This window comes from Lichenostomus cassidix, chromosome 2 (assembly GCF_008360975.1).
Source record: "Lichenostomus cassidix isolate B80296 chromosome 2, HeHo_3.0, whole genome shotgun sequence".
NCBI classification, from domain to species: Eukaryota; Metazoa; Chordata; class Aves; order Passeriformes; family Meliphagidae; genus Lichenostomus; species Lichenostomus cassidix.
The window spans coordinates 129,241,647-129,530,004 of NC_139482.1; the positions used below are offsets into that span (position 1 = coordinate 129,241,647).

Genomic DNA, 288,358 nt, shown 5'->3' on the forward strand with positions numbered 1-288,358 from the left:
TTTATATTCTTTAACCCTCATGCTCATTTCTATCTTTTCAAATCATCTGTCTGGCTTCTGATCTTTAGTTCTGCTCCTTCTAGCATCAATATGTGTGTTTATCTTCATGTTTGGCATCAATATCGTCTCCACAGAGGCTTAAGGATTTGTGTAAGCATTTGGAGGTTTTGCAGGTCTTAGCCTGAGATCCTTCAAGGGCACTGCCCATAAGTACACCGGTGGTCCATGAGAAGCCCATTTGCTGCCATCGTCTTTGCCTGAGGAAAGACTTCTCTTCACTTGTTGCCAATGATATTTTGATCTTTGATAGATTCTGCCAAGTATGTAAAGCCCTGATAATCATGGATTGTAACACGAAAGTAAAGCTGAGCTTGGCTTATATGTCAAAGACATGCCTGTTAAAGAATGCTAAAGAATGTCAAAGAATGCCAAAATAATACCCTACCATAGTAAATCACCTGCCCTTCGGTGTCTGATAACCCTGAGGATGCTTCGCTATGCAGCATCTCTGTCTTCACATTTGCTCTTTTATGTTACTTGTTTCTAATGTGGTGTTCTGTTTCCCTACTGTTAAGGAATGCTTTTTCTGGTTTCCGCCTTGACTGGAGGCAAGTTGCAACCTCTTCGTCTCTCCCCTCCCTGCAGACTGGGCTGCCTGTAAGACCCCATGCCTATGTGAGGTCCTGCAGATTTTGCCCAAACGGAGTTTTACTCACTTGGCTTCACTGTACTTCACTCACCCACATCAAACAGTGCTAGAATTGTTGCTTAGTTGAATTGAAATCCGGCTGCCTACAAAGGAAGAGGATATGCAGAATCAGGTCTTAAGTACTTCCAAGACACTTTGAAGGAGGGAGAAAGATTATATTAAACAATCTGTTTAATAGAAGGAATATATTAAACAATCTGTGTGTGTGACACCAACAAGGAGCAGACCACTGAAAATCTGGTTGGATTTCAGTGGGGAATGCAGACTAAAAATCAATGACATGGCATGTCTGGAAGGTGGATCCAGAAATAGCAAGTGTGGTAACTGCTGAGAGGTATCACGTTCCTGAGAGTGGGTTGCACACAGTCAGAGCACTCCAGGCATGGCCAGCCACCCCTCTGGGGACAAGGGGACAAGGTCCTGCCGTTTCCCAGCACAGTCAGCCACCGTGCCCACACTGCACAGGGATCGCCAGGGATGTGTTTGCCTGGGAGAGGCTGGGAAAGTGATGAGTGAGGTGAAAGGCTGCTTATGCCAGATTATTTTATTTTCTTACATGGCCATGCCTGTTTTGATAGGAAGGCAACCAGACTGGGAACTGGAGGTGGTTGGGATCTCAACACCACCCATCGGCCAAACCTTCACAGAGCACAGGGTAAGCAAAGTGAAGGGCATGGAAAAACATCTGCCTGGGAAAAACATCTGCCCGGGGTATCTCCCTGGGCTTTTCTTGCCCTCTCTGGGCCCAGGGTCCTCTGAGGATAGGTTTTGCTCAAACAAAAGAGACCATTAATGGTGCTCGTGACCATTCGATTAAGGCTATAAAATGCTGTTCGCTACCTTCTGGCTTAAATCACCAGTGGTAGTTTGCAAGTGAGACTGACATATTTTGCTTTCCTGGTTATTGCTCCTTTCCCGTGTCCAATAACTGATGTAATGTATGCACACGATCAGTGGTGGAAACGTGCTGGCATCGGCAAGTGGATCGGGCTGAGGCTCCTAAGCTCTGCAAAACCACCATTTTCCCCAGCTGAGAAATACCATAGACTAGTCGTAGCAAGACTTCTTGTTTTGGTTTCTGGAGCGCACATTCTTGGTGCTGTCAATTCCTGCACTACTTATTTTGAAGGCATAGCTTCTGGATCCCCGTAACTAGCTACAAATCGCAGTCCTCTCCGACTTGCCGCCCCTCGCCCCTAAAAGTTTCTAGTCTTCTTGTTGAGGGCGAAAAGTCTAAAAAAATGAATCCCGAGGCAAAAATCTGAGTGGGGATTCAAAATGAGCTGGCATTTTTGGGCTAGCCCCCCTTCCCGTGATTTTTGACCCCTCCATTTTGCTTTTTTCCGACGCTTGAAGCTGCCCCGGCGGCGGAGCGGGGCGGGTGGCGCGGAGCAGCGCTGCGAACCGCGGCGGCACAGCGCGGAAAGCACGCGGCCACATTTCCCTGGCGAAGGGGCAGCCTTTCCACGTCCCCGCTTTTATACGGGGCCAGCCCTCTCTCCGTCGGTCCGCGGCGCTGCTCATGTTTTCCACTGGGGGGGAGGACGGGAGAGGGAGACCGGGGCGGAGGAGGAGGAGGAGGAGAAGGAGGAGGAGGAGGAGGAGGAGGAGGAGGAGAAGGAGGAGGGGGGAAAGTTGCTTGAATTTGCGAGGGGCGAGAGCCGGCGGCGGCGGCGCGCTGCTTCTTTCCACTGGCTGGGGGAGCTGCCAATCTGTGTTGTAATCCTGCAGGAATTTCTGCGGGGTTTAACTGGGAGCCGCGGCGCCGCCGCCGCGCACTCGGAGCGGAGGGAGGGCGGCGGAGCCGGCAGCGCGCAGCCTGCAGCCCGGGCGCCCCAGCGCCGCGCAGCACCGGGCCCGCCGGGCAGCGGCGGAGCGGAGTGCGGAGCCCAGCGGAAGGAGCGCGGCGGGCCGGATCCGGGGCCCCGCCGGCTCTGCCCCGCGCCCCTCGGGCGCCGCCGAGCCCCGCCGGCCCCCGGTTTCTCCTTTGTGCCCGGCCCCCGGCGGCCGCCGCCGCGCCGGCTCCGCGGGAATAATGCGGGGCGTGTGGCTGGCGCTCACCGTCAGCTTCGTGGCCTGCGCCTCCGGGCAGCCGGTGAGTGCCGGGGCGGACGGGAGGGGGCGGCGGCAGCCCCGCGGGACGGGACGGGTCGAGGGCTCGGTTCCGTCAGCCGAGCGCGGGGCGCGCAGCCCGAGCACTGCCCCGTGGCATCGCCGCCCGCCGGGCACTGGGCTGGCTAGGGGGGGCATCTGTTGATAGTTGAGCGCTCTGCAAACGGCAGGAGCCATTCCGTCCGTACCGCCAAGAAAGAAAAGAGAGGACCCCCTCCGCCAAGAAAAAAACCAAAATAAACCCCGCGAAGCCGAGCGGACCACCCTGCCAGAGCGGAGCGCCCTGCCGCCCTCCAGCGAGCCTCATCCGAAGTTTGCCGCGACGACCCAGCCGCCGGCCGGCCCCGGAGCTCCCCCGGTGCCTCTTTCTCTGCCTCCCCGGAGGAGGGGCGGCTGTCCGGCGGCCGTGGGGCGCCCGAGGGGCGGCGGCGCGGGGCTGGGTGCGGGAGCGGGGGTTTGTACCCATCCCGGAGCAGCCGCCGGGAGTCCCCGCGTCCGAGCGGCCACCGAGAGCATCGCCGCCTTCTCCGGCTCCTCGGGCGGTGAGGCGGGAGCGTCTCCTTGCGAAATCCGCCCTTCCCGGCCCGTTGCTAAAAGGAAAAAAAAAGGCAGCAACCCTTGGCTGCGTGGTTCAGGAGCTCCCAAACCCCTCGGACATGCCGCGCTGCCGCGCCTCTGTGTGCGCGGGTGCGCAGCGCTGCGCTCCTCCCGGCCAGCCCCGCTGCCAGCTCCGCGGAGCCCGGGGAGCTGGGGACCGGCCGGCCCTTCCCCACGGGCTCGCCGCGAGGTGCTCGGGATAATGCCGCTGTTTACACTTTTTCCGCGCCACCAGGGTCTTCACTAACCGGGCCCTGTGCTTAATGCAATTAGCTCTGTTGCCGGGATTTGTACCTCTGGGAAAGCCTCTCTCCGGCGAGCGCTCCCACCCTTCCGCGGCAGGAGCGGGCGAGGGCCGGCCAGAGGGGTTTGGTCTTTTCCATCTGTGGATCTGAGATGGTCTTGAGGGAAGGGGTATGCAGATGACACTGAGGCAGTGTTCGGGCAAATGTTGGGAAATGATAAATTGAGGTTTCAATATGAAATTAAAAAAAGACCATTTAATCCAATTAAAATGAGCCGCTTCAGTGAACTAAATAATGTCACTAGCTTGGGTTAACTTTTGAAGTTCTCTAGCTATTGTATAAATTAGCCAAGTCACAGCCTTCATGAAATCTGGCTCATCATTAGAGATTTCTAAGGATACAATTACAAAACACTTTTCTTGCAGACTGATTGAAAAAGGGGGTGGGTAGAACACCGACTCTTGTTTCCGCTAAGTGTAACTGTGCTTCAGAAACACCCTTGGCTAATGAGGTACAATATACTTTAATTTTATAGAAATGCTGTTAGTACAAAGTTGGTGGAGTAGCTATTAAACTGCCACGGTAATTAGTTAAGTATTAAGTTTGATGGGTTTTTGCCTTAGGATGAACACACTGTGGCAGTGTGAGGTGGGTTGTTGGGGCATACTGGGGCAGTGGGGAGAACAAGGTGGGGGGAGCCTGCCTGGCTCTGCTGCAGCGCCCTTGCTGCTGCCAGAAAGTTGTGGAGGGACTGGAAAAGTAAAAGGAGGTTGGTCTTTTTCCTTTTCTTTCACCTCCCTTCTTTTTCCTTTAACTGTGCTTGGCAGCAGCTTCGTGGTCTCTTAAGATAGGATTTTGTAGACTGGTCTCTGGGAAAAGACAGATGCCAAATCTGTCTTCTCTGCAGAAGTCTGTCCTGGTCATAAGAGGAATGAATTCTATATGGATGCTTAAAAAACCCTTACAACCTCTCTAGAGCACGCACAAATTGATTTAGCTCCAAATTTCTTCTTTGTTAGATTCTACTATTTATTGCTATTATCTAGGCAAAACTTTAAGGTAAAAATCTCGTTTCTGAAGAAGTAAATTATCCATGAGTCTTTTGAGCAGAGGAGGGGGAAGCTGCAGCAGATTTTTTTTCTTAAAGCAGTAAGTTGCCTGTGTTTGGTCCCCATAGCCAACAGACATTTTTATTGTGGTGGACTGTGTAGATGTTGGCACTTTTTAAAGAACGTCCTGGAAGTGAGACTTGCTGCTGAACCCCGGGAGTGGTTTGTCGGTGCTGGGTGTGTGCTCTGTGTGCCCTGATGAGGGCTGTCACACCTCCGCTGTGCCCTGCTGTGCCATGCCAGCTCTCCCGGGGCAGCAGCTGCTTCAGGATGGGGCTGTGATGGAGAGCGTGAGAGAGAGCCCAGCCTGTTAGTGCCAACCTGCACATGCTGGCAAGCTTTACCCACAGCAGAGCTGGTGGATTGCAGCTGCAGCTTGTGGAGTGGTTTGCTGCCTTGAGTGCAGGGTGCAGTGAGACATCACATTAGAGTGGGGTCTGGTAATGTGTGTGGGTCTGGAAGGACATGGGGGATTCACCCAGGCTTGGCTGTATGGCAAAGAAATGCTTTCTAGCTACCTTGAAAGTTTCGTGGTTTGCTTATAAGAGAGGGAAAGACAGTGACATGAAACTGCTGGAAAGCAAAGGAAAACTATGAGTGAGAGGCCTGATGTGCCTTTTGAAAGGTTGAGCCCAGTCCTGATGATGTTGGGAGTCAGCTTTTGCTGATTTTAATAGCACCAGAGAGCAGTGCCGGGTATCCAGCTGTAGTTGTCAGCTCCCATTCGGAAGAGGCTGATAAACCTTTCCATTTCATTCTAGTTTGCAGCCGTGGGATGAGTGGTTTTCCAGGGCTTGTGTGACAATCTGATCCTCTCTGCATGCCCAAGTGCACATTGAGAAACTTTGCTGGCTAGCAGGTTGTGCTGCAAGCTGCAGTGTTATGGTGCTGCTCTCCTCACAGAAGGTTAATTGCATCTCTCCTCAGGAGGCTTCTGGAGACTGCTTCACATCAGCAATGCATTTGTGTGGGGCTGGGTTTGGGACTTCCAGTGAAACAGACCATTGGGGCATCTCCTGACTTGTCTTGCTGTTTCTTTTGTAAGCATCTGACGGCGGAGTCATTGGCATAAATGTAATCATTGAAAGATGATCCAAGGGTAATATTTGGAATATTTTTCAGGAGTATTTAATATTTGAGAAGCATGACGCAGTAATTTTCCTACATTTGTTTCTAATGGTTACGTTGGTTTGGGAACTTGGAAAATTGACAGTCTATTGGAGAGGAGGAATGTTGTTTTTTTGAAAAGACAGACTTCAGAGATAGTAATTAGAGGAGAAGGAGGGCTGGAGAGATAGCTGGTATTTTAGATTTATATGCTGTGTGTGTCTCTCCTATGTGTGTTAAATTTCCTTTGTCAAATAAGTTCCAAAGAAATGAGGAAGCCTTTTCAGTCTTGATTTATTTCTTTCCACCTCCAATTCACATGTACTTCTTTTCACTGTAGAATTAATAAATATTCGTCCATTGCTTTTTGTGGTTTTGCAACACTGGAATCTGCCATGGCTGCTTCCCTTGCTCTGACTGAACGTTAATGTTCTGCCGTCCAACAGCTGCCTGCACTGCCATGCACTGGAAATTTCTGGGGAGCTCTGGGGTTTCCCACTAGTCTCAGGTATTACAGGTCCCCTTAGATGGATGTCCTCAGGAGCTACTTTTTGGAAATGGGTTTCCCTCTCAGGTTAGCTTATCTTTTAAAGAACAGATGAATCTTGACCCAAGATCAAACACTGAAGTTCCTCTTTTTAATATCTTAGCCCTCAGGTCTGCACTGGAACTGACTTAGTTTTCAGGCCTTGAATGCAGAGATGTTTTCTCTGCATTTTTTCATAGATCCTTATTGAGGAAGTAGATGAGAGCATCTTCTTCAGGAACAAGTCAGGACAAATGTCTTAGGGTTTGACGTTGGGTGCTGTTGTTGTGGTTCTTGGGCAGATAACACCTCTGTGGTAGGTTTGAGACAGTTACTGCAGCCAATGGAACAAAGATGATGGACTTCGGAGAGTGCACAGTAAGTCTGGCATTTTCTTGGACATTTGGTCGGTCTAAGTCATTGTAATCCTAAGTTAAGTGTAATGTCAGGATGATAAGATAAAGGCCTAATTTCTTGACTAGTAGAGGTGCAAGTTATGAAAAGTCACATGTCAAACACACAGCCTTGATCTAATGCCTCCAGAGGGGATGGTGGAGAGCTACCTGCCATCCGTGGTGGGGAACGTGGCATTTTGGCAGGGCATCCTGAGCTTGGAAAAGAGCCTGCAGAGGAGCCAGTTGTTAGCAGAGCTTTCCTTTTGCACTGCTCTTTATGGCAAGTTAGCTTTATAAAATGTCAAGCAGAGGCATATGTGTGGCATTTATTAATTACATTTTCTCACCAAATTGACTTCTGCAATTGAGCAGTTTAAACATTTTGCTTATGGCAAAGAATTGCAGGCTTTAGTAAGGCTCAATGGCTGAACAAAGAGCTCTTGTCTAGTTATGGAGAAGTGCTGTTTTGTCTTCTGAATAGATTTGACTGACTGATTTTTAACATAAATGTTGTGTTTGAAATTGGCAAGTTTATTTGAGGCCTCATATAAGACCCTACTTGAATCTGAGTCATAAAGATGCCCTCTGTGGTGCCACATTTGAGAGAGGATGCACAAGTCATGAGCGAGTGATTTGGTCCACATTCAAGTCGCTTTGAACTCTATATTTCAGGAAGCATGAGAGAATTACAGGAGGCTGTTCTATGAGCTTGTTGTTTGGTTATCTTCAGTTCATGCTTGCAAGATGGTAATAAATTGCTGTCTGTAATCTTTTCAGGACTAGTAATTTATTTGTAGGTTACATGACACTATTCAGTGATTTGGGAACATGATTTCTTCTGCTCGCATTGAAGTATAATTTTCAATCTCTTGAGTAAAGACTGCATTAGTGTTTGACCCCGTAATAATGACAGTTCTCTGTATGTATGTTGTTTTCTTGATTAGCTCAGCCCTGGGGGATGCTTTCAAAAGCATACTAGACATTTAGGCAGAAATACAGAATACATGTAATCCTCAAAAGTACTGGAATACTGATTGCAGTAGGAGAAAACATAGCATTTAACAACCATTTGCAACAAGCGCATTTGCGCTGAGCAAATTATTTTTGTTGATGTCTCAAGCAGGGGTTTCATTTAAAGTGAAATAATGACTAATAGGATGCTGATGAATCTGCAGAAATTGGCCTTGTCTGTAGATAGGCTATTAGAGTCTAGTGTCATGTAAGCTGTGCTTAACTAAAGCCTCAGCTGGACACTCCATCTGAAATCACTATTTTTAGTTTATATATAAACAAGTTCTTCAGAAATCTCCCTTCTAAGCTAAATTGTTTTGTTCCCAAGGTGAATTGATTTGGGAAAGTTCAAACAAAAATCTGTTTGGCTGTGTTTGAGTTGTGAGCATGAAGATAAATACATTGTACCTTTATTAGTAGGAAGGAGACAGAGGGACTTGCAGAAGGTCAAACAGCCTGTGGTGTACACAGGAACAGAATCAAAATGTTCAGAAGCCAGCACTGCGATAAACAGCCAGAATATATTGTCTGTATTTAAATACTATGTTGTCAGACATGTTTTGTTCCTGTTTGATTAACCATAATAAAGCATAATTTTCTCTAGAGGTGCTTCCACACTAATGGAAGTCACTTGTCACTTTTCAGATCAGTGTGAAGTGACCCATCTCTGTTATTTGAAGTGTATTTCAGAAGTGTGACTGTCTGGTGTGTATGGAGAGGACTGACTATCACAAAGCTGTAGGAAGGAGTGCTGCTAAAGTAATATAGCGTGGGAGATGAAGTACTTCCCAGGGAGCAGCTGGGTGGATGACTGGTGTAGCCTCAAGACTAAGGATGTTTCAAGAGAGAACAAAAAATATATCATACTTGCTGCCATGTGAATAAATAACCTAACCAGGTCTTTGCTCTCCCACCTTCCCCAGGATCCTTTCTGGTACGTCTGCTTGTGTCCTTCCATTAATTATACAAGCAGAAGCAAGCTTTCCTCTTTCTCTGGGCTGAGCTGCATTAATTCCAGCTGTGTTGGTTCTTCAGTACCTGCAGGAATAGCTGGCTGGACACAGTACCTGGAGGGCACAGCCAAACGCCACGCACTTGATATCTTTTGGTTTTAAGAGCTGAGTCCAGTTTGCTTTTTGGACTGGGGTCTGCAGGGGAAGGCTAGTAATGCATTTGAATATGTGATGTATGTCACAGGCTGTAGAGGTGAGAGATGTCCAGGAGACAGATTCGTCCTTTGGTGGGCTATTTATCCATGCTCACTCTGGATGTGGAGGTTCCAGAATCAATGTGTCACTTAAACTGATTACCAGGTGAAAGCATCCACAAAGCCCTTCCATTCAAATCCTTGTCAAATGCACTTCCATGTTCAAATATGCAGTCACTGAGGTGTGATATTAGTGGTGTTCTTATTATTTAAAATGAAAACCTGCAAGGGAAGCCAAGTGGAAACATGGAGGTAGTTCAAAGTAGTGGAAACACACCATCTTTAGGACAGCTAGAAATTGAGCTTCTGTTAAATAGAAATTTGTGACATTGCATAAATAAAAACAGATATGGCTTAGTCCTATAAATAATAATAATGTATAATTCCTACAGCAAGGATGTGCATAAGATAATGCTGCTGAGAAACGAGATTCTGAGAATTTTTGTGGAAGGCAGACTGCAAAACCTTCAGTTTTTGGCTGTGGGATTGACTCTTCTCCCATTTGGGAGCTCAGAGGCACTTGGTACTTGCCACTGGTGGCAGTGCAAGCACGAAGGAAAGTTTTTGTCCAGCAAGGAGAAGGAGCATCCATGAGCAGGATGTGTGAAATTTGATTGCGTTACTTATGGTCTTGTGTAAATGTCATTGTGAGAAGCTGTAAATTTCTCAAGAACTGCTGAGGCAGTGTCCGAAGTTAGAAGATTAATGCTTTAGAATAATTGGTGGCTAAAGCATCTGTAGCATTGCAACTCACAAATCTCCTTCTCCATGGTAGAACAAGGAAGATGGCTAGTCCCAGAGATAGATAGACAAGTTCTTAAAGTGCCCTGTATATATTCTAAATTCTTGTCTTTGGTGAAGCTGTTTATGATTTTGCAGACATGTGCTCTTTGATTATTTCTCATCCATGAAGGCTGATCTTTTGGAATGTGACATCTAAAATGTCATGAAACGAAACTTCTTGGGGTACCTTTGAAATTATGTATTTGCAGACCCTGTCTTCCACAGAGCCTTCAGCACTGGCCTCTTTCCAGCTGTTGCAGTTCTAGCTTGGAACATCTTTGAAACTTTGTGTGTGTGTGTGTGTGTGTTTTCTGTATAGAACTATTCTACACAGAGCTCTATTTTACATTTTAATTTAAAATACTTATTTTAATTTTTTATACTGTTGTGTGAGTATCTTTCAACTGTCAGGAAAATAAATGCCCCACAGAACATGCTTCCCAGTTAAATAAACAACAAAATTGGTCTCAAAATTGTATTAATAATTTTCTTGGCCTGAATTAGTGTGGTAGGAGCAACCTCTCTGACCTTACTTACCAGGGAAAAAAGCCTTAATCAGAAGATACTTTTTTCAAATGATTTTTTTCTTGTTTCTTCACTTGTAATTTAATACAACAGTTTCATAAATTTCCTCCCATACATGTAGGATTTGATCCTCAATAACTCCTGTTGATCCTCAGTAGCTCCCGTAGATGCTTTTGGTTTGATTCTCCAGCACAGCCTTTTCTCTGCCCTCAAAGCCCTGGTAAGGATGACAGGCATGGTCATGACTGCAAAATGTGAATGAGTTGGAAAAATTTTGGCCTAAGGAGAAAAACTGGGAATAGTGGTTAGCATAGGTCTGTACCTGACCTGACCAGGCTGGGAGGTCCCACCAGAGCTGTTGTGACCTGAGTGCACCCTTGCCTCAACAGAAATAATCTGTCCATGTTGCAATTGAATTTGCCTTTTTATTGCTTCTGACCAAAATACTTTGGTGGTCATGTCTGTCTGCTGCATGGAAATATGCCATATGTCTCCAGAAATTTCCAGAGAGTTTGGTGAGTGAGCAGGGGATGGGTGACGAAGCTCTCTGGCAAGCTTGGAGATGGTTTTTGCTCTTCTGGTAAGAGCTGAGGTCCTTCCTGGGAAATAGTATAGAGCACCTGTTGTGTGCATGAGGGCATTGGAAGAGGGAACAAGTCTGATAACTGACTTACTATGTAAGAGATACATCATTTAGCAGCCTTCAATAATGAAGACTCATGATTTGTGTTTGGATAATGTTTTGATAGCTCAGTGTTGCTTGATGGTCTGAATGTGCAGGGTTTGAGGGTGAGGCAAGTAGGTTCCATGGCCACATGTTAAAAACAGCCGTACCTCCTGGAAGTGTGCAGGTGCTGGAGGAGACAGGACCTTGAAGTTGAGTTGACTCGTTGCCTCCAGTCATGCTGCCTATTGCAAGTGATTTTCTCCCTGGTGCTGTTCAGCCCAACCAGCCATGCCCTGGTGAAGAGCAGGGCTGTGTCTGAAAGGGGATCTCTTTGCCTTTGGTGGGGCTCAGGCTCAGTAATAAATAGCCTTTCTGCTGCGGTGGAGAGGCAGAGGTGTGCCTGTGCCACCATGCTGGGGCTCACTGATGGAGGGAGCTTCTGAGCTCCTGGGAACACGGGAGCATTGGATCCCAAATGGTTAGAGACAGTAATCTTAACAGCGTTGCTGTGATGAAAATGCCACTTCTTGTCTGTTTTGCAACTATAAGGCATTAGAAAAGGGAAACTGTCTTCTTTTGTTTCTATTCTTACAGTAATTCACAACCTGAAAAGCCTATTCTCCCCTTGACTGGTTTGGGTTTTGTGCTTACACTAATGTTGCTTTACCATATCTCTCCTATTTAACCAAAAGCTGGTGACTTGGCATCTTGATGTAGATCTCTTCTGGTGGGCACCTGAATTAGTCTTCTGCCTGGTATGACACATAAACTGTCATATACTGAAAGCCAAAGTAATTTAACAATGATGAAGATTTTCTTACTTTTTTTTTTTTTTGAGAACTACGAATATTGTCTGTGGGTTAAAGAAGTTTTCTGGGCTTGTGAATATTTTGTAATGCTACTGACTTCATGTGCCAATATTTATTTTTTGTGGGTTTTTTGTTGGACCTTCTCTATCTGCACTGAGAGAATTAGGAGGCTTTGGGTTAAGACAGAAGAAACCCCCAAACCTTGCTTTGGGGAAAAAAATTTGGTGGTTCTATAATTTACTGGTAGGAGTCTCTGTGATGCTTCTTTGCCATTTCTTGTTGTTTTACGTAACATCTGAGTTTTACATGGGTAAATGTATTTGACTTGAGGAAGATAGAGGAGAAAATTTCCAGCAGACACTGTCAGTTAAAAAAAAGGGAGGTAGGATCTCTTGCCATGAAGGTTGTTGCTGTGCAGGCAGAGATGGCACAGTTCCCACGTTGTAGAGTAGTTCACATGGCATTTCTGTATTTGTGATCAGAGATGTAGGGGTCCTAAGGGAGGATTAGCAAGAGTATTTTGGGAGATTTCTCTGTGGCTTCCTAGAGATGCACAGAAAAAGCTAATCTCTCTCTCTCTCCCTCTCTCTCTCGTTATTCAATTCAGCTAATCTAATTGGAAAACCTCCTTAGAGCAATCTCTGACAGCTAGCTGTAGCAGCTGTACAATTAGTAGTGTCACCTAACAGGAAAGCAAAACAAGGAGCAGTAGGAAAGAGGAGTAGGATGTTTTGGTGTATCTTAACAACGCTCCCAAGGACCAAGCTTGCTAGAGTGAATTCAGTTGTGAATTTTAAGAGCTTCAAAAAGCCCACGAAGAGTCTGAATTTTTAAAGACCTAAAATTTTGATTGCCTCAATGAAGTAGTTTTGAGGTTTGGACATTGTTGTAGGTTATTTATAGATTCATTTATTAATGAAAGTTTACATGAACATGACTGGATATGGAACTGGGGGACTCTATTGCCCATTCCTCAGGGTGTGAGCAGTAAAGCTGAGCAGGGAAAAGGTGCAAAATTACCTGCCCTATATATCTGGGGACATTTCTTTGGCCTTTGCCCTCCCAGCTTGGCTACTGGACTGTGTTTTATTTGGGGATAGCCCTGAAGGCCATCAAGAGCAGGAGCTGGCTTGGGGGAGAGCACCAGCCCCATCAGGAGGTGAAGGAGTCATTGGCAGTGATGTTCCCTGGTTTCACAGTCCAGGGCTGTACATAGGCACAGGAGGGCAGAGGCAGGTTTGCATTTGAATCAGCAACTTTGCACTTCACAGCTTCACATCATTAATTACTGTGATGCTAATACCAATTAACCATATCTGAATATTCAGGGAGCATTTGGATAAGAGCATGCATTGGGCAAGTCATGATTCATGATGTGTGCAGAGTTACGTGGTTGTCATATTTGAAATGTGTGACCTGTGGTTAGAAAGGATAGGTTTTGGAAGTGCTATATAACCGAGTGGCATATGTCAGGGACTGGAAAATCTAGGCTATTTATAATTATCCACAGGTGGAGAGGGAAGCAGCAATGCATAATACCAGTAATAATTATCAGCAGTATAGAAGTTCATCTCTTAAGCCGTTGGGTCTAATGCACTAAAAAGTATTTGATCTGAAGTCTGGCACAGCCTTCAAATGGAGCTGTTCAAAGGCATCCTGACCTAATTTTGCTGCGGAAGTGTGTGAGCCTTTCTCATTCCCCTAATTTCTTGCAGAAGGTTTCAATGATAAAGACTTCATCCTCTACACGTGCATACATTTTACTGTGGCGATTTTGAATGAAAGCAGCCCTTGCAGGCCAGGTGGTAAATATAGCACGCAGCTTAACAGAAAAGATGTTCAGTTTATCAGAGACATGTCCTCCTGTGTTTTGCAGTTGACAGTTAGCTTTCCTTAAGACATTTTTTTTATATTCTGTATCTTTTTGTGATTAATTACAAAGTCTGAAGTTCAGTGCTGGCTCTGTGAGTAAAGGGTTTGTATTACGCTGAACTTCTGTTTTAGTGAAAACCTCTAAAATGTAAAGTAGCTTATAAATAAGTTTGCTTTCTTTTCCAGGAAAATAAATCATTAAATTATAAGGCATTGTCCATTGTAGCTATGTGAATTTATCAGTTAAAGTTTATAGCATAAGTGCTTTGACTTTCCTCTGGATAAATCAAAGCAGACATAATTACATGTCTTAATGGACTTTTGTCTTCAAAAGAAAATGGGGAAAAACCAAGTTTATTTTCCAGCAGTGGCCCAATAGGGTGTACTGCAGGGATGGGTAGTGCTCTGTGTTATTGTCTGTGTTGGTGTAGACTGTTTTTATCAGAAGATGAAATCAACAAAGCAACATAAACTGAGGGCTTTTAAATTCTGTCTGACGTGTCACTCGTACAATTTCTCATGCCATTATCACCACAGTGGTGGTGTAAGACTGTCAGTTTCCTACCAGAAATGTTGGTTTTTGTTCAATGTGGTGTTTTTTAACTTCTGCTAGTGATATTTCTGAGCAATACTGCACAGTACATGGTAACTATAGTGCACTTAATTGTAATTTGTACCTTAAGTTACTTATTTGCTCTTTTTCTTTGCAATCTCTTGTGCTTCCAACCTCATTAGACTGATTTTTTTCTTTTCCTCCTGCTGCTTTTGTGCTATCAGGCACAAAAGGTAACTGTTAGCATTGGCACTGCTGTTCAGTCTCATGTTGCAAGCACAAGATCCAAGAGCAGAAGAAAAGGTAGATGAAAAACTGGGCCAGCTCTGGGCCTTTGCCCACTCTCAGGAATCCTTCTGCTCACTCAGCTCGCAGCAGTGAAAAAGGGAGTGGGGAGGAGTTGGTTGTGAGTGACCAAAGTATTGGCAGAGCTGTTGGCAGGAAGGGGATGCTGGACTGCAGACATGTCTTGGCCAGACCTTAATTAAAGGAAAAATGTGGAGGTGACTGGTTTGGGCTGGAAAAGCATTGCTGTATCAGGGATACTAATTCCATCTTTGACTCATCAGCTGTGCCTGTTTGACAGCACTGGAGCACACGAACCAAGTGTTTCAGCAGACATGGATGATTTGAGCACTGCATCCATCCCTCATCCCCTTTGCTTTTTGGAAAGTGACTGTGTGGAGCCAGACGTTGCTGCTTGGCATTTCTCTCTGTTCTTTGGATTTTTTGGGAAGACTTCTGTGTTCTCCTTTCTGACTGCGGAAGGATGGGAGTGATGGGTGCAAATTACCCCTCCTCTGATTTACAGCCTCACTTCAAAACTTATTTTGTGCAGATCTCCATTTGTCTGTTTAAGCGATCAGTAACTGTGCTCCTCCAAGCGGAGGGGGAGCCGTCTGAAGTTGGGACTAGTTGAAGTGTCAGATTACCGAGGGCACTGTAATCAAGGTGACAGCTGCTTTCCTTATGCTGTACTGAAACAAAATATCCCAAACCATTCAACAGAGCCTCACCAAATACATTAACCTCGGTGCTTCTGCTCTTTCCACAAATTGGTGGATTACTTAGCACTCTTGGCTAATGAAATACTGGAGTGCTAATCTCTCTCCGTGGATACCAGAGGGGAAAATGTTGAGTGTTGCTGCCCCAGGAGTGCAGACGTGTGAGTTAATGACCACACTGGGGGCCTGCAGTGCAGGGAGGGGAGCAGTTTCTCCCCCTGGAGATGCTGAGCCTGGCACGGGGAGGGCTGGGATTATCTGTGGCTCAGCAGCTGCTCTATGGATGCGTGCTGCTCCATACCCTGCGCGGTGAGTAACCTGTTAACCCAACCCTGTCTCCCTCCCACCTCTTCAAGGTATTTGCACTTGCCCTTAAGTAACCATTTCTTTCTTTGGCTGCTTAAGCTGACACACTTTGACATACTCAGGGGTGAAAAATGGGTGGTGCTTCTTGAAATAGCCTTGATGTGCTGCACAGGAGAAGCCTTGTTTGAGGAGCAGGATATGCGACTCCTCTCTGAGCTCTATTTTTACCTCCCTTTTAATAATACCATTTTATTTTATTTTAAACAAAATCTCATGTGGGTGTCAGCCACAGAAACAAACCCCACAAAAATACCTTGCTGAGGTTTGGGTGGTTTATTTTCAGTAATGAAGGTTAAGCCTGTGTAGGGAAGCAGTTTATGTGGAAGAATGGGGTAAATAAGACTCTTAGAATATGCTGGTCCTGGGCTTTATTGTGGGACTTCAAGTAAAGTTTTGGGAATCATCATCTGGTACAAAGGCTTTTCTTAATATTCACCCCATCAGAAAGAGTTAGTGTTTGACCTGCCAGAGACTTACTGTGAGAGCAGTCAGAGGGCTGTAAGCTGTGGTTTCCTCTGAGGCAGAGGGACCTTTTCTGTGGCCTCTGAGGAAAGGTCTGCTGTGACAGACGGCTGGAGAAGAAGGGAGGTTGAACTGGGAAGCCTGAATCTGTAGAGACAGCAGGGATGAGAGACTTAAAAATTGCAGGGGGTAAAGCCAAGAAAAACCTTCTAATTGCTGAGCTGCACTGTACAGGAAGTGTAGCTTTAGCTGTTACATCCAACTGCCACATCCCCTTTCTGGTTAGGAAAGGCAGGGAGAAGGAGTGAAAGGACTCTGAGAAAATCATCTGACTCAAACTTGACTCACAAGTTTGATAAACTCAAACGTGACTCAGGTTTGATAAAGTGCACTGGGAGTTTCACTTTTAGTGGATGGCTGTAACAGCCTGAGGCAGATGGAGCTGCAGCAGGAGGGAAGCTGGGCAGCCTCCAGCTGCAGGGCTTGCAGGAGACTTCTTCCTTGCTCCCTCCATGCAGCCCTCCTAGTCCACTGCAGTGCCAGTAAGACTGGAAGGTTCACCTCCCCTGACCAAAGAGCCTCTCCAGCTTATGGAAAAGCACATCTGTGTCACTTCATTTGTGGTCAATGACATGAAATGTTTCCAGAGTCAAGAGTGTGCTCTGAGCAGTGCTGGTACTCCAGTCAGGGCAAAGAAACAGGATGTGAGTGAAGTTATTGGTAGAGCATGAACTTTGTGTTTTTTGGGTTGCAGCTGCTCGGCTGTTTCAAAGCACCTGGTTTATCCTTTTATCTTTTCTCAATCACACCTAACTTGAACAAAGCCTGTACTCTGAAGAGGCTCTTGAAAGACCTTCATTTTGAAGTGGAAAAACTGCTCAGTAGTGAGAAAGCATGACGATCTGACAAACAAGTTTGGTACTTCATAATTTTTGCTCTTGGAAGGTCTGGAGCTCAAGGTGCCCCAATAAAAAATCCCCTATCAGCAGAAGACTGGGTGATGAATCCAGGCTCTCCTGGGGGACTGTTTAACCTGAACCTTTGCAGTAGGGTGGCTGGAGTGTGCCAAGACCCTGCTTGTGCAGGAGAGATCCCACATGCCTCTGTTGTCCAAATTCTTGAAGTTTTTTTGCTTTAAAATGCAAGTAGCATCTGAAACTGTAAGGCTGACCTCCTGCATGAGGTGACATCTTCTTCCAGTGGAGAAGGAACAAACCAGGGAAATTAAAAGAGTTGTTTCAATAAGAATTTTTTAGGGCTGTTTTGGGGTTTTTTTCCCATAATTATTTTTAATCCTTTTCTGCTGGCAATGTAAGAGGCATCAGAAGAAGGCAGTGTGTTCATTAGGTGTGGTGCAGGACTTAAAACAACTGACCAAAATGAACAGGCTTCACTGGATGGTCACTGAGTACATGCTCTGGAAATAACTCCTCCATTTTCTCTTGGGGTTTGGAAAATGAAGGGAGACTTTCTTTTAGCTCTTCTACTTATTTAAAATAATATGCTGGCATGCCAAGCAGAGCAGGATTTATTTTTTTTCTAATGGTCAGAGAAGAAGCCTGTGATTTAGAAACTCTGGCAGTCTTTGAGTCTTAGTTTTCTTGCATTTGTATGCTTGTGTTTGTATGCTAGGGTGTTCACAAAAGCATAAGTAAGTGTATTTTTGGGAAAGTTGTGAAATGGATGACATTTTCCAAAAGGACAGTGTGTCATTTGGCAGTGTCATGGTCAAACAAGTAAATATGTATTTTGGTAATAAGCCTAATTTTGAGAATATCTATGGATCTGCCCTGTCACACCCTCCTTGCTGTGATTGCAGTTCCAGGCAGTCTTGGAAATACCACAGATCTCAAATCCAACTAGTTTTTTCCTCCATATTTTATTAATTTAAATTACTTTTTAATTCTGTGGTAATGGCCAGATTGATGCACAGAAAATAATTACACTGAGTTTCTAGTAAAATTAGCACAAGTTCAGGATGAAGTAGCCTGGAACTCCAGTGGTAGTCTCGGCACTTTCTGTGAGAAAAAGGTACCAACTTCTGTTTGCTTTTACCTCTCAGGTGAAACTGCTGCTAACAGAGATGGTTTGGGTGTTTGTATTTCCAGTGTGGAAAAATGTCAGACTCTGCTGAAAATTTTGTAGAGGGGATGGTGTAATGCTGTGTTACTGCTGCTGATCTCTTGTGTGTACAGAGGGCATCGAGAAAGTCAGATGGAGAGACACAAGGAAAGATAAGGAAAGAGCCACAGTGTGACTTTACATGCTGAAAATCGTTCTGTGACTGCGCACAACTGTTAATTAATGCCATTCCAGAAGATTATGCATGTTTTGGGAGTGGCTGCCACAATGGATGGGAGAGAGGTAGCTTTCCCTGAAAAGGAGGGAAAACCTTGAAGAAAATCCATGCGCTGTAACTTTTGATTCCTTTTACTTTTGTTTTGGTTGTTCGGGGTTTTTTTGTCTGCTTTTTTGGTTTTGGTGCTTTTTGGTTTTGGTGTTTTTTGGCTGGGTTTTTGTTTGTTTGTTTGGGTTTTTTTTGTTGTTGTTGTTTTGGTTTGGTTTGGTTCTTTTTGTGTTTTGTTTTTGGTTTTTTGGTGCTTTTTTTGTTTTTTTTTTTGTTTTTTTTTTTGCATGGAGGATGCGACTATAGTTATTTCCTCGCTCTGCCCTGTCCAAGAGCCAAGGGAAGCACTGATGGAGTGTGAACAAGTACCTGGCATTGTCACTCACAGCACAGATGCCAGAAGATGAAGGAGCTGACTTGTCTCACCAGTCCCTGAGCTGCTCACCTCCTCCAAACCCTTGCTTCATCAGGGAAGCATGATAGCATTGCAAGTGATGTTGTGAGAGATGAGGGAAGAGGTAACAGTGGATTTATTTGTGGGACTTCAGAAAGATGATCCACAGAAGTGGAGGTGCTCTTGTGAAAGCAGAGGACCACCTTCACTAGGAGTAATGGGACAGAGAGGCAAATTGGAGCTGACTGTTTGGGTGGAGAAAGCACAAATACCTCTTGTGGTATTTGACATCTGAACTGATACCAAAATGTATATGAACTGATATGGCTGTCATGGCAATACTTCAGCATAATGTAAGGAATTTCTAGCTCCTTCTGCAACAACAGCAAATCTGTATTTTACCTGTTTTATCTTTAAAAATACTCATTTTTCAGGGCTTTTAACATATGAATTAATCAAGTTAAAATCTATGCATCACAGTGCATATGGTTAAAACATTCTTATTTATATGGTGAAAATTAGCTAATATTTTAAATAAGCTATTAAAACATTTAGCTCTTACCTAATAAATATTTATTAGCTAGTAAATATCAGTCGTTCATGCCTGATGAATGAGGTTCTCCAGGAGGCAGCTTCAACTGGGAAGGCATCTCTCCTCCTGCCCTCCCTGCCCGGATCTACATGAGGCAATGTCTTTCCCACCTGCTGCTTTTTGCTTGCTGTTGGAATGTCCCTTTTCAGTGCTTGTCAACGGGTCTGGATGGAGATGTGGGTATCTGGCACTTCCCAGCACTCAGAAAGGGGTCAGTTCTCCAAGACAAATCCTTTAAGAGATGTGAATTCATTTGTTTCTCAGGGAGAGTTGAAATGGATCATCTGCTCAAGCAATGCTGTGGTTTCTCCTGGTGAATTATGGTGAATATTAGGCATATCAGAGAGCTGAATTTCTGAACACATTTTTCTTTTTCAAGTGTGTTTTAAAATATCAGTATATTCATCTCTGAAGCTTAAGCATTGACAGGTGTCTTTTTAGGGCCAGAGAGTCTTTGTGGAGAGGGAAGTACGAAAGCAGTACTAAAGTGAAGCATTAGCCTATTTGGGATTGCTGTTCAGCTTTAGTGTCAGAGGATGTCTGAGTGTACTACAGATGCCATTTTCCAGAAGATTGCGGACCATATGAATGCATATAGAGTTCAGGCTGGAGTGGACAGGATTTTCTACAGGACAGGAAAACAGTACTTGATCTGCGTGTGCTACGGCTGTTTGACAGCAAAGGCAAAAATCCATTTATATGTGAAAGGCAGGACAAAGCAGAGCCAAAAAGGTCTTGACCAGAGTTGTATTGGTTTGTTTCTTAAAAAACAGCAGAGTGGGGACAAACAAACTAAAAGATCAGCCCCCAAATTTGAACTGATTTTACCATGATCAGTGAAGGCCTAGCAATCTAGCCTCAAACAACAGCTTGGGATGTGCTGCTGGGTCTTTTGAAAAGAAATGATTGGTAAGTGGTATTTTGCTCATGCTTTAAGTGGCAGTTTGCTGTAGTATAGCCTTGAGGAATCAAAACAAGTTAGGGACTTCACTTTTTCAAATGTACAGTTTCTATTGCCCAGCAGTTGAGGGATTTGCACGCATCAGCATGATCTGCCTGGATTATGGAGACGGATTTAGTTATATACTTCTACCATATAAAAAAGTCAACGCTTCTTACTTTATTAATTTCCTTTTCAGTCCGTGTGTTCTGTGTGAGGTTTTGCTTCTTTTTTTTTAAGAGACCGCAGCACATGAAACTTCCAGGATTAAAAGTAACTTTCAAGGGTGTAATTACTAGGCAGTTCTCTGCTGCATTATACTTGATTTGTAAACTGTAGCTGTCACTGTGCAACTGAACTTACCCTTTGAATGAAGCCTTATGTACCACCAGAGTTAATATTTAAACCAAACCACCAGCTTAAAATTGGCTACCCATTACCCCAGTTACATTAAATTAGAAACTCTCGTAACAATGTGAGAAGGTTCTTGTTTTATAGCATAAGCTGCTTTCCCACCCTCAGGCAGCAAACTTGAAATAGTTTAAGTTTTTTGCTTGAAAAAAAATAGAGTCCAGTCCTCCAGCTGCACATGGCCATCTCAGCACCACAAAAATAGAAACTGGTGCTATCCCAAATGCATAATTCATCCGGTAGCTCTCAGGCATTCATGCAGTGCAGTAAGTGGCAGTGGCTCGTTCTTGGGCGTGCTGTGGGTGAGCAGCACTGGGGCCATGGTGCCTGTGGTTGTGTGCCTGTTCCCAGCTCAGGCTCTTCCATCTTGTGCCCCAAGGAGGATGTGGGCAGCCTGGCAGCCTCACCAGGGTATTCAGGAACTCCACTGCTTTTGGGGAAGTAAAGGCTTACAGCCACTTAAGCTAGGGGGAGATCTAACCTGATGATGTCTTGGTTGAATGCAAAGAAAAAAGTTGTAGAAAATGAATGAACCTCAACTTTTCTGGTATCCTCTGGATTAAAATATATTGATTCAGACTTTGTAAAACATGGTTATGTTCTGAATCTGTATAGGAAAAAGCAGTTTTGTAAGCTATATAACTGCTGTGTGATGTATTTTTTTTCTTCCTTCCCTTTTTCCTGCAAACCAATATTTGTCTCTTGCCCTCCATCACATCAGTGTTACTCTAATTACTACTGCCAAAACCAAAGAATTGGGATCAAGATGGTGCTCAGTGTTGAGTATTAGACAAGCGCAGCATAAAGTGGCTCATGTTAATAGCATCCTTTACCTTGTCTGCTTCTGAGCAAAATTTACTAGAGCATTTACTAATTTCCAATGGGATACTTACTATTGCTTTTACTGTTGGTTGTACCTGAGCAAATGCCAATGACTTCAGTGAAGTTTGTGTTGTAAAAATGGAGATCTTATTTCAGAAAAAAAAAAAAAAGCTAGAGCTTTGGAGACACTGAAGGATGGAATAACCTCAGGTAGGAAGGAGAGTATGGAAAAGCGTTATTGTTTTCCTTAGGGAGTGAAAGCATGACAAAGATAGCTGACCTGTTACTTGTTTTGATAATAAATACATGCACATCTATTTCTCTACTACTTTGATTTATAGAGGAATAAACACTGAGCAACAAAAATAACTATGGTGTGTCAGAAAAGGATAGAAGTTTAGGTGGCATCTCAGCAAAGAAAGGAAATACTTTGAAGTATGTCCTGTAAAGGTGTGTGGTGACAAGCACACAGAGCTCTTCATTCATTGCAATGCCTTTCAAAAGAAATTTATTTTAAGTAGACTTCAAGAAAGTGATTCTTAAAAAAGAAAAGTTCCTTGCATGCTCACAGCTCTCTTCATTTTTTTTCCAAGCCATTTTCTGTGCCTATATCTCTGTGTACACATAGGATGAAGATTTAGCAGAACTTCATTTATTTAGGAAAGGAAGGTGCATTGGTCATGCCTGGTATCCATCGATAACTTTGATGGATGCAGAGAAGTATTGTCTGTTTCATGGTTATGGCTTAATTATATTAATTCCCAGACTAAGTGGATGTTTGAACTGGCAAAAGAGCATTCAGAGAATTGTGACCATCTTAATTTCCCAGGTACATCCGTAGTGCTGGCAGTGGGCTGGACAGCCCCCTCGCCTGAGCCCCACTACCAGCTTCCCCTGGGCTTGTGCCCCAAGCCTCCTTGTCACCTCTGCAGAGGTGGAGGAGGGCTGGGGTGGCTCGGAGGCTCATGGTTCTGCTGCCAGCTGTGTCCTTGCAGGGGAGCAGGCGAGCTGGGCATGTGGCTGGGAGCCCCACACTGCCCCATGGTTCCTGAGCCTTTCTTCCTCCTGTGGCAGGGGGTCTGGGTGGCCCTGCCATTGGCATGTGATGGCCAGGTTGGATAAACACTGCCTGTGGATCAGGGGCCATGGCTTGGCCATGTGGCATCAGTAACTGAAGCCAAGATAAATTAGGACACTTGAGGATTTCAGTCATCAAGGGAGAGAGGTTGAAATGACAGTGATTCCTTGAGCAGGAGTCCACCTCTATTAGTGCATGAACTTTGCTTTGCTGGATGATGGTCTTTATTTTGCTGGGATTTAGGAAAATCCCAGTCTCTATTTATGACTGCATGATGCTGAAAAAAAGTCATTTGGTTGCATAACACTAAATACTGGTTGATCCATTGCCTCACTTGTATCTCTTCAGCTTCTTATGGTTGTTGACCTTTAAACAAAACTTTGTGTGTAACTGACAGAGTTTGTGTTGTGACAGGTGGGCTCCTGCTGGGCCTCATGTTGGATGTGTGCAGTAGGTGCTGTCTGGAGAGGCTGGTGTTGACATTCAGGTTAGATGGATCCCAGGCATTACTCTTTTGTTACTCTTGCACATATCTAATTTTTAGGACAGCTCAATTGTTGGTGATGCTAAACAAAAAGATATTAGGAGTTTAAAGTACAAGCACTTACTTGTATGGTGTCCTAAAGTATTTTGGAATTGTAAATAAAACAAAAAATAAAGAGAACTTGTATTTTCAGAGCAGTTCTTTATAGCATGAATTAAAAATTTTTAGAAAGCAGATTAGATGCAATTTATGACTTAAGCACATGCTGTAAGTTAAACACACTGAACAAGCCCAGATGGGGTCCCTGGTGGGACTCCTTGTTGTGCATAAAATGAGACATGAGTGAAGGCATCTGACAAAGGTCCAAGTTCAGAGTCACAGGTGCAAGCTCTAATCCAAACCTGATAGCAGGGCATAGGGCCAAAACAGACCAAATATATTCCTTGGAGGGTTTGTTGGCTTTATTAAATTGCTCCATGAAGTGTTTTCACAGTTTTGGATTGATCCAAGACAGGCCAGAGCATGCTCTTGTCTGCTGGAGATCTGTTAGTTTATTTTTGAACTTACAAAATAGTGTAAGCAATTTTAGTGCTCTGGAAGGAAGAGGGAATGGTACAAAATTCAGTGTAAGCATGGAATGGTATGATCACTGAGACTGAGATTGCGCAGGTTGCTTTATTCAGTGTCGTGTCACAGTGAAAAGACGGAAGTAAGGCAAAGTCACGAAGTGTTGAGAGGAGCAGCTGAGCAGGAGGAGCTGATAAATGCAGAGAACAGGCAGCTGGCTGCTTGCAGGTTTGTCCTAGGAACTGTTGCTTCCTATAAAAAATAAATCAAATTTTATATACCAAAGGCAGTTTACGTGCTGTGTTTGGCAATAAAAGTTAGGAATGCAGCTGAGGGGGATGCAGATCACTGCAGACTAACATGAAATTATCTCAGTGGAAAAGATGAGTAACGCCAGAAGAAAGTGCTGTATGAGTGGCTCACTTATTTTGGTCAGCCCTTGAGAGAGGAAATCAAAATGACAGAAATTTGTGAGTCTTAACAAGTCTTCATTCGAAGAACGGATGTTTCTTCTGTGCTTCACATGAAGGAAACGAGTGGTTGTCATTGCCTGTGTAATTCTGTTAACTCGCCATTCCTACGTGTGACTGAATTAAAACATGTGTGTCATGTTCCCGTTTCGGTTCAGTAATACTTTCCATCCCAAGCTCTGCTTGCTAAATATTTGTGAAGCAGTCATGCTTTTCTTGCTTGAAAACTGGCAATTGCCTGCTCTTCTCTCTTCCCAGATCCTCAGCCCTGCCCCAAACTCAAATTACTAAACAATGTAGGGATGAACTCTTGGCATCTTGCCTGTCTCTGCTACTGCAGCACAGGCCTGGCTGAAGCCCAGGTTTTTGGATGGCCACTGCCTTGCTCGTGCTTGAGGATGCTGCTTGGGACAAGATCAGTGGATGTTTGCAAGGGCTGGAGTCTCACTGTGCCATCTGGGAATCTGCAGCTGTAGACTTTGGTCTACCATTGAGTTGGCCAAGTCACACCCAAGTGTAGGAAATGGTGCACAGGAGCCTCAGCAAAGCTGCAGAGTGGGTCTTCCACATCCATGTGACATGTGACACGGGCTGAGGCCTTCATTCTGCTCTTACATATTCACTGTCCCTCGAAGTTGTTCATATTTCTGATTCTGCTGTTTCCTACCAGAGAAGCCTTGGTGCCTTGTCCCATGTAGATCAGGCACAGATGAGCTCTAGTTTATTGAAGTCAAGATTTTGCTTGAAACTGTGCTCACTGCTGTGTTCCTCTGAAGCTGGTTGTTCTGCCCCTGGACTGGGGAGCTGGCAGGGTTTGGAGGCACATACTGTTCAGTGAGTGCAGTAAGGTCATACCTCTGAAGCCCGTAGTCAGTTCTGCTCTGTTTCAGAGGATTTGGCTTTGTCAAATCCTTCTCTCTCTGCTGCTAGGCCTGACAGATGAATGTGATTAAAAATAGATCTGGCTGCTAACTGTTCAAATTCCCAGGTGGCTGAATTTTCATGTAATAGGACTTTCACCATAATTTATCCTCTTGGGGTGTATTAGAGATGAAAAGCTGTCTTTCTGCAGTCACTGTTTGATTCATCATGTTTTGTTTCTGCAGTTGCTCAACCTTTACATCATTCATCTTTGCTACCAGGTTGCTTTTGCTACTGTAAAATTTGAAGTCCTCTATTGAAGAGAAGCTATACTGAGAAATTACCCCTTTATTTCACCTGCCCTAGTGTATCCTTTCCCTCCTTTCCTTGTCTCTCCATTTTTCTCATTGGTGTGCCTGTTGCTCCCATGGCTGGGTCTGTCCTTGGCAATGAAGGGCTGCTCTGCTCCTGAGGCTGCCTCACCAGCAGGCGAATGGGAGAAGGAAAAGTAGAAGTAACTGGTATAGGCTACATGGCAAAATGTTTTTTCTCTTTTTGACAGACCTGCTTTATTTGACAAATTCTGGCAGCCATGCTTTGGGTGTGGCTCTTGGGGAAGCAGATTTCCAAATTGTGTCATTGTGGTGACTTAGCTGGTACCCACTGTTGGTATGACCTCTGTTTGTCCTTCAGAGTGTGTAACACCTGCTTGAGTACTGCTGAGAAAAGCAGAATAGGCAGAGGAAGTTTTTCCGCCTTGCCTTTTCCAAGTGAAGCTTCAGCTTTGGACCTCTTTCCTCTCAATTATGCCATGGGAGTGCACCTCAAAAAAGGTGTTTTGTGAGTTTGGAAGCACAGTATAATCTGCAGTGTGGGATTTCTGTTAGCATGTCACCTCACTCTGCTTCACTGGCCTTTTGAAGAACTTGACAAGGAAAGTATAATTCATAGTTTATGACAGGTTTATGTGGAAACAACAGTATTTTGCCTCCTAGTAGTATTGTCTCCTATTTTTCATTCTCTTCCCATAATTCAAATTGCTCAGTTTTAGAAAATGTATGCATTATAAATTAGTTTTGTGTTTCTATATCCCTTACATATATCTTGTGGGAATTTTTTATAAAATATACCTTTTTTAACATTGTTAAATTTCTATAATTTTTTAGTGTTGTGCAATGCTGAAGGAGCATTCCTCCTGTTTCCTGAAGCATCTTGCCTTTGTTAGTGTATAATGTTTCTGCAATTCATTAAGCTTTATAAGTTTCTTCGTAGTGAATGAAAAGAATTGCAGGTATTTCAGGAATCTATGAATAGCTATTTCATAATAAAAGGCTAATAAAGAGGGGAGCATTTTTTTTGTGGTAATCTGAGTTTCAAGAGAGGTGAGTACTGAGAGCTTAGTGTTACAGCCTGCTTGCTAGAACTTGATACTTCAGCTGTGTAAAAGAAAGCTGTAGTCTTCAATGAGATTGCAAAGAGATAAAAATACAGATCCACGCTGTGTTAGAGTATTTCTTGCCACAGCACTGAGTGAGCACTGAGGTCTCTTTATCTAAACCATAAGTGACAGCACTGTTGCCTTCAGCATGGCCAAGAGCTAAGATAGAAGGAGAGGGACTGGATAACAAGTCCCATTTGAGTGCCTGTAAAAAGTAAACAACTAAATTACTCGCAAATTCTATAGTATGGTACAAGTCCTTCTCTGTTAAAAAGCATTAAGTAATTCTGATTTGGAAAGACATCTCAGGATGACCATTTTACTTTTTAGAAAAGGAATTCTTCCAGATTGTTTTGCTCTGTGTAGTGAATTGTGGTAGCTGCTGTGAGAGCCCTTCAACCTTAATGCCTTCCTTTTAGGAAGTGGTATTGGTAATAGGAAGTTGTTCAGATTAGGTTATATCAGTGCCTGGTTTCTGTCAAGCAGCTTGGCAGGAATTGCTGCATTCTCTTCTAATAAATTCGTTCCTCTAATGGCATCTCTTCCTATACACAATCTCAGACGAGATGCTGTCGTACAACTTTTGTTTCATGACTGTTCTTAAGAGCATTGCTTTTAAATTGTGGAGGCTTATTGTGCTTCAGTTTATTTATGTTTCATTTTTAAGCAGGGGTTCCCTTGAGCTAGGTACTCAGTTTTACTTAAGGCACATAATAAGTAAGTATCAGATGTGGATGATTGTTTTACCAGCTATGGATTTTCACAGTATAATTAAGGTTAATGTTTTCCTAAACTTATTTGGTTTTGTATCCTTTTCAATTTGTGTCCAGTATAAAAGATAAGTTTGTATGTTACCTCTGCTCTAATATTTTTTTTTCTAATGTGATTTAATTATTTCTGAGAGACAAAAAATTCCCTCTGGTTTGGCTTCAGTGTTTCAGCAACCTGTAACCTTAGAGGAATATGCTAAAGCCTGAACTTTTTTTCCTCTCATCAGTGATTGTCAGGAGCAAGTTTCCATAATTTAAGGCTACCTCTCCAAGGGCAGTAGTATTACCTGTGCTTTGGATCAGCCCACACAAGGTGGGGTGTCATGGTTTAACCCCATCCAGAGCCAACCACCAAGTGCGATCAGGGAGAGAAGCTGAAGGGTAAAACCTGGAAAACTCGTGGGTTGGAATAAAGACAGTTTAACAGGGAAAGCAAAAGCCGTACATAGAAGCAAAGCTAAACAAGGAATTAATTCACTACTTCTCATAGACAGCCATCCCCAGGAGAGCAGAGCCCCATCGGGTGTAACAGTGACTTGGGAAGACAGATGTCATCATTCCAAACATTTCCTTTCTTCTCCTTCTTCTCCCCACTTTATTTACGGAGCATGATGCCATGTGTTACAGAATATCTCTGGTCAGTTTGGGTCACCTGTCCTGGCTGTGTTTTCTCCCAGCCCCTCGCCACTGTGGCATTACAAAAAGCAGAAAAGGCCTTGGCTCTGTGTTTAAGCCAGCAATAACAAAAACATCACTATATTGTCAACCCTGTGTTCAGCACAAACTTGAAACACAGTCACATCCTAACCACTGTGAAGAAAAGGAGTTCTATCCCAGCCAAAACCAACACAATGGGTTTCATTACAGGTGCTGAAGAGGGGACATCTCTCAGTCAGTAGTTCCAACAATAAAGGTGGTTTCTTTCCTGCTGCCAGAAGCACCCTTAGGATTTCACTGTTGAGGAAAGTTATCCCAAATAAGTAAATCTAAATTTATATGTAGTACTTACGCTGTATCAATTTTAAAAACAATGTCCATTCCTTCCTTAAGTAAGAGACATTTGATATAGTGCTACTGGTTCAAGGCAATATCAGGAAGACACAGACAAACAAACCTTGCCTGTGTTTTTGAAAACAGTAGAAACATTTAGATGATGTCTTGCTTTACACAGGAAATATTTAGGCCCAGATAATAGAGTTCATTGAGGAAGTTTAAATTTGAAACATGTTTTCTGCCTTAAAAGGGCAGAACATAGAGTAAGCAGCTTGCTAGCGACTTCTAGATACCTGGGACTGTTATTACTGCAACCACAGTTCATGGCAAAATGAAAGAAATTTAGAAGTATACCAAGTTTTCTAAATGTCTAAATAAAGATTTTTAAAAAAATTCTAAATTTCTAAATAAACATTAAAAAAATGCCACTCTGTTCCTTCCCCCACGCCCCAGCCTGTGCTGTGATCCTCAGGCTGTTGTGAGGAGTTTGTGTATTGTTTTCTGTTCATCACAAGAGGTACTTACATTTAAAAGAAATTAAAAGTCCCCGTGGGAATGGATGTTCTGTAGGAAGCTGTCAAGGCTTTCTAATTGTATATGCAGTAAAGCTTACTTGATACTGTCACAAAAGTTAATTGCTCATATGTTTAATTTAATCACAGAATTCAAGCCTGTAAAGGATCTAAAATCTGGGACTTGTCCTTTCTTGGTGATGGCTGGATTTTTGATAGGAGTTTTGAGTGTGTTTCTTTTGTGTGTATACGTGTATAGAGCTTGTTTGGTTGTTTTTTTTTTTTCCCTAAAATTGTCCTTTTATCCCCTTTGGAATTATTACAATAAAGCAAAATGCCTATTTTTAATAGAAGTGAATGAGATACGTTGTACAGTCATGCTTGTTATTTTGGGGGGTTTTTTGACTTCCTGTACAAATTAAATTCTACATACCATGCTGTAATGTGTTAGTAGGCAGTCTGATTTATGGTGGAAGAAAAATACCATTGCTAGTATTTTTGAGAGCCTGGGAAGGAAGGAAATAGGTAGCATTTCTGGTTGGTCTTTAGTGGAGTGCTCTGAAATGCTTGGACTTCAGTCAAGAGAACAAAAGCCCTCTTGTTGGTTTATGTGGTTTTGGGGTGTGCCTACGCCCTAAAAATGTCGTAGTAGGATTTATTTTGGAAGCCTTATTTGGAGCTTTCATCGCCACCTTGATGAAGAGAGAGCTACTATCAACTCCCCTGTCTGGCCAGTTTCTGGCTTAATCCAGCCAAGACAGAAACATCAGTAATAATGCAGCAGTCTGGGCAAATTCTGCTTGGACCTGTCTTTCTGGCCTTGAAGAAAGAATGAGATGTTCACCAAGATTTTCTGCTAATGTCTGTGTAAATATGGCTGGTGATCTGTACAATGGGAAACTCTGGAAGATCTACGTGTGTTTTAACAAAAGCAATTGGTAATGCTTCACTTTGCTGTCTTCAGCAGCTCACCTCACGTAAGATCCAGTTCAGGATCACAGCCTTCAAAGTCCTTTTTAATGTACTTTTCACTATGGGAAAGGGGAGGAGGATCGTACCTTCTGCAAGAAGCCGTGGCTGATGGAGCAGCCTGCACTGCACAGCCTCTGACATGGACGTGTTGGAGGCAACAGGGCATGAGGGGAACTTAGTGATCTGTAGGAAAGCTCCACAGGGAGAGCTTAGACATGTCCCTTCACTGGTGAAGGAGCTAGTGCAGATTCTCAGGATTCTCTTCCAGATTCTCACAGCAGCAAGGAGAACCAGTTTAGGCAAATCTAAGTTGTAGGGAAGAGGGTGAAGATTTGGGTCCTTAATTTTCTAGTTGTAAAAAAATTGTCTAATAGATTTGTTTTACAAAGACATTAGTGTTCTTTTCACTTCTGTAAGCAACAGGTTACTTAAATTAGCTGTGAAGATTGGGAAATTTTCTGTACTTGGCATTTTTAGTTAAAAAAGGCAACCTGATGGGGAAGAAAAATTCTGAGTGTAGGTCTTGCATCCTGTATAATTGTCTTACACACAGGGGATGCAGAAGTCTAGGTTGACATCTACTACTGTGAGGAGCATCTGGGGATTTGGCTCTCCAAGGCTTACCTTACTGTGCAGGAGTTGCTGTCACTGAAGGGTGACAAGCCAAACTTTGTGTTATAAAGCTGAGCATTGCAGAAGTGTTTCAGACATCTCTGCAACTTCATTCAGGGTCTTTTGTCTTGTATGCCACACACCAGTCCTCCTCCTTCTGCCTGCATATCCAGCCTTCCCAGCATGGGACACAGAAGACAAATAATCTTAGCGTTTTGGTGACATTTGAGATACCTTCTGGCACTGGGAGGTTCGCACAGTGCAGTCCTGGAAGGTGCGATGGGACCGGCAGGAGGCACATGTCCATCTGGAGCAGGAACTGGGAACAAGGCAGTGTGCCTGAGTAATCACACGCAGTGCTATGTGCCTGTGTTTAGGAAGCTCAACAAGACTCCCCTGGCCACAGCTATTAGATTTGCAGTGATTAAAATAGGATTTTGGGCACAGAGCTCATCACAAATACTTGCCTAAAAGTAGGTGTCTCTAAAGCTGAATGCCTCTCTTTAAGCCCGGCCCTCTGGGCAATTTGGGCTCTCCAGGAATGGGTTTTAAAATCTCCATGCTTGTTTGTGCTTTTTCTCTTTTCCTTTTTCCTATCGCTGATGAACAGTGATGGTACTTCAGCCTGGGGCCAGGAAGCACGCCAGTATCCTGTAATTGCCTCTCAGACATGTGTTGGGAAGTTGCTTTTGTATAATTGTCTTGTTTTGTTCTCGCCTTGTTTGTTCCCACAGCCTCCTATTACATTAGGACAATCCGTCCCTTTTGGAAGGTTTTGTAGGCACTGTAAGGTAATTTCATCTGTGCTGACCAGGCCACCATTGTTTGTAAGTGCATTATATGCAGGTATCCTTAGGGGATTTTCATACTGCGTGGGCATTTATCAGTATCCTGGGTCTAAAGTGAAGAAGGTGGCGCAGCAATAGGAACTGGAGTTCTGTCTTATACTGAGGGAGTAAGTTCTTATTGTCTGCAGGTAGAATAGGTGTATAATTGCAAGAAACTTCAAGCACTTTCTAACACAAGTACAACTCCCTTTTAGAGGTTGGCCTTAGGTCAATTTTTCTGGTATTCTGTAACTGATAGGTATGCGAGGCTCTTTTACATAGACGAGAACTGTGAATTTTGAACTGGTTTGACTGGTTTCTGTCCCATGGCATGATAGATACAGGATGCTTAATTTTAAACCTTAGTAGATTACACTTCATTCTCATTGCGCATGAGAATATGTAATAAAGCACACAGTCTGCAGGTTTTACAAACCATTACGTCCTTCTGGGATAGTGCAAGTGTGAATAGTTGTGTGTCTTGTGGATTTCAATGACTGTATCACAATGCAGCTACTCCTTTGGTTTCCATTCCTCCAAGTGGGACACAAAAAGTCTTATTTCTAAAGCATTATGTTCAGCATGCATTCTCCTCTACACACTGGATGGCATTCAGAATGGATCTGATATATGTTACTATTGATTTCATGACTGTACAGGGTAAAACTAAAAACTTGAGGAGAGTTACAGTTCTCCAAGTGTGGAACAATATAGTTTTCATAGCACTCCACAAGAAGCAGAGGAAGAGGTAAAAAGTTTACCTGGAAGTTTTTGGCATGTAATGCTGTGCTAATTATCCAGCAGAATTGGTTTTCTGTACTGCCAAGTCTGCACATTTAGTTTCATGACAGTGATGTCCAGGTGCATATATAGCTGAAATAGCTGCTGTTGTACATGGCCAGAGGAATACAGCTGCTTCTTGCTGAAAGAGCTCTGCAGTCAGGAATTATGCTGTGGTTGCTGTTTTCCCCCTTCCTTATAAACTGTCCAGAGAAATGAGTACTTGCTGTTCCAGCCTGGGATGAGTCTCCAGCTTGGTTGGGTTATACTGTGTCATTGCAAATGAACAGAGGGCTTTTTTGGAACCGTCAGTTGCATGAGTATGCAGCCCCAAGTCATGGGGTTTGGGTTTTTCTTAAGCGCATCTCATGGCAGCTCTGAGATACTGAGGTTTCTTTCTGAATCTTGTAAATGTGTTGCTGTCACAGTAATTGTTCCCTTGGAAGACACAGATGATCTGCTGGTTTTGCAATGTGCCTCTCTACCATTATTGCAAAACTCATTCAGACCTACTGGAACCTGATGTAATACATGCTTTTTCAGTCAGAGTTTGACTCCCTTGGAAAGACTGTTCAACTGTTAACTGAGGAGTGTGAATTCAAACATAAGATCAGGACTGTGAGCAGTGTGCTGGAGAAGTATACCTCTCCCCATTGATGTGTAGGAGGACCTTTTGGTCCTAAGTTTAGCTACTCTGAATTGAAGTAAAGGTAGGTGCTTGAAATACGCAATGACTTTGTCACCCCACCTCCTTAGTCTCATCTGAGAGTGCCACTGTATTAAAACTCTGAATTGGATAAACCAGGATGAGGCCAGTGGATTCAAAATTTCATGTGAAGTCTATTTGTAGTGATTAAACCTAATTCTATATAGGTATTGAGAGGGAAAGGAATGTGCATGACTCTTCAAGGACTTGCTTTGATTCTTTGTCTCCCTGTGCCAAGCAGAGGTACACAGAAAGTAGGAGTAGATGCAGATAACATTGGAAAAATGTATTAAGTTTCATCCAAGGCTTATGTTACATTTCAGGCTATGGCACTTTTCATGAGGCCAGCTGAAACCCCCAGCCCATGTAGGAGATACCACTGAGGTTGGGGGACTGCAGTCAGCAGCAGAGCTGAGTGAGGAGCAGTGCCCATCTTCTGAGCTCCTAGTCCAGCCCACCATGCTGGGCACCTTGTAGACTGTCAGAATTTATTGATGAATAAATACATGGGGCAGGAGCTGCTTTTAAATTAGTTGTCAGCTGAGACGTGTGACTGCAACCACTGATAGCCCTGTTACGGGGAACAGTTCCACTTTTGCCACACTGAATTGAATGGTGTAACTAGTGTGTTTGTGGGACAACCTGTCTGACCACTTCAGAAAAAAGCAAAGGTCTCTGTCACATGAAGCTTGGCATTGGGACAGGGGTGAAGGTGTCACCTTTTTGGTTCCAAAGGGGCAAACAGGTGGTGGGTGTTAGTCATGCTTTATATACCATGTGAGAGAGAACTCTGCAACAAACTGTGCACAACAGAATTAAGGAAGGTGGAAAGGTTGAGCATTAATCCACTCTGGAAGCTATCTCTTGCATAAGAGGGATGGCCTGGGCCTGCTCACGTCCAGCTGAGGAAGCAGTGTAATCCAGGTGTGATCCTGTCACAAGGTGTGCTGAGCCTCTGGGAGCTCCCTGTCTTTAGCTCTGGCCTCATTCCAACCTGAATCCTGTGCCTGGGTCAGAGTGCCCACCTCTCCTTCTTGGCCTTTCCTGCTTGAATGGAAACACCTTCAGTTTTCTTGAGCAGGGAGGTCAGCTGCTGATCTGCACAGCTTTTGCTGGCAGTGTCTTGTGTAACTCCCTAGAGCAAGGGGCACTTAAATGTTAAGCAAAATGTGTCAACACAGATTGCATTGTTAAAAGAAGTAAGCCTTTGAATCCCCAGCACCGCAGTCTTAATCCTGCAGTTATGACAACATCAAGCAACAAGTCTGAAAAAGATGTTGAGTTTGATGCTGTTGCTTTGGGTGTCTTCCAGCTGGAGCAGCCAGACTCCATTGGTGGCATGGGACCACAGCTACATCGTGTGCTTGCTCTGAGCACCTCTCTCCTCAGGTGCTGAGGTTTCTATGAGGATGAGGGCTCTGATGGGTTACTCTGCTTTGCTTTGGCAAGTCCTTAGGGTATTTATTGCAATGGTGCATTCAGAGGGGAAGTAACATGCCATAACTGGATGTTTCACGGTACTTTCTGTGCTTTGCTTTGAGAATAAAAGCCTGAGACTTGACGTGTGCCAGGATCACTGTGAATGCAGACTGAATCTGTGTTTAATTCCTCTTTAGTGCTGGGGTATAAACAAGAAGTATGTGCCCTAGAAATTCTTCCATCTACTTGCAGAGAAGCAGTAATAGAAGCTCAGCATTGAGACTGATTGATTACTCACAGATTATAGAGCAGAAATTGCAGACAGTTTTACTGTTTAAACACTGCTTGGTATTAAACCACTTTTATAGCAGACTGGAAATGCAGATGTCCATTTAATCTGTTTGGCTCCTTCAGTGCTGCATAATGTCATGAATGACAACCTCCTCCAGCAAAATGGAAATCTTCAGCTGTGTGATTCAGTGGGGTAGGCTTGAAAGTCAGCGAGAAGCTTGATCCTTTTAGCAACAGTCAGTGACATGAGCTTTAATTTATAGATGATAGGCCTGATTATAAATTGCTAATGGGATATCCTAAGATATATGGGATACTGTGTATCTTGTTCATAAATCAATAGTGACTATTAAGTTAGTTTCCTAAGATACTGTAAGATGGAGCAATGGTGTGAGGTATCCTGAATGATCCATTTGAATCTCATGTATTGATTTAAAAAGAGAACAGACAAAAAAAGCAGTACTGTTGCACCCATCCCTCAACATAGTCTATATGTACTGAGGTTTTGTGGTCAGATCTCTAAGTGCCACTTTTATCCTTTTTCTCAGCAAGTGCTGAAGGACTGCTTTTGGCTGTTCCCAACCCAAGTGCTTTCCATTGTGTGTTACCTCTGGAATGTGGCTGTAATGAACACAGAGAGGAGAGCAACACAGCCCTCTCTCATCCTCACAAAATGGGGTTTCAAAAAACCAGGTCCTGGTGGCTGGCCAGTGCTAGCTGGGCTTGCATTGGAGCTGCCACAAAGCGACTGGGGACAAATTCGTGTCCAGTGGGTGTGCGCCTGGAGATAGCTTGCTGGAAATTTCTCCCCAGCTCTCTGATGACAAAATGAGGGGTTTTTTTCTCTCTGAATGCAAATGGTGTGCCACTTCAAACTGGCCCTGCTGGGAAATTAATGAAGAAAACACTGCATTGTCTGTAAAAGCAGGCTCCAGCTTGCCTGGAGGGACGCCTTTGGCTCCCAGTGCCATTTGCTGCCTGCCTGAAGCTGGTGGCTGCTGAGATGGTGCCTGTGAGGAGCAGCAGCATTCCCAGCGCCAGTAGCTGCTCGTGCTGTGGGCAGGGGTCAGGTGGGATGGACCTTTTCCTCTCTTTTCTGCTCCATGGCCTGCCATAGAAAAGGGAGTGACCTCCAAAGCAGATTTTGACAATATTAGACCTGCAGAGCATGGCTTGGTCTTTCTTTTTAAAATTGTAAGCCACCTCTTGAAGGACATGGTGTTTGGGAGAACATAAAGAACAAGTTCTGCCTCTCTGGGAGGCATCGAGGCTCCTGACATAGCCCTCATTCCATAAAGTGTGACCTGAGGTGTTATCCCACCACTTTGCGCTGTGTTTTATGTCACTTTTTTGGTGATGTTCTTCATAACAATTCATTTTTCCCCCTTCAAACTAACTTAAAAAGAATGAAATGGAGGCTTGTTAAGCCTTTCAGTTGCACACATCTGAGCTGTAAGCCAGCAGTAATCAGCTCTCCCAGCCCATTAGAGGCTTCCTGGGGGATTGCTGTGTGTGGGCACATGTAATTAGTGGAGGAAGGACAGTCCCTGTCAGGAGCTGGGCTGGGGCTGTGGTCTCCAGAGGGGGCTGTGCTCTGTCAGGCTGTGAGGTGAGCAGTTTCAGCACAGCCAACTCAGGAGGTCTCAGGATATCTTGATAAAATTTTTTTTTCTGCAAGCAAAGTGCAGCTATGTATTTCACTGGACAAGTATAATTAGTTTTGGTGGGATGTGTCCAGTACGGACTCGTGTTTTTTAAAGAAATGAAATGTGTTGGTGACTCTGCTTTATCAAACGACAGTGGCTGTTGTGTTCCTCTGCCTATTGGTCTTTGTTTATTGTGTCATTATGAAGTCAAATGAACTGACATGACTTTAGTTTTCTGCAGAAATTATCCTTACTTTCTCAGTCCTCAAATGCTTCGTGGTCATCATGTGCCCCTCTTCAGTTTCTGTCCCTGAGAAAGGCGTGGTAAAGTGTTCTTCTGATCTCTTCTGTCTGGTCAAAGCAAATAATCAAATGGTGCCTTCCATGATGTAACATGTTTTAGTTGCCTCCTTATGTTTTTCTTCCTCGACTTATTTATTGATAATTTCTTGATCTGATTTGCTCATGTATGTTTATGAGGAAATCTGCTTTACACACTTCATGTCCTGCGCTTTGAGGAGAGGTGTATTCTTGATCACTCCTGTATGCTTTCTATTAAAATTACATTACATGAGCATTCTATACATCTAGCAGTCTAGATGCTTATGTTGAAATGTTGCTTCATGTTGCATTGCTGTCTTTTGAAAAGCGGTTCTTGGCCTCTGTTTTCTTGGATGTATGTATGCAATTTCGTTCTAGTAATGTTGCAAAACTATTCTGCATTGTCTTGCAGTGGTCTGAATGTCTTGCTGTATGGTTTCCCTAAGCAGACACCTTCCCTATTTGTCCTTAGATTTTTTTTTTTAAGCTCACAGAACCTAGGGAGGTGAGCAGGTTTGTGCAAGGTCAGGTCTGTTAAGCAGATGACATCTATAACACTTAGGCTGATGAAACCCCTTTTTGCTTGTTCCATTTCTCAGTGCTGAGTGACCCTTTTCCTGAAGCAAACAGAACCAGTATCTAAGAAGCTTTCTAATGTCATCAGTGTAGCAACCTTTTTTATTGCTTGCAGAGAAAAACGTGTGGTTTGAATTAAAGTTTTGTTATTAATCTGGGGATAACCTTGCAAAGTGCAATTGCTTTAGACATGTCTGCAATGAAAACTTAAGGGAATTTGTCCATTTGATTGACAGCTTTATGGAGCAGATTATTTGCTGTATTTTTGAGGCAGAACTGTTGGAAATAAGGTGCAGATAATTGGAATACATCTGCACTTTATCTAGAATAACACAGGGTGGGCAGGTTACTTATTAATTGTGTCTGCTACTTTTGCCAACCTTTAACCATGTTAAAGCAGAAAGATGTCAGTGCTGAGTTAGTTGCCTCCATAGGACATTGGTTAAAGGCTGTCCTTGTGGTACTTGCAAGCATTACAGAATTGATAACTTTGAAAACATTTATTCTTTCCGTTCCCTCCACAAAGGACAGGTTTAACAAGGAACTAGGAAAGTTGATACAACATCCAGAAATAAAATACCACTAGCAAAGACCTAAAGTTTAAATCTCTTTATTTTACTCTTCTCCCTAGGCAGCTTCCGTTTGTTATCTTGGCCCTCAGCTGAGACTCTAGTTATCAAGTGTGATACAGAAGTTGGTATCAAATCTAAATCTTCTCTGTGCATGTGTGGGTGGTCAGCTGAGTAGATTTTATGATGTGCCCTTGGATTAAAACGGGGTAGGTCCTAATAGTTCTGATGGCACCAAGGGGTAGTATGGGCCACTGGGCACACAAGCTTTCAAGATACGAAGCTTCAAAGTACATGCAAGAGCTGCTTCCTCAAACAGGATTTCCTCATAAATATTTTTGTAAGTAGAAAAGTAGAAGAAGCATGGATGTGACTGCTTCATTGTGGCTGTTCATAAGTTACATCCAAGGAAGACTGCTGTGCTAGCACTGGCCTTCTCTGCTGATACCTCCAGGCACAAGCCTGTAGAAGACCATGAGATTGCTTTTTGATGTATGCTGATATGTATCAGGTTGAGATTTGCTTTTCCTACCATGCCAAAGAGCTCTGATCCTCAACATGGAGACCTTTATCTGATAAGGGATTTCAGAATAGAGCAGAGTGCTCAGGGTTTGAGTTGGAAGTATGGGAAATTTACCTCTCCTTACTGTTCTCTTCCTCACCTCCCAAGCCAGGTTATGTATTTTCTTACTCAGTAGGTAAATACACTTGCCAGGTTCTGTTTCTCTGCTGTATATATATTGTTCAAACAAGGCAAAAGAATGTGCAAGTTAGAGAGCATGGTCCCAAAAATACATGGATTTGGACTGTTTTGTCTGCTGTGCATTCACATTGCCCCCTCTCAGGAGGTGGCTCAGGTGCATGGAAGGATTCCTGGCAGCAGGGCAATGATCTGTAAGGTATCAGAAGCATATCAGGAAAGTAGAGGAAAAAAGGAAATAAAAAGAGAATTTGACAGACCTCTTTCTGGTGTCTGCTTCATGCCTCCCTTTTTTGTGCTGTATTGTAAGCAGTGCTTTCGCAATAATACAGACAAAGCCTAACAAAGAGACTTGCTAGCTGGCAGAAAGTTGTTTAAAATAACTTACTGAGGATAAAGAGGCTGCCCAGGTCAATAATGCTGTGAAATCCTCAATGTGTAACAGCTCCAGGAGGTTTTGTAGGCATATAGATTTTAAAAGCTTTAGACTGTTGATAAAGCAGTAAAGATTGTAGAGTGCTGCTAACCTTCTATTGATGGTGCTGGGACAGCTATGAAGATTTGAGATTTGGCTATAGAAATACTGAAATCTTTGTTCCCTCCAGCAGAACTGTGATTTAAAGTATGAATGCTAGAAAGAAAGAATTGTTCTTTGTTAGAAGATACTTAATACCGTTAAAGAGTCTTTGTTGTATTTTAGTCTTCAGTCAGATCTATGACTGTTAAAAATGCTGTCAAACAACTTACTTGTCTTGCTTTCCTTTGAATCAAGGGAAGTAGATTTATCAAATGCAGTGTAATTTATCCCTGCCTTCATTATGAATGTAATTCTTTTGGTGCTAATTTTATATAGCATTATTTTTAAAACATCTGAAAGTGATCAATATGAAGCTTACTTCAGTTTTATTAAAAGAAGTTGCTCGTGATAACTGGGAGAGATTGTTATCACTAAAACATCAATTAAACCAACAGCTTTCTTGACCATGCTTTAAACCAAAAAATTACATGCTGTTTGAAGGTGGTCCCTTATGCAATTCCAGCTGCAACTTTTATTTTGAGAAATTCCTTTATCTTCAGAGTGTTTTGATCTACATTCTGCCATAGCCATGTGCACAGCTCAAAGAGAGGCAGTAGCACAAGGGAAAGAAGCAGGAGCTGGGGTTGTGGTAGAGAGGGGAACCTGTGTAGGAAATCCACTGCTCGTGGAATAGCCTTTTAATTTTACCTTTTTCTGCGCAGTTTCAGCCTGATGCTCTCCATGTACATTTGGGTATTTAAGAGCAGACATGTTAGCTGGTTCTCCTCAGGAATATGAATGCTTATTAATTGTTACAGTGTGTGGAAGTGCAGGTATGGAAGTTCACAGCAAACTGCCTCACCAAGGCTCTGCCTTGCTTTGTCTTGCTGTGCAGTTGACATGGGCAGTGGGGAGAAATTCCTAACAATATCATTGAAATTCTCTTCTAGTATTTCTGCTCAGTATATCCATCTAGTTTCTGAATGCAGGGCTGCATATGTCTTCAGAGGAAATTTTCCCCATGGCTCCCTTGTCCAGTCTCATGCTGCACCTCAAGCTTCAGGGAAACAGCAGGAAAATCAGAGACAGAGGGAGGGTAGGAGGGAAAATCCTTCCTTCGTGCCTCAGCCCCAGCTGGCTAGGAATTTGTCTGGCATTGCTGGCAGGATGCTGTGTGTCCCCCCAGCACAACCTGTCTGCTTTCTTTGGCTGGGGAGCCAGGCAGGTCGATGATGCACCAGTTCCTTCTCCCTAGTGGAAGGAGGGGAGTCGTGCCTGAAGGGCAGCATACCAGACAGAAGACTGCTTCTGAAGCCCCATAGCCTGTACAAGCCACCCTATCTCTGATTTCACTCAACTGCTTTTATAGTGGAAGTTATTAGAATGCTGTTTGATCCCATGTGAAGTAAACTCATTTCTTATCTTTGTAGGCATCAAAGAGGATATGAAAACCAAGCCTTTGTAGCAAAAATTCAGTTAAGTAAGATGGGATCAGAGTGCTGAATCCAGCAATTTAGTCTTGGAAACCAGTGAGATGAGTTGACACCTGGAAATAGCAATAAAATCATCTTTGTTGTCTTTCTGTTTGGGGATCTGGAATACAAAGAGGTATCTTACATGGATACTGGTGTCTCAATGCTGTCTGTGCTTGCTGTCAGTGTCTGAGAAGACTGTACCAATGGAAAGAGTAACCATTTATCCTTCTGGTGGCAGAGACTGGCCAAATTTAACCAAGTTTTGAATTTACCAGTACTTTTAACCCAGGGCAAACTAATCCCCTACCTCTGTGCTTCCAGCCACCACCCAACAGGTTGGCAGTACTTACCTGAATAAAAGAAGTGATTGTTTTGCTGGACTGGAGAAAGAAGTCAGCACATTCAGCAAGTTCAGGCTAATGCAAAATTGACATTGATCTGTAGTTCAGTTTGCATTTTGCATCATTATACAGTATGACTTCTGAACTGAGTATCTTCTCTAGTAGCACCCAATGTAATAAAAAGATGATGATTTTTGGGGTGAGTAATTTTTCTTGTGTTAAGTGCCCAGGCTGCTTATTCTGTTGTAATGAAACTGAGAGACCTGGTACACAGGTATTTCATTTAAGCATACTTACAGCTTATTTGAGCTTTAGTTTCCTTAACTAAGAATCTAGAGAGCCTGGGATATAAATGTGCTATCACTAGCATTCCTCTCAGTTCTAGAGGATCCAGGATTTCTCTTAATTTAGTGGAGTTTATCTTCTGAAATAGGTTGCGTGTGTTTGTGGGAGGGAGGGAGGTTCCTGCAGCTAATTGCTACAACTGCACACAATTTTAGAAAGATCAAGCAGATTTGTAGATCTACCAGTAGTCATTTTTCCACTTCTGGGGAGCTTTGGTGGGATGTCATCAGGAATCCTGGTGGCTGCAGATGTCCACTGAGATACTGGCAGACCTTGTTTAATGAGTAAGTTCCTGTTGAATAACAGATTATGCATTACTGGAAATGTGCACTCCTTAAACTGTGAAGTCTGATTTCTCCTCATCTCTGACAAACTTCAGTTGCCATGCATAACGTTTGCTGGCAGTATTTAATTGCTGCTTAATGTAACCATAATAATATAGTTGTTTTATATGTAATTTTCCTGTTTATGCAAAAGGAATGTAATTGATTGAGACAGTTTATTGCTAATTCTTGCTGCCAGTTGCAAAAAGATCTTAATTTAAATGATTACGTGTTAGTTGACTCTGAGTTCCTCACATGGGGTTATTTTGTTGAAATCCATGGGCTGGAAAGGAATCAATATGGGGCTTCTGAAACCTGGTGGAGGTTTGCAGTGCTCCCACCACGATTGATTACCACTGCTTTTGTAGGGCTTTAAAAAGAGCAATCTGTATTAAAAACATTATTCTTTGGTATGAACTAGAACAACTCCAAATAGGTTTCCATGGGGTCTGCCCTGCAATTTGACCACTTCAAGGGATTGCAGTAATCACCAGTGGGCCAGGGCACTGAGGCAGAGGAAAGGCTATTAGGTGGGGAGTTATTGGCATGCATGCCGAAGAGGTTACCCTGGCAGCTTTAATCATTCATCCACACTCTCAAGAGGAGGGAGGAAAATATAAGTGTTAGTTCTTCTGATTGATTAGCAAAAAAGGATCAGTAAAGCATGAAAGGAGAGGGGAGGTGTGTGTGGAAGAGCCAGTATGTGTTAGACTTAAAAGCACTGACTGGGGCAGGTACTTGCCGTTATGACCTCTGCACCAAAAGCTACCTGCTTCTCCTTTTACTTTCAGACTTGTGACTGGTGATTCAAAGACAGGCTGACCTCTTCATTCAGCATTTTCAAAGGAGTGCATTTAGCTTCTCAGTCATGGCTGTGCCTTAAATTTGACCTGTCTGCACACGGGCTGATGTGTCCTTAAAAAAACTGACTAGCATTTTGAGCTGTGACAATTTGCATGGTGGTTTTGATCCTATTTTTAGGGAAACCAACAGATGCTTTTTGGAAAGTGCGCAGAAAATTTCTGTGGTAATTGAGATAAATCAATCTGTGATGCACATTGCTGGCTGCTGGCTTCTGTTGCTTCTTCGCCTGTATATTACCCTTTAATATTCCAGTCTGCAGTGGCACTTTGGAAGCTGATGCAGCTGTAGCCCCTTTAAAGTAGTTTCCCTGTTGTATCGTGCCTACGTCAAAGGCAGAGTTGAAGAATTAACCGTCCTTTGCACTGAGTGATGGCTTGGCATGAAAGCTGAAAGGGCTTTGAATCTTATAATTTGGGGATACCCAGAGAAACTTTGATATTAAACTTCTGCTTCTGCATGGGAAACAGGAATTGATGTGTGCTCTAATTGACTGTTAAGCAGTCTTGAGGTTTTGCAGGTGAAGGAGACAACTAAATTTCAGTGTTCGATTTTGGGTTTCATATACAAAAAATGACCATTTGATGTGGAGTTAGAGAACATCAAGCTGGAGGCTTCTCATAGACAGCACTGTTTGACTTGGTTGACATCAGATTTGGCAGGCCCCTCTATAATTTCCAAGTATCCATTTTGAAGTTGGAGTAGGTTTTATGTGGTCATGGAATTAGGAAGGTCTCTCAATCCTAACCTATAACCTGTGTACAACTGCTCTTCACTGCAGTATAGTGGTGGCAAAGATCCACAGAAGTAGAGATTGGTTATGGCAGAATATTACTATTACTGTAACTGGATGAAGATACAGATACCCTCTGCAGAGGAGAGGATGAAAATATCTTTGGAGTGGCATAACTATGGTCTCCTTCAGCTAGCAGTCCTTTAATACTACTCATGAGTTTAAGCCTAATTTAATAGCCTAGGAAGGCTGTAGGCTGATGTGGATGGAGACGTTTGATCTGTCCTTCATCACAGATCATGCGTTTGGTACTCTTGTTCAAGGACAGAAAGCTCTGCCTCATCTTGCTGCCATGCTTGCTCATCTCCCTCCTGCATCTTCATACAGCAACCTCTGTCCCACCATGGGGAAGACAATTTCTGGATAAGGAGTAAAGTTTGGTCTCTTTTTGCGTCTAGTAGATAAATGATACACAGCTGGAAGTCAGACACTATGAAAATGAGTGGAAAGATAGAGGCTTATCCCATTGGAATTCATCACAAACAGAGGACATTTATCTTTCTCCTCAAGACAGGACAAGCCTCAGCTCCAGGCCAAAGACCTGCTAGACAGATCTGTGAGTCTTTATAATAGGAAGAAAAACATGTTTTCAAGTAAGGTTAAACAAGTTTTCCTGTTACCATTTTAAGTTCTGTTATCACACAATGTACCATAAGGCGTGTAATTGCACATTAGGGAATATTTCTAAAGGCACAGATGACTGTTAGAAAACAGGCACATAAGTTTCTGTGGCTTTGTGAAGAGTGTGAACTTAAACCTATCAACTGCAGCACTGTAATTTCTTTGGTGTGTGACTGTAAGTGAACAGTAGCTGACGTGGTGGTAGTTTGTTGGTGTCTCCTTGGATGTGGTGTGTTTTTGTCAGTGCAAGCCATGACATAGACTGCTGAAATGCCTGACACCAGCAAGAGTTTTATTAATGCTGTCCCTGTCAAATACGCCTCTGTTTTGGTAATTAGTCTGGCGTAACAGATTGTGTGCATCCTAAAAGCCAGCATATTTAGACTCTTGGCTCTGACATGAGGCAATCTCTGTAAATCAGCTCTTTTGGTAGACTTCTCTATTGTTGCACACTAGCAGTAGTAGAAGCAGTTTGCAGTACTTGTGTTTATTTTGGGCACTCTGCCTTTCCTCAACAGCCACGAGTGGTCAAAACCTTTCTTTATCTGTCGTGAGAGATTGGAGGCCTAAAGCTATAGTTTTGTGCAGCATCAGGAAGTTATACATGAGGTACAAGGAGCATGAATAATCTTTCTGGCAGGTGCTCCAGCCGCAGTAGTGGCTCTGTTCTGCACCATACAGGATGACAGCACCACTGCTGGCACCAACACCATCCCTAGAGGCAAACTCTTACTGCACTGGTAGGACACCCATACAAAGCCAGTTTGCTTTTCCACTCTTACCTGAGGAAGGGCAGCAAATATCCTCTGAGATTTTAAAAATACCTGTGGAAGCAAACTGTCCAGAATGAGTCACAGCAGTCAAGGCTTGTTATTTAATTGGCCAAAGGCAGCAGTGAGGAAGGTGGTGGTATTTGCAAATCAGTCCAGGCAGTTTCTATTGCAAGGCTGGGTTTCACATTGGGCATGCAGATGGGAACGAGGATTGGTGAGGGTTTTAAGCCATTTCAAAGTAAAACTGGAGATGGTAACTGTCAGAATCATTTGAGGGAGATGAGCAATACAGATACTGTCTTCTGTATAAAATCCTTGCTCTCAAACTTGGAAAATTCAATCTGGGGCTTGTTGTTACAGAAAGAATATTTTGGCTGTGATCACAATGACCCAGACTGTGGTACAGGGCAGCTCTCCTGCAGCCAATACCTGCTGCACTAATACCAGCATGGTACAGGCAGGATGGTTTCTCCAAGGAAGAAAATGGGGAGTCCTTAGAGTGTTGTGCTTAAATGATGTCACCAATTATTAGCATCTTATTTCCCAGAAAATCTCACAACCATACCTCCCACCACCACTTTGCTGAAGGCTCCGCCATGGTTGGCACAGTGCACCTAAGGTGGGGTTTGCTGGAAGACTTTGTCCTGTGAGTCCTTAAAAGTGGGCAGTGTCACCTTGAAAGGAAATAATGGGGACTACTTCTCTACTTTTCTGCTGTGCCCAGCTGTAGGGCATATCAGTGAAAGGAAAGGCAGACATCTGTACTAAGACAATTAGTGGTAAGCATACCTTATAACAAAATCCTTTGTCAAAATTACGTGTTTGTAGCTGGGTACATGTGGGCAGCATAGGAAATTGCAGACTGAAGGAGCCAGCAGAGGCTCATCTCTGAAAACCAGTTACATGATGAGAAATGGATAGTGGATGCTCTTGCTGGCAGGTTTCTCTGGGAAGACGTGGTACTTTGAGGTGGAAACCTGATTTTGAAATTTTGCACTTCATTTTTTTTGTTAAAAATCATGCCTCATTCCTGGACAAGGTTAAAACAAACTCCTAATGGGACAGTTTCACCTTTCCTGGTATGATGAGGGAAAGCAAAGAACTAGTGAACAGGGATGGGAAGACACCTGTCAGCTTCGAGGTCAGCAATGCTGAGGTCTGTTAGGACTAAATCCTGTTGTGTGGCAGATCATAGTTCCTTCTGCAGGAAGCCTCGAGGGAAATACAGCTTCTTCTCTCAACTGCCTGTTCTCCAACCTTCAGTGGGAACCTCTGCAATGGCTCCCAGGCTTCAGATGAATGCATTCACATAGTTAGCTTTCCAAAAATGTAGTGTATATGAAGAGGAGGTCACTGTAGTGAGCTCAGACTCAGCAGCTGAGCATGCTTTTAAACAAGAGTATATGAAACTGTACTATGTGTTAATAGAAGAGAAAATCTGATTTCTTTCTCCTTCTTACATGGGAGATCTCTGCCTAATCAACAGCTGTAATGCTTGCAAATTTTCAGAGGCTTCTGGCTTAGAGATTTGTCATATAACATCAGTCTGAAAATATTAGTCTTTGGTTCTCTGCATACTAAATGGATTCTAAAAGAATTTCATCTAGGGGAAAAGGGAAGCAAAATATCATTAGTAACACAGCTGCAAACCTCAAATTCTCTGTCCCGTGCATATACCCGAAGACAGAGAACAAAAATTTGAGTTCATCTGTAAATAATAAAGTGTTTCCTTCCATATGTCAGCTATTCATTGCTCCTGTGTCTGAGTTTCAACAGCCATGACAGCCATGGTAGGCATTACTCCTTCATTGCTGCTCACACCAGCTTTCTTGGCTTCATCCACATGGCATAAAAGTCTTTAATGTCTTACTCCTAAATCAGCCCCTTGTAATGGGAGGACTGAGAGTAACAGCAGGACTGGAAAAGGGCATAGCTGTGACAGGGCACTTCATATTTTTTTCAGACTAAGTTCCCAAACCTCCCGTTGTCTGATGATAGTTTTCAATTTTTTGTCATTGCAATTTTGATGCATGATTTATGTCTTTCATGAGATGATGAGACAGGAAAAAGGTCTTTTTCCTTTTTTTTCTCTCTCATGTAGTGTCAAAATGAAGGGTTTGGGTATATTTTTTTTAATATGTCCTGGATGATCCCAATTTATTAGCTTAAAATTATTTTAAATGTAAGATTTAGTAAAGTAAAGACACTGAGATTTCAAATTCAACATATTGTTGGTATGGAATGTCTTCTGTCTAGTACTTAATGGGTGCTAATCTACACTATTTCCATGTGATTTAGATTTATGCCAGTGTAGTCAATAACCAGGCAGGAATCAGTGATCATTGGCATGTAGCATGTGAAGTATTTAGGTCACAGGATTTTGCAGCATTATATTCTTGGAATAAAAACGTAAGTGGGATAACAATGATAGACGAGAATGCAGTCTCTGTCAAGAGGTAACGAGCAGTTTTTGTGGCTTCAGGGCCAGATTAAAGGGCTGATAACAGAGACATCCTTGCCTGGTGTTCCTGCCGTTTAAATAGGTCTGAAAATAAGGCTGTTACATAAAAGTGACATGAGTGCTCTCATTTCAATTGTTAGCCACAGGAAATAGTCTCTTAAATATTTGGCCTTCATAATACCTAAAAATAGTTTTATGGAACTAGAATTTGCAAACTTCTTTTATTTTTCCTCTTGAATATATTGAAATGCTAGTACAGACCTTTCTGTGTCCAAGCCTACTGACAACAGATTTGTTTTTCCAACTTGTCTTTTATGAACATCCTGGAAGTAGTCCATGGACCCCCATGGATTCCCAGCTGACAAGCGAGAAAACATTTCTGGAACAAATACTAAACCGAGTTTATTTGAGCATAGCGTAGCATAAAACTGTAGAGCATGGCTTCAGTGCTTGGTACTGACTTAAACACCATAAAGTATTATTTTGTTTTCATTGTCTCTCATTTTTCTAAGCTTAATCTTCACAGAATTATTTTTAATGGCTGTGGGGTTTTTGTTAACTGTTGGGCTTTTTTTTTTATTCTTACCCTCAAGGCAGTTTTCATTCCAAGTGGCCTAAGGCATCTCTGTGTTTCTGAGCAACTGGGATAAAATGTGCAAGCTGTGGGTGTGGAGGGGGTGCCTCTACCCTGAGTCTACTAGCCAGCTTGCAAAGACAGTGCAGTGAATGCATTTATCTATGCAGATGGAGATCTTTAAGCTAGAATGTGCTTTGTGCCATTGGTTTGAGAGGGTATTTGTGTCCTGCCCAAGATCCACCAGACAAGAATCATTTGTACTGAAATGGGCTGAAGTGAAGCAAGGGGCTCTGGTCAGAGGGGCTGCAAAGCATCTTCCTCAGGTGGAGCTTCATGTCCGGTCTGAATGCCTTTGGACTTCACTGTGCCATGTGTTTGTCCCTATAGTAAATATTGTACTGCTTCTGAAAGACTGTGGGGAATAGTTTGCTCATTCTGATGGATTTGTGGCATCCACAGTACTAGATATTAAATAATGTTTCTCATTGTATTCTTTGCATTCTCAGAATAAAATACAACGGATTGTTGCTGAAAGCTACCCAGGCTTCTCTTCATTTCTCTTCCTCTGTATTCAGCTGGTTTAAATCCTGAGAACATCTCAGCATAGTGAGAAATAAAAGTTTTTGGCAGCTGAGGAGACATAATTCATCGAAAGAAAGGGAGTGAACATGATGGTGGGGAGCCTGGCTGACCAGGCACTTGCAGCTTCGGCTGCGTTGGGTTAGGTGCTCATCTGTCTTACAGAAACTGAATTGATAGAAGAACTGTCATGAGTCATTTCTGTCTTCTCTTGAGTTCTGTGAGGCTGGAAAGAGCAAGAAAGCAGTGTTGGTTGTTTTGAGGGGAGAAGGAGAGTGGGTGTTTTGTTTGGTTTTTAAATCTTTTCAAAACAAAAATCAAACTTTTTTCTGAGTTTGCTTCAGAAGTTGGAAATGGTCTAGAGAAAAAATTTATTGATAAATTCATACTTTTATTTAACACTAAAAATTCTGGGCATGGCTGTGTGATGCTTCCGTTCTCATGAAGACTAGTTTTCATTCTCTTACTTTTGAAAACTATGGCTGTTTCTCACCTTTGCCAAAAGCAACTTCCATTGTTGGGAATTTCCTACATGTAGATCTTCACTTTTTTTCCCCCAGCTTAGCATTGAGTAACGTTCACTGCCTCTGATACCTTTTGAATATTGTATGCCTTTTCTTTACTCACAGCCAACCATCTGCATTTCCTTTTAAAAATGTTTTGTTTTTTCCTGCCTGATATTGAGGAGTGGTCTGTTTTGTACCATGATTGTGTCTGAAAGTAAAATAGGGTGAAGTGTCTTGGTCCATTGTGGCAGCTGGATCAAGGGCAGGATATTTGTCCCATGACAGGGAGTTGTTTTCCTATGCGGAAACAGTCTCAGCTGTGTCTTAATTACAATACCACCTATACACTTACTGAGGTACTTCATGACTTCCTTTGGAGACGTCTTTTAAAGGAATTAAGTTGTTTGATAGTGACCAGACATCATCTTGAATTTCTGCTTTGGACTGCAGCCAGTTCCAGGCAGACCATGTAAACTAACAGCAGCAGTTCAGAGAAGGTCTTTCTAAGCTTATCTTAAAAATTAGGCACTTCCCCCCCCCATATATCCCACACATAAGAGCGGCTATAGGAGGAGTAGACTTTGATCAATATCATGTTGGGTTTTTTTTTCCTATCTAGAAGAAAACCAGGGTAATGGTGTTTTAATTCAGAGCTGTTCAGAGAAGTGTTAGGTACCCCCTGTGCAAAGATCTTTTACTCTGAAATACACTAATAATCAGGATGGCCTTGCTGCTTTCCGTAAAGGATAATTTTTTATTGTAGATCAAACTGAAGAGCAGTGTTTTGCTGTAAAGAAGCTTTAAACAGGAATCTGTTGCCAAAAAAAAATCCTAAAAAGAAATCACAAATATCTTTAACAATCTAGACCTCTGGGGAAGAAAGTTACCTTGTAAAGTCAGATGTGAGTCTTTGCATACAGGAGTTACCCCATTCACAGTTTGGTACTCCTTTAGGGAAGCTACAGTGACTGTTGGGTAGAATGAAAGGGGCAGTCAATGTCATGCAGTAATAAGCTGGAAACATTTGGGACTCAGAGAAGCAGGATTGAGTGCTTATATGAGATACTGAATAGATGACTTTTGATACAGCATTTTGGTATTTATGTGGGGTTTTTTTACTTAAAAAGTCCACTTATAACTGTCATGTTTTCTTCAAAAAGTTGTGACAAACAGACATTGACAGAAGTGCTGGGTAAAGTAATAGGAGTAATATTGTCAGGTACCTTCTCAGCCATCCAAGATACTTGACTCTCCTGAGGAAGTTCTCTGTTAAGCACAGCTGCAGTAGAGGAAAACAATTCCTAGTCTTTCTAAGCCTGAAATGTAAATTTAAAAGATGACTGATACCTTGTTATATTTTGAGCTCATTTTAACAGAATCTCTCTTTAATGGGGAAATACTTGCAGACATAGAAATGTGGTGATAGTCACAAGAAACCAGACTTTCAGCTTGTTGAAGATGCAATTAAATTTTAGGAGAGATGTATTCATTTAGGAATTGGAGCACGATGCTGTTTGATCTGGTTGGAAATGTCATAATACTTAATCAATAGCACTGTTTTAGAAACATTTGTATTCTGTAGTCCTGGTTGTTCATTCTAACTACTAGAGAGTTTTGTGAGGTTTGGCGTGATTAACCTCTGAGATAGTTTTGGTACATGCTTTTGTTACTTTTCATTTGAGATCAAATGAACAGACTTCATGTGACAGCCTATAGATTTGTATATTTGAGATCCTGACAGAGGGTTTCAGTCCTGGGATTTGCCTCTTTCTTGTTACAGAAGCTCTGCAGAGTATATTTGCAAATCCTATTTATTCATTCATGCATTTAATGAGATGAAGTGTGGTTTTCATTGTGCAGCTTTGGATTTTTTTTTTTGTAATGTAATCTTTACAAATTTCTTTAACAACTTAGATGAATGTGTGGCATGAAATGAAAGTAGAAACTTCAGTGTGCCATCACCAACTTAGAAAATAGAAGTGAAGATGAAGACTGCTGCACTGGAGAACTGTTATCTTTTTAACCATTCCCTCTTATCTGTTTTCCAGAGAACAGATCTGACCTCTGATAAAGATTTATACCTTGACAACAGCTCTGTTGAAGAAGCATCAGGCGTCTATCCAATTGATGATGATGATTATTCTTCTGGGTCAGGTTCAGGTGAGACAACGTGTTTCAAATTGATTTTGAAAAGTGTAAGAAGTAATTCAGTTATTTGAGGGAAATCTGTGCAGTTTTCCTTTTTGAGCTGGAGATGATACTTTCAGTGAGTATCATGAGTGCTTTGCTATTTACAGAGCACTGGGCACCCCTGTGGGCCCAGTTCTAAGTATTAACTTTCTGCTCTTTTCTCTTACTCCTTAGTTGCGTCATTTAACTGTGTCATTTTCTCTCTGCTGGCTCTCTCCTTTCCCTCTGATTTCTGTGTAGATCTCCCCGGGGTTTAGAAATAAGGATTAGAGAGGGCTTAGTTCTCCCATGACATAATGCTAATTTAGCATTCTGTAAGAAAACATAGCAGCAGCAATCTTGTTTTCTCTTATATGCAGTCAGGTTCATGTAAACATAGTGTCCATAGTGTACCTCTTTTGTTGTTGTTCTTTTGCATTTAGAAATCTAGATACTGCCAAAACCATGAGTTTTCTCTGAGGAAGTTACATCCATATAGTGAATAAAAAAATTCTTAAATACAACATACTGAGTTCTCAGCCTTAAACACTCATTAGAGACATGGAGCTAGCTCAAAATTTTTCAAAAAAAGTGCCAGTAAAACCTCATTAATCATTTATCTTAGAAAGTCTCTTTGAGGATTATCTTCTAGACTAGCTTTGGAGAGTCCAAATACTAAAAGCTAAGTGCAGGATTTATGATAGTTCTGGAAAAGACATTTCCTTATTGCTGTGAGTATTTGCTGAGCTGTAGTGGAAATCCCATTTGTTTTACAAGTGTGTTACTTGTTTGTTTGTTATTTTACTTTTTTTAAATATGTCTTTTGATGCTTATATATATTTGTGTACTTTTAAAGGATGAACCCTTCTTCTAGGACCTTGTCTGTGTTACCTGTAAGCCACACTTAAGATTTTTCAGATGGATTTTTGTCTTTATTGTATTTTGGTGATTCAAAGATATGTTAAAATTAGGTCTGCAGATGTCTGATTGTACTGCCAGGCAAATCCAGGCCTATCTTCATTCATACCTGAGTGACATCCTGTGTTTTGGGAGTCCTCTGTTGGAGCAATTTGACACTGTGTAACCAGAGGCTTAATTGGACCTCCTTGATGTAGACTTCTTTGAGGAAAAAATTTATATTTCATTTAAAAAAAAAACCTCGTGAATTGGTGATTTCATTCAGTTCCTAGGACTGTCTCAGGGATATTCTGATCTCCAGGAAAAACATGCTTTCAGTCAGCATCCCATTCTGTCATGTCTTCAGATGCTGGTGACTTTGTAAGCTTCAGGAAAGAAGATAGGTTGACAATAAATAGTTCTATGAAGAATGGTCTGGTGTAGTTTTTCCACCCCTCTGTGGTGTTTGTCTGTTTCTAATATGGAAGATTCAAAATGCAGACCTGCTTTCGAAGTGGAAAAGACTACACAAGAACTGGCTTCAGATTTTGTTAACCCACAGTTCAACAAAGGAAGTGTAGGGTACTGCACCTGGGGAGAAATAACCCCAAGTGCCAGCACAGGCTGGGGGCTGACTCAGCTCTGCAGAGAAGGGCCTAGGAGCTTTGCTGGATGACAAGCTGACCATGAGCTGGCAGTGCCCTTGCAGCGAGGAGGGGCAATGGTATCCTGGGGTGCATGGGGATGAGCATGGCCAGCAGACTGAGGGATGTGATCCTGTCTCTCTGCTCAGCCCTGGTGAGGCCATATCTGGAGTGCTGTGTCCAGTTCTGGGCTCCTCAGTACAAGAAAGACAAGGAACTACTGCAGAGGGTCAGCAGAGGGGCACAGAGGTGATGAGGGGTCTGGAGCATCTCTTTTATGAGCAGAGACTGGGGGAGCTGGGCCTGAGAAGACTGGAAGGGGATCTCATCAGTACCTATTAATACCTCAAAGGCAGGTGCCAAGAGGATGCTGCCAGACTCTTTTCAGTGGTGCCCAGTGATAGGACAAGGAGCAATGGCCATAAACTGAAACACGAAAAGTTTCAGCTCAACATGAGGAAGAACTTCTTTACACTGAGGGTGGCAAAGCATTGGCACAGGTTGCCCAGGGAGACTGTAGATTGTTCCTGTTGGGAGACATTCAAATCCCACATGGATACATGTCTTTGTAGCCTGCTCTAGGTGACCCTGCCTTGGTGGAGGAGTTGGTTGGATGATTTCCAGAGATCCTTTCCAAGCCTAACAATTCTGTGATTTAGAAAAGACAGAAACTACCTCTAGATTTCACCAACAGTAGCACATTGGCTTTCTCTTCTTTCTTTTCCCGTGCTCAGCCTTGAGCCATGGGTGGAAGTTGGAGTACACTTCTGCTGTCTCTGGCAATCTCTGTTCTTTCCTACAGGAAAACAGGGAAAGTCTCAGTGTAGGCTGAGACAAGCTGGACTCCCCTGCAGAGAGCTCATGTGACAGTACCCAGATCTAATATTTTTGAACAAAGCAAAAAGTCTTTAGTTCAGGGAAGCAAAGTAGCATCCTTTCCACCCTACTTCTCCTGTGTTTGCTGCTCTTTGTTTTATGTTGAAAATGCCCTGCAGATGTACCATTGATCAGTTTTTCTCATATTATGTTTAACCTGTCTCCCTTTACTTGATACTCAGTGATGTAATGTTTCTAGCAGGAAGAGCCTTCCCACTCAAGATTGGTTTTCTTGCTATGTAATTCTAGTCTAAGCAATCAGATCCAAGATGACAACATTGCCGACTCCTTTCTGTGCTGTGAAAATTGTTAGCTGCCACCAGGCCTGTGGAGATAAACAGGAATTGTCAGCACCACCATTAATGCCCTTGCAGGTCTTCAAGCAGCATTAACATGGACAAATGTCACTGTAGGCATGACACATTTCAAACTAGAAGTTGGCTGAGGGCTTTTTGTAAGGAGTAGCAAAGGTGATGGTGTTCTGTTTTTTTCTTTCCCTTCATAGCCTCTTTATTCTTCATGTATGTTCAGTTAGTGTTGTGCATTTGTCCAAGAGTTGAATTTGAATCCATGGGTCACCAGTTTCCAGAGGAGCCATGCCTGTCTCCTGATTGTCGTTTATTAACAGTAGAAAATCCACAGTGATTTAATGAGTCCATTGTTTCTTTCTTGTAGTCTCTGTCTGTGAGGAGATGCTTCAGACTATCATCACTCTTTTTAGTGTTCGTGTTTTATATAGCATAATAATAAGAAATAAAAATAGTGTTCCAGCCTATGTACAACTTGAAATGCTTTTATAACTATTGGTACTTTTTCATCTGGCATAAAAGACTTTAACTGAGCCTTGGTCTTGGAGATAAGTGAAAGTAGCTGCTAAGTAGTATGACTACCCATTACATTAAGGAAAGGGACCATCTCTGTCAGATGTATCTACAAGTTCTTTGGAAAACTGTCTGTCTTGTTCTTGTGTCTCCTCTTAAGTTACTCATGGTAATATATGTCAGAAAATCATGCAGTTTTTTCTTCCCCTTCTCCTCTTCCCCAACCTAACATTTCTCAGTCAATGGCAGCTTGAGTTGAGAACATTGGCTGAGGATGAACTGTGTGCATTCTGACATTGTGACTGGGGGCTGTTCTTGGAGAAAAGTTGTGGTGGGGTTGGAGCTTCTGCAAGAAGCACAGGAGCAGATCTGCTTTGGCTCTTGACCAAAAGGGAAGCTGACGTTGTGCTCCAAGGCCAGCACAATGGGATGGTGTGACTGGGAGGCTGTGTGCCATGGTCATGGGGCTGGGGAAGCTGGGGGCACAGCTGCTCTGCCAGGTGCTGCACAGGAGCCAACACAGGCCCATGGCTGACACTGGGTGCTCCTGGCCCATGTGGCAGCGTGCCTGGCAGACACACATCTGCTGTGCTTCCCCTGCCATGGTGCAGGCAATACAGCAAGTATTCATTTTCCACTTGCTACAGTCCCACTCATCAATGCCTTCCCTGTTGTCTTGGAGGGAGAGGTTCTTCTGTCCACCTGCTAAACCAGCCCCAAGCATGCTTCATGACACTGACTACCTGGTTTTCCAGGTCCTCTGACATTAAAACCTACTGTGATACTGTTTGAAAATGTGTTTTTGATGCACTGGACAGTATCTTACACTTCAGTATAGTTAGGACTATTCCTTTCCGTCTTGCTTCAAGTTTTGTCATTCCTTTTTTTTTTTTTTTCCACGTGTGAAAGCTATCAGAGATGCGACATCCTCGCACTGTGTCTATTTATTTCAGCTGCAGTTCCCTGACAGAGCAGTAGTATTATGTTTACAGTGTCATCTCTGTGTGCCTAACACTATGGAGATTAAGGGTTGCATTGGGGAGTTTTCAGTGAATGGAGGTAAGTCAGCTAAAAATGTGTCATTTTGGTGGGTGTCACATTGCTGATAAAAATGGAAGGTGTGAAAGAGATGGTGGTTATGTGTGTGCCCACCTTATCACAAATTTGCTTGTGGTGCTGGTACTCCCAGAGTGTGATGTGCAACAACAAATAAAGATGCCAGAAGTTAGGGTGAAATGATTGATAGGAAGTGTTAATCACTGGGTGTTCTGCAAGTAATTGTGCTAACTACTGTATTTTTCTACCAAAAATATTACTATCGGTACCGTAAATTCTACTTTCTATGCAGTAGTTTAAGCTGGCACAATCTTAATTTCCTGACAAGTTTCCTCAAGCACTAAGAGTGTTAAAGAATATTCTCATTCCTGTCTTCCAAGGGTGGCTGATAGACACATTACTGCAGGCTATATTAGATATTTCCAGTACTAAAGCACAATTTAGAGCTGTTTTGACCACTATGAAGACAGCAGTTGAACATCCTGAAGAAGTTACAGTGGATAAAAGATGGTGTGTGATGGTTGAGAGCTCTCAGCTCTGTCACAGAGATGGCTATGGGTTTAATTACTGCAGGGTTTTTGTGATGACTTCCGTAAGAGGGACTCAAGGCAGTGAATACCCAGCAACTGGCCAAATCCAGAAAACACCTATAGAAACAGTGATATTTTCCAGAGGAAGAAGTAAGTTCTTACACTCCAACAGTTTCACAGTATTCCTCTTAACAACCTACTTGGAACTTACGCTCATGACACTGTAGGCTTTTTCTTTCCAATCTTACTAGGATTTGGTGATGCTCTTTTTTGTGCTTTTTAGGGAACATGTTACTGTGTAAAATGCTGTTGCTACATTCTGGAGAGGACTAGTGAGTGTTTTTTTGGTCCCTCAGTCCTATTTACAGGTAATTCCAAAAATGCTACTGTCAGTTTAGCAAGGGAAGTGTCTTCTCCTTGTTTAGATCTACTCCATGCCAAGCAGAGACCTGTTTAGATAAGGCTAATTAGAAAGCAGGAACCGTGAGGATGTGTCTGAGCCAGTACCTGAATCAGGCCTAAATGATAGTTGCTTCAACCTTTTGGGGATTGTCAAGATTACCCTGAGGCTGTATGGAAGAAAAGTTGGGTACCTTTAGTGCAAATCTAGTGACTAGTTCCAAGGATTAGATTAGTCACCCATTTGTTGAGAGAGCATACATCTGCATCCTCCTTAGCCAAAGAGGTTCAGACCTGTAACATTCACCACTTTATCTGGCAGACACAACTATTGCCTGAAGCAAAGGTGGCATTTAAGGACTTGGAGGAACACTTGTGATTAAATGGGACTTTTCATTTCATGAAAAGAATAAATTACATTTCTGTACTCTCAAAGTGTGTTTTATCAGATCTCTAATCTGATAATCAATTTTAATTTCCTTGACTGTGAAAACTTTGTGTAATATGGAGGAGCCTTGGAAGGTAAAGTAGGTTGAGCTATCCAGTGGGCCATTATTTCTCAAAGAAAACTCTTGAGTCAAAGCCAGAAAAATTTTCCTGTTGGATGCCTTTCCTCACCTCTGTTTTGAAGCAGGATGTTGATTTTTTGATCTTTGAGTAGCATTTCAGGAAAATACCCGGTTCTTGTTGTGAGGTCTTCATTCTGGAAGTTGTGCTGTAATTTTGGTATCTCTGAAAGTTTTTTTCCCTGGCATTATTCTGTGCCAGTATCTTTAATGTAGTACTTTTTGAAACTACTCTAAATTTTATCTTCCACCATACAGAGGTTGTTTTAGTTATTGTCTTGTTAATGCCCCTCCTTTCAATGCCAAGTGTATGTAATGCTCGATCATGACTTCAAAACATCATTATTGCACTCATATTTTCAGCCTGTTTTCTTTCTTTTAAAAAATAAATTAAAAAATTACTTTGGAATGAGTGAGTCATACTGTTCTGTTGTAAGAGTGTTTTATTTGTTAGGAACTATTCTTATGCACATTTGCTAGATTTATTACTCAATAGTTACTTGGGTAACTGGTGCCTGTAACGAGCAGAACACATTGAGATTCCTAAGGAGCATTCCAAGAATGGGTCAATTCTTTTTTTCCTCTTTCAGGCCTTGCTAATAATTTAGTCTCTTTCCTGTGTCTTCTTCCTTTCACTATCACTAAAGGATATTTATTAGACATGTCCATTACCTTATTCTAAAGGAGCCTTCATACTCCAGCAGGGCTTTGAATGTGGAGGAAATTAAATTTAAGGAAATCTCCAGGGAGATTTTTGTCCTCTTACTCACTTCAAAAGAAAAGGGCTTCTGAATTATGTGGAGTTTAAAACCGTGTGAATTCCTAGTGACTAAAGTAATAATAATAATAATAATCGTCTTCCTGTAGATAGAAACTGCTTAGTTTTTTAGAGTTCAACAGACGTGATGTAGAGGAGAAATTTTGTTGTTGAAGCAGTATGTTACAGGCAAAAACTGTTCAGTTCATATGATTGAGTAAGGATAAAGAAGTTTATTGATTTACTTATGATATGTAATTAAGTAGCCATCACTGAACTATACTTTTAGCTTAATATCAACAGTACAACAGACAACCACAATACCTGCCATTTACAAAATGGTAGCAAGCAACATTAAATTTCTAAATCACTTTCTGTAACTGATCCGATGTGTGCCACATGCACACAGACACCTGTCTCACAGGCCATGGGTGTGCAAGCTCCCCTCATCTGAGTGTACAGGACCCTCTGTCCACACACTCTTGCTGTAGGAGACTTGCGTACCTCCAGATGAGCCTGGGCCCCACCACCACCTCCTGCCACCCCCAGGAGGAGACCCTGCATGCCAGGGTGTGGGTTCCAGGGGTGCCCATGGTGGCTCTGGGGAAGCTGGAGGTAGATGCTGGGGTATCCACAGGGTGGGGGGTGGCACTGCCAAGCTCCAGCAGAACCCCTGATGCCATGGGACCTCATCAGTCCCCATGGCACTGGGGTCTGCCCATGTCACACAGCCCTGATGGTTGCTGCTTTCACTCCAGACTTTCTGCCCCTATTGCAAGTGTTAAAGCTTTTTTCATACCTGTTTTCGGGATGGGTTCTTCTGTTTGAAAAGTATCATGGTAATTTCCTGGCTGCTACTCATTCCAGCTGATGCACTCCCCTCTTTTTCATGAGATCACTTGGGGAAAATATCCCCCTGACAGTTTGGGCACACTTGCACTCACAGCTTTATCTTAGAAGGCATTGTCATTTAGGCCCCTTGCCCAGGGGTGGGCTGTGCAAGCACCTCTACCTTGGTGTCATAATAAAAAATGTAGCTAATCTGGAAAAATTTCACAGGTCAATGAAGTGTTATATTTTGTCTCCAGGTGCCGAAGAAGATGAGGATAGTGCAGTCATAACAACATCCAGAACACTTCCAAAGCTACCAACAACTAGTGATGCATCCAGGGCTGAGACCACCACGGTGAAAATGCAGACCAAGGTGCCTGCACAAACAAAGGTGCGTGGCTGGAGAGCAACACCTTTCAAAATGGTTCCACTGTACTCTGTTGATGGCTTGATGTTAAGTCTTTTATTTATATGGATTAAAAAGCACCTCCAAACTTCACTTAATGCTACTACAGCCTGCTAAATGACCTACAGAGCTGTTCGTTTTCATTCCTACTAGAAAGTCTGTGTAGGAACATCTGGATTTCACATGAAAGAAAAGAGAGATGCAAAATAGGAATGTATCACAATACACGAGACAATTTCTTGAGATACCTTTGAGTCTGAGCTGTACCTTTTCTACATTTCTCAAAGTGTTGTTCAGAAAATCTGTGTGAAATTTCTCTTCTCAAAGGAGAATGCTGTATGGTTTGGCTGTAGTTTGAACACTCAGCAGGTTCTGTTTAGTATTTCGTTCTAGCACAGTAAATAATACTGTCTAAGTTACCCACAAAGGTGCTCTGCATGTAACAAATCTGATGTGTTAATTTCAGAGTTATTGCATTCAGAGGCTGTTATTCTGATAAGCACAGGCAATATTAACGGCTGTTTGCTAAATGTACTTCCGGAGGTTTTAAACTTATGGGTAGTGTTTTTCATTCTGACATCCTGACGACAAATAGATCCAATTACAATGTCTAGACCAGTTTTCTGTGCTCTAAAAGCTTCCTATGTGTTGTTTTAGTCGGTATTGTGCAGTATGTGTGTGGAGCCACAGCCACGTGATTGCCCAAAGCAGGCAGTGACTGTGCCAGCTTGTGGTCTGCCCCCTCTGGAAGCAATACTCAGTTTTCTCTTTTGTGCCACAGTCACCTGAAGAAATTGATAAAGAGGAAAGGCCTGAGATGGATGCCAAGAAAAAGAGCGATGAGCCAGGGGATGACACCGATGTGTTCACTCAGAAACATTCAGAAAACCTCTTCCAGAGAACAGAAGTTCTGGCAGGTGAGGCAGTGTTTGCCAAAGTCTGTCTTAATAGAAATAAAACAGAAAAAACCAGAAGGGATCCATATCAAATAATGCAAACTCAACATTTGAATTTGCTTGGTAGATTCATGGTATTAAACACATTAGTACTAAGCACATTCATCGTGGGTAGCTAGTAGTTGATTTGATGAGAGTGAATTGGGCATCTTGGGGAAATATTTAAAAGTGAAGTCTGTTGCTAATTGATTTCATGCCCAGAAGTTGAATACTGCCGGCTGAGTATCTGGAACTTTCACAGCCCAGAGGAGGAGCTGGAATTTGATTGATGCTTGCAATGAAGAAATGTATTTCTCACTTCCCAAGAACATGTCTGGTCTGTCTGTTACAGATGAACACTGACTGGGAGGAGCTCATGGCAGGCATGGGTGGATGGAAAGGGATGGATAAGCACATCCATTAGGGTACAGAGATCCCTTAAGATAAAGAGGGTCTATTTCTATGCATAACCCAGGGAGGCACAAGCTGGCCACCAGTTTTCACTACATGTGAGATTTTTTTTTTGGCCTAAGGACAGTGTTTACAAGTGTACTTTTCCCCCATGTATTTGGAAGGGGAGTTGGGAGCCATGAGAGTCACACAGTTCTGGACTTCTTAGGAACATCAAAATGTGAAAAAGCCTTAAATCCACCTCAGGGGAAGTATGTGAGTTTGCCCTTAAAGTCTGATTGGGAGCTGATACTTTCATACATTCACAAGTGCATCAAGTGTTCTCTCGTATTATTCACGAATACGAAGTTTATTTCAGCCTAGAGTCAGAGTGAAAACTGACAGAGAATAGGAAAAGCGTATTTCTTAGCTAGGGTAACAAAATCTTCTAAAGCTGAAAATGTAACTGTTGAAAAATGAGTTTGAAAGACAGCTTTATGCTCTGGTGGTACTAGTGGTCTTCTTAATTGAGGTTTTGAAAAAAAAATTAGTAACTTTTTTAGAACTGCGGGTTGTTGAATCTCTGACTTATAAGTGGAATGTCATTTTAAATGATTGCCTTCATGAATGCAAACAACCTTTCTGACAGTATATTTCAGGATACTAATAATGAAGAGAGTTGCATAATGGGAGCCCTTTCCTGCAATTTGAAAATAATAGCAAACTCATTGTGTGAGATGAAAAAGAAGTATGGTGCTAAACTTGTTTTTCTCTGGCATATTGTGAATCTCTGTTTCTTTGATTACAGCTGTTATTGCTGGCGGAGTTATTGGTTTTCTTTTTGCAATCTTCCTTATCCTGCTGCTGGTGTATCGCATGAGAAAGAAGGATGAAGGCAGTTACGACCTTGGTGAACGTAAACCATCCTGTGCTGCCTATCAAAAGGCACCTACTAAGGAGTTTTATGCATAAAATTCCTATTTAGTGTCTCTATTTATGAGATCACTGAACTTTTTTAAATAAAGCTTTTGCATAGAATAATGAAGTTTTTTTTTCATTAAAGAGCCACTATGGCACCTTTATGATAAAACCCCATTGTATTTAAAACTTTTCACATATTCGTTTAAAAATGTAAAATTAAAACTTAACATTTGCAGTGTTCTGTGAATAACAGTGGCAAAGCATTATTTTATAAAACCATTGATGTTCACTGAATGATTTTTAAAACTTTATGCATAAATATAAAATAATGAAAATTATTGTTTTATCCTATGGTTCAATGAAAGTTGTTTAATTTTTGTCAGCATGTCTCAGATTGATCTTACAAGTTAGTTTTTATTTCATTAATTTATCTGTTTCCAAAAAATGCCTTTTTGTAGTTGTCATGGTGCAATTTGTCTTCAGATAATTCAGATAACAGTAACTTTTAGTGTAAATGTAATTTTTCAGCTATGTAAACTTTACCCTCCACTTTGTATAAATTTAAGTGTCAGAATATCAATTTTACACTTTGCATTGTTTCTCAGCATACCTGTAGCTTCAGTGAGATTTGTAACAGCAAATTAATGTGTAAAATTGGATTATTACTACAAACTGTATAGTCATATTCTTACTAAACAAATCTCCTGTAAGGAAGATTTGTAGTAAGCTACTGACGGACCTAAGCAAACCCAAAGACTCTAACAGTATTTTGAGAAGTTGCTGCAGATTTCTATGGCCACTGTATTTGTTAATTATTTGCAATTTGAAGGTACAAGTAGAGGTTTAAATTTTTGTTCTTTAAAAATGCATTTAAGTTGTAAACGTCTTTTAAAGCCTTTGAAGTGCCTATGATTACATGTGACTCGTTGCAGACTGGTGTTAATGAGTATATAACAGTAAAAGAAAATGTTGGTATTTTATAAGCACAGACAATTCTAATGGTAACTTTTGTAGTCTTACATGGATAGACATAATTGTAATTTGGGAACATAAACACTACTGAATAAATCATGTGGCCTAATACTGAGAATTCCATTGTGATATACTTTTGTATGTTTTTCATTTTATGTCTATTTGCTTACGTTGTAATGTCACAGAGTACATTTAGTAGATCTTAAAAACCCAGACCAAACAAAGAAAGGCTGTTGATCAGGGGGATCCTCACACCAGATTTATTGCTGAAGTGGCAGAGAAGAGTGGGAATGTTTTAAATCTTGCATCTGGTGTATTAGTTGTGAGACATTTGACTTTTTCATTATGTGTAATAGCAGTGTTCACACAGGCCTGTCCTTCCTACAAATGTTTTCCCTACTGTAAAATTCAAAGGAGTACCCCAGTTCATTTACTGTGTGTATTTGATTTGTTGTTCGGGTTTGTTTTTTCCCCGGCCCTTTGGACAATTTTGGCTTCTTCTGCTCAGACTCCAGCAGAAGAGTTGAAACAAGTGGAATATCTTCATAAGAGAAGAAAGAAATATTCCGAGTAGAAGAGAAAAGTCTCTGTTGCTTAGACCTTAGATAGGAGCTGGATAGAGGGACACAGGAAGAAGACGATAAGTCTGCCTCCTTATATTATGCTTTGTAACAGACAAATGGCTTCGTCTTCTGCTCTGCTGACCTCCTCATTTTTTATTTTTGAGATTTCCAAAATACAGGTGTTCAGGATGTCAAGCTGAAGTGCTTCTCGGAAATGGCAATGTATTGTAAATAAGATCTGGTTGCTCTTCAGATAAGAGTTGCGCAACTTGTATTTGTTGCTGTCCCAAGTTCAGTGGTCATTTAGGAACAAATGAATGCTATCATCTGCTAAAATATTTAATATATTGCTTTTTACTTATACTTAACTGGCAACTTTTTCAAAGCCATACAAGTTCAGCAAGTAAAAACAGGGTAAGAATTTAACAGGTATATCTTGTGCAATATTTCGTGAACTTCAGTTAGTAAAATAACTGCTTGAAATAACTGTGCCAAGTAAAGAAAATTTCTGGCAAATGCTATGCCACTGCTGTAAAATAAAGCATTTGTTAAAGTGCCAAAATAAAGTCTACCATGCCTAAACTAATACTTTATTTGTATAGTCTGACATACAGTTTTTTGAAGCCCACTTTGCTTAAGGTAGTAGACCTGAATTTCTTTTAAGGGTGCAATGAATATTGATGTAAGTATAGCTGTAAATATTAAACACCAGATAAACTGTCTCCTTGTTCATAAGCAAATTGGTAATAAGTAGCTGTTTTGATTTTATTTATGTATGTTAGACTCTGCCTCTATATCTACTGTAAAGGCCGCTTTATCCAACGTAGACATCTGTTGTAATTATGCATACTACCAAAATTTGCTTGTCTGGTTCCTCCTGCATCTGTTTACAAACAGAAGCAATGGTAAATTTTGAGCTTTATTTCACCGTTTGCCTTTTTTCCATGCACATTCATTATCCACTCTGTTATATGCAGAAGACATTTAATGCTTCAGCTGTGTACATGGACCTGAAATACTGCAGTCTTCCCACCCTCCCTAACAAAAACCTAAAACTTTTGAACATGCAGTAGGTGTGTTAATAGGATTTATCATCTCATGATCTCTTTGCCTTTCTGCTTTCAGTGCCAAACCATACTATTAGGGAAAAAAATCTAACAGAGCTGTGATCTTGGTTATAAACATAAATTCAGTTTTCATCAGTCTGAAAACCAGTCTGATGCAGACGCTTGACTTCCAGCGATGCTGTTTAGAAGAAATTGGCAGCTGAATGTGTGTCTCTTACACTGAGGCTTCCTAGCATGAGTAGGTCTTCGGTTTCCCTTGCCTTTTGTTCTCCCCTTCCTGGATGTGTTTCTAGCAATACTCTGGCTGCTCATGGATGTTGCTGGGCAGCTGGGAGTGTCGGTGCCAGGCTGTGGGTGCTGCGCCACCTGCCCACAGCTAGCGATGGCTTTTCCGAGAGACACTTGGCTCTGCTCTGCTGGAGCCACTGTAGCAGCTCTGGAATTCCTCAGCAACCTGATACAGTGTCTCCTTGTGATTGATAGGCTCTAGTGTTTATCAAAATGCCATTTTGCTTTGATTTACCCTGGGTCATAAATAGTTAATTCCTCTTAGATTCTTAGTAAAAGAAGCCAAATGCAACTAATGTAAAGCTTACATTGAAAGAAGGCTCTCACCTTTGCTTTATTCATGGCAAAATAACTTTAGAAGTTGAGTACCTGGTTCCCCTGCCTGCCACCTTTATGAGGGAATTGTAGCTCATGTTTACAGGCTGTGTAGTTAGCTTTTTCTTCACTCTGAGCATTGCACTTCATTGAAATAGGCTAAATTAAAATAAAAATTGTGCTCTTGCATCTCCTAACAAGAGTAGTGTATTTGTAACTTTGACTAGTTGTTCTTTTTTTTTCCTTAGAGTCATGTATGGAAATGATGGTGGAGTGCAGTCTTAAATGACAGATACTGTTTTTAAGCAACATATGGATACAGGAAGCGTTTGTAAGGAAACAAGTGTCCAGATAAACATTAAATAAAAACAATTGGAGTGAGGCAGGTGATGATATTATGCTAAGTATTATGTATTTGGCTTAAGTAAGCAATTGAGAAAGGAAGAAGAATCCCAGGAGGAAAGCTCTCTATGGAAACTATTATAGATGGAAATAATATAGCAAACTTTTTTAAACTTGCAATCAGTTATATTTGTTAATTATCACTTTCTTAATCAGAGTGGCATAATTTCCCTTAAGGAAATGTTTGTTGTCCACTTTTAATGAACATTAATATTAATTTTGTTACATTTAAGCTCCTGGTGGTGTTTCCCAGAGCTCTGAACCTTGGTGTGAAAACTCCATGCTGTGAACCTTTAGAGTACTGCCTTTCCAAAACTTTCATCAGATTGAGCAAGCACAACTTTGCTGTACAGTTCATCTGAGTAAAGACACAGCTAGTGTACCACTTCCTGGCATGTCTTCTGGTCCTGGGATGGTTTGTGGCTGGAGCAGAAGAGCAGTGTTAGTAAGGAGGTGGAGCAGGAGAGGGGGATGCTGACATGTGCATTTGATTTCCTCACAGCTCTCTGGCTGACCAGATGCTGGGTTCAGCTGTGTGGGTGGGAGGGCGGAGCTGTAACCCAACCCTGCCAGGGAAAAAGATGCTTTGCTGAGATTTCTTCCTCTGTGAAGTAAAGTAAGTTGTATATTTTTGGTTTGAAATCAAACAAATGATAAAATTTAAGCTCAGTAGAGCTGGAAATTGAGATATGGGAGTCTGCCCTGGCCCATGTGAACCAATTTCACATGTGAACCAATTTCACATGTGCATCAGAAGAGCCGAGTAGCTGCTTATGTGGGTGGAAATCTGAAAATCCCTCTGTGTATTTGCAGCATCTGAGTTTAGTTTCTAGTTGGCATGAGGGGGAGGGGACAGGGCTCATTTAGAATGGACAATAATTGGGGTTGAGTGGAATGAAGGCAGGAAGAGAAACTGTCCTGACAGCCCCTGTTTTCCACTGAAAGTTACAAGGTGTTTTGCTTTCTTGATTTGTTACCATTGCACTGAAATTGTCCTTCACAAAGAGAATCTACAGACAGGAGAGTGAGCAGGTGCTGATGTCATGGCCTGAGAGACACTCCTGGCTGCACACAGCTTCCCAGCACATCAGAGATGTTGCCAGTCACAGCTTCTGCTGGCTGCTTGACCCTGGAATTTTTGCCTCAGCGAAGCGGGTGGAGCACCTGCAGGGAGGACCCTGCACATATGCTGCTGCCCACACGAGGTGCCGGGAGGGTGGCAGGAGGCAGTGACTGGGTGCTGTGCTGCAGTTGGAATGGTCTGGGTTGTCTTTTGTCCATGGGAGTTGGGAAGAAAGGGATGAGACGGGTGACGGGCTTTGCAGTCAAGACATGCTACTGAAGTGACTTTACATTTCTTTCCCATGCATGGAAGATATCAAGCTTTCACTACACTGGACTCTTTTAGTATATGTTCTAATGGCATAGCTTGCAGAACTCTTCAGTTCTTTACTTCACATTGCACCTTTAAATTTGTAGATGTAATAGATCTGTAAAATGCTGTAGTTTGAGTGGGGCTGAGAGTCTCTGTCTCTCATGACCAAAGGTCAGGTCTAAAGAATTCCTCCAGCCTGGCAGTTCAGCCCTGGCCTGGAATGAGAGGAAGTAGGAATGCTTGTGAAAAACTTCCAGAAAAATATTGCAAAACCTGTAATAGTTTGTTGAAAATAAACAGAGCTCAAGTTCTCTGTAGGGGGTGACTTTAATTAATTTAGATTTCTTCTGGGGCATTATGCAGGTTTTTTTCCCATGGATTTTTATTTGATGAATGCAGAGGAAGCTTCTGATATTTTTCTATGTTTAATCCAAGCGCTGACGTATAAGGAACAATAATTCCACCAAGCAACCTACTTGAAGCTTATCTAGTGGTGGGAAACTAAGCTGAGTGGAGGAAAAAGTTCTGTGTCCTAGTTACCCACCCACCTTGTATGGCCATATGTGGTCCTAGAGTATAAACAAAGTTTGGTACCCATTTTCCTGAGTTCCTGTGGTGGAATAGGAGCTTTCTCTAAATGCTGCAGTTCCCCAAAGGATACCAAAGAGAAATGAGAACAGACCTTCTTTTTGATGTTTTTGTGTCGTAACCCATAATACCAACACTCATCTCCTTCCTACTCCCCTTTCTAAATATAGCACCGGGGAGAAGTCAACAACCATCACACTAAATGGTACTGAAAGAATGTGAAACAGCCCAAAGTTCAGTTTTCATCATTCAGCTCTATAATTTTCAATACCACAGAACTAACACAAAAGTCTCTTGTGAAAGGAAGAAAAGCAGAGCATGTGCTTCCTTCTGGACCTACCCACAGTGCCAGATGAGTGAATGCTGACTTGGCAAAAGTCTTGGATGGCAGAGGGAATGGCTTACTGCTCCTCAGACCAAATATCTTGAGTGAAGGACCGTGCGTTGACATGGTGCCCCACTGCCAGGCTGGCAGCTGTGGCACTTCCATGCTGGTGAGCCAAGACTTCAGGAATGGTTCTAGTGAATCTTCATGATCTGAGCATTATCCCACAGGAAAACCTTCCCTGAGAATTGCTGTAAGCTTAAATTATTGACTGCAATCAAAGCAGCAGCTATAAACTTGTCTTTAAATCATCAGCTTTCACCCTGTTTTGCATGTGCTCAGATATTTTCCTAAAGCAAATTAATTCCTATTGGTGGGTAAACAAGATGGCTTGTTAACTCACAATTTATTTAATTTTTACGCTAAATTTTGCTCTGCAGTAGTACAGACTATTATCATATTTATACTGTTACAAAGTTTAACTTCCCTTTTTTTATATTTTAATTTTTCATTACGTTATGTTAAAATGGTAAATAACTATTTAAATACCAGCTAATTCAGTTTATAGCTTTTATTTGTTTCAACTTGCTTTTCAATGTAAATTGAAAATTCATTATGAATGCATAAAATTAGCACTTCTTATAAAGTAAAATATATTAGGCCCATCAGAACAAAGATTAGCAAAACTATTTTGACTATAATGCACATGTAATTATTGTAACTTATTTATTAGGCAGAAGATAGTGAATTGAGTAATTCCAATCACAATGTCTGTTAATACTTTAGAACCAGCAAGTCTCAGATTGTCTTCTTTTTTCCCCATAAGTTGGAGGAGTACAACATTTCTACTTTTTGAGCTTCTGAGTGTGAGGTTTTTTTTTTAAAGGCCTGAAAAAAATTATACTCACAGAAGAGCTCTCAAAGAGTTTAAAATCTTCTTTTATCATCTCAAAAATTGGTTACAGGTGCCCAGCCATGTGACTTCTCCCAGTTCACAGTTTGATTTTTGTAATAGCTCTGGCCATAGAAATCATCAATTTTTTTTTCCAGTCCCTGCTTTTTACAACACACTTTCAGCCACTAAAAGCTAAGTGGAATTTTTCTTCAGCCTTCCCTAATGGGACTTTTAATGTAGATTCTGAAATTCCATTGCCTTATTCAGCTCTGGCTCTTCCACGAAGTGCTGCACCTGTCCTTAAAGAAGCAATATATTCTTTTAGACAATCTCAGTATATAAACTTTTCAGCATGTTTATCAAAACTTTCAAACTGTGATCAGACAGACTTTGCAAATTTGAATAAGATTCATGCCATCTTCTAAATATATACCATAGAGGATTAGGATTCCAAAATTTTAGTTAGTTTTGGAAGGAACTAGTCGCTTTTTTTTTTGATGTTTAAGTGATTAGTGCTTGACCTGAGCAGCCTGTTCAGAGTCTTGTAGTTAAACCTAGAAAGAGACAATGGTGAAGGCTAGGTCTCAAAACATGAATCCACCCACTGACTTGTGTCTGTGCTCAAAACGTGTCACAAAATAAAACACACCTCACTTCTGGGCCTGACCAGATGATAATAAGCTATTTTAGCACTCAGTTTCTGTCCATCTGTCTAGTATCTGTCACTCCAAGAACACTCTCCTTTCCAGTAAAATGGCTGGCTGAAGCTTACCAAGAGAAGTCACACTCCTGCTCAGCCTCCCATCTGCCTCTGTTAGATGGAGATTTTATGTTCATCCTGTGTGAACACTGTAATGTATTAACAGAATCATAGAATGGTTTGGGTTAGAAGGAACCTTAAAGATTATCTAGTTCCAACCCCCCTGCGCTGAGCAGGGAGACTTTCCAATAGACCAGGTTGCTCAGAGCCCAATCCAGCCTGACCTTGAACACTTCCCCTGATGGGGATGGGGGACTGTTCAATACAGTTCAGTTCAGCCCAAGTCCAGAAATAAAGGATGTATTTTATCTGCATTTTTAAAATTATCCATGGATTTAAACTTGTCTGGGACAAATATGGGTTGAATAAGTGAAACTTGGATTTTGAGTAAGTTAAACCTGGGTTTTATCCTAACAAAAGTATTGAGAAGAATAAAGGTAACTAGCTCTAGGGGTGAGAGTTGTTGAGAGAAACTATAATTTAATTGCTTCATTGTAGGAAAGCTCTTTAGAGCAATATTTAATGTATTTTTAATGCAAATATATGATGATTGATGTCAGACATTTAAATACCTTTGCTTTGTAAACCCAGGAATGGAGGGAGACCCATTGTATGTTGCTGGACCAATTGCTACCTGAAAACTGAAAATCCATAAGAATGCACAGGGAATGCTCCTTGCACATCTGGTTTTACATCAGGTGCCCATGCTCTGTTCTCCATCCATGGCAGCACAAGTCACACAGTTTATAAGGAGATTCAAGTGGGAACACATTCCACCAATTTTTACCAAAACCCTGTCTGTGGTATGGCAAACCTATTGCCCCTGTAAGAAAACTTGTAGAAAGAAGTCTACAGGAGAAATTACCCTGACAGGCTATGTTTTACTAGCAAGTTTTGCTGCCAGAACTTCTGTGGAGTCATGAGTTGCTGACATTTTTATGTCCCTGGAGCATGTGTGTTCACCATGGCTTTTTTGAGACGCTGTAACAGCAGAAGGGATTGCAGTTGCCAGGAGTTTGTATACAGTGGCATTTTGCTACTGGCTATCTTGGCTGGGGTTATTCAGAGAGGAGATCTCACTTTGGCAGGAGAGGACTCATTTTGTTGGCTTGTATCAACTTTTGTTGGCTTATATCAGCAATGCATAGAAACTTGAGGCAACTAATGCTGACTTTTGACAGCAAACGTGCATTGCTCTTGGCAGCCCATAGCTAAGATGTGTCCCAAACAAGTATACCCCACCAACCCCCTACTGGCAGATGCTCTGTTCTCGCCTGATGATCTTCTCTTGATACCTGGAAAAAACAAGTCTCTGACACAGCAGCAGAAAAGCAAACAGAGTTGTGTAGAAAAATACATGTTTTGAGGTGCTTGCTGTTTTTCTTTCACAGTGACCTGACTTTTTTCCCTGTTCTATGCATTACTAGGATATATTTATTTACTGCTAGGCTGCATAAATGGAGACATACAAGTCAGGATCAAGCTTAAACACTTCTTCCTACAAAGAAGTGAAGAACAATGATTCTTTGAAACTTAGGAGGAATTATTTTCAGCTCCTTTAACTGAAAAAAAGAGAAAATAAAAGCTGAAGTTTGCATTAATTAGCAGTCCCTTTTCACCTGCCTACAGTACAAAGCAACAGAGAAAAACTTTAAATGAAGAAAACATCTTGTAATGATACTGAAATCCAATGCGGTCCTAGAGGAGCGTTTTGGGAGACTGAGTAAAAAAATAAAGAATGCAATGCTAAAGTAAATAAATGTCATAAAATAAAAATTGAGACCATACTCCTTAACAAGGGGAACTGGTATATTAGTAATTCCTTCAGTCTGGTACAGTGTGCTCTCACTTCAAACACCTTTTGTATTTGGACCTGTGCTGGCAGCTTTACAAAGGAATCTCATACTTTCTTCACTCCCCCTCCCTACTTTGCATAATAATTAGTATGTGAATATGCTTGTGATTTCTTCTTATTATTTTAATACAGTCACATTTTAGAGACTTCAATAAAGTTTGGAGGACAACCAAAGCAGTCCTTGCTCCAAAAGCCATGCAGTCTAAGTGGAGTGAAAAATCAAAGCACAGCAAAGTAGCATCACATAACCCCCATTCTGGGAAGGGAGAAACAGGTGATTGTCCATCAGGAAGAGGTTCAGGACCCACTCAAGCAGTGTCCTGTGCCTAACAGCACACTCCACCAGTTGCTTCATATACTGTATAATAGGAGGTGAAAACCTCCAGCAGCAAAAGGTGTCATATGTACTCATTTTAGGTTGAATTTCCCTTTCCAGTAGTTAGATACCAGCTTACTCCTTGAAGCACCAAGCTACAAGCAGATAATTTTCATTATTTTTGACATTCATGTATATCCAATCCCTTTCTTTAATAGTAAGTTCTTTACTCTGACACTGTTTCTATCATTATAATCACAGCAGTCTTGTAAAGATGCATCCATACAGGGACCTTCAAGCACCTGATTGTCTTTATGAGTTAAAGAATACGCAAGATGGATGACAAAGATGATTTCTGCATGGGGGGGGCTAGGATTTTGCCCAGCATAGCAGTCTCTACAGTCTGTGAAACTCCTCAGCTCCAGCCTCTCCTTGATTTATAATTACAATCCTGTGTAGGGAAAACCAAGCAATCCGAAAGTCCTGAAGTTGCAAATAAATCTATGTATTTAGTGAATAATGCAAAATAGAGAACATCATGTAAGAGATGGATGTATGGGAAATACCTTTCCTGAGGCTCAATGGGTATTGATGTGTTTCAAACCTGTAAACAGATTTGTGCACGTTGCTGGCTGAAGAGGAGTGGAGCTCTAGGTTTTGTTGTTATGCCTTTTTACTTGCTATTGGCACTCTGGCAAGGACAGCAGGAGACTACAGCAGTGAGTTCTCTACCCTCTGATCTGGGATTAATGACAGCCACATCAAGATATCTCCATCCTTCTGACTATTTCATGAAGGAATAAAAAAGATGGCCTATTATCACTCTCCTTTTGACTTCTTGGTATAGAAGGATTAACAGAGGAAGCTGGTTAAGGAACAAATAATGGGAAGCCAGTTGGGTGAAGTGATTTAATTGTAAAGGGAGCAAACTTTTATAGGGAATGTGTGACAGTGGTGCAAGAGCACATGGAAAATGGACGAAGTATGAGGAGACTTTCCTGCTGGCTGCACAGTGGAGCAAAGAAAAGAAATCACTCTCGTGAATCAACCAAAATCCTAAATTCATATACTGCAAGTACAATTTTACATGACCTTGTTCATGAAGACATGTCCTATGTTCTCTCTTGCTGAAAGTGAAAAGGAACGCTGCACATTAAATTCCAGGTGTTGTGGGTACAACAGCCAAACTTTTGAGTATGGACTATTTTCTCTCATGACTTTCAGTGACACATTTATCACATTAATCACTGTATAATCTCTTTCCAGAGATACAGTACTAGATAGACACAGCTTATAGGGCACTATATGTAAAGAAGATACAGAATGTGCAGGACAGAAGGGGCTAGACAGGCAAATCTCTGACAGCCTTTTCTTTGTGTAACATTTTTGTTGAAGCAGTTATTTTGTTACCCTCAATGGAACAGGACTGTTAAGGACTGGGGCAGCTTGAGAAAGGTATTGTTTCATACCACCAGCATGCTTCCTGATCTGTATTGCAGAGGACTCAGCCCCAGCTGCAAAAACATACCATTCAGATTCTGTACTGAAAAATACAAGTGAAAAAATACAAATGAGTCACCTCAAATAAATAGGTGGAGGAGTCAGGTTGGCAGGATCAGCCATTATCTTACAATAATGTGTTTCAAACCCCTCCTCAAGGTACACACCCATGAAGCTCATTAGTATAACAGTCATTTCACTGAGGTAGAAAGTGCATGAATATTGGAATACTGTTGAATATTAGAGGGAAATTCTTCAATGTCTTCCTGCTACAGTAGTTTTTTGGAAACGTACCAGGGGCTTTGATCCTAAAAAGCCTTACCTCTAAGCACCTGGGTAGTCCCATTGACTTAAACAGAATAAAACGAGAGCTTTAATTCAAGTGTTTGCAGATTAAGACCCATGTTTGTATTTTAAGATCTTATCTACAGAAGAAATTGCACTCATTTACCTAAGTGTTTTTATAAACACACCTTTATTTAAATCAGTGCAATGTTATTTCTGCAGGCAGCCACCATCTGAGGAGCAGTGGCCCTGCCTCAGTTCCCAGCAGTGTGAAGGCAGGAAAGGCTCTTAGACAGCTGCGAAACATCAATGAACTACACAAGAATAGCCATGGTCTAAAATACTCAGGAGAAGGGTGCTGCCACTGAGCAGCCAGCAGGAAAGGCTCCTAGTGCTTCATCCATTTTCCGTGTACCCTTGCACCACCATCACACATTCCCTATAAAAGTGCAATCTTTTATAGATGCACTCATCACAGCATCATAAAATGGTTCAGGTTGGAAGAGACCTTAAAGACTATCTCGTTCCAACCCCCTGCCATTGGCAAGGACACTTTCCACTAGATCACGTTGCTCAGAGCCCCATTCAACCTGGCATTGAGTATTTCCAGGGATGGGGCATCCACAACGTCTTTGGGCAACATGGTCCAGTGCTTCAGGACCCTCACAGCCCCTCGCACTCAAGCTCTCACTCCCCTGGAGAACCCGGTGGTGGCGGATGATGTTTTTCAGGCCTGGGGCGGGCTGCGAAGCAGCGGGCCCGGGGGCGCAGCGGCCGACTCGGCCCCTCCCAGCCCCGCGGCGGCTCCTCCTTCGCCGGCCGCAGCCGCCCGGGGCTGAGTGAGGGTTGTGTCGGCGCTGCTGCCCCATCTGCACTGGAAAGGTGCGTGTTTGCTCTGCCCACCGCCTCATCCGTCCTTTTCCTCCTCCTCCTCCTCCTCCTCCTCCCCCTCCCCGCACAGGGAGTCCCCCCGGGCTGCCGGCGCCCCTCGGCCGGGCTGCAGCGCTCTCTCGGGAGGCTCCGGAGGAGGGGCACCTGGTCGCCATTCCCGGCGTCCCGGCGGGGCTCGGCCTCGGTTCCTTGTCTTGCTTTAGAGCCCTGCAGTGTGTGCTGCCTTTCCCCACCCCTCACCCCTCCCGAAATGGGGCCTTCGGCCGCTGGGCCACAGCCCCGGCTGCTCCCGGCCCTGCCCAGCCTGGCAGCGAGGTCGGGACCACCTCGCTGTATCCTCTGTTCGCCCTTTGCTGGAGGGGTGACTGACCCCAGCATGGCCACACTTCAGGAGCTCCGACATTTCATCGCGGGACGGTGGAAAAGGATCTGGAAGTGCTTGTCGACAGCTGGCTGAACGTGAGCCAGCAGTGAGCCCAGATGGCCGAGAAGGCCAGTGGCATCCTGGCCTGTTTCAGAAACAGTGTGGCCAGCGGGACCAGGGTTGTGATTGTCCCCCTGGACTCGGCAGTGGTGAAGCTACCCGTCAAATACTACATCCAGTTCTGTAACCCTCAGTACTCAGGAAAAACACTGAGGGGCTGGAGCGTGTCCAGAGAAGGGCAGCAGGGCTGGTGAAGGGTCTGGAGCACTAGTCCTGTGGAGCAGCTGAGGACGCTGGGGTTATTTACCCTGGAGAAAAGGAGGCTCATGGGGACCTTTCCGCTCTCTACAACTACCTGAGAGGAGGTTGTAGCCAGGCGGGGGTCAGTCTCTTTTCCCAGGTAACAAGTGTCAGGACAAGTGAACATGGTCTAAACTGTGTCAGGGGAGTTTTAAGTTGAGCATTTGGAGGAATTCCTTCACAGAAGGAGTGATTAGACTCTGAAATGGACTGCCCAGGGAGGTGGTGGAGTCACCATCTCTGGAGGTGCTTAAGGAAAGACTGGATGTGGCACTTTGCGCCAGGGTCTAGTTGATGTGGGGGTGTTCGGTCAGAGATCGGACTCAAAGATCTCAGAGGTTTTTTCCAACCTCATTGATTTTGGGATTCTTTGACACGAAATCCTTACTAACCCTCTTGTTCCTCTCAATTTAAAAACAAATATGGACTCGAAGTTGGCAGTCACGCAGTGCCTGGGGGATGCATGGTCACCGTCAGACAAGGCATGATGCTCTGCCTCAATCCTGAAATGAGCAAAGTTGACAGCAGTCACTGACCACAAGCTACATCACTGCAAAGAGATAAACCCCGTAATTACCAGACTGGGTGCATTAGATATTTAATTATGCTTTACAGCACATGTTATAGTGAAGAGGTCCCAGCATATAAAACGGTGCAGTGCTTGAGCATAAGAAACTGGTAACTAGTACCCATTAGGTTTGTCTTGACAGGTCTTTATTCTTCATAGACTACCTTTTTCAATTTGATGTAAAAGGGAAAAGTACATAAGAGAATAATTTTTTTAAACATATGCAATTTTTATATATGTGAATATGCATATACATATTTATGGAAATACTAAAATACATAAAATGTATAAATATGTACATATTACAAAACTAATATATAAAATATAGAGAACATATCAAGAAACATGAAAAAAAGTGAGTTCAGTGGGCTGAATCAGATTTGACGAAGGAAGCATTATATATGAAGGAGCATTTTGAATGTAGTGGTTATATCTGCCAAGTTGTAATTGTGCTCAGAACTACAAAAGAACTCAGAAATTTCAAAAGAAATTCAAGATACAAGTACAAGAATTCTGTTTGTGTATTAATTACTTGTTTCGTCCTTCAAACTGCAATATTTTGAGGACCTGACTTTCATAAGTGCTGCCTAAGCACCAAAAGTACCTTCTCAGACAGTGCCATACCCATAAGGCGCCTAAATCCTGATGTTTTATTAAGTGAGCCCTAATTTTCAAAATTTTGACTGTCGTTTTCACTCTACTCAAAATTGGATTAGTTTTTACTGTTTCTGGAGGTAGTTCTCTAGAACTGTTGTAGGATGGTTGTAATCTATTGATTAAAGGGGAGTATGTGAGTGTTTCTTCTTACAAAACAATACTTGGTGTGGCTGTAGAAGAGACTACATAGTCTATACTACATAGTCTACACTGTACTATAGTGTGAAAATGAAATAACTGCTTATGTCTTCATCTGTCTGTAATGTATTTCTCTATTTTAGCTTGTGAAAATTTGTAAGATTTAAGTTAGGGTGACAAAAGTTGGCCTTGATTCTGTTCTGGTTAATTTTCTTAGAGAATGAATGCTTTTATTAAAAGTCTTTCTCATGCTTACCTACTGTCAATTCTTAAAATCAACCTTCCAGTCTTGTCTGCTGCTCCCTCTGTTAGATTATTATTTTTAATAAAAGGTCAAACCCTTATTTCCACAAAGAAACCCCACAAAGCCTGCTATGAGAGTTCTTATGCCTCTTGTCTCCTTTTAAATTTTGTCTAATTCCCTTAGACATATCCACCCTATCTTGGATAGCGTCTATCTGTTGTCCCTTGCAATCAGTTTTACTTTACCCAAACTTCTGTCTTTCAGATGAAGTCTGTGCAGATAAACTTGGATCAAAGCCACCACAGCTTTAGTGATTCATACAAAGCCTTTGTCTTACCTGATCTTGTTTCTTAGTATTTAAAATATATATAATTCTTTGAACAGCAAAACAATAAGATACTGAATCGGATAAGAACAGATTGCAAATCTGGGCTGGAGAAGAACAACCTGGCATTGACCCCTGTTGGGAGACATCTGTTAGGGAAAGCTCATGTAAATTCGTATTTGTTTTATAACACGGTTTTGCAAATACCTGCGTGTCTTTAATGCTGATTTGAGAAAGGAAGCAACTTAGAATATCTTATTGTTGATATAATTGCACAGACTCATAATGCACATGGGATTTTTTTTATGTATTCCTGCTATATTGTATAAAACTTTCTTGGTTTAGGATTGAAAACTTTGCCATGTCATTTCTTCCTTTTTTTCCGACTGTGGGAGGATGAAGATGAAGGATGGCAGTACATCTAAGAGGTAGCAGCTGCAGGGGTGAAATATTTTGCCTAAAGAAGTACTTTGTGGGTAGAAATGTACGAAATGATTACAATCTTGAAGCTCTACAGTTCTTTCTGTTCTGTCTCAACAGGAAATATTATCTGTCAAAAACTGCATTGCAGTAATCTTTCACTTTTTTGTTTCCAAATGTCTGCAATAATCTCAAAGTACTGAAATAAATGTAAGTTCTTCCTTCAGTTGACCCCAAGTCACTTACATTTTCTCTGCAATGGCAATAGTGAATTTTTAGCTTGGATTTGTAATCTCTTAAATGCCAATTACTGCTTCACTATTTATGACAGAATCTGTGAAGAATGCTTTGCTCTTTTTTATTTCAGTTTTACAATACAGGAAAAAATTGTATGTCAGCTTGAGAAAAATGTTAACCTTGTTAGACTGTAGTTTTAAAAAATGATAATTTGGGTACCTTGATCTTACAAGGGACTTGATTTCTGATTTTGAGATTGAGAGAAGGGACCAATGGTAGGAGGTTTGCTTTTAATTTATTTATTTATCTACCTATTTTTTTTATTTAATGGAACATCTTCAGACACCTGGCTCATTTGGATTCTCTTTTTTTTTTTTTCTGTACTGGCATTAATAATAGCAGTATTTTCTCAGACTCTTTAAGTCTAAGTAACATACATCTCTTCTATGAATTTTCTGCACAGTGGGTGAGAGAAAAATGTGGAAATCCCTTTGGTGCTGTTGCTGCCAAAAGAGACTTGATAGAAGTATCTAATGAACTGACATGTAGATTAAAATACATCTCTAAGAATTTATGTATTTTGGCAAAATGTTTTACTGGACTATGCACTGCAATCAGAGGTATGGCAAAAGACCTGTGATCTTATAACCTGACTTTGGAAGAATACTAATGCTGTTTTAAAAAAGGAAAAATACCAGTCAAATTTATCTCTGTTCTCTAAGATAAATTTTAAATCAATTATCATTATGTTATAGTAAGAGGAGGTTAATGCCAGGTCACCTATCATAGATGTTTCTTACATCATAGGAATTATAAACAACTAAGATTATTTTAAACTTGCCTGAGTGACCATCCTGCATTCAGCACAACAGTGAGAGTTTCTACAAGCTCAGGATTTGCCCAAACCTGATTTATGACACCACAGATGCAGCATCTTTTCCAACTGAGAATTGTTGTCACCCTTTTAAAGCCTATTTTAGTACTGATATGAGAAAACAGTTCTGGTTTTAAGTCTATTGTTGTCTGTGTGTTCTTTGAACTTTTTTCTTTCTTTTTTCTCAAGTTGCTGGTTAAGGTGAGTGAATCTTCTACTTAAATGTAGTAATAGTACATTTCCTGCTTGAACACTCTGTATGAAAGGGAATGAGACCACTCTACTGCCCTGCCCCAATTTTTCTAGCTTTCATCTGCTACATGTAGATTAATATACTGTGCCTTTAATTTTTTGCTACTGGTTTTTTTTTTTTCCAGAGGAGGCACTTGACTCTGAATTTACCTAAAGCGAGTCCAAAGGAATTTTGTGTTTCAAGTAGCCCTACAAAAGGGGCTTATATATTATTATGCATATGCCAATAGTAATTTGGGAAAGAAATGTTCTTTTTTGAGGTCTTAAAGTATGATCTGACCTAATAGGCTCCATTGAGAAAGCATTCACTATTTTGTCTGTTACATTTGCAGGCCAGAGCATAAATTTGATTTATCTTAAATGGTTTTCCCTTCTACTCTGCACAGGTTTTGATATTAGCATTTCTGATTCTGTTGATTTATACTATTCTGGATCACAGGGCTGATCTTCTAGTTCTCTCCCTGGTCATGTTCTCCTGTACAAAACACAAGTGCTCTTTTGTGGCAGACTGTGAAACACTTCTTGGAGTTTTAGTTTAATGAAAATCTTTATTACTTTGGAAGCAGAAAGAAATGTAAGTTACTAATTTCTTTAAGACTGATCATATGATCAGTCTTTAAGATTGATTCTGTATGCTGCAGTGGGCTATTAATATTTTCTCCTATGACAACTAGGTAAAGCAGACAAGTACATCTCAGGTAATCTGTTCAGTACTGCTGAAAAATACTCAGAGCAGACAATTTCTACCTCAGCAATGCACTGTGAGATACCCAAGAAGGAAAACAAAGTCAGCTCAATTTTAATTACTTGTTCAGTTTGGTTGTTTTGAATAGCGGTTGAGTTAGGAATCTCTAGAGTTTTTCAAATGAAAAAAAGTCTCAGGAATAGGCTTGGAAAATTCTATGCAGATTCTGGGTTACTGCCCTTGTCTGTTTTACCTGCAGCTGCTGCAGAGTTTTCCAGCCCAACCACCTGAGAGGCCCTTGGTCAGCCATTCTCACCCAGGTGGCAGTGGTGGTAGAAAGAGCAGAGCTGTCTGCTACTCAGAGTGCAGGGACTTGGGCATTCCAATCTTCCTCTGAGTAGTACATTTTCATTTTCTCTTTAGCAGTAACCTCCTGGTGCTAATGCTCATTATTAATTTCTACAAACAAAGCAAAAATGTTTTTCATGGATTGGTTCTTAGCTGTTCATATGGACAAGGTTCTGATGCAAGTGAATGGCAATTTGAAGGGCAGCAACGACCATACCTGGGATCTAGATGGACTTAAGCCACAACTGATCCAAATCTGTGTCCCACTTAGTCCATAGGCTGGTAAAATACACATACAGTGATTTTAATATACATTGCTACAGCAGCTTGGGTCTGTGATTTGTGCTTCATTTTGGACTTAGGCCTTATAGCTGAAGAGAAAACTTGCAGAAAGAGTGGTAGTGAGCAGAAATGTCTCTCTGGCTGCCCTTCAGAGAGTAACTGAATGAGGGCAGATGTGCTTTCCAGCAACTGATGCCGCCCAAGTCGGCAGATACATCTAGCTTTGCAGTTCTCTCTGGTGTACACTACAGTCATTAAGAGACCTGGCATAGCCAAATGTAGTGTATCCAATACAGATGGATTCTACTGGGCTCTTTGGTAGTTGTACAGTTTTGAACTGTTCAAGCAAATCTGGCGATGAAAGAGGCTTATAAATACAGAGAGAGACTTTATAACAGGGCATGTTGTGATGGGACAAGGGGTAATGGGGTAATGGTTTTAAACTAAAAGAGAGTAGAGCTTGACTAGAAATAAAGAAGAAATTTTGTGTACTGAGGGTGATGCAACTCTAAAACAGGTTGTCCAGAGAGGTGGTAGATGCCCCATCCCTGGGCACATTCAAGGTCAGGTTGGATTGGGCTCTGAGCAACCTGATCTACTTGGAGCTGACCCTGCTTGTTGCAGGGAGGGTTGGACTGAGTGACCTTGAACATATCTTCCAACCCAAACCATTCTATGATTCTATGGTGACTTTCCTGAAAATCCAGAACATGCAGCCCAACTGAGCAGCTGAAGACAGGAATGGGAGCATAGGAAAGTTCTTTTGAAGAATCTTATATAAAAATAACTATTGGGTGCTTTTCAGTATGCAAACTCTAAATAAGAAAAACAGATGCTTACTGGATAAATAATAATTAGAGTAGGCACCTGTCTAATGCTACCACCCAAAATTAGCAAAATGAGACACGCTGTGTTACACTGCCTGTCCTTACAGACAAGTGATATAGGAAGGATGGAAGTCAGCTATTTTCCCTGGAAAACATTTTCAGCCGTGGTGCAATAACAGCTGGGCTGCTTGCTGCAAGCATCACTGCGACTGTGGGTAACTGTAAACTCAGCTGCTCTTCTGAAAACAAAAGGTAACTGCTGTAAAAAAAGCCTTAATCTAGGAATTAATAGGATTAACTGGAGAAATGTAGGCTTCTTGTTGACCTTGCCTGCTCTCCAGGTGTTTATATATAAGTACTTTGTACTCAACAAGTAGGACTTGGTAAACATGGATTAAGGAGTGTAGGGTTATTGTTGCCATTAGTGTGTTTCAGGGGATAACTGGGAAGTTGTCATAAGGGAGCAGGACCAAAACGTTAAGTGTAGCCACATGTCGTGAAATCATCATCCTGAAAGGATCAGCACTTAGACTTCACATGAAGTTACTATTGCTCTTTCATTCAGAAGTATCTTTGACTTCTTTACTATTTTCATCAGTTGCCTCTGCTTGCAAGCTGATACATGTGATACACTTGGTTTCCATTTTAAATGATCCTCTAATACCGGTTCCATTTTAACTTGGAATTGCATTTAATTACTCAGAGACTGACATTTGCAACATCTGGATTTACTGAAGGATGCAGAGGGTCCATTTTTAACTCACACTAGTAAAACTGGAGTCCCAAATATTAGACAGCTCTTTACTCATGCTATGGATAAAGGCCTCTGAATTTTACACAGTTATGACTGGGCAAATGTGTGGGTTTGAAAATCAACATTTATAGGTAAATCAAAGTAGAGTGCTCCAAGTTTGTTTCTGCAAAACTTTGTCTCCACAATGGTTGGTCTTGTGACTAGAAACATTTTAAGGCTGTGTTCCCAAAACTGTGCTTGCAGAAGGCTATTTTGGAGGTAGGATCAAAGCCAGAGATGTCTTAATTCCCTAAACTCCTTGCTCAGTTTGATAGCACTGTATCTAAATATCAATTTAAAGAGTTGTGTACCAGGCATAACTTGGCCAGCAAAGCCAGGAGGAGTTTGTGGCTGTCACCTGCAATAGCAGTTTGTAGTTGTAAGGCATGTTTCTCCCAGTGTGTCTGTGCAGTCGGTAGCACTGGGAACCCTGATGATAACAGGGATGTGTTGGACATTTCGTGAAAAAAATTAATGCAGATATATGTCTGTTGTCATGGCTGACTTTTTTTGTACTGCAATAGCAAAATGGTTTGATAATTTTTATCTTTTAAATAGCAGTAAAAAGTAATTAGAAGTTAAATACAGAATCAGAACTGCCTTATGCATGGTAACTGTAGTGCTCCATGATCAAATATGTGCTGCACTGAGGGGTAGCTTTGATGAAAAAGTGGTGTTAAGAGTTTTCTTCCACATCAGAAAGAGGTCTGGTTTTGCTAAATTATTTCTGAAAATTGGCCGAAAACCAGATTTTTCTCAAGCTCTTTTAAGTAAACTGTATTTATCTTGCTAGCAGTCTGTTACATTTGAGCTTTTAAGCTTTTCTTTTTTTTCTTCCTTCACATTTCAGTGCGTTCTGCAGTAGGATGGTGGCCCCAGTTGTACATTGCCACTGAACTGTAGCGACTTGTTTCTGATGTTGATATGTTGGAATACAGTGTGATATTTGAGTATCAGTATTATGCTCTAGTGAACATGATGAAATCATAAATTACATACTTCATAATATATCTCATTGAAATTAATATCCTTTCCCACACTTAATATAAGTAAAGAAATATGTGCATTATAAAAGTAATTTTTCTGTCAATTCTAATGAGAAAATCGTGGTCCTGCATTTTTTCATATAGTTGTATTTACAAATTCATCCTTTGTTGCTATGGAAGGGGAAGATTCACGGGGTGTATCCGACAAAAAAGAGGGGAAAGACTAATATATAAGTTCTTAACAAATCTAGCAATATGTTGACCAGATTTCTCAGCTTCACAAAACCACTTGATTGCTGTTTACTGTAGCAGTATGAGGAACTTACCTTTTCTTGTGACTGTAGAGACAGACTGTATGAAAAAACCTGAAAAATGAAAAAGATACTCAGAAAAGTTACAGTTATTTTAATCAGGAAATTTTGTTTATTAATATTTTTAAATATCTTATATACAGCATTGCTGAATGATTATTGACTTAATTTGGAATTGTGCTACTTATAGTCTGTACATTGGGATCAAAGATTTATGGAGTAAAGCAGCTGAAATGGCTGGATACTTCTAAAAATGTTAGTATTGCCCTTTTTTGGTTTTTTTTTTAAGTGTTTAATGTGTATAACTTTCCTCTAAACTTGTTTACTTAAAATGAAAAATTTTGTTCCATATACAAAGCAAAAAGTGCTTTGTAGATGTGTTGTCATAGAGGCATATTATTCTTGTCATATATGAAAATGCAAAGAATTTAATTTCTAAGTTTCTAATTCTGGAGTGGTATTATAATATACATGTAGCGGCAAATATCTGGTGTGATTTTTGTTAAAATTCATTAGAAAAGTTGGTCTGTTGCACTCCTGTTATGCATTACATAATTATTAACTAAGGTTGCTTAATTTAGTGGTTTGTTTTGGCCAGTATCGTGACCCTTAGTAGGTAACACGTAGTCGCCTTTAAAACAGATTTAGTTGTTGGAAGAAGAAACTCAAAGTATTCGTATTTTCTGGCCAAAATCTAGAGCACCATAGAGCATACACGTTCTGTAGGACTGAACAGCCTTCTGCTGGAACACTGCTTGGAGGCACACCAAGAAGTGCCTGTGAGTGCCAGATGCATTACAGTGGGATTCCTTTTGGCTTTCACAGGAGTGGCAGATCAACTTTTGACAGTAACAGCCCTGTACTGACTGTTGCTAACAAAACTTGGTTTGCTCCTATTCAGTGTCTGTCCATCAATTTTAGCAGCTTTTGCTAGCCAGAGATATGGATTGATCATTTGCTTATGGCTCATACCTTCTGTCATTGGCTTCCTCCTGGTGGGAAGATAAGTTTCATCATTTGGCTGGATGCAGTTTGCCAGTCTTTCAATAAAAAACTCAGAAAGAAAATATTTAACATCTGATTTGTGGGAATGATTTAACTTAATACAGGGTATAAGATGTCTTGTTGAACATGTTTTCAAGATGAAACTTAGTTTAGAATTTTGGGTGAGAGAAGTTTAAGCATTGGGCCTTGATGGCAATTCTTGTCCTTAGTGCTCATTAATTTGTGGCCTCTTGTTTTTCTCTTTTGGGTGCTTTATTCTTTTTCACAGCCTAATTCATCTCCTCAGATGAGAAAGTACAGAAGAGGTTGTAAGAGAAGATTTCTGTGGTTATTCTGTTGCTTCAATAAAAAGGGAGTGCTTTTCACCTGTAGGAAAGGCTGAGAGAAAAATACGCAATTCTAAAGAGTTTGTTTCTTGGCAATTTCTGAATTTTGTGAAAAGATACAAGATACCTGTATTGCATTTTACACTAGGGCAATAGTTTTGGCTTTGAACAAAGTTGAGCATAAGAATACCAGTTAGTGTAATTGCAGCCCTATTCTTGTATGTGTTAATTTAATTGTCCAAAATAATTTTCTCCGTCCTCCCCTCAGTTGTATTTCAACACCATCAGCTGGCTTTAGCTATATATTTTGGCATTTATTGTAATATGAAAAACACTGTATTTTGGTGTCATGGTTTCCTAACCATCTTCCATTCTTATGTATTACTGTTCTCTTCAGTTCTCATCTAAAAAATCCGACTAAATTTATATCTTTGCCTCTGAAAAGATAATGTACTCCCTTTTGAGAACTGTATTTTGCATGCTTATTAAGAAGAATGATATCAACTGCTATGTGGCTGAGACATTGTTCAGTGGTTATGGGTTTTTTTTGTTATTGTTAACTTAATTTTTGTCTGGGCCACACTGCTTCTTAGAGAAGTAGCTGACTGATCATTTCTGTGGCTTTGCTGATACAGTACTCTGCACATGGATATGGTTGTGATTCGTCAGGGTTGTTGCCATCCATTTTAGCAGCAGCTACTGAATAAAAATATATCAAGGTAGCCTGTTACTATTCTGAGGATTGGAGGTGAAGAGCGAGGGAAGAGTGGCTCCTTTTGCTACTTCATTTCTATGTTAAGCAATAGTACTTCCCCCATACTGACTATAAATAGGATATGAACTTCTGCCAAGTGGGGAGCTATGACTGCAGTGTCTCTTGGAATGTTTGGACTTTCTCAGTCTTAATAGTTAGAGTTCTTTAAACTTTTCACTTCCTGTTCTGTCTACATAAGTCAGTATCACTACTAGAGCCTATATGGTCATAGGTCACACTTATCTTTTCAAGGATTTCAGTGTATATCTTCAGTTGTAGAAAATCAGAATAGTTCTGAAGTTGGTAAAAGTAAGACAGCGTAGGTGTTTCCTTTGGTGTTTTAGACTTTTTGGTCCAAGTAATAAGATTATCCAAAGCCTTATATACATGTTGTGTTGTACTCTTCTTTACCTTAGTTTTACGTGTAAAGAGGCTAATTCTAAGGACTTTGTAATGTAAATGATAGTTTTGACTGTGTGTGTTCCCAAACCCAAGATTTTCCAACTGATTAAATGTTCTCCCAGACAAGGAATTATGACAATTCTGGAAAAGAAGTCTTTGAGGAATGTCTGCTTTTCTGCTTCACTCTTCAAGATCATAAAGCTTGTCTTTCCCCCCCACTTCCCTCCACCCCACCCCATCCACCCTTACTCCTTATCTTTATAAGTGATGTAAGAACTCCATTACTTTATTTTTAGGCAGAAATCTCCTCCTCATTTTGCAAGTTCACCTAGCCTTCCAGCCATCCTACTCCACAGCTGTCACAACAAACTTTTTTCTAGTGCTATTAAATATATCAGACATCACTCTGCAGCATGTTAGTTTGTTACCCTGGGGCTTTTCAGTCTATTCTAATGTCATCAAAACCACTGTGTGATTTCAAGGTTTCTTACATTCCCTGAAGGAAAATCAAATGGTGGTTAGGAAACTGATAGATACTCTGCAGATATAGCAGATCTCTAGCAATTAAGTGGTTAATATCCTCAGTTTATTGTTTTCATTCCTCATTTCCCATAACCATGGCTCCTGTGAATTCTCTGTATCCTTTTGTCTGTATTTTCAACTGGGATTTTGGGAAAACTTTGCCACACTGGAGAAGAAGCAGTGCTCTAGGTTTGTTTATTGTATTTTTGTGCCCTCTGCTCCTCTTTCTGTTATCTGATTGCTGTAGACAGTGTTCTCATCTGAGAGATTCTTTTGTCCTCTTTCTCTTATTCTTTTCCATCTGTAACATTGAAGTAATTTATGTTGTAATGATTTTAATGGTGGTAACAACAGTTAGCCTGGTTAAAGATTGGGTGTGCTCTTTTTGTATATAAGAGCACCATTAAAAGATGAAGATCCTGATGAGCTTGCCCTTTAGAATAAAAGACAGCAGTTAGGTACAGACTAATGGACCAGACAATAGGTAGGAGCATCCTTAAAGTAGCTACTAATAAATGTATCTTCTGACACCCTTGGTGCTACCTGCTTAGTATTGTGCTGTAAGTTTCATTCACTTCTGTATTTATTTGAGCTGGAAAAGACTTATTTTCTGCCTTTAATTTCTCTTTTTCTTCTACATACTTAGAACCTTTCTCCCTTGATTTTTTAATAATCCTTTCAGCTCATGTCTCTTGTCTCCTTTCATATTCTGAATCACAGATCTAGTTTGAAATACATCTTTCGAGCTCTAGTCCAAACTGCCTTTTTAAGCAGGGTTGGCTGCAGCAGGTAGTCCAAGCCCATGCCTAGACAGGTTTGGAATATGTCCCCATATGGACATTTCACAACCTTTCTGGGCAACCTCTTCCAGTGTTTGACCATCCTCACTGTAAAAAAAAAAAAATAGAAGTGCATTCTTGTGTTCAGATGGAATGTAATATGTTCCAGTTTGCTTCCATTGATTCTTGTTCTGTTGGTGGACACCACTGGAAAGAGCCTGGCTCTGTCTTCTTTGTTCCCTCCCATCAGGTATTCATACCCCACTGATGAATCCCTCCCTGAGTATTTTCTTCCCTAGACTGAACAGTCACAGCTCTCTCAGCCACTCCTCATAGGATGGATACTCCAGTCCCTTAATCATCTCTGTGGCCCCTTGTTGCCCTCTCCAGTATGTCCACATCCCTCCATACTGGGAAGCCCAGAAATGAAGAAATTATCCAGATGTGGCTTCACTAATGCTGACTAGAGGGGGAAAATCACATCCCTCCACCTGCTGGTAACACTCCTGATGTGCAGCCCGTCAGGCTGTTGGTCTTTGCCCACATGAGGTTTAGCTGACTCATTCTATGCCAGCTCCTTTCCAGCTGGGTATCCCCAGCCTGTCTTAGTGCATGGGGTTAGTCCTTCCCAGATGCAGAACTTGTTGAACTGCATAAGATTCCTGCCTGCCTGTTTCCTCACGCAACCATCATGTACACATCTACTCCTCCCAACTTTCCTGTCATCTGAGGCCACAGTCTGTCCAAGCATCCAGATTTTTAAAGGAGATTTATAAGAGCTCTGGACCAGGTATGGACTTTCAGGGATCACCACTAGCTACCATCTTCCAACTAGATGTCATGCAAATAGTCAAAATCCTCTGAGCCTGGTTGTTCAGTTGATTTTCAATCCACCTCACTGTCTGCTCATCCAGCCTATACTGTATCAGCTTCCCTGAGACCTTTATGGAGACTGTCAACTGCCTTACTAATGTAAAGGGAAACAAATCCACTGCTCTCCCCTCATCTACCAAAGCCAGCAATTTTGTCCTGGAAGAGCAACCTGTTGATTATGCAATTTCCCCTTTGTAAATCCATGCTAACTATTCTGAGTCACCTTCTTGTCCTTCATATCAAATCCTTGCAGGATTTTTCTCCTGTCTGCTTGCCAGACCTTAATGTGAGGCTGACTGGTCTGTAGTTGTCTACATCTTATTTCTTGCAGTTCTCAAAGATGGGAGTGACATGACATAAATATAATTGAGAGTGGCCTCACCATGTCATCAGCTCTCAATATTTGTGGATGCAACCCATGAGGCCCCATGGATTTATATATATACAATTTGTTTAAGTGCTCCCTAATTTGGTCTTCCTCACTCCAGACTTTCCCTTTTAAATGTCCTGTTAGGGTTTTGCAGGAAAAAAAATCTCTCTTACTGTGAACTATATTCAGACCATCCCTTCTTTCTGTGAATGGATCCATCCATCCTTCTGGCTGGATGCCCTCTTTCTGCTTCCTGAACTATTAAATGCATTAAAAATTTTTGACTGTCCTGTTATTTTTTTATTAATTTTGCTGGCACTGTAATGGTAATTTGCTGAGTCTTAATTAGTCAGATGTGCAAAAATAAGTAATCTTTGCCAGATGATTTGCTGGGGTGATAAAGTTGCGGAGACCAGGACAACAGATGTGTGATTCTTTCCCTGGACTAGCAGTGGAGTGATTCCTGTATTGCAGTCTGAGTATGATGTTATTTTACCTAGCAGGGAAATATTTCAGATAGCTGCTTTTGAAAAGATTTTGCTGGAGTATTCAAGGAAAACACAATAAATTACATCCCTATTTTTGTGTTCTTGACCAGGGTTTGTATTCAGTTATATTCCTCTTACAATGCATTGGCAGGTAGTGAAATGTTGTGCAATGCAGAAGTATGTTATGTCCACAAAAGTTGTGGAAACATGCCTGTTCTCACTGTTCAGTGACAAATTCCTGGAGGAAGTGTATCTCTTAAATGCAGGTCCTCTGGGGCAGCCTTTGGACTGAGGGTGCTGCTGGTTTTGAATGAGGCTAGGAAGAAAAAAGGAACGCATTCCTTAGTTAAGGGAAATGTGATAATTGGAGTTGCATTTCTCCACTGAAAAAAATGCATGACATTGGTAGCTGAGGGCTCATTGAGGTGGCCAATGCTAGTTAAACAATCCCTCTGTGTAACAGCTAAGTGGATCAGCTTTTTCTGGTAGATTTTGCAAACTCTTAAACAAACAAAAGCCCAAACCTTAAGTTTATGAAACTAAGTCTACAAAGTTGTTGTCTGACTCCATTATATTGCATGCTTCTTTGTGCATGATGAATTTGGCAAAAATCAGGGAATGAGCATGGTCATCCTGAGAAAATTACTGATGTCTCTAGAAAAGGATGTCTATGAGCATGTAATTAACTGGTCCAAAGGGAAAGTACATGGAGAAAGTGCAGAGCATAGCAATAAAAATACACCAATACCCTCTGTGTAGTATAACCACAAATAAACAGTAACTCAGACTATAAAAGGTGTTTTGCAGTTCTCAGGCAGTGTCCTGAGATAACCCAAGTCTTCTGCTCCTGGTTGTGTAAGACCTTTGCCCTGTCTGTCTCAAAAAGAGAGATGAAATCTCTGGGATAGATTTGTCATTCACAGATGAAATCATAGATTATTTTTTTTTGTTTTGCAAAAATGCTGCTTCACTGTGAAGAACTTCTTACTTCCTTGATCTCAAGCTTAGGGGACATATGAATAGTTGAGAATAGCTTAGTATTCTCATATTGCTAAAGCTATTGTTTAAATTGCTGTTTGTGAAAAGACCCATAAAGGCCTATGGAAGGCTGGCAGTTTGTGTATGTTATCATATGAACTAGGCTTGGTGACTCCAAACGGATTGCATGAGTTTCTTTTGTGGGTATTGGGGTGTTTTTGTTTGTTTGTTTCTGAATTCTGGTGGTTTATATATCCTAGAAATGTGGTTAGTACTTTGACACTTTCTGTGTGTTATTTCTGCATTGCACAACCAGTGTTTCAGATGGCATCTTATGGGTGCATGCCTGGTGGGTTATCCCCCCTTTTTGGGAGCTGATCAGAAGCTCACATAAATGTTGTGGGCTGCCTCTTCTGTTTCCATTGACAATTCTATGCTTCTAAGTGCCTGTACACTAATATACACAACATGGGGAATAAATCAAGAAGTTAGAGATCTGTGTGCAGTAGCAGAGCTGTGATCTTGTTGGGATCATGGAGATGTGGAGGGATAGCTCACATGACTGAAATGCTACAATGGATGGATAGATGCCCTTTAGGAAGGACAGACTGCAAAGAAGAGATGAAGTTGCCCTTTTTTTGTGAGAAGACAGCTGTAGTGCTTGGAGTTTTGCCTGGGGATGGATGATGAGCCAACAGAGAGCCTGTGGATAAGGATTAAAGAGCAGACTGTTATGGGTGTATGGATGACTGTAGCAGCTGTGTGCTCTAAGCCACCTGATCAGGAAAAATGAGTAGATGAGGCCTTAATAGCTAGAAATAACTTGTCATTCACAGGCCTTGTTGCTCATGGTGTACTTTAACCATCCCAATATCTGCTGGAGGGTCATCACAGCAGGTTATAAGCAATCCAGAAGGTGCCTGACACAGGTTATAGAGAAGCCAGCAAAGAGAGGTGTATGATGGACTTCGTACAAGCAAAGAAAGGCTGGTTGTGGTAGGAAGGTCAAAGGCAGCCTTGGCTGCAGTGTCGATGAAATAATGGAGCTCAGGATCCTAGGAATAGGTCAAAAAGCAAGATCAGAGCACTGGACTTCAGGAGAGAAGACTCTGACCTCTTCAAAGACCTGCTCGATACAAGTCCTGTGGAATAAAGCCCTGCAAGAAGGAAGAGGATCCAAAGAAAACTTGTTAATATTCTGGCATGGTTTAGCCCTAGAGAGTAACTAAGTACCATGCAGACACTCACTCATTTCCCCCTCCCACCCCTTAGTGACATAAGGAGGAATCACAGAAAAAGAGGTGCAAAAACTCATGGATTCAGATAAGAACAGTTCAGCAGATGAAAAGAAGTATTATAATAATAATGATGATAATAATATAAATAAAACCCATGAAAAATAAGTGATGCATGATAGAATTGCTCACCACCTGCTGATCAATGCCCAGCCTTTCCCTGAGAAGTGATCAGTCCCTTCCAGTCAACTCCCCGTCTGTGTACTGAACATGGTATGGAATATCCCTTTGGCCAGTGTGGGTCAGTTGTCCTGGTTGTGCTCCCTTCCAGCTTCTTGTGCAGCTTCCTCACTGGCAGAGCATGAGACACTGGAAAGTTCTTGACTTAGGGTAAGCACTACTTAGCAACAACTAAACAAAACATCAGCATGTTATCAACATTATTCTCATATTAAATCCAAAACACAACACTGTACCACTTACTAAGTAGAAAACTATCTCTATCCTAGCCGAAACCAGGACACTGGAGGCATTGGATCTAAATTGCTCTTATATTTTTAGTACAATAGAAAGTACTTTCCTGATTATGAAGATAGAGATTAAGAAGAACTTTTATTCATGAGTAGTTTAAGGAAAGCTTTCATCCGGATGTTTTGTGTAAAGACATTTGATTTGGCACTTCTGAAAAGTCCTGATCCTAACAGAAAGGAGATACGAAGTTCCTCCTGCATGGGAGCAGTGCTGGGTTTTGATTCATTGAAGAATGTGTTTATTCAAAGAGATGCAGCATTCCAAGGATATATCTAAAGACCACAACAAAGATTGTGCCCAGTGGTCTAAGTATCTTTTTCATTTGCTTTCAATAACTCTGTCTTCAAGTTGAGTTTACTTTCCTGCTAGTTCTGATCAAAGCATTTTCATGATAAACTCATTTCATTTCATTGCTGTCTGCCAATCCAAATAACAAAAAGTATTGCTGATAGGTGCATGATTTTTTTTAACTTTCTTTTTTTTTTTCTTTTTGCCTCTCCAACAGGTCATCTGTTGAAAAGAAGAAAGAGAAAAAAATGAAATATTTATTCTTAATATGTCTCATGAATTTATTACACCAGTACACTGGGAAATCTTTGAGAAGAGATAGCAGTTACCTGAAATCATTTGAAGACATTAGAAAGGAGATAGCTGGCTATACTAATATTACTAAGGCTATTATTGATCTTGCTGTTCATGGAAAGGCTCAGAACAGATCCTATGAAAGATTAGCAGTTTTTGCTGACACCATAGGACCTAGACTCAGCGGTTCGAAAAACTTGGAGGCAGCCATCCAATATATGTTCAGTGCCCTGCAGAAAGATGGGCTGGAAAATGTGCATCTGGAGCCTGTGAAAGTACCACACTGGGAAAGAGGAGAAGAGTTTGCAGTGATGCTGGAACCAAGGAATCACAGCATTGCTATTCTGGGACTTGGGAACAGTATTGCAACTCCTCCAGAAGGTAACTCTTCCTTTTGGAATTACATATCACTTACTTTTTAACATCAAACTGTACCCCTAACAACTTCTGTCAGCAGACAGCTTTTGTCAGTGGTCAAACTGTGGTTTTCTTCTTGCTGTAATAGTTCTGCAAAACAAGGTGCTATTTTCCTGGGACTTTTCTGTATGGCATGGCTGTGAATGATGCAGTTAATATTAATACAGTTTGGTTGAACAGGTTGTAAAATTAGAGTTGATTCCTGAACTCTCCATTAAATCTGTACCCTTTTGTTAAACACTGCTGAATCTCATTTGCAATGATTCTGGTCTTCCACTGTGTTTGGCAGGAGAGAAATTCTCCATGAGGTGTCAAGTTGACACATGATTTCTGCTTTTCTTCATGTGCCCTATCTTGCCAAGCTCAGCCCTTCACTCCAGTGAAAAACAAGACAGTAGGAAAAGGAACTGAGCTTGGAGAGTTTAAGCCCCTTGCTAATCGTGGCGATTGGTATCTGTGTCCTTTCCTTCTCTTCTCTGCCTCATGCTCACCTTGGAAAAGTCTTTGTCACTTACCTGTTACTGAACTGTGTGTTGCCTTTTAGTTGATCATGTGTGATATGTTACTCAGGAACAAGAATAACCATTAGCTGCACTCAACAAAATTCTGGTCTTTTAACCCCCCAAATATTAGCTTGCCTACAGAGAAAATGGTTTGTAAGATTCTCTTTTTGTACATATTGATGTGAGGCTTTCAGGAATGTTATTTAAAGGCCAGATGAGAACCTTCTTATGTGACTGCTCTCCATAAAAAACAATATACTTATGCCTAGACCACTTCAAAATCATTTTTATTCCTTTATGAGAAAATAAATTTAGTTTAAGAAATAAAAGGTAACATGATACTCATAATTTTTTTATGAATTGTAAACTTTTGTGATAGTGAGCTTTCTGTGTGAAATGAAACAACATATAAGAGCTGTTTTGTTTAGAAAAAATATATAGCCCTTCAAAATGCAACAAATAAAACTGGATAATTTAAGATATGCTTGGAATAAATCACTCTTGGTTTGCAAAATTGCTGCTGTGAATTTTATCTGAGATAGTTCTGTCATATTGAGGTAAACATGTATAAAGTGCAAAGCAACTCAAACTATTCATATCTGTTTGTCCCATGATATATGCAAGGTTTAGTGCTTTGATAGGAGAATATTTACAACAAAGTTTAGGCCTACAACTTCTTTTGCATCCATTCCAGTCCTATTCCTGTAAAGGAAGCTAAAATTATAAGGTCTTTTTTGGTGTTTAGCAAGTGTTGCTGAACCTGCAAAGAGAACCTGTAATTTAATTTTGACAAACATCTTTCCATCCTAAGAAGTCTGTTTTTCACTTCTCTTTCTTAGTTGTGTAGTTATTTGCACGTCTGGTTTTACTCCTAGGTTTGCCTTTTTTTTTGAGAAATACTGAATTTACATGTTAAAAATGCTCACAAAGGCTAATTGTGTCCTCCTTTTTCATCTTGAAAGATATGACTGTATTATCTAGTGCTGGTTTATATTGAGTAATGTTCAAAACCCCCACATTATTCTTTTTCACAATTTTACTTTCCTCTGAGATATGCCATGTTTCTGAATGGGTGTATGTGTTGGTGCTAGAAGACTTCACATCAACAAGATCTCTCACAAAAGGCTGGGCAGTTTCTCACACTTTTTGGAATAATTTTGATTAAATTACTTACCTTCTGACTCTCCTATATTTTGTGCCTGTTCTGATTTCTGCTGGTGTCATCTCTGTGCAAGCTGTGACAGGTTTTCATGCTTGTGAAGGTTATGTGGGGTAGCCGGTCCCCGGTGAGCACTTGGCTCTTGTTCTTCCTATCCTGGATCATCCTCCTGGCTGACGGAAATATCTGGTAAGAGCTGCTCGTCACCAGCCTCTCCAGGCAAGAGAATTGGAAGGCATGCTGTTCAGAAAAGTGCCTGTCCTAAGACTCTCACTCATACCAAGCATGGAATAAAAAATTTGTAGTTAGACTATTAAAGCCACTGCCTTATCATTTCTGAGGATTGTCACAGTGCCTTATTACTAAGAATATGGTACAGAAGGCTTCCCCAAATTGCATCAGAAATAGCTGAACAATCTCCCTTAGTGAGGGATCATCAGGAGTTCTGATACATCTTGTTTTATCCAGGAAGCTGTGGAACTGTGAGTCTTTGTGTAATCAAAATAGTGCAACTCAATGAGAGATGCCTGATGCCTATTATCCTGTCGTTACACTACTGTTGCATGGGATCAAATTAGGGAGATCTACTGCTGCTGTGCTGAGTTTTGGTAGAGGGATGTTTTAAAGGCTGAAGACTGTCCTTCATATGTTGGCTTATGATGGTTCTTTGGTTCCTTCACAGCTGCCTCTAAAGTGGACTGTGCAGAAGATCCCTGAAGTTGTTTAGTTTGAAGTTGCTTGATAGTTACTGTGTGTTTTCAGTCAGTATTCCTATCAGGATATGCTTCAGACTCCTCAGTTTACAAACCACTCTCTGTATAGCCCAAACAGATCCCTTCCTTGATACTACTGATTACCTACTTAGAGACAAAGGACAAAGCTGGTTGGACTTTTTCTCTTTTAAGGTCTAGGGATGGGGTTAAGATGAGAGGCGCTGACTCCCCCATCCCAGCAGGAGGTACAGGAGACCATTCCTTGCTTTTCATCTCAGTTATGTCCTGTATTCCTCCCCTCCCATGATATGGCTCCAGCCTTGTGACCCAAGAAGCTAAGAAAATGGGAAGCATTGGCAGAATCTGAAAACTTGGTGCTGGACTTTGTGGCCTTTGGTTCCCCCAGAGCCCCTTCTCAAACTCAGCACTCCAGCCCAAGCGCTGGAGGTCTCTTAATTAACATGGCAATAGCCTAACAGCAATTAGAAACCTGGCTTTGGATGTTGGAAATTCAGGGTTTATTTTCCCTTCTGTCCATGGAAATTCAAACCAGTGCTTCCTAAGCGTGACCCAATGACTAGAGCACACGCTGAGGTTGGTTACTTTCCATTTCAGCATACACCATGCGAGTGTGGAAAAAATCCATAGTCCTTCAGGGCAGGAACAGAAAGCCCTAAATAGTAGCAGTATTTTAGCTATGAAGTCGAAGCCAGCACTGACTCCAGGATACTAGGAGAGTCTCTTCCTGCAGGTCTTCTGTCTAACTCAGGCCTCTGGCATTGAAACCCTATAGGGGTATGAACAGAGCTTTCTTCGTTTATTTGATTTGATGAGATTTGCCCACTTTGGCTCAGATACAGAACAGTTGGATGATTTGCAGGAGGCTTTTCAGTACCTTGTGATCTTGTAGATAAAATCCTGCTTTCTTCTTCATGACTGGGAAATATGCCAGAATGTCAAGTTTCCAGATGCCATCTGATTTACACAGCAAAAAATGAGAGTACAGAAAAGATTAGATTTTTCTATTGAAGAGGAGAAACCCCAACATTCTCCCTCTCCAAGTGTATTCCAAGATATGAAGGTGTTGGGTCAAAGAGAAAGTTTTCACTTCCTTTGATCTCCTTACAAGGAGGGAGTAACTTTACTGCCCGCTTTAGTAACAGGGAGAGAAGAAACATGAAACACAGAGTGACCTGGATTTCCAGAAATCAGCAGAGACTGAAAACAGTCATCACCTCGAAGAAATGGATTCTTAGGTAACAAACAGGATTGAGTGTTAGAAAGTGCTCACATTTGGGAGATGGCAAACTGGAGATTTACCATATTTAGTCAATGTCCTTGACTCATTTTCAGTGTTGCAACATTGGCAAAAGATAGATATATATATAGAGAGTGACTGTGTTGATTTCTGGCAGTACTGATTATATCCCCCAAATTCTGAGGAAAATAGATATAATTGTTGCTTTGAGAATCCCATAATTGAAGGAAAGTAGTAGTTTAGCAGATGTTTGACCATAAAGTATCAAAGAATTCATTTTTTGCATGTGCTTTAAAATGCACTTTTTTTACCCTGATGGGTGGCCCTGCCCTTTAATTTTAAAGAAATACTGACAAGCAGAACCAACTTCAGAGCAGCCTGCCCTGAAATGTCCCCTCGAAAAAAGGAACAGTCTCTGGTTTTCATGTACTGTTAGTTGCAGCAAAACTGAAATAATATAAAGATGATGTATTGGCAGACTTTTTCGTAGTTTTTGTGTTCAGGTCGTGGGTTTTTTTTTTGTTTAACTGTCAATGTTTGGACCAGCTGTGCTCTTAGAGAAGGTGATAGGAGTTTTGCAGTTAGTTTATATGAAAATAGTTCCAGTCTGTTATTTATAAAATGGGGATAATTAATATCTTGAAGTTGTTGGCATGTGCTGTTGTTGTAGGAACACCATTTTATTAAATCAGGGATGTTGTTGAAATAAGCAGTCTGGCTCCAGTTCTGGCTGATGCATTTTACCCCCAGTGTTGACCATCCTCTTTTCTTCCTCAGTGGTGAAGTGGATTAGGAAATTCAGCTAGATAAACAAAAGGCCAACAAAAAAGCTATTTTTAGTAGGATTTATCCTTGCGTTGCCAGCACCTTGTATGACCACTGATCTCCTGGAAGAAAAGGTGATCCTTCTGGAGGGACTTGGGTATCCTTTTGATGAGGGGTTTGGTGCTGAGAACAGGGGCTGGAGAGAGTCAAAAGCATGAGAGCACAGTGCAAGGCAAAGCCCTCCTACCTTCACTGGACCCCTCTTTTTCATGTGTGACAAGCAATTGATTCACATCTTGAGACCATGAGCCTCAGTATTGTGTGCCTGGATTGTTTATTATTACTTAGAGCAGCACTGCTTGTGGTATGGTCATTATGGAATGATGACTTTTTTCTTGGAATGTAAAAGATTAGATCTGTGAAGGACCTCAGACACTGTGGTGTTCTGTGGCCCAGCGTCTGGGTTAAAAGTTAGTGCAGTAGCATTTCAAAGATTTAGAGTAGGAATAGCTGCATGGCTTTGAGGTGGACATGGGGAGAAAATGGGTTCCAGTCACTACTTTAATGAATGGTCAAGAGAACTGTGAGGATTGCCAAAGACAAAAAATTGAATTTTCTGGTCTTGGCCTTTGGCAGTGCAGAGTTGAGGGTTACCTCAGGGATATTAAGGCCAAGCTGAAGCTAATGAAGGCAGGATTTGAATATGATTTTCTGCATGTGTGGGGTATGCACACACGGCTGGATGGCACTGTTACCTTCATCCCAAGGGATGGCTGGCAGTGACTGGCACCTTGACTTGCTAAGGAAGGAATGGTTGTCCTCAGTATTTCCTGCCTTGAGCACCTGTGTTCTCAGAAACTGATTTTTGTGGATCTTGGTTTTGGGTGTCTGATTCTCCCCATCCATTGAATAGCAAGCTTCTGCTCCATGCAGGGCTGCTCCTGGGAGAACCTAACTTGTTGTCCTGCTCTTCTGGCATCCAAGGCTTTGTGCTGGGGATTGAGTCCAAGCCCTTTTCTCCTAGGATTTGTGCTGCACAGTAATGTACATGCTCTTGAAACCAAACTGTTCTAAAGAGATCCAGTACTTGCTGGAAATTTTAAGTCATATTTGTAAAAAATGTAACTATTATATACTGTTTATTTTTCTCTGTGTTCTTAAGGAATAGTACAATATATTTAGTCTCTGTGCAATGTATCAGAGCTGAATAGCCTCCTATCCTTTTGGATAACTGTCCTATGTAATTTTATTTTCATGGATTAATTCTCTTTGCTGTTCTACAGAGTAGTAAGGTCACATTTTCTTAGAAGTATTATTTACATTTTACATAATCTTTCTTCCTGATAAAACCATCTTCTTAAGTTCACAGTTTCTCTAAAATATTTAGTATTTTCTTCATATTATAATTCTTATATTAGTACATACTTATATGTATTGACAGAACAAATGTGTTTCTAGGTGTTAGAATATTTCAAAATTTCTTTACATGCTGATAATTTTTGAGTGAGAAAAAAGAAGTGATGATATTAATCTTTCATTTGCTTCAGCCTGACATGAAGTCTTAATTGGATGAGGTCATTAGAGACAAAGAATTTGGGTTTATTTTTCTCAAAATCTAGTTGAATTTTGTGGAGCATTGAGGGAAGGCTGAACTAATTCCTGGAGAGTGCTAGAAAGCAACATGTTTTTAAGATAGGTATGATAGCAATTGAGGAGGAAAATGTTTTCTGAGCTGATTTTAGAGGATGCTGAATTTGAAAAAGGATCTAATGCCACGTCGCTAATCATACTTAGCTTTGATGAATGTATTTGTATTTTCCCTCCGCTCCCCAAGACCTTCTTTCCTTTGACCTGTCCCAACAATGACCTTTTCTCCAAACATATATATCTACCTTTGTATCCTGTGACCCATGCAAAAAAATTCTAGGTTCTCTGTAACTCTATGAAAGAAGCTACCTTGCAAATTGGCACAAGACAGTGCCTGTGGGCTGTATCTGAAAGAACCAGGGGCATGGTACTTTTAATCTGGAAAGATGATCAAGTCTGAAGGACAATAGGAATAGACAGGCTAAAGTAAGAAAAGCTTGGGGCTACTGCCTGCATGTGTTTAGGGTCAGCATGGAATAAAGTACACCTTATTGAAGCAGCTTCTGGGCTAAATTAACTTTGTGGGGAGAGATGAAGCAGAAACATGTTGCAGGATATTGCAGGAGATGAGGTATGAGTGTGGCCTAATATTGCTGGTCTGTGAGGCAGGGCTGTGATCACAACGTGAGTTTCAGGCACTGCTCTTGTGGTGTGTTGTTGTTCCTGCTCCACCATGAAGAGCTGTCTTGATTTCCTGTCCTGATATCCTGATGCCTGATTCTGATGAAGGGGGAGGTGGCATTCTGTCTCCCTCTTGCTCTCATGACTACAGAGGCCAGGACATGTTTCAGATACATCTCCTCCAGTTTCAACATTTCCACTGCCATCAGAACAGTTAGATCTGTCGTTGACTTTTTGTGTTGATATTTCAGGTAGTGTTTATGCTTGGGATGAAAAATTTTAAATATATAAAACACAGGGAAGTTTTGCGGAGACTTAGTTGATGTGGTTTCCAGCTTTGTTTTGACTAGGCTTAAAATGACTGTATTTTAATTATTTGAAGCAAAAGTTGCCCATCAGCTTATTTATTTGATGGTGGCAACTTAAGTGCATGTGGATCAGTAGCATCACTGCTCCATGGTGATTTGTAGAAGAAATCATAATTCTTACTCTACTGTGAACTAGATGAAGTTTGGGAGGTACATAGGAGTGAGTTTTTTGCTTGCTGCTATTGAAAAGAATTTATTGTCAAATTAACGATGACTGCATTTGGCTTTGTAACTGGGTCTCCATGGTACTGATGCTATTACCTGGATGACAAAAATGAGACTGGGAGAAACAGGAAGAGAATAAAGCCATAGTTAAGCAATAAGGAAATTGGTATCCAGTAAGATTAAACAATATACAAATAATATTTCTTTCTGGGGTTACTAAATCCTTTTAATATCGTAATAGATTGGAACTAACTTTATTGAGTTTCTGTGTGTTTATGAATAGAGTGTTTCTAGGATAGTAATAAACAATATATTCTGCATGAAATTTCCTTGATGTTTTAGTAAAGATTCACCAGTTTTAAAAATCTGATTATAGGGTGGATTTTCCCTTTTTTCTTTCTATTCCCTGAAACCTGTTACTAACACAGACAGATGCATATCTCTAGATACTAAAATTACTTAAATATTGGCTGCAGTTAATCTTGGGGAGAAGAAATTACCTCATGAGGAATCCCCTTTGAACCAATCTACTCCTTGCATCATTGCTGGCAGGTAAACAGTTGTGAGGAGGTGACTCTTGCAACAGAATTGTTCATGCCGGGAATCAGACTTCTTATATATGGCAATGTTACACACAGCTTATTTGCTGGTGCTTTCAAAATATATGCATGTATCTAAAAATATATACATGTACGTGTGTGTGTGTGTGTGTGTGTGTGTGTGTGTGTGTATACCACTGGACTTTATGCAGGTAATAAATAGTACTATTATCAGTCTTGTGTTCATCCTGCCTATGACTGATTTTAGATTGTTAATGCATACCATGCCATTTATTTCAACTGGCAGTGTGATCATCAAAATTGTGGCATATTCAAGTTTTGAGATAAAAACATACATTTCAGTGTACAGAGGACTTCGTAAAATACAATTTTGTTGGTAATTGAAAACTGCCTGCTTGTTCCCACCATTAACACCCTTCCTGTATCTTAATTCTCAGAAACAATAGGGTACAATTTGCTGTTTAATATGAGAAATGAGAGGAAACCCATAGCACTGCCTAGATTCTTTTGTTCACTCACCCAACCCAACAATATATTTCAGGTGATGAGATCAAATAGTCTTCAGCTTTATACACTCAACCAAGTTTATGATGTTTGCAATTCTGCTTTTTATGATTCATGCCCTTTACTTAGCTAATTCCCCAAATACTTTGTATTCATCTCCGGACTGTGTGGGTTATAATCTTTATATCTTGAATTTAGCAGGCAATCTGTCTCCCTGCTAACATGGGGTTTCTAAAGAATTCTGTTCAATAACACACAGCCAATAATATAATAATAGGCGTAAGAAAGAGAGACAACATCTTTGTTGTAAGAAGCAGAGCCATGAGGCACTAAATTGGTAGGAGACACTAGGGTAGATTTCTGTTAATTTGCTTAAAGGCTCAGTTAGGTGAGACATTTCCAATTTCTAAAGGAAATAACTCATTCTCCTTAAACAGGTAAACTGTTGGGGTTTTTGTTTCATTTCTCCTTTTTGCACAGAAGGTTTAAGGGTCATTTGTGTACATGTGTCCACGTATTTATTTAAGATAAACATTGCTCTTGTCATTTCAAAGAGTGTGAAATACTATAAAATGACACTAAAATGCAAATGAGTTATTGAATTAGTCAGAAGCTACACAAGAGTGAAATTTTATGTTATTATGGAAAGCACTGTAATTCATGCTTTATGTATATCATGCTGCCATTATGTTAAACTTGCAGAGAGAACCTTTGCTTTGTTTTGCTAAAGAATGGCTTTATTTAGCTTCTTTTGGGACATTCAAGGGTTGAGATACTGAGCTAGAATTTGCAACTCTGTGTTCGTTCCCTGAGCTTTAATTCCCACAAATTCCCAGTAATTCTCATTGTACAAACTCCTGATGCCTGTCATCTAGGAATGGCCACAAATGCACTTCACCATAATATTTCTTAGGAATTATAGATACTTGCTAACTGTCTGTAGCTCTCTAAAAAAATTTTCAGAGTTGGTGTTTGTTCATGTGTGCATTAATGCCCAGAAGAGTGATACTTCTCGCTTCCCTTGACGAACAGTCACCAATACGTATATCCTTCCAGTGCCTGCTGCACGATCCAAGTGGAGCACTGGGGAGAGCTAATGTGAAATACAGATTGCAGTATCAGCCTACTGAGACCATGACTTCTCTTGTGGAAAATGAAATTTTGCAGGTACCTGGCTTTATTTCCAGTGGCATGGTTTCACACCCAAAGTGATCCTGTTGCTGGGATGTTCCCTAGCTAGGCAGCTGAACCTGCCATTCATTATCAGTGTCTGGGGTCTGTTAGTGTGCTCCTCTGCCTGCCAGCAGCCACCTAGTAATATGTCAAGTTGATTCTTTGGTATGCCTCTCTAAAATATTGCCAGGGGTTAAGGTAAGGATCGGAATAGTTAAAATTTTTATGCCTCTCACACTGGGTTATTTTTTTATGTAAAACTCACTTTTGATGTAGTAGCAGATGCCTATTGAACTCTTAGTGGTACACTCTAATAAAACCAAACTTCTGTGGAATGCTTTCCTTAAGGTTTTGAAGTGTAGTTTCATCTTCAAGAAGCCATGAGCGTGTGCACACTGATGCTGGGAGAGATTACCTTCGTATTTTTCTAAGAGTTTTTCTCTTGTATTATTGTCTCAAATACAAGTATTTGAAATCCTCTGAATAATTCTTATTCCACACATGCAAAAAATCTACCAACTAAATAAAAAAAGAGGACCTTTTCAAGGAGAATAATGTTATTCTTAAAACCATGCTAGTTTAACTTTATTTTGACAAATCCTTGCTAGAGGATTTGTTATTTTCAGTTTTCACTGGTGTATTTTGAGACTTTTATGTGAAATGGACAACCCTAAAATTTCAGGGATCCATTACTTCTTCTATAATTAGAAGCAAAGTACCACCCCATGTTGTTAAGCAATCTCTTCTTATCTCTGTAACCAATCAACAAAATTGAATTTTAAGTATTGTGGTCATTTTAATGAATTACTGCTCAAATACTGTGAAATATAGTTCCTCAATTAATGTCCTTAAAAGTTAGGATTCTCTGGCTTATCTGTAGCATACTTTGTTTTTTCAAGTAAGATAATATAGCAATTTAAAACTATTCAAACTATTAAAAACAAATAACTGGGTGGGATCTAACTTACCATGTGTGAATAGTCCTGCAGAAGAACCTGCCTGTGTTTTCTGTGTCGTAACTGGGAAATGTGGATTCCTGGAAAAACTCCAAGAAGGAGATCCAATAAAACTGTTATATTCTCCTGAATTAAATGTGAAGATGCTATTATTATTATTATTATTATCAAGCATAGTGCAAAATTTGTTGACACTGCAGAGCTTAAATTTAATTTCATTTATGGATTAAATAATTTTATAAGAGTTACAGTCTAAAAATACAGGCTTCCAGCTGTCTTATGTTAAGATAAGTTGTTTAGCAACGTATCAAAACATTTCCATGAAAAGATTACTATCTTTTTTTTTTAATTAATCCCATAGGCAGCTTTTGCAAATGTTTTTGTATTATAAATTATTACAATGAGGCATTAAAGCACATGCAAAGAACAAAATTCCCCCCCATGTATCCTCCTTGCCCTTCAAGTTATGTTTTAATATCACCCTGATAGCATGGTTTACAGAAGTGTGTGTACTTGATCAGGGTGCTATTACATCTATGTAGTACTGATCCCTGATGAAGGATTTCACAAAATCTTCCTTTATCAGGAAAAGAATTGATGTTGATTTCCTGAGTTCTGCACAGTCTGTGCTTTTCTGTCTGTTAGAAGTGTCCTTAAGAGCTATAAGAAAGCAATGCTAAAATCTCTGTAATACTTTCTTTCAGGAATTACAGCAGAAGTCATAGTGGTAGCCTCATTTGATGAACTACACCAAAGAGCTCAGGAGGCCAAGGGGAAGATTGTTGTCTACAATGAACCTTTCATCAGTTATGGTGAAACTGTGCAATACAGGGTACAGGGAGCAGTGGAAGCTGCTAAAGTTGGAGCAGTGGCATCTCTCATTAGATCTATTGCTTCTTTTTCTGTTCACAGGTAAGCATTTTTCTCTTTTCTTCCTGTAACTCATGTTTCAGTGTTAGCTCACATGTAATGTCTGGGCAGGCATTTTTGTTCTCTAGGACCTTAATATTGCCATTTACAAGTGGGTGTTTGGTTTTGAAACTGTTGGCTTCACAATAGTTCTTTTCCCCTGTGCTTTGTCATTCTTTCAGAATGTTTTCATGGTTTTTTTGTTACTGATCCAAATTTTGTATATTTGTTTTAAAAACTTCCTGCATTCTCAAGGCTGCCATAAATATTCTAAGAAGAACCAAAACCAAGTATCTTTGGTGACAACAGTCTGTCAGTGATGATATGAACTGGTCATTCTGTATGTTTGACTGGAATGTAAATGTAGAGTTACTCTGTATGTTTGACTAGAATGTAAGTGTACAGTTTTTGAAGGTATTGCTCATTTTCCTAGCATGAGGCTGACTTGTACTAGATGAAGGAGTAGACTGCTTTGAACATAATTATGTAGTACACTTTAGCAGCAAGGTTTGCAATTCTCACACAGCTTTTTAAGTAAGGTATGTGGAAATAATGATTTTTTTAAAAATGTAAATATTTTTAGATTTCTTAGTACATTATTTGTTTATCACATGTAGCATTGCATTACTGAAATGATGTATTTTAGTCTTCTGGTTGGCTACAGAATTTCTTTTTTATCTGGGAGTTTTTTCCAACTCTGAAAGCTTACACTTAAAATTCTTGTCTGTTGTGAAAAAGACTAGTTCAGGCACAGAAAGGAATTGGAGCAGGGTCCAGCCATATAGTGAAAGGCTGATAGATGCACACTGTTCTTTAACACAGTGTTTTTTAAGTCTTGCACTGGTATTGGTGAACTGAATGCCTGCAGTGATCTTTGTGTAGTAGCCTGCTGGCTGTGATGGGAGTTCTGGTAAGGAAGGCCCAGACAGCAGAGCTGGACTGAGGGCTGGAAACAGGACAGGCTTATCTGCCTGCACACCATCCTGTCCCTGACCTGCAGCCTGGGCAGGACTGACAGGGGCATTAAGTGATGCTAGACACAAAGCTTGACTGCCTAAACTGTAGAGCTGTGTTAATAAAATCATCTACATAAGACAGTATGGAAGGCATACAGTTTATAGTGTGCTTACAGAGGTGCATATTTGGTAACATTCTTTCTTTGGCAAGTGCATGTTCAGAGCAACACAGATTGTTTATTCCTCCCTCTAGCTGCCCAGTAACTTTTTACCCACAGAGGAGTCGCTGACAGTAGTTAATCTGTCCCTGAATGTGTGCCACAACATAACCTGGACTTGTGTTCTGTTTAGGTAGCACCTAAACCTTTTGATCTCTGCTCCTAAGTCTTCTTTCTGCAGAAGTCTAGGCTGGTAGGTGGAAAGGGTGATAGAACTTTGGGTCTTTCTTGGGCTGGAACTGAAAAGTGGCTTGGGAGGCATTTGGAGGCATGCTTGGTTACACTTCTTCAGAGACAACATGAGTGGTCACACCTCAGCAATATGAGAAGTGTGGAAGCATTCCCATTTGTAATGCTTCAGAGAGTCAGAGAAGTCAGTAAAGCCAACTCACTGTATTGGAACACATGCAGAGAACAGCTCTGCTGCCACTGTAGTCATTTGGTAGCATTTTTATATGCTTGTCCTGGTTTCAGCTGGGATAAGAGACCATTTTCTTCTTAGCAGCTCGTACAGACAGTGCTGTGGTTTGGATTCAGCATGAGAATAATGTTGATAAGACAGTGATCGTTTGGTTGTTGCCAAGTAGTGCTTACCCTAAGTCAAGGACTTTCCAGTGTCTCATGCTCTGTGAATGAGGAGCTGCACAAGAAGCTGGGAGGGAGCAAAGCCAGTACAGCATATCCAAACTGGCCAAAGGGATATTCCATACCAGAGGATGTCATGCTCACTATAAAAAATGGGGTGTGGGAGGTGTGGGTCTTGTCTGGAGGGTGCCAACCAGTTCTTGGGAACAGGCTGGGCATCAGTCAGAGGGTGGCGAGCAATTGCATTGTGTATCACTTGTTTTTCTTGAGGTTTACTTATTTGCTGTCAAGGGGGGGGGTGTAATTAAAATTATAATTTTTATTATAATTTTTTACTCTATTTTTCCTGCTATTTAACTGTTCTTACCTCAGCCCATGAGTTTTTGTATTTTTTTATCTGAATCTTCTGCCCATCACACTCAGGGAGATAATGAGCAAACAGCTGCATGGTACTTAGTTGCCAGCTAGGGTTAAACTATGAAAATGCTCCACATTCCCCTAAAGAAGTCAAAATTACCTGTTAAAAGTGCTTTCTGAAATATGAAGCACTTGAATTCAGATACTACCCAAACCTTTACTAGTGTATTTCTTGGTGTCCAACAAACATGATGTTTACAATGTATTTTCTAATACTTAGAATTTTCTGATAAAGCTCATGATAATGAACAGATAGTGGAATGTGTTTCAGAATCAGTTTTATTAAAAAATTATATGGTTTCAAAATATCCTTATTTGATATCATCAAAAATTATTACAATCTATAAAGATTTTCAGATGATTTGTCCTGTCATTAGGTAATGGTGCTGTGCAGAATTGTTCAACTGAAAGTGACTGTTTCTTCTGTTTGCCAGAGTATTTATGGAAGTGCATTTAGTGTGTAATGAAAAGCTTAGAGATGAGGTAGAGATGGAAGGTACTGGTGTTACAGGCGTTTCAGAATTGAATGGAAGTTGATGCCAAATGCATATTTATTTAGAAGTATTGAATTCTTAATTGATACTGGGAGCAGAGGTGTCCCTCTGCAGTTCCCAAAAGCAATTTCAAATTTAGATGCTGCCACGAAGTGTTTTTTCACTAAGTATACTTTCTGTACTATGTTAATTTACCTTCACTTAGGGTTTTTTAGGATGTGGAATGGATTGGTTAATGTATGTTTTCCTATAATACAGAAGATACTCACATCTAGTCCATCACTTCTGTTACTCAGTGATGACTAGATCTGTTTCTCATTTTTAAAGAACAGGATTTGCTATAGGCAGGATGGATTTTCTTATCTCCATGCATTCTCCTATGTTTTCTTCTAATCACCAGCAGTGTGTCTACTTTTCTGTCCTACTAGTGTGCTGTGCTGTATGTACTGTATGCTGGATGTGGTGCTTTTTATCAGCCAATGTCTGGGGCACTGTTTGTTCAGGTCACTTGCCTTTTTGATTGACTGATGGGAAATAACTGCATAGTGTGTTAGAAGGGTGAGAGATGAAAGGTAAAAAGCTAATAAAAAGTTTCTAAATGTTGTGAGTCTTGCTTGCATTCTTGCAATTTGTATGGTGCTGCATTGTCAATCAGAGCCTTTATTTCTTTGGCCTGTGTGTTTGCATGTTCACTGATACTATGAATAAATGACAATGGGATTGTGGAGTTTTCCAAAACATCCTGGAAACATCTTAGAAGAAAGTATCCTCCTCACACTGCACTATCCCACTTTCAGGTAAATGAAAGGTGGAATTTCACAATTTCTCCTATACAATATCAAGTTTGGTTTATGGGGGTTTTTTTGTTTTATTTCTTTGTTTAAAGGAGTTTTTTGTTTGTTTGTTTTTCAAATTTTTCAACCCCTTTTTAACAGGGGCTGCTTATTGTTATTTAGTTCCTCTATTTGCTTGAACAATGTAAGCCACTTTGTGGCATGATTTCTAGGGGATCTTGCAATGTGAATAATATTGATAGGTTAAAACTAGGTACTTTCTAGTAGGTTAATATCCTAGGCTTATTAGGGCTCATTATTAAAGCTTACTGACAAGGCAGAATTAGTGAAATCACAACATGAATTAAATCACTGTTCTGTTTCTGGTAACTTGATGGCTGCTCCTTGTTCCAGAAATGGCAAGTGGCTCCCACATTGTCAAGGTAAAAAGTGTGAAAGGAATCTCCCCCCTTGTCCTATCACCACAGACCATTGTAAAAAGTTCCATCTTTCTTGTAGTCTCCGTTTCCCAGTAATAATTTCCTGAAGTGCTGGCAATTTGGAGGTGAAATATTTAAACATGGATATTAGGTGACAGAATACTGGACATGGATATTAAGGGTGACAGAACTATTTATAAGGAACCTTCTCGAATAACACATATTATTGTAATAATTCAACAGAATCTATAATGTTTGGCCTTCTGTAGAAATCTGGGTGCTTACTTTTTTCTGCTTTAATATCTTAACTGTACTGGGATTAATGATATTTTACCAGTTAAAATAATACATACCCCTACTGTTGTGTAAAATAAACTGATGGGTGTTCCCAGTTCATAGTGGATGTTTTTCACAGTGAAAATACTCAGTTTACAAGGTATGGTTGAAGTTGAGTAGTAATCTGGATTACCAATCCCATGCTACAACAGGCAGTGTTACTAAAGAAATAGTGATGACAAAACTATTTTCTGCTACCATAGGATTGCTTTTTATTAGGATTGCTTTTTATTAAATAATCAAAGTGAAAGAAGATAGAGTAAAAATGAAGCGTTTAGCTGTAAGGCTTTTGAAATTATTTGATTGTAATTAACTGGCTATAAGTCTTTGGGGTTTTTGTTTCCAGCTGTACATTTTGAAACATTTTGTAAATAAAAAGGTATCCTTTTGCTAATGAAATGGTCCAGTATTTTTTCTGTGGTGAATGTACTCTTATGAATCTAAAACTTTCTGTAAATCCTTCTGTTCTTCAAGAAGCACAGATTGGACAAAGTTGTAACACTGTATCTTGTAATAATAACTCCTTTAAGGGCTCAAGAAAGAAGCAAAATTGAATGGTTTTCTGAGAACTCAAAAAGGAAGTGCCCAAGAATCCTCAGGATAAGTGCCAAGAGCCCTATTATTATGGTTTTTTAGATGCTGCAGAGCAGTCTCTCCAATATACAAGAAATTCAATGGGGAATGTATTACAATGCCAAAACAGACCAAGTAGTATTTTGACACAATCTAGAGGCTGTTAACAAGGACACATACTCAGTCAAGCTCTTTTCTTTTTGGACTAAATTCAGCATCTTATACTTACCTGAAGTATTTTCCTTCACTCTTTCTTTCCTTCTTCAGTCTAAAGGTGGTCAAGACACACCACCTGCTTGTGAAGCTCCAGTAACTCTAGTCAAAACCTTAGTCTGCATGAAAGCTGAAGTAATGAATGGCATGGTGCAACTCAAGATTTATGACTGAGGTTGCATAGATGACCCATGTCAGTGCATATGGCACAGGGCTGGTTTATCAAATGTATGTGAATTTGAAAACCATTTCTTTTCCATTGCATTTCCATTATGTTAATTTTCCCTCTTTGAAACCTCAGTTTATTTTGTCCTGCTGTGTATAGTCATGTATACCTTTTTGTATAGAAATAGTTTTCCTTTGTATTCCTCATTGCTTGTTAGGTCATTCCCTTCTCAATCTGGCTGACCATGTGTGTGCATTAGTGGCATTTTTCAGCTCTCAGGTGCTAGCAACAGGGACTTTTTGCCACATCACCTCTTCCCTATACTTGGTCTGCTGCATAGAGTTCCACATAAGAGAATTTCTTGCTAAGGAGGTCTTCTTCCTTTCCCTAAAACTCCATGTCCAAGAAAAGTACTGGCTCATTCACATCAGTAGTGACAGACAGATTCAGCTTCCTCTTCTTGCTCTGCCATGTTTTCTGAATTGTGGGATGGCATACTAGTTTTACTAGGATTTCTTTTGCTTTTTTTTTGGCTTTTGTTTAGTTGGTTGGTTTAGATGTTTGGTTTTGGTTTTAATAGCAAAGAGATTCATCTAGGCTTTAAAATGAAAATTCTGTGTTTGAAACTCTATCCTTCTGTTGCATCCTGAGCCCTGAAGGCTCCTTTCCCTCCTGTTCTGCCCCTCCTTCCACTATGAATGCCAGTATACCTTATTTTTTGCTACCATCTTAAGACTCTTTCTTCTTGTGACCCGTTCTGCTGTCCATAGAGGGGAAGCAGTGGCATGCTGAGTAGGCAGCATCTTCCATCTGCTTTGCACAGGCTTGGGGAATGCACAAGGCATGAGGGCATCAGGAAGCTGTGTGATAATTGCAGAGATGCAACAGTAGTGTTGTAGCATGACTGAAGAAATCAGGAAGTGCCATTGATTATTTGTGAGCACTTTTCACTTATGGGATTAGATTAGAAACAAGAATTGATCATAAGAAACATCTCAATGAGAGACTGTCAAAAAGCAATATCCTGTGGCAATGGGATAGAGCAGTATTGTCTCCTGTTCTACTAAGGGAGCAGGAAACAAGGATAAAACCCTTATTTGTGGTCTAACAAGGGAAAATAAGAGCAGCCTGTGTTTTATGAGTCTTTGGGGAGTTTGTAGAAAGATTCTAGTTATGTTTTATAGCATTGTGCATGTTGTCTTGCTGCCTTTAGGGATATGAATTGGTGGTGCGTTGTGGGGCTTGTTTTCTTGCCCTGCACTTAGAGGCTTTCCCTCCAGGATGCCTGTAAATGTTGTTGACTGACAATTCGTTAATTTTTAGTTTGCTTCCTATGTTCCCTTAAGGCCAACATGCCAGACTAAATTCTGCAGTGCAGTCTTTGTGCTCACTGTTGGGCAAATCCTAGCTGTCAGAAAGAGAACTTGGAAGTCGTTAGAAGAAATGGAGCCTATGTTTTAGGAGATGATCATATTGTACAGTGGGTTCTTGCTTTTTTCACAGTGATTAAGGAGTCAAGTTTCAGGTAACTTTGTAACAGTGAGAAATCTGTAGATGTTTCTTCAGTCCCAGTCTCTCTCTTTGGCTTTTGCCAAACGTTTTTCCCTCGTTTTGCTTTGAACTGCATAACTACTCTGGATTTTGGTCATTTTGGGGTTTTTTGGGTTCTTTTTTTTTTTTTTTTTCCCCAGTAGACAGGACTTTATGTGACATCTGCAATCTTTGTGTAATTTCATACACCTGGCATATTTGTTTTCTTACAAAGTCACTAACATGCTGATGAAACTATCAAGAGCTTTCTCTACCTCGCCCTAGCTTTGACTCTTTCTGTTCAGGAATATGTTCATGTAATTGTGAAGAGTTTCATCCGTTTTGTGTCTAATCATACAAGCAGCATCCTGTAACTTTGGTAGAAGTAGGTAAAAGGCTCATAAAATCTTTCTTGATAGACTGTGTTACCCAGAAGGGTATGTGAGCATAAAAGCCCTATTGAAATCCTAGCTTCCTCTGCAATAACTTCCCAAGACAAATCTTTATCAATGTAATATTCCATTGGGTTTTCTCTTGTTTTCTGGACTAGCTACTCTCCTAACATTACTGAGTCATACATTTTGTTGGTGGCAAGATTGGCCATCCATATCATGGTTAACTCTGATATTGTTTGAGTACTGTGAGCACCCACTGATTAGTTTTGGTAAAATCCTGAAGTTATTAAGTTTTATTCCACCTCTGCATTACTGGTTCATGTATATAAAGACATTGAGTTTATAAAACTGCCAAATCATGGGTTTCCTGTATTGGTCTATAAGGAGTTAGAGCTGTGCTTGCTGTGGGTTGAGCACCAGGAACTTCAGCAATTTCCTGTGATTTCCTGTTTCTCTCTGATCAGCTCCATCTTCCTTCAGTGCTGCCAACCTCTTTTGAGTTTGTATGAGTTGTGGTGCCTATGAAAACCCTGTTAGTAAGTTCAGAACCCTCTAACATGACTGTAATGTCTGGATGTATCAATTTCAGGTTGGTTTTAATGTTCTCACAATACTCGGTTTTTTTGATTATACCAGTGTCTCTCAAGTATGTGGTGATCATAAATGTAGAGGATTGAAGGAAAACCTGACAACAAAAAGGCAGATAAAGATTACAGAGAGGGATCTGAGTAATACAGTGCCAGTGAAATAGTTTCTCAATCTGTGTATTTATTTTCAGCTGCTGATAAGATCTGAGAAATATGTGGACTGTTATTTTGTTTCTCTCTAATTCTCCATATTTCTTCTGTAGAAGCGCAGTAACTGAGGACTTTATCTGGAGTGTTCATATACAGAGCACATGAGCATTTGGCCCTGGACAACTGGAAAAGGTTAAATAGTACCAGAAGGTTTGTGCCAGAATGCTACAGAATTGGTGTTTGGGGTGTCCTAGCCTAATATTCTCCTTTTTTCATTAAACAAACAAAAAAATTAAAAAGAGAAAGAGAGTAAAGCCTCTTTCTTCATGTATTCTAGGACTACTTTCAAGTTACACAGCAACTCACTTTTGAAATTTGGTCCAGGCAATGCTGAAACAGCTTGTACAGAGGTCTACTGTATAGTTCACCTGCCTGTCCAATTTTTTCATTTTCATGTCTTTTTCCATTATTTTATTGGTTTTCCAGTTTGTATTTCCCACTGAATATTGTCTCTACTTCCTGCATTACTCAAGATACTTTTTCAGAATCTATTTGGCATTATTTTTAATTTAATGATACTACTAAAATTTGTCTACATATTGCAGAACCATTTCAGATAATATATATATAGAAGTTTTTTTTAGGAAACATGTTGTGTCTGCTCTAAAGCACCCGAAGTATCCTTTTCAAGGTTTACTGCTGATTTCCAAAAGTGAGCACAGGTTTTTGCAGGAACTTTGGCTGGATTTTTATGCACATATACAACATAATATTTTGATATATAGCTTTTTACTTATGTAAAACAAAGAAGCAACCAAATATAGGTGCCAATTTTAAAATATATTTGATTGCTAGTCAACTGTTAATACCCATAATTTCTGTGGTTAATGCCCCAGACATGCAGAGGATTTGGAAATACTAATTCCTAATTTTGTTTTGCCTTGTTTGCTTAAACATGTGATGAAATGAGTATAGTTTATTCCAACATATTATGATTTCTCTTTACAAGAATGCTTGCACTGTTTTTCAGAGGGCAGGGGGCCTCTTGTTTCTGCTGTTTCTTCCACTTCCCACACTCTTACTTGTGGCTTGTTCATATGGTAGGATATTTCTGTGTTATTTCATTAGGTATTGTCTTCCCATAGGATAGCCTCACCCTACTGTGTTATCTTTACTACAATGTATGTCAGATATTTAAGTATGATTAGCTAGATCTATTTGTATGATGAAACCACTTGTTTATGGCACACAGATTTTGACTTGTGTTTTCAGGAAGTCAGAGCCAATTGTTCCACAGTTGTTTAGAATTGTTTTCTCGATGTAGGCTGGTTTTGATGGCCAACACTAATAATGGGCTCTTCCTGTAGAAGCAATGTCTTGTGCCTCAGAAATGTAACCATTTCAATTACTTTAATCCTTTTCTCCCTTTTCTCAGATTTGTTTTCCTCTTCAAATCCAATCAGTCACCTGCATTTCTCTTAATGTGTCCATCTTGTTGCATCAAATACTAATGCTTTTGTCTTGCCTGCAGGGTAGGGCTAAATGGTGAAAATCTTTCTCCATCTGGTTTATTAAATGAGAGGTGCCAACTCCTGTCTCTGCTCTGCTAGTGATGCCAGCTTTGATTACTTGCCTGTTGTCTTCTCCTTCAGGCATCTTATACTTTATCTCATTTTGTTTCTATATTTAGGAGGCTGGTACAAACCGCAAGCTGTAACTTTGTTCCCTTCCAACCTTTCTTTTTAAATCTGACTTTGGTTAGGTATTTATAGATTGTTCCAACTAGCTGGTTGGGTGGCTAGGGTCTGTGACTTCTGCTAAACTGTTTCACCTTGCCTGTATTTCCTGGTCACTATCTGCATTACTTCTGCCTTGGCTGTCTGATGTGATTACTACAAATATCCTGTGAAACACAGGGAGGTTGTCTTTTATATGCTTCTGTTCATTATTATTATTATTAAGCAGGACAAAGGATTAAGCAGGACTGCACTTCGTGGCTTTTTAATCCATTGTGAATACAAAAGAAGAGCTTTCCTTCTAAGAATAAGAATCAGAAAGGAACTGCATCATTTCTGACATATTTTGATTTCAATTTCTTGACATGAGTTTGCTTGTGGCTGTGAAATGCACAAAAAATGCCTCAACAAGAACTATTGAAACTATGTACTATTTATCTCTGAAAAGTCAAGATTGATTTGAGACATTTGTGCATCTAAAAACAAAAGATACTTTTGTCAGACAAGGGAGAATAACCATGAGAATCAACTAAACCCAAGGATCCTGATGTTCTATTCATAACTCTGCCTTGTGCCCCTGTGGGATCTTGAGCAGCTCACAATCATACTTCTTTTTCCGTGTTTATAAGGAGTGTTAATGTTTTTTGAGTGTTATTTAAGATAACATTTGTACATTGTTTACTGTAAAGAGGACAACATTAAATGTCAGCTCTTCTAAACTGTTTAAGTAGTCAATACTAGATTCTGCAACAATTTGCCTGTGCCAAAAACAAGTAACAGTTGTATTACCATGTAACAGTGGGTGACTACTGCTGATAAATAATCCATTATATAACCATGGGGGTTTTTTTAGTTTGTTAAATTCTGTTAGATTTAGATCTGTGGGAAGGCTCTGGCAGGAGGTGAATGACAGAGAACACAGCTCGTTACATTGGAATATCGTATTTTCAAATCTAATTGTTTAAAAATAATTAGTTAACTGTAATTCAAAGGATTTGAGTTCAATTCAGTAATAACTCACCATGAGAGAGTTGAAGACACTGAAAAGAGCATGAAAGAGATGGAATTTCATGAAAGTAAAGGGCTTTTTCTCAGTAAGAGTTCTTTATCATCAAGAACAAAATAAACTTTAGAAATCAGGTTCTGGTCTTCAAATGTGATTTTACCAAAAATCTGAGGTTTGGAAAGATTGAATTCACAGGAGAGATGTAAGGAGGTTTTAGCTGTTCTTCCGCAATCTGTGTGCTCCTTGCACCTCTTTGGGAAGAAGTTTGTGATCCTTCTTTGAGGGGAGTCTGTGTTTCCCTCTGAGTATCTCTCTGCAGTCTCTATAGAAGGAAAGAAAAATTTTCAGGCTGCAGTTGCTGTTGGGGGGACATAGGAGTGCCAGAAATTATGTGAAGGGATCAGACAACTTGAGTACGTGGTCTGTATCTCCATAAAGGGCATTAGAGGGATCTATTTGTTTATGCTCAAAGACCTTGAGAAGGGACTCAACACTGTCCAGATGCAGCCAGAATCCTGGGCAGTTGGGTTCATCTGAGAGACCATCCAAGGCTGTAACTCCACAAAACTATGTGGAATTTTTCCTCTCTTGCTTAGTTTATAACGCTGACAATCTAGGAAAACAGAAATGGTGTGCTGCCATGTCTGAGAGAATGCTAACATTTCAGTCTTGTCAGAAATGCAACGTGAATAGACAGACCCATGAGAAAACTTAAGCAGAGCTACTTGGAATAACAAGTGCAGCTGCAACTTATGTTTTTAGAAGTGTAACTCATTTTCAGTGCCTAAAATTAGGTTTCAGTCATGTAAATCTTTGTATGTCACTTCTCAGTGACAATCAGTTATGGATTCCTTTAACCCTTTCCCATATAGAGTGGTATTTTTTATTCCGTGGATATTTTGATTTACTTAATGGAGTGGCTTAAGAGTTAGTGAAAGGATGCCAGAATCCAGACAATTGCAATAAGATGACAAGGAATTGGAAAAAACCATTGGAAAGCATCCAACTTAGGTGATGCTTGTCCATAGAAGTTTCCTGAGAAAGTAAAGGAGAATTCCATTCCATCCTCTAGGGTCTTACACATAAGGTGTCTAAAGCTTTTAGTTTTGTTTAGCTTTAGTCCAAATATGTTTATGGCAGAAATTCTAGCCACAAATGCACTATTATTTCCATCTCCATGTGAGCTTTCAGGCGGACATTACAAAGGTTAACAGGGAGCAGGTATTATGAGCTGGGCAGTTTGATTGTCAGGGTTTCAAAAGGATGTTCCTAGACAGGTCTGTTTCCCCCAAATGTTTGACAAATCATGAACTTCCAAATCATGAACTTCCAAGGAGAAGTTGTTTTATCAGCATTTTTGCAGCAAAGCTGCTCAATAGTTACATAGCACTGGCAGCAAGAAGTTTTACCATGTGATTTGAAGTATATCCTGAGTCACTTCAACCATCAACTGTTCATTGCAGGTGAACAGTTCAGTGATTAGATCGGGGATCAAGCTGTCCCCTTAGAACAAGTTTTATTAATACTGGTATTAATCAATGTATGGACTACATTACAAGATTCACCTGCAGGTCAGTGAAACTTTATCTTCATGTCGATGAAACTATTAGAAGTCCCCTTTGAGAGCTGTGTGTACAAAGACTTTGCAAACTGCAGGTGATCTTTGGGCTGCACTTACAGAAGAATTGCTTTAAACTATGTGATAAATAGTTATGAATTGCACACATTCCAGTTTGTTCTGTAGAATTCAGAATCAGTTTATAGACAAGTTATATTTGAAACAAGAGCAATTTCCAGTGAATAATTTAAGTAACTCCATTACACTTACACAGAAGTGTAGTATAGAGTATTTTAGAGGAAGAAATTTTAGCTTGACAGCTGCAAAGTAATTCAGCCTTTGTATATTAGCTTGTAAAACACAGTTCTGTTTCTAAAAATTATATTATGCACTTCTTTCTAAGTAGGTATAATTTTCTAGCAGATTTTATATTTATATTCTTCATGACGTTATATACATGGCCTCAGTGTTAGCATTAATCATTCACAATCAGGAAGATAATTTTCTTGCACAGTGTACTTCAGGGGGTGGGGGAATAATAACTACTTAGCATCTGAACATTGGGAAGAAAATTCCCACGTTTTATTCTGTTACTGTCTTGCAGTGCTGCACTAAGCGTGCTTCAATGTTTTCGTGTATTGAGCCCTAAGGCTGTGGGGTGTACACGGGGCTGAGTGCAGGTGACTCCTGCATGTCTCTCCTCATGGAGGCTGCCTGAACACATGAGTGAGACCCTGGACACATGGGTGAGGAGGAACTGGGGAAACCTGTGACAATCTTCCTCTCCTGGAGCTACCAGGGGTGAACTTGCAGAGCTCTGGCATTCTCACAACTGTCACTTTTCAGGTAGTCTGGAATTCCATCATGTCCCTAAACCCATGCCACCTCAACAATTCATCTGATGTGACTGGCTGTGTGCCTGTATCTCTTGATTCAGGTTCAAAATCATTGGTGTGTTTTAATTTATGTGCAGACTGTAAAAGTGATGATCATTATTGTACCAGCCTCCAGCCTGGTAATGAAAGAAAGCATTTGTGTAGTGAAGATGTTTCAGAGTTTCAGTTTTCTTCAGAAAATATAGCGGCTCAACTGGACAAGTGTCTTGCAGTGGCTTTTAGTTTGCTCATTGCTTGAAATTGAATGCAGTCAGTCCCTTCACTTTCTTCTCATATCCAGTTAGGTTTTAAAGTCTTCTCCCCTCTTCTCCCGCCCCCCTCTGTTGAGGTTAATGGACATGTTTCCGTGGAAATTGGAGTACTCACAAACAGAAGAAAAGATTGCTAGATTTCTCCATTCCCTGTCTTCTATTTTACTTCTGGGATTTAATTCCATTCTATCTGAGGTGATAATAACTATGCTATTCTACTGCCTATTTTTTACTTTTAAAACTCTTCCCTTTAATCCATTGACATAGTTGCCTTTGGTACTGTTCTGTCTCCTGCTGACGTCAGAAACGTGTTTACCCCTCAGTCACTCCCATTCCTACCGTATGTTTTTTTTTTCTAGACTGCCCTTGTATTCCTGTTGATACCCAAGCCTTATTTTTTTCACTTTAAAAATGTATCTCCATGAGGCTTTGTTTGCATTGCCATGGCTTATTGAAGGGAGAAGGTATTCCTAAATGCATATGAGTTTAACATAGGTTCAGATTTTATGGAGGACAGTGTCCAAAGAACGTACTTCTCTGAATGGTGTATTGTTAGAAGAAGGAAGGAAAGAGGAAAAGCACCATCCACATCCCCTGTTCTGTGAGTCTCAGACTTTCTTCTGCCTCCTTTCAGACCTTGCTCTCCTCTATTTACCTCAGTGGTCAGCTGATTACAAGGGAGAAGTTTTATGGTGGCAGGACCAATATCCTCTATCCCTGCCCTTTTCCTTTAGCTCTCTGAATGTTGGCTGTGCATTACCCTTTGCCATTACCATCTTTTGAAAGGAGGAACCTCCCTGTACTGCCCCATGATGTATATATTGAGTGACAGGGGAGGTTCATGTTTCTGGTGTGTATGTATATGTCTGTGTATGGGAGAGCTTGCCTCTCTCTGCTGCTTCCTATCAGTAAGGAATCAGAGACTTGGAAGGACTGATATGGTACCCTGAGAGCTCTAATGCCTCTTCACGCCTATTTGTGCCTGATAGTTTTGATGAAAGAATTAATTATAATAGTGGAAAACATCATTAAATTGAGATGGTATGAAGAGCAGATCAGTATTCTAGACAACTAGAATATTCTAGACAACTAGCTCTTAGTTTGCGTTTGTATTGCTAGCCTTGTGATGACTCTTTGATTTGCTGCTTTCCAAGTAAAGAAAGTGAGGGGGGGGTGTTGTTTTGGTTTTTGATTTCTTTTTTGTTTGTTTGGATTTATTCATTTCCTCCCTGTAGGTATAAAATATAACATCTGTTCTCAATGAGGTTTTTAGAATTTGTTCTGTGTGCACTGGTCTCTGGTAGTAGAGGGGGTCACTGAAGATATAAGGCTTGTGCCCAAGGCTGAGAAGCTAGGGATTCAACCAAAAAATCAAAAACAAAGACTATGAAGCCAGAATCCTTGCAGCTGCTGGCAATTAGGATTATCAGTGGTGTTCCCTCCAGAAGGTACTCTCCTGCAGTACCTATGGTAGTGTGCAGCAAGCAGCTGCATTCTCACAAGGCAGGGGTCTAAACACAGCAGGACAGAGCTTGGTGGTTTGTACTAAGCAGAAGGAGGCCAAACAGGTGTATAACTTATACAGTTCCCTCAAGATGTCAGCTGCTGGAGAGTCATCATCGTCAGGTCTGTAAGATCCAGTGAGTTTCTTTTTCTGTTGAAGAGCAGCTCATGCAAACTTCCATTTCCTACAGATGCTTGGAAAGCTTTTCTACTTTACCAGCAGTTGGATAGTCCCAGGGTAGAACTCATTGATCCTCATTTGATCATTTTACTATTCAGAGTTGTTTTCTGCTTCGTGTTTGACAAACCATATCTAATCCATGCTATTTTTTAAAAATTCTGTTCTTATTGGAGAATTCCCTTGGTGCTTGTGTTACTGAGTATTATAATGAAATATGAGTATATACGTGTAAGTTCCATTCTGTAACCTAGGACATATGTCATTATGGCAAAGCTATTATGCTTGTTTGGTAAAGCCTAATTTTATTGAGAGCCTAGCACTCACTAGATGCAGTTTTCTAAATGTTAATTTAAATTTAGTCCATGTGGTAACAGAATAATGCTGTGTTCTTCTACAAAGGGAATTTTCCTTGGTAAAGCTGGTAGCTTCTGGAGCCCTTCTTACACTTCATTACACTTGTGCTGATGCTGCATCAGTTAATGACTGGTGCAATGAAATCTGGAAGAGACTTGATGGCTGGATTCCAGATATTCTAATCTTGGTAACAGACTACTATTTTATTTAATTCCTTACTTGTATAGTATTTTTACTTCACAGTTTCCTAAAGTTTTCTGTACGTATTCCTATTTGGTTTTGAATTTGACAGACTTGATATCGTTTCAACTTCCTGTAAACCAATAAATCAAATCCTACAAAGACACTATAAGAAGCAAACAAAAAGGGACAAATGATGACAGAAACAAAAAATTAGACTGAATTTATTTCTATTTTGTCAAGTGGTTGTAAATGGGGAATAGTCTTGATTTTATTTTTATCAACCTAATTCTTCTGAGAAGATTAACAATACTTTTGACATTTTGACTAATTGCAATTACAGTTTGGCCTCTCTATCCAGATAATGGTGCGAACCTTGGAAGAACATACACAGTTGGAGTGCACACAGGGGCAACTTGTTTCATAAGGACTTTGTGGTGTTGTAAAAGGGGACTAACTTGCATGGAGTTCAGGCTTTGCCATGCTGCTCCAGATGCAGAGAAAGTTACAGGAGTGAGGGACTGATGAATAGCTACTCTCCATAGCTGACTGTGAAAGCAAGATGTATGGTTTCCCTTCTGTATTGCTACAGTATGTTCCATCACTCCCTTTCAAGTGTAAAGCTTTGTATGTGAGGGGATTTTCTGTGATATGCAGAAATACAAGTGAAAAAACAAAAGCAAAGTATGAGGAAGATATGTGCCTGTTACCGAGTTAAGGCTGTGATCTTGCTGTGGGTATAGCTAGTGATTATTGTAGTCGTGGTTCTCTTCAGGAATGTATCTTAGGATTTAAGTCAACATTAACAAACTAGCTGATCTGATACAAACTTTTAGTTTACATGTGATTCATACAGTGAATATTGCATGGGTCCTGTAGAAAATAGGTGGTCACATATGTATTTAGAGTCTTGCAATGTGTTTGAATAAGCAAACTTAAAGAACACTGGCAATACTTAGACAACATTGATTTTGTATTTCTCAACCCTAGATTGCTTTTGGAGGTTGATGTGAAGAATGGTGCTTTGAGGGTGTGTGTATGCACATTATGGCTGAAATAAATCTTTGTAAGCTTTTGTATAATCAAGTTTTGATTGGCTGGGTTTTGGGGTTTTTTTTCCTTTTAGCCATGTTAGAGTTCTTGTAATGTCATGCTTACTTCTCCCTTTAGGAGATTGCTATCGTTTCCCAAGGCTTCAACTTGCGATCTGTTTTCCATCAGAGCATCCAGTTTAGCTTGAAGCACTGGTTCTTACACAGTTTATTTTTCTCTGGGCATTTTAGCTTATCTTAGAGATAAGGATTGGAAGTGCAGGAGCAAAGTAATGAAGCATGCAAGGTCAGGTACCACAGTGACAAGAGTTAGAACTTACCTGACACCAGCAGCACATCTTTTCATCCACATTTTTTAGTTTCTCCACAGGTGATTGTTTTACTCAGATGAGAAACTAACTAGCTGCTTTTTGAGTTTTTTATCCTCCCTTTGCACTTTAGTGTAAGATAGAAGCCACATCTGTTTCTTGCCAGTCATTTGACATGTAATTTTAACAGAGAAAATGTGCCTTTCTTTTTCGCCTTCTCTGTGCCTTTATTCATACCATGACTCTTCTCTCAAATACTTTCCAAGATGTGAAATCTAGGGGTTTAGCAAAAGCAAAACCCAACCAATTCATTTATCTGAATCTTGTCAGCTGCTGAACGAGAATGTCAAGACCAAATGACTGTGAGTTTGTATTAACATTGTTTTCCATTAATAGTTTAAATATGGATGTGAGGTAGTTCAGTAGATCTAAAATCAAAACAGGTGCTTTTGTTAAGGAAATAAAAAATAATGGAAGAACTACTTACCATCTCTTCTGAACACCAAACTATGGTGTTGGTCTGGGTGTATCATATATTAAATGGCCTAATTACCCTTTAAGTTTTGCATTACCCTTTAATTTAGGCTTTGTTAGATGACAGCATTTTTCAGAGAGTGTGTGTTTGAAGCAACAGACCCTGACACCACTCCCAACTAGTAGTGGGAAATGCCAGAGGTTCACCTTGCTTGCCTAGAGGTGCCAATGTTGTAAAGTTGAATGCTGATTCAGAGTCAGGGTTGCTTTGTGATCGATATAGCTGGTTTTATGTGATGTTTTCCTTTCTTTTCCTTTTCAAGGTGCAAGGAATGGTAAAGGCAAGAGCCTTTTTTTTTTTTTTTTTTAAAGTAAGATCCTTTGTCTTTTCAAATAATAGTCACAAATTCATTTTTGTTCAGACTCAATGAAAAAAAGCTTCCTCGACCCACCTTACTACTCCCTCCCCCAAAAAAGAAATTATTTTTCCTGAACTGCATCCTCTTTGTCCTGTATTGAGCCAGACTCAGGAATGTTTCTCTCCATCTGTTACACACAAAGTCTGCTCTTAATATCTATTTCATTTAGTTAATTCTTGCGCAGGTCTTGCCACATGGTCAGTAGCCTTTCCAGTTCTTGGATATCTCTGCATAAAAGGCACTTAATTTTCTTTACTTAGGTTATTTCTTTTATGTACTGTTTGTCACTTTATTAAGCAATTTATTATGTAGATGATATACTTAACATATGGCATGTTTTGCATGCATGTAAACTTTAATCAGGTGCATTCCAGGATTCTTAGTGTCTGCCACAGATGTTTTCTGTGCAAGTTCATCTTGTAGCATTAGGAATATGCAGTACTGTGTTATTGCTTTGTGTCTTTGTACTGGTAATGCTTAGGGTCCATTTCCCTTTTTGTAGAAATCATTTGGACAATTGTCCATTCCTGTCAGGTCCTGGTATCATCTGAGCTGTTGCTGGCTCTGCCTGCCGGTGCCAACATGACTCAATTTGGGTAGTAGGGTTTACTGTTGTAATCTTGGCAAAGCAGTAGTTTGAGCATACAAACGACACTTCTGGGTGACTTCAAGGTTTATATTTTAGGCTAGCTGGGTAAATTTTGTACCTGCAAGCATTCATTCACTTGAGGTGTGTAAGCATGTGTGAATGATAGCGGCTTGTCAGAAGCTTTATCCACAGTTGTGGTGGAACATCAGGATGGAGCATCTGAAAGAAATGTAGTTGCTGCTTATATTGGAGAAAAAAATAGTTTTTTCAGGGGTTTCTTTTGTTGAGTATCTGAGAAATAACATGGATGGTGAAATGAGTGATAAAACTTGAATTACTGCAATTCAGCATACACACCATGTTAGTACTAAGACAAACTTGCCAGAAGATAAAGGTGAATGCATTCATTTAAAATGAGAAGAAACAAACAGTTTTTGCTCCATTTTTGAATGTAGGATTTGGGGTTTTTTTAACATTAGTATATAAAATTGTAATCTCTTTTTTTTTTTCAGTTGGTTGTTTATTTTACATTATTTGAAAAGTCCCTTGGTTAACATGCTGGGTTTATCCCCAGACACTCAAAGAAATATTAAACATATGTAGTAAGTTATCTCAGTTTAAAAGTGGGGATGAGGGTTGCCTTTTTTTTTTTTTTTTCCTGACAAAGGGAAAGGGGGAAAAAGAAAAAAAAAGGAGATCTGAACTTATAAGTCTATGTGAGTTTATCCCACTCAGGGAATGTTACATGGCACAAGAGATTCTGAGTTTCAGGGTAAATGTTTTTTGAAAGGTGAGCTATGGGTCACCTGAACTGCAATGCTGATGGGATGAGGCACAGCCTTTGACTGAGGTTCAGCTGTAATTAACTGGGTGCATAATCTCCTGAACTGTTGCCACTTAATAAACAGACCTGTCTATACTCTGAAGCAGCTCCTGTAAGACCTCTGTAACTATTTTTTTGTGTTTTCATGTCAAGTAAAACTGTTTTTTAGTATTTTCATGTCAAATAAATACATATACATATACATATCTACTCTGCAGGTTATGCTATTGATTACAATATGACTTATTATTGAGAAGGATTTATTCTTCTACACAAATAGAACTGAATAATCGCTTCCATTTTACCTAATCTATAACTTTACAAACTAGATTTCTTCTTTCTTCCTTACAGTATCTCCTTCAGGAATTAAGTGGATTGTTTTCCAGTTTAGAAGACTTACAAACGACCCAATTTTTTTGTTTGTTTGTTTTTTGATTTTGCTGAACTGTATAAAAAAATGTATCTGCTACTGTAAGAAGGTTCACAGGTGAAGATTTTCATGCATTGTACATAGTTCTGGGCAACTGGTTTTGGGTGGCCTACTCGAGCAGGGGGGGCTCGTCCAGACGACCTCCAGAGTTTCCTGCCAACTTCATCTGTTCTGCAGTTCTGTTATTTGGAAAAGAGTGTTAAAATTTAGTAGTAAATTTTAATTTCATTACTTGTCACAGGAAAAAAAATGCACTTTAGGCAACTTGTCACAGGAAAAAAAAATGCACTTTAGGCAACCTGTTCACTTTTTTTCTGGTAAAGCTGTGAATAAAGTGTGGTATCAATGCATGTCAAAGCATGGCAATGACCTAAGTGGAGCTGACAAAGAATAGATTTCTAGACATATCATAGTAACAGTCAGATATTCTGATTAGTGTAAAAACACTTGCTGTATTTTATCAGAAAGCTTATTAAAAATTGTAGCTATGTCCCTTTTGCGAGTATGGTGGAGATGGTCATGAATGATTCTTTATAATAATTGCATGATAATGCTAAAAATATTACAGAGCTAAGTTGCTAACACTGTGTTTTTTGGTTTTTTTTTTAACAGCCCACATACTGGGGGGCAGAGCTACCAGGCTGATGTACCCCAAATTCCCACTGCTTGCATCTCTGTGGAAGATGCAGAAATGATGTCACGAATGTCTCTCCGGGGCACTAAGATTGTTGTGCACCTGAAGATGGGAGCTAAGACTTATCCAGACTCTCCATCCTTTAACACTGTGGCAGAGATAGTTGGAAGAAAGTACCCAGAGCAGGTAGGTGAGAATACACAAAAAGAAACTTATTTTTTCTTTAAAATTATGAAAAAGACAAATAAAAAGAAGAGCCCTTTCTAAGAAATATCTAAAACAAGTAACTTTTATTCACACACTCTTCCATATTTCAGACATCTCAGCTTTTCAATCTTTTTCAGGTAACAGGTTTCATGGCTATTTTTAGCAGGTGCTGTATGTGAGTTTAGAATAAACCATCTGCACCACAAATTCTGCTTGAACATTAGTTAATCTTATATTGTTGGTTTCCATTTAGAAGACTTTTCATCTTTCTTTCTTTCTCTTTTCTTTCAACTTCTTAGCTAAAAATCACACAATCTACACTCATGGTGCTGAAGGACTTGTGCCTGGTACAAGGTCTTTGTGAGCTTACAATATGAAATTACTTTTCTGGCAGTGTATTTTATTGTGAAAATGTTGATACAACTTCAATTACAGCAGCACTAGAAATTGCTGCTAGAGTACCTACTGAGCCACAATGCTTTTTTAAACATTGTACTTTTATGGCTTCAGTGGAGAAGAAGAATGACTATCTCTGACCTTTAAACCAGTCATAGCTTTTAAAAGATTTTATCTTTTCTGAGATGATATTTCTGTATCTCTGGCTTGTGGTGTCTAGAAATCCTCAGTGTTAGCATGAATGTAGAGTTTCAGCAGCTTCATGACTGGGTAGGGGAAAAAGTAGCTACCCTGATAGCTGATTAGCTTACATAACATCACCTGTGAGTCTAGCATCATGAAACACATATTTACCAAGTTAAATGCTCTGACTTCCTAATTAGGATGCATTTAATTTAATTGTATGTCATCCGCATTTTTAACGATGTTTCTAACTAGTATATAGGCTATCTTTCCTGGATTATGTTTGGTGTATTTCAAAATTTGACATTTCAATTCAGGTTTTGAAGTGTTCAAATGTAGACTTCAAAGATATGTTAAGGTGTTTGCCTCTACTTGATTTTCTCTTTGCTGTTCTGCTCTGTTTCTTTAATTAATGAAGTGGATTGGGATCTCTTCACTACTTCCACTGAGCAGCTAATTTTTTTAAACACTGGGTAAAGGCTTATTTACAAGCCCCCTGCTGATGTTAATGGAAGTGGTTAGTGGACACACTGAAAATGTAACCAAGAAACAGAAAAATAAAACAAGTGAATGTTTAGATTTTTTAGTACTCAGTTCCTTTTGGAGCCCTAATGGGCGCTTCACCACACTCATTCCACTGTGTTACTCTGGTAAAAATGGGAACCTTCTAGCTATTTAGACAATAAAATACATTGTTGATCGAAACTCTTACAATGCCGTCTATGCCAAAGTATTTCAAAATGCAGTACAAATCCAGGGGAAGAGAAAGGTGCCATTCCCACAGGCCAAAATTTCAGTTTAAGTTTTGAATTGAAACAAAAACAAACCTGAAACTCTGAACTCTGGGTGAGAAATCAACAGTGGGTGGTATTGCTCTTATAAACGTCTAAAGCAAAATAGTTTAAAATTTGGTTGAAACCTGTGAAACATAGTTGGTCACAGGTATAGCAGCAAATTATAACTTAAACCTGTGAAACTTTAGTTGAAAATGAGGGTTGCTCTAGGACACTGAAGAAGTCTGGTGAAAGGTGATTCAGCTCAAGGTGTAACTGAACATTTAGGTATACTTGTGTTTATCTATATATTGACCAGAATTTATTAGACTGCTTGATTTATAAATAATTCAGTAACTCCTTCAATGAGATTTTAACATATTTATTAAAAATAATCACCATGAACTGAAATAATATTTGTCTGACAAGCTTATGTCACAAGTAATATTAATTATTATTACTAAAATCATTTAAAGGAGAAAATAATTTATTTTATTCTTACCTGTTCAGGGTTTTGGGGTTTTTTTTGTTGGTTTTTTTTTTTTTTTTGCTTTGTTTTTTCTTTATTTGACCACTTTTGCAGCATATCCAGCTCAGTTCCTCCTTTTTCAATCATTTTTCCAATTGTTTTATGTGGATTCTTTCCCATAGCAATTGGGGCTTGGGAGGTAAAACTAGAAACATGTTAAGGAAAACAGAAAAAAAGTAGTTGACATATTTTTGTTATATTTTCCCAAAGGTTTGCTATATTTTAGACTTAGCATTTTGAAAGTCATTGCTGCTGCAAGCAATGTTGATATCATCCAAATAGATACTCAGAATTGTTCAAGTTGCAAACCTTATTTTAGGCACCTGTGCTTAGCTTAAACACATTAGCATTTCCAAGTAACCCAAAGCAGTAAAAGAAATGTGATACCTACTTTGTGAAGCTTCAAGCTCTCAGGGATGCATTCATCTTCAGAGGCAATGACGTTACATGAGCGCACATGTCCTGTGTCTTTTTGAGGCATCTCTGTACCCATTGTGCAAGTACTTTTGAAAAAATTGATCCACTGGTACTTCAGGTTCCCTTTCTGCTTTATCTTTCTGTTTGGCCAGCCAGTAGGCAGTAAGCAAACATTCCAGCTAAAAAAAAAGTATGGTGAAACCTACTGCCAGCTGCAATTTTGTGGTATCAAGTTTTCAGATGGTGTAGAAAGCATTTGAACAGAAAAAGGAAATGGATTTTGTCATGCTATCAGTAAAGTTCAGTGTCTCCCCAATGTCTCTGTTCTGTTTATAATTGTATTATTCCTTCTAAGTTAGGAAAGGACCATTCTCCCCAGACAAGACTCTTCCTGTGTCAGAGCAGGTGTGATCATGTGTGTTCAGAGCAGAGATATCCACCACCCTCATGAGAGTTGAGGTCCTTTTTTAGTGCCTGCTCAGGCCTGATTAACCTCTACCTGCCCAAAGTAGGTGAGCCTGTGTCTATGAGATAATGAATTCAAGATCAACCTTTTCTTCATATAAACAGATGGGAAACAGTGGGACCAAACATGATATGACTTGTTGTCCTGGCAGCCTTTCTGAGCTTGGGATCCCATTCTCACGGTGCTTAGGACAGCAGAAAGAGTAGAAAACCTGTGGTTTGTGGGACTTAACATATTTAAGCCTGCATGACTACTGACAGTTGAGCCAAAGACTTTGTGAAATGACAAAGGTATGGTAGCAGGACTTGCTGAGGTCCAGGCCATTGCAGATTAGAGACATTTGCAGTCCATTTCTGACTTTTATCTTGGAGGAGTACTTGAACACTCCATTGTACCCATGCCCTTGCTGTTACCATTCTTTTGTGCTGTATTGTGTGTTGGTGAGCTGTTTTATTTAAACTATGTAAGCTGACACTGGAGACTGACTGACTGAGAAGTTCACAAGTTAACTAATGTGGTTTTCATTTGAAATTCAGGCAGAGCTGGCAGTAAAACATGTTTGTCTTCTAATTTTAATACAGATGTAACATGATTGGTCTTAAAGTGCAGCAGCAACCGTTCCCATCTCTGGGGAAATGCTATAAATAGCAGCTGTTTGTTGTTAATCTGGCTTCAATGTACCTAATGTGCCAAACATGGAACCACAAAATATGTGATTAACTGAAAAGGTATCAAAGTGGATAAAGATAAAACTCTTCTACAATCTTGATTTTCCTTTTGATTACAAAAGTGTCGTTTTGTACTGTGTATTTCTGGATGTTCTGTGCTGTTTTACTTATCCTACAGTTACTAAGTGATGGAAAAACTGTTTCCTAAGTGCCCTACAAAATACATAAATTTAATGGTTGCTCATTATTCTGTGATCCAGCATAAATACTTCAGAGCAGAAACAGAGGAGCTTATAAATGGCCTTTTCAGAATCCTGGAGAGCTGTTCCAGGAATTCACTCAACAAGGCTTTTTTGCCTCCTGTTTTTATGGAATGCTGTATCTACAGCATGTACCGTTCAAAAAGTGTCTCTATTTTGAACACCACAGGCATGAAAGTCCATTGAGGAATGTACTGTACCTTAGAGCCAAGATTGAACTGTGCTTTGAAAGTGGCAGTCCTAGGGATGACCTGAGAAACAGAGATGCTATGGTAATAGCATAGATTGTGAGGTTCTTTACCAGTCTGTGATTGATGTAACAGAACCTGTTCTGCAAAGGAAATAGCTGCTTATTTACTTTTTCATTTTTCTTCCCTTCCAAGTTTCAGAGATCAGCCTTCTCTCAGATTTTGGGATACTGGGCAAAGATCCAGGGAACAAGAGAACATAAAAATTGTCCAGGCTTCTGAGCCTGTTAGGCATTCATGCACATAGTGGAAGAAAGAATTTGTTGACCAAAAATCCACCCCAACCCCAAGAAAAAAATATCCAACACAAAACAGCCAGATTTTCTGAAGACGTATAATACTCAGTGCAATGTTGTTCTATGGTCTGGCATCAGTTCTACATATGTTAACAAAATGTCTATCCATTAGCTCTTTGATGTGGCTTCCAGATATCCCTATCCTCAAAGTAAATCATGCATACAATAGAGCTTTGAGGAGAAATGTTTCAAGAGCCTGATGCCATCACGTTATGGCTCCATTATCACATTTTCTCCATGTGGATTGTTTTGCTATTCATTCCAAAATGTTGAAGGGTTTCTAAGTACACTTCTGTGAGCCTCTCTCCTGTGACTGTAAGCTGATGCCTGTTGCTGCTACAATTTAAGTGAATTTGAAAGAATTAGAGGATTATTATGGAGATTGGGCTTTGAAAGTTTTGAGGGTGCCAGCCCATTACTTCATGACAGTGAACTGAGGGGCAAGGAGAAGTAGTAAAAGAAATGGTAAAAAAGAAACAAGAGAAAGGGTGAAGAAAGAACATTGGCATTGCTGGGAAATGTATTTTCTTTGAAGTATTTCTGTTGATATTTGCTGAAATAAGTAGTACCTTCTGGGTGTATTTGTTTTATTAATAACTGGCTTTGTACTATTAATTGGGGGGGCTATCTTTTATCCTGTGCCTTGTGGGAGTGGCAATATTGCTGTCAATTGTTCTTAAACAGAGGTCATGATGAAAAGTCAAATTAATATGAAACTGATATGGAGGATTTTTTTTTTGGTAACATGACAATTTTTTAAATTTATTTATTTATTTTAACTACCAGAAGGCCTATCAGGTTTTAAGACTAAAGTCCATGCTGAATTTTGTGGTGTAAAGCTTGGCAAATATTTTAAAACTTTAATTGCCTATTTAAAACCCAAGAACTGACTTGAAAGCATTTAATTCTGCTACAGAGAACTTGGAAGTAATTTGCCTTCTGATTAAATGACCATTGCACCCTAATGGAATCATGTTTTTTAGAAACTTTGGTATCTGAATCTGCAATAGCTACAACTTAAATTTCATTTGTACATATAGGGTTGATGTTGTTTAGGGGCAATGGTTGAAAAACTTTGTTCTACTTAGAGGTGGGCATCTGAAATGTTGGTGTAACTAGTGACCCCATTCATGGCTGAGGCAAAGAGCCACAAGGGTCACATTCTTCTGACCTGTATAGCACTTCCTTCCTTCTTTATATGTGGAAGAAAGATTCAAAACTACTTAGGTATTTTCACAAATTATTTCCCTGATATAATTTTTATTGAAGGAATCTGTTCAGGTTCACCAGTGGAGTGTGACCTTTATGAAGTTCAGGTACTTTCCAAATGATCAGACCATGTCTGTAAGTGGGCAGGTGAGAGTGGGAGAGATGGTCAGGTAAACAGTCTCTGCTGATCTTGAAGACACCTGAAGCTGCTCTGTGTCCCAGCTTGGTGACAACAGAGGAGAACCAAGGGATGTGCTCCGCTAGGTGCAGGCAAACCAGCAACTCTTTGAAAGGGTTCTCCTCTTGCCAGCTGAGGCACAATTGTAGTTATTGCATATAAACCATTGCAATATGTGGGAAAAATATATTAGCTTTACTGACCACCACAGTGAGCAGCACCTTCTTAGATTATGCTGACTCAACTCACTGACGTGCCACTGGCAATGTCCTAGGTTTCTGCAGCACCAGGGTGACAGTGACAAGGGATGAGGATGTCTAGGTGGCCTTCCTCACTAGAGTCAAGTGGATTTGGGAAGAACTGAGTGATGCTGTCACCCTACTATACATGTTCCATTTCTATTCTCCTGATGTAAATTTAGACAGTGAGCTTTCTGCCTTCCACCTGAGCTTGGTCACAGATATCACCAGGTACATGACAGCTGGCTGCCCACCCCAGCCCCTTTCTTTATTTGAATCTAGATTGGTTTCTGCCCAAAGCTGCTTACTGGACCTTTGCTCTGTGCACTACTCTTCAGAGTGTTTGGTTGTGTTTTACATCCTAAACTGCAATCAATTAAATTGTGAGAGTAAAAACTAAAAAGTAACATTTGGACTGCTTGTTCTGTTGGCCAGAAAATTCCTCAGAGCATGAAGTTTTTTAGTCCTTTTGATGGTGTGAGTATAAACAGATATGCTATAATATTTTTTCTTTCCATCCACTCCTTTGTCTCTACTCCCGCACAGCAGTTTAAAGAATTACTCTGAGATTTTATTTCAGCAATAATTTACAAATACACATAGGATTTACAAAATGGCTGTGAAAGCTTTTTTCCTCCAAGTTGAAAAAGTTATCTTCTAAAATTTCACTGCATCTTTCTTGCATTCTGATATGCAAGAATATCTAAAGGGTAGTCCAGGGTTTGGCAGATGTAAAACTTGTCTGAGGCATGAAGTAAGAAACACCACAATATTGAGGAGGAAGGAGGAAAGAAACAATATTTTTCTTTTCATTATGAATAAGTAGGTGCCAGAAAGACTAGTGCCAAGTGTCACAGATTAGTCTCAAAACAACTGCTCTCTACAGGGGTTGTCAAATACCTGTACTTGTATGTTTATATTCGTTAGCTGCAGACTATATACTTAACCTTCTACAATAGAACAAGGACTACTAAGGCCTTGTCTTTTCATGAATACCATCCCAAAAAAATACATATTGTCCACGCAAGTCTAATGAAAAACTTCTTGTCTAAGAGTATGTGGGTTGGATGTAGAGGGCTGTTCAACACAGATTCAGAGATTGCCACATAAAGGTCCAAGGTGGAAAATCTGTCTGTGAGATTTTTCATAGTGGACAGAGCTAACATTGTTGGTAGAGTGAAGGGAAATGCTAAAAGAAGTGAAATGTAAAATTATCAGGTTGGGCCTGAGGTGAAAAGAGGGAAGAAGTTGGCCTGCTAAATCACACTGAGATACCAACAGTAGGGTTGTTAGTCTAAGAAATGTGTGATTGCAGCAGCTGAGAGAGATGGTGACTCAAGGATGCAGAAGAGTATGTAGCAGAATCCATAGTTTTGATGGGCAGAGAGAGTTGGTGAAACATGGAACCAGCTGCTGAATTCTGGGTAGATTTGTAGGATTTTATGCATCAGATTGCTGCTTTGTGAGAACTGGGAGTGGGGAGAGATGCTGTAAACAATAAACTGACACAGTTGGTGTGGTGTTTAATAGAATTATTCTCAAGACCTTGGTTTGCTAACAAAGTACATGTTTAAAAATATTGATATAATTTGTTCTTTTTCTTTTTAAAATACCATTGTTATGTAGTTTATACTTTGATCTAGAAGGCCCCCAAGCTTCTGAGACGTTAAAGGTCTTGAACTTTGACAGTCTAGTTCTACTGTAAATGTAGTTGGAATGATGCAAAAGTAGTTACTTTGGTTTGACAAACAAAATACCCTGTAAAACACATAATACCAGTAAAATCTCTTCAAAATTCTTGTTAATAAAATGTTAAAACTCTTGTGAATCTGGCAGGCATAAATCTTAATTAAATCAAAGAATGAGTTTTGTTCATAGAGTTTCTCAATTATTGTCAGTACTTATACCAACAATATGTCATGATGTAATATATAAGTTGTCTAGAACTTCAATGTGCACAAATATAATTCTAATTCATTGTAACAGGTAAATAGAATTTTGGACAAAATCCTGGTTTACATGGTTGACTCTTTTCAATAGTATTTGCCAGAAATGTAAACTAAATTATGTGTTTAGAACTGAGATCTCATTTTTTCTTTACTGAAGTCGCAAAGGAAGAAAAGGGCATTCATATTACAGGGCATTTAACAGAATATTTATTTTGTATTACAGGTTCTGTAGATTTGCTTCTTTATACGTGCTGAAAAGCATATTCCTCACAGTCTGAATTTGCTTTTCACATTTGTTTTTATTCTAGCATTTATCCCATAGACTAGTTTACAAATTTGAACAAAAACATACTGTGTATTCTTCTGGTATTTACATTAGTCCTTGAATCTGATTTCTTCTATAGTGTTTGAACTTAGAGCCATCACAGTTTACAATGTCCTGGTATAAATTATTCAGAAAAAAACCCAAACCCTGTGTTCCATTTGATTTAATCAGACATTTTCAGGTAGAAGGTGAATGAAATAATATAATGATGTAAGGTGAAATAGTCGGAAAACAATATTGCATTAGAAATTGCACCAAATGAGTGGGGTTTTTTTCCCTAGAGTCCCTATAAGAAAATAGAAGTAGAATTCACCATGTATTTTCTATATTTTCATGTGGGGAAGGATATTAATAGTGTCTCACTACTTCTGTAATTCTGAGCTTTTTTTTTTTTTTTTAATTGTATACCGGGTCTTATGATCATAGTTCTTAGTTTTACTTTCAGTGATGTCAGCTGGACAAAGATTTTTCTCATCCTCTTCATGTCCCAAGTTTAGTATGCTGCCTGTGTGAGAAGGTACTTCATGAAATAATGTTCTTTCACTGTAATGGAATTTGTTGCTGCAAGATGTGTGTATATAGATTTACATAAGATAGTTTTAGGACACTGACTTCTGTGGCATGCTGCTCGGCAGGGTAGAGCATATTCTACCATTCCAAATGGGAAATCTCTGTCATCCAGCTTCTTGCCAAGTGAAAATTACCCAGGACTGAAACGTCATGTCCCCCATCCTGTTCTTTCACCTTTCAAATAATCAGGAAGAGGACCTGAGGTCTCATTATTCTTTGTGAAGGAAAGGAAAAAACATATCTTTAACTGCTGACAAGTATGTTCCTCTCTGTCTTATCTTACAAGCAGATAATACAGCTCATGGTTTGTTCTGCTTGTATGACTTTGTTCCTTGGCATTGTAAACCTGAAGTCTTGGATTTGTGCTCTCCACTTCTGCCTGAAGTCCACTGACCTTAGCTTATATGTTGAAATGCTCCAGGGATCTGTTCACTTAGCTGGAATTGATGTTCAGATGATACTTTATTTGACCGTCTCTTAACACGTTCTGCAAGTTGTTCTGCGGGTCCTTCTGGAAGACTGCAGCTGTGCATATAAATAGGCTGCAGTTAATAACCCTATTTATAGTAAGCCCAAGTCTGATGGTTTTTTCTCATTCATTAGATTTTCCAGCCTTCAAATACGTTCAATGTAATAATTGGATTGCACCCTTATCCACTAAGTATGGTACATTTACTTTTTCATTTATTAATTTGGCAGTTTAATTTAAAATTGCCTAGACAAATTTAAGTGCATATTTTCAGGAAAAAGATAACTAAGTATAAAGAAATATAAATAAGCTGTCTTTGATGGATTGGTTAAATTTCAACAAAATTGGTAAGGATAATATTCTAGATTATATGAAAATACATAAATTTTATATCCTTTCATCTGTGGACTTTGTTATGCACACAATGTCCTGCTAGGGATCAACATAACAGCCCTTGATGCTCTTTCAAAATACCCAGCAAGCCTTTCAGAGTGCTTGAGAATGTTTCCAGAATGCTCCAAGTCAGCAATGGTTAGGACTCAAATTACTTCAATTTTCTTTAATCTCTAACAGGGTTTCCAGTGAATTAAGGACAACTTGGGCTAAGTTCACAGTCACACTTCATTGTGACCTTCTGAATCTGGTGGCGACTGGACCGTGGTGAGGGAATGTGATTACAGGTATTGCCAAGGTCAGAAACGTAAAAGTACTAAATACTCTGAAGAAGAAAGCAGCAATTCAGAATGGTCCTGGCAAATTCATAGGAATCATTCATACTCATCAGGATGAAATGGGATCTGTTTTTCTTTAGGAAGCAAAAATTTAATGTACAATGTGCCCCTGTCAAGGTGCCTCATACAAGATCCTTGACCCTATTCCCTGAAAGCAGTTGTAAAATACTCACGACTTAGCAGGCATGGTACAAATTGTATGACAAGGTTATATCCAGCTTTGCCTTGGAAGAGCTGCCCTGCCCTGTAAGAAACCATATCTGAGACATATTCACAACTTGGGGAGTTGAGGAGTCACACTTGAAGAACATGTTTGTGTAGGGACAAGTGGAGGCATTTAGACAATCTTCCATGAGTGCACAATCTCCTGAGCAGGCATCTGTCTGTAATTGCTGCTGCTTGTTTCAAAAGCCTCTGCATGAAAGAGATGGCTTTGTTTTCTAATTATCTATGTAGCCCATTTAAAAATCTTTTAGTGACCTTTCAGTGTAGGATTCTGCAATATCACAAAGCACAAATCTTAGTTATTTAAGATCCAGACAATAATACGTAGTTCGGAAAATACAGAATTTGCATGTCTGACGATTTAAATAATTTGCTGTTAAATTCAATGTTGGTAAAGTGTAAAGGAATCCAAGTTTGTGTTGAAAGCACAAAGAACTTTTCCTTTTTGTTTCTAAGAAGAAACTTTTCCCTAACTGGGAAAGGCTGTGTGTGTTTAAATGTAAAACAAAAATTACTACCAAACCTTCCCCTGCTTAACTGAGAATCACTTAAGGCATTTAATTAAGATGATCTCTGAAAGCCACTATAATGTTGAAGAACGAGCAGCTAGCTTGCAGTAATTTTAGCTGTTAAAATCTAGTGGCATTGAAACTGTATTAATTGCTATAAATAGTTTTAGTGGTTTGAACAAATCTTCTTTGTCTATAATTGCATTTTTATTTAAATATATATCTTTTAGGAATAGATAAGGATTTCTTCTCTCAGGGTGGTACAAAAAGATACTAGCATATTTTCAGTAACTTAATTTTACTTCTTTGAGCACTTTAAAAATCTATTGTTAAATCTTTGTAGCAGAGAACCGATTTTTTTTTCTTTTCCCTTATCTGAAACCACATATTTGATTATAATGTGAATCATAATTGCTAATACCAATTTCAAACTGGTCTGTTGAAACAAGCAGAACCAGAGATCAAAGGATTATCTGCCCTGTGTTCAATAAATACAGCATGTTGCCTTATGTATACTTGGGATAAGACTGACTTGGGGTATGACTGTAGTGACTCAGATAATGTCGTGTCTTTTCTGTTGTGTAACTCAAACCATCCATCTCTTGTGGTGTAGAATAAAAGACATCTTTATTTCCTTTTTTTTGATGAACCAACTGCAGATATAAACTCTGTCAGATGATCATTCACAAAAGTTATTTATCTGAAACAATTAGCATAATGTGCAATTGCTCTAAAACTGACCTACTGAATTAATAATTAAGAAATCTCAGTTTATCCAAGGTTCTGTAGACAGTCCAATGAAGAACTGCCATTTTTTCAGAGCTCCCTTCATTTCCTTTCTAGTGTCTCAGGTTTAATTAAACCTTTGCCTCTAGAAGAAAATAAAATTATTTCTGGCAGAGGTTTTACAAACATGCATCTTTAATGATTTTGTTCTGCAGCTGAAATTGGAATTGACTGAATGTGTGTATCCATACATAGGATCAATATTTTAAAAAGTGATAAATATAAAATGTTTATCACAATCTTCTTTGAGCCTTGGAAAAGGGATCTTTTCACTCTTTGTATTAATCCTTTCTGAGAAAAATAAAAAGGAAAAATGGTAGCATAAATAGATAGCAAAATTAACTCAAACTGTGTGCAAAGGAATGAAATAATTCTACACACTTTTTCACACGCATAATAAATGACACAGAATATTTAATTGTGATTAATAAAACCACTCCATGCGTAATTTAACTATCACAAATTTACAAATCCAAAGCACATGTGAATTCAAGATATCATGATGTGATCTTCTGCTTCAGTATTAGACCAGGAGTTACAACCTTTACCACTGAAACACTACCCACACAGCAGATATTGTGCTGCATTGCACTGATGGGCATGCCAAATTTCTACCTCTCTTCCCCTCACATCCTATCATCATAAACCAGCAGCCTTCCCCAAGATGTAATCTACACCATCTGGCTTACTGCAGTCCCTTTTTGAAGTGGTGTGGATTGTCTGTCCTTCTTCTCCCATTTGGTTGAAATTAAATGCAGGAAGAATTGTTTAGCTGTGTGCTACAGCCAGATTCTCACACTGTGGCCTGCAGAGTACCAAATGATGGAAACCTTTTTGGTGGTCGACAAGATGAGTCAGCTGGTGGGCAGGCTGCAGTTTTGGGAAGAGGAAGGAAGTGCTATACAGGTCAGAAGAATGTGACCCTTGTGGCTCTTTGGCTCAGCCATGAATGGGGTCATTTTGTGGGCCAGGAGCACATTTTTGAAAGAAGAGCTGTACTGAAATACCCATTCTGTTTCTTGTTGTCATCCTTATTTATTTTTGTGATGCTTTAGCTGTGTGCCTGCTCTGCTGTTCTGGTGCTGAGTGCCTGCACATGTGGTGAACATGTCTTCCCCAGCTCCCCCAGCTGGTTTGGGCAGGGGAGTGCTGACTCTGCAAGGCAGGGTCCTGGGGAAAGGCTGTTGTAGGCTGGGAGGTTTCACTGTGTGTTTCTAAAAGGATATCTTCGGTTGACCACTTGGTGTAATCTGTGCAGTGCTAGCCATATAAGTGAGGCACATTTATTTTGACTGCAAATTTTAAGTAACTGCTCTCCAAGTTCAAGGTGACCTACAATGGGTTGCTTCTCCTACCCAGTACTGTTATCTCATTTCTAATTTATGCATTGAAAAGAAATGGGGGAAAGAAGTATTAAGAGAAAAGTTTCTACTTTGGGGTATTTATGCATTAAAGTAACTCCAAATGAACTGTGTGTGCCAGCTGCTATTCTGTCTGAACCTCTCATTCACAAGCAAAACCATGGAGGTACTACTCAAAGGCTCCTACAAGCATGCCTGGCACAATTTAGGCTTCTAGAACTAGCACTGTCAATGTCCAGGTCAGCTGATAAGATGCCTGTGTTTCAAAGCTAATGGTTAAAAAAGAGACAACATTCATGGCTTCCCGAGTTTTCTGTTAAAATGCTTCTAGTCCTTCCTCATGCAGTGCCCGTGAGTGGCGATGAAACTCCTGTTGTTCAGTTCTCTTTTTCTGCTTTTCAGTAACCTCAGAGGACTGTGGGGTGAACCATTAAGACACCATAGACTCAGGTACCAATAATGTATCAATAAGACAAGTGTACATATCCTTTCTTCCTCACCATGTATTTCAACAGTAATAGGACCAAAATTGTACTGGTCTGGTGCTTAGATGAGATCAGTTCACAAATGAAGACCAGAAGACCAAGGTGAACTTGACAGAAGGGAGCTCTAGTGGGACAAAAAGACATGCTGAGACACCCACAAACCTGGTATTTCTGTATTCTACTGAAGATATGTACCCTATGCTGTTAAATTTTATTTAATTGTATTTAAGATATTGATCCTTTTTTACTGACCTTGAATTTTATGGGCCTATGCTATCTAAAGACACAGAATGAAAACTTTACAGTCAGTAGGTATTATTTTCTTGTATGATGGGCCACCTTCTGATGAAGCTGTTGTAGGAGATGTTACTTCTAAAAGTTGGTCCAAGCTGTAGAAATAAATTGCTCAGGAAATAAGATTTTCACTGACCTTTTGTTTCAGAGAAAGTCAACCTTCTTTGACCTCACTTTCTCTGCCACAGAGATACAGCACCATGTGCATCTGTAAACAGTGTTTCTCCAGAAAGAAAATAAACAAAACTTTTAGAAGACATTCCAATATGTGGTTTTGTCTGTTTGAAATAGATTATAGGGCAAACAGTATATGACTACACTGGGGAGTAGTCTGGCATTTGCAGCTCCTCATGTAAAGAAGTGTATGTCCATGGTGGTAAACAGCCCAGAATAGCCATCCCTGCAAGGGTTCACACACAGGACCTGTCAAATAAGAGAAACCCACATCCCCAGTCCAAGAATGCAAGTTCTGCTCTTGGTTGAAGGAATTCCTTTGCCTGGGGATTCTCTTGGATTTCACAGTCTTTGCAGATGCCCAGATATTCATGATGCTAGTAAACACTGGCTTAAGCTTATTTTGCTGAAAGATACAGTAGGCCAGATCCATGACTCATGCTGATCTGTATATTTTTTTTCTTTCTCTCTTTCTTTTGCTGGAAATTAAGCAGCTTTTCAAAGATTCAGCAAATACCAAATAGCAGCAGCCTGTGGGCTAAGCTCCCATCTCATTGTACTGCTGACTGCAGTAGTTTTCTGCTGAACAGAGTCAAGATCTGATGTTAGTACCTTAACTTTAATGTTCTACAATACTCCACTGTCAGTTTTTAAATTTATTGTTTCAAATCTGTACAGTTAGATTGTCTGCCAGTGGACACATAGGAGATAACTGCCAGAAGAGATGAATATAGCTGATGAAGTGCATTCTCCCCAGGAAAAAAATCAGACTTCATATCCATTTATTAGAATTTTAACTTTCTTTTCTACTGGCATCCTCCTTGTCCCAGCCAATCAGTCATATGAGTGAATGAGGTTATTTCTTTACTTAGTCCCAGGAGAAGGGAAAAGACTACTCAGAGATTTCTATTTTTACATTCATGGGAATGTGTTGGTACAATGATTACGGGGATCTTAGATGCCAATGGAAATGTCTTCTAAATTTATTTGCATTTAAAAAAAAGGAGCATATGCTGAATCCTCCTTTTTTTTGCTGAAAGTTTTGTGTTGTACAGTCTGACTGCATACTTAGAGAAAAATCTTTGGCTGGAATACATGTTCTGCACTGCAATATGAATATTTTTGTTCACTAAAACCTACTTATTCCAAGAAGACTTGGAAAACTTTGGGAGAAATTTATGCTGTGTAAGATGCTTTGTTTCTGGGCGTGATGGTGCACAAATAATATATATCTGACATACTTGAGTATGGAGTTACATTGTTCTTGGCAATCCAACCAGGAAGATATTTAGTGAATGTTGTCAGAGCTGGGAATGGACCAGAGTACATACTTATAAAACAATAAATTATAGCAACTAATTTTTCCTTGAAATGATAATCCATCTGAGTTTCTTAGTAGAGATTTTTTTAAAACTATATGTAATATCTGAAATTACATCTGGGAACTCTGTTTTGAATATGGCTTATACAGCTATTTATTCAAGAAGCTGTGCAGAGGATTAAGTGCAATGACTAAATCCAGCAGGTTCCCTTGCTTTTTCTTAGGGCGTGATTGGTAACCCATGCAGTGTTCTTTTCAGCATTATTCTGCATTAATTGAACATAATCTCAGTATTTAACTGTATAGACATGTCTCTTGAAACCTGTGACACTGTTTTCAGTTTTTTGCTGTGTCTTGCAAGAATGAAAATCCTGTAAGTGAAAGTAGATTTGGAATATTTGATTTATTGTCTTGTTTGAAAGTGTATGTGAAAGAGCTTCCCAGTGACGCTGCACTCAGAAACTGTAACTCTTCTAAAGATAAAAGAAATTGTTGTAATCCTTTCACTAGTTAATTTCTACATGCTGTAGATGGATTGCTATGTATCCAAGGAAAATTGCTCAAGGGTAAAAGAGTTTATGACTTCTATTCAGTGCATTTTGTGCAGTAGTTCCTAGGCTAGATGGAATGATTAATAAGTTACTGGTTTAGTAACTTGGAGTGAATTACTTTAGCTGTATCTGAATTCGTAAAAAATGATGCAACTACAAAAATATTTTTTTACAGAGAAATTAAATCTTTTGAACAGTGCTTTCTGCCCTTGACTATCTAATGTACCTTTTTTAATGAAATAAATAATTTTACTGCTGCTTAGAAGGGGACACTTGACATATCATATAGAATTCAAACATTGTGGAGCACTAGACTTATTAAGATGCCACAAGTGATTGTGCTGGAGAAATCCATCCCCTTCTTTCTTTCTAAATGAGGTTTAGTATTGGAATTGTAGTATGCTCCTGCCTACCATTTTGTGCTGTGACAGCAAGTCTGCAGGATCAGCTCAGTGAAGTGGAACCTGCACCCTGTGAGGCTGAGCAGTGGGGAGAATGAAGCCGAGTGGAGATGCTCAAGACCCAGTTGCACCACTATAGTTATACCCAGTCTGCCCCTGTTTTATTTCCTAAAAGTCCATGGTATTGACAGTATTTCCATGAAGTTTGGAGAACTGAGGTATATTCTGAGAAAGCAGCAGTTAGATTACTCCATGCCAGACAGTCTTGCACCTGGAACATCACACTGGTTTTAAAGCATATTTTTGAGCCTTATTTATTTTTCCTCCCTGAATTAAAGTGTAAAGTTTCTCTGGCAAGGGTATAGGTCAAGTGTTTCATGATTCTTACTAGACATGCCTAGGTTAGAATAGCACTTCTGCCATATTTTCCCATCAGAACACGAGGCATTCTGGGTTTTATTTTCCTAACTTGGTTTGTGTTTTGTGCTGATCAGGTTTCCTCTAGGCTTTTAGACATCTCAGCTAAGTTCTTTTGTATGTACAGAATTCTTTACATTTATACAGGCATGTTGTTTAAGGGGAGGGTTTGAGCATGTTTTTGTCAGTAGAAAGCAGACTTAATCATGAACTGTGCTTTTGGTGATACTTGGAGCGAGCAAACAGAGTTCATAGTTCACACAGTTTACTTCTGTGTTCAGCAGTTCCGGCACAGAAACCAAACAGCCGTATCTGTTTAGACTGCCTCCATTCTGCTGAGCCTTTGTAGCCCTGCCAAAGTTCTCCACATCACTGAGCCTCCCCATGAAAACCAGAGACCACTTCACTTTGTTAACAGGGCTGAAAGCCACTCACAGTGTGGCATCTGGGGAGTGAAATTCTTTCAAGAATGAGTTACACTCAACCAGTTAGAGTCGTCAGAGGAGTAAATCAAAGAGGTTATTTGTTTTGACTGGTGCCTGATTTGTTTTTGCCAATATTATGCTCAGTCAGAAAGTTTTTAAAAGCCCCTTAATTAAGTGTGATATTTTTATAAGCAAAAAACAGGCAGAAGAATCTGGTTTAGCTTTCACTGTGTCCTCCATGCAGCAACTTTATCATCTGAACCATACTGGCTTCTTTCTGTTAAGTCTTATAATGAACAATAATCATGCTTTAAAAATTGGGTGAGAAGATTACAGTTTGTATAATAAAAGGCTTAAACAGGGGGCAAAAGATCATACTTATATCTAAAAATCTGATCCTGGGAACTGCTCTGCTTCTGTAAATTGTTTATAAAGAATTAAAAACAAAGTGACAGAAATGTAGATGCCATGATATGAAGTGGACAAAGCAGAATGATTTTAGGAAAAAAAAACCCACCCTTTTCTTGTTTTTCAGTTTTCTCAGCATTTGAAAGGAATATAAATGTGATGGAATATAACTTCAGAATTATTAGCAAATATCCTTACAAATAACCACTGAGGAAACTTCATCTCATCTCAAAACTGTTTTTAGCAGGTTTTGGTTGTAAAGCTACTTAAGGAGACTTAAGGAAAGAGAATAGGAATGAACTATTGTTCAATATGGTTAAAGTTGTTAAAAATTGGGCTGATATAGTAAATGTTACTAGCTCAGAATTCTTGCTGTTGAGCTATAAGTTATTAATTCTTTGATTATGACCTTAAGAAACATTCAATTGAACTAGTTAAATAGGCTATATAATAGCAGGTGAAATTTATGAGGAACTGCCACTGTATAATCTTTGCTAAAGAGATTTCAGGAGATAAAGCAGGTAGATGTCTTTATAATTTTATCATTAATATCAGATTGGTTGTACATGTGATGAACTGGAAACATACTGAATCAATATTAAGGGGTAGTATTTAGCTAATTATAGTGTTTATATCTGGCAAATATTAACACTATGAGTCCTGCAGGATTCAAAGTAGGTTTAAACACTTATGATAGCTTTATTAGATGGGGTAAAATGTTTTTGAGAGAACATTTGAAAATTTGATATTTACCCAACAGCAGGCCTGAAGGAGAGAATGGATTAACTTTAATCTGCAAGTTAAAGATGTGATGGATGCCAGCTCTGACCCTAGATGTAATATATAAATGTATCTATGTGAAACTACCATGTTCACTCATTCAAGATTGTGTGTTTCAGAAATTCACTTGGCAGTGAATATTTTTTAGCTTATGTAAATTTTTATCAGAACAGAAAATGTTTTGAACAGGGCTCATAGGTGACACTTACTGACATTTTATTTGCCTGTTCATTATGATAAATGTTTGTAGTGTGTTAGTTACAGCAGCAAATAACAAAAAAGCTTTGTCCTCATTGCTACTTCAAAATCAAATGTGGGGACCAAAACCTCTTTGCATTCACTGGAACAGGCACTTGGACTCCTTTATTTGGAGGAAGTATTTTTTCTGAAAGTGATCCTGTTAACTTGGGCAACTTCCTATTTTATTAAATAAGTCAGAAGTTGGTTGCATTTTAACCAGTACTGTGAGTTTCATCACACTGAATGTTGGTGGTGACACCACCTGTGACCTTGACTGTTCTGTTCTTCCCTCCGCCGCACCAGCTGCAGCTGTGACACAGCTCTGCCTGCAGCATTTTGTCATCCTTGTCACTTTTTAGGTTCAGGTCACTGAGCACCTTGTAATAAGGACTGGTAGTCTGAAGCTGATTAGATGTTCTAGAGAAATGTATGAAATGGGTTTATTACTTTGACTTTAGTCCATGTTGCTGAAAAGGTACCATTTGTGCTGGTAGTAGGGTGGAATTTCACAGATACTGAAAACTCTGGGGTGCATTTTCTCAGTCTTGAAACCCAGATACAGTTATGAAGTTACCTTCTGTGGGAATATTTGGTACTTGCCAAACTTACAGTTCAATAATAAGAAAAGGAGACTGAGCTGTGTTCTCATCTAGAACAAGGAATATAATTGCCCTCCTAATTTTGTTATATTCAGATATCTGTAGTTGTACCCTTAGTATTCCAGGTTTTCAGGACCCTTAAACAGAATTACAGGGAAGTTACTCTACCAAAGATTTTACAGCTGAAACTAGGGATGTGAGAAGTGGATGACACATAGGGAGCAATTAAAATACTGCTTTGTAAAAGGTTTAGAAGTACAGATTTTAAAATAAAAGTTCCAGAAGTTCAGAGCAAGTACAGAAAGCTGTTTGACAAAGTGGGGGAAGCTGAGGGATTAAACTCACTAAGAGGATTTTGAGGCATGGGGAGTGACATGGTTGGGTAGTAGAAAGAGAAATCCTTTACTCTGTCATGTTTAACTGTGGAATTAGGATTGTCAGAAAAAAAGGAGGTTACAAAGGGGAGGGAGGTAATGAAAAGGATGGAGGGAGGTGTGAATCATGGTATGTGCACAGGGAATTAAAACAAGAATGACTTCACAGGATAGCAAGAGAGAGAAAACCCAAGTTTTTAAATCCTGAGAGAGAGAGTGAAATGAGACATGTCAGATAATAAATTTGACAATCTCTACCTATTCAGCTCTTGTAAAATGGAAGTCTGTTCTCAAAGCCAGCATTCCTTGCAGGCTGCTCTGGGTCCTAGAGTTTTCTGCCAGCTGGCCTTCTTGTGTGCTCACAAATTCTCCTCTTCAGATATTTTTGATGGTTGCATCTAGATTGAAATTCTTCAAATGTAGTATTTTTTCATCCCTTTCTATGACTAATATGTTCAAGAACAGGTAGTTCTTTTCAATCACTTCTTTTCCCAGGCTAATACAGGGGTTTTCTGAAATAGAATTGCCTTGACCTGCCACACCACCACGTAATGAAATTGCAAGGATTTGTTGCAGTTTATGTGTCTTAGATGGGACTTCATCTGGAAGTTCACCTTTAGCTCCAGTTTTCAATCCTGCAAGGGAATAGTATTGATCACTTTCAAGGAATTCGGTGGAAAGAACACAAAATGTAGGCACAGGATGGGGAACAATAGGAAGGAATGATTGTAGAGCAATTACATGTTTCTGTAAGTGGATTGGTAGGAGTGGAGGAAAAATGACTGCACATAACATGAATAATTGCTAGGGATAATCTATGCAGGGAATATTAGATGAAAGATCGTGGAAAACTTCCTGACCATGACATTTAGCTGTCTACAGAATGGCTGCTCACTTAGCTCCCTGAGTTTCCTTGGTTTATGTTTAAATATTTCAAATGCTACAAAATACTGACAAAGAGAAAAGTTTGCTGTCATATTGCATCTCTTCTGCCTCTAGTTTTTAGTCTGTTTTTGTTAGTTCCACTAGCTTATTAAATGAACTTCTACTTTAACAGGCAGAACAAATTCCAGTGTATGAAAAAATTACCTTTGCTCAGCTGTCTTGTTACTGGAGAGGCCTTGAAACATGCCCAGTCCAGAGTGAATTGTGGGCTGTCATATCTAAATCTTCAGGCTTCTGTTGGGAACTGTTGCTTGTTCTCAAAGCTGATTTTTTTTTCCTTGAAGTCAGTGGTTTTGGTTTATGCCCAATTAGTGAACATGACAGAAGCATGTCAGAACTAGTAAGGGATGCTTTCATTTATTTAGCATGTGATTGTTTCCATGGCCTGGAAAGTTTGGGAGAAAAGCACAAAAGAGAAACAAATTAGTTTCTAAAATATCTGCATATGCAGCCTGCAAAAGAGTGATGATTTTAATTTGATAATTGCCCATTTATGTAGCAGATAGTGAAAGAGCCAAAGGTAGCAGTGGCAGAAGTTACACAGCTGTTGGGAGAAGACTCATTGCAGCTGTCTTTATAAAACACTTCTGGAACTGGCTGAACTTCTGCTGGCCTTGCATTTGCAGCCTTGTACATCTTTGATGCTGCTTTGGTATTCAAAATGTGTAGTTTAGTATGGTTTTCTCTTGCTCATCCAATCCTTTGATCACTTCTGTTTTGATGGAAATTGAAACTAGCCTGGACCCTTTACAGCAGTTCTCTGGAGATGATGACTTCCACCTTATGAAATAATCCATCTTTTCCCAATATACATTTTTGGGACCTGCTTTTAGAGCTCTTTCAGATGCTTCATGGTGTAGTAAAATCTAACTCCCAAGGCAAGGTATTCTGCCTTTTTGGGTGATGTTAACAGCGACTTATCCAAAATGCATACATTTTGCTGAGTTACATGAAAGCTACAACAAAATTTTCTTAAAGACACTTTGTCCAATTTGGGGATAAAGTGGGATTTGTTTGTTACATTCACATCTAAGCTTCTCATGGAAAAGAGAGATTAATTGCCTATCTGCTGTCTAAGAAGTGTTACATCATGAGGGTACTGAAAATTTGAGGACATTTGCTAGACATTTGTCCTAATTGCTGGCTACTTACATGGAAAGTTAATGCATGGAACACATTATATAAACCAAAAGAAATAATATATACTGTGAATATTGTTTGTTTCAGAAGGATGCAGCCAGACTAATCAAAACTATATTGAAAGTGCATTAGCTGTAAGTGTTTAGACAAGATCCAGCAAAATGTTCCTTGGCTGCTGTAGAGAAGGCTTATATGCAGCTTCAAAGGCTTTCACACAGGGTCAGAGTTTCCTTGTGTCTCCCTTCTGTAAAAGCCATGAGTAAAAAAGCTGTCTCCTTCTCTGCTTTCCTGATCTGGTTATATGAATATTATTCCTTGCACTGATGTCCTGAATGCATTGTATATCACCTGTGTTATGCATTTCCTTTCACAAAATTTAAGGGGCTCCCACCTTCAGCCATGTTAGTCCAAAGAAAAATGCTTTAGATTACTGTCCATCTTTTGCTCAAACTTTATTTTTGTAATCTGTAAGCACCATTGCCTGCTGCCTTTGTGCTTTTATTTGTTTATTTTGAAAAAGCTGTCAAAATTTGCATTTTCTTCTTTTGCTGTAGGAGATGTTATTTAACATGCCATCCATCACACAATTTAGGTGTGTGGCTGGTGCTCATTTGCTACACATACTGTGTGAGATGTTTCCTTCCAGCAAGCTCTGGGAGAGGAGGAACTTCCAACCAAACCACCAGGCATACAGAATGGTTTCTTTGTGCCTGTGTTTCACATGTCCCAGATAATAAAGTTAACTAGTACTTTCACTTATAAAGGATGCCCAGCCAAAGCTCCAACACTGAAAATGGTAATTTTTTCTAAGTAAATATATACAAATAATAATAAAAAAGTTGCAACCCAGTTAATAGAATGTGACCCTTGCAGAAAAAAACCCCAAACATCAGACCATGTTCTTGTTTATTGACTTTCTACCCACAGAATATTGCTTGAAGTAATTCTCTGCAGAGACTCATGTTTCTCTGGCAAAACTTGCAGTCTGTTGTGGTAAGCATCTGCATTTTGAGAGGGAAAAGCTTTTTGGAATTCAGTCAAACTCCATACTGCACCAAACTAGTGTAACATGCAAACAGTGCTATTTAATCAGTAAGTGACTTTGCACAGTGATAGGATGAAGAAGGGAAAATACAGGGGTGCTGGGCATGTCACTAAACACAATGGAAGTTGTTGAGGTGTAGGGATGAATTCTGAGAAACTAAGTGAAATTAAATAGTCCTTGGTTATAGGTTAAAAAAAAACCCAAAAACCAAAACAACTTAAAACCAAACCAAAGCAAACAAACCAACCAACCAACCAACCAAAAAGAGCCAGAAACCAAAAACCAACAAAACCAGACACAGCCCCCCAGGCCCCCCTCAGAATATAGTCCAGACCCTGCAGATTACATGGAAGGGAGAATTGGCTCACATATTAATTTCTTTAAATGTCTCTTGCATCATGTGTTGTCTGGATTAAAAGGATTTATGTTCAAAAGGTCTTTTTCTCCTATCTCTAAGCAAAATACAAGTATATGTTCACCAGAATTTCGACCACTGGTTATATGGTCACTGTTAAATACTCCTGATGTGATAGTAATATACTTAATAGTTTCCCTTCTATTGAGACCTTTGGAAAAGCAGTTCTCTTGCGATGGCTGATCAGCATGAAGAAAATGCCTTTAAAATTTATGATAGTAGTCTGGAGTCAGGAAATACGATTTAATATCCAGTAAATTGTGTGTTTATGGAAAGTTGTGTGTAATGTTCTGGATTTAGAGGGAAGGCAAATACTGCAAAAACAAAATGTGGAATCATTGAGGGTGAATTCTTCATTTTACTTTATCATGTTTGCTATTACTTGCCTAGGTAATATCACCATCAGTATTTCCCCTCAAGTATAGGACAATGTACTTTTCTGGTTTTGGTATAGTTCTGGGCTCCACAATGTTACTTCAGAAAGACATTTGCTACAAATGTCATGTGAAATTGTAGTAGTGCAGCAGCCCGAGGCTGCTGATCCCGAGTCCCAAAACATAGAGCTCCATCCCGTACAAGCGGATGCCTCTCCTGACAACATCTCATGGGACTCGGAGGACGCCGGGCTGTAGGCTGCACTCTCCCTCCCTCCAAAAGTTTGTGTTGAGTTTATTGGTTCTAAGTTTGCTGTCCCCTCCCCTGCTCCTCCCCTGTTGCCGCCTACCCCCAGAATGTTCTGTTGCTGCCCCGCTCCCATTGGTTCTGTGTACTCCCCTCCCAGTTATACCTGATTTGCTCCCTATGATGTATTCCCTTCCCCGGTTGGTCCCGCCCCTGATCTCCGCCCCGAGAAACCCCGTAGCCCCCCTTAAAAGGTTGTGTTCTGCCTGCGCTCGGGGCTGCTCGGCTCAGCAACCCTGTTGCTAGGGGAACCCCCTCTCGTGCTTCGCACCGGGACTCCCTGCTGAGCCGCCTCGAGGGCTCGAGTGACGCACCTCCCCCGCCTGCTCTCCTCAATAAACTGGTGCCTTGCTCGCCTTCGCCTGTCTGGGACTGCTTTACTCCGAGGGCATCCGGCCCAATTCGTCTTGCTCGCGCGGCTGGCACTGGCCATTGCGCCGGGGTCTCCTCGACCAATCGGGCGACCCTGAGGCAAACCCCACTGCCGCCCGGCAGCGGCTCGAAGGATCCGGACCGCCTGCCCGGAGAGCCTGCGGGGTCTCTCCCTGACCGTGCAGGAGCTCCGAAAAGCCCGTAAGGGACCAGGAGCGGGAAGCGGACTCTCATTAACACTTTAAGAAATGAACTTTCATCTTGTAACACTCTATTGTATTTTGTTTGGGCATGCACTTTCTCATATTGAAAAACATGTGCCTCTCATTTTATATATAGGTTGTTGTTGATTTAAGTCTTTCATGATCTAAGATTCTGAAAACTAAAGATTCAATAACTTGTGGGATATTTAAGGATAATTGAAATGTTACATTTTCTGGTCAGAATGCATACACTTCATACCTGAAGAAGTATGGCCTGTTATGAAGTACTGATTATGAACAGTACTTCATGGAGTGATTTCTGGTTTTCTTCTCTGTGTCCTCCATGGTGGTGAAGTTGTCAATAAACAGTCTCTTTGGCTGAATAAACTGAGAGGAAAATGGAATTGAATATTGGAGAGGCAGGAGAAAAGACTGAAATTGAATGATGGAGTATTTTTCCAGGAATGTGATAAAATCCTGCATTTTCACTATCTCAGGTTGCCAATTTAGGTTGCCTTTTCCCCTGTGTCATTACTATGATTATTCATTTTCCTGTCTGTCAGAGAAAGTTAGTATGATTGAGCCTGAGATGGGCAGTGGGAGAGGAAAGGAACATCTTGAGGAAAGAAATGTTCTCTCTTTTGATTTGCTTGGTAGCCACAGTGACCCACCAAAGATGACTGACCACTCACACCTGTCAGCTGTGCTGGGGTCCAGATTCCACCCTGAAGTTTAAAAAAAATGGGAATGGGGAAGATGGGAGGGAAATTTTAGTTATGACCAGGTACTTGAGCTTTTGGAAACCAATGTGTACATACCGGTGCAACTGATGATCAAGGTGGTCTGGAGAGCTAGCAAAGGAGGGTCTCCAGGTGCTGTAATGGCAGCTGTGGTAAGGGTGGTGTGTGGAGATGCCAAGACAACCCAGTGCTGGAAAATCATTGGCATTCTTTCGTGCAACTTTTGTTATTGTATGAAAAGTCTGTTTAACACCCACCTTTTGCGAGTACAGTTCCTGTTCAATGTACCTTGAGGTTTTATTGTGCTTTGTTGTTCTTGAGGAAACTCAGGTCTCTCATAACTACTTAAAAGCTTTTCTGCAACATATTTATAGCCTGGTTTTCTGTCCTGGTTTTGTTTCTCAGTGTTTCCTTGGGATAATTTGAAGATATTGCTTTCTTAGTACGAGAATCTGCTGTAGCTCAGTAAAGATTACTGTCAAGGCAATCTAGAACACTTTTTTTGTAGGTTTTTGTGTGTGTACTCATTTGTACTTTCACTGGTGACATGCACAGAGCAAAGTACATTACAACACCAACAGCTAAAATCTGTTTCAAGGGAGCAGTTTGTATCAATTTCTTCACCTCAAACCTATGCTGTTTTGATGATACTGGCAACAAGTCATGTTCTCTTGACACACTTGAATTGGAGTCACCCTTTTCTGCAGAGTTGTGGAAACTTTTTATCTGCAGTTTTCCCTTTACCTCATTTGACTTCTTTACTGTTTCTACTAAATTCTTTCCTTGTGTATTTACAAAGAAATGAAATATTAGTTAGCTTTTCTTTTATAAAAGCATGTTTATTAGAACATGTAGACCAGCTGAATCAGTTGAGGTGTTTGCTAGATTGCAAAGTTTGTAGGCAAAGTCCTAGAAATATTTCAGTTCTGTGTCTATTTTCCTTGTATTTCCTTCCTCATTACAATTATAATGGTGTAATTAGGATAGATTAGTATTGAATGTCCTGCAGCTGGGAAGAGTAAAAGTTAATTACTAGAGTGAGATCTGCAACTACAGCCTGAGTTATGTGAATGTAGGTAGTTTCAGAAAATGAGCATGCAACTTATGTGCTTTGGGGCTATATGTATTTCAGAAGGACCCATTCTTTGGAGTAGCTTTCTCCAAGAGGATGTTTGACACATTTCAGTATGGCAGGAGTAGCAGCCTGCTAGCAGAATAGTTTTGTCTTTTTTTCATTCTTAGTAATAGAACAAGTTAATTTTCATTTTGTTTCATTTGTAAAATACGAAATCCAGGTGAACATTTTTGCTTGCTCTTGAAGATCAATCAAATAAGTGCTCAAACTTCATGCTTGTTCTGGCCTTACCTTGCAATCGACATTTTTTAAAAGTCATAATTAAAATGTCCTCACAATGTTGTCACCTTTGAACAAATTAGTGACTCAACATTCCCTTTGGTCTGTCCCTGTCTTATGTGGTTAAAAACTGAACTGTCTGCCTGAAGAATTCAGGCTCTTGAGAAGAACATGATAGACATAAGAAATGCTGGCCAGCATTCAAGCATATTTTCTTCTTTCGACAGGTATGAAGCATCCAAGAGTGGCTTGGAAAGTCAGTAGTAAACTGTGTAAGACATCAGTGGGAGGAGAAGAGTTCACAGATAACTACAGGTTCCTATCAGTTATTTTGAAATTGTTATTAACACTAATATGTGGGAATAAAAATTGCTGAATACACTCAAATAATAAAAAACATGAACCAGATTTTTCATGCAGTTATGTCTGATAAAAAAGACGAGAGTGGATGGATTAGGAGAATCTTGTTCTTCGTGTCCCTATTTCTCTCTGTGCAACCTTGTCAGAAGTTTATTTAAAGGATAGAATAAGGTTTTTTTAACATTAAACTATTAAAATATTTAAGCAGGTACAGCCCTGATAAAATCTTAACTAAACATGCCTTTCAAGCTTATTAATTCAGGACATGTAATCAGTTTTGTGTAATATTGCGATAACCATTGTGTTTAATTTTGAAAGTTAGTGACACAAAACCTAATAAAATTAGAATAGGAGCTGCTGAGAACAGTGCCTGAAGGAGAAATTAAATTCATTTCAACACAAGGAGATATGAAATGAAGTACAAATAGAACAGCAGTAATAGCTTTAGTATGACACAAGGTTTCATTAAAAATCCAACTGTTATTGCATTCAGTGTCAAGGTTGTGGAGACTGACTGAATATAGCGTCTTTTTGATGCTTATCTTAGAGGTTAGACTAATGTCTAATAGCAGTCAGTGGTGCTTGCCATCTGGTTAGCCAGTGCTATGTAGATATCAGAATTTCTGTGAATTCCTCTGTCATGTGTGAAATTGGGGAATGCAGGGATAGTTAAGTAAATAAGTTATTTCAACTTGCAGCCGTAGGAAGAGAAACTAGAGGGAGGTGACATTGGCAATGAGACACACAACCTTTCAGATAAAGGTCAAGGATTTAAGTCTAAGGTGAAGTGACAGGGAGTATTAGTTAGTACTGACAGATTTTGAGTGGCCTAGGGACATAAATTTGATGTTAAGTCCAAGTAGACAGAAACCCACATCACACAAATGCATCTGTGTAACATGGATCTAGCTGGTGTTTCGGGTGTTTTTCTTTCTGATTTCCTCTCTGTAGCTGGACATGGGGGGAAAAAAATCACAAGCTCAAAAAGTTTCTCATGCTATGGAGGACATGAAGAAATTTACACCTCTGAGAATGTCAGAGATGATACCAACCTGCAGCCATTCCTTAGGCACCTGATAGAGAGGAGGTGGGGGGGGACCATGTACAAAGCACAGCTCAGTTTGATTCCAGAGTGTAACTGTGAGGACAGCTCTCCCACTTTTTGGAGGAATGCTGTAATCACTCAACGTGTTCCTTCTAATGAATACTCAAATGTTTCACATAAGCTGAACCAATTCCAAATGAGACAATTTCCATTTTCTGGTCCTCCATCCATGGTAATCACACTATTGATTTTGGGAAAAGGCAGGACAAGGAACCTGCGCATCTCTTCCCTTTCTCTTACTGCAGTTGACTTGTTTTTCACATTTCTACAGGGCTTGTCCAGAGCTCTGAGTTTTCCATCTTCTTTCCATTCTGTGCAAGGGAAGCACTGGTTTGTGTCTGGCATAAAATGATCAAATCATAGAATCATTTAGGTTGGAAAAACTCTTAAGATCATTGAATCCAACTGTTAACCCGGTAGTGCCAAGTCCAAGACTGAATGATGTCCCTAAGCACCACATCTACCTGCCTTTTAAATACCTCCATGGATGCTGATTCCACCAGTTCCCTGGGCAGCCTGTTCCAGTGCCTGACAACCCTTTTGGTGAGTAAAATTTCCCTACTGTCCAATCGAACTCTCCCCTGGCACAAGGTGAGGCTGTTTTCTCTTGTCCTATTACTTACTACTTGGGAGAAGAGGCCAAACCTCACCTGGCCACAACCTCCTTTCAGGCAGTTGTAGAGAGCCTATAAGGTTCCCCCTGAGCCTCCTTTTCTCCAGGCTAAGCTACCCTATTTCTCTCAGCTGGTCCTCATAAGACTTGTGCCCCAGACCCTTCATCAGCTCTGCTCTCCTTCTCTGGACACTTTAAATGTATGCATTAAAAGACAGTAACAAGTAGCAACCATACAGAGCCCCGGCAAATCATGCACTTGAACTGTCTTTGAGCCTTGGAGTAGGCCAGACATCTCAGAGTGCATATTGCCACTATTTTTTCCTGCTTTGTCACATCTGTACTTTGCACCAGGCTTACCAAACTCCCCTGCACTCCAAATGCATTCCAGAGCCTTTGTGTTACTGCATCCAATAAACCAAACCTCTTTTAACTCAAAGCAGAAATTCCACTCTGGAAATCATCCTGACAACAGTTGTCTCAGCTGGTCCTTTGCAGACATTGTTTGAGTTTTAAAATCAGCCTCTTCTCTATCTTGGTGAAAACTTGTGTCAAACATACTTTAAGTTTCACAAGAGTGTATAAACAAAGAAGCTAAGGACAGATAAACATGAAGGGTGTGCTATTGCTTTGCATCAAAACTCTGGTGTTTGGAGATACACTAGTGGGAACTGAGTAGGGAAATCTGTCAGTGTTATTTGCAAGTATTAGCTCTGTCTTTGTGAATATGACTTTGGTAGGTACTAGAAATTGTGGACTGAATTTTTGTTTGTGTAAAGACAGACAGTTCCAGTATTTGGTACATAAGACAGGGGTTTCAAGTATCTATATCTCAGTATTTTCCATGAAAGCTGTCATAAATATAAGAATAAATGTCAATCTTCACTGTATCCCTTCATAATAAACAGTTGGTAAGTCCCATTTTACTGAAAAAAGATGAATACAATATAATGAACTAATTTGAATGTAGAAATGGGAAATAATTATTTTCTAAGACCACATTTAAGCCTCAATAGAAGTCCTGTTTTAATGATCAGAAACAAAAAGAAACTGAAGGGACAACCATTGGTGAAAGAAGACTTGTAATCTGAAAATTATGTTGATACTTTGAAGACATGTTTCATACAATATATAAAGCAATTATTTTAAGGTCAGTGTAAGAGAAAGTATTGTTTTTTCATGTTGCAATCTAAGTAATGTCCTGTCTCTGTGGATTCTTGCATCAGTTTATAAAACTATTAGAAAATAATTGCAAATTATTTAATAAAATGGATTTCATACCAACTTTAATTTTTACCATGATTTCAACTTCTCTAAGTAGAAAAGAGGTATTTTGTTTTGTGCTAGTAAAATACTATATTGAACATTACAGATTACTTTATCTGTCTGGATCTTGAAGGACATACTGGGTTTTGGTAGAATTGATTTCCAAGTTGTGTTCTGCTTTTTGTATCTCTAATGAAATTTCCTGAGCCAAAAGAAATGTGGGTTATGTATAGATCCAGAAGAAAATGCAAATTACTCTTTCTGGAATCAGTGTCATAATTACAAAAAGAGACCTCTGGAGATCATGTAGCCTGAGCCTGTGCTCAAAGTCAGGTTGTGTAGGGTTTGGGTTTTGGATATCTTCAAGGATGGAGACCCCACAGACTCTTTGGACAGCAGTTCCAATATTCTACAACCCTTGTAGCAAAAAAGTATTTTTCTTATTTTTAAGTGGAATTTCTTCTATTTCAGTTTCTGCCTGGTGCTTCTTGTTCTGTCAGTGGGCACAACTGACAAGAGTCTGGCTCCCTGTTCTTTACATCTGCCATCAAGTGTTTATACATCTTGATGAGATCCTGAAGCCTTCTCTTCTCCAGTCCCAGCTGTCTGCCCCCTTTGTTGGAAATGATACAACATTTAAATTTTTTAAACTAACTTTAGTCAGGGCTTTGTTTGTCTTTGCCCAGGGGGAAGGGAATTGAAGTTTCTTTTCAAAAGGCTCTGTTCCCTAGGCAAGGCCTGATGAGCTTAACGTCTCCATGGACTGGGAGTTGCCAGAGGATTGCAGTGAGCATTGAACCAAAGAATTGCTTTGGGTTCATATGTATAAATATGTGAAAATCTGATAAAGAACCATGTATGATGGAATGATTTTCACTGCACAACTTGGGCAATATGTGGATGAAATTATTTCTATTGCACATCCTTGCCAGAACAACATCCTGGCCACAATAAAGTTATACCTTAGTTCTCTAATACTGAAAAGATGTTGTTGGAGAATTTTTGTTTTTCCCGCAGTTTCAGTGACATCATCATCTTTGTGGTCCAATATAGTCATGTCTTTCCTGTTCTGAGAGCTCTGAGCTGGACAGAGCACCCAGATGTGTCTCTCCAGTGCTGAGTGGTGAGGAAGGATCACCCTCCCTGACCTGCAGGCAGCACTGTGCCTGATGCAGCTTGGGTGCCATTGGCCTTGTTTATGGCACAGGCACACTTCTAGCTCCTGGTCAGCTAGCTGTCTACCAGGACCCTGAGTTCCTTTCTGCCAAGCTGCTTTCCAGATGGTCCCCAGCATGATCCTTGAAAATCTGCCACCTTTCCTGCACTCTTTTTTCTCTCCAGCTTTGTCTCCCATAGGATTCTTATGAACAGGTCCTTGAGCAGACTAAACACTACTTTCCCCAAGATCAGAGCTCATATTCTGCCATTTGCCTTACTCCTTCCTCTCAGGATCCTGAGCTCCACCATCTTATGTTCACTGCCAACCTTCCCATTCCCAATCAGCTCTTCCTTGCTTGTAAGTATGAGGTCTAACAGAGCATCTCCCTCATGGATTCATTTCACGATGGGTTCCTGCAGTTCTGGGAATACCTGAAGTTAGTGCTGCATGGAGACATTTATTGTACAGTCTAAGAGGGAAGTAATGTGTACAGGAAAGAGAAAATGTTATGTGCACATTAAAAAAATTAGTAATGAATAATAAGGATCTTAAAAATACCCTGTAACAAATACAAGGATAATCTCAGTAAAAATTCTGAGAAAACTTGTGCAGGTGCCAGGAATGTAGGATAAGCTGTAAAAATAAAGAAAGGGTACAGCAATCAAATGAAAGAGTAATAGAGCATTTTAGCATTTTAGACAATGAAATCTTTTGGGTAGCAGTGTAAGAAGTGGCAAGAACCTGACCTATGTGAGGATTTGTGGAGTAAGAGGGAGGCATCAGAAAAGCCTCTGTCACAGGCTGTGAACTGTGAGAGGAGGAAGTTTTTGCCATCACAGCAGAAAGGTGAGGAGCCACCATCCACTGTAGAGCAGCAAGGACAAGATGCACAGCTAGCTCTGATAAGTCATTGTGGCTGTAGAAGTGGGACAATTTGGGGAGAACTGATTATGTGATCAACAGTCCTTTTAGTTTAGGTAATGGTGAGGGACAATGGTGTGGCAAGACGCAAAAATTTCATTTCCGTTGCATTCAGCTGGTAGTGATGAATAATAAAAGCATCTGGAGGTGTGGCTCACAAGGCAGGCTTGTGAGCTGACAGCATTCAAAATCCAGTTTGACTTTCGAATGCTGCCATGAGGACCCAGTGGGGCACGTTTTCTAAAACAGCTTGTTGGTATTAGAAGAAATATTTTCGTAAGAGAACATCGAAACAGTTTGTCCAGAGAGGTTGTGGCATTTCCATCGTAAGAAATTTCAGAACTTGAGTGGACAAAACTGACTGATCAGATGTAAGTTGATCCAGCTGTGAGCAGGATGTGGAAGTTGATGCACAGTCAGAGGTCTCTTCCAACCTCAAGTATTCTCCAATGCCTGGTGTCTGGCATGGGACATAAGTGTTAGTTTTTAAGCCTCCTCTCTTACAGTGCTCTGCTGTTAATATAGCCATCTAAGGATTGTTTTGACTTTCTTGCATCAGCAGTCTTCTTGGGGAATTTGTAAAGTCAAGTCTATTTTCTTGAGGTCAGTTGAGAGGTGGCTACTCAGGATGGTTTTCAGGACATTTTAGGTCATTGGAATGCTCTAAGGCAGTGCTAGTGAGGCATAGTTCTGGCATAATAAAGGGCCCCTCAGTGCTCTCAAGAGGAAACAATATTTGTATTTTTTTGAGAAAAATCTACTATTTTTACAGTTTTAGAAAGGGGAACTTGCTAGTAATGCATAGTATTGCAGTATACAAGTAGGACAGGCTTTGTAAATGCTTCAGTGAAAGAAGTAGCATTGGGCATTAGTGTTTATTTTAGCTGAGATTACTTTTGATATCTGAAAAAAGGAATTTCAAAGACAAACATTTGGGGATGTTGCTACATCTGTAATAATGTGGAATCCTATGTATCTCTGAAGTGAAAAACATATAAATATATATAGTTTAGATTAGAAGAATTATCTACTATATATGTAAGGGAAGTCTTCCTTTGGTAAGTGTAGAAAAGAAAGAGCTTCTCGCTTCTTTCTTCACATCAGCTCAGATGCCATTGCAGCTTTCCTACAGAGGTGTTGCAGAGATTCTTTGCTGATCTTTGAACTAGAAAAAAGGCAGCTGCAACATCTTGTTTATGCAAGGGTAAGTGATATTTCAGTGATACCTGGTTTTGTTTAGAGATAGTTACTGTTATGATTTTTCCTCTTAAAACTTGTAGATGTGGGTTGAAATATATAAAGTCCGTATTTTCAAAAGAGAATATTATGAAGAGTGGTATTATTTCTGAAATGTTACAGCTCAGGAAATGAGAAATAAGAAATGCTAGAGAATTTAAATATGGAAATACTGTCTTAAAATCAAACATTTAATATGAAAATGGTCATCATTTCAATACTTGGTTATCTTTTGAATGCTTATATAGTTTCTATGTCTTGTTACCTTTACTACAATTCCCTTATCAGTAATAATTTATTTTCAGAGTAATTTTCTCCTTCACTGTCATACATGCTATAAATGATATCAGCTCATGCTATTTTACTACTCAGTGGTTTTGAGATTCACTTCAAACAGGGAGGTTTGATTGCAGTACTTTCCGAGAACACTTTAGTTTCAATCACTTCTACAAAGCAGAGACTCAACTTTAAAGAGTTTACTGTATGTTGTGACACAAGGGCTCTTTGAAGGTTAATCAGCTTTTTAGCAATAATAGGGTTGGATTCTTGTGTGACTAAGTGAGTCACTTCTGTTTCATGTGCAGATCTATCATTTAATCAGAAGCCTGGAAGTTAAGACTTGCTACACTGCATATTAAGTAGAAAAGACAGTTGTTGTTTTAATAATTTTTTTTCTTTCTGAACTACACTGTATCTTTAGGACTGTAAATTAGTTGAGACAGCTAGACTGATTATTTAAGAACCATTCCTAATGTGAATAAAATCTAATAAAAGGAGCTGTACAGTGGAGTCATATTATTTGGACACCAAAGCTAAAAACTAATTTGAAGAAATATCCTTATATATACAAAATTAAATCCACTAAATGTAGTAATGTTCCTGATTTACATTTAGTGTATTATTTAATCCAATTGCAGTTTAACTGGGGGCAGCTAGTGTTTTCTTAAAGGCAAGTACAAAAACACACAAATCTTTTTAAACATATTTGTAGCACAAAACAAATGTTTGGGAAATGGTCAGAGTAGCTCTCACAAAGAGTTTTAACCAAGTAAGTATTTTTTAACCATTGAATATCTCTGATATATCTGATACAGTTCCGTGCTTGAATTTAGCTGTTGAAGTTGATAAAATTATACACAACAAAATAAGCTTCAGTTTGAACATTACTGGACAAAGTATTTTTCTTCTGGTAGCAATGCCCCAACACATCTTAAAATACAAGCAAGTTTATATTCAAATATATACATTATATGTATATTCTTAGCTTACATGTTAGTCTAACTCTAATCCCATGCCATATAGTACTATGTTGCTGTATTCAGTATTCCGTGTTGCTGATGGGCACTCAACTTTGTCATCTTGTCTTCCTCAAATGTTGGAATGCTGAGCTTGGCATAATGGCAGTGTACACAAAATACAGTGTCCCAGCAAGAACTGTTTAAATGGTTATCTTTATAATGCAATGCTTGGGAAGTTTTCTTCAAGTATTTATCCTACTGTTGGAAGAGCTGGTTTGGATTCCAGAAAGGCAGATGATGTGTGATGTGTTTGCTGCAGTCAGTGTGGTGCTACAGCACACATGATTACAAGTTCAGATTGTTTAGGTTTCGGAAAGCCTTTGGTGGAAGAGCCAAGGGACTGATTTACAGAATCTTGCTGCATTATACAAATTAAATAACTATTGTAAATATTTTAAAACTTGAGGAATGTTGGTTTGCACACAGGAATGAGATTCTGCCTGGACATGAAGTATCAAGTAAGAAGAGTTGATAACTAGCAAGCTGCATTTATTTTGCTGTGTAACTTGAAGAGAGAAAGGTCTGAAGTGGAGTAGGAAGAAAATGAGTCAGGGCAAAAAAAGCCAGTTGTATACCAACACTTTATTCCATTAAGAGGACATAGATTTTTACTAAAAAGGGAGAAAGGAAATAAAGTCTGCAGACTAAGAAGTGCTTTAAGGAAGGATGCTGTGAATACTGGTGGCAGCTTTGCTATGTGGGTAAACAGTAGAAATCCATACTGCTTGGTGTTGCCATTTTCCCAAATATATGTGCAAGCTCTACTGTGGATGATGCTAATACATCCTAAAACTGCAATACCATATTTACTACTCTATATTTGCAAACCTCTGTGTATGAAGACTTTATTTAATCATAGTTTTGAAAGCAAGTTAAGCATGATGGGTTTAAATTTAGTCCTGCCAGCTGTTTTATTTGCCCACTACTTAGGTACATGATATGCTGCCTTTCTTTTTCCCTTTATTCTCATACCATTAACACAGTGAAATGAAGAAAATCTTTAAATCCTTATAAACTGAAGCCATCTGGTTGTTCATAGATGTAATGCTATCCAAATGTGTAAATTACTAAAAATGTACTCCCTTATACTTAGGAGCACAGGCCTGAATTTGGTGCTGGGTTCCCATGTCTGAGAAACTGGGATTAAGAGTTTTTTAGTCATGGTTTATTTAGTTCCATAAATTTTGTTGGGACTGGAGAAGACAGGAAATTGTGAAGGGAGTGTTTGTGAGAATAAAAAGAGTAATGAGTATCTGGGGAAGGAGAGAAATTATAGGCAATTTTTTAATTGGATTGAATAGGACATCCTAATTCTTATCTGACTTCTGTTTTCCCCTGAGTTTGGTCCAAACACAAATCAACTTTATGTAGTGTTTATACTTGTCTGGTAATATTGCTCAAATACCCCTGCACTGGCAGGGGATTCATGCAAGGAAAATATCCAGTTAAATAATGTAAGACTTAGCTGTGGTACTTATTGTTTCAGATGGACTTACTTAGAAGCAAATGGGAGAAAGTGAACCACAAAAATTTGAATGGAAATGCTTTGCATGAGTTTCCAGGTAATTGTGAACTGGATGGCAACACTGTAAACCTATGTTGCCCAAGGAAACAACTGACTTCTAACATTATTTGACTGAAAATGTGTGTGAAGAGTTGAAAAGAACAGTCTAGAGCCCTTCACTGTTCAAGCTTGATGTTTTGGCATACAGATGCTTGGAGTTTGAATGTGTCGTGACTAAAGATGCTTGATGTGGTTCTAATATCCTGTTTAGCTCTTGGTCATACCCCATGCAGCACTACAGGCTGGGGACAGAGTGGCTGGACAGTGGCCAGGCAGGAAGGGACCCTGGGGGTACTGACTGGCAGCAGCTGAACATGAGCCAGCATGTGCCCAGGTGGCCAAGACGGCCGATGGCATCCTGGCTTGTATCAGCAATAGTGTGGCCAGCAGGACCAGGGAAGCCCTGTATGCATTACTGGTGAGGCCACACCTCAAGTGCTGTGTCCAGTTAAGGGCCCCTCAACTTAGGAAGGATGTTGAGATGCTGGAACAAGTCCAGAGTAGAGCAACAGGGCTGGGCAAAGGGTCTGAAACACAAGTCCCATGAGGAGTGGCTTAGGGAGCTGGTGTTGAGGCTCATGGGAGACCTGATCACTCTAAAACTGCCTGAAAGGAGGCTGGATCCAGGTGGGGGTCTGTCTCTTCTCCAAGGCAACCAGTGACAGGACAAGAGGACACAGCTTTAAGCAGCACCAGGGGATGTTTAGCTTGGACATTAGGAAGAAGTTCTTCACAGAAAGGGTGGTTGGGCATTGGAAAGGGCTGCCCAGGGTGGTGGTGGAGTCACCATCCCTGGGGTGCCTAAGAAAAGACTGGATGTGGCACTTAGTGCCATAGTCTAGTTGTCAAGGTAGTATTTGGTCATAGGTTGGACTTGATGATATCAAAGGTCTTTTCCAACCTAGCTGATTCTGTGATTCTGTGGTTCTTTGTGTATGTGATGCTTGTTTAAGTTTTCTGTCCTCTTGCAAGCTGTATTCCTTATCTGCACTGTCTGCTGGAGGAAGATGTAAGAAAAAATACTTTTCACTGTTTTGGATAATGGAAGTTATTAATATGCTTTTCTAAGAGAAATGTGTTGATAGGCAGATTCCATCAATAAAGATCCTACTTTGTGGACCCAAACCTCTATCCATGAAGCCCTCTTCATCCGTGGAAGGTAAAGATGAATGATGGCTTCATTACTCTTCCATGATTCTTGCATTACCTGATATACATCTGTCTCAGAGGGACACAAATTAACTCTGCGTGGTGGTTTTCACAGCTTAATACAAATGTTATTCTAGATTAAATGAAGTGATTGAAAATGTTGTTTACAGTTCTTTCCTAATGTTTAGTATTTCTGATCTCTTAAGGTTGCATAGAAAGAAGCCTTTGCCTTGAGTTTAACTAAAATGAGATGGACATTTTTAAAAATTTCTTTTAATCAAGCAGAAGGTAGTTCATCTGCACTTTACGAAGTTGTTGCTTGACAAATGAAATTGGCCTGTGTGACTATATATGGGATGGGAGATTATTTTTTAGTGGCAAAAACCATCCTGTTTAGAAAAGGATAACTCTATGATGTATGCAGATGTAGGTGAATGTGTTGTTCCTCTTCCTAATTTTCTTGGGTTTAGAATATTATATATCTATATATGTCAAAGTATTTCAATATGCTTTTTTAAAATCCTGCACATGACCTAAAGGCATCCAATAGACAACATCATGCTGATGCAGAAGGAAACAGAATAAGAAAAATAAATCTTAATTTGTCACGTTGCATGAAAACTCTCTTATCCTAAATTTATTTTTGGTCAATTTGGCAAATATGTATTGCTGCATTTGTACTGTCCTGTACAGTTGCTTTTGGTTTCTCAATGTGTTTAAAACAAATACTTATGCTTACGTGTACTTCCAAGCATTGCTTTGCAAAGCTTATGTTCTTTTGGCACTTTTATAAGGTTGTTATGTGCAAATATAAGTTATTAGTTTCTGTGTAGATTTGGAGCTGAGAATCACATAACAGATTTGAGAGCAATGTGGAAAATGCAATAGTCATATATCCTTGATAGCTTTTTCAACTGCCTGTGTTATTAGCCCACCTATACAGAGTATTATAATGCTATTATTTTGTATTACTTTAAATAATACAGTGTTTAGACTTATTTTCAAAAATATTTCCATTCATTGCTCAGACACATTCTGTCTACTTAAAGACCAAGATAAACACTGTGGGTTTTGTTATTTTATAACTGTGTCTTATTTTAAGAATGTCTATGGCTATCCAGCATGATCAGTGAAACTTTCATTTTTGCAGCTGCTACAAAAACATGATAGTTTGAAAAAACAACTGTTCTGAAGAAATTGTCACATAGAATTACAATGGCTGTATTTATGCAATTGCTCTTGGCAACAGTTTAAGTAAATTTAAGTCAAAGTTCATCCATTAAATTAACTGACTTTCTCAGTCCACTTGAACCTTGATCTGTTTTGGTGTAATGTTCTGGAGTTGGTGAAGATGCTTTCCAACTGAAGTCTGAAACCCCAAATGAGATTACACCACCTTCTTCTGATTCAGAATTTCCTGCTGTTGCAATGTGTGTTGTTCCACAGAAATGAGGAGTAATTCCCTCTCAGACGCTCTGTTGAGATTGCTGCCAGGGAACAGCGTTAGTGATGTATTCTTTCACTGCTAAAGACAAGGCATCACTTCTATTGTAAACTTGTTTCTCTCTCAATGAGTTTACAAACTTGTTCTAAATAATTCACTTCATCTTGAAGCTCTGTTTCCCAGGAGACAAAATAGTTATTTTCTTAAAACCAATTTTTGCTTTAAGAACAAACCAGCCACACAGCAGTTTTGAAGCTGTGGAATAGACATCCTTTATACCACAGACAACTGGGTTTTCACTCAGAGCCTTTTCTGTTATTTTTTAAAAAAAATTATTATTTGTGAATTCTTCATTGAGGGGAGCTGTACTGAGTCTGCATTAGTTGGCTGCAAGGTGTGGTGGTGTTTGAGCTCTCTCCCGCATAGGCAGGTCGCAAAGGGGCTGCACGTTCATGAATGAACACAAAGCAGAATTCTTTCATGCATTGCCCTCATCACCAGCAGGTGGGTGTGTGTGTGTGTGTGTGTGTGTGTGTAGTCCTCCCTCATAAGAAGGCAAAAAGAGCAATGAGTACCACAGTGAGTGTTTCTCTTGTCTGCTCTTGTTTCAGAAACGCTTCTAACTCCAAAGCTGGCATTACTGTCCTCAGGTGATCTGGTTTCAAGCTATGTTGCTATTGTAGCAAAGGGCTGCTACAAATTAAGAACTTCCACTGCAGGGTAGTGTCCCTGGAAGACGTGCTGCTTGCAATCTTTTGTGCTGGCCCTCGGAGGATCATGACATTAAATCTCAGCACAACCCCTGAGAAATTCTTTGCAGAGGGGTCTGCCATCCAAATTTAAGTGCTTTTGAAGGCTAGGAGGTTTTGGAATAAAGATTGCAGCATGTCTGTCTTCTACCACGGAAATCAGTCTGTGCAGGAAAGCAAACACATGTTAAGGCTGGATAACCAGAAGAGAGAGTTGAGTCATGTGAGAAGGGAAAAGTAAGATGCTCTTCAGATGTTGGTCACAAGCATTTCCTGCTTCTAAAGCATGACCATTCTATTTTTTGTAACACACACATTCATAATTATCTCATACTGTATTCTCTAAATTAAAGGGAGTTTGGTGCATTCTGGTTGGACCCATGGCAGTTCAATGGGTATGATTAGTACTGTCTCATGGCCCTTGTTTAATACTATGGGTATTTCACTTATGTTACCTGAGTTTGTGTTTGGTTGGATGAAAAAAACACTGCTGTGTGATGAGTACTTGATACTTTTTATCTTTCCATGATCAGTTAGTCCATTAATTTTAATAACCAGTGAAAACATACATACATGGATTTATCTCATGTGAAGAAGAAAAAAGAGATCTTCATGTTTGGGCCCCAAGTTAGTTCCTTACAATGTTCATTGCATACTTTACAGCAGAGACTCTTGCCCTACAGGAGTTATAAAAGGAAAAACTCATTATGTTCTCATTTTCAGTTCTAGACTAGTTGTCCTGTGATGAATGAAAGATGAGATAATATGCCAGGACATCCTCATTACTTAGGGAGAAAAAGGTGGCAGAAAGAATTAACGTTTTTCACATTTTTCTGGATCTTGTGGGAGTCCCGTCCGTGGGTGCCCCAACCACCCCGGAGTTCGGGGAAGGGAGAGACTGCGGGAGAGGGCGGGGCCCCGAGGGAGCGCAGGTGCTGTCAGCAGGTCGGCGAAGCAAAACAGGAGATGCAGTCCAGATTGTCGGTGCTCCAAGAAGGGTTTATTAGGGTAAGGGGTGAGGGGAGTTGGAGGGGTCTCGGGGCATCGACAAAATGGCCCCGAGCCCTCTTGTACAGTAACTTTTATAGGGGGAGGGGAAAGGGAAGGAGGAGATTTGGGGAACAAATGGGGAAAGGGGGATTTCTGAGCGACAAATCATATATCCAAGGAAATAACAGTACTATAAAAAGAAAACCAACCAAATAACTGCTTAAACACGAACAAAGAAGAACATTCTAGAATCATAACCATATAAGGAACCAGGGGAGGGGGAGAGAAGTGGCTGTCACCTTGTCAAGCCTGGGTGCCTTCCAACTGGCCTGGAGAGCAGGGGGTCCTGGGAGTGTACCAAGCCCAGGATCCATCCCCATCTCTTTCCCAGGGGGTTGGGGCACCCAGGTGAGCCATGAACACTGCAGCAGGATCCCGCAACTCTGAGACTTGTTTGCCACTAGCTAACCAGAGAGTGGGAAGCCCTTTGTGGGAAGCCCTTTGTGTATGGCCACCTCTGAGCAGGACACAGGTCAATGCTCCAGGGTCTCCTTCAGCTTTTCCTTAGTGCTGAGTGGTCATAGGTTGAATGCTTCCTGCTCTTGTTTTTGTGCTGTTGCACCATTTTACCATACTGCCTGCCTGGCTCAGAGGTTTTGTCCCTCCCTGAGCTTTCCATTATAATCATAGATCCATCAGCCCTTCAGCTTAAGGCCCCGTTAGGGAGCTGTCACACATGTGGTATTGGTCCTATGCTGCTTATCAACATTTGAAGGGTTCAAATCTGAAAGTGGATGTTTCTGGAGATGCCCATACTACTATTCTCTACTATAGTTACAAAACTTTCTTTGCAGAAAACCCACCTGGGACTTGCTACCATGTTTTACAATATCCTTCTGACTAATGGAACTATAAAATACCTTGTCGTTGTAGGACATAGGGGATCCAGTCATAAATTACAGATCCTCTGTGACAAGTACCATAGATACATAATGAAGCAAAAACCTCTGGGAATGCTTCAGTCTAAGTTCTTTTTTTTTTCTTATGCACCGAAAAATAGGATTAATCAAATTTCATGCCTAAGGGCTTAAACAGATGGAATATGAAAGAAAATTTCACCAGTCAGCAGTAGTCTTGCATCTCCAGAAAGCATGCACTTTCTTAATGTACAAGATAAAACCTTTCATTTAAACATCTCTCACAGCTTATCTAGTTTCACTTAGGCAGTGGTTTGAAGTAGTAGAATCCCAGATTTATTTCAGCAACTAGAGAACAATGTTTTAATTTTATTTGAAATGTTTCTTTCTGCCCATTCTAAACTAAAATGCCAACTTTATAACAGAATCATTAAAATGCTTAAATGCTAAATAGAATTTTCTGATTCAGTGTTTTCATGTAGATATGTTTTCTCATAACTGCTTTTCCAGGTTGTATTGGTCAGTGGACATCTGGACAGCTGGGACGTTGGGCAGGGAGCTATGGATGATGGTGGTGGAGCATTTATATCATGGGAAGCATTATCACTCATTAAGGATCTGGGTAAATTTTTAATTTTAAAATATTTTTAATGCATTATGTTTCCAGGACATTTTGTATGATATCTAAACTGGATTTTATATTTTACCCATGTGTCTGAGCACAAATATTCATTTTGTCTCTATATCCCCCTAAACTAGTTCAAAACAGACAAAAGTCTGTTATTGTTGAATAGATATCCAAGGATGCTTTGCCCCCTTCATCAGTTGGAATCTATTTTTCCTCCTTATTCCCTTTTTCCACAAATATAACCTGTGGTCCAGGGGAATGCCCAACATATTCGTTAGAAATTAAAATTAGCTGCTGCTCCTGCTCTTAGCCCTGGCAGACTTTAAATAATAAACTAGCTTTCCCTGCTTCCCAGCAGAAGGATTTGTGCACTTCAACAATCTCAGTCTTTCTTGAAAAGCTCTTTATACACAAGCTCTGTTATGTGATTAGCTGCTTGCATCCTACAGTTGTGAACATCAGACATCCCTGTGAGTTCCTTTATTTTGCATTGTTTGAACCTCTAATCTCCCATTTTCCCAGCCTTGGAATGATTGGATTATCAGTCTGTAACTAAAACAAAGTGTATCTGTTTAATTATTTTGTTTTTTAAAAGCAAACTAAATGGAATTCTTCTATTGAGAATCCAGGTGTACTCCTTCTTTTAGTGTTTTTTAATAGTTTTTTATGACACTTGGAAAATTGTCTATGTTTCCTCCACCTTCAAGGGAAAAAAAAGTTATTCTGCTGTGTTTGCTATTCTGTTCCATTCAGAATAAACTGTTCTGTGTTTCTCAAGGGCAAGTTCATGGTGGTATTGTATAATTCTTATTCACTGGCTTTCCCTTCATGCATGACTGAAATGCATCACTTTCTTCTTGTTCAAATATTTGATTTCCTCTGATAGTAGGCTGTGTGTTTGCTGTGCAACCTGTGGTGAAATGCTGTTCTCTCAGCTGGGAAATGCTGGAGCCTTTGCTGATGCCCTCTGTTCTGGGCAGCTGCTGTGCTCAGCTCTTCTTGCTGTACCAATGTTCTGCAGGAACATAATGCTGGGAGAGGACTTGTGGCTCTTCATATCTGTAGATAACCAAGGAGCAGAGGGCCTTGCACAAACTGCCCTCCAGAGCAGACTGGTTAATGCAGATTTTATATCTTATTATGCATATAAAATCTAACAAAAAAACCACAAACATCAAAACCCCCAACAGACAGCAAAATAAAAAAAAAAAAAAAGAGGAGATGGTGTGAGAAACAAATTAATGGCTTGTATTTACAATCAATCCCATAGACTGCGTTTTGGATATGCATTTTTTTTGAACTGTGGAGAGTTTGTTTGATATCCTTTTGGACCCTGATAAATTTAGTCTCAGACTAGTCCACCAAATACATTTGAAATGAAGATAAGCCAACTCAATTGGCTCTATGCATGTGTAGAAATTTTTACTGTGTACAGTGAGTCTTAAAGCCATGACGCATTGTGTAGCCGTAAAAACAGTGTCTGCATTTACCAGAGTATAACTGATCTTAGAGCTGTGGTGATATGATCCTCAAGATGAAATGAGCATTCTGAAATATGAATTCTAGAATTTGAAGTTTATATTGTGTAGTGAGAAATAATGCCAGTACTTCTGCCATGGTCCTTTGGCTTAATGAAAGCAATATACTATTACACTATTGAAGCAGCTTTTTTCAGTGGTGATCTAATAGCATTTTATCATGATATCACTGTGACTCTTGGACATGGCTTATGGACAAGATACAAATTATGCCTGTTAATTCGGATTATGAAAATTTCATGTAATACTTGAAAAAATTGTTATAGTTTAAATGCAATTCCATACTTTCAACATAACCTCCTCCCAAAACCATTTAATAGCTACTGGCTTAGGACCAAATACATGAAATTAATTGAAAAATCATTAAAATTATGGTTTAAGATGGTCAGATTGTTTAAGCAATGCAGTTTGTTTTCTTGCCTCAAGTAAAATTTTAATAGTTTTTGCTTTTATTTCTAAGTAAAACAGTTACTTAATGTGTTAGCCTTTATACTTCCTCATATTTCCTGAATCTTCAGTGTTAGCTTTTATCTTTTTTAATTGAGGTGGCAATATCTGTACCATATTGGTATACTTTTTTCTTTCTGTCTTGTTTTGCTTTGGGGTTTTTAGCATTTCGGATGCCATAATATTTACATGCTCCCCACAAGGATATGTACCAGTAGCACAATCTGAAGTAGTTTAATATAGTCTTCAAAACTTCAAGTATTTGTTAGCATTTTTTTTTTCATTTCCATTTTGACTTCCCATGTTGTTTCTTTTTGAGAGAAAGGCAATTACATGAAGGTCAGACTGAACTGAAACTGATTTACATTATACTAGTACTACCAGAGAGTGGAATAAAACTGTTTAATTAATGTAAAATCCCATGTACACATTTAAAATTAGTAGTATCTTAAAAACATAGGGCTGATTTTGAGCTGCTGTAGTTTTTGAACACTATTTAAAGCTATAACCATTTGGTTAGCTCTGGAAAAGAGAATAGCTGACAAGTGGAAAGTTTCAGTCTGTCTGAATACTTTGCGTCTAATAGCTGTAATATCTCTCTGATTGTCTTCCACAGTGGGATGATGGGAAGGGGGTACCTGCTGGTGCTGCCATTCCCTCTCCTCCTCCTTCAGGGAGGAAGCACAGGCAGCAAATTCAGAGCAAATGCTGACTTCTAGATGGTTATAGTTCAACAAGGTGAATCTTGCTATGCTTTCTGTGCAGGTGCAATTTCACTCTCAAAACATGCCCTTCAGCATGTAGTTAAATGTCAGCACCAGCTTGTGCTCCCTTTAGTACCCACACTGGTTGTAGGCATCTCCTGACCAGAGTAAAAAGAAGTGTTTTCCTTATCACGTTCTTTGTATCAACTATACTCTCATGGCTGCTTGCTTCGCTGATAGCTAATCTCAGAAAAATTCACCAACTAATGGAGGTACTGAGTATTGTTGTTCAAAGGGGTCTTTTCTCACAGTTAATAATGAAGTTTAATGAAGCACAAAGGGAAGAAAAACATGAATTAAATTCTTGAAGCTTATATATGCCACTGATAGGCAAGATCTGTGGCAAGCTTCTTCATGGCAGATGTGCTTAAAAATGGAAGAACTAGAAGTGTTTCCATAGAAATTGTTTATGTGAAGAAAGATGAACATTTCAGCTGGTTATTGCTCCTTATTCCCTTTACTGGGAATAAAGATGTTTTTAGAGTTGCTGAGGCAGTTTGTGAACTGGTCTGAACTGGTAAACTCCCTTTCCTTCAGGGAAGCCAAGGCTGTTTTGATTAGCTGAGGATTTCTGATGCTTAAGAAATTACCCTTCATAACTGCAGTCAGAGTGTCCATGGCAGTAAACCTGTGCAATGTGCAGTTTGCCTCCCGTGATGTCTGGCAGCTGCTGCCCTGCCCAGCCCTCTGCAAGTTTTAGTCTTTTGATCTATTTTAACTAAATTTGATAGAGGCATAAACATATTTAGAATATGAAGTTCTGATATACCCTTGTCAAATGGGTGATTGAGAAGGGATGGGCAAGTGCATTTATGTCCCACCTGAGGAGAGGCAAGAAGAAAGCACTTTTATCCTTTTCTTAGTATGCAAACACCTGGTTACCAGGACACTTGTAGCATTGTTGTAATCACCACTCTGTTTGGTTTTAATCTGTCTGCAAACTCTGTGTGGCAGATAGCAAATATCTCTATGGCAGTTTTGAGAGTGTTATTTGGGGTAATTAAGAGATGATGGGAAGATACTAGAGGTGTTTTGTTAGAGGAAAGGCTAGGGGTTCCCATCTTTAAGCTGAGGGAATCCATGGAGTGTTGCATGAGCTGTAATGTGGTGTGATGACAGCCTTTGGAAGCTGTAGGAGAGACAGCACTCAAGCGAATTGGGGCTTTCTAGTTTACAGAACAACAGCTGTGTTGCCAATTACAGTCTAGAAACCTCAAACCCAGCTTGTTTTCAGGTTGCATTTATAATACTAAGATTTTGCATTCATTAGTATATGTGCAAAAAATAACACCTCTGGAGCTGGCCACTGCCATTTGCCTAAGCATTTTCGTGTTGGTGTGGTTAGAGCTCTGGTGTCATTTGAAATGACAGCTTCTCATATCCCTCTCTCACATGAGGTTTACAAAAGAAGCTGCTTTTCCAGTTGAGGTGAAAGACTAGCTAAGCAGCTGCATATAGAGTATTACCATAAAATCACACAAAATTTATTTTGGTGCCTAATTTTGTCTTTGGTTGGACAGCCTGTGGGACTTGATCCTCTTTTGTATGTTGGTCATCAGTTTCTGTGAAGGAGATATTTGTTCTTCTTTCCCAACATTTCAAGCCTGCAGCTGTTCTTCCTTGGGAGTCACACTTGTGTACAGTGTATTTGAGCAAGAAGCAGCTAGTATGTACCTAATGGTTTCAGAGCTTGAGCCAGGGCTGCCTCTTTGCTCCTAATCCAGCTGTGCTCCTGTGTTGCTTGGCTGAGGGGCATTTCCCAGCTGAGACCACAGGTGTTCTGCCCTCCTCAAGCCTTGCCAAAGCCACCTCACACTCCAGTGTGGGAAATGTGGGAATGTCATTGCTAATGGGAGCTTGAAGGAACTGGATAACGACAATAATAGAGAAAGGTCTTTAGAATGTGGTTTTATGGCAGTGCCAGGTTTCCAAACATAGTATGTTAGGTCTCCTAAAAACAGTAGAGGTAGCCTACTGGAGTTAAAAATGCAGTCAATTTTGATGGATGAATTTCACTACTTTCTTCTGAAAAACTTGAAAAGTGATAACTGTCATGCCCCTTTTTAATTAAAACAGCTGGAAATGAATTTTTTCCTGTTGAGAATAGAAACTGATGGGGTCTTTTACTTGACACTACAGTCTAATTTATTTTCAGGGTCCCATCTCTGCTAGCACAGGGGGAATCAAACAGTCAACAGGTTCTTTATTCACATCCCAGGTTTCTTTCAGCAACATTTACCCACAAGCTATCTTTCAAGGTTCAGAAACATGTTTTCTGCTTTTTTCTGGCTGTGCTTGGGTGTCTCTTGCTTCACTGCTAGTCACCTCTTGGTGCTCTGCCAAGCCCAGAGGTGCATATCTATCCAGGAGCTACTGCTCAGTCTGGGGACATCTTCAGAAGTCAATGGCTGAGCTGTGAATTTGTCAAATGACAAACTTGTCTTTGTTGCCTTCAATTGCTTGAACTGCAGGCAGTGTAAGGTGTTGCCAGTTCATGCTATCTGAACTCCTGCTTCTACTGAGTAGTACAGACTCCAGGAAAGGCTACACACTGAAGACCACTCTAGTGGTGGGTTGTGATACAGAGGAAACAGTTCCCTGCTTTTGCTATTGTGTTGTGCACTGAGCTCATGTTTGGTCATGTCTGCATGCTGCCTTAGACCCTGCTTGGACTGTGCCTCAAAGTGCTTCTAAAAGTCCTGTTCTTTCACGTAAGAAAATATTTGCTATGGAGAGCTGCCAGAGCCAGTGAATACCAGCAGTCAAGTAGATGAAGTGGGGACATTTTCCTCTTTCACACCCAGGGTAGAATGGTGATGCCATTGCTGCTAGAGTAGCTTGATGAAGGAAGGATGATTGTTGACAAAATCTAGTCCCAGTCATCACACCTTTTACACAGCTTTCCCACATTCCTAGACGATGATGAAACGTGAAAAAGGGAGAAACGTATGGGGATAGATGATATGTGCAGTTTCCCCTCATTGTCTCTTTGCCAGCCTTAAACTGAACTGGGGTTTCATAAATCAGCTTTCCTATAGATGCAGATATGGATCTGGCACAGTCAAATTTCTGTTTCATAGGAAAAAAGCACAGAAAACTACAGAAATGTAAGACTTTTAAGTCTTTAATTGTAACTATCTGAGTTACTATTTATGTAATTCATAAGGAGACAGTTTTTCCCCCTTAAAACTTATTTAAAATTGAAATTGTAACTCTCATCTGAATTATACCCATGACTAATGCGACTGGAAAACCATTAGACAGATTTTTATACAGTTTATTGTAGTCTTTGTATGAAGTTACATTTCTCCAGTCCAAATTCACCAGCTAATATATGAGGACTAAAGATATGTTTTATTAAAAATATGATCACTGGAGTAATTCCTTTTCTGCTAGTTTAATTGAAGTCATATAAATGCAATTTTAATGTGCTTGCAAAATATTTTGTTAAAAATTTTTCTGAATTTCTTGTGGTGGTGTAGTTGTTTGCTGCCTAGGAGATATGTTGTGCAACATAATTAAATGACTTCTACAGTTGCTGGGTGGTTTTTTTTTTCTTTAATCAAATATGTCTGATATTAACTTCTTGTTCTTACATTCTTTTCACTTTCCCAAAGCTGAGTACTTTATTCTGACCTTCACGTTTTCAATTCTATTAAATCTACTTGGTATGAAATATCTGCACATGCTGTTACACTACAAATGCATTTATTCCTTCTTTTTAACATTTGGTTGAATGCATATTTGGCAAGTACTTAAATCTTCAATTTTCGTACTGTGTTGACATAGCAGAGGGGTGACTGCAAAGATAAAAAGTTGTTAATCTGGTGGTAAATTTAAATATACAGCACTTCATAGCAATTTTACCCTCTGTCTTGTGGACTGCTGCTTCTCTGCAAACTTTAATTTACCCAGAAAATTCAAGAAAAAATCTGAGCTTTGATTATCTATAAAAATCTTAAAAACCTGGCAATAGTAGCTGTTGTGTGTTATTGTTTTTGGGGTTTTTTTCAAATCTCTAACATGATTGGCATGAAATCCTTCCCAATTGAAGTAAGAGGCATCTTGTCCTTGCTGTCATTTTTTTTTAAGGTATAAATTTTCAATATGGAGACAGAAGTCTGCCTGCTGCCTTTTCTGACTCATCAGCTCTCAGAAAAGTCTACCAGATTTGCTTTTTCTAATCCAAAGAGCAGAGCAGCAGAGGCAGAATACAGACCCACCTCTCATTAAGATCAAGCCATGGCTGATACTTTTAATCCCAGAGAGTGTGGGAGTGGGTCCCCACATTGCCTTTTCTGCTCTACAATTTGATGAGATCTCCAAATACCCTTAAGGAAGAATGTGTACCTAAAGAGGTATGTTTTAAAGGGGGACAGTGTTTTATTCCTTTTGTGAGACTTGGAGAACACATTGACAGGACCAGAGCAAGGCATGGGGTGGAGGAGTTCTCTGCTCACTCTGTGCTTTGCTGTTTTACACAGGCAAGTATTGTGTTTCCTTTTCTTCTCCTGATTTTTTTTCCTTTTTTTTTTTGGTACCCATGACTTGCAATGCCTCCATGACACTACATGAACCAGTCCTTTGTTTAAAATCCCCTGTGCAGACAAGCACATTTGGCAGTACTTCTCGTCTGAAGTGCCCCTGAGCTGTGCTGCCAGGTGGCAGGAAGGTGTCCACAGAGAAACCCTCCCTCTGACACTGTAACCATCTGACTTGCAGCCCATAGCACCAGGTTCTGGGCTTGGCTTCCCTCTTCTCCCCCTCACCTCCCCAGTCAAAAGGCTTAATCCCTGTTATTTTTAGTTACTGGACTTGCAAATCATTCACAGATTTCCCCTCCAGTCTTGTATACCCAGCTCCTTCCTTGACATTTCCTCTTGGATATTGCATTGCTTTTTAAAAATAAATCTATCTAAAACCTCTCACATTTCCCTTCTCCACTCTTCTGTAAATATGCCCTTCTGTCATAAGATCGTCAGCCTCCCTAAAAACAGGAAAAGAAAACTGCTTGCATAATCTCAGTGTCTTGCTGCACTGCTGTCAAGGCTGCTGGTGCTCTGCAAACCCAGTCCTTCCCTAGACTGCCTCACCTTGGGCACTGCTGTCCCCCTGTGCCCTCTTTGCAGGGCCCTGTCCAAACAGCTGCTCACAGTCTGTGCCAGTGGCAGTGTCGTGTCCTCTCAACCCCCAAAACTTATTTCTGAGCAAGCTGACAGCCCCAGGCGAGACTGAGCTGCAGTATCCGGCTTGGCTCATCACTCCACTTTCATTTCCCTCTCTCCAGCCCCAGACCTGACCATTTTCTGTCTTCTTCCTGCAATGCTGCATCTCTTCTCCTCCAGACCTCATCTCTCTTTACTCCAGACCTTAGAGGCTGTGAGGTTTACTTGCTTCCTAGTGCTATTTTTTTCAGTGCTTTGTCCTCAGTGCTGCAAAAAGAATCTATCAACAGACAAAAATCAAGGCGATTGCACTGCATTGACTGATTTAAGAAGAAAAGAAAGGCAGTTTCCCAAGCCAAAAGCTGTTTCCCATGTCTAATTTGAGCTTCACTAGAGATTTAGAAATATGTTAGAGTCAGGGTTTAAGTAGTACTAAAAGGGGTTTTTTTCAGCTTGTTTTTTGAAGCTTTTAACTTTGAAGCCCTACAAAGAAGGACTTGAGGGTGCTGGTTGGGAGAGGGTGGACATGACCTGGCAGTGTGAAATTGTAGCCCAGAAAGTCAAACATGTCCTGAGCTGCATCCAAAGCAGCATGGGCAGCAGGGTGAGGGAGGGGATTCTGCCTCTCTGGTCTCCCCAGCTGAGTACTGCATCCAGCTCTGAGGACCCCAAAATAAGGAGGATGGGGACCTGCTGGGGCGAGTGCAGAGGAGGGGCATGAAAATGATTAGAAGGATAGAGCACCTCTCTTATGAGGAAAGGCTGAGGGAACTGAAATTGTTCAGCCTGGAGAAGAGATGATTGTGGCCTTCCAGTACGTGAAGGGAGCCTACAAGGAAGATGAGGAGAGTCTATTTAGAAGAGCAGGTAGTGACCTGATTAGTAGCACTTTGGGTTAAAAAGCATCTTTAAAGGTCACTTAGTCCAAGCCCCCCGCAATGAGTAGGAACTGCTTCAACTCGATGAGGTTGCTCAGAGCCCTGTCCTGTCTGACCTTGAATGTTTCCAGAAATGGGGCATCCACAACCTCTCTGAGTAACCTGTGACAGTGTTTCACCACCCTCATTGTAAAAACCATCTTCCTTAGATCTAATCTGAATCCACCCTCCTTTAGTTTAAAACCATCACTCCTTGTCCTGATTGCCACAGGCCCTGCCAAAAAGTCTGTCCCCATCTTTTTTATTGACTCCTTTCAGTTACTGGCAGGCTCCTTTAAGGTCTCCCTGGAGTCTTCTCTTTTCTCAGCTATTCCTCATAGGAGAGAAGTTCCATCTGCCTGATCATCTTTGTACCCTTCCCTGGACCTGCTTAAACAAGAAGCCTGTTAGCCATCTATACATCATCTTCTTAAAAAATACTTTATCTTTGTGATCCTCCTCATCAGTCAGAATTTATGTTTATAAAGTGGGAAAATAGTTACTGAAGGAAATTTTGTGTTTATAGTACTAATCTCTATTTTGATTAAAAAAAGATGATTCAAGTTCTCCTTCCTGACTTGTATGCTGTCTTGAGACTGAAGTGGGTTTATTTTTTTGCTTTACATGTGACAAACCATTATGATTTGTCTCTACATGTTCCAAAAAATTCATTTCAGTTTTGCTGTGTGGGAACGTTTCAATTCTATCAAGGATGAGCAAGACATGTAGGACATGAAATTTGGGTCTTACTGCTGATATATATCTATAAATGTGAGCAATCTATGATGATTTAAAAGAAACAGAAAATAGAGTAACTAAGACCTGCACATTGGTATGACTGTAGTGTTTGTGGTATCCAAGGAGAATGAAAGGATAGCAGCCACTCCAGAACAGAGGGAATGTAATAGCACAAGGGTCCTGCTGTGCTTGCTATAGATGTATCCTTAGTCATGGATCGACGATATCGAAGTTTTTATTTCATTCTTTAACTTAGGAGTCCACATGCCCATAGCATCTTTCATACTTGTGATAAACCATAAGAATACAGAGGCTGATCAGCAAAATGCACCTTTGATTTTAGACTATAATTTGACTTTGTAGACTGTGATTTTATTTCCCAGTTAAGGGTAAGGTAGAAGGGGGAAAAATGCTGATACATTTTTCTAAAATTTTGGAGATTTGGAAATTCATCTGTAGGTTTTTTCTTCTGATAGTCTCTTCTATGTATTAAGTTGTACAGATAACAAGGAAAGAGGCACCATTTTACTTGTGTAACAATTTTTCTTCATTTAAAAATTGTCTACCTACCCCTCTACATGTTACATCCATCATAAAACATAGTTTTCTAGGTAAAATTGCTATTTTACCATGTCTTTTCAATACATGGGCTGTGATCTGTAATACTTCTGATTTTGTGGGGATTATACCTTGCTTAGGGACCAGTAGAAGCAAATCAAATAAAAATTTTTTTTAAAATGTAACTTGAATAGAGTACTTCATTTTTTTAAAATAAAAACACACATTGAGAATATTTGTAGCAATTTTACTTGTGAATACTGGATTTGTTTGCTGTTCCTTGGTCAGATTAGCTCCATTTTTAATAACGGGTAGATAAATACTTATCACTGTCAGATTAAGATGATGAGGAAATTAAATTTTCCTCTGTAGACTTTGTTTATATTTAAAATAACTGCCTCCAGAGCTTACCTTTTTTTTTTTTAAGTTGCCCATTTAATTTCAGTAGAACATGCAAATGAATTTGCTGACAGAAATCTGTGAGATGGGAAGAGCTGATATAACAACTCCAGGAAAAGACCAAAGCTCAGCAGGGCCTTTTTATTTCCCCAGCTTTAATGGACAGATGCAACAGGGCTAGGGAGGCATAAGAATCTCAAACGTCTTCTCCACAGGTGAGCCGAGATCGTCTCAAGGCCCTGGAGAGCAGGAGCTGAGCTTACAGCCCATCTGAGCCAACCATGAGGACCCTGATCACTGACCCAAGTCCCTCTTAGGGCAGCAGTAGCAAACTAAAGCATTTTGATTTTTGCCTGGGAGGAGCCAGGAGATGCTTCTGCTCTGTCTTAAGTGTTTCGTGCCAAAGCTACTCTCACAGGCTGGTGTGGTAGGCTGGAGATTGGACTTTGCGTTTGTGATATGACAAATAAACCACCTTTTTCCACTCAAACTATGGTGCTGCTGGAACCATACTGCAGGACTGGCCTCTATGTTTTATACCAGCACTATTTCTTCTTTACAGCCACCTCTTCTAACCAAGCTGCTGACACCTTCGGGGTTATTTGAGACTTCAGTCTTTCTGGCTTCAAACTGATAGCTATTTTATTATCTCAATTTTACCTCATATGCCATCTGACTAATTTGAAAAGCAAAGGAGGCTAATCCTTTACTGATATGATTTAGGAGAGCAGGGAATCCACTGGCAGGTGTGCAGGAGGTTGTCTCTAAAGTAATGGGGTTTGACAGCTTTTCTGTTTACAGTCAGCAGATCAACATTCAGAAAATACACCTTTAAACTACTTGTATGCACTTCATCATGAAATACTGCAAAATACAAGCTCTTTTATTCAGATTTGCGGTATTTTTTCTATATTCTGTCTTCAGTTCTGAGGATTGCTAGAATGTAGTTTCAAGAAAGAAATCTTCAGATCATATTCATTGTGTCAAAAGAAAAAAATTAATGAAGGTCAAGTCTATTGGCAGCCATCATGGAGTTCAGTTAGGAAATGAAATAAGTTTTGGCGGTGATACTGATAGTATTTCTCAGCACAGAAGTGTGTGTGGTACTTTATGCTTTATCACTTGTGATAATCTTCTCATGTTTTTTCTTTATTTTTTTCTCTAACATAATTAGCATTCCACTGCACAGAGAACAGTTTTTTCTTTATCTCTTTCCTGTTCCATGCTCTCGAGTTTCTCTCAATGTATTCATTTATGAATAGAAACAATCAAATAAATGGGGGCAGCAACTTCTATCTGATCAGTTCTGCCATGGCAAAAATGGTTTCAAAATCTATCTGAGAACTTATCTTTCTAATTGTCCCACCACAGCAAAATACAAAATGGCTTCATGTTTGCCTTGTTTCAGAAAGTCATGCGTATGTTAAGCAGCCGACTGTATTTCAGATTCCAAAGTACAGATTGTTGCTTCTCATTTCTCTGATAAAAAGCAAAATAACATTACATAGCTCCTCAGTTCCTGAAATGGATAAACATTTCTCATAAAAATCCGGCAGCTCATTTTCAATTAATTGTAATAAATTAACCATGACAAAGCAATGGTAGTTTTCATGAAAATTTGATTTGGATCTGTTGCAAGCAGACACACATTACTTATGGCAGACCACCACTATGGCAGAAGCATGTGTTTCAGAAATCTATCAGGGTAGTTACTTTCTGGTATGGTTTTCAGACACTTACAGTAAGTATGTCCCTGAAATGTGCTTGTCTTGTGCTACTGCAATTGTAGCAGTAGCTACAGCTGCTTCCTTCTTCCTCGTGTGTGTTATCTCCCACACCCCAAACTTTCTCCCTAAACAATAAAAAAGTATTACAGACAGAAAAACCCACACTTTATATAGGTTGTATGTAGTTTGTGGAAACACAGGCTTTTCATCTACTGGAGGCTAGAGACCAATGCAAAAAATGCTCAAATATATCCATACTTAGTATTAAAAACAATATTAAAAACTGTGTTTTAGGACTTCGCCCAAAAAGGACTCTGCGCTTGGTGCTATGGACAGGAGAAGAGCAAGGAGGAATAGGTGCCAAACAATACTATCAGTTGCACAAGGTAAATATGTCTTTTCATCATTTTCTTGTCAACACTTTTCTCTCCAGTGTTGTGACTTGTATACTATTTTTGTCAAAATGTTCAGCTTAATATCTAACCAAAACCAGTGATTCCAGTTCTGCCTGATAGTATATTTTCTGGTTGAATCATAAATGTAAACCTAATTATTCATTTAACATTAAGCAATGTGACCACACATGTGTGTTCCGCTTGACCTAAGATACTCTGTCACAAAAGTGTTCTGAAGTAGATATTTCATTATGATATCTGCCATAGCTTTCAAACACAGTTAACCTTCTAAGAATGAATGATGAATGGTCCACATATGTTTGCAATATAAATTAATTTTGTTTGCCTTATATATTTCTGCTTCATTGCATTTTCCCATAATATTTTACAATGTAAACTATAAAATAATACAAAGACAAATATTTGTTATTTTACCTTGATAGTGTGTAATTTATAATATTTTGCAAATTGTTAGTTTTGTGGGATCTGGAACATCTCAAAAGGTTGATTTCTGATGATGCAAAGAACAAGCAAACTCTATGACTTATGGCTATCAGGATAAAAATATCACATCTGTCTCTCCTGCCAACAACTGCCATTTCAAAGTACATCATTAGATAAAGGGAAGTTGCCAAAACTATTTTGGAGATAAGTCTTTGGAATATGTGTGTGTTTGGGGATTTTTTTCCACAGAAAAATTATGCTGTGCCTGAATAACTATTCTAAGGTAATTAGAATAGTTATTATTTTTCCTAATTAAGTAGTATAACTCTCAACAACAGTTAATATATCCAGGCAGAGACAAGGTGAGCGCAAATGTGCCTAGGAAGTTACCTGCTCTACAACTGTGTGGAAGCAGACTTACAAGCAATTCTTAGGAGCATATTTTTAATGCTAAGAAACCTATCAGAACAAATAAATAGAAACCTCCCTTTGAATCAAATTGATTGTGATGAACCAAATTAGATCAGCTTGCATCTTCAATAGAGATGTTAGAGATAGGTTTAGAGTAGTTGCAGTTTTCTGTCTAATTTGTGAATAATCAATTATTTCCCACTAACTGGTTTAATATTGCTAAGAGGTATATTTAACTACCCATATATAATGTTGTACATCCTTGTATCTCCAAATTATAGGGATAACTCAGCTCTGTCATTTATTTGGAAGAGGTACCCAAGAGCTTTCTTTCTAAGCTTCAGGGAACTGACAGGTTGCAGTTGCGTATGTGTTAAGGACTCTGAATTTACCACTGGTACTCTGATATTCAGCATGATTAATAAGAATAAAATATTTTGGAATAGGTAGCACAGGAAAGAGATGCTTCTTATATATAGAACTGCATTTTGGAGGAGCTGGAAGGATGCTCTGTGCCTGATGCACACCACCCATCAGAAATGTATCTGAAGATTTACCTCTGTAGATTTCCATGCTGGACAAGAGGATCCATCCTATGGTGGTGATGTCAGCAACACATGAAATTGTCTCATGCATGTCTCATCTTTTGCCAAAATGGCTTCATTTCACTGTTGTCTCAAAGATTTATATTCAGAAATAATATCAAAAAACAGCCCTAAGGATCAAATAGGGAAATATAAAGCAGGCTGGGTGGTGTTTACAAGACATTTGGTTACTTTGCTTTCTAAAAAGTTGAGACAAAGATGCGTTTCAGTTCTTGCTCTGCTGGTGAGATTCCATCTGGGTGTTGTGTTCTGCAAAGAAAGCCCTGTCTGACTTAACAGTTTGTAATTTACATGGAGAATTTAAGCAGAAATTACATCCGTCTGTTGTTTGTTGTTCTTGTTTCCCCCCTGCCATATGATCTGGCATAATTATAAATTGATTTGACTATAGGATGTTGCATTACTCATAATAATGAAATAAAGTTGATTAATACTGTACATTAAATTTAGCATGAAAAATAACTTAACCTTTTAATGATTTACTTGCTCAAATTTCTGGCAATTAGGATAGTATGGCACACACATTGCTTGCTGATGGTAATGAGTACAAGTTAAATAAGAGTGGTATTTAAAGATGCCTTGTTAAATGAAATACAGCCTGTATGACTCATCTGCATAGCTGGACTTATGAGTTTAGTTCACTACAAACAAGTAGAAATATGAATGCAGTAATTCAGCACAGGCAGACATGGATTTCCTTGACATTGTAAATTACCTCCTCATGTCAGTGGAAATGTGGCAAGGGAGAAAAAATGAAGACAATATAGTACTGGACAAGTACAGATACTCTTGTTTTTGTCACTTATTTATTATTTCTTTCAATTTAAGTTCAGGTCCTTCTTCCTCACCTGTCATTGTAGGTTGTCACTGCTAGAAAGTGGATAAGTTATTGCAGAAATAACTGAGATAGCAGCATAGTGGTTTTACTATGGTGCCAATAATTAACACATATCCCTGCGTAATAGCATCATTTATAACACTCCAGTTTTTCTCTACATCCCAGTATTATAATTTCTGATTATTAAAGCTAGTGATAGGGCATATTGGCTGTTCAGAGCTTTATGAGAATATAAGAGCTGCCACATTGTGCTGATCAAAAGCTCTAGTGCTCTAGACAGTCTAGTGCTGTCTCCTTTTCCAGATAGCATCCGGTAAATATGTGCTTAGGAAAAGCATATTTGCCAAGCTGCAGTCAGGTGAGGCTCAGACACATACATTGCTCACACAACCATGCTTTCAGTGTATCACATGTTTTTTCTGGAGACCATCACATGGTCCTTGTCCATTGTTTTCTTTGCATGATTTTTCTAAGCCAAGAGTTGAAAGCCCTGTATCTTCCAGCAGTTTCAGTGACTCCATTAGTGCAAGGGTACCTGCCATGCACCAGGATGCCACAGAGCACCTGCTCAGTTTTGACCATAGGGTAGAAGCCTCTCAGGGGAATTACCAGCACCTTTGCTCCCAAAGGAGATACCTGCTGAAGTGCTCACTGCTTTTAGCTATTAGCCAATAATTAGATTTAATCTGAGACTAGAAAAAAGGTTGATTTTCCTTAACATTAAAGCTCCTTATCCTGATAAAGAGCAGTGAAATTAAAGGATTTAAGTGCAAATCAGACTCCAGAGCTTGGAGTTTGACACTACATCTGAAGTCTTCTTCCAGTGCTTGGTGTTGTGTGACCCAGTTGCTGCATAGGGCTCTTATATACAGACAATACAGTAAATAAATTCAGAATCATTAAACATTGCAAGACAACTTTCTTATACAAATTGAATGGAAGAACTGAAGGAACATTATTCTAGAAGGCCTCATGATGCAAGTCTTCAGTATAGATTTTCCTACAACCTTTAACAATGATACCTGAGTGCCCTCAACCAGAGTTAAGTTTTCTGTATGTTTACTTTTGCACTGTGTTCATGAAGGGAGACATATATGTAATGAAGTGTCTGTCCTCATTTTCATTGCTTTGGAGTAGATTCTGTGAAAGGTCTGTGTACCATGAAACAAGGTTACAGTTATTTACCTGGCTGAATTAAGGGACTATGAATGACTGATACTATTTATTTTGGAATAGAAGTATTGCATAAATCTCTTGGGAAAGCAAATGCATTTTGTAATTATAAGACTAAGAGATCCTAGGCCACATTCAAATTTACTTTAGTAACTCTGTTGTGATCACTGGAGACATGAATATGTTATGAATTTAATTCAAACCCCATTACAGAAGGCATTCTTAAAATATTTCTGCATGTTTTTATTCCTATCTTAATGATATTTACAATACTTACCTCTCTTTCTGGTGCGAATGCCACACAGCATTTTAATTTTTTATTAAAGGTTTAACGACATGAAAAATATCAATCACCAGTGTTTACTATGGTTTCTTTTTTGTATTTATTACCAAGATTTGATATTTTGCTCAAACTGTGTCTGCATGAAAACAGGACTTTCTAAAATACTGGATTTTCTTTAATATTAGTGTAAGTACTCTTTGTTGGAACTCACATGAGATTTCTTTTGTGATTTGCTTATGAGCTGTTTTCTCTGTGAAGCAAATATCCAAAAAATATCATGTCACTTTCAGGTGAATTGATTCTTCCCCAGAAAATATTGGCTCCTCGAAACCATAATTTTCAGAAAACTTTATATCCTGCAATACCAAATACTCTGGTGAAATGTAAGACATGAATCTGTATCTGATTTGAACCAAACACACCCAGGACTTTAATGAGGGTTCTTTTATCCCAGCAAAATGTGTTGACCATTAGCCTTTTGACTGTCCTCAGGCAATATTCTCTGTAATCAAAAATTATGTAAAATTACTGCTGCCTTTTTAGGTCACTGATGTCCTGTTTATCCCTTTCATTGCAAAGGGAGAGAAACGCTTAAAGAGTGAAATGTTGAGTTGCAAAACTACAGAAAGAAAGTAATTGCACTGTATTCTCCAGTATTACAACAGGCAGTAGCACCACTGATTGTATTAAGCACAGTAAAGAGAGCATGGTCACAGAATTAAATTGTACACCAGTTCTAGGTCTGTAGGAATACATATTTCTTAGTATTTAGGAATCAGATTCCTTGTGAAAATCATGGGGAAAGATTTTGCTAAAACACAAACCCAAGTTTATTCCTTACACTGCCTGAAGCATGGAAGACCCCAAATCAGTCATGACAGCGTGTCTTCTGGATGCCTAGTCTTCATTCCATGCGCACAAAATTCAAACATGTCTAGTGTTAGAAAAACTTTTCTCTGTGCATCTTTCCTCTCTTTCTCTCATGCAAATAGCAGAGCTGCCATTTGAATCTAGTTGTGACATCCTCTCAGGATAGCTGGTCCAGTGCATGCTCCAGGCAGATTCACCCCACCACAGGTCCTTGGTCCATTGGGATGTTCGATTTTAAGAAAGTTGGTCTCCTTCTATCCAATCTCCCTGCAGCTGTGCAAGATGTAGAAAATAATGTATGTGCTGTGATAATATCTAAGGTGTTGCAAATTTGTTTTCACTTATCTTTTCTTGAAAGTTGTAGAAATACTCATTACCTTCCTGAAAGAGTAAACATAATCTTTGGTTAAAAGATGTAAACTACAATTTTTAATTTTGGCAGTATTGCCTATTTTCTAGTGGAAAGCTAAATCCTTCCACAAAAAAGGAGAGTGGTGGGATGGTAATTCAGAGTCATAGACATTGTTTTGATACATTTGTATTTGAGCAGTAAAAGGGCTAAAGTTATGGAATGTTTTCCAGGAAGACCACTTCTCTTTTATATACCCTTTTGTCAACAAAAAAACTCTCAAGACAAGACTTTAGGCATACCTTACTTAGCCTGTTGCCGTGTTCAGAGCTGTCTGCTTTTCCTTGTCTATCATCCCAGGGGAATTACAATACTGAATGGTCATCTCTGTGAGTGCTGGCAAGTCATTGTAGAGGAAACAGTTACAGTATTGTACAAGGCAAGACATGCCAGTAGGATGTTTTACTGAGTGAGATGCTAATAAGGACATGACCAAATTGCTCCAGGGCTGTTGAAGTTACTGCGACTTATGTCATTGGCTTCTCAGAGATCAGAACTTGTAACTGTCATACAGAACAAAATGTTAAACCTGTAGACTTTTTTACATACTGCTTTTCCATAAAATGTGGCAGAGGAATATTTTACAGTGTAACAAAAGGATAAGCCTTATTCATACCTTGTCATCTAGCAAAAATTGTGCTAATCTTCAGCTGTACAGCAGCTTTCTCCCATATAATGATGGGATAATTTACAAAAATGAATAACTCACAGTGTTCCTGATTTTCCCTGTCTTCATTGAAAAAGAGTGTAAATGGTATAATCAGGCTTGTGGCTGGTGGTTATTATGCCTTCATGCTGGCACATCTCTGCTTCCTAACAGCTGTTGTGTTTTTTCTCTAGTTTCAATTTATACTATTTTGCTTCATTAAATTACCTTCACACTAAACAGCAACTCAAAATTACAGTACATCATGTTTATATATTATTAAATACTTAGAGGATGTTATTTATTTGTTTTTCCTTTCTTTTCTAGCTGTCACATGCACTTAGGTGTTTCCAGTGTTTTTTCTGGTGTTTCCTGTAGTCTCAGTTGCCAGCCTAACAAAGCTGGGTGCTGATTTAAACCTCCTTTTAGTACTACAGGAGGGATGACTATCAGTTCCCTGTGAGTTCAACAACATGGTTGTTGCCATGCTATACTTGTTTCCCAACTGCTCTGAGACAAACACTGGCATACAAGTGTTGTTCTTTCTTAAAGTTAAGTGTAAATCAATAACAGGAAGGTGAAAACACAGTGTTAGATTAACTGATGTCCCTTATCACTGGAACAAATGAACCATTAGTCAAGGACAGTGCTTTGTCATTACAGGCTTTAGTATTTTTCCCATAAAGTGGTGATTTTTCTCTTTGGAACAAAAAAGAAAACCAGTAAATGAGCTGTTGGACAAGTAATACTATATTTTAAACAGCCTCAAAGTACTGACAGCTTTTAGGATAGTTGTTCCTTCCATTATACTTTCAGGTATGTCCCTGCTTTAGCTGGATAAGAGGTATTGCCAGCAGTGACTCAAAGGATCAGTCATGAGATGCTGGAGTCTAGTTTAACATCTGCTAAGATTTAACAGTTGGGATTTTGACTGAATAAGTAGCTATTGCAGAGTATACCTGCTTGGGATTGCCAGTGTCTATCCTAGAAGGGAGATGTACCAATAAAAGTACCAGTCATACATATTACAAGGGTTTGTTTTCTCAGTTGGAAAGAGTTTACTGTAATTACAGGCCTGTCATTGGTTGTGACTCAGGGTTCAAAACTGGGCCCAGTATTGTTTAACTTTTTGTCAATGACTTGGATGAAGGGAAGATGCCTCCTCAGCAAGTTCCCTGATGACACAAAGCTGGGAGGAGTGGCTGACAGATACCCCAGAGGGCTGTGCAGCCCTTCAGAAGGACCTTGACAGGTTGGAGAGAAAGGAACATTCCGAAATTCAACAAAGGCAAATACAGGTGCTGCACATGGGGAGGAATAACCCCAGGCACCAGTACAGGATGGGGGCCAACCTGCTGGAAAACAGCTCTGTGGAGAAGGTCCTGGTGGACAACACGCTGTTCATCAGCCAGCACTGTGTCCTTGTGGCCAAGAATGCCAAAGCTATCCTGGGGTACATTACGAAGATCATTAGCAGCAGGTTGAGGGAGGTGATCATGTCCCTCTGCTCAGCCCTAGTGAGGCCACATCAGGAGCACAGCATCCAGTTTTGGGCCCCTCAGGACAAGAGAGATGTGGAGGTCCTGGAGCAGGTTCAACGGAGGGTGAAAAAGATGATAAGGTGAGAAGACATGACTGAGAGAGGACCTCATCAATGTCAATCAGTGTCTGAAGGGACGGTGTCAAGAGGATGGAGTCAGGCTCTTCTCAGGGCTGCTGAGCAAGAGGACAAGAGGCAATGGGCAGAAACTGATGCATGGGAAATTCCACCTGAATATGAGGAAGAACTTCTTTACTTGTGCGGGTGCACTGGAGCAGATTGTCCAGAGAGTCTGTGGAGTATCCCACGCTGGAGATATTCAGGAACTACCTGAACATGATCCTGTGCCATGTGCTCTGGGATGACCCTGCTTGAGCAGGGGGGTGGGACCAGATGACTAACTGTGGTCCTTTTCAACTTTATCCATTCTGTGATTCTGTGATTTCATGTTATCAGTGTTTTGCTTTAGAGATAACAAGTACTTATATTTTTAGTTTTGCTTAGCAGAGATAAAAATAGATTGTTTATAGAGAAAACAGAAATAATAGAACCTAAAACTAAAAAATTAAAAATAGGAGTATTGGCAAGAATTGTGCCTAATTGTGTATTCAATGAAAATAGAATGCTATAGAAATTCTATTTCTATAGAAATAGAAATTTATTTGCAGTATTTATTGTAATGTTCATTTAAAAATTCAGTTGAAGAGCTAAAGATGACATGATAAAAAGAGGTGACCTCCTCTGTGACCAAGTCATAAGAAGGTAAAGGATAGAAATCTGTTTTGATGTTCTTAGAATTAGGCAGCAGGTTAAACAAACAAGTTTTAATTTTCTGGTACATACCAAGAGAAGCGGCACAGTATCAAGATGCAGCAAATGAGATTACTTTCTGAAAAAATATTGCATGCTGAGCTTAAAATGCTTATTTAAATGGTACGTTCACTAGGAGAATGACTGAAGGAAACAGCTGAGCCTGCAGTTATTTTTTAAAATCTTTCTGGTTTGTTTGCTGTTCCCTTGAATTAGTCAAGAGGCAAGGTATGGTCTCACCCCACATTGTTAGTGGCAGTTATTCTTGCATCATAGATGGCAAATGATGACAAAGCATCTTCACTATTTTCAAGCAGTATATTGTAAGCATGTTTTCCAGCATGTGTTTCTCTGTGTGAGTTGAAATGCCAACATGGCTGTACAAAAATGAGAATGGGGAAACCAACCTAACTTTTTTTAAGACTGCAACTTTGAAATTCGATGGTGAGTAGTTTTACAAGTAACCCTATCTTCTAGTGGACCAAATAGGGAAAAAGCTTTCTTAAGGACACATGGTACTGTGACCTGTGACCTGTTTCTTTTTTGTTCCCCAGTGAAGTCAGTTTCTCTCCCTAGGGTGTCCTGTTTTCGTGCCTCTCCAGCACATTCTCTGAACTGAACAGTTTTCTGACAGAACAACATTATGGTGTAATGTATTGTGGGTGGTTTGTTTACTCAGTTTCATATTAAAAACACGTGCAAACATTTATGTGAGAAAATACAACTGAAGAGTACAGCAATGCTGTAATACTAGCAGTATATGAAGTTTTGGAACTTGTGGATTCTGTTGTTTTGAGTGATAAGTGAGATGTCTTTTAGGTACCCACGTTGTTCCCATGCTCACTATTCTCTGCACTTCACTGCCCTGAATAGTCCCTTCCCCTGGCCTTATTGCTTCTCCTCATTTCACCTGCTCTAAACATGGGCAGAAGTCCTGCTTTGGAGACTCAAACAAAGAGGCTGAGCACCACAGCATCATATTTATGCAGGGCGCACTACTTAAGTTAGCTCTCATTGGCAATTCAGCAGCATACTGAAATGTGTGTTGTCTTTATTAAGTCTTGCTCCTCAGGCATGTGATAAAGAAGATTTCTATTTTGAGACATTCTTTCTGTTGTATCTGTAACATTGGAGCATCACTGGTCCCTTTTAGCCTGCAGTGTGCTTTCCTTGGCCTGCTTCTCTCCCACTGTATTCAGAGGGTCTGTGAAACATGATTTATGTTGAAGCTCATGACCTCAGGACAGCATTTGATGATAGGCCTAGGCACCACATGTGGCCTAATTATTTACATTTAATCTTTTGCAAACGGGAGATGTTTTTCACTGTCTGAAAATGGTGATTGCCAATGAGGTGACAAGATTGGTTATTTCCACTTTGATTTCTACTAGCTGAATGGGTGGACAGATTGCTTATCTTAAGGTATTAAAACATTTACAGTTACTTCATCATGAAAACGTTTTATAATAAATGTTTTAACTACTGGATATATTTCTAAGTTAAACATAAATAGCTCTGCTACATTGGAATTGTTTCACTCAAAAGATAAAAATTTTGGGAAAGTGTAAAACACAGTTCCTGGCAAATTCTGTAAAGGACTTCTGAAAACTTATGTGAATTATTCACAGCCAGCTGTAGTACATATTTGGGCTTATATACAGAAAAATATAAAAGAATTCTTTACTGAATTGTAGGCTTCTGTGTGCTGGTAATGACATGGATCTGTTACTCACTGCTATCACATATCTCATGTAATGATTTTCTTGTAAAAACCCATGGCAGCCATAAAATTCTGGAATGAGATCTGGGCATAGGAGTAAAATCTGAAGTAAGTTCTTTTAGTCACACTCAAGATGGTCTGAAGTATAGCTTTTTTTCGGCCTAACATGAACATTATTTGTTTTATTTTGAAAGAAAATTATGTGCCTCTCAAAAAAAAGTGAGATCTTCCTTCATGTAAAATCCCTAGGTATTTCATCCCAATTAGACCTTTGTAACTGAGCAATTTGAGCAAATATGGTAAGCAAATAAATTGCTAATTGTTGCTCTTTTAACTAAAAAGGTACTTCTGAGTACACACTAAAAGCAAATGTTATTACGCTACTTGTACCCAAAATCTTACCTTTCATGTTTCCTGTGAGCATTTACCATGGAAGCACAAATTTTCCTTAAAACAGATATTATTCCTTCAGGTCCGGGGCAAAAAATCCTCCAACTGATATCTGAGTTGACTATGTGGTATATTGAAAATTGTGTGTTTCTGAACAGGTAGCAGCTGGCTCTTTAAATGTAACGTCCTTCACTGTCTGTGAAGGCTTTGGATGCCTTTAATTTTAAAGCCAAAGGACTGTGTACCCTCTCCACTGCAACAGAATTCCAGAGTTTCAGGTCTGAGAAGAAAGGGAGAGCTGCAAATGAAAACTGCAATATGGTAGTGATGGCTTGTTGCGGTTTAGAGGATGTTAAAGCAGACCTTACCAGAGAGCATCTCTACCCAGCCTGGTTCAGCACCTCAGAGCTCCAAACCCTCTGTCCCAGGGCTGGACACTGCGCTCTCACCGGCCAGGGAGCCATAAGGCTAGCTCTGGTTCGTCTGCTTCCACAACCAGCGGTGATAAAGGAGGCGAGGAGGGTCTATGCGTTGTGTCCATGGAAGATGTTTATTCGCATGGTGCAGCAGAGGCCAACGACCTCCCCGAGGCAGAGATGCCTCGAGGGCGAAGGCCTCACATGCACAGCCACATGTGGTGCATAGGCATGTGCTGTATAGACACGCATGGAGCATAGACAGCAAGATGGCAGAGGGTGAGGGGTTTTATAGGGAAACAGAGGGGCGGGGACAGCGCACTGGCCCAGTGACCTCTGGGTACAGGGGAGGTACAGGGGTGAAGTTAGGAGTACAGGAACCAATAGGGAAAACTGGAGGGCGTGGCCAGGACCATCTGGGGTGGGGAAGGAAGGACAATAGGTGAGAAGTACAGTCATTAAGAAAGGGGTATGGGGAACTTGCAGCTATTATCACAATAATGGCTTACCTTTCTGGGGGGCACTTCAGAAGTCTTAAAGCAAGTACTTGGGGACAGCAGACCAGTTGTGTTGTGGCTCCTACAGAATATTGGTGCCCCAGAACATAACTTGGACTCTTTCAGCATTTTCACATGGAAAGATAGATCCCTTCATTTATGCTTAGGTACACATTTTCACAGGAAGAATTTCTCTCCTTCCTAAACAAATTTGTTGTGGTATGCTCACATTGACACCTAGAATCCAGTACATGATGCCAGCTAAAATAACAATCACAGCACAATAACTTCTTTTCTTACATGTTTAGGAAAATATCTCCAACTTTGACATTGTTATGGAGTCTGATGAGGGCACCTTCAAGCCATCTGGACTGGGTTTTTCTGGCAGTGCTGAAGCCCGGGACATCGTGAAAGAGATCATGACTCTGCTGCAGCCCATCAATGTTACGGATGTTTACGACAACGCGGATGGAACAGACATTGCATACTGGATGAGAGATGGGGTGCCCGGTGAGTGTCCCCACTGCCTGACAGGGGACGCTGCTCTGCTGAGCAGTGCCAGTCAGATGGGTGGTCTGATGTTCTGAAAGTAGTAAGAAATGCTTTCTCCCAGGGAGTAAAATCTGCTATACGTAAAATGTGTAAATGTTAAAAGGTGACCAACAGAAATAGGACATAAAGTGCATTTGAACTGCAGTTTAATAATGGTATAGATTATACGTAGAATAAAATGCCTAAAATCTTCTTTTCGGCTTTAAGGATTTATAATAATTAATCCCAGACTGGTGGTTTATAAATAGTAAACCAAGGCAGAGGGGAATTCTCAAATGCAGAAGAAATATTTTTTTAATTATTATTATTTTTACTTTGAAATTCAGGGCTTGTTCACTCTGTTTTATATGCTAGAGAAACAATGTTTTTGAGGTGTGACATTAAAAAAGTTATGAGTCATTAAGGTGTGATAAAATTGTAAAATTCTGAAAAGTTTGAAGTAGTTGAGGGGTTTTTTTGGAGGATTGTATCTGGCTCCAAGTGAGAAGCAGCTTGTTGGCAAAGAAGCTTGTTAGCTGTGAGAGAGATCCTGGCAGCCCCCCCATGCAGGAGACCCCACACTAGCATAGACGCTTTCAGAGCACAAGAATCCCAACTGGAGGCCAGCCTGGGTGAAGCCGTAGTGAATTTCCATTTGAATAATAGTAGAAAGAAAAGTTTCATAATGGTATATTAAAAAAATTATGATTAGTTTTAAATTTTAAGGTTCTTTTTCTGCTGTGTTTTATGACTGCAGTAGGCTGGCACATTTCTCATGTTAGTTTTACTACTTGCTACTATATGCTTAGAATCTTTTAATATTTTATTAACCGCCTTGTTTTTTACCTTGTGGAAGACTATGAGTCATGGAATATATTATTCTTATTTATGGTCGCAACCCTTTGCTTCTCAGTCACTTAGGGTGTACAGAGATACCATAAAGTTGACTGCTTTAATAAAGGAATGGATGTCTAATTTTCAAACCAAAATATCTATGCTGGGCAAGAAGTATGGATGAATGAATATTATTAAACAGCAAGGGATTCATCTTTAGCTGCTGTCCTGCTTTCTGGGTGAACTGGAATCTGTTTAGTACAATGCCATGCAGCTGTGAGAGTGATGTGCTGAGTTGATTTGAGAGACTGTAAGCACTACCGAGAGGCTGTGGCCATGCATCATCCTCCACAGCCTGGAAGTGCCTGTGGGAAGATGCCTGGTCCACAATTTCAGACCAACATATCTGTGTTGTAGCTGGAATATAAGAATTCACCACTCAGCCTATGTTTAGAAAATGCAAAGGTATTGGGATTATTTCCTAGGTAAGGTCCTCAGGGGCTTGCATTGTGTTTCTCATCTGAATTTGACAGATTATGTAAGAAGAGAGAAAAATTTAACATTCAGATGCCTTGTTTTCAGTTGATAATGTGAGTGGTGCTTGTGATGGGTACTGAGCTCTTGTACACCACTTCTTATCAGCTGTGGTGCACCTGGAGCATAAGCAGCTACAGCTTGCCATGGTGCTCTTGATTAGTCATTGGGCTACTCAGCAGGAGCAGTGGAGGAAAAAGCCCTCTCCCATGGACATCTGCACTCCTCAGAAAGCATCAACTATGAAAAATATAAACCATATGCTCACCATTGGGAAAGTATGAATACACCAGAACCAAGACCTCAGTTTTTAAATAAATCTGATTTGGTTTCCTATTAAGAATTTGTGACATTAATTGATGGTGAAGGGGTTTTTTCCTGTCTAAAGCTTTGGTTCATTTAAGTTCCTGTTAAGCAAATAGCCAAGTGTTCTTACAGCATAAAGGAACACTGATTCTTCTTTTCTTCATCAAGTCCCAGTGAGAAGAAATTAGCTCCACTAAAAGAATTTCGTCTGCTTTAGATTGTATTTTATACTGTTCCAGGGAAAAGTCTAAGACATCTTCTAATCTTCATGCCTTGTCTGAAGTATTCTCCCTGCTTGAATGAGCCTTTATGATATACAATAACATTGAAACAAATTGAACACTCTGTAACAGCTTTTATAATTTTGTCCAATTTAAACAAGCAGTCAAGTGTTGACACTTCATTAATTTTATTTAAATATTTCTTGAAAATATACTTGGTGGCTTTGTTTCTGCAACAGTGAGAGAAAATATGGTGTACTTCTTGAACAATAAGAATTTTCTGACATAATTTCTCTAGAATTTTTCTCTTTTTCAATGTGAAATAGATTCTGGGATTCACCTTTTTAGATGCTATTAATATTCTACTCCTCCTGCTCCTTTTGGTCTGAAAGATATACAGAGGGCAACTGTGTGTGTTTTTCAGAGCTGTTCATAGCTGAGACAGGCAGACTGTGGCTTCTTAATCTCTGCTATTTCCTGCATGTTTATTTTTAATGGACATGCAATGAAATATTATTTGTAATGTTAGTCAAATATATGTGCAACTAAACAGCAGTGATTATTGTGAGATTTTAGGATGAGAGAGGCCACAAGAGTTCAGAGTCCTTTGCAAACCATAGACTGAAGCTTATATAATACCTCTAAAGCACAAGCAAGGTGATCTGCACCAAACACAGCACTCTGGTGCTTTGTGGGTGGAGAATGTTAGCAATATTTCTGTCGGTGGCCTTTACTTTGGAGTGTTTTGAGAATAGTTCTGTCCAGCAGTGGGGAATGTCTGTAGTTGTGTTTTTGTACTGATAGCCAGTTTTCAGCTACTGGAAATAGTTGTGTAACATTTGTTTTGCTTTTTCATGAAGGATAAATCAAATGAAGGGGGGGTGGTGTTGTGTTTTAGGATGTGATTTTACAGTTTGAGGTGACTATTGAGTCTAAGACTGCTCCTTTAATAATTATGCAATTATCTTCCTCATCCTTCTTAAGGGTTCAATTCCATTTTCTTTTTCATTAGGGACATATCCAGACTGTGGCACATAAAGCTGTTCCTTTGCAACATTAAATCCCAAATTAAGTTTGGCTAGAATTTGCAAATATAGGTGGGAAGATAGGTTGGTTGGGTTTATTTATTTGGTTTATTAGCATCCTTTTTCATAACAGGTTTCTTCAGTGTCTGAAAGGATTAAAAAAACAATAAGCAAGCCCTGCTAAACGAGTGCTAGAGTATTCTTGTTTAAAAAGTGAGATATCTGATGATCACAGGTACTTGATGGTGACCAGGATGCTTCAAACGTGATTTAGACCAAATTCCTAAAGTCACAGCCCTGGGTCTGGATCAGCCTTCCCTGCAAGCCATCAGAATATGAGGAGGGGGAATGAAATGATTCTATTTGTATTATGGAATCCAGTGAACATTAGTTCAGCTTCAGGTTTTTGGGGAGATGAAAACAGATGCTCCCCAATATTTTCAAAGGCATGGCTTTTGTCCTGAAAGTGACACATTGTTTCCAGGAAAGCTGGTTCAAGGGTGCTCCTTTCTGCTTGACAAGGTGGTATCTGTGGCTACAGTGCTTATGATGGGAACACTTGTCTGTTAGGAACTGAGCTGTATTTGAGATCAAGCTGACCCAGGACATCAAACAACTCCCCAAAGGCATGTTTCAATTCCTCTTTTAAAAATCACCCAGTGGCCTAAAGGTGAAACTCCTTGTACAATGTCACTTTGAACCTTGATGGTTGGTTGTGTTTCTCTGTCTCCACAGTGACTTGCTTTTTTTGTTACAGTGCATAAAAGGAAGAACTGTTCTTCCAGAAATTAATAAGCCCATAGTTCATCTAATTTTAATGTTCCTTCAGAAATTAAAAATTCATTGCTAACCTAATCTATTAGTCATTCAGACGTAGCAAGCAAATACTATAATATATCATTTTTCTCATTTTTATATTTTCATCGTGCTTTTTTATTACCTTCATCTAAAATATGCTGTATTTTGGCCTGAGACACTGGATTTTGACATGGATTATTTCCTTTCTTATTATGTAAGAGGTTAAATTTACCCCTTTTCTGGAGCATGCTGCCCTCTCTTACCACCGTCGCCATCATCCCTGTAGCACCAGACTCCAGTGCAAGCCTGCTGGCATGCTGGTGCCAAGCCTACTCCTCTGCTCCATGTCAGCCAGGGACATGTCTGAGAAAGCAGTGGAACAGGAAAACTCCCTGACTTGAAGTTGCCAGCTGGACATGAAGTGACTAAACTCTCTTTCCCAAATTAAAAGTGAGTAACCTCTGTTCGCTCTTGGCTGTGTCAATCTTTGGAAGTGATATTCCACTGTGAAGCTTGGAACGCTGCCCCTCAGACTACCTGTTTTTGTACTGCCCACAGTCTTGGGCAGCCTCTTTGGAGCCACTTTCTAAGCTTCTTTTTATTTCCAAAAGAATACAACCAGAATAAATATCAGATTTACAGTCTAGGGCTTCATAAACCAATGGTGAAAAGCCTTTGGCTTGGTTCTGCAGGGGTAAGGGGTGTTGACAGGGATGTTTGACAAAAACCTTCCTACAAGATGAGGGAAGGGGAAAAAAATCCTTAAAAGTAGACATTAAACTTAACTTCTCCCTTTATTATGCAGCATTTGCATCACCTGTGATTTGGGATGTTTAGCACAGGGAATCACATGTAGAGCTCCAGTTATTTGACAGAGTAATAAATTCAAGGCAAAGATCTCCTCATGAAGCAAAAGAGCTGGACAAAACTCCTGCACACTGCTCACAGAATTAAGCTTTATGGATAGTTTTAAACGTACTTAGGTAATTTTACATATTCCACAGGTGCTACACTTTTATATTTGCTGAGTTCCCACTTCTCTGGACGTGTTGAGCACAGTGCCAACATCAGCTACTACTGGCCTGATTTATTTTCATGTGGAAATGAGGCATAAAGGGTTTATGGTGTACACACATGTCTTGCCTCTGTCTTGATCTCAATAAGTCAGAGATATACCACCACTGTTGTCTGATAATTAGGAATGTTGTATTGCTTTTTCCAGGGCATTCCTTTCCTTTTAAATATATTATTTTATCATTCATAAAGGAAATATGGTGAATGAGTATGTTCCACTGCAAAAGCCAAATCTTTTGCAACTTGGGTGGTATTAAATTAAAGCATTATGCTAGGAGAGCAATTATAATTGCTTGGCACTTTATGAACCTACTGTAAGTGCTAAGGCTATTAGACCCATTTAAAATCTTGATTGCAAAAAGAACTGTGTGTATTAATCTGTAAAATAATTCATCTATTCTCTAATTTATCATTGTTCCAATAAAATGGGGTTTTGAAATTAGAAATTACTCTAGAGTAATTAAATAAATTTAATATGCTGCAACTTTTTATGAAGGTGGATACCTTAAAAGGCTCATAGTTTAACATAGTATCTCAGTTTTATTAGCCTTTCATATGACCTTCTCTATTTTTAATAAAGTTAATAAAGTCTTTGAGACTAATCATTTAATGAAAGGAATAGTCCATAACTTATGATATGTTTTCTTACAAGCTGTGCTATTAGACTACCAGACAAATTTGACAGTACTTTACATACAATTCCTTCGACCTTTGTTCTGCTTAGGCTAGGATTGTTTTGGCACAATTGAGTATTGTCTACTTCTAATAATTAACAGGAAGCATCAGATTTGCAAGGGGTTTTTTTGTTTCACATAGACTAGACACAGACCATGCAAATATGAATCTAGGATAGTACTGTTGGAGAGAGGGATGGAGCTGGGCAATTAGGCACTGTGCCTGAATGCAAATTTTCCTGGTAGTTTTAAGAGGGCTTTTGTACTCTATATTTCTCATTAGCAATTCAGTCTATTTGAGTCTAAACAAACTCAAAGTGGATGACAGCAAACTCCTTCTTCCAATAGGGTTAGTGACCTATAGAAGCACCTTGCAAACTTAGTGAATTCTCTGTAATTTTGAATGTGTAAAACAAGACTTTGGCATCCTTCAAAAAGTAAAGGGCAATTCAAGCCAGAGGGATGAGCTTGATGCAGTAGATACAAGTTGAAGCCATGTGTTACTCAGAAAGTATGATGGTAATGGGTTTTCCTGGCCTTAAAATATCTATGAATCAGCTAGTAAATATTACAAGCATTTTCCATAATGAAATGCTTCTTTCTCATTTAAGCCTCACCCATTTTAGACTAGATTTCTGAATGTCAAAAGCTCTTGTCTTTGATTTGTACAACATTTAGATAATCCTAATTACAGTTACAAAAATAGAACTGTCATTAACTTGCCAATCCCAGAAGAAATTCAAACTGTGGAACCAAAAGTATTTTCACAACTCTATCATACATTGCTGAACTTCTAAACACATTGCTGAATTTCTTATTTTATTTCTAGGTATTCTCTTTTCTGCAGTATCTGTGATACAGTTTATTTGGCAAAGTTTTATTGGTGGTCACAAGTGAAAAATTACAGCACATGTGTTAAGTAGCTGGTATTCCATAGCTCTTAAATTTGTTTTTCTACAAACTTAGACAAGACAGCTTAAAAATAATCTTATACTAATATTACAACAAATTAGTTTGAAATACTGACATTCTGATTGGCTTTTAGGATCCTGGAAGAAGTAAAACTGTTCCAATGCTTTCAACCCTGTACTAAGATTATATAAGCTCATTAATCTAGCAATGAAAATTTAAATTAAGATGTGTAAAATAAAATCATAAATTCTAATGGTTCGTGCACTTTTTGGCTAGTGAACTTCTTTTTCTTGTTACTCTTCTTTCTTTGAACATCAGTAATGTTGAATTTCTTCTTTCCTTTTAGATACTTCAAAAACTTACATGAGGTGGATTGGCGTAAATGACCCTGTTATTAAATAGGTTCTTCCTATAAGCATATGCAATTCCTAAATATCTCAAAAAACATCAATAAATTTGCTTCTGCAACTCAGTACTTTATTAGCAGATAATACTTTATCTCAGAAAAGAAAAACTGAAAATATCTGAGGATCTCATTCAGATTTGGGGTGTGGTTGTTTTTATTCTGGCTGTGCCTCTGAGAGACATCTTAATTCTCTATTGTTTGGTGCTTAGGAAAGCTTAATTCTGTTTCTATGGGTGGGAATATTCTTTTTCAGATGGAACTATTTGTCATTTGTTGATCCTAAAAAAACAAGTGTTCTGCATTAACGCACAGAGCTCAGTGTTAACATTTTAAATAGGCATTTCGGAAGTACAAGTTATTCAAGCCTTCTTCCTAGAACTGTCCCTGGCTTCAGTGAAGCTTATGCAAATAATGAAGTAAACAGAAAGAAAAAATTGCAATAAAAAAAGAGTTTAATCAGAGTTCTCTAAGAAATTTGAAAATGCTTTCCAATGGAAAAGGGAGGCAGTAAAATAACATTCTCTCTACAGTTTTGGTTTTTTTTACCTTTAGAAATTTGACTGTGTGAAAAATAAGACATGGAAGACAAAATGAGACATGTGGAAATGTCGTGAGATTTCTCACCAAATGTGTAATGATCTAGAACAGTTGTTAGGAACAAGAGCAGAAATATCTGTGGATTCATAGATTTCATTCCTGGAAAACAAACTGGAATAGCATCAGTATTAAAAACTGAATAAAAATAAAGCATTCAGTAGCATTCCAGGAGGACCACATGTAAACTGCTCTTGATGGGAGGGACAGAGGTTAAATGTATTAAGGTCTGGCTTGCATCTCTCCAAGTACTTTCCTATATGAAGTCATATGATGAGTGTTTCTAATAGGATTCTTCAGGGTTTGCTGCATCCTCAACTATTTAGAGTTTCCATTGGTTTGGAGTCAAGTTTACAATTACAGCACAGCACAGCTGATGTAATTGCTATATTGGAACGATAAAGAATGACAAGAACAAGCTGATCATCCAGCCAGGCTGATTATGTCTCCTCTGGCCAATTTGTTGACACTTTTCTTGTTCTGGAGTCACAAAAGATGTAATATTTAGAAAATATCACTTCCTTGGACCCATTGGCTGCCCTGTTGTTAAAGGGGCCCCTCTATTGCCTCATTGCCACAAGGTTTTGCTGGTGCTTCTTGCACAGCAGCTCCTGTTCTGAAATGCTGGTGCACCTCCCACCTGTGCTGTGGCCGTGGGTTCTCCTGGTCCAATACAGGACTTTGATTTTGTCTTTGCTGAATTTTCTGAAGTCCATGTCAGGCCACTTCTGGATTTTGAGCTCTGAACAGCAGCTCTGCCTTCCAGCATAGGCAACTGCTCCTTCCATAAATTTTATGAAGACACAGGCTACCCCTGTCATCTGGATCATTGCTGAGGGTGCAAAGGGTGCTGACCTGGCATGGACTCCTGGGGGGGGTCACACCACTCATTACCAGCCACTAGTTATTCCTCAAACTGTTGATGGTGACCCTCTGAGCCTAGCCATCCAGGCAGTCTTCCACTCAGTTTTATTCCACTCCTCCAGTCCAAAATTTCCTGGTGACTGAGTTTTTCTAGTTTATAGTTCATAGAATCATCATAGGATTGTAGAATGGTTTGTGTTGGAAGGGACCTTAAAGATCATCTGGTTCCAACCATATGCTGTGGTCAGGGACACTTTTCACTAGGCCAGGTTGCTCAGAGCCCCATCCAGCCTGGCCTTGAACATTTCCAGGGATGGAGCATCTGCAACTTCTCTGGACAACCTGTGCCAGTGCCTCACCATGCTCACAGTAAAGAATTTCTTCCTAACATCTAAACATACATAATTTCAGTTTGAATCTATTTCCCCTTGTTCTGACACTACATGCTCTAGTAAAAAAATCCCACTGCACCTTTCTTGTAGGCTGCCTTCATGTAGGCCACAATTAGGTCACCCCAAAGGTTCCTCTTTTCCAGGCTGAACAATCCAAATTCTTTCAGCTTTTCCTTATAGGAGAGGTGCTCCATCCCTCCAGTCAACTTAGTGGCCTCCTCTGGACATGCTTCTGGATCTTGCTGCTTTAATTTTACAACAGGCATATCATTTGCCCTTTTTCAATCATTGGGGTCTTCCCCCAATTGCCACAACGTTTCCTAGATGATAGAAAGCAATATCTCAATGGCATTGGCCAGCTCTCCCAGGCAACCCATGCAGCACCATTAATTTTTGTTTGCCCTATTTAGCTAAACAATCCCTAGCTTCATTTTCCTATACCATGAGCAGTACCTCTTCCCCTGTCTTCCCAATTCTGCTGCCATGCAGGGACCTCAGGGTATATAATTTTAAGCTACAGGAATTGCTTTCTTAATATTCTTTCCTTGCTTATTATAGCCATGGTAGCAAATAATATATACTGCTTCAACAGCAGTTCTGTCCCCCAAACTTCTAGAACTTTTATATGAAAGGAAGCCATAGAAATATCTTGGCTGACTGTGCAGGGCACACTGGAGATTTGAATCAAGTATGATATTGATTCAGGATCAGAAAACTTTTTATTGACAGAATTTCAGGTAGTAGTCAGAAAACTTGTTCCATCCTGAAGCAGCAAACACAACACACTTTCATTTCCAGGTGACATTTAGGTGTAAATGTCTGAGGCTTTTGAAGAATGCTTTTGATAGTAGCCCAAACTGAACAAATACAAAATTCAGAAATAATTTATAAAGACATCTTCCTCCAAGGAGGAAGTTCAAAATTATTTCAGTGGCAGCCTCTCCAAAACATTTGTTAGCATTTATAAACTACAGAATGGGAACCCTTCTAAATGTCTGTCTTCAAAACGCATTCTACAGATTGGGTCTATAATGCTACTGAACATCTGAAGAGCAGAATTTATTGAATACTATATTGGTTTGAAAACAAACCAGTGAGAGATTGCAAGTCATAATTAAAATTTATTAGGAAAAATTAAAAATAAGTGAAATAATACAAGAAAAAGCACTGACAAAGTCAGATACAACCTGACACCCTGTTAGGGTGGTGGTAGCAGTCCAAATGAAGTAGTTCAGTTGAAGCAGTGATCCTGTAAAGGTCTGGTCTCCAGCTGAAGGTCCAGTGGAAGCTCTTGTCCTCTGGGAACCCAGTAGACAAGGCTAGCTTCAGTAGCTCTAAGGCAAGATTATATCCAGGTGGGAATGCTTGGCTCCTCCCTCCTGGGTGGAGCATCTCACAATAGGATCAGATAAGTCCATGAGTCATGTGGTGGGTCCCTGATGGCCCATTGTCTGTTATCAGGGGTGAGCCATAGCAGGAGATAACAGCTAATGGCCCACAGCTGGTGGTAATAAAATACTAAATACATCTATTTTGTAACCTAGGACAAATACCAATTTATTTTTTGCAGAAATCCCTTTCCAGTGATATTATATGTGTTTTCATGCAACGATTTCAGTCAATTCAGACATGGAGTAGACCACAGAAAAACTCCTAAGTATGAAAGGAATTGAATATATATTTGTATTTTATGTTGGCAAATCCTCAAGAATCATGGGCTGCATAGGAATGCAAGAAAGAAGGTACAGGGTCACTGTTCTGTCTCTGGCATCACCTGCCATCACTGAACAATTTACAGTTCCTCAGTTTCCCCAATGATAGCAGTTACCCGAAGGTTTCTTATGAGTTACCTTCTGTCTGTAAGGTGCAATGAAGAGGAAGGAGTCATCATTAACTTCCTAATTAAGTGGGTCCATCTTGTGCTGGAATCATCAGGCCCTGCAGCTATTTAGCACAAGAATAGCTTCACCTGAGTGTTGTAGATGAGTGCAAAGAAAAGAGCAGCCTAAGTGGAAGCATAAGCTTCTTATATATGTATTTTAGGGGCACATAAACAAATCTGTCTGCAAGGACAAAGCATGAATCTCAACAAGAGAAGCAGTTTATTGGAATTCTCCATCAAAAGAGCCAGAAAACCCAATTATGATTTACTATACATCAGGGCCAGTCTGTCAACAGCTCTCAAGTGTTTTCAGTGCCCATGGCAGAGCTCTGTCCCAGTTGCCATGTGGGGCCTTGGAAATCCACCAAAGAAAATAGGCACTTTTCCTTTTGCTTAGCTGTGTAAACTGGATTTTAAAACAGTTCATTTCCATTAATGATATTAAACCAAAGTAATGACATTCTGGGATAGGAGAATTTTTGTAGTTGGACAGAATTGCTACTGCCTTGAAATTGGTATTAGTGCTCCAGTCACTATTACTCTTGAACTTGGAACCACCAAAAAAAATGAAAGAGATCGGGTCTGACAGAGCAGCTCTCACTGTCTAGCTGTGCTACAGTGTGAGAATCATAGGCTGATCATGTCAGGGCTCCAAGATCCTGCTGCAGCAGCTTGTTTTCTTGCCCTGAACAATTTTAGCCCTTATGACTTCAACTAAGAAACTGATTTCATTGTGTAGCTAAAACTAATCGGCAAGTTTTAAACAGCTTAATCTTAAAAACAGCCCAAATTATGCACATCTTTAATTTTAAATCCCTAAGATATGCTAAATGGGAGTCATTGAGAAAAAACCTTAATTAGTCTGCCTGCCTCTTCCTATAGTTCCTAATTACTATGGGTACTTTTCTTGTCCACCAACACCTGCTGGCTAGATTTTAGGGCAGATGTTCTTGTGCAGTCATCGTTAAAAGCACATGCATTGGATGCTGTTGAAGCCTCCAAGTGCTCTGATTTTATGTCTTTTATTTCAGGATGCTTGGGGGGAAGAAGGGATCATCACACAGTTAAAAATGTCATTTGCTGTCTCTCTCTTTTCCATGCAGCTTCTCTCTTTCAGTCAGACAAATAGCTGCCAGGAAATTTGTTAAGAGTAAAATGATTTTGAGACACAGTGCTTTGAGACAAGACATAGTGTTTCTGAGAACATTATTTTGGATTAAAATTTTTTTCACTTAGTACACACTCAACCCAGTGACAATTTCACTATCCTTTAACCTGAGTAATGACTTGAAGTTTCTAATTAGAGAGCAAGAGGGAAGGGACTGCATGTGGTTCAAGGGGCCTGAGCTAAGACAGTTCGAAGAAACTCTGTAATAATTTACCAGGTGTGAGAGACCCTGCCTGCTGAGCAGCTCTCCTGCCACTCTGAATATGGGCAGGATCACTGCTTTGCCCATGGCTTGTGTCAGTCCTCCCCAGCTAGATCTCTTTTTGTTTCACCTCCCTGAGCTCTGCGAGTTGTGGCTTGGCCCCTGGCCCCAGCCCTCATTACATTTACCTGGCCAAAAACATCTGTCACCCAGTTTTAGGTGTAGAGCATTGTTTTTGCAGAAAAAAAGGTTGGTCAGTGTTCAATATGTCCCATTATGGATAGCATTATTCCTTGCTTTTGCTCGTTTTTTTGGAACATCCTCTTTTTCTTTTTGATTTGCAGTGTGTTTTAATTCACTGAGATAGGGAAAAGTGTGATTTCTTTTCCACTGTTTCAAGGAGTGACTGTTTGGCCATTCCATTTGCTAAAATAGATAGTGGTAAAGACTCTCTGTGTGCCTCATCTAATTCCAGATGAGCCTTGGGCTCCCAGTACACAGCACAAGAATCTAATTATTGAAGTAATTATTGTTGTCTTCTCTACTGCACCCTATTTTCCAAACCCAGAGCCACCCTCGGAGTCACAGCAGTGGACCAGGCTGGCAGTGGTGGAATGTAATGGCAGTCTGTCAGCCTGGAAACAGTTTGATTGTACTTACCTGGAACGAATTACTTACTTAAAATCTCACTTGTGTGTGTTTTGACCCTGACAGCTATATGCAACAGGGGTATTATTCCCTTCTTTGCTCAATGCATTCTAATTTCAATGGCTGCATTTCTGAAAAGGTGGTGGTTTTTCTTCACCTTCTGTGTAGAATCTGATAATAGCTAAGGCTAAGGTTAGACTACCCAAGACTAATGAGACCTACCATTTTTTCTTCTTTTGTGTCAGTCCTTGTAGGAGTGTGCAATGGAAACTATTCAACCAATAATCATGCACAATTATTTTTGCAATGATGGGCCTTAAAGCAAGTAAAATCATCCTGTCTTTCTTTTGTTACTATCAGATGCCTGTTAGTTTTAAAGTGAGGATTTAAAAGTGAAGTGAAGATGTCAAAGTAAAATAAATATCGGCCAGAGTGTAAAAATTTTTAATTCAGGTTATTTTAAGGTAAGACTTTTCCAGTTTGACTGAGTAGTTGTTGCAGTCCTTTGCATTTATAGCGTGCCATTCTATTTAGAAAGTGTGTATTTGGCTCCTGAAAGGTTTTAATTACATGTGGGTGGGTTGGTATATACACACATATTTATTTGTTTGTTTGTTTGTTTGTTTTTATTTATCTACTGGTTTAAAAGAATCTTAAATTTATGTATTTGAAAGGAACCAATAGTCTAATGGTATTCTGGTTATGAAAACTTGCATTTGGGGAGCATGTCTTTCTCCTGTGAAAGGCAAGCATAGCAATGCAGAGATTAAGGGAGTTTTTTAAAGGAATGTATTAAATTCTAGCATCTTCTATTATAATAATTTTAATAATTTGATAATAATTTGCTCTGGGCTGCTAACAGTCATCATCACTGCCTCTTTTTTTCCCTTTGCATTAGTCTATAGGGGGTATTTGAACGTAGCATCATAAACAGCTTTACAAGAGTGTGCTTGTGCTTGATCTCTTTGATTAAATCCAAATTGAAATTACTTCAATTTGCACAGTTGTAAACATTTCTTTAAGTTTTAGCATGGACACAATATATCAGAAGGATGGTAGGGAGTATTTAAGCTAATACAGGTTTATTTGCTTTTTATTGTGTAGGGTTTGGTCACTGTTATCAAATTATCTGCATTTGTTGCATGATATGTAAAACATTGTGCCTTTCAGAATTGCATATGAAATTTCTGTAAAATTATACAATTTTAAATGGCCCCTTCAACAGTTTTATTCACAAATGGTGAAAAATATATATTGATCCTTGATTTCTGCATAATTACGATGTTTGTGATGGAGCTAATCAGATTGTTTCTGGAAGAGGATTTTCAAAGCTGTGCTCAACAGCTTGGCACTCATGGCAGCTGGACTCACTAGGGCCTTGTTCTGTTTCTGTAAAGTTTCACCCAACCTCTCTTTGCTTTCCATGCTTTAAATGAGGCCTTCAACCATACAGATTTAATTTGAAGAAAACCAAAGTAAAGCTCAACTTTATAAGAAAACAGCATAGTAAAACAGAGAATTGCCTTAAACCTGTGTTTAAGGCAAATGCTATTTGCACTTACTGATATGACTGAGGATCTTTCATTGAAAGCAAACAGGTTAAACTTTCAACTTAAAATTAATTGTCAGCTTCTTTTAGTGTTCTTCCTAAGCTCATATGACTTTTTTTTTTTTTCTCTTAATATTAGCATTTTGACAAGTGTATTTGCTCTGTGGCAAAATAGCTATCACAGCAACTAAAATTTACAGGTTGGAAGAGTCATGCAAGTTAGGGACATTGCTTTATTTGCTTTGTCTTCTTCTAGGATTAGTTCTGCTCCGTGCATTAGCCAGAGCCCACATACAAATAGTGATACAAAGCAGAGTCAGATCAGGTGTGAGGAATTTCTGTACTTCCTTACTTTAAAGGCCAGAAATTCTTCAATTTGCCCCTTTCTTTTCCTAATGAAGCCCAATGTCATTTCACAGAACATTAAAACAGTGAAAGGTTCTGAGATTATGAACAACAGTGTTGCAGCAGGTGTCTTCACTGTACTTTAATTATTTTTATCTTTTTTGTTTTTGTTAAAGTGTGTTGTTCCTTTGTAGTTTTGCTGACAAAAATATGCAATTTGTTGCTTAAAATGTTGAATCATATTAATTCCTGCTGCTTTGTGTTGATCATCCTTTAGATAACATGATTTTAGACCAGGACAGAAAGGCTTTGTGGTTCTCTGAACCCTAATCCTAATGGTGGCTTGCAGCTGAGGTGCCCAGCACTGAGAGTGGGCCAGCTGAGAAAGGTGTGGAGGGAGCAGTGTTGGTGTAGTGCTGTGCTCCCTTTCACATGCCTTTTGCATCCCCAGAAAGTGTCCCTGGACCTGTAGACTTTGTGGCTCTCTGAACCCCAGCCCTAAAGACTGAAAACTCCTGCATTTGGATAGTCCTGAACCTTACAATAAGCTTTGAACTTTGTCTCAACAGCTTCTCAGCATTTCTGTTACTAATGAACTAACTAAATATATACTGGTTTGGAGATCAAATGAAAGAGATATTTCATCACCAATATCTGGAGCATCTAACGTGTTATGAAACAACTTGTTGGTTTAAAATTCAAGTATGCATTACTCAAAGTAACCACAGATATTTTGAAGGATATTTTATTGTTGTAGGCTTACTGTATTCTTCCAGCTGTGTCTAATGGTTCTACATCTAAAATCCACCATGAACTTGAAGATTTTGATAGTCTCAATGGGGTGCAATAACAGAGACAGTAAAACCATTGCTCATCCTGTGGGTGTGGTTGAATAAATGCAGATTTGGTTTCTGTGATACAAAATACTGCAGACTTGTAGTGTGCTTAATATGTGTTTTACTTAAATTAGGTGACTGGTTTGGTGTTTTGGGATTTTTTTTCATAACTAGTCAAGCACCAGAATGCTCATCAAATGGCTCTTTTCACCACCATCTCGGCAGAAGGGAGCTCTGCTTAGTTGAGTCCCATGAATATTGGCATTTCTAGTTGGTGACTACTTGCTGAGAAGACTCCTACAGGAATTTTGTGATCAAACATCCAGCTGTAATTGGATATCTAATTAGCTAATATCTAGGAGGGAAGGCTAGAGCAAATGGAAACCTGTATATGTCCTCTGTCTCCAGCATCCTCTGGAAAAGCAGACCTAAAAGCTTTAAAGTGGTTTCTGTGTTTGGCTTAGGAAATATGTCCATTGATTCTAAAATACAAGGGAGCTTCTTGAATGGATTGAAAATGTAAATGAATGCAGACAATAACTATAAACAGAAATGCTACTCAAAATCTAGATGCATGGGTAATTTTCACCGTTCTCTCTCCCCACATGTGACTTTCAAACAGTCGAGGGGGTGTCTGCTTCCAAGACTTTTCTGGGGTGATTTTGGAAGTTGCTGGAACAGGCTGGAGCAAGGGTCTGGCCTTAGGTGTTAGCAGGAGGCTCTTTGGCAAGCAGAGAACATTGAGGAAAGCACTTCAGTAGTTTGGGTTTCTGAGCAACCTTATAATGTCAGCTACATGCTGCAGTTATACAGAGAGGATAGAGACACAGAAATTAATTTGGTCAGGAGAGATGATTTAAATGGGTCCCAGTGTTCACTTGGCCCTTGTGTGTGACATTTAAAGCTTAATGGCATTAAAATAAATCACATGCTCAGTCTTTAACTGCTTTACTGAGTTGAGACATAAACAAACACATGAAAAAGAATTCTAAATTAGAGAAACTGCTGATTTTGCAATGACTTTCATTCCACTTACAGTGTTTAAAAGAGAATGCAAAATGTAAGTAATTTATAAATCCAACAATCAATTTTAAAACTATCAACTTTTGAAGTAGTCTCTGCATAACATATGTATGCATATATGTAATTTTAAAGAAATCACAAATTAAATAAATTATATTAAAATATACACAGTACGTGCAAACATAAACAGGCATGTAATAGAGGTACATAATCCTTATAAATTTATATGCCGTAAGGAGGGAATCCCCTAACCAGGGATATCTGTAATCCACTTAGCCAGGGTGGTCAGCCAAAACAGAAAATACAAAAGTAATTTAAGAGTCCATTTTGCTTTGGAAGAAGGAAGTCATGCCTCACCAATCTAGCAAGACATTTTCAGAAGAGTTTGTAACCATTTTTGTAGCTGGATCTGATCAGTAAAATACAGTTGAGTCTTCAAAAGCTGCTGGATCAAAGACTAGAAGTCTTTGTGAAGTAAGAGGTATTTTCCTCCTTCATGGTAAATACCTGACTTTAAAAAGGTAGAAATAAATTGTTGGTCTTCTTAATGGAGAAAGTCTTTATTAGGCTGCCCAGTCACCTTTTTTTTGTCACTTTGGATGTTCACAAAACTCATGTTAGCTGTAAAGGGAATGAGCAACAAGAATAACAAGTTGGCAAAGTTTGCTTCAAATATTTCATACCAAAACTGAAGCTGACTGTGAAAATGTGACAATAATCTTATAGTAGAAAATGCCTGAACAATACAACAGCCAGTGACATTTTTGTGTCAATAATTGCAGAGTGATGCAGTATAGGAGCTGTGTATACAAAGCAACAGGATCCATGTTATCTCAAGAATGATCTGGGAATCACTGTGATAATTGTCTGAAATTGTCAAGTCAATATCCAGGGATGGTAAAAAACATCGTGTTTCATGGAGCTGAGGAAGGAAGGGAGAAAAAGCAGAAAGCATCCACAGGACATGTGTTGTGATATGCTGCAGTCACATCACGAGTCCATTCACATGCTGGTGTCTGCAGCCAGTATTGGGTCTCTCACCTCAGCAACAGTGAAACACAATTAGAAAAGGGAGAAGAAAAGTCACCAGAAGCCTGCATCCTCAGAGATATTGAATCACTTCTTCATGAGGAGAATTATTCAGCTTGGGAAAAAGCTGCTGAGTTAGGTGTGATAGAACTGTATTAAGCCATCAGTGGTATGAAGGTAAATTAAAAACTGGAGGGTGTTACTACTGCAGCTCATGAAGTGAGAACTGTGCATGAACACCATGCATTGCCACATGGGAACTGTGGGCAGAAGTGTAAATATGTTCAAAAATTAGTGATTAGTGGGCCTGTGGAGTATCTCTCAATCCCAGATAGTGAGCCTGCGAGAGGGTCATGTTTAGGCAGTACCTAAAGCTACACAGACTAAGCCACAGAGACTTATCCTTTTCTCTTTTTTATTAAAAAAAAGAGCCTTGACGATTTAAGATAGAGGCCGGATGGGTGGAGGGAGAACTTCTAGTGCTTTTTACTGTTGAAGTTTTATTTGGGGTTTTGTGGGTTTTTTCTCAGTCAAGATGCGTTTAGCATATTATTTTAGAGTCCAGTCAACCTGTGATTTGTGAAGTAGATCTGCTTCCTTCCCTGGGACCTCATTTCACAGGATCTCATGAGAGTTTAAGTTGGATACCCAGCTGCCACTCATTCTCTTGTGCAATAAGTGAAAGGTTAACGCGTTGCAAAAGTAACTGTGATAATCCTGAGCTGTAATTTAGTCTGTTTAGTTATCCACAGGATAAATTCTGAAATGCATTAAGCAAAACAAGAAGTAATGCACACTTCATATTGTCTCCCTTATACTGTAGTGTCATTTAATTAGTCCCTGAAACAACCAGCTGAAAGCTTTCCCTCTGTCTTGTTTGAATCATGAATTTTAAAGACTTTTGAGAGAGTGACTCAGGAGGTGACACAGCAGGGCTTCTGATGTTATTTATAAGCTCTGCACTGGAAACTATTTCAGTGTTGGTAGCCATGAAACTCAAGCAACTTAGCCTGTAATTTCATCATTTGAGACTAAATGACAGGAAAACTAATGCTGTCAGTGCCCTACTAAACAGCATTAGCATTCTCCATTGCCTCTGCTGACTTGAAAAATGGATAATGAAATAATTGGCATTAAAGCCAGCTGCCAGCTACAGGTTATCCCACAAAGGAAGAGGTCAATATGAGCACCAAGATACATGCAATAGATGCCTGCAATAATTGGGTTTTCATTAGAGTAATAGCTCTGCAGACTGCGGTTAGCCAGGGGCAGTGCACAAAACATCTGTACAGCACCTAAAACAAGCAGTCAAGCACTCTATGGGGCTTACAGCAACAGAGATGCTGAGGCACAGACAGAGCCTTCCAGCTAGCTCATCCTAAACACAGCTACCCTTGCAGCAGATTTACTCCCTGACCACTTGAGATCTGTGACTTTGCCGGGGTTTTGCACAAAACTAAAATAAAATAAGAAATTGTGTTCCTGCTCCTATCTTTTATCTGTTTTTTTCCTTTTGTAGGTCTTTGGCAAATATCCTTTGAAGGAAAAAGTGGAAGGAAAATGTATCTTCCTACCTCTGCCCTTAAGTTTTGACCTTTCAAAATGGTGGGGCAGCAGTGCTCCAGCTATGAGAAGGGAGAGGTTATTGATTCTATTACTGTGAGGAATATGAGTATGTGAGGAATAGAATGCTCTTAAGATTTATGCTTTCCTGGTACATACCAGTTTTTAACTGCATAGAAGATTGTGGTGTGTCCCTTTGCCTCTTTTTTCATTATTTTTAAGTACTTGATGTAAAAGAAAAGGACATCTATTTCATCAGATCTTGCTTTATTTTTAAGGCATTATGGGTTTTTAGCACATTCCTGAATAGTGTCATTGGCATTAAAAAGGTCTGAGATTAGAATAAACTTGATAATTAAGTGAAAGAATTTTTCTTGTTTCTTAAAGAAAAAGCAGAAAACAAAAGCAATCTTTAACAGATAGGAAAAAAGGAATATGTCTTTTATAGCCAGGGAAATCACTGCAGAAATAAAAATAAGGTTTCAGATCAGGTATCTGGTATGTTGACATCTTATTACAAGCAATACCTTTGATAGCATGTAGGTTTGTCTTGATGAGGAGGTAAAGTTTGAATAGATACTTGGAAGATACAAGAGAAGCTCATGTTATAACACCTTTATATTTGTAAAATTTTGGAAACACTGAGCAAAAGATGCCTGGTTAAGTAAGACATTTCTAACTTTGCTATTGCTTTACTACCATACAGCTTGCTTAGCAGGGCACTGGCCTAAGCTCAGAATTCTGGCATCTATTCCTTTCTCAGCTGCTGTGAGAAAATGAATGTGTTGTTTCATCTCTGCATGCTTCTTTCATCCTTCAGTCCCTTTTGTCTGTTTAGAGTGCATGTGCTTCTGAGCTGGAGTATTTTCTCTTTGGGGAGGTGTATATACACTGTGTAAAATAATGGAGTGGCAATTCTGCCAGGTCCTCTAGGGACTGCTATAAAACAAAACCTGAAAAAGTTACATACTTTTTTATAAATCATTAGCATATTAACTTCACTGTATAAGGCAATGTACATGCAGAGGTCAGTATCCCAGAGATCTAACTGTAATATTGAAGACCCAGGACACCCAAGAGAGGTTATACAAACAGTGGGGGTTTTCCCATTGTATCTGAAAGATTCATGGAATAGCTGTGAAGTTTACTTGAAAGCAAAGACAACTGGGAAGCTATTGATAGGGCTCTGTAGCAAACCTGTGCTGACTCCAAGACTCACATTTGACTTCCTTTGGCAATTGAATGCTATTTGGGGTATAAAAAGAAAAGAAAGAAAATGGAGGAAGGAATTTAATGCAAAATATTTTAAGATGTAAAATTACTCTGAAGTTGCTGCATGCCTTCCCCCTTGAAGATATTTGTATTTTATGGAAAGTGCTTTTGTAATCATTCTGATAATCATTATCTGTTTTTCCAGTCATTGTTTGCACAAATGAAAATAATTTGAGTGCTTAAATACCTGGCAATAGAGTTTAATTCTAATTATGACTTATGACAGGAGTGCTTATAAAGGCAGTAGTGCCTGACAGAAAGACAAAAGAGCAGTGGTCATCACTGATATGCTCATTACTCGTTTTGTGGTTCATGCACCCTTTTACCTCAATAGCAGCATCTTATCTTCTTAAACTGGCAATAAAACCTTGTGTCAGACAGTTTACTAATGTGTGAAGAATTGGTGTTTGATATGAACATGTTGTAAGGCAAGTCAATGTCCTTATCATCAGCTAATTAATATTCACATTGGGCCTTTCATGCTAAGATCAGAAGCTAGAAGGGATGGACTGTTTTCAGAATCCCTCAATGTATGTGTGTGTGTATTTTCATCAAGATACCCTTACACAGCTGATTACTAAAAACACCTTGTCAGTATGAATTACTAAAGCAGATGCTTTTACCTGCCTTATGCAGTGCATTAAACCATGTAGGAAATAGCTGGCAGAGAATCATGAAATGAGTCCAAAACATGAAATAACTTCAATTGCAGAATTTGTTTACTTTGTGTTAATTCTAAGAGATGTCTGAGAGAGCCAAGGCACCATGGGCTAGAGTGCCACAGAATGGTTGAGCTTGGCAGGCTCACTGGAGCTCAGCTAGTCCAACCCTGCTGCTCAAGCAGGGTCAGCTGCAGCAGGTTGGCAAGGACCATTTTCAGTCAGGTTTTTAATATCTCAAAGGATGGAGACTCTGCAGCCTCTCTGGGCAGCTTGTCCCTGTGTTTGACCCTGGGCCATCACCAGTGGCACTAGATAGCTGCTGATGCAGTAACAACTCCTTTAAACTAGGCACCTAAACTGTGCCAAAGAGGGTTTTTTGCCACCTTGTAATGGTACTATGAATTATCTTAGTATTATTTCATCGAAGCTGTAAATTGTTAATTTTTTTCAATTTTTAATTTCCACTATTTGTGATGCATTCAAGTAATAAATACAATTTTGACAGCAGTTTTTAACACTCCCTGTTTTCATGCCACAGCACCTATTCTATCCAACTAGAAGTAGTTTCTCACTGATTTCCTTTTTGGCCAGCTGTGTTCCTCATGTGACTTGTATCACTGCAAATGTGAACTGAAAAAGGACAATTAAAGAGGGTTGTTTGGCAAACATTCCCTTTTTTCTCTATGGCTGCTCTAGAGATGCAGGGGAAAAAGCAAAGTGCATAAAATGTGACAGTGTAGCACCCAGCCCATCTCTTGTTTTTCTGTTCAAGTATTGGTTCCACCTGGAAATCAGAATTAGGTATGTTGTACACACCTACATAACACCTCCCAACTGAGGGTTTTTAAGTACTTAATTAAAGGTTACAAACTCTTTCAAGGCTGTATGCTGTCCCCTTTCTATGTGGCTAGCATGGACATGAGTGAATAATTTATAGGTCTGTGAGCCATGGCTACTCCTCTGTTTTACTCAATTCCTTGCATATGTAGCTGGTAAAAATAAGCCCTCATTTGTTACTGACGGTTGTTCCTGAGACAAATGTTACATAACAACAAAAACAGCAACAACAACAAAACAACAAAAGAAATTGTGCTCACAGCATTGCTTCTTCCGTTAGATTTTTAGAAAAGGGACTGTAGGTTCCCATGGACTTTACTGAGGTAACCCAACATGACTGCAGTCTGCAGGGCCCTGCAGAACTTCCCTCTTCATGGTCATCTGCAAAGGTTTGTCTCAGCCCTGCATGCATTTTCTGGTGAAAGGGCACCATTCAGTGTCTCACGGCAGCCTGGCGACCTCTGGCAGCACCAACGTCTGCAGGCAGCTGACATCAGCATGGAGGAGTCTCAAGTTTGAAGCAGGAGACTTCCTTGCAATGAACATTGCTTTCAGTCATATCTGTGCCCCTTCGTGTCCAGAGGTTTGCATGAGGCCCTCAGCTGTCAGCTGTTCTTGTGCTCAAAGCCAAGAGCACGGATTTTCACTTTTGTTTCTAATTACATAGGATAAAACTGCTCTCTTAGGGTCTTTTCCTTAGTCTCACAAGATGTTTGCAGGTCACTGGCTTCAATGCTAGCCCACAACATGAAAGAGACAGCACAGCCCGTTTGAGAGCCTTTTGATATTCTCACTACTCACACATTCTGATGTTTCTTGCACAGTAATTGCTTGATGTCAAAGTGGATAATTGTCTGGTTTATAAAATCAATTTAGAGGGAAAAAAAGTTCCAGCATTTCAGAGGGTTAAACATGACGAAGCAGGGATAAAGTGCTATTCTGTAAATCCATAGTTACTCTGATTAGTGAAATTTTCTATGACAAATTCTGGGCAATTTTTGTCTTGAGTCTTGCAGAAGTGTTCAAAAACAGTAATGGGTTTGCCTCAATGGTTTAACTTGAAATGTGTCTGCAGTCTATTAGTCAAAGAATTTATCATTGTTCAATCCTTTTATGATTGCATATATTTAAAAGGGTTCAGAACAAAATTTTAGAAGTGAATATGAGTTGACATAAATTTAATGCTAAAATTATTGGAACATAATTCAGCACCTGTAACCTGCCCAGTGACTTCTGTGGGATTGCAGTGCTTTAAGTGAGGAGAAAACAGGTAATTTAAGAACAAGAAGGGCCTCGTAAAATAAAATCAATCACAATACTGTGTATAACCTTTTGCTATAGCATTTGGTCTTTCTGCTTATCATCTCTCTTATGAATTGAATGGAATTAAAATGCATTAACTTCCTATTCCTTCTCTCTAAAATAGCAGTGAAGTGAGCCATCCAAGTCAGTCCCCATTAAAGCAATAGAAACATGCCTGTTATCCACAGGGAGAGCTGGACTCTGTTCTGAATGACTATATGAGTGATCAAAAGATATGTATTATAGGAATGTACAGTTATGCTGTGGGAAATTTTGCTTTCATTCTCTTCAAAGGCTTCAGGCATCTCAGGAAAACCAAGAAAAATCATAACAGTAAGCCTTAAGAGCACACATGAGTTTATCAAAGCCCTCGTCATCTGATACTGATTTCCACTGCATGTAAAAAAATATATGAATAATTTATGTACTTCATCTTTATAATCAAACAATCCTGGGGTTATTCCCTTCTTACTTGGCATGGTAGGAGTATCCTCAGTCTGCGTTTCTGCCTGCAGCCCATAGCTCTTACTTGTGAATCCACACCAGTGCATGTTCTCTGGGTTTATTGACCAAGAAAGAAGTGGGTCTTGTGCTAAGTGGGCTCTTCCCTGGGAGCTGTGAACCTCCTCACACCAGTCAGGAAGCAGGACAAAGAAATCAATGCAAAGGAATTGCAAGCAGTGAATGAATGTGCTGGGGGGGAAGTATCACATTTACTTACTTTCAAAATTTCATATGGAATTCTGTTAATGGTGGAATGATTGTTGATATTACAGCAAAGCTGATGGAGGCTGATAAAACTGGAGAAGAGGCAGAGGTAAGGAACTGGGAAAGAAGGAAATTCAAGGGAACAGGGGCATAGAGAGGGTCAGTGGGCACTGGAGCAGAGAATAGCCAGGGTTACAATCCTCTGCCAGCATCTCTGCTGCAACTCCCGGTTGGGTAGCAGCTTCTTCAGCTCATCTTGGCTTTGGTCTGCCTTGAGTGATGCCTTGCAAGCATTTATTTGTGTTCCCTGAGCCCACCTTGGGGAAAAGTAGTCCTTTCCCTGCCCATCTGGTCCCAGAGGGAATCAGTTGTTCCTGAATGGGGAGAAGTGTGACTTCACTCAACTTGCTTCAGCCCCAGCTGATGAGGACTCGACTGCGAGAGGAATGTAGTCCTGGGGCACCTGGGTTGCCCCAGGTTATGGGGAAAATTGCTCTGAAACAGCATATCCTTGTGATGTACAGGGGCTCAAAAGCAGAAGCAAATTCCAAGGTGTTCCTCAACACAACAGCAACAAAAGGATTCATGACTCAGTTGTAACTCATCATTGGAGAACAGGGGAAGCACTGCTGTGGAGTTTACTGTTGGGATTTTCCTGCTTGAATTCTCATAGTTTCAGAAGAAAATGGATGCATACTGTTGCTGAGGAAACGAGCCCCCCAGGGGAAGGCTGGCTTTTCCCCAGCATGAATTTTTGCTGCCTCATGCTCACTCAAGTCAATTAACCTAAAACCTACAACCTGCACATGGCATGGCCCTGTACAGTTATTATAGCTCAAATATATTATGAATTTTATACAGTTGCATGTGGATTTGATCATAAACAGCTCAGGAACAGATTCAAGTTTATATTCCTCTTTAAATATTTGTATTCCTATAATGGAACTTTGCCCATTTTTCTCTGTAGGTGCCAGCTTGCATAATGACATCAGTAAATACTTCTGGTTTCATCATTCTCAAGGGGACACAATGACAGTTCAGGATCCAAACCAGATGAATCTCTGTGCTGCTGTTTGGACTGTTGTCTCCTATGTAATTGCTGACATGGAGGAGATGTTGCCAAGGTAATAAAACAGCAAGAAAGAAGATTTCTGTTCTTCAGTAAAGACTGTAAGTCCACTAATGCATGTGGACTACAGCTGTGGTAAATTCTGTTAACCTTGATTTTGTGCTTTATTGTTATATCCATTTTACTCAAAACACACTCTCTTTTACACATTCCTGTTTCTTTTTGCTGTTTTGATTTCTTCCATTTGTGATTTTCACTTAAAATGTCTTTCTTTAAGTACTTCTTAAATTTCAGATGAAGATATGATACCTCTTTGACTATGATATAATAATCATTTGTATGTATGCACAGTGATCCTGTGCAGCAGGAAAAATACACCAAATAAAATTTTTGTGTCAGAATAATTAGTGTATTGATTTAGTGTACATGTTTACTGGTTTTGTTTCTGTCTTTCATTCTACGCATTTGAATAATGTACAATTAACCAAACAGCCCTTTCTTTTCACTGGTTTAAGGTAATACTGTAGTTTCTAGAAGTTTTCAGATGATAGGACAAATTAGATCTGTTTTAATGGTAATATATGGTAGGAGGGTCAAATAACAGTCAAAATGCTAAAATAGCATAAAAATTTCATTCAGGTAGGTCCACTTTTAAATCTTAGGAAAGGTTCACCTAGGGCTCAGATAAACCAGGACACAGAGGACAGGAAGCCAACCAGACGACTCCCAGTTCTCCTGTGGTTTTTTTGGCACTTCCTCATGGAAAGCCATGCATGTCTTTTTCTTTCTCATGGAAGACTCGCCATAGTGACAGGCAGAGAATTTGGTATGGCAGATTTTCTGTGAAATGCCATGTTTCAGGAACAGCACACATCTGTGATTTGTGACCTTCAGTACTTGCCAGCTGATATCCAAACGATGTGTAAGAGCAGATTTTGATTCAGAATCCTGAAGCCATTCCAAGCTGCCCCTCCCTTGAGGGATGGTCTCCCCTGCTGAAGCTAGGCAAGATGATGCTGGTACATATTAACTTTGATGGAGGGATTAACCTGGGAATTTGATTCTTATGTACTTTTTTGGTTTGGGGGTTTGGTTTTTTTCCTTCTTTACTGAGTTTATGAATATTCAGATGAGTTTCAGGCATATCCATGGAGAAGATATAACTGGTCTTGGGGAGTATTTTAAGTCGTATGATTTCTGCTCATATCCTTGTGACATGATCCTTGTTTGTGATTTTAAATTTTACAACAAGTAAACTCAGTGATGTGAATAACTGCTGCAATATAATCAACACCAAACAACTAATGTTACGAACATGGAGTATTAAACCAAATAGCAGGCAGTCCCTAGTGCTGTTAATCAGTTCTGCTGTTGAGCAATAGCTGAATAAGGAGCAATTCATTTTTATAGAATTCATAATCATGGTATCTGTTTACTGTAATAATAGCTGTTTTCCATCAAATTTATTAACTATTTCAATATTCCCTCCAAATCTTTTCAAGAGCATAAAAGCTGCCTGGAGATACTCTGCTCTGTCTTTTTAAAGAAACAATAAAGTTAGCAAAGATTTCCTCTGCTTTCAAGGCGTGATGTCTACGTTCCTTATTGGCTTGACAAGAGCATAATTGGTGGTGCTCACCACTGACAGATCCTCAGCTGTCTCCAAAACCAGTCTTTTGTCCTTTACACAATGTTACTGACTGTTTCCTGAATTGTATTCCATATTGTTTTCCCTCAAGGTATGAGACTTTGTACGTCAGAGATTCAGAAGGATGTTCTGTGAAGTTACCTATATTGTTGCAAATCTTAACCCATACTCTCTTGGAAATGGTGTTTATTTGTGTTTTTCTCTATTGCTTTAAGTCAAATGGAAAATCTTTGGAGTCAAGAATACTTCTCTGCAGAGGAGAATAACACTACAAGTGTGCACATGGCACCACAGCACATGCCAAGATGTGCTTGTTAGCTCCTAAGTAAGAAAATTACCTATTCTCCAGCCAAAAGCAATACATCTATGTAAGACAGACAATAAAAATTAAGACCATGATGCCCCTGAGGAAAATTTAACCTTCATGTCAACTTCAGATACACAGTCCTAGAGAGAAGCTTTGCAGAGCAGTTTTGGAAAAAAAGTGTTCAAAAATCAAAACTGCCATCTTATTTTTATAGTAAGAGTGAAAATAAAAATATTTGATTTCTTAAATTGAAAAACAAAGATTCTTTTTTACTTGTAAAACCAGATTTCATTAAAATAAGGCATTGTCTCTGATTCACCCATTTTTTTGCTGTTCTGTATTAGTTCTCAGACTTAAAAGTTCATCTGTCCATAGTGCTCTCCTGATAATTTGCCTGTTCAGATGTACCTCAAAAATTTCCAAAAACAAAGAAATGCTAATAAATTTCTTTTCTTTCCCAGTGGGATTTTGTACCATCTGTGCAATAGCTTATCTTTACCACTGCTCAGTGTAGCAATTATGCTCTTCCAATTAGTGGCCATTAAACATGTATCAGTTGGTCAATTTTCAATTCAAGAGCACATCTAAGGTGATCCAGGTAAGCCAACACAACTTTGCCTTCCACTGACATGCCACTATGTTGGAGAATCTTTCTCAACTTTTAATTGAGAAAGTAGTATCTGAGGATGTTATTTATATTACTGTGATAATATAATGGTCACCTGCCATAAATCTGTGTTTATCATAAGTAATTTGATGAGTCAAAGGGACTGTGGGTACATTTCTCTCCAATAAAAATTTGGGGGTTTGCCTGCAAAGATCTGTGAGCTGAGAGCTGAAAAAGATACCAGCACTAGTATTTAAATATAAGTCAAAAATTTAAATTTCAAATAATCATTTTCCTCAAGGTATTACAAATCTCTTGCATCTGCTGAGAAGGGAGGCCCCTGGGTAGTCTTCCTTTCAGCTACAACTCGAAGGTTTCACATAGTTACAGAGGGACGAGGCCAATACATAATTCATTTACCTGACTAGACTATTGCACAAATGCTGATGAAAAGTCTGTTTTCAATACTGCATAATGTAATGTAAGTAATTTTGCCAGTAATAGAAGAATTGCAGGGTAGATTTGCTTTTGTCCTTCATTGTGCCAAGACAATACTGACATTTCACTGTCTCTTTGAATGATTCAGTTCGATGTGTTCTCACAAGATTTTTAGGTCCCTTAAAATAATTGAAAACAAAGAGAGAGTTGAAGCAGTGCTGATTCTGCTGCTCCATTACAAACATCCTTGGCTGTGTATTTAGTTAGTATGCTTCCCCCATAGCGATTTGAGACACTTCCATTTACCATAAGTAAATATCAAACTGATCTTGATATCTGTATCTGTCTCATGAAATATACATACCATCTAAATGTGCCCAAATGATTAATTTACTGCTGTGTAATGATTAGCATAAAAATCTCATCACTACACAGGATAGAAATGTTGCCACTAATTGCTGGTTGGAGTGAACAAGGTTTTCTGCATAGAAGTTAATAATGCATTGCAGCTCTTGAATGGGAAAACTAAGACTTTCTGGGAGAGAAGTTTTTTCCCTTCTTTCCTGCTAAGTGATAAGAGACACTGATCATATATAATAAAAAGGAATTGATATAATAGAAGTATATAACAGAGTAGAAAGGAACTTACACCTTTTGTAATCTTCTGTCGACTGCAAATGCATAGGAGCACTGTCCACACATACACTGTAGTCTTCCATGGTCATCACTTCTGGAAACTCCAGCCTTTTTGTACAAAGGCATGGCCAGTTATGGGCCTGTGATTTGTAGCTACAAGTGTTTAATAAGTACATTTTGCTGGCACCTAATTAAGGTTTTAGATGCCTCTCAATAATTGTGTTTGCGCTTGGAGGAAAGACCTCGATGGCAACCTTATATCCAGCTCTGTGTCTAGCTTGCAGTTTGATTTCACTTCAGGACAGATCAACCTCCTTCAGTTTATGTTAAGTCTATGTCTTCCAGAGGTTTTTTTATCTTTCACTTTCTTTCTCAGCACTTGTACTGTGGCTTGGATGTTAGAAATTTCTAAGTGACTGAAAAAATCTGTGTATTTTGTGTGTTAGGGCTCAAGAACTGTGAGATGCAATTGAAATGACTCTCGAAGAGCAGCACATAAGCATATGGTAGAGACCTCCATCAGGGCCAACACTTGCCTTTATCACTGACCTCTGTTACTGGCAGAGAGAGCTTTGTGATCAATGCAGTGAATTTTTATCACCTGCCATGGTTTTATATATAACTATGTGAAAATCAGTCTTATGAAAACTAAAGAGGGAAGCTCTGGAGGAGGTACCACAAAAATCCATGAAAAGAACAAGGTTATACTGAATCAGGAACTGTGGCTTCAAGTACCAATATTTCACTCTGCTATGCTGTGTGAGTTGGGGAGCATCATCTAAACTTGCCTCAGTTCCACTGTTAAGTGTTGGTAGTGGTATTTGGTGTAGCCTGATTTAACAGCACTGTGTTAAAAGACATGATGCAAGTAAAATGTAAGTTCATAGTAGAGGTGAGGTTCAGCTGGAGGAGAGAAATGAGAAGTTAATGCCTTCCAACTACATGAGAATTCACCTGTAGAATGTGTCTTTTAGTAATTAATGTTTACATTTACAGTACTTGCATTATTCACATTATTTGCATTTACATTTGACATGAAAAACATAACAAAATAGTATTTCTGCTTCCAATACTGCAATTTTAAAATAGACTCTGGGCTATCAGGCATATCAATTTTAAACCAGTAGTACTTTGCATTCAGGAATGACATGGGACAATTACCTGTGTGAAATGGTCACACACTCTCCCATTTATACATATAATTTCACTACTTTGAACTGTCACACACATACTAAGTATGTCACGGAATCACACACATACTAAGAAGGCCACACACTGGGGCAGTTTGGGAAAAGAAAATAGGTTAAATTATTTCCCAACAGTCATGCAGTCAGTCAGTCCTAAAGCTAAGTATAGTTTAGTTCCTGTCTCAGCCAAACTGTGCTGCCCATAAATGAGTTGCTACTTTCCTTTTATACCACTGAGATAACTTTGAAGCTGAAGTTTAAAATGTTGTGCAAAAATGACACTTTCAACTGATCATATGCAATGTATGTGGACTGAAACTTTGGGAATGTCTTCAAAACTGATTGTACTGAGGTTCTTTGTGACTCCAGTGATAATCTCTGGAATACTTCAGCTTCAGCTTTGTGAATGGGATTATGCAATATGTTGTTTATTCAAAATTGTCTATATATTTTGCTTTTTCCAGCGATATTATGTCAGTGATACAGCTGCAGAGAATTCATATCATTGCCTGTACCTGAAAGCAAATTTCCCAGCTCTTTCAGACTTTGTAATTTTTTATTTTGCTTTAAATTTCTGTCACCAGGACAGAAGGGTATTAAGAATTTTAATATGATACAAAATGCAGAGGCTAATGAACAGGTAACAAAATAACCATATTTTTAATAGGGTGTCATGCTGTTCTCTCTATGGCTATTATCAAGCTTCAGCTCATCAGGAAGATGAGTATAATACAAGGAATTGCTAGAAAGTGAGTCATGAGACATTTAACCATGGAAAGTTAAATGCTGATGCTTTACCCCTCCAAATCATTCACTGCAGAAGCAGAGAAAGCTATAAATACATACAAGAAAATGCCTGCTCATCTTCAGCAGTGATTCCCAGTGCTGAGTTCTGCGTAGAAGATATTTTAAGCCTTTCTAATGTAGCCTGAACCCTTAACATGAAATGTTGAGAAGCAAACACACTTTAGTTGTGAATTCCTACGTTGGAAGGATAAGTACAAGCAGTAGAAGCAGTAGAAGAAATTACTTAAAAATTTGGTCTTAGATCCATTAACCCCCACATACAATGAAAGTGTGGGGGGGTTAATGCACAAATACCTTCAGTTTGTTAAACAGCTGAACTTAGGTCTCAGCCTGTGCAGTTGTTGGAACATCTTTTCATTCCTCTCAGAAACAGTAGTGTCTTCATAGGTATGAGAAGATAACAAATGAAATAATTCAGTAGGTTCTGTATAAGTACCGTATGTATTAAACAAGCCTATCTAAGTTACAAAAAATGTAACTTAGATCAACATTTATCAATAGGAACTAACTTTTAAATATGAAGAGAGGATTCATTTCCAAGTTGTTAGAAGAAAACAGATATGATAGAAGGAAGTCCAGACTTTTTCTTTCCATACAGCAAAATCTCATATCAGGTTTTCCACATAGTGTGTTTGCTAGAACTCATAGGAGAAATTAGAGAGGATGTGCATAGCCTTCCTTGTTGAGCAAAATCCCAACAGTGTTTGCTGGCATCAGCAGAGGCTGCTCCACCAGAGAGTCTCTGGTTAGGGGATTGCCCATCCCCTCTGTGGTTGGTAACACTGGGTGTGCTATATTCCCAGAATTATGTAAGCTTGAATTTATGGGGTGAGTATCAGAAGCATTTATGGGGAATATTCTGCAAGAGTGTGACACAGCTGTTCTTGACACCACATCTTCACGGGACAAACAAATAGTAAACCAGCTGCTGGTAGCTTAGCCACCCGCTGAGCCCATCAGATTCCGTGGGATGTGTGATCACTCCAGGCTTCACGGAGAGGAAAGAGAACTGAAGATCACTGACCAGAGTCCAGGTGTTTGGTTGACCTCTTTCTATACAAAGAATGTAGGATAGCCATAGAGAATCTTTCTGCTCATCCTGTGGGCACAGTGGCCCTTTGTAACCACAGAACTAGAATGAGAGAATGTTCATGCCTGGTTACTGTCTGGAGGTGAGTATTTCTTTTTGCTCTCCAAATGATTGAAGTTCAGGAAGAGCTTTAGGTCTCAAGCTCTTTTTTGCCTCTCAAACTGCAGTATTTGTATATCTTTTGGACTTGGATTTTCAATGGATTTTTAATACATAACATTGTCATCACTGTGAAATCACTGAAGTCTCATACTTTTCATGTTCCATATCTCTGCATTTCAGAGCTGTGTCTAAACAAGCAGCAACAGTAATGGCTGTCAGCAGAGTGCTTGACAATATCTTCAAAGCAGAAGAGCTGAGTAAACATTTTCTGTGTGTGCTCTATTAGGTGTCAACAGAAATTTTATCCCTTCCTCCGTCATCTGTGAAGTGATGGAGGGGGAAAATATTACCTCTCTGTAATTATGCAACAGTTAGTGTTAGAGTAGCTGCTACAATCCTTCTAAATCGGTTTGCAGTGTAAGATTATATGAGACATCAGAATTTGGCAAACTTCAGGGAAATCGCAAATGTAGCAGTGTTGTTTATTGTGCAGTGTTTATTCACACAGTAGTGAGTGATCCTTTAAAACAGAAGTGTAAGTGGCTTGCAGTATTTGCAGAAACATTCTGCTGACAACCTAAATCTTTGGAAGATTGCTGTTAGCTTATTGTAATAAAACAAAAGTGAAATTAATACCTGGGTTTTTTTTTTAACTTACCACTTTTAGATTCCTCAATTGAAAAAAAAAAAATCATCTCAGCTTAAAATAGCTATAGAAAGTGTTCCCAGGGGTCCTTCGATTTACACTCGCTTAAAATATGAAGAAACAAAGATTGAGGCTCCAGATAAGCATTGGTCAACTGAGTAGGAATTTCTTTTAAAATATTTGCAAATGTGGGCAGATGGCATCGGGGTGTTCTGCAATTTAACACAGCAAGCAGTTATATTAGACATTTTCTCTTTCCCAGCGTTATCCTGATTCTGACAAAACTTCTCCTGTTGCCATTAATCTCAAACATTCTAACAAGCTCTAACTTTACTACCATGCTGTAAAAGTTTACTTTCTGGCCACTTTTTTTCTACCTTTGAATAAGCTCAGTTTAGTGGTTTTAACCTAAGACAATAAACCAAGAACTCCCAAGTTCTAATTCTGCTGTGGTAACCATCTTGCTGGGTGGTCTTGGCACACCCTAAAGGTATGCCTTCTGTGTGGACTGAATTTGTTAAAAGGAAAGAAGGAAAGAAGGAAAGAAAGAAGGAAAGAAAGAAGGAAAGAAAGAAGGAAAGAAAGAAGGAAAGAAAGAAGGAAAGAAGGAAAGAAGGAAAGAAGGAAAGAAGGAAAGAGAAAGAAAGAAAGAAAGAAAGAAAGAAAGAAAGAAAGAAAGAAAGAAAGAAAGAAAGAAAGAAAGAAAGAAAGAAAGAAAGAAAGAGAAAGAAAGAAAGAAAGAAAAAGAAAGAAAGAAAGAAGAAAGAAAGAAAAAAAGAGGGAAAGGAAGAAAGAAAGAGGGAAAGGAAGAAAAAGGGAAAGGGAAAAGAAGGCCTATTTCCTAGCCTGAATGCAGCCAGAAGTGTGGGCCACTGTTTTGTTCTAATGAGGTGTCTTTCAAATTCATTCACAGCTGAAAACAGCGGAGATTTGGGCATTTTCTAATTTATGCTCCATAGGTGAATTAACCTTTCTGGTGAATAACACTTCAGCTTGGCTGAAATATGAATACAGTTGTAGTCCATCTTCACTGGGGCTGATCCACAGTTTTGAGTGGAAAAGACATCAAAATTTGTTGGATTTTTGACCTCAAGACCAATGAAGTCTTAGAGTTGTGGGGTATTTTCTGTTCATTAAAAAATGAACACTCTGCACATGAGATTGCAGATCTTTCCCTTCAAAGTTCTGCAAAGAGACTTCTAGAAAATAACATTGAGGAGGAAAACTAGAAAAGGTTAGTACAAAAACTGTCCTGCATTATAGTACCATGAGCCTGAAAACAGGGAATATATTCCAAACTTGTGGAAGTGTGGAGTTTGTTGGGGTTTTTTTCTCCAAGAGCGAGAGTTAAGATAACTGCAAATTTTAATAAATTGTCTAATTTTTTCTTAATTCAAAGTCATTTTCTTATGGCTACGGGAAATATGCCCTATTGGAGTCGACTTAGGCAAAATTCAACAGGAAAGGTCCCACCCCTCTTCATTATCCTGAACAGAAATCTACATGAATCTCACATATTCTGCTTCTTTACCTGATGCTTACTGAGCCTTTAGTACAAGTAATTAGGAGTTATCCCTCATAAAACAGTTGGAAGCTATTGAAATGTCAGAGGATTTCCCTCCATGTTCAGTTTTATTACAAATTCATGTGCTATCCTCTCAATTTTGCTTAGTGGATACAATTAATGACACTGAAGACTTCTCAGGGTATAAATTAGAGTTTAAATTTGAAGTCATGCCAGTGGCTTAAAGAAGGCAGTTTACTGGTAACTCAGTCTTCAAACTGCACAATATATCAATTATTCACTTTCTCATCTGTCAACTCTGGCTCTAGATTTGATATATGGTTTAAATGGCATCTCTTCAGTAAAGGAAATTGCAACAGAACTTAGTTGTATAAAACAGTTCTTCTTTGCACTTTAAGTGAAAGACCTTGAAAACCAAAACTGTCTTTTAAATACAATTGCCCCCAAACATTTTTCTAAATACTTCCTTTTAAAAGTCAGTTTCAGTTTCTGTCCTGAGTAGTATACATATTCACAATCCACACAGATGAAAGAAAGCAGAGCAGGGAGGACACATTCTTCTTGCAGGCACTAATGTTATTAAAAAGTAGTGATAAAAAAAGTAGAAACAGCAATTGTGTACAATAAGTCTGAGATGCTGATGTTCCAGGAATGAAAAACAAATTCTTGTCTTGTATTTAGAAGAGAAGAAAACTAAACATCTCTAGGGAAATGGGATGCATAGGATAAAATGCCAAGAAATACAAATGGTAAGATGAGAAATTCTTACTATGCCCAAGGAAGGTAAAGTAGTGCCAAGATATCTGAATCACTTAAATATTCTGGTAGCTGGAAAAAAAGAAATGAGAAGCTGAACATAAAAATGCCTGTATTCTGTACAGCTATATAAAAAGTAAGAAATTCATAATCCAGCAATCCCTGCAGTTGCCTCAGATGTTGTTACAGGACCAAGCGCTGGGCCATGCTGATGGCAGGCTGGGAAGTTTAAAGCAGCTTTGAGCAAACCTGAGCCAGCTGGATGGAAGAAATGTATAATTTATGGGTTCGTTATCCTTCATCACCCAAGAAGGTGAAAATTGACTGATCTCTGTGCACTTAGAATTTTAGTTCAAGAGAAATTTGGAACAACAGTCCTGATAGGAAAGAATTGTTGGGTGAAGCTGTGGTTGGAAACTGCAGTGTGTATCACTGCTTTAGCATGGCTTTTCATCTTTCTTTTTCCTTTTGCTAAGGATTGTTTCATGCAGTCAATGCTGTGTCTTTTGTCAAGGTTTACTTTAAAGTTTGAAATTGACGGTCATCCCATGATTTCCCCTGAGCAAGTTTTCTGTGCAGTGAATCTTCTGTAAAAACTTCTGTAAAAACTTCTTTGGAGCTTGTAGCTTGCCAGTGTGATAACACCAGCATTCAATGTGCTTGTACAAATTTCATGCCCTGAAAACTTGCCCTTGAGTTTGTCTTCTAGGAGAAAATGATGTTCATGCAACTGGAGATGTTGATTATTTGTATTACATACAAGGATTCTTAATTGCAGAAATAAAGAAAGCAAACCCAACAGTTCTGCTGCTACTCCAGCCTTTTTGAGGTCGATGCCTCTGTGGAACCTCAGCAGCAGCCTGGGAATAACAGGTGAAAGGAGAACTGCTGTGTGGAGAGTGTAGGCAGGGCTTGCCAGTCAATTGCTGTGCTGTGCTATTTGCCTTTGGTATGTCACTACAAATTCAGTATCCCAACATCACATTCACAGAAGCCTTACAAAAGCCAAAGGGCATTCATGTTTCACCTTCCTTTATAAAGGATGTTCTGAAATGTCCAAACTTGCCTTCCCTCCCTGCAAAGGGCTTTATGTGTGTAACATTGTTGTCTAATACTATACGTTGCTATCTAATACATTAATGTAAATAACAGGAATAAAATCCCACCAAAAATTGTTTTTACACTTTAATCTTTAGAAGAAATGATTGTACATTTTTGTACATGATGGAACCAAAGGTTCTGCACAGATAAATTGAGACATTTTCTGGCAGAGGAAAGTGTGGTTCCATGAGATAAAAGGAAGGTGTATGTTTTCTTACTACTGAATTTGCCTGAAGATATATCTTATAACAAATTTGCCCTTAATGTTGTGAGGATCCATAAATTCAGGTCGATTTAAATAGCCAGCTAATCTGCATTTTAAATAATGGTTTAGTTAATAAACACAAAAAATCTGATAGCTCTGATTTATCAAGTTCTCTGAAAGTCTCTTAATGTCAGTTAATAAAAATAACTTCTAAATCAACACTTGAGTTTCCTGGAAGCCAATGGAAAGTCATTAAATCAAAAGTACTCTAATGCAAGCTCATATGCCTGAAAGTATTCAAGCACTCACATCAGGACCACTTTGTGTCTGGGGAAAAAGATGATCAGAACTTCTGTGAAGAAAAGCAATGTGTTACAACACACTAATTTCTTCAAAACCAGACTTTTCACAAGAAACTGAAAATCATTCCCTCAAAGTAACTATATTATTGGCACCCTTTTACAAAAAGCTGCATTTTCTCCCTAACTGGCAACAGAGGGAAAGACTGTTTCATTTGGTCTTGAGAAAAGCCCACTACTATCTTTCCTTTGTAATATGTGAAATGAAAGGACTGTACCTGGCACAAAGACAAGCACTCCTGTGAATGTTCTGCAGATTGTTTTTCATTGTATTGTTAAAAGTCTTTATTTCCAACCTGTCCCCATTTCCTAGACCTGACTACCAAAGCCCAACGAGACCTCAAACCAAACAAGGACTTAACACAACAATAACAAAAACACAAAACAAAAACAAACAAACAAACAAAAAAAAACCCCCACAACTGTATTTTAGGACTTCAAAACACTTTTCTTTCCTCTTTCAAGCAGCTATTTATTTACCTTCAAACACAGGCAGCCTCTAAGCTGTTGAAACTGTTTATATCGAGACTCCTCTCCATCCTCATCTTACATCCCCATCTTCTGAATGTTTGATATTAACCATAACATATTTATGCAGCTTTGTGGTGTTTTGTTCTGGTACTGGTTTCATTAGCACCTAGAAAGGCTCTTGAAGTTTCCTTTTCCAGAAGGAAAATATATTTCTGTATAATTTTCTCCACCATGTTGATTCCTTTGGATTTAGATGGTGACAGTCTGCAAACATCCCTTTAATCCTGACTGTGTCTTGGGAGAAGAAATTAAATATGAAAAATTAAAAAAAATAAATAAATCAGAGAAGAGTCTGTCCCTTGAGATTTCCCTATAGATGAGTGGGCTGTTTCTCTTGGCTTCATGCAGGAGGTATGGTGGAAAAACCATAAAGTTCCTCAGTGACTGTAGGTTGTTGTTACATGTATACCGGATTTCGTGTAAGGGCACAGGAGGGTTAGGAAACCTGGTAATGAAATAGATATTAAGGCACAAAGTTGCATTCAATATGGTTTCATATTTTACAGAGAAGACCCTATAATGCATTTTATGGAGTGCATAAAGCTGGCAATGTAATAAATTCAGACATAGATCTTAAATGCACACAGGTAGGCTTGCTCCACTCATGCCCAAATTCAAGTACACTCCCTATTAGATCTTCTACACACAGGATCTTGCATCAGTGGGGTGTAACACAAAGCTACACTGACTTATAGGAAGTGGTATAAAATTATACTAATGTTTCTCAAATTGAAACCTAAGTGAAGCAGATTAGTTTACACCACTGAAAACAGCCACTCATTACTGAAATCAGTGTTTACCCAAGATGTTGCACTTATTTGCACAGCAAATTTTAAGTTAATGTGAAGCTTTCTGTTACCTGATAAGCTCCCTAAGTTTTTCTGCTGCTACTGTGCTCACAGTCTGTAGCACTGGCTGCCCATTTTTGGGCAGGTGTGCTGGTGTTTGATAAGGGTAAAACAATTATACTATGGCAAATAGTGTTCCAAAACTGTAGCACTGAGAAAGTGGTAGCACTGAGAAAGGACCACTGGCGCACATGCCCATGGCCTGGGCTGTTTCTGGAACAAGAAAAATTGATCCCAACATTATTTCTGAGGGGATCATTTTGAAGTGTGTTGTTTTGGCATACAGGCCTTCAACAGCATCCAAGTGACTTCTTGGATGGCACAGCTGTGGTGAAGCAGGGGTTTGGCATTTGCACTCTCCTGCTTGCATTGCTGGAAGTGGAAACTCTCTGAGAGCCCACAGAAAGTGTGCAAATGCTGTTTGCACTGCGGGCAGACTGCCACAAGGCTCAAGGGCTGCTGAATAGGACTTTTCATGCTTCTGACCACGGAACTTTTCTTTCAGTAGGAAAGCTTCTGCTGCTTCTGTGGCTGCTTTGGCTCCACACAGGGGTGCAGTGACAGCAGTCAGTCTTCCCCTAGTCTTGAGATAACTTGTGTCAACACTGCGACAGATCAGCTGGTAAAGTGTTAGTGTGAAGTGCACTCATGTGAGAGACCATATCAATCTACTCTTTCATAATCTGGAAACTATTCCTTGGCATTGTTTCTTCTCCAGCACTGGTAGCAGGTTCTGCCCTGTGCAATTTTGTACACAGAGAACTGGAAGTGAGTAGAAACACATACTTCAGGTTAATCTTTGTTTACTGTTTTGGTTTTTTAATAGGAAAACAGTTACACGTGATCTTCAGGGACAACTCGTATGATATCAAAACAAATAAAGTTTCTTTGCCGCTGGAATAAAAAGATCTGGGTGTGAAAGTATTTCACAGGTCACACCAGGCTGGGAGAAGAGGGATTTACTGAGAGCCACGTAGAGAGAAACCTGTCTAGCTCTGTTAAACCTGTGTTAACAAAGTGTATATTAAAGTGCTCTGTACTTGTAAGATAATGTTGTAAGATTTGGGTTTGTTATATCAAACACATTAAATGGAAAGCACAGATTTTGCTTGCAAATGAATATTACAAAGGATATAATGGTTTTGATCCTATTATAAAAGTCATTAGATGTACAAAGGAGATATCTGGAGGCACATTCCTGGTACATATGTAGAGGGGTTGTAAAGTCTAACAAAAATCAGATCACACAATTCAAGAAATTACTAATTCCTTTTAATTTAAAGTCAAATCCAAGTGTTTTGTTAGTGAATAAAAAATAAGTTTATGCTTCTTTTAATGTATAGGATGAAAGTAGTTGAAATCATGTAGCAGATGTTTTGATTGAGCTAGCAGGCTTTTTTTCAGGTGTAAAAGGCAGTGTACCCAGCAGACAGAGTAGCTCGTGGAAGAAGCGAACTGGTGGGGACAAGTGCTGTGAAAAGCAGTCAAAACAGGGAGATGGAACTGAATTTATTCATCTGGTTAATTTAGTCCTCCCAAGCTACAGACTCCTGTTTTCAGGTAAACAGAGGTGTGCTTTAAGAGCCTTTCTGTCTTTGTTGCTCCCTGTGTGAGCAGGAATGAGCTACAGAGCATGGCAGAGCCTTCAGCAGCAGTCCTGTTCAGCTGGACCAGCACCATGTTTGGATGGTTTTTCACACACAAACAAAAAGGAGAGAATTTTCTTTCTACCTTCTGCTTGGCTTTCTCATATCGAAGTTATTAAGGGACATAAAAGGAACAGCTCAAAGGACAATTGCTCACTGCCAACAAAAAGAAAAATGAGCTGCAAATGACAGCTGATCACAGTGTTTAATAAAAAATTTCCTTGATTTTTTATTCTTATTGTGCTGGGTGATAGAAGCTTTGAAAATTGCAGAATTTTGTCGTGTTTCAGTTTCTTTTACAGAACTTCAGAAAAGGAACAGAGCAGACCCCTCCAGGCAGCTTTGTCTCCCTTTGCCAAGAGAGGACTGTATCTCCCTGCATCATCTAAGAATTATTGCATTGACAGCTACTAACACAATTCTTCAACAAAGAAGCTTTCCTTAATGCAATCCCCTAGAATTCAGGTATTTTCAAAATCTGTCTTTGTTTTTGGATGGCTTACACATTTGAAAACGATTTTGAGGTTTTAATTCAGTCAAAAAGCAACTGAATGCACTGCAGAAATTTGCTTGGCCTGTGTAGCAGTTGGAAATACAGGCAGATATTATTGGAGATGCATAAAAATATGTGCACCCAAATCTAGGCAGTAATTGACAAATGAATGCCAAATTCTTCAAAGGAGAAACAAGCAGTATTAATTATAATTAAGTAAATAGACACAGTGTGTGTTAATAGTCCCAAATGTTGAAAATTAGCTGGAATCTGGTGTACAGAGTGAATATTTTTGGTTGACTGGCTATGGCTTATTTCACAGTCAGGAATGCCAAGCAACTGACCTGGTAAAGGTTTTTGTCCCCACTTACCCTGTCCAACTTCTGACAACATTGTCTGTTTGTTTGTTCATTTGTTTGTTTTCCACAGCTCTAACATATTAATTCCATTAGGGAGGTATTAAAAATCTTGGCAGAATTAACCCAATCATGTCTTTTCATAACACTCCTACCAAAATACATTGAAAGTTAAAGTAATTTGAAACAATGAACTTTCATCTTTTCATCTTCTTCCCACAGTTGCATTCAAAAGTAGAGTAGAACTGCAGGTCCTAATTATTGTAATAAGCTGTAATTCAGGGAGATACCTGTGAGTCACCAGTAACTCTGTTCCCTGGTACAGCAAGTCTGTGGATATATGTGCATGTAAAAGCCATGCAGGAAATCCAGAGCTAGCAGTATTAAAGTTGTGAAAGCAAGAAAACACAAATGATCATCCTGGGGCTGTGTTTTGTGTTCTTGCTCTATCAGGCAACCCCCAATCCAGACAAGAGTTACATACTATTGGCCAAACCTGTAAGTGAGCAGATCTGATATGAGCTTAACTCCCAGTTTGCAGCTGACCTCCAGAGCCAGCCCTGGCTTTGTCACTTGGACAAATATTTCAGTAACTTCAGTGGGACCTTACCCTAGCCTTAGCATCAGGCCTTGTGCTTTAGAACTGAAACTGAAGCTATAGTTAAACATGCACTAGCTGTTTGTTATTGGGATTTTTTTTTTTAAACTAACACACAAGAAATACTGATTAGAAATCTAAAATGCCATCGATTTAAACACTGTTTTGGGAATGAGTGAAAATAAATTGCAGTGCAAGCTTCACACTGTGTACTTCCTGACTTGCATAGTACACGCCTATAAAGAGAAATTGCTGTGGAATGACTTTCTGCAAAATAGCTCTATTTTCATGTGTTGTAGAGGTTCATCATCTCCTCTTCCTGGGCTGTTACTTTCCACCCATATGAATCCTTTTCAATTCGTAATTTCAGCGGGGTCCAGTTCTAGTTTTACTTGTCAAGATACTCCCTTTTTCTGAAATGGTCTGTTAGTGAAATATCCCTGCAAGATGATGTATAAATTAATTAACCTGATATCAGCTCATATTCTTATGTACAAATGGATAAGTTCAAGGCTGCATACCCTGTATAGCATAAACATCCATAAATGGATGTAAGAATTCAGTTTGATTACATACCAGTTCAAATAGCAAAGATGTTACAACTGGACCCCGTGGACATTTTGTGCATGAATCATTTTCCTTTTTTCCCCCAAAGAAGGATTTGTGAAGAGAACTCATTTTCTTTTAATGTTTGGAGGGGAAGGTAAATCCCCCAAACCAAACATTTATGTATTTCTACATTTGAGACTTAAATGGGGTTTATTCTTTCCTTTTCTTCCCCCTATCTTTCTTCTGACATTAAATATGACAGAGTAAATCTTTGGTCTGTGAGATTCTGATCTCTTTTATTCCCCTCACTAACTTTTCAAACAATGAGGAAGTAGAAGAGAAAGTTGAAAGGCAAAACTCCTCGATATGATCTATGCTAATGCATTCAGGAGACAACTCACAAATGCATTTTCAAACTTTTTTTTAAATATATTGGTGTGTGGTATTTTCTTTTTAGATGTTATATTTCCTTGAATTTTTCCATTATATTTTTTCCCTTTGTTCAGCTCACCCTTTTGACAGTGTCTTGAAATATTGAAAAATAGCCTAGCATTAAATTATATTACGGTAAAATTACAAATATAATAGAGTATATTACCAGTACATTTAGAATTACAGCAAATCTCTGAATTTTAAACTACATTTCAATCATATTTATAGTTGTGATTTGAGTTACTTCTGATAGGTTATACTTTTCCCTGTTTGTCATCATGTGCTGCTTGTTTGCAGCCTGTAATTACCAGGTATGTTCTGCTGACAGGTGGATCTGAGAGCAGAGCAGTCAGAGCTGATGGCTGCCTCTCCAGTGCCTGAGCAGCAACAAATTCAAGCTATTCCTGTTAACTTTGCTCAGCATCCAATTCACTGTCTATTTTGACTGAGTGAAAAATATCCAAAACCCCTGTCAAAACCCTCTGCCCAGCCTCTCCTCCTCTCTCCCTGGACTCCCTCTGTGGGCAAGCACTGGGGGAGAGACAGCACCTGACTGAACTGCCTTGGACTAAACACCTGCACCCTCAGGTCATACCAGGACCACTCTGACACAAGCTAATTCCTGGGTTTTTAAAGGATCTGTGCCCTTTGTGCCCATGGTGTATTTCCACAGATTTCCATTGCAGCTTACAGATTTCTGGTATAAGTGTAGCCTTTTATAACCCTTTTCAGTTTAACTCAGAAAAACAACCCACATGAAAGGCTGTGTAAATTCCTTCAGAAATACCACTGGATCAAATGAAAAGCCAGAGTGTTGATTTATCCTAAAGGTGAAACAGGAGAGGGGCACAAGCTGCCTTCCCATCCTTTGTAAAAGGTGCTGGGCACAACCTCTTTGCTTCAGAAGGGCTGGTCTCACTACCACTGCCACCAGCAGAGGCAAAGTTTTCAGCTACAGCTGCTCTGGGAACTGGATGCCTTGTCTCCAAGTCCTAGAAAACTAAGGAAGACATTCATGAGCAGGGATAGCGCCTAGAGGACTGAGCTAGACCATATCCAGTTGAGGGCAGGCAGTGTCCACCCTGTCCTTCTGGATACCACCAAGTCCCTAGCCTCCCTGGAAAACCCTTCTCAGTGCTCTCCTTCCCAAGTCTCTCTTGGCTCAAGGAGTGGAAGCAGGACCTCAGCAGCATTCCCCTCTGTCTGGACCTTAAAGGCAATTTTAGTGCTGTCTCAGGTGACAGCCTCCATCCATACCCCTCACCTGCCACTGCCTAAACTTGTGCTTATGTTCCTGCAGCTTTGCACAAATATCTGCACTGTGCAAGATAATGTCATCCCTCAAACCTTCAGTTTCCACTGACTGACCAAAGACACTGCTGAGGTTTCAGCTCTCACCCCTCTCCAGCTAGCAGCAGGCCAAGAGATGGTACATGCCTCTCCTCCACCTGTTGGCTTCACCAGTGCTGAATCACCAGAGGTGTGGAAAAGGAGACCTGTAGAGCAAGGACATGCCAATTGTCCAAAACTTACTGTCACCCACAGAGGCCATTCTGTCCACCAGAGAAGAGTAAACATGGAATTTGAGATGAGATCACCTGTTCTGATCATGTACTGAAGACCAGGTTAATCAGTGCTTGGTTTGAGATCAGACAGCCCTTTTTGTTGTATGAATACTTAACACACCACTGCAGTTTCGCGGCATTTGCGTTGATCAGAGGAATGGGAAGGGAAGGCCAGGCTATCTCAACAGGCCTCAGAGATGCCAGAAGGAAGGTCCATATGCAAACCTAGCTGCTGTTGGAATACTTCAGCATTCTGTCTCCAGTTTAATCACAATCAAGGCTAGGGACTGGTGGGCAATTTGCAGAGCTGGCCATCTCCTTTTTGTGGTTTGCAGGCAAAACTCCACTGAGGTACCTCGCACATGGCTTCTGTGGAGCAAGCATCACCTGGGCCTCCTGTGTGGAGGTGGAGGGGACACTTTTCTTGCAGGCAGTAGGCAAAGGGGAGGTTGAAAAGGCAGAGTCTGTCATAACACCCTCAAGAGCATGGTGAAGACAATGGGTTTTGTTTGGCCCCTGAGGCACTGCAGAGACAATCTTACAGCACAGCCACAGCAAAGCTGGGCCAGGGTGTGGGATGTGGCTTTGGGGTAGGGTGGTGAACACTTGAAAGGATGGGTGGGACACATCATGGGTTGGAGAGAAGCTGAACAAGTCAGAAACAAGAGCCCTCTGTTTTCTTAGGACTGTTACAAGTTCTGGAGGGCATGAGCTCCTTTGAAAGGCATCTTGCACTGAAATGCTGATCAAGTATTTTGGAAGTGAGCTAAGCCAAAAACTACTTCGTACTGGGAACTAGGAAATCCTTATTGACAGGTTAAATTTGTATTTCACTGCCTATTTTAGCACCCAGATATCTCATATTTTCTTGACACATTGATAGGGACATATGGATGAGGCACTGGAGATAGAGGGAGATGCAGGGGGGGAGCTCAGCCAGGTGGCCAATGGAGCTGTGTTCACTTCTGCTCCAGAAGCAGAGCGATGAGGCTTAAGCATTTATTACTTTTAGAAATGCACACTATATTTATTTCATGTCTGTAGGATGCCAGGGACCTTCACTGTCCTGTGAACATTACAAGTGGTGGCTGTATTGCTCTGCCTGAAAGGTGGGTTGGTTATTTACAACCAGAAGTGATCATGAGGGATTTGCACCACCTTTGAGAACAGTTGAGGGTTAAGTAAACAATAATTTATTATCCTAGTTCTTCTTTGATATAATACGTAATTGTTTGTTGCTGTTTAAAGATGTCTTTCAGTAATATTATTGGTGCAAGTAGATTCAGCTTAAAACAGTCAGTTGCTGTGAGGGAGAGCAATGTAATGAAAAGCTCTGGTTTGCCTGTCATCCCAGCACTGACCGTGCGAGGCAGCTTGAACGAGGACATCCCCTGTCTCTGGCACAGCCTGATGCAGCAGGAGATCTCCTCATACCAGGCCTTTACCTGTGCTCCTCTGGAGACACTTTAGCCTTCATCATAAACTCCATGGTTGTGACTCTCCTGGGAAATGGAGAGAAGGAGACCCTGCTCTCCTGAGCATCCCCTAACCCAGCAGGGACAGAGCAGTGGATCCTTCCCTCTAGGTTCTGCCAGGCACTGCAGTATGGTGGTGCCCAGCCTGAAGTCCAGGGTCCTACTTTGGGCTAACAGGGGGAATTCTGGGAACAGACCAAGCTATCCAGGTCCTGGCCAGCTGCCCTGCACTTGCTTCTCTCTGCTCTGTGCTGTGCACCAGGCAGTGGGGCTGGGGCTGGCAGGGACATCTCTGTGACGGCCACCTGCCTATGGCTGAGCCTGGATTAATTTCTGTGGTGTGACATGATCCCTACTGACCACACAGGGGCCATTATTAGCAACATAGCAGTTAATCCTCTTTCAGAGATGGGAATAGACCTCTGGATGAGGCCAGAAGGCTGCAAACTGCTTTTGAGCATCTTCAAGACGAAAAATGTTAAATCAACTGCTGTTATCTGCTGGTAAGCAGTAAGAGGATGGAGAAAGAACATGAAACAGGGAACGCAGGGAAAACTTCTACTGGAGTTAGTTGGAAATGTGTGAGAAAATAAATAAGCGTGGTGTTATAAAACAACAGATGTATTGGGGAGTCCAAAGCCTAAAAATCCCTTCATTATCCAGTTTAAGGCATCAAAAAGCTGTGGCTAAAATGTGAGATATCAGCCTAACAGGTCTGTTTATACAGACTTCTCTAAATAGTTCTCCAGTCAGATCTTTTGGTTCTGCAAAATCTTTCTTTTTCCCTTGTGTTTTGATTTCTTTCTTCTAAAGGACACACTGCCATTTTCCAATCTGTAAATAAAACTCACTATGATAAAGGTCACGAGCTCAATCTCCAGGAAGAACTACCCTGCAGTGAAAGGTAAAGCCCATTTGGGGGCTGCTAGTGCTGCCCCTTGCATCCACTGATACCAGGGCCTGATGGACACTGCCCAGACCCCTGCATCTGCTGAACTTGCATCAATATCTGATCTTCCCCCTACCATTATCCTGTGCTGCAAAAACAGGACTTTTGGAGATTTACTATGGGGTCAGGAGAGAGTATCATGGTGGGCAAAACTATAGAGCACCACCAAACCAAACCTGGGCTTTGGCTGCTGTGGTAGAAATTGTCCCACATAGGTTGGGTGTGGGTTTTGCTGGCTGTGTATGGTGCATGTGTGTTTATACTCAAATGTCTTCATCCCTCTGCTCAAAAGCCAGCTCCATTGCCAACTCCTGCCTGAATTCCACAGGAAATATTTGGTAAATCACATGCTGACATGTTTATCTTGTTAGCTGTCAGGATGAGTTAAGTGTGAAACCTGAATGCTATCATTCAGCTTGAATGGAGCAATAGCTACCACTCATGAAATCTGACAGAATAAATGTATTTTCACACATGATTTTTGTCAGACTCATATTAATCCTTTGTTCAGCTGTTGTCCTAAGTGACTTTAAATAGACCTGTGCTCACTGGCAACCCCAAACTCCAGCTCAGGGCTCACACGGTGACTGTACACAATCCAGAGATAACAAAGTGATACTGTTTCCTGCTCATGAATGGCAGATTGAATTAGCTTCTGCCCTGGCAAATATACATTTACATGTCTTCTAACATCTAATTTCACTGAAGTGTCCCACAGAAAGCTCATATTTGGGCTTTTAACACTAATCCAATAAAAAAGCAATGCAACCATTTCAAGACAGTTATGGCATCAGCAACCCCCTGCCTGCTTTCAGGCAAGCATTCATGGGAACTCCTCGAGGGAGTTCACACAGTGTGAGAAAATAGCGAGTGCATTGAGCCTCATTTCCATGGCACAAATATTTCAGTGTGTTTGAGTACCTCAGAGCTAAGAAATCTCTGAAACATCAACATTTAGTTTCCTGCTTGATCTAAGCTGGCCTCGCCCGAGGCAGAGGTCAATAACATACAGCTTCGTTGTTTGCCAGAATTAAGAATAGCAGAACTTGTCTGATCAGCTCCCTCTCCAGCAATATCAAAGTGCCTCATTCACATTAAAAAGCATCAAGCTTTGGCCCATTTCCCTTCTGATACTGGCAGAAGTGCCAGCAGGAGAGGGAAAGGGCAGATTGAAGGTTTCTGCATCCCTAGTTTGTTTTGCTCTTTGCTTGCCCTAGTGGTGCTGGCATACCCCATCCACAGCTGGAGTTTGTAAAGGAATTGCTTGAACCATTCGGTGCAACATTTGCACATGAAGGAGTAAGGCTCTCAAAAGCTCTGGCCAGAGTTTCTGAGCAGGTAAGGACAAGATTAGTTCAGAGGTCCATGCAATAGGATAAGGTCTGGAAATCAGCACAAGCTCTGGAAAGACAGAGCGGTCCTGCAGCTCAGAAAGGAACATGTGGCACATCAATGTGAAACAGCATTGATGAAACTGGGGCTCTTAGCAGTGCTATGCTCTATTTTAGCAGTGACAGACACGCCAGAGAGAACTTTTTTATCATCACATCACATTCAGAGCTAAGAGTACAAAAAGCTGAATCAAGGGAGGCAGAAGATGGTACTGGGACCCATAGCTTCTCTCTTTCCATACTTGCAGTATCCTCTGTGCATTACGTCCTCAACTACAGCTGCCTCTCCCTTGATCCCTGCCTCCTTTACTGTGCAGGGTGAATGATGCTGCCTGAAGCTGCTCAATATTTACATGCAGAGTTCAGTGTGTGGCCTTGCTGGCTGTACCACACAGCCCTGACACCCTGCATCTCCTGGCTCCTGCAGCACATGGGGCAGCAGGAGGCCAGCAGCTCCCTTTGCTTACATTGCCTTAGCCCTTCAGCTGAGTGCTGAAGGAGGTGGAAGGGAAGGATATCTGTCTTTGTTAAAGATCTTGCCCTTTTGAAATACCAGTCGATGAGAGGAGAGGCATTTATTTAGGGAGGGGAGCTTTGCTGGTTTTGTTCGGAGTGTTTTTGTATCGAATGATATGTCAGAGAAAAGGGGAAGGTTCCTCCTGCTCCAAGGAGAGCATTCATGGGAAGCAGAGTGCTACAGGAAGCTCTGAGAGGCTTCCCACCTTCACCCACTTCAGTAAATCCAAGACAGCACTGTCCCCCACATCAGTTGGATTTAAATTAGGGTAAAGTCCTGTGTAACCTTGCTGTGGTAGGTGACACCACAATTACCTCTTGTCCCCTTTTTCTCTCTGTTCTCAGTGAAAGGCAGTCAAATTATTTAGCTCAGCTTATGAATTGCAGGACTGAGCAGCACCTGCAATTTCACATCATTCAAACTAGCTTTTATCTCTCTTGACACAAATGCCAGACCCTCGTGTGCCCCTGAACCGGCTGCCGGCAAGAAGCTGTGGCTGAGTGAGTTATGCCAGTGATCCTGAATTCTGTCAGCCAGCACAGGCTTCCCGGGAAAGAGCAGGTTATGTTGGGACAGGAGAGGAAATCTGGTGTGAGTATTTATTTTTTTAAGCTGAAGGGGCAATGGTTAAAACAGCTGCCTGAGCCCAGGTCGATTCTCACTCAAGATTCAGGGTTTTACCTGGAATAAACCATAAACAATAAAACCTGTTATTTCACAAAGCTCTAGTATGACTAATACATTTGCTCTCCTTTTCCAGTGGAGAAGAAGATATACAATTTGCTTTTGATATAAAATTTTTCTTAGGGAAAGATTTCCCCTTCAGTTGTGTTTTACTTGCATTTGTCACATGCCTTTTACTGACAGAAAATTCTTCTTTTTAAACTGTACCTATTTTCTTTCTTTCTGTTCTCATTACTTATTCAGAAAGCTCAGAAAATCTTAGTAGAAGTACAGCCAGTTCACTGGCATTTGAAGAATGAGCATCTTTCCAAGCAACCTAACATCTACATTTTCATTTGCAATTTAAGCCAGAAGAAACAACCTCCATCTTAAAATGCAGCTCTGCTTGTTCTTTTACTGCTCCATGATTAAGACACTCCAGAGCCTTGGCCCAGCAGGTCTTGCATCTTTGTACCACAGCTCGTTTGAACAGCACCAGAGGGATGTGGCCCCTGAGTCAGACCAGCCCCTCAGAGCACACCAGAAAAGGGCAGGTGTTCCTGGGTGTTTCAGAGAATTCATTCTCCACCAGGAGAATGTGGCCAGGCTGCCAGTGCTTCTCCGGGGTAATTGGGGCATCTTCAGAATCCCATGGTGTGGCTACTCCACCTTGAAGGATGGGTACAGGGGAATTCCCAACACGTTCAAAAAGTTATTTTCCTACATTACTCCACACTCTGCAGCTGTGTGGTTCAGAATTAATCCCAGGGGCAGGCATGCATTTTCATTTCTTGTTCATAAATACTGTCAGCCAAAGTACTACGTAACTAAAAAGCACAACCAGTACAGAAAGGGGAAGGAGGATGTTCTGCTGTTGGGGAGGAGGCCGACCTCTCTTTTCCACCTTTAAATGGCACTTAGTTGATTTCTTCAGCTGTTCTTTCCTGTGTCTGCCCTTTTAAGGAGAAACCCCCAGTCACAGGAGGCTTCTGAAGGACAGAAATGTTGTCTTGCACAGCCAGGGCTTGCACATCTTCCCAACATCTGAGTGCTCCACTCTCTACAAGACAGTGGTCCAAATACTGGCCTTCTGTCCCAGATTCTCCAAGCGTCTCCTAGTTTTGAGTCTCTTGTGCTCAAAATGCATTTTTTCTCTAAAAGAAACAAATCTGTGGACTAGTAGTGGATGCACCCATGAGGGAAGGGCTGCATCTCAATGTGCACTTCCAGCACAAGGGGAGGCAGCCTCAGCAACATCTCGGCAGACGGGTGGGTTGAAAAAGTCATCTTTGTTTCCTGAGCAATTTGTCCAACCAAAAGAAAAAGCTCCATTTGAAACTTGTCAGGCCTTTCAGGAAAAGCTTAACCACGCCAAGCAGAGCTTTTGGAGACATAGAAGGAAGGCTGGTGAGCTGGAGCAGCCAAGCACTGCCATTAATACTCTCAGACAGCCGTGGCTTCAGAGTCACCTCCCACTTCTTTGAACTGTTTTGCTGGTGCTGAAGTTGCATCTGCCTAAGATAAACTGTGCAGTCCTGATCTAGCTGTGGGGTCCAGCAAACTTCAGAGAGAAGCTATTGTCATGCTCTGTCACATTAATCGAGCTAGCAAGTACATGATGCTGCCAAAAGTCCTTGCAAAATATACTCTAATTAGACAATTTTACAAAGCTTACGAACTGGGGGGGAGGGGGGAGAGAAGGGGGAGAGCTTGGGGTCTTTTAAAGCTACTGGATTATAGTATCTCCTAACAGAGCAGTTAGGGTTTAGCATTACAGTCTTGCTTAGTTTGCTGAATCTGGCCTTTGGGCTAATCCGTCAGCTGCTGTTAGCTTATGCAAACTGTGCAATCAGAAATATGTGGGTCATTTTCATAGAAAGTCCTAAGCAAGAGAAAATTATCCATTAAATTTACATTTGGTGCTCCCCAAACTGATAATTGTTTTCACTAGCAGCCTGTGGCGTGAAGTGCCAAGGCTTGTACAAATGTGCTCTTGAACAAATCTAGGGAGAGACCAGACACAATGAAATCCCAAGCAGTGAGTTCAGCCAAGACCCTCAGTTTCTGCCCACAGCTCTTGCAAAAAAGATGCTCAAGAATATGTGTCCTGCTGCCACAATCATCAGCAACAGCATGCAGGCACATCCTCAGTCCGTAGCCGCTGTAGGAATCCCAACATCTTTGCTTTTTACTTTGTCTTTTTTTACAGGAGCTTCTCTTTCTCTTTTAATTTTCTTTCTATTCTTTTTCTTTTATCTTTTCCTTTCCTTTTTCTTTCCTTCCTTCTTCTCTTTTTCTTGCACTTCAATCTAAACATAACAGGCAGATCTGCACTCAATTTGCTCCCATTTCCAAAGTATGGGAAGATCATCATCTGCTGTTGTTGCCAGTTTTACTTCCCTAAATTTCTTTGTATAAGGCACAAATGGCATGTTAGATTTGAGGTTTGACAATACTGTAAGTATTTCCTTTCAGGAAAAAAAACCAGAAAACACCGAGCTCCCAGCATTCCCAAATCTGTAATGTTTTTCTGGGCAATTAAAGGCATTTAGTGAGGGGGAGGGTTTTGAAAAGAGAGCTCACCCTTTGAAAGACAGCTGCCACTACTGGTGTTCAAAGGGAAACTTAACAAGGAGTTAATAATAAATAAATACATACATACATAAATAAATGAAAAAACCCTTTTTTTTCAAATCAGGAGATAGTTGATTATTTACTTAGCCACTGGGGACTTTAAGCCTGTGAGAAACCTCTGATGTTTTGGAGACACCACCAGGATAACACCTGGCTCATGGAGGTGTCCCCAAGGTCACTGCTGGCCCTTTGCTGCCATGGGTGGCAGAAACAAAGCCATCCTGCAGGAGGACATGAAAGCTGTCACCTGTTTACACCACAGGTTCACTGGGCCTGTGGCCAGGCACTCCCAGAGCACTTTGGGGAGTAACCTGACTTTGGGATTGTGCTTTTTTTCCTGCTTGTTTTTATGCACTCAGTGTACTCTAAAACAAGAATCTCCCACTCTTTCCTGCACTGGACTATCACCCACAGCAATGGGCAGGAGTCCTGCTTTGCCTGTAAAGTGTCACAAAAACTCTTCCAGAAATTGCAGCCTAGCCCTAACATGGGTTTCAAACAAGTGCAAAAACTCTGGATTCAGAGTAACAAATCTTTGTCTTTCTCAGAGTGAAGGAAAGATGTTCCCTGAACTGCTGTGAGTCTAACATAACTGTGCTCACTCTTCCTGTCCCACTGCTGATAAGAATTACCCCATGTTTGTCTGTCCTCCTCTGCATCTGCCTCCTGACCTCCCTACCATCCCAGCACTGCTTGGGTTTGGTTTTGGTGGTGGAAGAGCCTGCTCTGCTGGAGGCAGCTCTGGTGTAGGGCTGGGATTTTTCAAAGCAACCCAGTGCCCACTCTTCATCACCATGTTATGAATGGATTTGCTAAGCTGTGTTCTCTCTCCTTGTTGCCCTTCTGTAAAGCTGCAAAATCATTAACATGTTAATCATTTTCTAAATTGGAAAGGATGTTTTAATTGAATTTGCTCTCCATGTGGATAAGGAGAAAGAGAACAGTATTACAGCAGTTAGGAATGAAAGGCCATTAGCTCTTGCTTTTACCCCTGGTACATTCACTAAACATAAAATTGGATTCCACCTGCTGGTGGACTGGTGGCCATAGAGAAGAAAGCAATATGTGTTTTCAGCTGCCTTCACAGACCACTAGCTTCATTGCGATGAAGACCTAAGACACCCACTGAACAAACTGGAGGAGAGTCGGCAATGAGTGAAATAAAATGATCTTCACAGACAATGGACCTAGAGCCCTATGTTTGGGAACCACTGGCTTTGTGTCCTTGGTCCTCCTCTAAACTAAGCAATGGTGATCTCCTGGCAGTCTCCTGGCCATGACAAGGAGGTTTGAGTGTGAATTAGGTCTGATTTGGAGCAGAAGTCTCCAACAGCTTCAGCTGTCCCTATCACTGCACCACGAGCTTTAGTGAAGGCTGGACATGGGCTCCTGGAATTGTGGCTTTGCAGCATCCCTGTCCCAGGGCTTCGTGTGCAGCTGGCCTGAGCACTGTGCTGACGGCAACGAGCTGTCAGTGTACTTTATTATTTCCATAAGCAACTAATAATCATCCAGTTTCTCTTAATTCTGTTATTTTCAGGGCGCAAGAGGAACATTAGGCAAATAATAAACTTCTTATGAGTAAGAAGGATTAGAGTCAAATGCTCAAACAAAGGACTGCAGGGATTTAGGAGAAATTATATTTTTCATTTTTCTTTTTCCCACACATAACCCCAGGGCAACAATCTCAGACAGCACATTTTGCAACTTTAAAGGAGCTTCAGCAGTTTTATTTCATCTCAAGTGTGGTACAAGGAAAACTTGCGAACAGGGACCCAGACAAAGCCATTGAAGTTCAGTTCGATCACGTGCTTTGCAGAAAAACTCTGTGATACAAAAGGGAACATTTTCAAAATCATCTAAAAAATTACATTGGAGTCCTACACCATGCTGGGAACCTGCCCTTTGCAGCTACATTGTGGCTTCCATACTGAATATTCCATGTTCATCTGGTTGCTGGTGGTGGATTGATATAGAATTATGCCTCCATAGCTGAGGAGCTTTCAGTTGTCATACATGTGTCAGCAGGAAGAGTAACAGCTATCACTTATACGTGACAGGGGTGAATGGAGAATGATCTGGGATGACAATGAGTTGACAAACTAAGGACTGTGGAAGTTTTGGAATGGGCATTCACACTTCACTTACTGGTGCCAGGTCTCAATTGCCATTCCTTCTCCTGTCCTGAGTCTTTTCCTTGCATGATCCTGCCCAAGAGAAGTCCAAGGGCAGCTGCTTAATAGCACAAAAGCAAGCTAAAAAAGTGAAGAAAGAGTTTGAATATGTCCTATCCTGCCAAAAGGATGAGCTGTGTTCTGGAAAAGGAGATGCAGGATTGCCAGCAAAAGAAAGAGATGGAGTAGATGCCTTCTTTGTTTTTCAGAGTCCAGACTGCCTTAGTGCTTTTCTTCCTGCCTTTGCATAATGGTACTGGAAGCCTGAAATGCTTTTATTACTGCTGGAAATGCTAAGCCTGAACATGGGAGACATGTGGGACAATGGAGGTACTACAGAGCAGAAGCTGTGAATGCTGACACCAAGTGAGTTGCCAAAGCTTGTCATGAATAATGTAAGAATAGCTCCAGTCCTTTTCCTGCCCATGTGGAGAGATTTGAATGAATTCAGTGCTAATGTGCTCTCTGAGAACATATGCTGCCAACTGTATTTTCATAGGGTAGAGTGGGAAAACTTAAAATCAGCCATCAAAGTTAAACTGCTTCCCATTTCTCTGTGAGATGGTTACTGCTGAGCATAAATGTGCACAGGATAAAAAGGCCCCTTTTTCTGGGCAGAACAACTGCATGTAACTTGTCATCAGTGCGGGATGCTGATGCTGCAGTGAGAACTCCTCTGCATCCCCCCTGCTGGCACCACTCAGTAGGGACGATATTCACAACCCCTGTCACAAACGAACCGTGAGCAGCACTGCTGCTGGTGCAGAGTGCTGCTGGTGCACACAGAGTGCTGCTGGCACAGCCACAGCTCTGCTGCAGCACACGGCAGGCGCCCTGCCCTGCTCCGCTGGAGGGGAGAGAATGGACAATGGAACGAAATGGAAAAATCAAGGAAGACTAAGGAAGGTGGACAAGATGTCATCACAGGTGACTGGCAGAACAATGTTTGGGCTACTTGCTGTCACAGCAATTAGCCAACTGCTCCCAGACTGAAGTACCCACATTCTGGCTGTGCAGAGGATCAACCGTGTTTATGCAGTGAGACCCTGCAGTGCTGCCTTCAGGGTGTGCTGCTGACACAGCACATGCAAGGAGTATTGAGGCTGGCAGAAAAAGGTGGTGCTCTCCCTCATGGTCCCATGGACACATCAGAAACTTCTGAATATTCACCAGCCAGGTTTTCCAGACAAATTATGGAGCATTTGACAAAATTCAGCTTATTACTTCTCTCACTGACTAAACACTGTAGCAAATCCCAATCAATTCACACAGTTTAAGCCAAATCAGGTTTGGAGTGGTGTATTGATTCTTTAATGATGTGTAATGAACTAGCAGTCTTGGACAATATGTTCAGGATCAATTTCAGCCACAACAGAGAACCACAGTCCAAGCACACTTGGTAACATGCAGCTACAAATTTCTAAATTACCTTCTGTAACTGATCCAAACCTGCAAACACACCCAACCCCCTCCCAGGCTGTGGGGATCACACAAATCCCTCCTCATTTGGGTGGGTGGAACCGCCTGCCTGCACAGGGAGCTGTGGGTGCCTCAGCCCTGTGCAATCCTGCCCTGTCCCATACCCCTGGCACCCCGATGTGGGTGAATAACCCACTCTGGGAACTGGCCCTCCTAAACAGTGTAGGTTCCTTTGGTGCACCCATTCTGAAGGGGACATTTTGGGATCCCCAAGACATCTCTTTTGCCAAAATCTGTTTTGCAATGTGGACTTAAGATAATAAAATTAAGGTCATTTTTTGCATGTCATTGTGCAAAATTATTTCCTAGTTAGCACAACTGTATAACCACTAAGAAAGCCTAGAACCACTTTGTATTCAGGCTCTTGAGCATTATAACAGAAGTGGAAGGGTTCATCAAATGATCTACCAAAGAATAACACCAAGGACTGCTTTGTAGCAACCCCTTCCAGCCTCAGAGGGAAAGTTCTCTCCGCACTGTCCAGTGTTTGTGATTTCTTTTTCTTCTGTTTTGGTCGTACCCTAAAGTAGTCTCCATGACACTTGTGTTACAGAACGTTACTGCTAAAGTGAAAAATGTATCTCTGTCTGCCAGAACTTCAAGTTCTGTTACTGCAACACGATGAGCTGGAAAGAGTTTGCTCATTTAGGACATGGTGTAGGGCAGTAGATTGTTGTGTGTCAGCACACGTTGTGCCTGTTTAGCTGCGTGTTGGTATTACAGGCTTCTGTGGAAAGTCATCTTTTTAATGCTCTCTACCCACATTAAGTATGAGAGTCTTACTCTGAAGGGGTAAGAAAGCAGAGCCCTCACCACCCCAGAGAGATAAGAGCATTGCATTGTGAAAGGATCTGACCCATATAGATAGAATTCCTTTCATCATTCATTTGTCATCTTTACAGACCCCCATTTTCTGCTAATAAGTGTGTTTTCAGATGCTGAGCTATGGATTATCAGCTTTTAAGCTCTAAAACCAAAATATATTTTAATAGGTTTTAAGCTCTGACATCTGATTCTTCAGTGGGCCCAGAGTCAGAAAGTCAAACAAATCAGAGCACAGCTCTTTCTGCAAAGATGCTGAGTTGAGGTTAATGGAAACAGCAGAGCTTGCAGTACATGTGGACTTGTCTTGGCCAAGTTCTACAGCTTGTTAAAGTCAGTGGTGGTGGAGAAGAAAATCACCTGATCTCTAGAAAGCTTCAGCTCACTGTGCAGAGTTTATTTTAGAAACACTTGCAAAAGTCAACTCAGCACACTTTAGTATCGAGATCTCCATCTTGAATGAAGAATTTAAGGGTAGTGAATTTTGGAACAGAATTAAATTTTACAGGATGATAAATCATGCTGGAACAAAAGCTTGAATAAGCACTCCCTTTTCCATAAGCTTTGTCTGACTGGGAAACAACTTCTCTGTTGTTTTTAGGGAGAAGGGTTGCTTAAGACCAGTGTCTATGTCTCTAAAAGCAAACATTTTACAAGAATATGTAATTAATTAAAATAAATTTTAAAATTCATTTAAATCTGTAGTTCACCTAATCCTGGGTTTGCTCCCAAGAAGGCAGGGGAGGCAAAACTCATTTTGTTTGTCTTTTTCATTTTGACTCCTGTGGGCTAATTGCATTGGAGAGTCTGAAGTAATTCAAATAGTACCAGGAGCACAGTGGCTGAAAAGCATCATATTTCACAGACAAGAAGGAAGAAATTCACTCTAGCCTTGAGTCTTGAGGGTGGAAAAACCAAGAGAAATTCACAGGAGCCACTCCACTATAAACATCTTGACTTGTGTCTATGCAGTAATAGATGTTATATTTTTTTTAATAGGTACAAAATTTGAAAATGTCTTTCCTTGTATTTTGAAGAGAGTACTTGTTCTCCGATTCAAATGAACTAAACTAAACAAAATATGTTGTCATGAGGAGGTAGATCAGCAGTTTTATTAAATCATTTAAGATTTGTACCAAGTCCTAGTCTGGGATTTAAGTGAAAAATATATTTAAAAGGAGCTGTTAAATTGAAGTCTGAGTCTATAGATGAAGCATTGTTTTACTTCTTAGGGAAAACATCCTATATTACAATAGATTTTTTGACCCTAAATACTTTAGTAAAGTATTTTGTGAAGGCTGAAAGTTGCTTTCCAAGGAAAACCTGTAGTGCCCTAGTATCGGACAGTGCCAGAAATACAAAATATTGTTAAAGCATACCTTTGGTTTATAAAACATTGTTGCTTTATTTCATTCAGCTGGGAATAACAAAAAAACGTATTTAACTCACTGCCTGAAAGTCAGTATCTCTAACTGTCCTGAAAGATAATCTGATGTGGTTTAAAAATCCATGCCTTGTTTCTGCACCAAAACTTGATTAATTCTACTTGGTGAAGATTTCTGTCAACCCTATGTATAAATGATTGTCTAACCAGAAACTCTTGGCAAAAAAGTTTAAAATTTGCCTTTGGGGTCTCCCATACAGTAAACATAGAGACTTTCTGGTGATGTTAAATATACATCATTGCATGATGTATTGATCACTGCCCATGAGTTACTGGGCAGGCGGCAAAGCCTTCTGAGTTTCTGTCTGCACGAAATGTGCTGTGTGAACCCTTTAGAATGAAGCAGGCCCTGACACCAAATGTGATCTGAGCATCTGTGACATCTTCACTTCAGGCTCAAGCTTCTTGCAAATCTTCCTCATGCATCTTGTTAGGACAGCTAACATGTGTCTGCATTAGTTCTGTGCATCTTCTTAGACTGAAATGCCACCAGCCTAGAAAAACAACTTTGTGTTTTATGACTTGCACTTCTCTTCACTATGAGGCCCTTGAGTAATGCTTTGCTTTTGGGTATGAGTGAAAAGAGAGGAGTTCAGAACAAACTTGTGAGGCACATGAAGGGATGCTCTTGAGACTTTTTAGTCTGCTGACATTAATCTCAGACAACTTGCTACAATAACAACTTGATTGATGAAGATGCTATCAGCCCTGGAGATTATGGGGCTTCTCTTCATTCCAAAATGCAAACTGGAATTTCTAGCAAAAGGATTTCCAGGATGGACCCATTTCTAATTTAAAGTGAGCAAACTGGTGACCATAAATAGTCCAATGGTACATGGGTGATGAATGACTAAGCAAGCATACTGTGGTCTTTATATGTATAAAGTAAACTCAGTACTCTACCTTTTGATTACACAAAGAGCAGCCCTATCCCTCAGCATCATAATAACTGATCATACACTTAACTGAAAGAAAGAGCTGATAGTAGTCCTTCTCTCTCAATGATCCAAATATCGTATTTCTCAAATGTTCCAAATACCTCACTTCCCCCAGGGCTTCAGTAATACTGGAATTCATTTGCAAACAGAATCCTAGTTATAAGCCTTACCACCAAATGCTATTTACAGCAAAACAAATATCCATAATAAAATGTAGAGAACTAACCAAATTCTAAAAGGGAATAAAATTTATTACACAAGTTAAAAATAGCAACTTTACAGAGTCCAGATTTATCTAGTGATGTAAATCAATTTAATTTAGTAGGATTATGTGTCAGAAATATAGCCTAATACATCTAGGCTTACCAAATGTTGATACTTACTAAAGACCTAATCTTTTGTTAATTTTCCTGATGAGTATTAACAAATTCTGTATTACTGTGAGCTATTTCTTGTGTGCATTCTGTGTAGAATGCTGAATAAATAAAACCTTGGTCTTTCTCTTAGGGTTAGCTACCTATTTATTTCTGCTTTATTTGTGTGATGACACAGAATGCTGGCAGCAATATAGACAAATGGTAAACATACTTCTCTAAATAATGAAAACTAATGTGTATCATTCACAGCAAAGAAAAGTACTTTTTTATGGTCTTACTTTATTTTTAAAAAATTATATGTGTTTCCTGACATTTATCTGAGACAGAGAGAACTGTTTGAAAGGACACATCTAGAGAGCTGAGTGATGTTCAGTGAGAGCAGGTACTCAAGGGGTCCCCTGCAAAGGAGTGGTGTCCATGCTGGAATAACACTTCTGCCCAATTCCACCCCTTTGCTGCAAAACCGATGTGGTGTTTTCAGGAACCATGTTTGTGTCCCAGAGCAGTGATTAAAGGCTAGTTGCATGTGCCGGGAAATGGAAATCTTCTGTTACCCTTCTCACTAAAGAAGTTGTTTCTGGCATCTGTTAAAAGGAACTGGTGAGCTCTGCCCAGGTTGAAAAGCAGCTTACAAAGCAGCTGGATGTGGTGGCTGAGCAGGAGGACGAATAACGTGTTCCCTGCAAGGGATGTGAACATCAAGACAACCTACAGAAACCTGTAACAAGGTTTCAGAAGAGTGATGTTTCTTTTGATTAAGAGCTAAATCTGAGGGCTCTGAGACTGGAAAGGAGCTGAATAGATGTGATTTTTGTCCATTCTACTTATGAGAAACAACTGAATCTAATGTCATGGGTAAAGCTGAAGGGAGCCAGGACTCCTTTGGTTGTAAATTCAATTCCATCTCTAAGCTGGTCAATAGAGGTAGCTTTCCGACTCTGCCAGATAATGTTAAGATTGAAGTAGGAACAGCAATATAGACAGGGTTTGGACAAACGTATTCATAGTGATTAAAAAGCCCTTTATTTGCAGTCTCTTGGTTGTCCTTTGACAGTGACTCACTCTGGAGTCTATCAGCCAAGCTGAAAACCTGGTGAGACCCATTAGTGTCTTCCAGTTGCTATCCGTATTGTTGGGGCCCACCTCTACCCAGAACAAGTCAGAGAGTACTCAGGGGGACAGTGTCAGACCCCAGGAGCAAGGTAGACCTTCCTCAGGTTGGTGTGAAGCCTGATCTGCACTCCCCTTCCTTTCCCCTGACCACGAGCAGAGTGAAGCTTATGAGGTGAGGTCAAGCCCACAGAGAGGTCCTCTCCTATTACCCCAGGAAAGTCCCAGGGAGGTGATGCCTTTGAAATATCATCCTGGAGTTGCCACACAGGAGAGGGCACTCCGTTGTTGTGTCTGACCACTTTACAGTGCTCTGTCAGGCCTAAATAGCAGCATTGATGGATTGTTGAATGCTGCCTCCCCTGCCCCGCCAAGCAGCCTGCTCCAGTCCTACCTGCCTCTCTGGAGCTGGCTGCAAGGACTAGCTGAAGGTCTGGCAGCCTAGCTCTGTTATCTTGCAGTGGTACAAGTAGGTATTTGCCTCCTGTGTGGTATGTGACAACCTTAACGTGCTCACAGCACTGGCTTTTTCCTTCAGTATCACTTGGGCTGGTGGGATTAGTAATAGCTGCATGGCAAACTTCACCCTGCTCGTTGGGTCTTAAAAGGCTGATGCTTTCTAGGTGGTTAGATACTGTCTGACATGTTGCCCTGTGCTACTTGGTTAGATTTTTATTCTGCAGTGATACAGGCAATAATCAGCAGTACAGCTACTTCACAGCTTCAATCTTTCACCACTTATCTTCTCCCAGAAAAACAATTTGCACATCTTTGCCCAGCAGATTTCCCCAAACTTACCTGAGAGCGTTATCTGTGTTAAGTCAATACACAACAATATGAAAATTTAAACAGAAAGACATTTTCCTTGCTATTTAATTTGAGAAAGGGGAAACAGGGTTATTAGATAATTTACAGTACTCAGATTGGAGGGCAAATCAATTCTTGATATAAGTCCATGGTTCAGCAGCGATGGATGAATTCCGCCTAGAGACAGGCAAAACTGTTGATAAAGCTGAACAGCCAGTGGGAGGCTAGTCGTGGGTTTCAAGGTGTGGGGAGAAATCAGTGTCCAGTTGCTAGGAGATAAATGCCTAGCAGACCACTCTTCTGAAAAGATGAGGATGTTTTTCTTTTGTTTTAGCAAATACAATTACATCTAACAAAGCAAAAACGTGCCCGCACACACAGCTTGCTCTCTTCTACTGCTTCTCCTGACTAAAGGATTGATTATTTTTCTTAGCCAATCTTCTCTTTCTTGTTACTCTCTACAGTTAGTGAAATCTAAGCAAGAAAATTGTAGTGGCTGAAGAGGAAGTTTTTTGTGAGCAATAGAGACCAGAGCATTGCCAGCTGGGCAAGGGAGGGGATTGTCCTGTACTGCTCTGCACTGGGGTGGCCTCATCTTGAATGTTGTGTGCAGTTTTGGGCACCACAATGCAAGAGAAACATAAGGCTATTAGAGAGTGCCCAGTGGAAGGCCTGAGGGGAAGCTGAGGGAGGATGCTGAGGCCACTTGGTCTGTTCAGCCTGGAGGAGACTAAAGGGAGATCTTGCTGCAGTTACAACTTTGTGGTGAGGGGAAGAGGAGGGGCAGACACTGATCCATTCTCTGTGGTGACAGTGACAGGATCCAATGTAATGGCCTGAAGTCAGCAAAGGTTTAGGTTGGTAAAAGTTCTTCACTCAGAGATTGGGCACTGGAACAGCTCCCCAGGGAAGTGGTCAGAGCACCAAGCCTGACAGATTTCATGACGTGTTTGGACAATGCCCTCAAGCACAGCGTGTGACTTTTGGGAATGGTCCTGTGCAGGGCCAGGATCTGGACTTGAACATCCTTATGGGCCCTTCCAACTCAGCACAGTCTGTGATTTTGTGAAAATAAACAATATTCTTCCCACTGTGCCAGGCATTACAGCCAATCTTCAGCACAATGTACATACATTTCAGTGTACATACAATTCATATATGTGCTTCTACTTCCTTCATTTGCGGGTAGAACTGAACATCAGTCCTGAGTTGTTTGAGCTGCTGCCAATAGTGGTTTAAATCCCATTTTATTTAACTGAGTGGCCATTTAACTGCTACAGCATCCTAAATCTATTAATCTATTCATTTATTAAGTAATGCATTAAGTGGAGCTGTTCAACATTGATCTGATTAATGAATTTGAAATAATTCAAAACTTATTATAGGGAGAAAGAAGTGGGAACAAAATCAAGGCATATGCTCCAGTTCCTTATCTCCTTGCTTGGCTTTCCCCACGTGGTCATGGGACACTGTGCACTGCATCTGTCTCTTCCCAAGGGTATGCTCTGGGAGGTGATGCCTGCAAGAGGTGCTTTTTGCAGGAAACTCCATACATCTCCTGGATTCACCTGACATCCTTATGTCCAGCTACTCATCTGTTTTGTCACCAAGGTTAGGGTAGCAGGGCAGCTCAGCCCCCTCCATTCCCCCCAAGAGCTTACCTGTTGTTTGTTAACTGGTCAGATAACTCAAACAGGACAAGCTGTTTCGTTGTGAGTTATTTTGCTGCCGTGGGGTTAACGCTAGTTTGGCATCTCTCAGCTGTCAATAAACATATTCCTGTTGAAGTGAGATGTGGCAAGATAAGATGGATTTCTGACTGACATCCACTCACTTTACAATTATAAAAGACACACCAAACTTTCACAAAGCAGAAATCTTGTATGTATTTTCCTGAAATGTGTGGAATTTCTCCCCTGAGTACGGATGCTGCTTCACAGTTACTCCCCAGGGGTTAAGTCAAGGAATCTGTGTACATTATCATCATTTTGGTTGTAAGTTAAATTTGACTCTTAATCAGAACTACTTTTTTTTGCTAGCTTTAATATAGGTACCTTGATATAGAGCACTGTTTTATGCTATGCTGTAATCTACAAGTAGTTCTTTAGTTTTATCGTTTTAGTAAGTAGTTCTGATTAAGATCTTTCATCTGTTATCTCTTGGCTATCTAATAAATAATTCATTTTTATAAATAGATCTGATTTGCCATTATTATAACTTCCAGGCCAGAGTGACTCCTTAAGTTTAAATTGTTGCCAAAATGGGCTGAAGCAGGCCTTGTCAGCAACTCTGCTTTTGCAGAACTTCCCTGGCATCTGCTTGAGATATAATCCAAAAGCAGTATTTGACTTTCTAAACCAACAAACATTACTATCTCTTTTTACAAAAAGGCGTATTTCTTGGGCACACTTATAGTTCAATGTGGAAAATGTAATATGACAAAGAGCAGCAATATGCTGATACTTCTCCTTAGGATATAATATGGCTTAAAAATTCCTTTTATATCTTTGAAGGCACAAATGTGCCTTGATATTGCTATGCTATTGAACCAGCTTCTGGTTCTTTGTTCTGGAGTTCATCCCCAGAAATAGCCTCCTCATGTTTCAGGCTAAGGTTCACAACATCACTGGAAACAGCCTGCTGATATGGCAGAGCACTGTCCATCAGAGCAGGAAGGGGGTGTGTTGCTCCTCATGAAGCAGCTCTGGCAAGCTGCCTTGGCAATGTGCAGGGCTGCCAATGATATGCAAACATCCCTGCACCATGGCCTGCTGACCCACTCCAAAATGGTGGGTCGTTGCTCAGGAGTTTGAGTCAGAATCTCAGATGGACATGGGTTTAACCTGCTCAGATGGGTAGTGGGATCAGCTAAAGGGGATGAAGGCTATGAAGGAGGGAGAGGGACAGCCCTAGGAGGGACCCTCTCCTCATGCCATGACCATTGCCTTAACCCCTTCCTTAGCAGCAGGAGCAAAATGGTTTTGCAATAGCACTTAGGACTGGCTTTCTCTGTGTGTGTCTCCTCAACCACATGCACCACCCCATGCTTCCCCAGCAGCTGCATATTCCTTTGGCCTCTCCCGTGCCTCTCTCGTCCCTCTCCCATCCTTGTCCAGCTCTTTCCACATGTCAGCTGTTGCTTTAATGATTCCTGCACAACAGTAAGGCAAAATCCCACCTAAATGAGGGACACAGCTGCTGACAAAGGAAGGGAGGATATGTTTATGCTCTGTTTGGAGTATATTTGCTAATACCCTAGGCTTACAGCTCAGCTTTCACTGTTGCTGTCATTACCATGTGGACAGGTCAGCCATCTGTGCCCCCAGGCTCCACCATATATCCTGTGCTCTTAACCTCACCTGCACTGGACAGAGAGGTCCTAAAAAGCACTCCAGAGTTGTGTGCTGGGCCCAGGCAGAGCACACACCACCATAAACCAGCCCAACACCCCACATCCAGCAGGCCGAATGCACAGCCTGGCTCATATTTCTTTGTCCATGCTCCAGAGGATCAGCAGGAAAAGCTCTCATTGTAGGAAAGAAATGTGTTAGCAGTTTGCCCTCAAGCATTCTGATGGAAGTCAGCTCACTTACATGGTGTCAGTCCAGCCCATGGCAGAGGTGTTGTGTCAGTGGTGCTTAGCATGCACTGTCCCCTGAAGAGGGACTGGGCAAGGTCCAGGAGAGGTTCTGTTGGTTGGCATGGCCAGAACTGGAGCTGCTGAATATAAGAGTTAAAGAGTTATGGGCAGCTGTGGGAGAGTGCTCCATGCAAGCCCAATCCATATTCTTTGTTTTTACAAATTAGTCCAGATGCCCCTTCTTTGAAGCTGTTATGGCTCCCACCTATATCTGACTGAAATTTCTTGCATAGAAAGTTTCCTAATTAAAATAATTTATTATATTTTTCCAAGTGGAAGCTGCTAATTCAAGTGAAAACATTTAGATTTTTTTGGGAAATTTTTGAAAACAATGGCTTAGTTTTAAATATTTACAGCATTAAGCACTTTCAGCTCAGGAATAAAAAAAGAACTGCTTTAGCCAAAATGTTTTTTCCTGATTTGAATTCATTCTTAATTTCCTGAAGAAAAAAGAGATGCTTCATTTGCCATTTTTCACTTTACACTTCCACCGAGAGAATGTCAGTTTTCCAAATAGCTTTGGTTTTTCTTCTGAGAAATTGTCAGACGTAACTTACAACTTACATTAAACTCTCATCTTCAACAGACATGATATAAGATCCTTTAACTGTGAAAGAGGAATTGGTTTTGCCTGAATTACAAATATATTAGAAACACTTTTCTCTTGCTTCTGAATCCAGTACTTTATATCTTATTCAGGAAAAAATATCCAACTCACATAACAGAGGCAGAGCCAGTGTAGTAACATCATTATTTAGACTTGAGACGACCAAAGGGGATCAATTTTAGGCAATCAATTTCCAGAGCTAATAAATATTGAAAGTGTTTTTAACAACGTATGGATTCAAAATTTTTAGAGCTTTTCATGCAAAACGTACGTGACTACGCTTCAGCTCTAAGACTTCTTTCCCTGAATGTCCTGGTTGTAGCAGACCCAAAGACCCTCAGTAGGAATTCTGTATGCCTTAGGTCACTCTGTGTCTTTCATGAACATACCCAAGTCTCATGACTTCCCTTCATTTACAGCAGAGATTCTTATAACTCTCTATTCTCTTTCCACTCCAGCTGAAGCTGTAATCAGTGGTTGTGATGACCAAGACTTTTATTAGCCTAAATTAGACTGGCATATTTCTCTGCTTTTTCTTGTCAAGGGATTGACAAACTTTTCCTCAATTCCCTTTTCCACGAATGAAGTCAGAGCAGCAGGAAAAACCCCAAAGGCATTGAGGCCAGCCACGCTCCTGGGATTGCTGTTTCCATGCAGATACACTGGGATCTAGAAATGCCAGTCTAACAACACCAGAAATATTTTAACTGTCTAACACGCTGGGACCAGTTTCAGCCTCCTGTAATTCCCTCTGCTTAAGTCAAATTACTCCAGGGTAAATGTGGCTCCCAATAATATGTCAAAACAAGCTGTCTGGGTTCTAATATCTACAGCCTCTGGAAAAAATAATAAAGGAAAAGTACTTAGAGGAAGATGACGTATATTGTGGCAGCTACTTTTGCTCAGGAAAAATATCCTAATTTATCAAAATTAATGTGTTTATTTAAGATTACTGTATCCTAAAAATCTAGAATGAAAATTTCCCAATCATTTTTTTAAATAACAAAGCCACTGTTTTATGGAAAATTTACATGGCCTATAAAACTACATTTTCTGGAAGAAGGGGGGAGATTGTAGATATAAAACCAACAGGCATAATTAGAAAAGAAAAAAATCAGCCTCAGAAAAAAACCCGTTTCTTCAGGAAACAGAAGGTGCTTCTGAGTATGGGGCATTTGCAGGATGGGAAAAAAAGGAAAAATAAGACCTTGTTTCAGCAGAGGCATTGATCTTCTGCTTGCCCAAGAGGAAATGGCAGGTTTCCTCAAACAGGTTTGTGTTTAGACACCAAACAAGCTGAAAGGGACCCTGTGAGCAGCCTCTGGTATACTGGATCATCCTGCCCTGCTGGAAATACACATCTCAGTTGGCAGCTCTCTGAAGACATTTCCCCTTAAGAGAGCAGGCAGTCCTGACATCCCAAAGGGTCTGTGAAAGGCAGTGGCTTTCCCTTGAAGCCTCGGGTTGGCAGGATCTCTGGCAGAGCTTTAGAAGTCATTCCCTTTCACCACTGGTATTGGAAGGGGTTGCCCTACAAAGACAGCAATTACACAGGTTCCCTGGTGAGCAAGGGCCATTCAGGGATATATTCCTGGAAGAGCAGGAATTATGGACACCTTCAACCCACCACAGGAACAGCTCAAACCCAACCCATCTGCATGCAGATTTTCCGCTTTTGGGGATCTCACGATCACTTATGCCTGCAACATTACATCACTGAGCTGACACCGGCCCAGGGCCAAAATGCTCGCGGTTTAACGTAATGAGACATTACTCTTTTGGCTTCAGTATAGTGATGACCTTGAATGATGGCAGGACTACTAAGCTGCAGAGCGTTTATGTGCGGTTCTAAATCAGATTAACATTTGCTGTGTATTTGGGTGTTTGGTAATGGCCCATCATTTCACTTTCCAAAAGGGAACAGAAAGGGTCAGGGCGATTTTCTGAAGAGCACGCAAAGTGATAAACTCAGATGTGGTATGGGATACCTGCAGAGAACATACTGCCCCAGAAACACTATACTTTTGTATCAAATCCCTCCTTTTGAAAGCAGACTTCAGAATTTTTAGTGCATCAGGTATATCAGAAAGACAGTGGACAGTCCAAAATAGATACCACTCACAGCTTAAAATATTTGGCAAATCTGCCATCAATAATAACTCTCATCTTGGTTGTGAACAGCAGTGGTTGTGCTTAATTGTTTAGGTTACAAAACCTTCAGCTCAGGTCTTGTGTCTTCAGAACCTTTTTCTTTTAAACAAAATCTGCTTGGTGATTCTCTGGCCATTGCTGCAGGATTGCCCTTCCAATGGCAAAAACAAAATGAGTTTTGCTGAGCATTGCTCAATTCTCAAGACTTAAAGAGCAATAATTGTGTTTTGCTCCTTATAATGTGATGTGCTATATGACTTTATGCAGCAATACATCAGAGTGAAAGGAGACCCAGATAGCTGTTGTCCTTTAACAGTTAAAGGTCATGCATAGCAATCCCGCAAGTGATACCTGCATTTCCCATGGGAATTGAGCAGGCAGTTTGATAAGCTGTTCTGCAAAGCATCCTAGAGCTTTCAGGGAAAGATCATGTTTAATTTTTGCAGTAAGGTTATGATCTCAGGAAATTACAGTCCCAGTGAACTGAGGTGTTGCGGAGTTTTAATGTCCCTGCTGTGTAAACAGTCCTGAGAGGCGTTGTTGGGAGCACCAGTAGTCACTGCTGCTGGCTGGTGTGGCAGCACAGAGCACAACTTGGATTAGTGACCCCGTATTTGAATGATGGGGGCAGTGGAGACCTACAGAAGGTGCCACATGGGCCTCTTCTAGTTGGTGTTGGAGCACTGTATGAGCTGTTGGCTGCCTGAATATGGCACCTTCTCACAGGAAAGGACAAAAAGACAGATATTTATGCTTGCATGCTCCAGTTACATTGGTTGCAAGCTTTCTACTTTGTATTTATAATGGTGGGAAAAGTGCAACACTAGAAGAAGATCAGACTGAACCTGAAACTGGAACTACACACTCCTTCATGCCCTCTGCTATTCATAGCTAGGAAAATGCCTTTTTTTCCTGAAAAATTTCAAACGGGATGGTTATCTCTCCTACCTCTACCGTTTCCACTTGTTGCACCTGGCCAACAGACAATCCCAGCACACTGGCTCCCAGCTCAATAGAGGACAGCACTTGACTGATACCAACCAAGCTCCCAGGGAATGGCAACTGTTCCGCCCAGCCTTCAGCTCTGCTGAGCAGAAGGATCTGGATTTGCTCCTCTGTGTCGTATGAGTTAGGCAGTTTTTTAAAAGTTCTTGATTCAGACAAACATTTTTTTTTTAAGTAAAAAAAACCCAAACCCCTAAACATAAGGGATCAGACAAAATTTTCTGTGTCTTAGTGCGCCATTTGGATATGTACAACCAGTAGTGGCTCAACCCTTTGTCTTCTTTCTTTGCCTTATGCCTTCTCTTCTATATGTACCTTTTCAGGCACAGCAACTTTGTCATATGTGTTATTGCAAAAATTGCTACCCTAGAATTTTGTAAAAGGAAGATCTGGAGATGAAAAATCTCACTAAATAAAATTCTAAAAACATTTCCCATGAAGTTTTTAGTTACCTTCCAGCAGCTCTTGACAGAACCAATTCAGTTCCTGGGAATTTTTTTTTAACTACATAACTTATTGCCCAAATGAATGGTAAACTGGACACAGGAAAAGGAATGACTTGAGAAAGATTGATTTTTATGTTGCAAGAAGGACGTATAGATACGCTTCCATCACTCACGTACCCTTGAAAGAGTGTGATGGACCATGTGCAAAAGAGCAGATCTGGGAGGTATTTCATCTTGCCATGTCACAGGGGTCACATACTGCTTTCTTCTACCATGAAGGAATGAACACTGTTAGCTTAGAGAAAACAGTGCTGTCAACCCTTTTTCCTACATCCATCCCTTCTGTTTCTATGCAAGGCTCCTTAAATATTTTTTTTCCATCTTTTCTACCTGGTCTTCTACCTCAGTTTTAAAGGGGGAACATATATATCCTACTAGCTCTAAAATGTAAACAGCAGGCAGCACACAGGGCAGCCAAGCTACAGAGGTAGAGAAATCTTTCTGTGTCTGGCTGATCAAACATTTGTATGACTAAACTCAAACTAGGTAACACATTGCTTTCTCAGAATACTGTAGCTCTCCCTTGCTGCCCCTAGCAAACTTTGGACTCTTCAGCCTTTCACATGCAACTCTTACTTTATTTCTTTTTAAAAAATGCTGACACCTGCTTCAACAACAATATCTCCTGGGCCACCAAATGAATGAAAGCTTGGTGAACCTAAAGCAAGTTAAGATTCTTGGCTTGAAGGCAGTGCTAAATGTAAGTCAAAGATCTCAGGCCTAACCAAGCTGCTGCAGTTTAGCTCTCTGTATTTCTATTGCACTACACTCTTGCAGTTTTCATTTCAAAACAGACTTTTCCCATCACAGTCCAAATTTAAAAACAAAATCAGAGTTTTCTTGTTAGAGAATTATGGAAGTGAGGATATTTCTCTCAGGCACAGAAAATCCTTCTGCTGGCCCCTTCCTGAGCAGGGAACTTCAGAGGAAAATTTAAAATACCTCTCTCAGTTTATTCCAGGGTCTGTGGTCATTTCGGGGGTCTTTACGAGGATGCATGAGCTTGCATAAGACCTGCAGCATCATGCCTGAGCTTGAAGCTCTTCACAGGAGCTGGGGAGAGGGTGTTTAACATCACACAGCCACCCTAGGCAGCTTCTGTTGAGCTTCAGTGTCTTTAGGGCTCTGTTTACAAAAGAGCGAAATCCCCAGTTTCCAATTTGAATGCCACTAGTCATTTGTAACCTTAGAAAGCACAGTGTAGCCAAACATGAAATTTGCTCCTTTCTCATTTCCACTCCACCAACCCCCCTCTTCCGCTCTCCTTTGAACTATTCTCACCACTTGCCAATGTAGTACAGCTTGTTAACTGCCTGCCATTCTGATTTTTCACAAGTTTGCCACGTTGCAGTGACAAGACCATGTCGGGGCCCAGATGCTTCAGAGTAAATAAATAGCACATCTGGGATTTGGAAACGGGCCGGCTCTATATTATGGAAAAAGCTGGTGTGGAAACACATCCAAAGAATACACAGCTGGAAATTGTTAACTTTAGAAAGAAAGGGGGAAAAAAAAGAAGAAAAAGGAGACAAAAGCTCAGGCATTACTACTGCCTGAGATCTTGTGCATTATAATTGCTGAGAAACAGAAACTCAGTTTACACAGCAGTTAAATTAATAGCATTCCTGAAAAATTGATAGTTTATAATAATTGACCTCAAGCAACATAAAGGCAGCACAGGGTGGGAAGCTTGACTCCTCGCTGTCTGGCTTTCTTGGATGTGTTTGGTAACATCCCAGCTATTTCACAGGCGAGCTGGTGGGAGGATGTTGGTGGTAGAGCGATGCGCCTGCCCTTCTGGAGCCACGCTGCTGAGAACTGCAGCAGTTTCCCAGGCCCCCGAGCAGCCTGTGTCACGCAGGGTGTGCCTGTCCCACCAATGCACAGTGGAAGGAGCCTGAAATGAAGTGCTCACAGCATCGCTGCCGCAGGCAGAGGAGCAGCACCCCTGCTAGATGATTCAGGAGAGTGAATCAGCAGCAGCCACAGAGGGAGCTGCTCTCACCCACTCTCTGAGCCAAAATCATGTGCTGCTTCCACCGAAGGAAGAGTTTCAGCAAGGTAAAACCAGGACAGGGGAGGCAAGAAGGAGCCCAAAATAGATTGAAATTGTAGCTTTGGACTTTTTGTTTTGGACAAGGATCTCATTAAAAAAAAATAAAAGGACAAGCCTAAGCAACAAAGCCCTCAGACAATGAAACTACTGTGAGCAATTATTTTAAGCACTGCTCCAAGGGAGACATGCATCACACAGGAAAGCTCCTATTTTTCATATGGGCACCAGTCCTCATGAGAGGTATCGATGGAACGCTAGAGGCTGCCACAGTCCCCATGCTCAGAGACCACCTCTCCTTCTAGTAACTCTTTCATAGCTTGGAATGATCCTCTTTTTCCCAGATGAGAAAAATATTGATCGCAGCTCAGAGCCAGGAAAACCAAAACACCAGGTATCCTCTGTCCTAAGGCAAAGCAGCAGCCTGTGCTTCTGCGGTAGGTTCATCGCACATCAGAGAGAAAAAAACATTTTTTAACTTACTCCTTTTTCCTTTCTTGTTTGCCAGGCTTCCTTTCCCTGGTACACATTAATTTGGTTTATCATTGCATAAATGGAAAATGGAGTAATGGAGCAAACCCAGATTTCTAGACCAAAATATACCAACTTGGGCAATTTTGAATCCATTGCTGTCTGAGCATAAAATAGAGATAATCTGCAGTAGTGTTAGGTGATGTTTTCCTGTAGTCTTGTATGTTTAAGAAGCCCTCTATCCTGCCAGGACAGATGCCATTTCATTTTCTGCATGCCTCATGGTGATGCCTGAGTATTTCCTAGCATTTATTTTATTTACCCTAACAACACTCTCTTTTCATTTTACAGTTAAGAAATATGATATTTTGGCAAAATCCTTAAAGGATTTTGGGCATAAGAACCTTAGGACTGTCTCTAAAAGCTTCCTGAGCTGCAGACATAGGAGTGTGGAGTGAAGAGATGTGTTTGGTGCCTCTGTCCCTTACACGGAGCATGGGAAGGGCAGACAGCATTCCCTCTGCAGACAGCCCTACCCAGGTTTCTGCCATGCCCTCATTTGTCCCTTATTTAACCCTATGCCCTTATTACCTTAACCCGGGTTAGGCTGCAGACAAGTGCTCGGTTGACTGCATGGAGAAGAAACCTAAAGCCTGAGGCTAAGAACATGATATTTTGAGAGTCAGGGTTGCATCAAGCAGACTGTGTTGAGCATGCCCATGTCAGTAAGCCAGGGGTGTTTGCTTGACCTGCCACAGGCTGTTCTGTCCTTTTTCTGTGTATTACTAATAATGCCAGCAGCAATTTTACTTTTCACCATGGTCCTTTCTTAGAGCCCCGTGAAGAGCAGGCATTAGCTGCTCTGCAGACACACCAGGTCATACACCAGGATATTGGGCTCAGTTGGGTAATTAAGAATTAACTGAAAGAAATTATATGGCCTGGGCAATACAGGAAATGCGTACCATAAAACAAATCTGCAAGAATTTCTGAAGCTGTGTTAATCCAAGCAAAACAAAATAACCCACAGAAGGCTGGAGGCAAGTCCTGGCTTCCCAAACACTCAGTTCCCTCTTCCTCAGAGCTGTTTTCAAAGTGATCATGCTCATTTTCTGCAAGAAAGATGTGAGGTACTCACCCTCAGGAGAGGATGTAGGAGGAAAGTCTAGAGAGGAGAAGACGTCTCCTTGCAATCTATGTCCATTTGATCTCACTGCAGCTATTTCCTTGGCAGCATGGTTTTAATGGTTCCTCTTAAAGGGTCCAGGCTCTCCCTCAGGGAATCCAAACCTAAGTTCCATGTCACAAATGATGTAAGCTTTATATTACCCAATATTCACTGAGAGAGAGCAGCTGTGACTGTGGCACCAGGAGGATACTCCTGCCCCAGCTGCAGATCTGCAGCCACACGGCAGCTCAGCCCGGGGTTAACAGAGGAGCTGGGAGCTGTGTTGAGGAGCAGACAGATACTGTGGGTCAACAACTGGTTGGACAGCTGGTGCTGACTCCATGGATTTCTACAAACTCTTTGAGAATCAGGAACTTTGAGGGTCAGTCAACAGGCTGGCCAATCCAATGAGAGTTCTTTAAACAAGGCCCAATGCAGAAGGAGATGATGACACACTGCCAGGTGAGGAGCAGGTGGACCAACCTGCTGATCAGAGGATGCATAGTGATGTACACAGTGGAGACCTCATAAACACCTAAACAAGGGCAAAGGGAATCTGCCACTGCATCCTTCCCTCCCATGGCTAGTAGGAGTAGGGCATGGAAGATATGGTCCTGCTGCTGTTAGATCAGGCACTGCAGGCTGAGCACTGCCCTTCACACATGATGGGCGGTGGTGAAGCTGATGGGTCTCAGTCTGTCTTCTAGGGTACCCCCTTAGACAGTCAGCTGTGGCATGCTCGCTCTGCCTTGTTGCTGTAGGAAGACATGGAAAGCTGAAGCACAGGTTAGGAGTGTCAATATGTGGTGAGCCAGAGTAACAGGGCATGTGTAGCACCATGCTGGAATCCTGTCAGTATCACCACTTCCTGGCAAGGGAATTGCCTCTGATCCTTGCAGGGGGTTGATACGATAGCTGTGCCAGGGATTTGCAGGATGGCATCACAGCCTGCTGCTCCATAGCAAATACTTTGTCAAAAATTGTTGGGTGCTGCTGAGTTCAAAGGACTGTGAACACCTCTTTCTCGGTGAGTAGAGATGCCCAGAAGGCAACACAGTGGATGAGAGGTTACATCTTGAACCAGTGTGAGTGAACATGAACACCCTCAGTTACTCGCCAGTTGTTTGGCTGCTGGGGCCAAGCTCTGCTCTCTGAAAAGAGGGGCCTGTCCAGGCTGTGTCCTGCTTCAGTACCTAAGACCTCAGGTACTTCTTGTCCTGCAGCTGCTGTAGCATTTTCTCCTCCAGACTGGGAAGTGTACGAGATGTCTTCTCCATGGCCCAGAGAAGGAGGGCAGCTGAGTGCTGGGCACTGTGGGAGACAGGGGACAGACAGCAGTGCTGGCAAGGGCACAGTGGAGGGAAGCACATTGTCACAGTGAGAGCCAGATGTGCTTCAGAGCTGTGTGGAGAATGCGTGGGCTGATGAGTGCATGAAATGCCCATGCTTGCAAAGACTGCAGAGGAGATGTTGTGGATGATGTGCCCTGTGAAGCACTGGGGTACCTGCTCTGTGCCAGACAGCTCTGACCTTGACTATTATGTACACGTGCAGTTTGGCAAAGATCTTGGTGGGATTCTGTGCTGTCGTCACAAAAGCCAAGAATGGATTTGATTTTCCAAACAATTCGTTTTAAGGAGTAGAACTTCATCCATCAAATCTTAATTTATTTTTATTTTGTAAATAATTCTTACACAATGACAGACTTGATTTTTTCCCCGTGAATCCTCACATAGTGACAATAATAGTGTTACTTGGTACAGCTAAGTGTAAACAACTGAATAAAAGCCCAAATACAAAAATCTGTGACTTTGGTAGAGCTAGAGTTCAGCTTAGAGCCATCTAGAAACTTCAGGGCTAGTTTTACATTAGTGATGCTTCTTCCAGATGCTGTTTACAGAGGTGGTCCACACTGCATGGGTCTGTGTGTGTTTCACAAAATGAACTACAACTCTCCAGTGAAAGCTTGAAGTTTGGAGCAGTTTGCAGCTAGTTAAACTATTGAAGAAAAACAAAAAGCTGAAGTCACAGACCCCACAAGCAGTGGGTCAGTGCCTGTCAGTCTCAGCTTGCCTGTGCTTATTTGAAAATATGCCTTCAGCCCATATGGCTTTGCAAGCTTGTTTGTTTGTTTGTTTGTCTGTTGGGCTTTTCTTCTTGTTGCAGCACATTTGTTGCTTCTTAAGGAAAATATGACTTTACAATTAGTACATAATGGAAAATGTTATTTCAAGCATTTCCATGTGCTTTCAGTTTAATCTGTTAAAGATGATTTATGGATACACTGATTGTTTCTACTAAAAAGAGCGAGGTCCCTATTTCTAAGTACTTTGGTTATGTACAAAGTCCAGTATGGTGTTACTGTCTGAATAGTCTTTTAAAGTATTGCTTTTTTAAAATTTTTTTTTAAATGTACTGTTTATGGTGTTTCGTTTTTTTAAGAGGTTAGGTTAGGACTTGTGTGAAATATAGACAAACTAATTCTGGATAACAAACCTCAAGTTTTCTTGAGACTTGATTCCCTCCTATCTTCTCAAGATGTCAGCACAAAACACTCTACATCCCTGAACTTAGCCACAGAAGGTGCATTTTGTCTCCTCAGGCTGTAGGCTGAAAAGCTTGGAATAAGGGTCAGCAGAGAGCTGGGATCATCCACTGCACTCCTCTCTGGAGGCTGCCAAGGTGGGAAATAGGTGGTACTTCACAGCTTGAGAGCATTCCACAAAAATGCAAAATCAAAGTGCCTGTCAGAAGCACTGAGCATTCCCAGTTGACTGGAAAATGGCTAATCTTGTCCCATTTTACAAGAAGGACAAGAAGGATGGAAATTACAAGCCTGTCAGTCTCACTTCAGTTACTGGTAAAATTACGGAGAAGATTATTTTGGGAGGTAATGAAAAACAGCTGAAGGACAATGCAGTCATTGGGCACAGCCAGCATGGCTTCATGAGAGGAAAGTCCTGCTTGTCAAACTTAATTTCCTTTTATGACAAGGTAACCCCCCATCTGATCAAGAGAAGCCAGTGGATGTAATCTCTTTGGATTTCAGCAAAGCTTTCGATACTGTCTTTCTCAGGATCCTTCTGGACAAAATGTTCATCACACAGCTGGATAAACACATCATGTGATGGGTGAGCAGCTGGCTCATGGTTTGGGCACAAGGAGTTATAGTGAATGACCCCACTGTCACTAGTGGGGTTCTGCAGGGCCCCATCCTCAGCCCAGTTCTCTTCAAAAACTTTATTTAAACAGCATGGATGCAGGACTTGAAGGGATACTAAGTTTGCAGATGATACTGAATTGGGAGGATCTGTTGACACCCTTGAGGGCAGAGAATGCTTGCAAAGTGACTTTGACAAATTAGAGAGATGGTAAATCACCAACTGTATGAAGTTTGGCAAAGACAAGTGCCAGATTCTGTACCTGGGATGGGGCAATCCTGGATGTACAGACAGCCTGGGGAATGAGATGCTAGAGAGCAGTGCCACAGAAAGGGACCTGGGAGTCCTGGTGGATGGCAAGTTGAATATGAGCCAGCAGTGCCCTGGCAGCCAGGAGGGCCAACTGTGTCCTGGGGTGCATCAGGCACAGCATCAGCAGCCAGGCAAGGGAGGGGATTGTCCTACTGTGCTCTGTACTGGGGTGGCCTCACCTTGAGTATTGTGTGAAGTTTTGCACACCACAATATAAGAAGGATATAAAGCTATTGGAGGGTCCAGTGGAGGGCACCGAAGATGGTGAAGGACCTTGAGGGGAAGCTGTATGAGGAGCAGCTGAGGTGACTTGGTCTGTTCAGCCTGGAGGAGACTGAGGGGAGATCTCATTGCTGTCTACAACTTCCTTGTGAGGGGAAGAGGAGGGGCAGACACCAATCCCTGCTCTGTGGTCACCAGGGACAGGACCTGAGGGAATGGAAGTAGCATTAGAGGAGGTTTAGGCTGGATATTGGGAAAATGGGATTTTCACCCAGGGTCATGGTTGGGCATTGGAACAGCTCGCAGGGAAGTGGTCACAGAACCAAGTCTGACGGAGTTCAAGCATTTGGACAATTTTCTCAGGCACATGGTGTGGTTCTTTGGATGATCTTGTGCAGGGCCCAGAGCTGGACTCAATGAACCTTTTGTGTCCCTTACAACTCAGCATATTCTGTGATTCTCCGATTTTAGACCCACAGCTTTGGGGCAATTTTCACACGACCATTTGACAGGTTACATCGATCCATATCTGGCATGCTCGAACAACTGAGACTACATTGTTCCCCAGAGGTTGACCAGACGCTGTCCTGGCCAAATAAAATGGTCATCCTTGCCAGATTTTGAATATTTTATGTGTCTGTATATTTCTCATCTACAGTCCTCCATTCATTAGCCTATGTTGAGTGCCAGTGTTAATTGCTTTCTCATCCCATGCCTGTGAGGTAGGAGAGGTCATTGCAGGCTGCATGGTGGTCTGCAGCTCTTGTCTGGGTTTCTACCAGGACCTTTTTTGGATTTCAGGAATGTACATTTCCCAGAGACAATCTGTTAGATTCTTGTGAAGGCTTGCAAGGCTGTGTAGGTCAGAATAGTGAATCAGTTTCCTCAGCTGGATAATTAATTTCTGGTTTCAAAATTAAACTTTTCTCCTGTTTCTCTAACATTTACATGTATTAGACATCTGAAAATTTCTTGGATCAACACAAGCCACTTACTGTCATTGCATGTTAGTTCACCGTGTTATATCTGCACCTGCACCATCTATGAACCTATTATATTTACTTTTCACCTTGACTTTTGCAGCTTGAGATGTAAGTTTCTCCTCCTGTTGACAACCTGACCCTACTGCTGAATGGCTTTATGAGGACAGTGGTTCAGCTTCACAGTGAACTTCCTGTTTCACAAGCATGGAGTTATTAGAGATTATATTCACTGGCTATTTTTCTTCAATAGTTATAACTTTTCTTCAAAGTTATATTTAGAAAAACTTTGAAGAAACATTCAACTGAAGGAATAGCGTTTGGCGGGGGGGGGTTGTGTTTCATGTTCTAAATAAGAAAAAGAAAAGAGGACAAGCATTATGCTAAAGTTGAATCAAAGTTGAATTTGGGGTACTGGTGAAATTAACTGAAATATTTGCTTATAATCCCAAATTTTCTAATTTTGCTGAATTGTTTAACTTAGGTTATTCCATTTTAATATTTCATAATACAAGCTGAAAAGTTTCATTAGGACAGTAGCTGTGAGAAACATTATAGCCATTCCAGATACAAATGCTTCACATCAAAATTGTTCTGTATTGACAGCTTTATTCCCTCCTGAAGACTTCTTGTCTTATAAAAACTTTCACCAAACTAACTCAACTCAAAATCAGACTCACTGATATTTGCTTTTTTGTATGTTCACTACTAATTTTTTTACATATAATCTCTGAGGAATATATAAAAATATATATATAATCTCTGAGGAATATATGTAGCATCTATGATATATACATATATATAGCATCCTTCTAGCAAGCATCTTGGTACAGAAAGTGTTTTCTGTTAACATTTTTTTTCTGTATCTGCTCCCATTAATTCCTTGGTAGGTGTTAAAAACCTTTCTTTCTGTACTGAAATCTTGCACTGAGCCCATGATGTTTTCCCACAAAGTATTCAGTGTACTGCTTTTTGTGATTAGCACTGGTTTTTGTGAATACTTCCCTAATCAAAACAAATGGAAATACTACACAAAACCACTGCCAGTAAGGAACAGAAAAATTTGCTCCTATATCTTGCCTGTTCACCACAGGAATGAAGTTCTGTTTTAAGGGGTAACTGGCTTCTGGTGCACCAGGCAACTCTCCATCACCACCTTGCTGCTGTCACTGGGGCATTGTCAAACATGTTTTGAACACTAATTCCATTCCTTCTGATGTTCTTTTTCAAAGGGAATACTTGTTTCTGGGCATTTTATTTTATTTACCCAGTCTTAACTCTCTTCTTTTTAATGCTTATTGGTCTATGTTTGCTTTACTTTCTTCTTTCAAGAAAGAACACCCTCTTTTTGATCTTCGGGTTTGGTTTATTTTTTCAGTCAGATATTCATATCTAAACTGGAATGGACATCCCTATATGGTGGAATATTGGTGGTTCACTCTTGTTGCAATCTACTGACAGCAAGGCAGTTAAGTAAATATTTCTGGAGGCTATAGGATTCCTTTCAACTGGAGGAGAACCCTTTCTTCCGTACAAAAATAAAGAAGGAACCAGAAAATCCAAGAAGAAAGAGGGAAAATATTTTCTTTCTTGCTTAGTCTAAATATATATTTGTGTGTGCATGTGTGTGTGTATTATACACATACACACACACACACACACATATATACATGGCATTTCTCAAGGATTTCTGTGCTCATGGAAGAGCATCTTACAAAAAGTTTCCACAGTCTGTGTCCTTTCAGGACATACTGAATTCTGCCCTTAGGAAGGACAAACTAGCAATGTGTTGAGATGCAAACTCAGTCACCAAGCTCTCATTTCCATATCTGGCAGTGACAATACCTTATTTTCCTTTCCCTGATACACTGATAAATAGTCAAGATAAAGAAAATTATATTCTGAAGAGTCATTCCTTGACAAAACCCACAGTGTCTTGTATCCCAAACTACTCCCTACTTAAATCCTTTCTCCCCTTTTAATTTAGCTATATCCTCAAGCCCTGAAAATTTAATTAAAATAGCTTGGTACTCTGAAATTTCACTGGTCTTCCTGTACCACTAAAGGGTAGCAGGATGTTTAAAGAAATGCAGTTCTGTGCTTACCATGTATAGAGATACTAATGGGAAACTAGGAATGAAATATTTATTGAAAATCATGCTCATTTTTTCTCTCTTGTAATGTTAGTATTAATATCCTTATCTCTGTACCTCATAGAAAAATACAGTATAATACAGCACCACTAGCAGCAGGAATACAACTGAATACCACTTGAGGACAGTTCCAGCCTCCCCCTCTAAAATATGGCCAAACTTGCAGAGCTACAGGGTCAGGTTTGATGGTGTGGCCTTTCTGGACACCTTCTTCACCTCCTTTTCCAAAGACTGGCCCTATGGGCAAGGACAGTTTTGTGTGTTTCCACCCTCCTTTCCTCATTATCCATTTTGGCTACCTCCTTTCCTTCAGCAGCTTTCTCCTCCTTCCAATAGCTCTCTCGCTTTTTGTAAGGAAAAGTAGATACATGAGGTGCAAAATGATGACATTTGCTAGGTTACCTGTGAACATCTGGAGGAGGCAGTATTTGTGCAATATCATCTCAAGACAGTCCAACAAGGTACCAATTTGCTGCTCTGTGGTCTGCAGCAGGGCAATCTTTACAGACCCACAATTCCTCTTTTCGTCTCTCCCTTGTTGGTCCCCTGGGTACCAGTGGTGATGTTTGACACCATTTCAGGGTCAGGTGTCTCCCCAGGATCCTGCTGGGTGAGTGGGGCACCATGGTCAGGCTACTGGGAGAAGTGCCACAATACTTACCTGGCACAAAATTGATGGGGACAGATCTCAGTCTCAAAAGAGCAGGTTCAATTCAGGATTACAAGCAGAGATTTGAATCACCAGTGAAAAAGAACATCACACTCCAAACCAGTTTGAAATGCTTTTTGCTTTTCCCCCACTTGTTTGCTTTTTACCCTGCTCAAGAACTCAGTAGAACTCATCCATTCAGTGAATGCCAGGCAAGAGCCACGTCTCAATCCACAGCTTTGCAGCTCACTGGGAAAACTCTTTGTAGAAGCATATGTTCCCCTGAACTGAAGTTATCAGTTCCAAACCATACTTTGAACCATTCTGGCAAAAAAACCAAACAAAACAAACCCTTCAGAAAAAGTACTAATGCCAGGCAAGGTGCTACACTACACAAAGATGCTAGAACAATAACTTCAGGACTTGGGAACTGCCCTTTAAATGTCATGGGACATTAGCCCAAAACTTTTATTCAGATTGCAATACCTATCTTGATGAAAAAGGGAAACCCAATGAGAGGCAAAAAAACTAATAAAACAAAATAAATTCAATGAGTTGTTCCTCCAAGCTGATCACACATCTTCATAGGTAAGTCTCTGAAAGCTGTGGACACTATAGCTGGTCTTTCTGAAATCAGTGAAACACACTCCTGCACACACGTCCATGTACAAGCTTCTGTTTTCTGCTGTATGCTGCATCTTTTCGCAGTATTGTGACATAAATATAAAAAAAATATTATGTAATGAGTGAAAAACTATTCCCAGGTCATTCCCTCTCATTCATGAAGTTGTTTGGACACTTTCAGCCATGAAAGAAGCAACACCTTGCTCTGCCTGCTCAAAAAGTCTAGAGCTGTCAAGGTAACAGAACATGGGAATTAGCATATTGGACATTTGATTTCTCACCCCTAATACACTGTTGGTATTACTAAATGGAGTGCTCATAGGATTGAATATGGTTACTTTCTCACATAGCTTTCTCCTTTTCTGAAGATTGAAGCATAAGCAATCTTAATCTACAGTTGTTCAAAAGGAAGCTATTTATTCTTGTCAGAAAAATCAGAGAAAAGAAGACCTGAAGAAATATTAAAGTTGTAAAAGCGTTTGATCAACTGGAATGAGATAAACTCTTCAGTCTGATGAGAAGTCTGGAAAAACAAGAGACTCAGTCTAAAAACTAGGAAATTAAGAGTGAAAGGGGAATTCAGGCACAGCTATTTCAATCAAAAAGTAATAAGCATGTGGAATAAATTATTGCTAGGTGAAGCTATTGAAGCAAATAAGAGGAATGAATTTGAAAGACAGCTAGACATCTTTATGGAGAGAGCAAAAACTTCACATTTTTCCTACTTATATTGTTTGGGTTAGATCCAGGACTTAGTGTCTAAAAAAAGGACCTAGGAAGACTTTAACTGCTTAAATTCAGAAATATGTCAAAAAAATCACAACTGACTACTGCAAATGCTGGAAACTCGTGGGTTACACAGCACCAAACATGTTGAGACCTAGGACAGGGTCTCCATGTCCCCCAGGGCTGTGTCAGTCCATCCCAGAGCATGGTGCTGGCTCCCACCCCAGTTCAGATTTGAGCCAGTGTTCCCCAGGGGCCTGAGGCAAAACCTGGTTTTGCAGCAGGCCAAATGCAAGTCAGGGCACCAGGTCCCACACAAAATACAATAGCAGCTGCCATTTGACTTGAAAATTATGAGAGGTATAGTGCTAATCTCTACCATCTTTGATGCAGTTGTTTGAAAATAGCATGGTGGGATGAATGTGGAAGATCCTAATGCTTTTTTTATTTTTCTGGATGGGACTGAAATCTGAATTTACTGAATATAAGAGGAAAGGGTGAATCCCTTTTCTCCAAGGGGGTTAATCATGCAAAGAACATTTCAGACTCACTCAATCAGAGAAAAAGAAGTTGCATGAGTATATCCTGCTATGTGGGCTGATGGGAAAAATTCATGTACAGTGGTTGCTCTTTCTCAGGATTGTTGCTATTTTTTGTATCATACCATCTGGTTCCATTATTTTTATTAGTCTGGGGTACTTCTACTCTGGCTGATAAAATTACTCTTATCACATTTACAAGTCTTCAAAAATGCTCTTTTCATTATCTCTCGAGCAGCTTCAAGCTGCCAACAGAGGACACCACAGGGAGACTGAGGTGGCTATGGCTCACGATCTGGAAGATATGAGTGAGCTGGGCAATGTAAACTTCAGATCATAAATACATGTTGGGCTCTGACTAACATTTACAAGAGCCAAAAAGAGACCGTGGGCTTGATTTCAGAAACTTTTAGGACGTTTCAAGCTGTCTGCAAGATGTCCCCTGCTCTCCCCGCTACTCCCCACCCACTTAAATTGCAATCATATGTTATCAGAGTGACTCCGAACAGGCTAGGACAAAAAACCATCTTGTCTTTCATTGAGGCTGAGTCATCCACCACTTAGCTGTTGGGACAGATTTTCAGATGGGTGCTGGGATTGCATGCACTGTGCATCTGAAACAGATCCGGAGGCAAACAGAGGCAGATGGAGGAAGGTGGGAGAGGCTGTGTGCAGCTCTGCAAGGCTGCCCAGGCAGGATAGAGGGTCCCAGGAACACCCTCCTGAGAGGGAGGGAGCATCCCAGGGAGGCAGCACCCCATTCCTGACTTTCTATGACTCAAATTCCACTATGTAATCTCTGCAAGGCCACAAGTGGAAAGTCAAGTGTGCAACTGGGAGCTATTTTGCAATGAGTCCCAGGTGCTGAGGGAGTTAAACCTCTCTAAGGTTTAAACTGTTTACATACCTGCTTGCCTTAGTGCTGAAGAAAGGAGAAAAAAAAAAAAAAAAGCACTTTGGCAAGATTTGTACTGATAAGAAAGTATCCTGTTAAAGTCGTACTGATAATCACTCTGCACTGATTTTCTGAATTAACTCTGCATGACCCAAACAAAATGTGCTCAGTGATGTAATTGTACTGCGCCCTAATAAGACTTTCTCCTTTACGTCTAGTTCAGGGGTCAAGTGAACACTGTTAATGCTGTGGAAAACAGGGCAGGGGTAGTGTTGGAGTAGGGCTGGCACCTGGCTAGGAAGGTGATTGGGTCATCATCGGGAAGTAGGTCTGGGGATGCCTTGACTGAAGAAAAAGGCAGAGGCTGTTAAGAAACAGAGACTCATCTGGTGAAGCAGGTGGGCAAGCATTCCTGCCAAACTGCAAAACACAGCAGGCTGCTATTTTTAAAGCACAGAGTGTAGTTATCATTTGGAGGAAAGGTGAGATATTACTTCTGAATCACCCAACTTCCGTTTTGTTTCTTTTAAAGAATTTGTGATGCTTCTATATCTGAATTTCTGTTACAGAATGGTGAGTGAGTGCTTGTATGAAGATCATGGCTTACATAGAGAATGCAGAGGCAAAAATCTGCTCATATCTAATCCTGGCCCTGAGACTGATACAAGCTTTGACCTTGAGCACATCACTTAACCTCAAAGGAACAACTTGAGGATTCATTAGCTGGTCCTTGAGGAGTGCTTTGAAGATGAAAAAAGCTTTAGAAGTGGCAGATATGATTATGTGTCCTGGGACCTGGAAAATTTCAATGTTTGTATATATAATCATTTACAGAGTATTTGCTACATAAAAGAAACTGTAAATTTTGCTGAAAATTGCTGGATTGAAGATAAGAACTGCCTTTTCCAACTGAGAGGATTTTTCATTGCAGTCTTTCTCTTCCTTTCCATAAAGCCTTTACAACATGAGTCTGGGATGACTTGTTTCACTGGTTTCAGGAGGAGCAGTTGCATTGGTCACTTGTTGGTCCGCGAGTGCAAGGGTGAGGGAGAAGGTTTGCAGGGAATATGTTCCTGAGCTACATGGTTCAGGTCCAGAGCGTGGGCTCATCCCCAGCCAGGAGGTTAGGTAGGCTGTGTGAGGTGTATTCTACAGAGACCCTGTGAAAGAGAAATGCAAATCAGCACTCAGCAAAGCTTCAGTGCCCTGTTGACAGCAGATATTAAAGTGAGCAAGAGCATGGAAGTGCTGACTGTAAGGAAGTGGCTGGCTTCATAGGTTTCAAAGGAAGATTATGTGTTAGTATCATATTACGATTTCTCCTTTGAATCAGCTTTCAAAGAAGAAAGCAGCTGCACAGAGCTGATCTAGGCTTTATATTATAAAACAGATTTGTATAAATGTATGAACAGGTTTAGGTGGCATATCTTCGACACAATGGGACTGAACTCTAATTCAGGAGGTGTCTCACCTTCACAGGTCCTGCCTTTCCCTACATCATTCAAGTTTGTGATGGTGCTATTGACAGCAGCAGAATTAAGTTTGTGTGCTGATAAAAGCAAAGAATTGTCACAGAAGGGGTAATTATTTACGGGTATCCTAATCCAGCAGTGAGCTGGGCGAGAGCGTGGTATCGATTACCTTGCTGAGCCGGCATCCCACTGACAAGAAAGATTGTGGTGCTCTCAGGGGCAAAGCTTCCTTGTGCAGATTTTAAAGATCTATCAAAGACAAATTTGCTTCTGGACCATGTACTCTTAATGAATTTTTATTATTGTTGATACAGCGTGCCTGGTGTCTACAGGCTATGAGTGCCCAATGGACTTGAGCTTGCTGCTTCCACATCAATCAATTTCAGGCATGCTTTCCCCTTAATCTGTGTGAAATTGGCTGGCTCAAATCCTATATTCTCCACTTAATCAAATTGCTTATTGAAATCAATGGAGATTCTGACTGAGTAAGGACCACCTTTTTTGTCTGATCGCCTCTGCAACAGTCATGTGCGTTTGCATATGTGAAATAAAGAAGGCAGAGTGTAAAGAAATGGAAATAACACAAGGATGTTCAAACACACAAGGAACAAAAATAAATGGAACTGTATATTCAAAAGGTGAGGACATTGAATATTGCTTCTCAACGAGACTTTTTCAATTTTTTGCTTGTCTGACAACAGCTGATTTTCTACGGGTTCAAGAAACAGGGGGAAGAAAAGCAAGAATATTTTACATACCAGAATAAAATGCTCTCTTGAACATGTAAGGGCTTTGTTTCTCACACCAGTGTGAGTCCTTTCTGCCTCCAGAGAATCCACTCAGAAGTGGAGCATCAGGAGCTTCCAGTAAACAGTCATTTGGGGATCATGCTGGAAATGCAAAGTTGCAGTTAGGACAAGAAGGCATGTTCATGTTTGAATCTAAAGAAAACCTAAATTGCTGTACAAAATGGAAACAATATCTGGAAACTCCTCATGAGGTTCTTCAGTTGTCTCTCACAGTATTTTCTCACTGACCAGCACCATGAAAAATATCCTGCTGCAAAGTAAACTCTTTTTTCTCCCCATATTGTTTGGAAGACTTCTTTGTTTCCCATTCGGCACTAGGAGAAGTGTTTGGGCTCTATACATCCCTGTTCTCATCCCCAGTCCCCAGATATCCAACAGGTTGTGAAGTGCTCTGCTGAGGAATGCTCTCAAGCAGGTACCCACTCTTCACTTGGGCAGCTCCCAGCACCGTGGGACTCTCAGCCTCTTCAAGGGAAACAAGCAATGGAATGAGAAGTACGGAGACCCATAACAGAGTGAGGTTATCTCAGCTTAGCACAAATGGGAATGTGTGGGAGAATCATATTGTGCACCGCAGGATCAGTGAGTAATCCAGCATCTGGCACAAGCAAACAGTAATACCTGATCTGGTTGGAGAGAGAACCGAAGCGTGGAGAACATCTAATTATCTGCACTATCTTTAGAACATCCAAAATATTTTTGTACTTCCTATTACCTCTGTAGCAGAGACTTCATTTTTCCATGTAAAAGATTTTAATTACATAAAATGCTCAATTAGAACCTTAATTTCCATTTTAGAAAATAAATGCACCATGCAAATCACTCTTGCTCTAAATTTCTCAAAGTGTCCTCTCAACCTTTTCAATAGATGCTCCCAGTTCTCTTCCCATTAACAATGTCTATGGAGGTCTTGAACATCAGATTTATTACTGCTGCTCTCTGCAGCTTTATTTAAAGGAGAAAAACCCAGGTCCTCTGCCAGGCCTTCCTTCTCTCAGCTTCTCCCTTGAATATCTTTCCTGCAGACATCCTGGAGGACAGCCAGACTGCTGGTTGGAGAGGTCTATGTTATAGAAACTGATTTTGGCAGTCAAAAACTGGATATGTCATAGTCAAGTTTGTATGAAGCAAATCTAGTATAAAAGGAAAGCACCCACTCTGGACGAAGGTGGGATCATATGAAGCAACCAAGATTACTAAGAGTGGGATAAGCAAAACTTGGCTTTATAGAGGTGGGGAAGTGAGTAGGGAAAGGAGAGGGGTCAGAAAGATAGAGGACTGGGGGAGAACATGATGGTTTTGGGGGCAGAGAGAGGGAGGATAGGGCAGCAGGGGCTATGGGGTCTGCCAGAATGGAGATGAATGCAGCAGGAATAAGATCCAAGAGGGCTTCCAAGGGCTTGGGAATGTGAGATATATTTGGAAGCTTAAATACAGCTCCTTGCTGTGGGGCAGAGAAGTCTCCAAGAGTGGATTGAAGCATAGGACAGGCTAAATGACTTGGAGTGAGGATCCAGAATCCACCGGCAGATTTTTATATAAAAAACTGTGGTTTGACCACACAGACACTGCCTTTTTTCAGCAGATACAGAATCTTGATTTTAAAGTTCATACTCACTCTCCAAATCACTTTTGACTGAAAACATGCAATGGAAAAAAACCCATAGAAAACTCATCTTTACCCTTCTTCCACAAGCTGTTGTGCTGTAGCTACAGTCACTCTAGAAATCTGTGGCCACACTACATGCCAGCTGAATGTGTGCTGCAACATTCTTAAAAGAATGTTGCAGCATTTTAGCAGCACCTTTTGCTTGGCTCCAGCATCCCACCTCCCTGAAGAGCTACCATCCTGGACAGAGGTTAATCTGTAGTGTAGTTACACTACCTGCAGCTGGCTTGCAGTGCCGGTATCTCTGCCCAGGGCTGCACTGGGTGGGGCAGATGTCCCCTCCCTGCTGACAAAAGGCTGGGCTCAAGCTGCAGAGGCTGGCAGCATTGAGGTGCTGGAAGTGTCTGTGTCCACCTGCCAGCAGGGATAGTGACAACAGCCAGGGACATCGATGGAGAAGATGCCAGAGATGACATGCAGCACCAGAACACCTGTGATGGTCTCAGCAAGATGAAGCCTGATGGAGTGGGCAGTCATAACAGAATGTCTGAAAACAGAAACCTCTCTTTGTGAATGATTGTGTGGTATCTGGGGAAAAGTTCAAGGAAACATATGAAAAGTAATGAATCCTAGCTAAAGCTCTAGGCATTATTGTAACACCATGTGTTATACTATTGAAAGCCTCTTGCTGTGCAAATCTGAGAGCAGTAGGCATCAATCTGTTTGGGGATGAAATTATAAATAAGCAGATAACCAGTACATGAATAAAACAAATGGAAACCAACCTGTATATCAAAGGAATCTGTGACAAGTGACATAATTTCGCATGGGTGATTGGAAAAAGGAAAGAAAAAAAAAGCCAAAGAAATTTAAAGTAACAAGATGTCAGGCAAGCTAGAGTTGAATGCAGTAGGATAAAACACTTTCTTGATGTAATATCACTGCCTTCCAAGGACTTACACCTGAGACTGACTTGGCCCTCTTATTTAATTACATGCTGATACACCATCATGAGACCTCATAGGAAATCTTGCAAGATCTTGTGATAGATATTAAATTAGCATGTGTCTTCACCATAAATATAATCTGATAAAAAACATTTCATGTGTGTAAAGAAGCCAAGTTTGAAAAAGAATGTTTCAGCTATGGAAAGAAATAAGATCTATAAAATCAGCCATTGTGGAAGAAAAGCAGTATATGATCAGATATTTTTTCTTTGAAAATTTAGAACAGAAGGGGGGATATGCATGATATGCTGGTAGACTTATCCCCTACACAACACACAGAGTCTGATTGAAATGTGGACGCAGTTTCTCAATTATTTTAATGTGAGCTACTGTCCAAAGAACTTAGTGATGTCTGGTCTTCTACAGCAAGCCAGTTGTTTCCATCTCCTCCCTTCTGCTTGCCCCAGGGTCTGTACAGCTGGAGCTGATCCAGCCTAAAGTACATCTTCTCTCTCAGGTATCTTCTGAATGGAAGCCATTGCCACAGCTGACTCCCAGAATGGAGGCAGGAAAAAAGACATCACAGATGCCTTTTTTGGTGAAAGTCTGCTTCAGTACTTGTGTCAGGGTCCCATGGTGCTGTACCAGAGGAGTAAATTGACTTTTACCTGGAGAGCTATAAGACACAGAGAATGACTTCAGGGGAAAAAAAAGATGAAATCAGGACAAATAGCTTCTAGGAATTTCTCCTTTGCAGTCTACCCATTAGGAGCATTTAAAGATCCCTAGACCTCTCCCTTGCAAGCTCCCTGCTCCTTGCAAACCTTGGCAAGACAAGGCAGCAGGGGCTACTCAAGGCTGCGTGGTTTCAGTGCTGCTGGCAAGCAGGTCTGAGTTGAATCCTGAATCCTAAACAGATCCCCCGCCTTGCAAAGCACTCTCCTTGGCAGAGGTGAAAACGACACAGGGAGAGGAGCATGTGCTCCACACCAGCATTGCTGGTGAAGCCCATGACCAGCAGGCAAAGGACAGAAGGGTGACCCTTTAGATATTTCTCTTCATTTTTTTTTGTTTTCTGTGAGTTTAGTATTGGACAAATGCCAAACACTTGAGTTGTTATCCAAACTAGACTTTCAACCCTTTCAAGCTTTTCTCATCAACAGGGATATAACTCCTAACAATGGAGATAAAACGTTGACTTAGCTTCACCAAGAGCAAACACATAAAATAAATAAAGGTACTGTTGAGTTTCTGTTGCAACCTGGCCAGCTCCTAGTAGGAGGGCAGCAAAGGTTTTCCACAGAGTAAGCAGTGAACCAGTTGCTTTTTCTGATGCGTCGTACGATTGCATAAATACATTCAATCTTATTGGAACTCCTTGTAAACAGAAGAAAAGCAAACAGCAGGGGTGGGGTGGGAAGGGAATGTTAAAGGACAGTGACTAAGAAAAATAAATGGTAATTGCTTTTAAAACAGAGAAGAAAGGAGTAGACATAACAAAACTATTAAACATGCAGTTTCATACTCAAACATCATGTTCTCTTAAATGAGCCTACCTTTTTACTTATTTTTTTCTCATATTCTTGTGTTGCTTCTTTATGATTTAGTCATTATGAAATTTGTTCCATTATACCTCCTAAAGACATAAAGTGAGAACTCCAAAGGGAAGAGCTGACTTAAAGTTTGGAAGAAAGCTAGGTGCTTCTTTTCTCTCCACACTTACAGCAACCATACAGGTTTTCCTTCAAGATTTATTTCTGTGTAAAACAGAAGTCACCCACAATCCATATTTTCTTATAAACTGGAAAAGAGAGTTCAGAAATCTAGGATGATTTCTGTGTCTGGTAAGAGGAATGCTTTGGAGCAGCTCAAGTAGATCCAGTGAAAGGTAAATAAGGTGTTTTTATTAATGCCACGTATGCTGCCATAGTGATATAAATCACTGAATAGGGCCTGCTTTGGAATTCTGAAGGCAAGAGTCTCAGCTGCAAGTCCAGAATATCTGATAGGATGGAGAAAACATATTTCCCTTAAATCATCTCAATATCATATTAATATATTTGGCACATTTTAGAGAAACCTCTGGGTTTCTCTAAATGCCAGTCAGTTTTGCACAGTCCCAGAGGTCAGGCCAGGTGATGGCTTTCTGAGGCTTTGGAACTTCCAGGTCATGCTTCTTCTCTCCTTTGTGGGAATTTGGAAGGGCACAGTTCAAAGCTCCCAAGCTTTAATACCCCACCTGGAAATCACTCTGCCACAGCTTTGTTTTCAACATGCAGGTCTCATGTCATCTCTTCCAGGATGAACAGTGCAAGGGCAGACAAAGGGCAGTGAGGCTCCCAGCATTCATCCTCCAAGATTACAGTGTTATTTTCTCTGTTATGTGATGTTCGAGGTCTGGCCTAGCTGACTCTACAAATAGTTGCCTTATCTGATTGAAAAAGGGAGGCTGAATTTGCTTTCAGGAGTTGTGTCAATCTTCCCTTGAGCTGTGCTGTATGGTTTACCTCCTGGGGAATGCTAAAAGAGCCTTGTTCGGCTGCTCTCCTAGAAGGGACTATGAACCAGGGAATGGTTTACCTTGAAGGAAGTGAAGACTTAGTGAATAATTTCAGTTTTTAGACATGATCAAGTACCTAAGAAATTATCAACAATTGCTCCCTCTAGGTTTCAGGACAAGGTGATGGGACAGCAAAACATGACTGCTGGGAAAGAAAATGATGTCTTTGTTAAAAGACCTGAGTTGGCCTGATCACACTGGGTATCACATATTCCCTCTTCCTTACCATGAGTCTGCATGATCTCCTCCTGAAATAAGTTTTTGGGATGCGAGACACCACAAATGCAGATTCCGAGAGGAATGAGACAGTGAAAAGTACATCAATATGATTTCTTATGTTGCATTAAGAGCAAGGAAATTTGGCAGAAAATAAACCTCCTCATGTTCCAGCTGGTCCTCAGAGATCAGAGGGACTGGATAGGGTTGGATTAAATTCTTATTAGAACTAAGTGGGCACTGTAAGTCTGATGGCATTCAGTAAAGTCCCAGATGCACATATAGAGTGGGTTACAGTGTAAGTCTGGTCTTATTCACAATCAGATTCATAAACAGTGCAGTTTACCAATTCAACACTGTAACTCTGATCAAGTTCAATAAGAACCTTCACAATCCAGCTTCATGAAGAGTGTGGTTTATTGGATCAACAGATTACAGATTCTTGTTAGATTAGAGGTGATAAATTCACAAGATTTACAGAATATAAGCATGTAGCACTATGTACAAGTGTTCCTGGGTATACTCCGATGCACTCAGAGAAACAAAACTTACCAAAGAGACATCTGTGCTTTGGGGAGGAGAGAGGAGCAAGCCCCATCTGCAAGGTGGTCATATTCTCATCCTCTGCCATGAAGGATTTCAAATGCTGAATTTATACTTTTGGGAGAAGTGGAGGTGAGACTGTAGACAAATATTCTGTTACTGCTGTCATAAATGTGGGGGCAGGAAGCCACTTTACATCTACTTGAGGGACATCAAGAATTACAAAGAGAGAGAGTATAGAGGTTGTGGGGTTTGTTTAAGGGTGGAACAGAACCGTGACACCTTCATATCACTTCCTCTGCTATCTGGCCAATTGCAGTGACAATGCAGCCCAAGGTATCATCCCCATCACAGACCATCAGGCCCACAGTAAGCCCTTCACCACATATCTCATGGCATGCCTCATGACTGTAGGTCTTATTCCTACACTCTCATAGGTATTATCTTAGTTGTTGGTGTGAGGAAAGATATGTCAACTAGGATGGTGTTAAGGGAACTTTTGCTGTTCATGGTAACAAAATCAGGCAAACTTTTAAATAGTTTTTTATATAGTCTTTTATTCTTCTTTCCTGCACTTTGCCTTTGAAATCAATTTTCCTGATACAGTTCTCATTGTCATGATTTGTATACTCATTTGTGGTTTTGCCAGTTGCAAAAAAAAATTATTATCCAAAGTTTTCTACACCTTTTTGCCACGCATGTCCTTATTACATAAGTAATAAATTGCTCTATCCTTTTAAGGCCTTCGTCTGTTATTAATAGATTTGTTTTATAAATGTAATTTAAAAACCAGAAGATTCTTTGTACACATACTCACCACACAGGCTCATAGTCTCCAAGTCTCTACACAGGAGAAATATCACAGTGTTTAAAAGAGTAATTTTCTTTAAGAAAATATATAGAGTGATCTTTCAGTATTTCTGCTTCAAGAAGGGTTTGCTTTGAAATCCTGAATACATACTAACACATGACTGGTGTCTACTACACTGTTTTGAACTTCTACAAGAAGTTTATAAAGGGAAGAATATTAGAGTTTTAGATCTGATTTTAACCCCATTTTTACAGAAGGAAAATTAAAAAGCTGAAGAAGAAATTTCAAGGGCAGTAAGTCATTGTAAATTGTGTGTGTGAGAATAAGTATACTGCTGACGCTGTGCAACATGGATACCCTTCCCTTATGCCATGAGTCAGATCAGAGCTGCACCCTCTCTTCTGGGTTCATGTTAAGGGTTACCTGTAAGGGTAAGAACCTATCTAAGCTAATTGAAAAAGAAGCAATGTGATTAATGACCAATGACATCCATCAAAAGAGAGAATACTCTCTTGAATAATTAAATTTAGAGTCTCCACACTGTCATTAATTATAAAACACATTGAGCAAATTTAGCTTTGAAAAATTGCTTTGACAAATTGCATGATTACTTTTTGTAATAATATATGCTACAGAAACCATATATTCCAGAAATGTTACTATCAAGCACAGTGATACCCACACTGTAAGAATTTTACTCCCATCCAGAGGAACTCCCAAAGGTCAGTATGCCTGTGACTGAAAATGTAGCCCCATTGCATTAATCAGAATTTTAACATTGACTTCAATGGAAACATGCTTTCCCCATGTATTTTCAGAGGTAATTGAGCCTAACATGATGAATAGACCATCTGTACAGTCATGAATCTTAGCCACAGAAAACATTTAGAACTAATAGAAAAGGAAGTTGTAAGACCTTTTTGAGCCAGGCTCCAAAGCGTTGATATTTCACTGTCACAGGTAATAAGAAAGAACTTGTGATATCTAGAAAAAACAGATATTTTTAATAAACAAAGTTGAAAAATACTCAATTCTTCCTAGAACGATTCAACACACTGGTAAAAAAAGAGCATGATTCAATCCCAGTAAAGTGCCTTCAAAATACACGTGTGTGTCTGCATAGTTTGGCATGAATTATTGCACGTCTTTTCCATAAAATACTCCAGATCACGAAAAGAATCTCCATTTATTTGCAATTCTAAATCAACAGATTATTTATCAACCACATAAATAAAGGTGATTCCACAGAATAGCAAGATGAAAATATCTGTGGTTTTTTTATTTCTATCATTAACTTCTTAATTTTATTTTCTTAATTATAAACATTTATTCAAACATTTATATGACTTATGGGAGTATCTTCCTCCTATGAGGTGCTTATATTTCTATAGGTTTTACTTTAGAATTTAATTTGGATTTTGTCCATTTTTGGGAGGAACTTGTAATGGGACGATATTATTTTTACAGACATGTTAAATATTAATCCAACCAGCACATAGTTTACATTATTCCAAAATAGAGCTTCCTGAAGGGAACTACTACCGTTTCTTCCGAGAGCACTTTTTTTCTGACTTCCCCCAATATGGAAAAAAATTTCACATGAGCATATTTTAAGAAAGCTGCCCATATTCATAATCTTTTCTATTTCTTGTCCTGACTTCTGTTTTTGTCCATCCTGAATAGTTATTAAGGACTAATATTGCTACCATTTTTTAAATTCCTCCATGCAGGCGGGCAAGCTGGTTGTAGTTAGGAAAAAATTATCTCCTTCTCTTTTATGTCAAGACCCTTCATGCCATTGTGGTGGGGCAGAGGGCTCTTGGCTGCATCTCTAGAAGAAAGCAGGGCAGTACCCAAGTGGCTGCAGAAGAGCCCTCTGGGGCAGAGGCAGTCCTGGGCTTTATCAATCCCCATGGCAAACAGGGATGCAGTCTCAGACTGCAGCTGGAGAACACCTGCTGGAGAAAGCAGCCATAGAAGACAAAAAAGGCTGGCATGCCAGCAGGAAGTGGTAACATCACTGAATATTGCATTAAGAATCACTAAGGGGAGCCCAGAAGAGCAGCAAAGTGTCAAACATCTGGAAACACCCTAAAAGTGGCTGAAGGACCCCTGAGGTGTGGGAGAAGAGGGCCTGGAGGTTGGAAACAGCAGGGGGAGGACACTTCATGAGGGCACTTGATGCCTCCTTCTGTGACTGGGAAAGAGACTCAACATTGCTTTCATCATCTGTGCAGGAAGGGATGCCACAGGCAGTGCTGGCTCCGTGCTTTGTCAGGCCAAGTGCTGGGCTGGTCATGGCACCCAGCACCCTGCCAGGCTGCGGCCTTCCCCGTGCTGCTGCTTGCCATCCATTCGCAGCTCCTGACTGAGGCATTGCTACAGGGTCTTCTCAAAGTAGAGTGCACCTGCACTGAGATGTTCCTATGTTGTCTCCTGCTCTGTGTCAGGCAGTGGTGGAGCTGGGTGCTGTAGGATTGCCTCTGCCTGGGAGCAGCCCTGGGGTTAGGCCTCAGCAGCTGCTCCACCGCCTTCTGCTGCCAAACCTCCTGTCCATCCAGCCATGGCTGTACGCAATGCTGCACTGTGCTGTGGGCAGCTCTAAATATTTCCTTCCTTGTGGCTTCTGCCTCTCATGTGTCCCACAAAAAACCAAAATCACCATAAAACCCATCCTCCAAAAAGCCATCCCTTTCTCCCTGTAGGGTCCACCTCTCCTGCTGGAGAAGGTAGTTAAAATATGTGTAGTAGTGGATAATATTAAAGGGATATAATACCCCGCAGCTTTGCAACCTTACCTTTGTAGATTATATCTGAATGTTGTCAGTTGTGGTGTATTTTTTGTGAACCTGCTACATTTAAATATGGAGCTACTAATTTGAAGAGTGGAATAGGTGTTTAGCAGTGCAGGGAAACACACATAACTGACACCTGCTTTATACAAACCTCACACTCCATGTACAGGCAAAGTTACAAAGGAGGCGTTTGTTGAGATCTTTGTTTTTATTACATAAACACTTGGAGAGGAGAAAAAACAGCCTTGAAGGGCTCATTTGGAAATATTTTTAAATATCCTGCAGGCATATAAATTTTGGAAACGCCACAGCAAACTGCGGCTTCCGTATTAAACATACAGGAATGGCTGTGTTTAAAAAATATGTAGGCTGTGATACAAATCAGCATGTGTCAGGAAGCTAAAACTTAGGATCGTGCTAAAGCCTCCCTCTTACCTTAAGTCCTGGTTGCTCAACACAATGCAGAGCACAACCTTCACTACGTCAGTCACCCAACAATGGATTTCCCCTCAAGTGTTTCTTGCTGCCATGAGAATTTGTGCCCCAACTTCAAAGTTATATAAGCAGCTGTTTCTGTGTTTATGTCTGTAAAAGTTTTCCCAATATTAAACTGGAAGTGCAATCTGGTGGTAGTATGTATGGAGACATAGCCTAATAAGGTGGTAGTCGGTCATTTTTTAGAGTAACCAATCCAACTGCTTTGAACTTTTTGTAAACAGATGCTTGAATGTACCATGGAGCTGCTGTGGCTGAAATCCTACTGTAAATATTGTTTTCTCACTGGAGAACATTGCTAGGTTTGCAGTCACAGCTAAGATGTTACTTGGCAATAAAATCATCATCTGAATTACAATCCAATGTCATTGTATCATCTGCAACATCTGTAGTCAGGATATATTTGGCATTTCAAGGTTGGGAGGAGGGAGAAAGCATCCTCAATAACACAGCAGTGCTGGGGCTTGGGAAGAGCCACAGGAGAGTTAGATTGCCTCCAAACACAATGCTGCTTTCAAATGCTTATTGTGTGGTGGGGAATGGCCTCTGGAAACTATTATTTTAGAAACAACAACACAAAACATCCCTGTTTTGGGGAAATTTAGGACAGTCAACTGTAATTGCAGGATCCATAAAGGAGTGCAAATAGCAAATCATAGTGATAACTGCTGAATGCAAGGGAGCAGTGGTTTCAGGCCACGCACAGCAAATAAACAAGGCTTCAGAGGCCCTTCAGGACAGAACTGTGATTACCTGTGCAGGAGGGTAATTGTAGAAGAGGCTGCGCCTATATTAGGCTAAAACATAAAGCCCCATTCATCTTTCACTATTCTGCCTCTGCACAGGCTGCTTGCTCCTGTCCTATGTCTGAATCAAAGGAACTAAAGGCCCAGTCCTGTTCCTTTGGATTTATTGCTGCAGTGGGATTTCTTCCTCCTGCAGTCAAAGATAAGATTTTATTTTTGCTTGAGGCTCTTAGATCATAAGGCTGGCTTTGGGCTCATCATTCTGTGTCAATCGTGCCTGTTGCTCACTCCATCCTAATGAATAAGAAGGAAAAGAGAGTGACTTGCAAGCCTAAACCCAAAACTGTGACCATTCCTCATTAGTGATTACCATTAAGGTATATTGAGCTTCTCTCCTGACTCGAGGAAAACAGTTATTATCATGCTGTTTACTTCATTTTCCTGATGTCTATTTTGAGTGGCAGCCACAATATATATTTTATAAGGCTCACTTCATTTTTGACCACTATTAGCAAAAAGAGAATAGCAGAGCATGTACAAAGAAAAAGAGAAAGGAATTTCAGAGAGTCAAAATTTCAGAGAGTCAAAATTTCAGAGAGTCAAAATGTCAGAGAGTGAAGATGAGAGACTCTCCCCGATCCTCAGCCATGCTGCTGTCAAGCAAGAGCCTGATATATTGCCGATTTTTTAAGAAATTCATCTATAACCCTTGGGGTAGAACATCTCTGCAAGCAGCTTGAGTCACTTAATCCACATATGTTATGCTCTTGGTTTTCCAGGCATACCAGAATTAAAAGCATATTTTATACTTATTTTCTACTGAGCCCATTTTTTTTTTTCCTCATGATGTTGCTTGGAAGATGCAAGCCTCCAAAGCTGAGAGAGCTGGCAAAACATACCTACAGAGGTGCAAAGATATTACAGCATGAAGAAGAGAAAATGAAGCTCTGACATAATAGATAAGGGGGGAAATGAAGATGTTCCTTTCAATTAAGCATGTTTTTTGAATAATATTTAATGTTTTGCTGCTGGGTAAAATAGCTTAATTATTTCTGATGCCTGTTGACAGCTGCAGGAGTGAATGAATGGAGAACAAGCTGCTTTCTCCATAATGCCCAGGTAAAAAGAAGATAAGAAACAGTGATAGCTCCATTCTTCACAGCTGTATTTTTTCAGCTGAAACATCAGGCTGAGAAGGATAAAGCAAAAGCCGGCTTGTTAGTTATAAAAGGATTACTAGGAAAGTTTTATCACAAATTTTTTTAATGAACAGCCATCAAGAGTACCACCCTAGCCATGAAGCTTCAAGGAACTTGCAAATCCCAGCTACTTACAACAGTCCCCTTCTCCCAGCATTCAGCTGCATAATGTTCAGCCTTACCTAGCAAATAAAAGTTAGAACAAAACTCTCAAGTAATTAAGATATTAAATGGGAAGACTAGCATAGGAGGACTTTAGGAAGTAATAGGGTTGATCTCTTCCTAAAGTATAATCATCTTTATCTATATTATTTTCAGTAAGTGCTTCTCTATACCCAATGTAGGGAAAGTCAGGGGTGGACATCTCACAGCTGGCTTGCTGCAAAGCAGATTTTCCCTAGTCACCTCTGTGGTAACTCAGTCACATTGCTTCCTTTCCACTCCCAATTAATTCTCTTCTTCTTCAAATAAACTTCTAATGTACCTAGGGAATATTTGTGGCTAGCACAGGTCTTTCCCATGAGAATTCCTTTTGTGTTTTATAAATAAAGATAAGGTTTGGATGTTATTAAAACCAGTGTCCCAAGATCTGGACGGTGCAGGCCTGGCCAATCAGGCCTAGGGGGAGGTTTCTGACTGACCAATCTGGGTGACCTTTGAAAACTCTATATATATGATGAAATCAAAACAATAAAGGTCCTTTTCCTTCTTGCCACTGAGAACTGGGTTCTTTACTCTGCTAGCGGCTCAACAGCGACAAATATTAGCAACCGCCCCTCATGCTTCTCTGTTTTGGACTACATTTTACCCAATCAGTCCTGAAGCAAACTGCTGGTCCTTCATGTTGGTCTCTGCCAGCTGTCTCAGCCTCCTGTCTGAGGGTCTCTTGCACTGTGGTATCTCACAGCCCCCTGGTAATGAATTCAGCAAAGAGACCTGCTTATCTAAGAGCTGACACTCTGATCTGTTACTTGCTGTTCTGCAAAGGGGAAAGTGGCTGTTTAGTATCTGTGTCCTTTATCTCTCCTTTCCTCCAGACTCCAGAGTACTTCACCATGCTCTTGTTACTTTTGATGAAGTCAGGGCTGAGGCAATGCATATGACACTGATGGTGCACATGCAGAGAAGGTATTCTGATTGCTGCATTTGGGGTCACTCCATCACACACCGCTGCCACCTGCACCGAGCAGCCTTGTCGGGAGGGACCCTTTCTCTGCAAGCACTTTGGGACAGTGCTGCGAGGGACAGAGCTGCCTGCATGGTGGAGAGGTGCCAGCAGCAGAGCACTGCTGGGCAGCCCTGCTGTCTGTGAGCAATTGTGGCTCTCATGGGGGAAGATTCGGTGTGAAGTCACTGCCAGCCACCCACCACAGCAGGGCCTTGGCAGCTCTGCCCACAGAGATGCAGCTAGGTGCAGGAACCTCCATTGTTTCCTTTGTAATGATGTTATGCAGTCTCAATGGCTGTCAGCATGGAGGAAGTTGCAAAAACCAGGAAACAAGATGGGCATGGATATTGTTTATATATGCATGTGTGTACATGGTATTTGCATATTTCTTTCAATTTAGGGAGCTTAGTATCTTTAATGAGACCAACTTCACTACAAACTAGTGGTGTTCTTAATCAGACAGTAACTGTGTTTTTTTAACCTGAAACTCCTTTATACTTATCACATTCCCTTGTTCTGACACTATAATAAATTAAAAATAAAAAGAAAATATGGAAGTAGATATTTGAAATGTATTACCTTGAGTGTATCTTTTTCTCTATGCAATTTTGCTCAAGTATGACTGCGAAGGTACACAGGGCATCCAATAGGCTGAATGGATGCTTAAAGCAGGATTTAATGTTTGTGGGTTTGTCAGAAATAGGCAGTGGTTCATAATGAAAAGACTCAGATTTTGCACTGCATTGCAATCAGATGAATGGCCTTGAATGAAAAAGATGGCTATGAAGCTCTGCAGCGTTCAGGGTAGCCTAAGTTCTGTGTTCTTATAGTTTTATAATGACAATATATTCTTAAGACCAGCTCCAGTAACAGAAGCAATGATCTCCTACCTTTTCTGAATCAAACATCCAGTATAACTGAATTAGAGCTAGATTTCCATCTTCTATGCATATTATATATTTTTAAAAGGAATGTATTGATGAGAGCTCAGTAATTTCATAAGTAGTATCTCTATGAACATAATATTTCTGTTAATAGGATTTCATTTTCTCAGATTAATTGAATGTCTTCAAGTATTCAGTGTGTGTCTTTCTCATATTTTAATTCTATAAATGGACTGCTAATCTCTCAGCATTCTCAATATTTTGAATTTTCAAATAAAGCCCAATAGATTATATTGTAGTGAGCCTCCTTCCTGCTAATATAAGTATGTAAGTATTTCTGCATGAAGATTTGCTTGTGAGATTTTGTGTTTGGTATCTACTCTTAGACAAGCCTTTGAAATCCATGCACATACCAAAACACAAATGTAATCTTACAGTTATACCCACATATAAAATTGAGCAATATATGTAGAAAATAATGCATACTCAAAGGTATGTTGATCTTCAATGTTATTTGCAGCAACATTTTTCAACTGTCACCTCATAACTTTTGAGAGCATTTGCTGATGGAAAGCAGGCAAGAAGCAGAGAAGCAGCATGTTTTTCTCTTTAGGGTGCTTTGGGGTGTCACTGACTGGCTGGACATTGGCAAATTTTGGGGTCAGGGCCAGGCAATGCTAGCCCAAGGAAGGGACAGGGAAAAGTCTCCCCTCAGCCTCTGACCTGTGGCTGTGCCAAAGGGACCAGCGGGTGACAAGAACAACTGGTGGGTCTCAAGGGTCAACAACAGCACAGACTCCAGCAGACTGCATTTTTCTCTAACTCAGTAAGTTTTCATGATCTGGAGGCTTCATTATTGTGATGCAATTTTCATTAATAGTCCTTTTTTCCTCTAGTTATTTATTTTAATGGCAGGCAGATTTTTTTCCCCTCTGCCAACAGAACGTGACTTACTCAGAGACAGGGCAACAGAACTTGCATCAGGAAGGTTTTTGAGCAACCCCCTTGATAGCAATAATTTTCATTCTGATTGAGCTCTTATCACTCCTAAAATTCGCCTGCACTTTCACTGCTATCTATTTTGCTGGTGGATCTGAGTTAGCACTCGAGCTCTTTGGGCTGTCTCTGCCAAGAGCAGAGCAGCAGGAGGTCCTGCACACCTCCGGGCTGAACGTCCTTGTGCAGCCACCTGTCCACAGCAGCTACAGAGGCAACCCCCAGGAGCTCAGCTCTGAAATCAGTTGAGTCATCAAATGAAGCTCTCTAATTTGGGCCTGTGGGTCTCAGTGCTGGCTTTGTTAGGTGATGGACTGTATTCCAAATTGCTGGGACCCCAGCACTGAAGGTGATCTGGCTGAAAGACAAAGTCTATTATTTAAGGTTTATTGCTTAATATAAAGCTATACTTCTTTGGAGAGCTGAAATTACATTTTCTTCCCAGTCTTGTGCTTTGGTGGGCTTCATGTCTGTTCAAGGTTTGGTCAGTACAGTTGTCAGGGTTCTGTGAGGTTACATTTGTAGATAAGACCTGAAGAAGTAAGTATGAATTCTTCTCTTTGCACATACCTTTTGAAACTTTCTCCTTTCAGCCTGTCAGACAGGGCAATTAAGAATCCAGCTTTACCATCTCATTTGATTGTATTTGGCTTGCAAAGGTGTCTCTGCATTCACAGCATCAGTCAGTGAAGGCCAGTAAATAATGAAAAGCTGCTGTCTCTGGATCAGCCCCCTCCAGGTGTCTGGGATGTCAGAGGTAGGCAAACATCTACTGGGGTCTTTCTGGAGGTAGCATGAAGAGCCAAGAGGAGGCAGGATGTGTTTCAGGGTAGCATTTGTTTCTGTTCTCCAGGATTTGCAGCCCTTGTGGGCTCCCCCAGAGCAGAAGGCTCACTTCAGTACAGACAGTGCATAAAAGGACGAAGAACTGA

The 288,358-nt window shown here is 40.2% G+C and overlaps 2 protein-coding genes and 1 long non-coding RNA gene across 4 annotated transcripts in view; 2 read left to right on the forward strand and 1 right to left on the reverse strand.

The window, feature by feature from the left end:
* The first annotated feature begins 2,412 nt into the window (after nt 1-2,412).
* Nucleotides 2,413-62,655, forward strand: SDC2 (syndecan 2). The gene is made up of 5 exons (XM_085053263.1): nt 2,413-2,804; nt 50,378-50,489; nt 58,133-58,266; nt 59,063-59,198; nt 60,415-62,655. Exons 1-5 carry the CDS (start codon nt 2,745-2,747, stop codon nt 60,576-60,578), a joined length of 606 nt encoding a protein of 201 aa, XP_084909389.1. The 5' UTR covers nt 2,413-2,744; the 3' UTR covers nt 60,579-62,655.
* A 10,184-nt stretch (nt 62,656-72,839) lies between these two features.
* CPQ (carboxypeptidase Q) lies at nt 72,840-213,506 on the forward strand. The gene is made up of 8 exons (XM_085053264.1): nt 72,840-72,915; nt 90,364-90,821; nt 101,954-102,161; nt 122,364-122,571; nt 164,025-164,136; nt 176,690-176,781; nt 188,151-188,352; nt 213,001-213,506. Exons 2-8 carry the CDS (start codon nt 90,395-90,397, stop codon nt 213,159-213,161), a joined length of 1,410 nt encoding a protein of 469 aa, XP_084909390.1. The 5' UTR covers nt 72,840-72,915; nt 90,364-90,394; the 3' UTR covers nt 213,162-213,506.
* Nucleotides 213,507-287,478: 73,972 nt separating this feature from the next.
* The window catches only part of LOC146442265 (uncharacterized), a 10,119-nt gene continuing 9,239 nt past the window's right edge, over nt 287,479-288,358 (reverse strand). For both annotated transcript variants that reach the window (XR_014850209.1, XR_014850208.1), the window contains one exon: nt 287,479-288,358. This exon is cut by the window's right edge. This is a non-coding gene — a long non-coding RNA (uncharacterized LOC146442265).

Coding starts and splice junctions, on each gene's coding strand:
- SDC2 (XM_085053263.1), top strand. CDS start 2,745: ATGCGGGGCGTGTGGCTGGCGCTCACCGTCAGCTTCGTGGCCTGCGCC. Junction 2,805..50,377: donor CCTGCGCCTCCGGGCAGCCG/GTGAGTGCCGGG, acceptor TCTGTTTTCCAG/AGAACAGATCTGACCTCTGA. Junction 59,199..60,414: donor GAGAACAGAAGTTCTGGCAG/GTGAGGCAGTGT, acceptor CTTTGATTACAG/CTGTTATTGCTGGCGGAGTT.
- CPQ (XM_085053264.1), top strand. CDS start 90,395: ATGAAATATTTATTCTTAATATGTCTCATGAATTTATTACACCAGTAC. Junction 122,572..164,024: donor GAAGAAAGTACCCAGAGCAG/GTAGGTGAGAAT, acceptor CTGCTTTTCCAG/GTTGTATTGGTCAGTGGACA. Junction 188,353..213,000: donor GATGAGAGATGGGGTGCCCG/GTGAGTGTCCCC, acceptor TTTTCTCTGTAG/GTGCCAGCTTGCATAATGAC.